This window comes from Podarcis erhardii (genome assembly GCF_964252035.2).
Source record: "Podarcis erhardii genome assembly, chromosome: 2".
Classification (NCBI taxonomy): domain Eukaryota; kingdom Metazoa; phylum Chordata; class Lepidosauria; order Squamata; family Lacertidae; genus Podarcis; species Podarcis erhardii.
The window spans coordinates 16050063-16293855 of NC_138498.1; the positions used below are offsets into that span (position 1 = coordinate 16050063).

Genomic DNA, 243793 nt, shown 5'->3' on the forward strand with positions numbered 1-243793 from the left:
TAAAGAACCTTCCGCAAAGAATTTCCAGCGAATTACAGTTCCCAATGTCCTTTGTGGGGAAAACCCATGATAGTGAAGGTGCTGTAAAAGTGGCAGGACATGATTTTAAACATAGCTTAGGAGTCTCCAATTCATAGGAAAGAGAGTGTGTCCGAGGCTATTTTCAATTTTTTTTAAATGAAGCGTTTATTTGGAAATACCAACAGAAGCTTCATAAGGAGAAGGGGGGGTGGGAAACCCGAATCGTTTTAACAAACCATGCTGTAAATATTAGAGCACCACTAGCCACAAAGAACAAAGGGCATCAAGATTCAGGCCCCCCCCCTGCTTTCAGATGTATTTTATTTTCCTCCGGGGATCCCTTCCTAGGGGACTGTTTTCCTCCAAGACCCTCCCCCTACATCATTTAGTAAAGTGCTAAGGTAACCTCTCTGAGGAATCGTCAGTAGCTTGAGAGCCCAATGGCGGCCTAGGAAACACCATCGCCATAATTAAGTTCACATGCTGCGGCCTGAGAGAGATCTGCTACAAAGCGAGAGTCCGACAAGGTTTCTCAGTGCTAGGCTGCGGCTACAGCCAGGAAGAAAGCTCAGTGTTTAAAGTCTTCGGAGCTTTAAGCCGGATGGTTAAAGTGCACATCTTCAAATTTGTAAAAGCCAGCATCAGATATTTTAGGCGAAAGAGCTTCCGCATTTTATTTTTATTTTGGAAATATACAAAATGTAAACAAACCAAATACAGTGGTACCTTGGGTTACAGATGCTTCAGGTTACAGACTCCGCTAACCCAGAAATAGTACCTCGGGTTAAGAACTTTGCTTCAGGATGAGAACAGAAATTGTGCAGCGGTGGCAGCGGGAGGCCCCATTAGCTAAAGTGGTGCTTCAGGTTAAGAACAGTTTCAGGTTAAGAACGAACCTCTGGAATGAATTAAGTTCTTAACCTAGGTACCACTGTAAAGAACTATCTGACTTTTAGAAGACATCTGAAGACAGCCCTGTTTAGGGATGTTTTTAATGTTTGACCCTCCTAGTGGTGCTGCAATAAAACTACTAGCACATTTGCAAAGCTAAGGAGGGACCAGTATGGTTTCAAGTTGGATGGGAGACTGCATGGTGAGATTCCTGCATGCAGGGAGTTGGATTAGATCAGGGGTGCCCAAACCTTTTCCAAAGAGGGCCAGATTTGATGAAGTGAACATGCGTGAGGGCCGACCAAAGTTATTGAGCTTTTTTTAGGATTGAAATTGCTGAGCTTTTTTATCCCAGGACGTATACTGCCATGGGGGCAGGTTTAAATCGACCGGCAGGCCGAATTAGGCCCCCAAAACAGACTTTGGACATTCCTGGACTAGATGATCCCTTCCGACTCTTCAGTTATATGATTTATTATGTTTTTATAAGTGTTGGAAGCCACCCAGAATGGCTGGGGCAACCCAGCGAAATGGGCAGGGTATAAATAACAGCACCATCATCATCATCAGCCCAGGGCATCCAGGAACCTGGGATTTTATAGCCTTGGTTGAGACTTGGCTTGCTTTCAGTAGGGACCAGTCAAGAGGGAGAAGTTATGGAGCACTGTTTTTAACTAGGCTTCCTTTTCTTGGTGTAAATAGCAACGCTTTTTTAAAGAACCGACCACAACTTTGTATCGCGTGGTGCAAAGGAAAAAAAGACTTGGTTCATGTATTGCAGATACCAAGCATATGTATACAGCGGTACCTTGGGTTACATACGCTTCAGGTTACAGACTCCGCTACCCAGAAATAGTACCTCTGGCTAAGAACTTTGCTTCAGGATGAGAACAGAAATCATGCGGCGGCGGTGGGAGGCCCCATTAGCTAAAGTGGTACCTCAGGTTAAGAACAGTTTCAGGTTAAGAACGGACCTCAGGAACAAATTAAGTTCTTAACCCGAGGTACCACTGTACTATGCTTGGAATTGCGTGTCCAAAGCGAGCGTTTTATTGGAAGGCTCCCATTCATTTTTCCAAAGCTCCCCCCCCCCCCGAGTCCCTTTTATTTGTTTACCCACCCGCTCATTTTTATTTATTTATTTACTCGGCCGGGAGTGGGGTGGGGGTAGCGATGAGAGCACCCTCTCTGCAGACCTTTTGCCTAATTGTGGCACTTTTTAATATATAATGGGGAGTAAATGAAGGCAGGCCGCCAGAGAAAGCCCGGTTAAAGCTGCCATTTAAATCCTCCTGTGTAAGTTTTGATATCCAGAGTGAAAGTACAAATGCCATATAAGTCAATTAAAGCATTAGGTAATCTAATTGTACTGCAGCCACAAAGTGGCTTAGAGGCTGAATGGCAATGCTAAACCACAACCCAGACTTCAGCATTCTGCCCCCCCCCTCCCAGGGCCTTTTGTGAATGAGCAGAGGAGGGGGGGACCCTGGAGAAGGGGGGTGGGCTGGTGTAGTGGATCTGGTGAGCAAATGCACACACACAAACACAACACACACATGCCAACAATGCTAAGGAAGGGACCTGGAAATGAAAAAAACTAGAAAATTTCCCAGAGAGTGGGATATAAACAGAGTTTATGTAAAAGAACATTGTCAAGAGATTTGGTTTTGGTTGAACTTTGGTGTGCAAATAGGATAATTATATAAAATTATATTATATAAAACAGCATTATATTATATAATTATATTATATAAAACAACATTCCTAGTAAGTCAAATAATATGGAGAAAGTAAATTTTAAGCGCGTGTTCAAGGAATTTAAATTGGGGAAGGCAATGGGAAGATCGGAGCTCTTGACAAATTTAATCACAAAAGGATGTACAAAGCAAGCATTGGTTAATGAATGAATAACTGTTCATTTTTTATTTCTCATTTTGCCTATAATATCTGTTGTAAAGTTTTCAATCAATAACGCATTCAAAACACATGCACACAGGAAATGAAAAACTAGGATTGCAAGCTCTTTTTTTTTTTTTTTTTTGCAAGGATCCTGCCAATCTCTATAATGTGATACGTGCTGCTGCTTCTTCATTCTGTTTTTCCTCCCCTCCTCCTCCTCCCCTTCTCTCGCGCTCCCTTTCTCTGGAGCCTCGAGGTTTTGGAATTTGCTCGGCCCCACAGCAAGGCTCCTGAAATGTCTCTACTCATTAGATCAGGAGGAGGAGAGGAAGCCACAGGGCAGGGGCAGAAACACCCCAGCACAATTAAAGTTACTTAGGTCGGGGAAAACGGGTGATGCATTCCTCCAGCTCTGCCCTTGATTGCTTCATTGTGTGCATTCCGCCGCCTGCTTGCTATAAAGCAGCTGAGACCAGGAGGGAGGAGGAGGAGGAGGAGGAAGGGGGCTTTGAGTCCCCCTGCAAGCGTTTCAAGCCAGCATGGCTGCCTTCTGTGTCCAAAGCGGGCCCCCACTTTGTGTAAGAACATGGTTGCCCGATCAAGTAACCCAGGTTAATACTACTACTACTAATAATAATAATACAGTGGTACCTCGGGTTACATACGCTTCAGGTTACATGCGCTTCAGGTTACAGACTCCGCTAACCCAGAAATATTACCTCGGATTAAGAACTTTGCTTCAGGATGAGAACAGAAATCGTGCTCTGGCGGCGTGGCGGCAGCAGGAGGCCCCATTAGCTAAAGTGGTGCTTCAGGTTAAGAACAGTTTCAGGTTAAGAACGGACCTCCGGAACGAATTAAGTTCTTGACCCGAGGTACCACTGTAATAATGATAATAATAATTTTCAAGTTTTTAATTTGTGCTAGGCATATGTCTTTCAGGAAGCGGAAAAATACCCTAGCATAACGCCGTACACGAGTGGTTCTCAAAGGATGACAATTAAGGCGGGAAGATTCAGGGACAATTAATGTTATATTTTAGGAAGACTTTGTGTTCTTATGTAGCTGCATTGCTTTATATTTCCTGGATATCCCACAATTATATTACAGTGGTACCTCGGGTTAAGTACTTAATGCGTTCCGGAGGTCCGTACTTAAGCTGAAACTGTTCTTAACCTGAAGCACCACTTTAGCTAATGGGGCCTCCTGCTGCCGCTGCGCCGCCGGAGCATGATTTCAGTTCTCATCCTGAAGCAAAGTTCTTAACCCGAGGTACTATTTCTGAGTTAGTGGAGTCTGTAACCTGAAGCGTATGTAACCTGAGGTACCACTGTATATCTTTCAGGAAGCGGAAAAATACCCTAGCATAATGCTGTACACCAGTGGTTCTCAAAGGATGACAATTATAGCGGGAAGATTCAAGGACAATTAATTTTATATTTTGGGAAGACTTCGTGTTCTTATGTAGCTGCATTGCTTTATATTTCCTGGATATCCCACAATTATATTATAATGTAGCTGGGTTATGTGTTACAAATCAAGCATTGCTAGGAGTTTTATCTCTCTCCTCCTCCCGCCTCAAAATGTATTTCTTATCAATTAAAAAAAAAAAAATCAGTGTTGCACAAGCAAATTTTTATTCTGAAAGTGTGGCTCCGAAGGAAAAGTTTGAGAACCATGGTGCCCGCATGTGTGCAAATAGTTAAAAAACAACAACACACCCTCTTTGATAGTGATAGGTTTTAAGAATAGCAGAAGCAATCCTGAAGAAATTGGTCCAGTTGCCAAGACAGGCATTTCCCTGGGGAGTTTGATCAGGGGGGCTGCAATGGGAAGGCCAGTAATGAGGGCTTCAGGAGCTTCCCTTGAAAGACAGCTTGCTTGTTACTGCTGATTTCCCCCTGTAGCCAGTAGCTACAGGGAGGAGATCTGGTGTCGGCACACTGTTGGGAGCAATCCTAAAGCTTTACCCCTTCCTTTCAGTCTTTCTCCCACCCAACACTTCTGTGTTAGGCAGCTGGGTCTGGGGCCGCCATTTTAATTCCCCACAATTCCCCCTGTGGGACATTGTTCCGGAGCACCCTGGGAAATTAAAACGATGTCCGCCTCCCAGTAGAGATCTGGCAGCTGCCATTTTGATTCCCCACAATTCCCCGCCAGTGTAGCATCATTTATTTATACCTTTCAAGTTTATACATTTCCTTAGTTTTACAGTCAATTTAACATTTCAAAGTTTGACTTCCTTCCCCCTCTTTCTGCGGTTCCTTAAATTAATTTTCCTCATATCCAAATTCACTTAATTTGCTCATTTAATTATCTACTTTAAATATATACTCTTATGAAACTGCAGGTTATTACCATAATCCCGCCAATGTTTTTATCTGTAAATATTCAGTAAACCATTTCCATTCTTTTATAAAAAGAATTTCTTATTCTTCCGGTAAGTTTCGCCAATTCTGCATATTCCGTAAGTTTTATATCCATTCTTCTTTTGCTGGGACTTATGCTTCTTTCCATTTTGGGGGCAAGTAGCATTTTTGCTGTTGTAGTAGCACACATAAATAAATTCCTATACAATTTAGGTAGTTCTGTTCCTATTATTCCCAAAAGACAAAATCTTTTTTTATATATTTATTTTTATTAGTTTTACATATAATCACATTACACAGTAATATATCTTTTTCTCATAACTCTTAGGCTCAACTGAGCCTATCAACTTCCTTCCCTCCTGCCTAATAAAATTAAATTTTTCATCTTTACCTTTCACTTTATTTCCTATCCTTGTTTATATCATTACCTAAAATATAAAATTACTAAATCTGAATAGGTAGCAATTTCATTTTACACATCTTCAACTACTGTATTTTTCCATCTATAAGATGCCCCCTATTTTGGGGGGCTCCGATTTAAGAAAATGGCGGGGGGGGGGGGAGATGGCCTCCTTGTATAAGACGCCCCCACATTTTTGACATTATTTTTAACAGAAAAAAACACCTAGTCTTACACATGGAAAAATACGGTAACCCTGCTAGTGATGTTAATTGCTTACAGTTGTCTTTCAAATGTAATATAGAATTATTCCAGTCTTTTTGGAATGCTTGGTCTTGCTGCTTCCGGATTCTTCCCGTCAGTTTTGCCAGTTCTGCAAAGTCCATCATTTTCATCTGCCGCTCATTGGTAACTCCTGTTGTTTCCATTTTGGAGCTAACAAAATTCTTGCCGCAGCTGTTGCACATAAGAACAATTTTTTATCTTGTCTATACCCAATTAAAAAAGCTTCTGGTTTTTTAACAAAAGTGTTTTTAAACGTTTTCTTTAACTCATTACCGTGTTTTTCGCTCTATAAGACACACTTTTCCCCTCCTAAAAAGTAAGGGAAAATGTGTGTGCGTCTTATGGAGCGAACGCAGGCTTTGCAGGGCTAAGCCAGAAGCTAGAACAGCGAGAGGGAGCGCTGTGCAGAAGCCTCTTCAGGGCTGGGGGAGCCTTCATCCCGCTGCCCTGAAGAGGCTTCACGCAGCTATCCCAGAAGCCAGAACAGCGAGTGGGATCACTGCGCAGCCATCCCTCTTGCTATTCTGGCTTCTGGGATTCAGAATATTTTTTTTCTTGTTTTCCTCCTCCAAAAAACTAGGTGCGTCTTATAGAGCAAAAAATACGGTATATATCACCCCAAAGACAAAACCTAATCCTGGTTTTCTTTGCTGCTTTTCCCCTAGCTCTTTTGTCAAACATGCACTGGACACCCGAGCATGCTCAGCCCCTGAACCAGTGGCCGGAGCAGCACCTTGATGTCTCCTCCACAACCTCATCGCCTGCCCACAAGTCTGACCTCTACCACAGCAGCCGGCAGCGCTTCAACTACGCCTGGGCCAACGATGACATCTCTGCCCTGACCGCCTCCAACCTGCTGAAGAGGTATGCCGAGAAGTACTCCGGAGTACTGGACTCCCCTTATGACAGGCCGCCGGGGCTCAACACCTACGGGGATGGCGCCTTTGGGCCCCTCAACGGCCAGAAGGGAGAGATGGAGCCTTGGCCGATGGCGCACAGCTCAGAGGGGGCTTACCCTTTGACCCCGATGCACGATGGATTGCCCACCTCCAAGGGAATCATCCCTCCTGCTGTCACCCCAGGGAACAGCCTCGGGACCTCCCCGGTGGTCTCCAGCAATCTGTCGGACTCCATTTACCCCAGTAACACATGCGGGGGACCCCCAACTTCTGGCAGTCTTGGTCCATCTCAGGAGTACCCTTCAGGCTACAGTGGGGCCTACCTGCCATCGGGCTACTGCAGCCAACCTGCCTCGGCGCTTCCGCCTCCACACCCGTCCACCTTGCATAGCTCAGGCCTCCTTCAACCCAGCCACCCTTCCACAGCGCTCGTCCCCAGCTACAGCTCCTCAGGACCCATGTACAATTACGCCTCAGGCAGCTACCCACCCCAGCCTGGCTATGGCACCATTCACCCTCCCCACCCGTCAGCCTCGTATTTGCCCTCGGGCATTGCTGCCCCCACACCCATCCCTCCTTCCTCTCGCCCCCCTGTCGTCCCTGGGTACAGCTACCAGAGCCCCCTCGCTGTGCCACCCCTCAGCGGTGAGTCGGGGAGCTCTCTGAAAAGGAAGGCCTTTGATCTCGCCGGTGGTGAGGATGACGGCGAAGGCCGGTATCGCAAATACAGCTATGAGCAACCAAAGTCTCCGTATCAGATGTCCGACAGCGGTGAATGTAGAGGAAATGGGTTCAGCCGCAGCTCTGAGGTGCCTTTCAAAGGGGGGAAGAGGCCCGCAGGCGTGGCGGCCACCACCGTGGCTTCCGAGGAGCCCGTGGGGAAATACAACAGCCAGCCCATGAAAGGCCTGGTGTCTACAGCTTACAGCGTGGGTGAAGCCCCGCTGAGGCCTAGCGAGACCTTTGAGAAGTTCACCCCTCCAGCTGCCAACGGGGAACATGGAGGAGAGTCCTTTGCCCTCAGGATGCAACCCAAGCCGCCCCCCTTCAGCAGCGACAACAGCAGCCAGACTGTGGAAGAACAGCTGAAAGCCATGGACCCGTTTGTTCTGGAGCTGGTGAACAACAAGATAATTGATTGCGGTCCTCCAGTTCAATGGACAGACATTGCAGGGCAAGTCTCTGTCAAAGCTGCCATCGAGGAAGAGCTGGTGTGGCCCACCTTGAGGCCAGGGGCTTACACGGGGGCAAGCCGGCCCCCCAAAACCATCCTGCTCTTTGGACCTCGTGGTGTCGGGAAGACCCTGTTGAGCAGGTGTGTTTGCACCCAACTGGGATCCACCCTGATGAAGCTCAGCGGGACAGCCTTGGTCTCCAAGTGGAAGGCAGAAGCCGAGAAGATCCTACAGGCCACGTTCTTCGTGTCCAACTGCCGGCAGCCAACGGTCATTCTCCTCACCGACGTGGAATCCCTCCTGGAAGATGCCGCTGTCCTGAAGTCCCAGCTCCTTTCCTACCTGGATAACCTTGCTACCTCAGGCGAGCAGAACGTCGTGGTCATAGCAACCACCACCAGGCCTGGCAACCTGGACGAAGCCACCCAGAGGAGGTTTGCCAAGCGCTTCTACATCTCCCCGCCAGACAGCATTGCCCGGCGGCAGATCCTGCACCATGCTTTAGCCCAGCAAAACTACTGCCTCAGCGAGAGGGAGATGGCCTCCATTGTCCAACTCACCGAGAGCTATTCAGGCAGCGAGCTCCTCCACCTCTGCCAGCAGGTTGCGTCCAGCAAGCTGCAGAGCCTGCCGGGGCAGCTTCAGCCCACCTCCTACAAGGATTTCGAAAGCGTTTTCTGCAAAATCCACCCTGCCGTCTCTCAGAAGGAGCTGGACTTGTACGTGGAATGGGATAAAATGTATGGGTCTCAGCACTAGTGGAGAGTGACCGGCTTTTTCTTTTTTGATGGTCTCGGGTCTCTCTGAATAGAAGGTGCTGGGAGATTTGATTTCCTTCTCTTGCTTTTGCTGTTAAAAGCTTTGGCGCTCTGAGTGCTCTCCTTGAGAGGCCGCAGCCTGCCTGCCTATGAAAAGCAGGCGATGGGTGAGGAGTCGTCTGTTAGAAAGTCACACCTAATTTTGGATGCAAGGACTTCCCCTAGATTGATTTGCGTACATTTCCCCCCCCCCCTTAAAAAATGTCTGAAATTTTGACTGTGTGGTGGTTGTTGGGTCTCTATGTTTATGAAAAGTAGTTGCTGAATGAACTCAGGATAACCTATTTATTATTAATCTGTTCCCCCAGTCATCCCTTTCTGTACCAGCATTGTAAAGTATTCGGCCAGGTATTGACCCCTTCCCAACTCTTTTTAACACTGTACCTCCTGGTTATTTCTGTAGAGTTCTTAACTTCCATGGAAATGGCACGATGCTGTCATTCACGGCTTTATACTCTGATACAGACTCATTTCCAGAGGCATAATTTAGCCCTTGATGTTCTTTAAAGCCATCAAGAGCATCGTTGTTAAAGCAGATGGCATCAATGGGTTTTAAGGGAAGGCTTTTGGGATTTTTTTTTTTTTTAAATGTAGATTGTTTATTAAACTAGCATCCTTTTTATTTTTGTAATGTATGTAGTGGGTTCTCTTTTTCTTTTTTAACTACTCAGGAAAAATAATTTACCTCAAAACAAGAAGAAAAAAAAGAATGTTTTTTTGTTGTTTTTTTAAACTCAAGGAAAATAAAATATGACCTGGAGGGATTTCAAATGTGTTTTAACACACACTTGATTCCCGTTTAAAAGCAAAAGGTAAGGAGAGGAAAAAAAGAACAAGAATAAACTTGAAGTCGTTACAAAGATGAAAGTTGAATGTATTTCAGGGGCGTTTCACAATATATTATGTCATAACTTTATTTTTATTTTTTTAAAGAAAACATTTTTACCATAGCGTTTTGGTGGAGTAAATGTCTTCAAAGGATAAGTATTAGTGCTGTAGTTTTGAAGCCATGGCTAGTACCACTTTTTGAAGGAATGTTTCTATTCATTTTCAAATTCCATGTTGCCAATCTATTTCCCTTTGGTTGTGGCCTCTGATAGGACCTCTCAAGCTTTGTCACAGCAAGAAAAAACAACAACCCAAAACCACTAGTTCTCAAACTCCCCAAAGTATAATTTATGGGGAAGCAAATAAAACAGGTGCAATTGCATTATTACAATTACATTTTTAAAGTCTGTGTGTATGTGTGAAGAGAGAAAGCAAACGTACATTTCAGCGTTCAATGTAGGGTTTCCCAGACTTGGGTCTCCAGCTGTTTTTGGACAACAATTCCCTTCGTCCCTGACTACTGGTCTTGCCAGCTTGGGATGATGGGAGTTGTAGTCCCAAGTCTGGGAAACACTGATTTAATGGATGACCCTAGAGACATTCGTCTTATGGAGCTGAGTTTGCCCTGTGAAGGCGCCACTCTGCCTTGACTGCCGTAATACACTGCAGAATACACTTTTGTTCACCTGTGGGCGCATTGTCCTCATTTACTTTGTCATAGCCTATAATACGTTGCCATCTTGGTGTGTTCAAAGGGAGCTTCACCAGTTGCAACATGTGAACTGGCAGCCTAGGCTTTAACATTCATTGTGTGTGTGTGTGTGTGTTAAACTCAAGGTGCATCTCCTAAGGCAGTCCTGGAGAACCATTCATAAATCACTTCATATGGCTATTGAGAGGGCTTTAGGCCCAACCTAGCACCCCAAATTCAGTACTAACCAATGGTTTAACTAACGTCTCATTTGCTTTCTGAAAACATGTCTTTATTGAGTCACTCTTGGTCTTCTGTAGTCATGTATTATTCTCTCTGCTTCTGTTCTCCAGCCTTTCTCCTCCCTCCTGTTTGCCTGCTTCCCTTAGAAACTGTAGACCCCATTTTAAGTGTCCATAGTTCACAGGTTTAGGCTTTGACCCTAAAGATACAGTCCTATGCATGGTGTGGATTTATTTCAGAGTCCAAAAACTCTGAAATATACCAGAAAATATACCAGAAAAGGAAGTATACCAGAGTATACTCACTTCCTTTTAAAGGCCAAAGATTGAACTGGCAAGACTTTCAACTACTGAAAAACAAAAATAATAATAATTGTATGTGGTTTCCCTTTAAAGAATTTCTCACTATATTACAAGTGTGTAAGGAAACTTTGCAAGCTGTTTTTGGGATAAACTGGTGAAAGATTAAGTTGAATGGTATGTCCATAATTTTTGCAGAGTAAGCTTGAGGAAAGAAAGAAAGAAAGAAAGAAAGAAAGAAAGAAAGAAAGAAAGAAAGGAGATGTCTGCCTTTTCCTGCAGACTGGGATAATGAAATACATTTATTTGGCATATTTGCATCTCTGAACAATTTTAGACTTCCCAGTGGGGCTTTTTCAGATTCCTAAAAGACCTATCTCAGCACTCCCCTACTGAGCAAAACCAGCAGTGGAACATTGACCCAGACATAACAGGGAGGCTACCAATGCACACATTTTGAAGGCACAGGTTGATACCCTATTCAACTAAGGCTAGCATAACACTTACCGTATTTTTTGCTCTATTAAGACTCACTTTTACCCTCCTAAAAAGTAAGGAGAAGTGTGTGTGCGTCTTATGGAGTGAATGCAGGCTGCGCAGCTATCCCAGAAGCCAGAACAGCAAGAGGGATTGCTGCTTTCACTGCGCAGCAATCCCTCCTGCTGTTCTGGCTTCTGAGATTCAGAATATTTTTTTTCTTGTTTTCCTCCTCCAAAAACTTGTGGTCTGGTGCGTCTTATAGAGCGAAAAATACAGTAAATAGTTCCTCTCCTCCTGATATTCTGGAAGGCTTTACAGATCATCTTGGAAGAACCATGGTCTTTGGTCTTTGGCCTGTGAGATGGACCTGGTCAAATTTCTCATCCAAACCCAAAGATTGACTCCCTAGAATTTGTTTGCAGGGATATTTTGCTTCCTGATAGTTGTTCGCTGACACTCTGTAACAGGGGTTATCCATAAACGCAGAAGATAGCAAAGCTCAGCTAGCCTAAATACGTGGGGAAATACCTCAGTGCTGTTGACTTGAGAACCTGTATGTCTTGTTCTAGATTCTGCTAAGCAGGCCTTTCTTCATTGCATCTTCCAGGCCAGTTGTCTTTCTTTCTCTCCTGCATTCTGTAAGCTGATTTACATTACTACATAGTAGTAAATGGCTGCCTGAAAATCTTCAAAAAAATCGCGCAGGGCTTTTTCCCCCCAGCTAGAGCTCAGGTGGGTGCCAGTGCCATTCTAAGAGAACAAGGGAAAAGTTTGTGGTGAGGTGCAGCACCTCTTTTTCTAGAAAAATAGGACTGGCAATGTGAATGTGGTCAGTGAGAGCACCTGTGATATTTAATAATGATGGGATGAAGCTGCAGAGTGGAGTGGCAGTTTTACCTGAAAAGTTGTAAACTGACAACTACTTCTGATTTGAGGGTGAAGAGCTCTCCTTTAAGTCTCAGATAAGCCAAAGCACTTAACACCATAAAGAGAGAATGGAACCAGGAGACTTGGGTTCAACACCAAGCTTAGCCATGAATATCGCGGGTAGCCTACTCTAGTTACCTGTTTCATATGAAATAATAATAAAAAAATGTTTTGTGAGCATCTAGCATTGTTAGGCACTTTACATTAAAAGTGCTATATGTTTGTTAATGTAAAAGATACCAGCCAATTGTCCCCTTCAGACATTTTTCACTAAACAACCAATTCAGTAAGAGAACTTTCTTTATAAGTTCATTTCAAGAGCTGTTTCCTTACTCTCCAATATTTCTCCAATGAAAATAGGGACATCCTATTCCATTATAGTGAATAACAACAACAACAACAACAATAACAATAACAATAACAATGTTGTTGTTGTTTAGTCGTGTCTGACTCTTTGTGACCCCATGGACCAGAGCATGCCAGGCACTCCTGTCTTCCACTGCCTCCCGCAGTTTGGTCAAACTCATGCTGGTAGCTTCGAGAACACTGTCCAACCATCTTGTCCTCTGTCGTTCCTTTCTCCTTGTCGCCCCTTTCTCCAACATCAGGGTCTTTTCTCTTCTCATGAGGTGGCCAAAGTATTGGAGCCTCAGCTTCAGGATCTGTCCTTCCAGTGAGCACTCAGGGCTGATTTCCTTCAGAATGGAGAGGTTTGATCTTCTTGCAGTCCATGGGACTCTCAAGAGTCTCCTCCAGCACCAGAAATCAAAAGCATCCATTCTTCGGCGATCAGCCTTCTTTATGGTCCAGCTCTCACTTCCATACATCACTACAGGGAAAACCATAGCTTTAATAATAATAATAATAATAATAATAATAATAATAATAATACCCCACCCATCTGACTGGGTTATCCCAGCCACTCTGGGCAGCTTCCAACATAATTAAACATTAAACATTAAAAAAACCTTCGCTATATGGGGCTGCCTTCAGATGTCTTCTAAAGATTGTGTTGTTACTTATCCCCTTGGCTTGGAGTTTGCATAACTCCATACCCTCCAACATTTCTCCGATGGAAATAGTGATGTCCTAAGGGAAAGTGAGACATTGCGGGTTCAAGTCAGAACCTGGGATGGCTTCCGTAAATCCAGGACTGTCCCTGGAAAATAGGGACACTTGGAGGGTCTGTGTTTCCCTTGTGCATTATCTCACTAATAACCCACAACTGAGCTACCTGCCTTTGAAAAGTATTTGAGGGAACTGAACACAGAATAAGCCTGTGGCCAGCGTTGGCTGTTTCATGGATACAAATAGTTTGGCATTACAGGGCATTTCACACATTACACAGGAAACATAAAGAGAGCCTACTGGATCAGACCAATGGCCCATCTAGTCCAGCATCCTGTTCTCCCATTGGCCAACCAGATGCCTACAGGAAGCCCGTGAGCAGGATCTCCTCACCCGTGATTCCTAGCGACTAATATTCGGAGGCCTCTGACGATGGAGGTAGAACTTAGCCATTGATAGATCCATGCATTTTTCCAATCTTTAAAAGCCATCTAAGTTAGTGACCATGTAGTCCTCCTTTTTCTCTATCCTGAATCTTCTAACAATCAGCTTCTTTAGATGGCCTCTGGTTCTAGAATCCTGAGAGGAGAACAACTTCCTATCTACTTTCCCCATGTCTTGGATAATATTATATCTTGTTTTTTCTTGAAACTAACCCCCTCGCCAAGGGTTGTAACCTTCCCTTGAGGGGGAGCTGCAGCAGCCCCCTGATCGTTTTGGTTGCCCACTTTCCGAAACTTTTATCAGCTCTACAATTCCCCCCTTTTAAGGTATCGTGTGCAGAATTGTGCAGAGTATTCCAAGTTTGGCTTCATAGATTTGTAGGATGGTGTTATGATATTGGCAGTTTTAATTTCAATCCCTTTCCTAATAAAACGTGCTCTAGATCATTGATGAACACGTTAAAAAGCAGAGGCCCAATCCTTGCAGAACTCCACTTTCCACCTTCTTCCATCTGAAGAACTCTTCATTTATTCCTGCTCTCTGCTTTCTGGACCTTAAACAATTCCTTCTCCTCTTATTCCATGACTGCTAAGCTTTCTCAGAAGTCTTTGGTGTGGGTACCTTTTATAAAGATTTTTGAAAGTCGAAGTATGCAGTGTCAAATTCTTGGCACTCTCAAAGAACTCTGAAAAACTGGTGAGACGGGAATTATCCTTCGCAGCAATGCTCATTCTGTTTCAGCAAGACTTGTTCTTCTATATGTTTGGTAATTCTATCTTTAATAACCCTTTGCACCAGTTTTCCTGGAGCAGACGTTAAAACTAACCAACCTGTAATTTCCCGAATCCCCTCTGGCTCCCTTTTTAAAAATTGGTGTTACATGGGCCAATTTCCAGTCCTCAAGTACAGTGGCTGATCTTAGGACAAGTACTTGTTTTTGGAGTTCAGCAATTTCACATTTGAGTTCTTTAAGAACTCTTGGGCGGATGCTATCCAGGCAACACAATTTATCATCTGTTAGGGCTACAACTGTAGCTTGTCACCACCATTTGCCTAAGTAATAGTAATAATAATAATATTTTTTCCAGACTCTCTACTTGAGAAACTTCAGGCACAGGGATCTATTTACCTGACATCTTCTGCTGTAAAGGCAGGTGCAAATAATTAATTCAGCTTCCTTTTCCTCCTTTATCACATCTTTGATTCCCTTGTCATCCAAAGATGGTCTCCTGCCTCTAATGTATTTGAATAATTTGGTGGTGGTGGTCTTTGGGCTTTTAGCAATGAGCTTCATGAAATACTTCTTTTTGCATTCCTCATTGCCTTCTTGCATTTATTTTGTCTGGGGAGTAGACAGTTAAGCAGGGAGGAGACAGGGGGTAGCAATGAACTCCCTGTTGAAGTTTTCATTTAAAACAAAAACTAGCTTCTATCTGGTTTTATACTGAACTGAAAGCTGAAACGTGGACTTGGAATGAGGCCTACTGTTTGGCTTCAGTTTATATACTGCACTTAACCTAAACCAGGACTGCTCATACTGAGAAAGGTTGCCATATTTGAAGAAGTGAAAATCCGGACAAACTGCTGCTTTTCAGAAATTTCCCCCGATACCGTTGAAATCCCAGGAATATTGGGAAAACCGGGATGTATGGTAACCCTAATAATAAGGCTTTTAAAAGTGAAACCCACTCTGTAATTTTAAGTTACTTACACTCTATTTTTTCAAAAAATGAAATAGTTTTTAACAGGTTTTAAACTGAACTGAAGGCTGAAACTTACAGCCGTGGCCTTCCCTTGTTCTTTAGCATGTATGCTATTCTTTTTTTTATTCGAAAGCCCCCAACCCTTTTAACCTATAAAACCAGAACTTGTTGGATTCTCACTAACTAGATATGCATTACATGGAACTATGTATTTGCAGTTTCCTTTCTGCATCTTTCTCTCTTTTTCACCCTACATTCAAAATTGGGATTCAACCTAGGTTTCTGGTTTAGTGTGACCCCCTCAAGATTTTCCCGCTAAGGTAGAGGTAGCTCCCATGCTTGGATAGAGTTGAAAAATTGTTGTTTAGTCGTTTAGTCGTGTCCGACTCTTCGTGACCCCATGGACCAGAGCACGCCAGGCACTCCTGTCTTCCACTGCCTCCCGCAGTTTGGTCAAACTCATGTTGGTAGCTTCGAGAACACAGTCCAACCATCTCGTCCTCTGTTGTCCCCTTCTCCTTGTGCCCTCAATCTTTCCCAACATCAGGGTCTTTTTCAGGGAGTCTTCTCTTCTCATGAGGTGGCCAAAGTATTGGAACCTCAGCTTCAGGATCTGTCCTTCCAGTGAGCACTCAGGGCTGACTTCCTTCAGAATGGATAGGTTTGATCTTCTTGCAGTCCATGGGACTCTCAAGAGTCTCCTCCAGCACCAGAGTTCAAAAGCATCAGTTCTTCGGCGATCAGCCTTCTTTATTGAAAACTAGGTTTCTGAGCTGAAAACTAGGTTTCTGCAAACTAGGTATCGGCTCTTAGAGTTAACGCCTGAGCTCTTACATTTTTGCAGGATTCAGCTCCTAGCACATAGTGCCCCTAATGCTGCCCCCTTTTGCGGTTTCAGCTTTATTAAATAGGTTGGTACTTAGCTTTCTAGTTACCCAGCTGTTTAACTCTCTTGTTACCTCGATGGTTTGTCACTGAGGCCAAGATGCTTCATCAGCTGGGAATCCTCTCTTGTCTGTGGACCAGTAAGAACACCCAGTTTGCTAACCTTTATCTTTCTCCCCATTAGTGGTAAAGCAGCCCAGGGTTTTCTGGGCAAATAGCAAGAATGGAAAGGGTGAAGTACTTAAGTACCTTGTCATTTCAGCCTCCTCACAGCTGTTTTCCATGAAAACGCTGAACTAACCATCACCTGCAGTTTGGTCCTTGTGGCTTACACACCTAAAAATGCAAATGTGGGAAGCCGCCCACCAATACTGAACCAACATTAACATGCCGGCTGGTCTCTCACTCCCTTAGAAGTCACTGGAGAGAACGCGGATGACTCTTTGTGGTGTGACAATCAAGACCACAGCATCCTCTCTGCCCAGATTTCATATTGGCAGCGGGGTTTGACCGGTTTTGATGCAACGGCTGCATCGTTGAGCGTCTTCTCTAAAAGCCAAGAAACAAATAAATGCCCCCCTCAGTGTCAAAACTGCAACTTAAGTGAGTGGTTGGAAGCCTCCCCCCCCCCCCCACACTCTCTCAGCAAGGCAATTGCATCTGATAGCACTTTATTTTGAATGTAATTAACTATGGCTGTTAGTCTTCCGGTGACACAGTTATGGGTGCTGTGGTTGTGGTCGTTTTCCTGCTTGCATATAGAGTAGTGGTACCTTGGTTCTTGAACGGCTTAGTTGTCAAACAAATTGGCTCCTGAATGCTGCAAACCTGGAAGTAAGTGTTCCGGTTTGCGAACGTTTTTCGGAAGCCGAACGTCCGACGTGGTTTCCGCTTGAGTGCAAGGAAGCAGCCAATTGGAAGCCACACCTTGGTTTTCAAATGGTTTTGGGAGTTGAACAGACTCCCAGAACGGATTAAGTTCAAGAACCAAGGTGCAGTGGTACCTCGGGTTACAGACGCTTCAGTTTACAGATGCTTCAGGTTACAGACTCTGCTAACCCAAAAATAGTACCTCTGGTTAAGAACTTTGCTTCAGGATTAGAACAGAAATCATGGGCGGTGGTGCAGTGGCATCAGGAGGCCCCATTAGCTAAAATGGTACCTCAGGTTAAGAGCAGTTTCAGGTTATGAATGGACCTCCAGAACGAATTAAGCGCTTAACCTGAGGTACCACTGTATCCATTCTCACCAGTGTTATTTCCATGGGAAGAGATGGTCCCTGTTATATAAGGGCTCACATTTCCTTTCCTCTTCATTTGCTTCAACTCTTTGATTGACACTTCCAGAGGGTAGCAAGGTTTGACTTTTACCAGGGCCCCAAGACCAGCGGAGTGCCCACTGCTCTAACCGTACTACCATTTCCACTTGGAATTGCAGAATTGTAGTGTTGGAGGGGACCCCAAAGCCCATCTAGTCCAACCCCCTGCAATGCAGGAATCTTAGCTAAAGCATCCATGACAGATGGCCAGCCAACCTCTGCTTAAAAGCCTTCAAGGAAGGAGAGTCGGATGCTGTTCCACTGTCAAACAGCTCTTACTGTCAAAAAGTTTTAGTCAGAATCCCCTTTCTTGTAACTTTGGTTCGAATTCTACCCTCCAGAGCAGGAGACAACAAACTTATTCACTCATCCATTAGACAGGCCTTCAGAAATTTGAAGATGGCTCTCATATCTCCGCTCAGTCTCCTCTTTTCCAGGCTAAACATACCCAACTACTTCAACCATTCCTCATCAGGCTTAGTTTCCAGACCCTTGATCATCTTGGTTGCCCTCCTCTGCACACATTCCAGCTTGTCAACATCCTTCTTAAATTGTGGTGCCCAGAATTGGACACAGTATTCCTGGTGTGGTCTTGCCTCCTCCGAGCTTCTATTTGCCCCGTGGGGCAAAACCTAAAAGCACACAAGCAAATTTCTCTTCCTCCCCACCCGCCCTTTTCCTCTTAGCCATATTTGCAATAAACAGTAATATTCTGGAGACAGAAATTAAACTAGCACTTTTCTGAGGCTTGATTGGGAGCTGTCGACACCCTGCTGTCAGCCTTTTCCATTGACTCGTAAGCTTTAAAGATAATGAGTGAGTTCAGAACAAGAGTGAACACACGCAGGTCAGGAGATGGATAGATTTGCAGTGTCACCCACATTATGGGTGTCAGCATAATGCACTTCAGTTGTGTTCTGGAAGAAACAATTGACAGCTTCCATGCTATGAAAGGATGTACCCAATGCCATTTACCTTCTCTGTTTTCTAATACCAAGGGTGGTTCTTACCACGGGGGCAGGCACTATAAATAAGTCAGAAATTAAATCGTTATAACAAAAGAAAAAAAACCGCTATGTAAAAATCACATAGATTTTTTTTTTGCTGTCTGGCGCCATCTGGTGTCGCATGTTTATAACGCATTCAAGGCATTGTGGGGTTTTTTTTTGCCTAATGTAGCTGAGTCCCAAATGTAGTTTATGGCACAGATTCCTGAAAATAATAACTCCTATGAGAACCAAATTTCTGTTCCTCAAGCAAATCTGCAGAAAACATTGGCGGTTGCTTGGAACTTAGCAAACCGCTTCTGGCTGATTAAAAAAACTCAGAAACTGCCAGAAATGAGGGAGGGAGCAAAACATCTTCTTCAAAACAAACAAACAGACAAAAAAAACCCCAACCGTGCAAATTTTGTAACTTTTTGGTAAAATAAGCAAATGTTTGCGTTGGTTTTGAGCACCAAATTTTACATTCTTTTGCGCGGAGCATAGTTTGCGTATGTAGCGCTTTGGAGAAGAACTGCCCAGAATTTCTCTAGAGGTAATTGTGGTAGCATTAGCTGAAAATGGACTGTGTGAAAGACAAGGGGTTCTAGACTGGCTAGAGGACTGCCTCTCAGAACCAAAGGTTTATGTATGCTGGGCTGTGTTTTCCATTCTCGGGACTTCTCTTTACATTGGCGCAATGTAAGGCAAAGCAGATGCGACTTCCTTTGTAATGAACATTGCACATCACACCAACTTCAGGGCACTGCCGTTTTTGCCCGTGAGATAGTTCTGGGGTATGTAGGTGAGCAAATGGAGTTCATGGGGTTTTTTTTTTTAAGCCTTGCCTGTCTCAACAGGTGAGATGCAAGTGCTTATGGAGGTGAGTTTGGCTCATTCACACTGATGGGTGGATAGATGCCGATTGGCCATCTGGCCCCTTAAAAAAAAAATCAAATTATAGCGCTTTTGTTCTTCTGCTTCTTTAAGGTGGTGAGAAGGAACCCAGGTGCAGGTTGATAGGGTGAATGCAGGATTGGGTTTACATAGGGGAAATGGGGCTGTTCTATTACTGACTAATAATAATAATAATAATAATAATAATAATAATAATAATAATAATTTATTTCTACCCCGCCCATCTGGCTGAGTTTCCCTAGCCACTCTGGGCGGCTTCCAACAAAAGATTAGAAATGCATTAAAAGTGAATGATGAAAATGGGATTATTAGTTTAGGGCAGCCTTTCTCAACCTTGGGTCTCCTGATATTATTGGACTACACTCCCATCATCCCTGACTGCTGGCCCTTCTCACTACAAATGATGAGAGTTGTAGTCCGTCAACATCTGGTGACCCACAGTTGAGAAAATCTGGTTTAGTGAGGGACAAGAGAAAACAATTTCGGGAGAATTGAGTTTTGGAAAGAAAAAATGAATTTGGGGAAATCTAATTCAAGAGGAAATCATCACGGGGCCCATACCTCAACTTGTGCTTGGGTTTCTGTTCTTGGGTGAGTTGTCTGTCAAACTCACTGGTTTACTTCTGCAGAACTGATGTGTTGCTGCAGCAGCAGTGTGAGATTTGTTGTTTGGCACTCAAATTCTTCCTATTTCCGCTTCCAACAGCCGTGATCTAGATTCCTTTCAGGAGGCTTACAAACAATCAGGGAATGAAAGCAACAGATATCCCTGATTGTTTGTGCCCAGAATGCTGGTATACTGTCTCTGAGCATGGAAGCTCGTATTTTTTTGATAGGATTTTGCCATCCACAGGTAGGGCTGGAGCAGGTAGAAGGAAGTGTCGTGTAGATGGAGGAAAGAGTCTGTGGCTTAGCAGAGTAAGGGGGACTAGCCATTACTACTAGCATTTTGGAAACACCAGGATGAGTGAGAGGGGAAAGGTTAAGCTGCTCCCATATTTACACCATATCTGTGCTTGTTGTGGACTTGTATACATTTACACAAGTCACAACAGTCACTAATAACTTCAGAAAATTCTGGTTGTCCAAATTCTGGTCCAACCTTATGCAATCGCTATATGTTGGAACACACCCACGCTGCTGCCAAAAGCAACAGTCTTTTTGCTCATCGCAACTAAATGCTTTTGACTGCTTAGTTATATGATTGTGTGTGTGTGTGTGTGTGTGTGTGTGTTTTTAGGCAGTGTCTCGAGAGTTCTAAAATGAAGTCACAGTCTCTTTGAAAAGCTGTGGAAAGGGAGCAAAGTGTGTCTGGCTGTGAGCATCATTTTTGTGCTTACTGACAAATGTTGAAGTGTGCCTCACACTCATTTTTGGCACGCAGTTTGCTGTTACACCTGTGAAAGCAAGTTAGCTTTTGAAAACAAGAGTTTCAATGCCTACTAGTCTCTCTCTCTCTCTCTCTCTCTCTCTCTCTCTCTCTCTCTCTCTCTTATACCAAAGCCTATATCTGCTCCTTACCTACATGTCATGCGCTGAAAAATCAACACACTTCCAAAAATAAGCTATGAGGCTGTTGTTCAGTGATGTGCTTTAAGCATGTTGCCAGAAACAGCCCCTTCAGACTCGTGTGGTGGAGAGCAAAACCCACCAAAGACACACAGACTCACAGCGTGGTAATTTGATGAGTGAAGCCACATTTTGCGACCTCATAGACCCGCTCTAACCTCTGCATTTAAGGACCACTTTTATCTCTCCCTGCCAATTAGCAGTTTCCCAAATGGTTCGGATAAAGTCTGAGGCTCCTTATAAGCAGTGCTATTTTATTTTCTAGAAAAAAGAGGTCTTGGAGCTCGCCACGAACTTCTCCCTTGATCTCTTAGAATGGCAGTGGTGCCCATTTCAGAGGCGCTGGAGCTCCAAAAAGCCCTGCTTATATTTGATGAAGATTAGCAATGCAGAAAGCTCTCCCACCGCCACCAATCTTTCTGAGCAATGGACAACTAGTCGCAGGAGAGAGTCTTGCTTGTGTCCTAGATTTCCCAACAGTTATGGGCGGAACTCTGGGACAATGGATTTTGCATTCTAGAATGCTCCCTGCCCCCAGAACCTTGTATAATGCGTAAAAGTTCCTCAGCAGTCACATCAGTGGGGAAAGAAATCTAAAAAGCACCACTCATTGTTTCTAAATCACAGGTGGTTTTTTTCCCCGTTGCGTCACTCCAACAGTAATAGTAGAAAATCCATCATCATTAAAACCCTACGATGCTGGTAAAATTTAGACGATTGGTTTCTCCAAAGGGAGATTTCCTTTGGAAAGAGGGCACAGTCTCTTAATATCATTCGGGTGCCTTCGAATGTATCTCGTAGGTATTCCTAGCTATATACCTCAGGAAGATTGCCTCTTTTTGTTTTATTTTGTTCTGCTCCTCCAAAAAGTGGTACTGGAATTTTGAAGACTTTTTTTTTGTTTTTAAATCGTTTTTGACTTTGTACATCCTCTGTAACCATTTCTACCTCATTTTGCAACATATTGTACATGAAAGTATTTAATTCATGTCTTATTAATGTCTGAAAAAAATGCGTTTGAACTGTAATGGTCTACCTCAGAAAATACTGTATTTTAAAAAGAAAAGTATTTCACAGTATTAAAGAGATTACATGGAATGGAATCGTGTTGCATCGTTTTTGTTTTCTAAACTCAGCTTATCAGTTTGTCTTGGATTTTTCTGATTTCAGTAATGGTGCTGAGAAACATCCGCAGGGAATGTGTTGCGCTCTATTGCATGAATAAATGCACACTGAAAACATCTTCAGGAAGCAGTTTGATAGAGTAGCAGCAATTGGAAAAAGAGTTTTGCACATGTGATATGGAGTTTAGGGTTTTCTTCAACATACTGTCTCTGTCAGCTGTTGCAGTTACACTTGTAAAAAATAAGCTTATAGATAACAATGTACTCTTGTGTCCTTATAAAAGCAATATAAACTCAAATATTCAGGAGATCGCAAAAGTTGATGAACCAGGACCAGCGGGAGATGGACTCATTGCATGTAAGTGCAAAGGTCTAACTTAAAAGCAGAGCATCTCAGGAGAATTGAAAGGAAGGTTGATATAGTTATGTGCATGATAAGCCTTGGCATATTTATTCAAAAATGATATCTTCTTAATTCAGTGGGAATTCAGTGTGTTCTGTACTTACAAAAAAGGCACAAGTGCAGTTGGATCATACGCAGTGAAATTCACCCCAGTTATCTTGTCATTCATATCTAATTTTCTGTATTTACAATGGCTCTTTCCCAAGCTTAATAATAATAATAATAATAATAATAATAATAATAATAATAATAATGCTTTGGCGAGAGGAGAGGACCTAATTTACACAACCGGTTGCAGACGTCAACACCTGTGTGGGTGGCGCTGAGCCTAGAACTTGCTGATCAGAAGGTCGGCAGTTCGAATCCCCACAACGGGGTGAGCTCCCGTTGCTCGGTCCCTGCTCCTGCCAACCTAGCAGTTCGAAAGCACATCAAAAGTGCAAGTAGATAAATAGGTACCGCTCTGGCGGGAAGGTAAACGGTGTTTCCGTGCGCTGCTCTGGTTCGCCAGAAGCGGCTTAGTCATGCTGGCCACATGACCCGGAAGCTGCCCAATTTCACTATTAATATACTTCTTCTTACTTGTATTTCACTTCAACAATTACTTTGATAAAATACATATTTTGTTTTGTGCAAATGGCTTTAGATACCTATTAGTTCCATAAATTACCATACAGCATATATTCAACACAAAAAACAGTGACAATTTGTTGTTGACAAAGGACAGCTGGACATATAAAGGGCCCCATTACCTTCAGTAGCTTAGGGCCTCATCAAACCTAAATCTGGGCCTGCTCATATAGACTGCAAACCTAGGAGGGAGGTGGGATCATAGTGGCTGAAGAATTCAGCGTCATTTCTTTCTTTATCGTAAGCTCATCACCACCCTGACTTGTGGGAAGCGCAAGTATTCTTCATTTCATTTCCGAACCGCTTCCTAGCAAAATCCCCGAAGCGATTTGACAACATAAACACGCAGCTACCAAAAGGTATACAATGACTTCCAAACAGCTAGAGTTGTATACTTTTGTCTTACCTCTTTGAACATCCCTCCCCACATTTAGGTGGTTGTGTGAATCAAAACCAAACAAGCAAGCCAAGCTTCGTTAAGAAAGAATCATAGAATCATAGAGTTGGAAGAGACCACAAGGGCCATCGAGTCCAACCTCCTTGCCAAGCAGGAAACACCATCAGAGCACTCCTGACATATGGTTGTCAAGCCTCTGCTTAAAGACCTCCAAAGAAGGAGACTCCACCACACTCCTTGGCAGCAAATTCCACTGTCGAACAGCTCTTACTGTCAGGAAGTTCTTCCTAATGTTTAGGTGGAATCTTCTTTCTTGTAGTTTGGAGCCATTGCTCCGTGTCCGCTTCTCTGGAGCAGCAGAAAACAACCTTTCTCCCTCCTCTATGTGACATCCTTTTATATATTTGAACATGGCTATCATATCACCCCTTAAGCTCCTCTTCTCCAGGCTAAACATGCCCAGCTCCCTTAGCCGTTCCTCATAAGGCATCGTTTCCAGGCCTTTGACCATTTTGGTTGCCCTCCTCTGGACACGTTCCAGTTTGTCAGGATTTATCTGGATTTGGGGTCTGGAAGTTTTCATGTGCAGCCGGTGATCTACAGTTGGGTCTCCTGGCTTGCAACTTGGGGGGGGGGGGGCAGGATCCAGGAATCCATATGGTGGGGTGCTGCTGCCCCCTGGCGGCACAACTACCATCAAAACAATAAAGGTATTTGCTTATACCAACCTCTGTAGTTCCTAGACAAAAAGTACAGTCATGCCTCGGGTTACAGACAATGCAGGTTGTGTTTTTTCGGGTTGCAGACCCGCCGAAACCTGGAAGTACCGGAACGGGTTACATCTGGGTTCCGGGGGTCGTGCATGCGCAGAAGCACTAAAATAGCACTTTGCGCATGCGCAGAAGCGCCAAATCGCAACCCGTACATGCGCACATGCGCCACCGTGGGTTGCGAACACTGCGGGTTGCGAACGTGCATCCCGCACGGATCGCATTTGCAACCCGAGTGTCCACTGTATGTGAAAACAAGCCTCTCAAATCCTGTCACCTTGTTGATGAGCGCTGAAATTTGGAGGAAGAGAACACAATTTCACCCAGCATCCAACTGTTGGTACAACAACAGTTGTTCCAAAGGGTGTGGCTCCCAGTGGAAATAGGCCCAGTTTCTCTATCTAGTCCCTACTAAGGAGTTTTGGTTTTGCTGCCACTGCAAATGTTCGCAGCATTGTCAACTGATTGCGTCCTCTGAACAAAGCCTCAGACCTCGTACCGTGCAGTGCCGGATTTACGTATAAACTAAACAAGGTATAGCTTAGGGGCCCACTCTCTTGGGAGCCCCACAAAAATTTAAAGAAAACAACATACCTGGATGTACATTTCTAAAATATAAGATAAAAAACAAATAAAATAAAACCTACATGCAGCAACAGTGTTTTATGTTGTGTAGGCTCCTATGAAGTAAGTAATGGGCCTCGCCTGCTAACCTGCTCCCTAAAATATCACCGTTTTGCTCTTTTCTATATATAGCGTAAAGGGGATGTGAGTGGCGCTGTGGGTTAAACCACAGAGCCTAGGACTTGCCGATCAGAAGGCCGACGGTTCGAATCCCTGCGACGGGGTGAGCTACCGTTGCTCGGTCCCTGCTCCTGCCAACCTAGCAGTTCGAAAGCACCTCAAAGTGCAAGTAGATAAATAGGTACCGCTCTGGTGGGAAGGTGAACGGTATTTCCGTGTGCTGCTCTGGTTCGCCAGTCATGTTTAGTCATGCTGGCCACATGAGCCGGAAGCTGTACGCCGGCTCCCTCGGCCAATAAAGTGAGATGAGTGCCACAACCCCAGAGTCAACCACGACTGGACCTAATAGTCAGGGGTCCCTTTACCTTTACCTTTATATATAGGGTGCCATGGCAACATGTAGCATGCAGCTGCAGACTGCAGGGCAGCACAGTTGAATGTCGGCCATGTTGTACCTGTTATCTAATATTAAAAAGTGCTTGTAGACTGATGACCAGGCAGCATAGACTAAGGGGATGAGTCTTATGCCTACTGGTTGATTTCATGGAATACATAATTTATTTTCACCCCATTATAGCTTAGGATACCTATTAGGTCCATAAATTGCCATATAGCATATATTCAACACAAAAAACAGCGACAATTGGTTGTTGACAAAGGACAGCTGGACATATAAAGGGCCCCATTACCTTCAGTAGCTTAAAAGGTAAAGGGACCCCTGACCATTAGGTCCAGTTGTGGCTGACTCTGGGGTTGCGGCGCTCATCTCGCTTTATTGGCCGAGGGAGCCGGCGTACAGCTTCCGGGTCATGTGGCCAGCATGACTAAGCCACTTCTGGCGAACCAGAGCAGTGCACAGAAACGCCGTTTACCTTCCCGCCGGAGCAGTACCTATTTATCTACTTGCACTCTGACATGCTTTCGAACTGCTAGGTTGGCAGGAGCTGGGACCGAGCAACAGGAGCTCACCCCGTTGCTGGGATTCGAACCGCCGAACTTCTGATCGGCACGTCCTAGGCTCTGTGGTTTAACCCACAGCGCCACCCGTAGCTTAGGGCCTCATCAAACCTAAATCCGGCCCTGGTACCATGGTGTGTGGGTGAATTGGGGAACAGCGCTTAAAAATAAAACAAGAGACTATTCAGAGAAATTTCTCTGCAAAGTGGCCTTTCTCTCTGGGGCCGAGGGAAAGCAAGGCAAAGAAAAATGGCTAGACTTCCTTCTTCAGAAAAACGGATTCTGCAAAATGTCTCCGTTCCAGGTCCTTCCAGAGCTGCTCTCTTCTCACCTCTACTTCGGTTATTTCATGTGACACCTGAATTGGATCCTTTGTTCTCCTTGGGATCCTCATGGCACGAGCACTGAGCTTCCCTACGCATCTGCTGACCAAACAACTGTCTGTGTGGTGGCCTCATCGTGCTCCACCAACCTTGGTGTGACGGTGCTGGCAACCAGTTGGTGTCCAGGCCCCATTTAAAGTGCTGGCCTTATGGGGCTCAGGAACCCAATACCTCAAGGACAGCCTCTCCCCACACAAACCAGTCCAGACCATCCTTTCTCCGTGCGCCCCTCTGAGGGAAGCACCGAGAGTGGTGACTTGAGAACAGGCCTTCTCAGTGGTGGCTCCCATTTATGGAAGGCTCTCTTCAGGGAGGCACTTCTGACACCATCACGCTCTGTTTTTAGGCAGCAGGCAAACTAATTCTTTTTACCCAGGCTTTTGGATCTTCCTGTTTAGTTTTAGTCAAGAGGGGTTGAGTTGAATTTGGGTGTGTGTGATATCTCTTGATTGTTTTATTCTTTCTTTTTTTTTTACCCTTGCTTCTTTTTTCTGGGGAAAAATGCCTAATAAATTTTTTTCCCCTTAATCTACCTGTGCTAATTTATTACATACCTGCAGTAGATTATTATTATTTCTTACATTTACATACCAACCTGTATTTTAGGTTGTATAATTCTTGTTTTTACCCTTGTTTACTTTTTTTCTGTGAAACAATGCCTAATAAATATTATTATTACTCTACCTGTGCTAATTTATTACATGCAGGCAGTAGGTTATTATTGTTTCTTAATAATTTACATACACCTTATCCTCACAACAGCCCTGTGAGGTAGCTTAGGCCGCGAGGGAACGACTGGCCCAAGTTCACCCAGTGAGCGTCATGGCTGAGTGGGGCCTCAAACACTGGCCTCCCAGGCCCTAGTCCAGTGCTCTAACCATTACACACCACAGTTTATGTGAAAGAACACTAAAAAATGACACCCCACTTTACCGGAGAGGTAAAGTCCAGCACTCTGCTGCCTCACTCATTGTAAGGTGGTGAACAGTTATTATGTGTCCTTGCTGTCATTTCCCAATACCTTTTCCCATTGCTGGGTTGGTTAGAGTATAATGCTGATAAACGCCAAGGTTGCAGGTTTGATTCCCATATGGGGCAGCTGTTCCTGCTTTGCAGAGGGTTGGACTAGATGATCGTCAGGGTCCCTTTCAACTCTACAATTCTGTGATTCTCGTGCCATTCAGATACGCAGTTCTTTCAACACTCCTCCTTTCAGTGCTCTAAAGGACAGGTGTCCAAATGCCTCGAAATCAGCCGGTGCACATGAATCGAGGGAACCAGGAGAATGGACCAGTTGTGCGCTTTCGATAATTAAAAAACCTTTTGCTAGCTAGGGGGAGAGATCTGCTTCTGGCCCCTGATGCAACGGCCAATGAATGCCAGATGTGCAAAGGCCACAATTATGCCTCAACAGAGGCCTCTTGTCTCTCTGCCACACCATCCAAGCTACAAACTCGCTGGCGGAAGAATGTGTGATCGAACCCCCTGCGTTGTGCAAAATTCTGGGCCGCCGCATTTCGTCTGCAAGTATCGCATCCAATGAACTATTTCTCCCAGGGAAAAGGAAGGCCCAGAGGGATCGCCTTAATTGCGACTCAATTAAATAGCATTTTTCGAACTTCAGCCCAGCTTGAAGAGAGAAGTGTTTCAAAAGCGCTTCTCTGCCCTTTGGAATCTATGAATGATATTCAAGGAGGGGACCCTTCGTGGGCCTCTTTGCTCAGTCACAAACCCTGGATTATTTGTTTTCATTCCACAGCAAGGCAGTAACTTCCTTTTTCTTTCTTTTTTTAAGTGTGTGTGGGGTGGTGGGGGAGATTCCTTGCAGGGAACAATGAAACCACTGTGCTTTTCTAAGAGGCGCTCTGGCAGATTTACGGGAAAGCGCTTTCCTACAGCTAGTAGAAGTTCCCCATATATCAGACACACACATACACACACACACAAATCCAAGGGTGCAATTCGAAAGATGCGAGAAACATGAACTTCTTAAAAGATCACAACAGGAAACATCTTCCAAGGCAACAATGCCCACTTACACCACAAAGAACTCATAACCCACCTACTTTCAGCAGCCAGAAACACCGTAACCAGACACTGGAGAGACCTGTCAGGAGTAAGCATGGACCAACGGTACCAAATAGTATGGGAAACAGACCTGCTAGAAAAATCAACCAATAAACTGAAACTGACACGGGGACAAATAGAAGAAGACGCCTGTTATGTACTGAGTTGAATAGGATCCAAAATGCAGCAGTCTGATTGGTCCTAGAACAATGCAGCAGTCTGATTGGTCCGCAGGAGCCACCCAATCCAGCTCCACGTGGAAGTGACTCCGCAACCTGATTGGCCTACAGGAGAATCCCGGAATTAGCCAATCACGTGCGGCCCATTGTGTAAATTATGTATATAAAGCAGATATTTTGGGGGAATACTCATTCCTCTTCACCACTATGAGCTGAATAAAGAGCATGAAATCCACACTCTCGACTCTGAGTATATTTCACTGGCGATGAGGATGGGATCCCGCTGAGCTGACCGCCACACACAGCACCGCCGCACCACTGCCTGTTTCATCGCACTGTGTATCCAGGCTTCAGCTCCGAGACCCAAGGAACTCAGAATGGCAACCGACAGCAGCTTTCAGCGCCTTCACCCCTTTATCACACACACAGCCCAACAAGACAATGACAAAAATCCACCAACAGCATACAAATCAGTATGGCTAACCTGATGCAAAACACCCACCCACCCCACTCACACATGAAAACAAAGACCACCACAGGCAACCACAAATGAACAGCCACACCCTAGGCCAACCCCAACCTCTCTCACCACCAAAGGAACACAAGTGAACAGCAGAGAACCTGCACAGGCAACGCTGACACAAAACCCCACATATATTAAGTAAAATAGAAACATCCCCACCCCACCCCACCCCCACTCATATTTCCCCCCGCTCCACCTCTTTCCCCCTTTTCTTCCTAATGTCTCAACGAATGAAGCTGATTTGTTAAAATGTTACATGGGGGGGGGGGGGAGAGAGACATTGCACATACTTTTGTAAATCAAGAAAATATTTACTAAAAATACATTTTTTAAAAGAAGATCACAACAGCGAAATAGTGGCTGAAAGTGGTCATAGGAGAATACTGTGCCTGCCCATGCAGAAATACAATATTTTGGGAGGCCAAATGCGACACCTCCCCTTGCACCTTCTATTTTCAACACTTGAATTTGGATTCTCTTCTCCCTTCGTGCTGAGACTGTCACCCTATAGACACAGACCCTCCAAGTCTCCCCGTTCTCCAGCGACAGTCCTGGATCTACAGAAGCTGTCCCGGGTTCTGATTTGAATGTCCTGCTTTTCCTTAGGACGTCCCTCTTTTCATTGGATAAATGTTGGCAGGTATGTGACTCCTGAGCCAACAAAATAAGGAACTATACAACCTTCAGAAGACACCTGGAGGCAGTCCTGCATAGGGGAGTTTTCCTAAAATGTTTTATTATGTTTTTATATATGTTGGGAGCTGCCCAGAGTGGCTGGGGCATACCCAGTCAGTTGGGTGGGGTATTAATAAATAATAATAATAATAATAATAATAATAATAATAATAGAATCATAGAATCATAGAGTTGGAAGAGACCACAAGGGCCATCGAGTCCAACCCCCTGCCTAGCAGGAAACGCCATCAGAGCACTCCTGACATATGGTTGTCAAGCCTCTGCTTAAAGACCTCCAAAGAAGGAGACTCCACCACACTCCTTGGCAGCAAATTCCACTGTCGAACAGCTCTTACTGTCAGGAAGTTCTTCCTAATGTTTAGGTGGAATCTTCTTTCTTGTAGTTTGGATCCATTGCTCCGTGTCCGCTTCTCTGGAGCAGCAGAAAACAACCTTTCTCCCTCCTCTATGTGACATCCTTTTATATATTTGAACATGGCTATCATATCACCCCTTAACCTCCTCTTCTCCAGGCTAAACATGCCCAGCTCCCTTAGCCGTTCCTCATAAGGCATCGTTTCCAGGCCTTTGACCATTTGGTTGCCCTCCTCTGGACACATTCCAGTTTGTCAGTGTCCTTCTTGAACTGTGGTGCCCAGAACTGGACACAGTACTCCAGGTGAGGTCTGACCAGAGCAGAATACAGTGGCACTATTACTTCCCTTGATCTAGATGCTATACTCCTATTGATGCAGCCCAGAATTGCATTGGCTTTTTTAGCTGCCGCGTCACACTGTTGGCTCATGTCAAGTTTGTGGTCAACCAAGACTCCTAGATCCTTTTCACATGTACTGCTCTCAAGCCAGGTGTCACCCATCTTGTATTTGTGCCTCTCAAGAGAGCAGAACCTCTACTTGCCACCGCCTTTATTTGGGCCCGATCCAAGTTGTGACCGCGGCAAACCAGGAAGTAAATACAGAGTTTGTCATGATTTGCGCATGTGCAGAAGCACATGTGCACATGTGCAAAAGTGCGCTGCCGCCAAATGCACCTGCACACAACAGCACTTCTACCAGCGACCCGGATCAACTTATGGACGGACCTCCGGAACTGATTACAGTAGTACCTCAGGTTACATACGCTTCAGGTTACATACGCTTCAGGTTACAGACTCCGCTAACCCAGAAATAGTGCTTCAGGTTAAGAACTTTGCTTCAGGATGAGAACAGAAATCGGGCTCTGGCGGCGTGGCGGCAGCAGGAGGCCCCATTAGCTAAAGTGGTGCTTCAGGTTAAGAACAGTTTCAGGTTAAGAACGGATCTCCGGAACAAATTAAGTACTTAACCTGAGGTACCACTGTACGTCCATAAGTAGAGGTTCCACTGTAATATAAAAATAAAAATGGAATACAAGAATCCACCAACAGCATATGAATTAATATGGCTAACTTGATTCAAACACACCCACCCACCCCACTCACACACGAAAACAAAGTTCCCCACAGCCAATCACAAACAAGCAACTGCACCCAAAGCCAAACACAATTTCTCTCACCGCCAAAGGAACACAAGCAAATAGCAAAGAGAACCTGCACAAATGATGCTGACACGAAACCCCACACATACATTAAGCAAAATAGAAATATCGCCTCCTGACCCCACCCCCACTCGCCTTTCGCCCCTTTTTTCTTCCCAATGTCTCAACAAATGAAACAGACCTATGGAAAATGTAACTTGAAAAAAGAGACATTGCGCATACCTTTGTGAACCAAGAAAACTTTAATAAAATATTAAAAAATAATAATGCAAAATAAAAAAAATAAAATAAAAATGGAATAGGATGTCCCTATTTTCATCAGAGAAATGTTGGAGGGTATGTGATTCTGCCCCTGGTATGGTGACCAGGTATGCACACAGTATTTTACCTGCAGTTTCACCTCGATGGGCGGTGTATAAATAAATTTATTATTATTATTATTATTATTATTATTATTATTATTATTATTATTATTATTTTAGCAGCTCATGTGCATCTTGGTGCGTGAGCATCTCCTTTTGGGTTTTCATTTCTTTCTGCAGTAGAGTTCTTTTACACAAATATTTTCCTGCATCTTTTACTGCTTTATAACAGCAGCAGCAGCAGCATTCCAGCTATCTCTTAGTGAAATTCCCATTACAGGAATAAACACCATTTGGTTCTGTTTCTCAGAGTCATTATTATTTACAAAACTTTACACTGGTCTTTAAGAAATAAAAGAAACCATTAATATAAAAGAAAAAGAATTACTTGCGAGTATCAGATAGGCCTAGGATTTAAATATGGGATGTTGTAGAATACTATGTTGTTAAAATGAAAAGAAAGATGTTAATCAACCAAGTAAATTCTATGTGGAAATAGTTTCGGAAAACTGCCACAATGATTTATATGGAAACTCAGCCAGGGGGACGCGAGGAAGTCACCCAACAATGTTAACAAAAGTGGAATTATTACAGTTAGGATAAATGTTTGTTTGTTTGTTAATGTTTTTTTTTCATGTTTTTGGATTTATGTGTCGTAAATTTGGAAAACTAATAAAACAAATTTGGAAAAAATAAATAAATAAAAGAAACCAAATAAAGCAGCATAATCTTTTTCTCTTTTAGCCATCCGGCCAGAGACCTAATGCTGACTCATTCACATGCTTATTTACAGTGACCCAGTCTTAGTTGATCACATGTCCCAGTAAAGACACCTGTTGCTGGGGAAATTTTCTGTTGCCTAGGAACTAGTTCAAGACCATTTTCTTTTTTCCCTTTTTTATAGATTTTATTGATACATCAGAACACCAACAACAAAACAGAACCCCCCCAAAAAATATATATATATACAGCAATAAAAATAAATTAAAAATTAGATAATGACAATAAAAGTTGCAACCAACGAAACTTAAAACATTTACACCACATAAATATAAATAACATAAAGTTTTGACTTCCTTCACCCTGATATCGGCTTTTTAATTGATTTCTTTTCAACTGTTTCCTTTGTGAATCTTTGTTATAATTGTCTCACATACATAACCTAAGAATAATAAACCACCTTGCAGAAATTCATCAAAACAAATCTTGATTGTTCAAAACAAAACAAATTCCTTCCAGTAGCACCTTAAAGACCAACTAAGTCAGTTCTGGGTATGAGCTTTCGTGTGCATGCACACTTCTTCAGATACTTGATTGTTCAAGACCATTTTCAAGTTTCTTCTAGACTATGCCAGGCATGGATCAGGGGTACAATGGATCACAGTGGCTGGCTGTTAACCAGGAGGTTGGTGGTTCAAGCCCACACTTCAGTGATGTTTGATACTTTTCCTAATGATCCCTCACAAGGAATTCACCTTTTTCACAGCTGCTGCGCATAAGGAATACCTTCATTGAGCTCCCCACTGCAACCCAAAGGTCTCATTGTCAGATGCCATGAACCTGCATGTGAAATTAAGGTTTTTTTGCTCTGCAAAAAAATATGATTTTTTTAGGCCACTTGTAGTTTAATGGCGAATTTTGGATATAATGGAGATGTAAAAGATTTGGATTATTATAAAAGATGCAGGAGGAAAGGACTAACAATAGGACCCACAAAGGGGATGAGGGAAGTCTAGGAGATCCTGTGGAATCTTGTTTTTATGTTGTATGTTGTAATTTATTATTTGTACCCCGCCCATCTGGCTGGGTTTCCCCAGCCACTCTGGGTGGCTTCCAACAAAGATTAAAAATACATTAAATGTTGGATATGTGGTTGTAAAACTTTATTTCAAAAAAGCCATATGTGTGTGTGTGTATGTATGGATATACAGTGGTACCTCAGGTTACATACGCTTCAGGTTACACACTCCGCTAACCCAGAAATAGTGCTTCAGGTTAAGAACTTTGCTTCGGGATAAGAACAGAAATGGTGCTCCAGCAGCGCGGCGGCAGCAGGAGGCCCCATTAGCTAAAGTGGTGCTTCAGGTTAAGAACAGTTTCAGGTTAAGAACGGAACTCCGGAACGAATTAAGTACTTAACCCGAGGTACCACTGTACATTAAATGTTGGATATGTGATTGTAAAACTTCATTTCAAAAAACCACATATATATGTCTGTGTGTGTGTGTGTGTTTATGTATATTTATGTATGGAGATATATATATATATATATATATATATATATATATATATATATATATGTTTTTTGCCCTGATGATCACCACTTTACACTTGTTTACATTGAACAGTTTTTGCCTTTTTAACGCCCATCCAGTCAACTTGCAGCAATCCTTTCGAAGGTCCGTACAATCCATTTTTATTTGATACGATCCTGAATAACTTAGTGTCATCAGCAATCCTGGTCACCTTACCCGAAGCTACGGCATCATGACCAACAGCCAACCCTCCTCGAGAGTCTTGAACTGGAGAAAGGATTATTTATGAATAACCAATAAATAATAAAATTATCAACTTTTCTCTGGGTAGGATAAATCTTCGGCAGAGTACTGCCACCTGCTGGTTGATAAAAAATCACAAGGTTGAAAACAGTCCATTGTGTCATTTGCGGTTGTTGTTTGTATTGAAAAAATGATTATATATATATATATGTGTGTGTGTGTGTGTGTGTGTGTGTGTGTGTGTGTTGTTGTTTAGTTGTTTAGTTGTGTCCTACTCTTCGTGACCCCATGGACTTGAGCACGCCAGGCACTCCTGTCTTCCAATGCCTCTTGAAGTTTGGTCAAACTCATGCTGGTAGCTTCGAGAACACTGTCCAACCATCTTGTCCTCTGTCGTCCCTTTCTCCTTGTGCCCTCCATCTTTCCCAACATCAGGGTCTTTTCCAGGGCGTCTTCTCTTCTCATGAGGTGGCCAAAGTATTGGAGCCTCAACTTCACAATCTGTCCTTCCAGTGAGCACTCAGGGCTGATTTCCTTCAGAATGGAGAGGTTTGATCTTCTTGCAGTCCATGGGACTCTCAAGAGTCTCCTCCAGCACCATAATTCAAAAGCATCAATTCTTCTGCGAGCAGCCTTCTTTATGGTCCCAGCTAGGTTGAAAACAGTCCATCTAAGCCAGGCTTCCTCAACCTCAGCCCTCCAGATGTTTTGAGACTACAATTCCCATCATCCCTGACCACTGGTCCTGCTAGCTAGGGATCATGGGAGTTGTAGGCCAAATACACCTGGAGCGCTGGCACTGCCTTATATCAAGTATTTGAGTTACCCCAAGATCTGAGACAGTTTCCTTCAGGGCTGAGGAATCTCCAACAACTGCTGAGCTACAATTCCCATCAGCACCAGTTAGCACGGCCAATGGTGGTGGGAGTTGTAGCTGAGCTCAGCCACAAGCTCCTCTCCGCATAGGCAGAATGGAAGTGGACTTCCGCCTCCGTTTATGACATCAGATACTCAAGGAGATTTAAAATTCCACAGCAATTGCTCTGCGATATTCCAAGAGAGACGCCCCCTGTTCTGGTAGTTAAGCCAGGTAACCCTCTCTCTTTGTCCCCAACTTAAAATCGCTTCACAGCCAGCCTTCCCTCAGAGCCGAATCTTATATGTAGAGAAAGAAGACAAGATCTCATGATGTTTTATTTATTCATTTCACTGCATTTCTAGCTCTCCCACCTTTTCCTCCAAGGATCTCAAGGTAGCATAAGTGGGTTCCAGACCCTCCCAGTGTCCCTATTTTCCTGGGACAATCCCAGGTTTACAGAAGCTGTCCTGGTTTCTGATTTGATCCAGGAATGTCCAACTTTTCCTTAGGACATGATCCCTCTTTTCATCAGAGAAATGTTGGAGGGTGTGGAGTTCAGTAACTAGACAACCTTGAGAAGACATCTGAAGACAGTCCTATATGGGGAAGTTTTTTTTAAATTAATGCTTAATGTTTTATTATGTTTTTATATATGTTGGAAGCTGCCCAGAGTGACCGGGGCAACCCAATCAGATGGTTGGGGTATAAATAAATATAATCATCATCATCATCATCATCATCACAATAATCATAATCATAATCATTATTATATTATTATTACAGTGGTACCTCAGGTTACAGATGCTTCAGGTTACATACGCTTCAGGTTACAGACTCCGCTAACCCAGAAATAGTACTTCGGGTTAAGAACTTTGCTTCAGGATGAGAACAGAAATCGCGCAGCAGCAGTGGGAGGCCCCATTAGCTAAAGTGGTACCTCAGGTTAAGAAGAGTTTCAGGTTAAGAACGGACCTCTGGATTAAGTTCGTAACCAGAGGTACCACTATATTATTATTACTATTACTACTACTACTACTACTACTACTAATAATAATAATAATTCATCTTAAATACATCATATCCCATAAAGATTTCAGGCAGTCACAATGGCCAGTAATTATTGTAGTCCTGTTTATTCCATGGACACCCAAGTTCCTGCCATTCTGCAAAATTCACACACTCTACAAACATAGCTGTAAAGGCACTCGGCTGCCAACTTCCCCTTCCCAAATAGGACACCTTTGTAGTAGAGAAACAGTGGGTGTTTTGTGTGTGCTACAGCACTGCAGAAACACAGAGAAACTAGAAGATCTACAGACCTCTGCTTCCTAAGAATTGTAGCTGATCCTCATTTGAAGAACAAAAACATCTGTATGCCTGTGGTTTAGAAAAGGATCAGAGGTGGTGGTGATGATGATGATAACAACAACAGAATAGGATGTCCTTGGGATGCGGGTGGCGCTGTGGTCTAAACCACAGAGCCTAGGGCTTGCCGATCAGAAGGTTGGCAATTCGAATCCCCGCAATGGGATGAGCTCCCGTTGCACGGTCCCTGCTCCTAGCAGTTCGAAAGCACGAAGTGCAAGTTGATACAGTGGTACCTCAGGTTACAGACACTTCAGGTTACAGACTCCGCTAACCCAGAAATAGTACTTCTGGTTAAGAACTTTGCTTCAGGGTGAGAACACACACAGCCCCTCCGAGCCAAAGGCCCAAAGGCAGAAAGCCGAGCCAGCAGCCAAACGAAGCCTTAAGAGGTGGTTCCCACAGCGCAGCACCCGGCAAAGGGGATGCAGCAAGGAAAACCACCGTCACCTCTCCGCTGGGAAGTGCCAAGCAAAGGCCAGTCCCCAGGCAACACGGCCGATTTGATCGGCACAAGGCATGCAAGCTCCACCCCCCAGTCGTTCTCAGATTCCTTATTGGGCAGCTGAGCAACACAGTTGAGGAGCTTCCCTGGCCAGCAGGGAGCTGGGAGGGAGAGGAGCTGCTTCCTTTGAAATCTGGGAAATTCACAGGATAGCAACAATCCGGGATAGCAGCAGGAAACGGCGCTGGAATAAGGGAGTTTCCCGCCAAATATGGGTAGGTTGACAGCTATGCTCTCTTCTCTCTGGCTCCAGGACTTCCTCAATGCTGATTCTCATCGGAACAGCCCTTTTCCTCCTGGTGGGTCCTGCCTTGTCCGACGACACGGTGGCCGACGACATTGGCAGCCACATGATGGGCCGCATCTCGGAGCTCCTGTCCCCCGAGGAATGCCAGGCCTTCTACGCCAAGCTCATTGGGCCCGAGGAGAACGTGAACGAAGAGCTCCAACGCCTCTCGGTGGAGAGGAACCCCATTCGCAGGCGACGGGAAATCGCCACCACCGAGGCCTGCAAAGCCACCCTCAACAGCTGGCTGGAGACGGAAGGGGACGCCATGTATTGGGACCGCCTGTCGAGGGCTCTCCAGGCCGTCGGGCGTCCCGACGTCTCCCTGGAACTGGGCAAGAACCTCAACCAAGACAAGAGTCTGGAGATCAAGAAGAACGTGGAGGGATATCACAAGACGGTCCAGCGCTTGACCTCTTCGCTGCTCCTGGAAGAGAACGAGATGGGTGGGAGCGAGGGGCCAGGAGGCCGGCTGCGGAGAGAGGGATCTCAGGCCCAGCTGGAAGAGGGGGATTGGGACAAATTGGAGCTGATTATAGAGAGGAGGCCCCTGCCGCCATACAACAGGAGTCTCTTTCAGTGGGTCACTCCACTGGTGACAGGGGTCGTCGGTGGATTCCTCACGTCCTTCGTCGTGGTGGCTCTAGCCGTCTATTCTTTCTTCTGGATTCTGAAGCAAGAAAGTCCCACTCCCATGGCGCCCAGCTGGGACTCTGTGCCCGATATGATTTTCCGCTCCCCTTCGCCCAAGCGCGGGGCCATCTACTACTCATTTCAGCAATTTGATGGTCTGGGGAAGCGTGGCGGTGAGACGGAAGATTACGGCGATGACGACGATAACGAGGAAGACTGGGAGAAAGAACCCATTGTTAGGTCTTAAGTAAAGTCAACCTTACTGCAACTTGCTTTATGGAGAATGTAGATTAAAAATAAAACATGTTTGCTTAAGAGGTCCAAAATGTGAGCTTGTTTTACAGTAACATAACAATTGCCCTGGGACACAGGTGGCGCTGTGGGTTAAACCACAGAGCCTAGGACTTGCCGATCAGAAGGTTGGCGGTTCGAATCCCCGCGACGGGGTGAGCTCCCGTTCCTCGGTCCCTGCTCCTGCCAACCTAGTAGTTCAAAAGCACGCCAAAGTGCAAGTACATAAATAGGTACTGCTCCGGCGGGAAGATAAATGGTGTTTCCGTGCGCTGCTCTGGTTTGCCAGAAGAGACTTAGTCATGCTGGCCACATGACCTGGAAGCTGTACGCTGGCTCCCTCAGCCAATAAAGCGAGATGAGCATCGCAACCCCAGAGTCGGTCACGACTGGACCTAATGGTCAGGGGTCCCTTTACCTTTTAATAATTGCCATGTTGAGCCTGGTCATTGTTCTGATGATGATGATTTATTTGTACCCCACCCATCTGACTGTTGGCCCCAGCCACTCTGGGTGGCTTCCAGCACACATAAAAACATAATATAACTTCAAACACTGAAAACTTCCGAATACAGGGCTGCCTTCAGATGTCTTCTAAAAGTTGTGTAGTCCTTTATCTCCTTGACATCTGATGGGAGGCGGCATAAAAAAACGCCTCTGCATGAAAAAATGGATTCTGGATGCTAGGTCAAATTTCCAAACACTGTCCGGGGTTGCTTAATACCCAGTGTAATCTCAGCAAGGGATGAAATGCAGAAGATGACAGAAGTCTGGTAGTATTATTAGCGGCACAGAAGGGGTGCTTTCAGTAGATGCTCCCTACATGTCAAATTGCTCCTGCCAGAATTCCCTCTCCACTTGAAGGGAAAAAAGGCGTATCATCTTCTCAAGTTCAATCAATTCCTCCTCCACCCTTTGCGTTGAACAGGGCAAGGAGAAGCAGCCGCCATGAGAAAAACAAATCAAAACTGAAAAGCTCCTCTTTCCAACCTAAATGTTATTAGCATGCTCTTACAAACTTATTTAAGTGGGGGTGCAATGGAGCGGATGTATTCTGCATATGTAGAAAACAAACACTTTAAAAAATCTGGCAATGAAGAATTGATGCTTTTTAATTATGGTGCTGGAGGAGACTCTTGAGAGTCCCATGGACTGCAAGAAGATCAAACCTCTCCATTCTGAAGGAAATCAGCCCTGAGTGCTCACTGGAAGGACAGATCGTGAAGCTGAGGCTCCAATACTTTGGCCACCTCATGAGAAGAGAAGACTCCCTGGAAAAGACCCTGATGTTGGGAAAGATTGAGGGCACAAGGAGAAGGGGACGACAGAGGGCGAGATGGTTGGACAGTGTCCTCGAAGCTACAAACATGAGTCTGATCAAACTGCGGGAGGCAGTGGAAGACAGGAGTGCCTGGCGTGCTCTGGTCCATGGGGTCACGAAGAGTCGGACACGACTAAACGACTAAACAACAACAACAATCTCTGGCATGTAGTATAGTATGTGCAGAGTTAAAACTTTTAAGAGTGGGATTTTAAACCTATTGTTTCAGCTGTAATAATAACAATAATCCTCTCTAAATAACTTATTTACTGGGTGATTTAAGATGGGCATCCTTAAAGCCAAACTACAGAGGAGGAGACACCAACTGAGTCACAATCAAAGGCAGAATTAAAGTCGCTTAAACTGTTTCAGTCGATATAAGCCCTCTTTAAGCTTTTCTCGTCAATAATTGGAAAAGCACAGAGGTTTCTTTAAAGAGAAGGAAAGAAGCAAAACAACAGTGGGCTTCCGATTTGTGATTAGAAATGACTACACGATTTTGGAAAAATATATTCTGTAAATAGTGGAAATATACTCTCACAAATGTTTTGAAAATCTTAAAAGAAACGTAAACCTTTGGGCAGAAACCCCCAGGGCTTTCGGAACGCGCCAAATCTCGAGTTTGAATTTGATTGGCCGATTCAGCCTGCCAGTTACCAACCCAATCGGGGATAAGGGGGTGGAGCCTAACTGTTTCAGGCTGAAGTTTTCTCTCCGGTCCGATTCTACACTACATAAACAGAAACGCAACGCCGAGCAGCTTCATTTCGTGGAGACGTCGGAAAAAGTCAGTCATGTCTGGTCGTGGCAAAGGAGGCAAGGGGCTCGGCAAAGGAGGCGCCAAGCGCCACCGCAAGGTTCTGCGAGACAACATCCAGGGTATCACTAAGCCCGCCATCCGACGCTTGGCTCGCCGAGGCGGAGTCAAGCGCATCTCGGGGCTCATCTATGAAGAAACGCGCGGCGTCCTCAAGGTCTTCCTAGAGAACGTCATCCGCGATGCGGTCACTTACACGGAGCACGCCAAGAGGAAGACTGTCACGGCCATGGATGTGGTCTACGCCCTGAAGCGGCAAGGACGCACGCTGTACGGCTTCGGAGGTTGAGCTCCATACTTAAAATAATCGCTTTCCAAAGGCCCTTTTAAGGGCCACCCACTTTCTCACTTAAAAGAGCTTTATCGCTTCTTTCGAGGCAAATGTGCGTATCTGCAATTTCACATCTTGCCACAAAGTTAGAGGGCGGAAGCTGCGTTTTTAAACTAGTGGGGGGGGGGCTTATACACTACATGGACTTCCACGTTTGCACCGCAGAATCACTATACCTACGAAAAACTATGCTTCACTTAACCTTAGTGGCTTTACCAAGCAGCTAACAAGATTCGAGAGAGGAACAAATGTTTGTAACTTACACCTGGAGCCTAAAATTTTGCTTCAGCTGATGTGCCTTTTGGCTACTAGGAATGCATCTCACTAGTTGGTACCCCGTGCTTTCTCTTTTGCAAGTTCACATTAATTGGGATAACTGGCATGCGTTTAATCTGTTTTGTGTTTCTCTTGTATTTTTATGCTGTGAACCTCCGAGATCTAATTTTTTTAAAAAGCAGGGGAAAGAAAAATTAAGCTGTTTTAGTTTATCACTTCTTCAGGAATGTCTCAGGTACCCCAGTAAGATTCATTTTACATGGCTATAGGGACGGCTAAGGCGATATATATATACTGCGAAAGTACGAAGCGATTACACACAATCGTGGCAGAAATGTGACTTCAGCTTTTTTCTTGAAGGAGTGGCGGCTCTAAAAAGAGCCTTTGGGTGGGTGGTTGGCGGAGGGAGAGCGGCTGGCTGCGGCTCCCTTTTAAGCCCTCTCGCCACGGATGCGGCGCGCCAGCTGGATGTCTTTGGGCATGATGGTGACTCTCTTGGCGTGGATGGCGCACAGGTTGGTGTCTTCGAAGAGCCCCACCAGGTAAGCCTCGCTGGCCTCCTGCAGAGCCATCACGGCCGAGCTCTGGAAGCGCAGGTCGGTCTTGAAGTCCTGGGCGATCTCCCGCACGAGGCGCTGGAAAGGCAGCTTGCGAATCAGCAGCTCCGTGGACTTCTGGTAGCGGCGGATCTCGCGCAGAGCGACGGTGCCCGGGCGGTAGCGGTGGGGCTTCTTCACGCCGCCTGTGGCCGGAGCGCTCTTCCGAGCTGCCTTGGTGGCCAGCTGCTTGCGTGGAGCCTTCCCGCCAGTAGACTTGCGAGCGGTCTGTTTGGTGCGAGCCATTCCTCCTCGCAATAAGCACCGATCCCTCTACCTTCGCCTTCGCCGGGAATCAAAATGAGCAAGCCGCTTGCCTGCGGACCATTTATATAGCTAGCTCGCTTTGTTCTGATTGGCTGAAAATAGCCATGTAGCCGTTGGAAACATTTGAAATTCCCGGGCTTGTTCGCGATTGGGTATTTGCTTCGTTCTCTCCTATTACGTCAACCCCCCCCATAAGAGATCAGAAAGGGTAGAGTCACGCACACACCCCAAGCTTCCGATTTGATATATTAAAATCTTGCTTTGCGAGGGTCGAATTCAGACCCTCAATGAATTGGAGCGCCAGGCGTTTCCAATCACATTCAGTCGAGTTATTGGTTTGGGAGGCGTTTGAAGGGACAAATTAAAGAAGCTAGTGTTTTGTTGCTCCCATTGACAAAAGGCAGGGTGAGGGGCGGGGACATAAGTTTCACCGCCATCCTGATTACAAACTACCCCGGAAGTGATCGGATTTTTGTTTTGGAGATAGGAATCCAGAAACCGGCAATCGACATTGCTAAGTGGAGTACAGGAAAACAGAGGGAGGCGATGAAGCCCTTTGCTACAGCAATTGTTGTGATGAAAGCGGTCGCAATACTTTGCTCCCCCCCCCCCCCCGGAACGGGTGGAAAAGTATCCGGTGGGAAATAAAACCGGGCTACTGCGAATTCTCCCCCCCCCACACGTCTGCAGTTTCCTTAAATTAAGAATAGATCATGGACCTGACGTGTACCTTGATAGTTTTTGGAAAGTGTTGAATATGGGGCATCCAATGTTGCCTAGTACTTAACGGCTGCCAATCAAACTGCAGGGCTTTGAAAACTAGTCTTTGCTTCAGCAGCCAGCAATACGAGGCGAAAAGCGATGGACTACATGGCAGGGTGAATTCATGAACGAGGGCAGATACATTTCTTACTGAAGACCCAAGTAAGAAAGCGCAAGTCTTTTTGCTTCAAACTTAATCTAGAGCAGAGCTTTCCAAACTTTTCACAGTAATTCAGTTTTACTAACGAACTCTTTTTAAAGTTTGCGCGACACACCTACATACTGCAGCCGACACACTAACGCGTCGCGAGTTTGGAAAGCTCTGATCTAGACTGTGAGACTCCAGAAATGAAACAAGAAAATGGCGTCCGAATTAACCCGGAAGCCCTTTTTCGACAATTTGGAATTGCTAGTCTTCTTTAAAGACTATTAGCCCCCGTCTTTTTATACTGGCTTGACCCTCTTAGATAACTGAAGTTTCACTAGCCTCTTGCTTTTGTGTATAAAAACGCACTAAATATCTTGCTTATTTGTACTTGCTCGATTTTAGCAAACCAGAATCACAGCTCCTCTTTTGACACCGTGGGTGGCTCTTAAAAGAGCCGTTTGGTTTTCAGGCTGCTCGAAAAGTTTGGAGCCTTTACTTGTTTTTCGCCTTGTGGCTTTCGGTCTTCTTGGGCAGCAGAACAGCCTGGATATTGGGCAAGACTCCGCCCTGCGCGATGGTCACTTTGCCCAGGAGTTTGTTCAGCTCCTCGTCGTTGCGAATGGCGAGCTGCAGGTGACGAGGGATGATGCGCGTCTTCTTGTTGTCTCTGGCCGCGTTGCCCGCCAGCTCCAGGATCTCGGCGGTCAGATATTCGAGCACGGCAGCCATGTAAACCGGAGCTCCGGCGCCGACTCTCTCGGCGTAGTTGCCTTTCCGAAGCAGGCGGTGCACGCGGCCGACCGGGAACTGCAGGCCGGCCCGCGAAGAGCGAGATTTGGCCTTAGCCCGAGCTTTGCCTCCCTGCTTCCCGCGTCCAGACATAGCCGAGTTCTTCTCTGAGATCGAATCCGACGTACTACTCGCAGCGAGCTAAAATTCGGAAAGGGAACTTTCAGCTTTTTATGCGTTCCATTGACTTGTAAACCGCGGCCCGTGATTGGCTGGAGAGACCATCGGGCTTAAACCAACCAATGAAAAGCAAGGTTCTCGTTTTCGATCAATAGAAAGAGCAGCCAAAGCAGGCTTCCAATAGGAAACGTGTATTTTACAATCCTGTCTTTTACATATTTAAGAGGATGATGCCGAGGCATTGGCTATTCGCGGGTAAAAAACAACCACCTTTTACTGTGACCGACCGAGAGAAAAACAACTGTGAGCAAACTTTTTCCTTAGTCTGTGAAAGGTTCACCAAATATTCAACAATCAGATCATATTCACACGCTCCCGCCCGTGTGTCTTGGATGCTTTAATAATAATAATAAATTTTTATTTATACCCCGCCCTCCCCCGCCAGACCCAGGCTCAAGTCGGCTAACGCCAGTAAAATTACAATAAAAACATAATGGGGAGGGGACCAATTTAAAATACAGGTTAAGATACAATTTAAAATGCAGCATTTAAAATGCGTTGCAGGACTAGATGACTTTGGGTTCCTTCCAGTTCTATGATTCTAAGTGTCCATATTAACACTTCCTCCTCATCCTCAATCCTTCGTTTCAGCCACAGGCGTGCACTGAATGGGGCAAACATGAAATCCATCTAGTTCCTGCTCATAAAGCATGACTACGTAACTAATCCATGAGAATGTCTTTTAAGTACATTCCCTAAATAAATGATATTTAATATACCTGGTTGCTTTTATGCATCAGGCGGAACAGATCCTTATAATGACTGTGCTCCTATCCTGCTTTTGGGAAGGGCAAAGGAATCTATTGTCAGGAGTAAAAAAAAAAAAAAGGGGGGGGGGATAAGTGAATATCCGAAAGCAAAAATATTCCATGTATATATAGAAGTCGCTGCATTAGGTGCCCTCCAAACAGGCAACTTAATGCTTTCTTCATAATGCTTTATTGGCACGGCAGTTCGATTCCCATATGGGACAGCTGCATATTTCTGCGTTGCAGGGGATTCACTAGATCAGGGGTCAGCAAACTTTTTCAGCAGGGGGCCGGTGCACTGTCCTTCAGACCTTGTGGGTGGCTGGACTATATTTTGAAAAAAACTAATGAACGAATTCCTATGCCCCACAAATAACCCAGGGATGCATTTTCAATAAAAGCACACATTCTACTCGTGTAAAAACACCAGGCAGGCCCCACAAATACCCCAGAGATGTGTTTTAAATAAAAGGACATTCTACTCATGTAATAACACGCAGAATCCTGGACCATCTATGGGCCGGATCCGGCCCCAGGGCCTTAGTTTGCCTACCCATGCACTAGATGATTATGGTCCCTCCCAGCTCGACAATTCTGTGATTGTGATTAATGAGGCCTCATGCATTTTGTAACACTCGCCACACACGCAAACTGATTGGCTGATTTGATAATTGCACCATTTCATTGGTTCAAACTGCATACAACTTGAAAGAGGCAAATGGGGAACAAAAAGCATGCTTACTTCCCCTGTGGCACCTCATTCAACGCCGCTCATTTACTTATACCCCACCTTTCCTTCAAGTAGTTCCAGTTACAGATAGGTAGCCGTGTTGGTCTGCCATAGTCAAAACAAAACAAATTCCTTCCAGTAGCACCTTAAAGACCAACTAAGTCAGTTCTTGGTATGAGCTTTCGTGTGCACGTGTGTATCTGAAGAAGTGTGCATGCACACGAAAGCTCATACCAAGAACTGACTTAGTTGGTCTTTAAGGTGCTACTGGAAGGAATTTGTTTTGTTTTTCCTTCAAGTAGTTTAAGGCATCTTACAGCCCGCGCTTCCCACCCTAACAACGACCCAGTAAGGTAGGTTATGTTGGCACCAGTCACTTCCTACTTTAGCCTTGGTATTGCATCTGACAGTCATTATGCAACACTCTCTAGAAACCAGTTTTAGAACCTTCCCAAAGGGTGGGTAACTAGATTAGTGTATTTTTTGCCGCACGTGAAAGACACATTCCTGGATTAGGATCCATCCCGGGAGTGCAGGGAGATTGTAAAGCTTTGAGTAAGTTTTTATAAAGTGTCTACAGCTCTTTCTAAGAAAGATTTGAGTGGCCCTTAAAAGGGCCTTTTGAAAATTATGATGAAGTCCTGTAGGGACCTTAGCCTCCGAAGCCGTACAGAGTGCGCCCTTGCCGCTTCAGGGCGTAGACCACATCCATGGCCGTGACAGTCTTCCTCTTGGCGTGCTCCGTGTAAGTGACCGCATCGCGGATGACGTTCTCTAGGAAGACCTTGAGGACGCCGCGCGTTTCTTCATAAATGAGCCCCGAGATGCGCTTGACTCCGCCTCGGCGAGCCAAGCGTCGGATGGCGGGCTTGGTAATACCCTGGATGTTGTCTCGCAGAACCTTGCGGTGGCGCTTGGCGCCTCCTTTGCCGAGCCCCTTGCCTCCTTTGCCACGACCAGACATGACTGACTTTTTCCGACGTCTCCCCGAAATGAAACTGCTCGGCGCTGGCTTTCTGTTTATGTAGTGTAGAATCGGACCGGAGGGAAAGCTTCAGCCTGAAACAGTTAGGCTCCACCCCTTTATCCCCCATTGGGTTGGTAAATGGCAGGCTGAATCGGCCAATCAAATTCAAACTCGAGATTTGGCGCGTTCCGAAAGCCCTGGGGGTTTCTACCCAAAGGTTTACGTTTCTTTTAAGATTTTCAAAACATTTGTGAGAGTATATTTCCACTATTTACAGAATATATTTTTCCAAAATCGTGTAGTCATTTCTTTTAAGATTTTCAAAACATTTGAAGTGAATCGGACCGGAGGGAAAACTTCAGCCTGAAACAGTTTGGCTCCACCCCCTTATCCCCGATTGGGTGGGTAAAATGGCAGGCTGAATCGGCCAATCAAATTCAAACTCGAGATTTGGCGCGTTCTGAGAGCCCTGGGGGTTTCTACCAAAAGGTAGAACGTTTCTTTGGAGTTTTAAAAACGTTTTAGACATTTCCACTGACTTATAGTTTGCCTACCTTGCCGTTACTGAGGCGAAAAACCTAATGGCGCTTATGAAACAGCAAGGTTTAAGCAGTGTTAATTCTGCCAGGATATAGCTCAGTTCTCCGTCGTTCCACATGGTTTGATTTCAAAGATGTCCGTACTAAATGACGTTATGAAAATGCTATTTGGAGAGGGTTGTTATCATTAAAAGAGTTTGAAACTTTGGGTTTAAAAATCCACCATCAAAAGCAGCTGGCTTCTCTGCACATACACACCAGAAGCTAGATTTTAGTAACTGGTTACTTTGTATGTACATTTAGTGGTTGGCTGTAGTGGTTCAAAGCTTATTCCAAAGATCAGCAGTCAACTCCTTTCTAATCTTTCTCTCTCAAAGCTCCTTGAGGCCGGGGGGGGGGGAAGGGGGGTAACCCCAACAGAATAGAATTCAGATACCAGGCTTCTATTGCACCCTACTTTCCAAGGTCTGCAATAAATGCTTTGGCAATTATAACAGCAATAATTGAAATACTTTATTGTCACTTGTACAATTTGTATACAGTGGTACCTCGGGTTATAGACGCTTCAGGTTACAGACGCTTCAGCTTACAGACTCCGCTAACCCAGAAATGGTACCTCGGGTTAAGAACTTTGCTTCAGGGTGAGAACAGAAATCGTGCAGTGGCGGCAGCAGGAGGTCCCATTAGCTAAAGTGGTGCTTCAGGTTAAGAACAGTTTCAGGTTGAGAACGGACCTCCAGAACGAATTAAGTACTTAACCTGAGGTACCACTGTACAGTGAGATTACACGAGCACCCCCCACTCAGCTCTCTTAGTCTTAATTCCCCTCGTTTACTGACGCACACCCACCAAACCCGAAATCAGTTGCCCTGTTGTTATCTTTTCATTCAGCAGCCTAACAGCCCACGGATAGAAGCTGTTCTTTGCCCTGTTGGTGCGACTAATCCTACTTCTATATCTTCTGCCCGAGGGCAGGAGATCAAGAAAGTGCCGGCCAGGGTGTGACTCATCACATGCTGCAACACTAAGAGTTTTTATAATTTCCAGTATTAGAATGCAGCAATCCCCTAAGCCCAGAGGTTTTCAACCTTTTGGGGTCCATGGATCCCTTGACCAACAACCTTCTTTCTGCAGCACCCCTGTGGGGCTCAGGGGCCCAGTTGTGTCACCCCTTGCCTGCAGAGCCAACAGCCCCTCACCCCTTTGCAAACACCCTCCCTTGTGGAGTGTTCCCTCAGCCTCCTCTCCTCTCCCCACTCCTTGGGAGTCTTCTGGGTAGCCGCAGATGCCACCCCTGGTCTCTGAGCGCCACTCCCTCCTGCCCCAAAGACAGCTGCCTCCTCACTCTGCCCCACAGGGGCCTGGGAAGAACCCGCTGGCCAGCCCCCCGAGGCACCATTCACCTGGGGAGATAGCTGCAGTAGCTGTCCTGGCTACAAACAGGGGTGCAAGCCTTTGGGAGGCAGAGGCGCAAGAAGGCATCAGAGGAGGGAGGGAAGGAAAGAGGGACAGAGCCCAGGGTTGCCCACAGCATCCCTGACCATCATCCAAGGCACACCAGGATGCCACACAGGTGGCGCTGTGGTCTAAACCACAGAGCCTAGGGCTTGCCGATCAGAAGGTTGGCAGTTTGAATCCTTGCCGATCGGAAGGTTGGTGGTTCAAATCCCCGCAACGGGGTGAGCTCCCATTGTTCGGTCCCAGCTCCTGCCCACCTAGCAGTTATTATTATTGGGTAAGAAGTACAATCCAGGCATAGGTTCACCATCTCCAGGAAATTTAGGTTTGGTGCACACTAATGTAATGGGACGCGGGTGGCGCTGTGGTCTAAACCACAGAGCCTAGATCTTGCCAATCAGACGGTCGGCGGTTCGAATCCCCACGACGGGGTGAGTGCCCGTTGCTCGGTCCCAGCTCCTGCCCACCTAGCAGTTCAAAAGCACGTCAAAATGCAAGTAGATAAATAGGTACTGCTCCAGCGGGAAGGTAAACGGCGCTTCCGTGCGCTGCTCTGGTTTGCCAGAAGCGGCTTAGTCATGCTGGCCACATGACCCGGAAACTGTACGCCGGCTCCCTCGGCCAATAAAGTGAGATGAGTGCCGCAACCCCAGAGTCGGTTACGACTGGACCTAATGGTCAGGTGTGATAGGAATTTTGAGGTCTTAGATATATGGTAATGTTCATAAGCGTACCAACCAAGCACGTACATAGATCAGCACAGAAAGACCGACCTGGAACCATTTTGATTCCTAAACTGAGCAAATGTTTTCTCTGCAAGGTCAAAGTGGGAATCCTCCCCATTGTCTCTTTCCCGGCAAATCCTGTCTTAAGGGCACATTTAATATATGAATAGGGTGTGAGCCTGTGATCTGGCCCAGGAACTAAGTATTTATCATTACAAAAGACTGGCCAGGCTCCCCAGGCAACCCAATCAAGTAACCTGCCAGACAGGAGATAAACAACGACAGGAGAAAAACAACATTCAAAATTTCTGTTTTAGACCGCCTTTTTTGTGATATAGGTATGATGTACCTGAGGGGTGGTCTTAGGTTACACCCCTTCTGTGATGGATGTATGATGTTTCTGGGGGTGGTCTTGATCTACAGGGTGGCAATTTCAAAAGTCTTTATAAGGCCTTGCGCGCCATTTTTCTGGGTTCCTCTTCCTCTCCTGTGGGTAAGGGGAGCACCCTGTTGCAACAGTTCAATAAAGATCAAGCTTACTAGCTGCTTTGCTTCTCAATATTCTCTGGTTGGCCTCTGTTATCTTCTCCTACCAATAGGGAACCTATGTAAGGACTCTATATAGGCTCTTGGTTACCCCATAAGGGAAAAGGGCAATTTTTTGGTTACAACACAGGGGTACCTTTACCTTTAAGCATAGGACCCAAAAGAAAACCAACAGAAAAGGAGAGTATCTACATTTAACCAATTGGAAGCCGAGCTACTCTTTCTATCCAATGGGAATGGGGGCAGTGCAAGCCACTTCATTTATATCCATCAACCGAGAGCCCCAGTGATGGAGTTAACCAATCAGACAGCTGGAATTAAGCTGCTTTCATGTGCATGTTGAGTTAGTATTGTAGAAGCGCTCCTAGGCTAGTATGAAAATTACCGCGGCGGCTTAAAAGCTGAAAGTCCGATGCATCAAGTGCATGAAATCCAATCTGCTAAATATTGCACACATGTTTGTTGGGGGCTGGGAGGAGGGAGACATAGCGAAGTGAGTTTAGGGGGAAGAAATCATCATCATCTACGACCAGGCAGTGACTGTCACCTAAAAGCAAAATAATTTCACTGGCCAATTAAGAAGTGCATTGATCACTGCCTGTTCCCACTGACTACAATTACCTATGACCGCCCTGAAATAAGAATAAAAATGGGGTCCCTTCAAGGGGTTCAGCTTCTTAAGGAAGACTGGACCTTGGGAGAGAGCGTGCCTTTTAAGGCTCAAACTGGTCGGGAAATGAACAGAGACCAGACCAGGATGTACAAAAGCAAAGCGGCTATAAGCCTGATCTTTATTAAAGCTGTTGCAACAGGGTGCTCCCCCCACACACAGGAGAGAGGAGGAGTGTAGCCTTATTGGAGTTCACCGATTGGGTCTGCGTTGCTCCCGGACAGGAGAAAGGAAGTCAAATGACACCGAGCTTGGTTCAAAGAAAGAGTTTATTCTGCTCTCCGGAATGCAGAAGGCACTTGCGTGATCAGTTCACAGCAAGTCCAAAGAAATGAGAAATTTCATACAGTATATATATCCTCCAGGCACCCTCTCCCTCCTTCCCCAGGAATCCAACCACGTCAGCCTATGTACGCAGGTTGACATCACATATGTTCCTGCTCTGGTATTCTTAACCATAAAAGGGTATTCCTTCCTGTACTTCTGACCATAAAAGGATCTTCCTGTTCCTACTCTTATCTTGGAGCAAGAGGTCATCATCTCCGAGAACACACTCTGGCGCTGTTCCCAGACTGGGTCTGTGGTCTTTGTGGTCAGGACATAAGATATAACCCAGGACATAACCCATTCCTTCAGGAGGACCCAGAAGAAAGGTGTGCAAGCCCTTTTATAGACATTTTAAATTCCCCGCCCTGGAGTCCAAGACCACCCCCAGAAACTGTTGGGATACTGCCACCCTGGCAGTATCCCAACAACAGGTTATGGGCCCAGGACGCTTCCACTGTGCCCATAACCTGCTGTTGGGATACTGCCAGGGAGACAAAAGCCATGATGGCCCTTGGGGCTGAATCAACTTCAGCCTTCATGGCATTAAGCCAAGGCTCAGCATCTTTAGAGGTTAACTCCTGAACCTCTTTGAAGCTTGAAGGTTCCCATACCTTCTCTGAGCTACTAAGAACAGAAGGGGTGTAGAATATGACTTCAAAAAATGTTAACCTATTTAAAGATAATTATGAGAAGTGTTGGTCAGAAGTGAAAAAAGATCTTGAAATTTGGTCAAACTTAAAGCTTTCCTTACTTGGACGAATTGCTGTCATCAAGATGAACGTATTGCCGAGAATGTTGTTTTTGTTCCAATCATTGCAAATTGTAGACAAGATGGACTGTTTCAAGAAGTGGCAAAGAGACATTTCTAGATTTGTCTGGCAGGGCAAAAAGCCCAGAATTAAATTTAAGATATTTACGGATGTGAAAGATAGAGGGGGATTTGCCCTGCCGGACCTTAAATTATATTATGAAGCGGCAGCTTTTTGCTGGCTGAAGGAATGGCTACTTCTTGAAGATACGGCTATTCTTGATTTGGAAGGGTATGATAATGCATTTGGGTGGCATGCGTATTTGTGGTATGGTAAGGTTAAGGCACACAAGGCATTCAAAAACCATATTGTCAGAAAAGCTTTATTCAATGTCTGGATTAAATATAAAGATGTATTGGAGAATAAAACCCCAAGGTGGTTATCGCCAATGGAGGCAAAGGCCATGAAAAGACTTAATATGGAGACTAATTGGCCAAAGTATTGGGACATTTTGGAGCAGGAGGGTGATAAACTGAAATTGCAGAGTTATGAGAAACTTAAAGATAAGGTGCGAGATTGGTTACATTATTTTCAAGTAAGAGAGGCCTATAATTTAGATAAAAAGATTGGCTTCCAGGTGGAAAAATCAAAATTAGAAACTGAATTGCTAGAACCCAATGCTAAGATATTATCAAGAATGTATAACTTGCTGTTGAAATGGAATACTGTGGATGAAACAGTAAAATCTACTATGATCAAATGGGCACAAGATGTTGGACATAACAATATGTTTGCTGACTGGGAACAGTTATGGACCACTGGAATCAAATTTACGGCATGTAATGCCTTAAGAGAGAATATTATGAAAATGATGTACAGGTGGTACATGACCCCAGTCAAGCTTGCTAAAATTTACCATTTGCCCGATAACAAATGTTGGAAATGTAAAGAAACTGAAGGTACATTCTTTCACCTTTGGTGGGAGTGCCCAAGGATTAAGGCTTTCTGGGAGATGATATATAACGAAATGAAAAAGGTATTTAAATATACTTTCTTGAAAAAACCAGAGGCTTTTCTCCTGGGCATGGTCGGCCAATTGGTGCCAAAGAAGGATAGAACTTTCTTTTTGTATGCTACAGCAGCAGCAAGAATTCTCATCGCAAAGCACTGGAAGACACAAGATCTACCCACCTTGGAAGAATGGCAGATACAAGTAATGGACTACATGGAAATGGCAGAAATGACGGGCAGAATACGAGATCAAGGAGAAGAGCAGGTGGAAGAAGATTGGAAGAAGTTTAAAAACTACCTACAAAAACATTGTAAAATTTTTGAATGTTGAGGACATTGGAATGAAACGAAGGGGTTCTAGTAAAATAAGATAAATAAGAGTATGAAAGAAGGGATAGATATTGGATGAAAATCTGAACAATACAATATGTGAAGGAACTTTTAAAGGATAAAACTAATAAAAATGAACTTGCAAAATTAATTTTAAAGTGGAATACAAGAAAGGAGGGTGGGTGGAAGTCAGGAAAATAAGATTATGAAGGATGTGAATTTGAAAAGAGCTCTTTTTTCCCTTTTTATGTTAAATTTCTCTTAAGTTCTTTTAGGTTTGCAATATTTTTCTTTTTTCTGTTTTGTGGTTGTGTTTTGATTGTTTGTTTTTGTTGTTTGAATGTTGGTGTTTGTTGATGTTTTGATGTTTGTTGTTTTATTGTAATCTTTCTTTTTTGGTAAAATTAATAAAATATTATTAAAAAAAAAAAAAAGAACAGAAGGGGTGTAGCCCAAGGCCACCCCCCAGAAACATAATACCTACATCACAGAAAAGGCTGTCTACAACAGAGATCTGAGTGTGTTGTTTTGATTAGATTACTCTGTCTACAACAGAGATCTGAGTGTGTTGTTTTGATTGGATTACCTGGGCATCCTGGCCACTGTTTTGTTACTCAGTTCCTGAATCCATGTCATAGGCTCACACCCTATTCATATCTTAAATGTGCCCTTAAGACGGGATTTGTGAAAGAGACAATGGGGAGATTTCCCATTTCCTTTGACCTTGCAGATAAATATTTGAGGTCATTTTGGGAGAGAGAAAATGGTTTCAAGACTTTGCTGTGGGTTTCAGACACGTGGTTTGCATATTTGTATGTGTTTGCTTGGTACATTTAGGAACATCTATTTTATATATATAAGTCCTTCAAATTCTTATAACAACCCCCCTAACCATGGGTACATGTGACTGCCACACTTTTTGCCTAGGTTTTAGTTCTCTTAAGACTTAATTCTTTGCCTCTCACTTGCCTTTGCCTTCTCCCCAGTCAAAGACGGCGAAGCAGATCCGCAGACGTGACTGGGGTCAATGGGGAAATTGCACACTCCAGCCGCCAACACAGTTGCACTGCCTTTTGCACGCCACAGCTCTTGGTGCAGTCGCACTGCATCATGTCTTTGGGGCATGGCAATTTAGAGCTCATTTGCCTAAAATTAGGGCAAGGATCAATCCCTTACACAACCTTCATGACAAAGCAGAAATTGAAACAATGAAATCCTTTGTTGGCCTTTCTTTTTAGGTGTGAGGAAATTACCCTGAGGTGTTTGTATGCCACTGCTTGGGTTTTTCCTAATCAGGTCTACTTCCTCTGCCCTCACTAGCAATTTACACAGACACTGAACAGGCATAGCATTTCCTGAAAGCATCTCCAGACCAGGTGAAGGTTTTGCTTCTCAAATGCCTATGCCTTTTTGAGGCATAGGAACAGGGACTGTAAAACGATTTCCATGATTAAGAAAGGATAGAACACCCCACAGGCTGGGTCAGGCAATTCTGAACTTGCAGAACCCGCCTCTGAATAGGATTGTCTAATAACCTGTAATCTAAAGGTAATTGTTCTTAAAACAACAGCTCCAGAATATAGAGTGCATTGAATAGTGTCCTAACTAAATGAGCACAGGTTTGCAGCCATGTATCACATACCCTCCAACAAAAATAGAGATGTCCTATTCTATTGTTGTTGTTGTTGTTGTTGTTGTTGTTGTTGTTGTTGTTGTTGTTGTTGTTGTTATTAATACCCCACCTGTCTGACTGGGTTGCCCCAGCCACTCTGAGCAGCTTCCAAGATTTCTCTGATGAAAATAGGGACGTCCTATTCAATAATAATAATAATAATAATAATAATAATAATAATAATAATAATAATAATAATTTTATTATTATTTATACCCCACACAACTCACTGGGTTGCCCCATTTACTCAGGGTGGTTTCCAACATATATAAAAGCATAATAAAGCATTAAACATTTTTTAAAAAACTTCCCCATACAGTGCTGCCTTCAGATGTCTTCTAATGTCTAGTTACTTATCTCCTTGTTTTAGGGGTTACATAACTCCATACCCTCCAATATTTCTCCGATGAAAATAGGGACGTCCTAAGGGAAAGTGGGACATCCTGGGATCAAATCAGAAACCAGGATGGCTTCTGTAAATACGGTACTGTCGCTGGAAAATAGGGCCACCTCTCTCCATTATTTTCAATGCATTTTGACATGCCTAGCTTTGCATAGGAAATGGCATGCAGAGACGGAACAGTTTCGGGACGTGTCGTTGGTACACACCATTTAAAGCACATGAACCACTCAGATCCCGGAAACTGTAGTTTAGACCTCACAGAGTGACAATTCCCAGAACCCTTGACAAACCACATTTCCCACTTTCCCAAAGGATCTTGGAGACTGTAGTTTAGAGCTGCAATCCCCAGTACCCCTAACAAACTGTGGCTTCCAATGTCCTTTGGGGGCTGTCATGTCCTTTAAATGAATGGTCCATACACAGCCGTTGTTACTTTCAATGGTATTTGTACAGTTGGGTGAGCTAGAAACGATTGCGTTTCTTTTCTTTACAAATAAACGCTAGTCAATAAGAAGAGCAAGTACATAATTTCCTGCTCCCTCCCTCCTTAAATAAAATAGTTCAACCCTATCGAACACAAGTGCCCATGATTGCATGAGTTGGGGATTTTCTATTCTATTTCCTCTTCGTAAAGGAGGTCAAGTAAGCAGAGCAAAAGTGATTGCTGCTCCACCTGTCATTCTGTAAACAATTCAAGGTTCTTTTCTTGAATCTCCCCACCTCTTGGTTCCTACTTGAGACAATGCTAGATGTTGAAAGTAACTGTCTGGTCCTCTTTGCAGATTGGCTATGTCACGGTCAGGGCCGGATTTAGGTTTGATGAGGCCCTAAGCTACTGAAGGTAATAGGGCCCTTTCTATGTCCAGCTGTCCTTTGTCACCAACAAATTGTCGCTGTTTTTTGTGTTGAATATATGCCATATGGTAATTTATGGACCTAACAGGTATCTAAAGCCATTTGCACATAACAAAATATGTATTTTATCAAAGCAATTGTTGAACTGAAATACAATTAAGAAGAAGTACATTAATAGTGAAATACAATTAAGAAGAAGTATATTAATAGTGAAATAGTTATTAATTGGAAAGCTTTGGTTTTGGAACAGACTTCCGGAATGGATTAAGTTTGAAAACCAAGGTACCACTGCATATAAAGGTAAAGGTAAAGGACCCCTGACAGTTAAGTCCAGTCGTGAACGACTCTGGGGTTGCAGTGCTCATCTCGCTTTACAGGTCAAGGGAGCCGGCGTTTGTCCACAGTTTTTCCAGGTCATGTGGCCAGCATGACTGAGCTGCTTCTGGTGAAACCAGAGCAGTGCACAGAAACACTGTTTAACTTCCCGTCGGAGCTGTACCTATTTATCTACTTGCATTTTTGGCATGCTTTCGAACTGCTAGGTGGGCAGGAGCTGGGACCGAGCAACGGGAGCTCACCCCGTCGCGGGGATCCGAACCGCCGACCTTCTGATCGGCAAGCCCAAAAGGCTCAGTGGTTTAGACCACGGTGCCGCCCGTGTCCCTCTGTCCCACTGTATATAGAAATAAGCAAACCAGTGATATTTTAGGGAGCAGGCTAGCAGGTGGGGCCCATTACTTACACCAAAGGAGCCAACACAACTCAAAACACTGTTGCTGTATGTAGGTTTTATTTTATTTGTTTTTTATCTTATACAGTGGTACCTTGGGTTAAGTACTTAATTCGTTCCGGAGGTCTGTTCTTAACCTAAAACTGTTCTTAACCTGAAGCACCACTTTAGCTAATGGGGCCTCCTGCTGCCACCGCACGATTTCTGTTCTCATCCTAAAGCAAAGTTCTTAATCCGAGGTACTATTTCTGGGTTAGCAGAGTCTGTAACCTGAAGCGTATGTAACCTGAAGCGTATGTAACCCGAGGTACCACTGTATTTTGGAAATGTACATCCAGGTTTTTTTCCCTTCTAGTTTTTGGGGGGGCCCCAAGAGAGTGGGACCCTAAGCTATAGCTTGTTTAGCTTATATGTAAATCTGGCATTGGTCATGGTTCCCAAACAGTGGTCCTCAACAGACCACCAGTGGTCTGTGAGCTTCATTTGGGTGATTTGCAGTGAATCTGTGAAGAACACTTACCATAGAACTCACATTGCAATCCAATAAAATCCAATAGAAGAAATGGAGGAGGCAATAAAAATGCAATTAAAAAACATACAGCATCTACAATTGCTATAGCAGGCAGAAAAAAATGGTCTGCTGCGATCCTCAGCGATTTTCAAGTGGTCCACACATGGGGAAATTTGAGAACCCTAGGAGCTAACTCCTAGGGGCCAAGGTCCCTTCGGCCCCCCAAAAGAATATTTGAGACCAGGAGAAGGAGACAGTGGAAGAAGATTGGAAGAAATTCAAGGACTATTTAAATAAATACTATAAGATTGAAGAATGTTAGTTTGACAAGGATTTAAAAAATATATTGGTTTTCAGAGACATTAGCGTAAGAAAAGAAATGGAACTAGTAAAATTATATGGTGAAATAAGGGAAGGGACTTGCTGATGGAATAATGAAACTAGAATACAAAATGGTGAGGTATGAGGAAGTCGGGGAAATAAGGTTAAGAAATAAGGTTTTGGGATTATTCTTGTTGTTTTTTGTTGTTGTTTGTGTTTGTCTTTATTGTAGTTGTTTTGTATTTGTATGTTTTATTGGAAAATTTAATAAATATTATTATAAAAAAAAAAAGAATATTTGAGATGGCTGGAACCTCCCCCCCCCCCCAAGTTGATGGACACTGCCATTCAAATGGTGTGGGTGCACTGTGTCATGTGATCTGTTATTCAAGTTGGCACCCTGTTGGGAACCATTGGGTTGTTGTGCTTCTCAAACACCTAGGTAAACAAAACTCCTTTAGTAATTTTGTGGAAGAAGAAATTTCATCAAGGGTAGTTTTAAATTATTATCATATATCATATAATGTTTTGTTGTTTAGTCATTTAGTCGTGTCCGACTTTTCGTGACCCCCTGGACCAGAGCACGCCAGGCACTCCTGTCTTCCACTGCCTCCCGTAGTTTGGTCAAACTCATGCTGGCAGCTTTGAGAACTCTGTCCAACCATCTTGTCCTCTGTCGTCCCCTTCTCCTTGTGCCCTCAATCCTTCCCAACATCAGGGTCTTTTCCAGGGAGTCTTCTCTTCTCATGAGGTGGCCAAAGTATTGGAGTCTCAGCTTCAGGATCTGTCCTTCCAGTGAGCACTCAGGGCTGATTTCCTTCAGAATGGAGAGGTTTGATCTTCTTGCAGTCCATGGGACTCTCAAGAGTCTCCTCCAGCCCCATAATTCAAAAGCATCAATTATTTGGCGATCAGCCTTCTTTATGGTCCAGCTCTCACTTCCATACATCACCACTGGGAAAACCATAGCTTTAACTATACGGATCTTTGTCGGCAAGGTGATGTCTCTGCTTTTTAAGATGTAAAAAAGGTAAAATACCTTACCTTTATAATATAATATCATACAAAGGCGGCCATGCAGGTCTATAAGAAGCTCCAAACCCCATAGATTGGCAATATCTTTTATGAGGGTCAACCAAAATATGGCGAATTATTGCAAAAGCCTTTGAGTTAAATATGCAGACTGAACACATCCACATTTTCAAGTGATTCTTTACAACATCCTTTAGCTATCTAAATCAAACTCAAGATGAGAGAGAAAGAAAATTCACATAAAATGTATAATATTTGATGTCTCACACAGTTCTGTAGATCCTTTCCTAAAACCCATACATTTCCCCCACCATTTCAACCCATTTTCTCTATCTGATGGCATGTGTATAGCTGCTGTGTTCATTATCTGAAAACAATATGGGATATTGAATGCTGATGTTCTGTGTCAGGACTCAGCAGCATTAGATTTTTTCCGGTTTGGGGCAAAACCCTCTTTGCAGCTGTGAGCATGCTTTCAGTCATCTCATATATATATATATATATATATATATATATATATATATATGCAGGTTTTGGTGTCCTCGGGTGTCTTCCCGTGTAAAAGTTGGGGTGTCTAGGCGACGTTTCGACGAGGTCTCACTCGTCATCTTCAGGCTGGTGCTTTCGGCTTCTTGTTACTGGAACAGAGCAGGATCTCAGTGTTTGAGTTCCTATAAATACTGTAGAGGGGGTGTGGTGTATAGCCTCCAATGTTCTGGGCAGAGAGGAAGTTCCCAGGCTAGTGTGCCTTTTCTTCTTTTGTTCCTTAATTACTTGAGAGATATCTTGAGTGATTTCTTGAGTGATATCCTGAGTACCACTTAGGTGGGTCATTAGGTGTGGATTAGTTGTTAAAGTCTTTGTGTCTTGACCTCTTGAACTTTGTGAAGAGTTTTCCTGAGAAGATGGCTGTACTGTACTTAGTTGTGCTCTGGCTTGGCTTCGTGTATAGGGGCGAGCTGTGGTTTTGTGGCTTGTGTCAGCCAGATCTGTGTAGGGATTGCAGGGGGGTGCAGCATCCGGAGGTGCCACCATGGATTGGCTACTGGATGGTGTCTGTAATTCATCTGTGGAGAGGGTCTGGATTTGGGTCTGGTGTGGTTGATTGGTGTTGGCGTTCTGTGTGCCTCTGGATCTGGTGTCAGTTTTTGTGGGGAGGGCTAATTTCCAGATGTCTGGCAATTAGTACAGTACTGGGAACTTCCTCTCTGCCCAGAACATTGGAGGCTATACACCACACCCCCTCTACAGTATTTATAGGAACTCAAACACTGAGATCCTGCTCTGTTCCAGTAACAAGAAGCCGAAAGCACCAGCCTGAAGATGACGAGTGAGACCTCGTCGAAACGTCGCCTAGACACCCCAACTTTTACACGGGAAGACACCCGAGGACACCAAAACCTGCATTCCTGTACCCGTGAAAATCTACGAAAGCATATATATATATATATATATATATATATATATATATATATATTTCAGAAGTATTGCTCTTGGAGAAAAAACAGATTTATCTTCTGTAACATTTTGTCAGTAATTCTCATTCCAAATGGTTTTGCAACTTTCCAGCTCCACAAAATACGGTGGAGAAAATCAGCCTCTTTCATCTTTTTCCTACATCTCAAACATACATTACATTTGTGTCTGTACATTTCATTCAACCTTTGCCGGCTCGCAGTACCCACTGTGAGATTATCTTACAGAAGCTTTTTTTAAATGCCACATTCAATGTATCCATTAATCCCGCTTTATAAATATATTTCCTTTTTTTCCAATCTGAGAAACTGATTTTAATATCTTTCCCCATTGCATCTTGAATTTATTACGCTTAGATTCCACTTCTATCAGTATTTCAGAAATGCATGCCAACACACCTCTGCAACACATCTAAAATGGCCTAATATGCCTTTGCATCTCATCATTTAACGTCTAACACAGTTCGGTAACGTAAATGTCAAATGTTTATGCGCATGTACTGAAAGTTTGGGGAACTCATTCTGGACTTCTGCAAACCTTCCCCCATCCCCCCAAATATTGCATCTTTTATGCACATCCCAAACAGTTCCTAGGGAGAAGCAGAGACAAGATTGCACCTGATTGCCTACCCACTGATGTTTCCAAAGTGGAAGGTGGGGCGAATTTTTTCCTTTGTCAGGTGCAGACAGAGGCATACCTAGCTCTAGGCTGGTACTCCCCAGGGCTGCTCCTCTGGGCTGTCTGCATGAGGGAGGGGGGGAGCCAGGCAGGCAGGCTGACAGACAGACCAGTGGCGTAGCATGGGGGGTGCAGGGGGTGCCAGCCACACCGGGCGCAACATTTGGGGGGGGGCGCACTCGCAGCTCTCTGCCCCTACCTGGCTCACTCTATCTCTCTCACTGCAGTGCTGGCTGTGCGAATCCGATCCGAGCTGCCGGGTCGCCGCCCACTGTGGAGGGGGAGGGTGCCAGGCGTGCGTTGCGGTGCGGTGCGGAGCGGAGAGAGAGCGAGGGAGGGAGGGACTATCTGGGGGAGGGACAGTGCAGGGGCCGCCCAGCGCAGCGCTCAGCGCGGGAGAGAACCAAACCCAACCAGCCCAGGCAGCAGCAAGAAGAAGCTGGCAGCGGCGGCAGGTTAGGGGTTAGGGGCGCAAATTACTTGCCTTGCCCCGGGTTAGGGGGCGCAAATTACTTGCCTTGCCCCAGGTGCTGACAACCCACGCTATGCCGCTGAGACAGACAGACAGACAGAGGAGGAGGAGGAGGAGGAGGAGGAGAAGTACCTTGCATTAAAAAGGGATACAGTGGTACCTTGGTTCTCGAACATACAGTGGTACCTCGGGTTACATACGCTTCAGGTTACAGACTCGGCTAACCCAGAAATATTACCTCGGGTTAAGAACTTTGCTTCAGGATGAGAACAGAAATTGTGCTCCGGCAGCAGCAGGAGGCCCTATTAGCTAAAGTGGTGCTTCAGGTTAAGAACAGTTTCAGGTTAAGAACAGACCTCCAGAACGAATTAAGTTCTTAACCTGAGGTACCACTGTAATCCGTTCTGGAAGTCCGTTCGACTTCCAAAACATTTGAAAACCAAGGTACAGCTTCTGATTGGCGCAGGCACCCAAGAAACAATAGCCGACAACCGCATCGGACGTTCGGGTTCCAAAAAACGTTCAAAAACCGGAACACTTACTTCCGTGTTTTCAGCGTTCAGGAGCCGAAATGTTTGAGTACCAAGGCGTTTGAGAACCGAGGTTCCACTATACGGGTTACAAACATTTCAGGTTACAAATGCTTTGGGTTACAAACTCCGCTAACCCAGAAGTAGTACCTCGGGTTGAGAACTTTGCCCCAGGATGAGAACAGAAATCGTGCGGCGGTGGGAGGCCTCATTGGCGAAAACGCGCCTCAGGTTAAGAACGGTTTTCGGTTAAGAACGGACCTTTTGAACAAATTAAGTTCATAATCCAAGGTACCACTGTATTAGTGATGAGGCGATAACTATCTAACACCATACCCTTCAACATTTCTCTGATGAAATTAAGGACGTCCTATTCCATCATCACCATCGACTGAATAGACTCGAAATTAGTTGTGGAAGGCAATCCATGTTAAACCAAAATTGAGCTACCAGCTCTGGGCATTGTCTGTTAGGATCTTGCCGGCAAAATATATTTACATTTAGCTTTGTAACATATTTGCATAAGGATTCCAGCATATTTCTAGGAACTCATGTTTATAACCAATTAAAATCCATCACAGTGCTAAGGTGAACGTTCTGATTGCTCCTTGTGAAATGGAATTCTCCCCTTTTCCTGCTGCCCTAAATCTGTTCTCCCTCAATCCTGTGGAGCAGATCTGGGGGGTGGCAAGGGGCACTCACTGAGGGAGAAAAGGGGGAAAGCCGTGTTACACCAGCAGTAATCCTTGCACCTGCAACTCGAAGCACATCAGCCCCCCTAAAGATGATCAGCAAAGGAAACCGGTGGGCCCTCTGTTTATGTTATAATCCCTGCCCCAGTGGGTTGCTAATGTGCAAATTCTAACCTTGATTAGGTGACCAAATAAGCAGCACACCACCTTATAATCAGCTCCCCATTCCAATTTAGGTCACCTCCAGACCGTCAGTATTTAGTGGGCGGGATTCAATCACACACCAGAAATTTAGATTAAATTAAATTAAAGCGGGTCAAAGCACTCGGTCACAACAAATCCACTTTTTTAAAAAAGTGGGGGGGGGTGTAGTTAGGAAAGGGCTACTGTAGACAACCTAGTTATTCAACATTCGTTCTGATTGGCTGGCACAAAGCTGACTATAAAAGTTAGACTACAACCCCACCTACATTTTACATGTAAAGCAGTATCCTGCCAATTTAAACAGTCATTGCTTGCCCTAAAGAATTCTGGGAAGTGTAGCTTGTTAAGGGCTCTGAGAGTTCCCAGAACTGCATCAATCAATCAATTAATTAATTATCAATTAATCCCTCTTCCCAGGGAACACTGGCAGCTGTAGCACTGTGAGGGGACATTATAATGATGTTGTTGCCAGTTTCTGGTCCCTCAGCCTTCTTGATGAACATTCATCTCCCCAAAGGGGCTGTCTTAGGTTTTGAAATGGGAAGGACCTATTCAGAATTACGGCTATCTTTGATTCGGTATTTCCCTGGGCAAGAAAGTGATGCCCAAATTACCACTTTTTCACCAGTCTGTCCTCGATACGATACGATAATCTTTATTGTCATTGTCCCATACAGAACAACGAAATTGAAAAAATCTACATAATTTGTCCTAACAAACCCCGCCTCCTCTCCATGGAGCTCTCAGTCGCAGCGTCTGCACGCGCCGCCATCTTAGTAGCCTTTTTCCTTAATAATATGGAGCATTTCTTGTAAGAAACAGGTACTTACTTGGTTACGCCTAGGACACCCAACTGGATAGGAAAACAAAAGTAGCCACAAGAACAAGCTAAAGGCAGAAGACCCATTACTGTAACAGGGACCCCGTCTCTAGCATCCTAGAGCCCACATAATGTAACAACAACAACAACAACAACAACAACAACAACAACAACAACAACATTATTATCATTATCATTATCATTATCATTATCATTATCATTATCATTATCATTATTATCATTATTAATACCCCGCCCATCTGGCTGGGTTTCCCCAGCCGCTCTGGGCGGCTTCCTACAAAGATTTAAAATACATTAAAACATCAGTCATTAAAAACTTCCCTAAAGAGGGCTGCCTTCAGACGTCTTCTAAATGTCAGATAGTTGTTTATCTCTTTGACATCAGGTGGGATGGCGTTCCACAGGGCGGGCGCCACTACCGAGAAGGCCCTCTGCCTGGTTCAGCATGAAAGGGAACCTTTTCATCACTGAGCAGTCTTCTCACTCTTTGTGCTGAATGGAGTCAATCAGAGTGGGCTCGAAACTGAGGATTGGCTCATAGGGTCACTCTGGAGATTGCACTTTTGGAGTAGATGTGCAGAGTTCTCCTTTAGCATTAAAAAACAAACAAAACCCAAGTTATGTAATTTCTTCCTGTTGTTGTTCTCTGGGTCTGAGGATGACAGACTGCACAACTGAAATGTTGGATAGTTGCCTCCATAGGTAGTCCAACTTGGTGATGGTGATTATTGATTATTGACAGTGATATGGAGAAGTGTTGTTGATAAGCAGTAGTCCCGTGCACAGCGGAATGATGAGGAGTACGTGCTACATACTGTATATTGCTTTATTTACACTTCAAAGCTGGTATGTTACAGAAAAAACATCTTGCCTCTGCCAGAGAAAAGCATCCTCTCTCCTCTAAAGCACACACTGAACTGCAAAGGACAGTGAAAAACAGGAAACCAGTGTACGTCACATCCAGTCTCCCTTTCCCGTGGGAAAAACCAACAGTAACTCTGACTGTGGAATGTAAACATTGTCTTGTGACAAGCACTTCGCTGCACAGTGAAGAGAGCAGAAACCAACATCCTCCCCCTTTCTGTGAACATCACTGGGCAGCGTGTTCGTACAATATCAGTACAAACCCAACTTCTGCACATAGGTACAGTGTTGATCCCTTGATACAATCTTGGACAATACATCAGCAGGAATTTCATTACCTGGCATATAGGACACCATTACGAGTCCCTTCTGAATACGTTCCCTAGCATGTTGCAACTTCAATTGCAAGTGCTTCGTGCTTTGCTTACAACCTTCAGAATTCAGCAAAGCCAAACATGCTTTGTTGTCCTGGTAAACCTGGATTGGACATTTGACAGGAATTTTCATGTCTTTGCACAATTGTAACAACCATTCACAATCTTTAAGTGAATAAGACAGTGCATTCAGTTTAGCTTCACAAGTACTTAAGCTAACTGTTGTTTGCTTCTTGCATGACCAATCAAATAGACCCTGATTGTACATATAGCAAACTCCAGACGTACTTTTTCTGTCTGTAGTGTCACTTCCAAAACTTGCATCTGCAAATATCTCAAGACCACCAGACTTCTGATTGTTAAATCTCAGTCTGTAATGCATAGTGCCTTTCAAATACCGCGCTATGCGTTTCAGAGCTTTCCAATCCTTAACAGTAGGATTGTTGACTTGTCTGCTTAGCAAATTACAGCTAACAGCAATGTCTGGTCTTGAACATCTGGCAATGAAATTTAGCTTGCCTAGCACACTTCTGTATAGTGTAGTGTCAGAAAATGCTTCTTCAGTGTCATCTACCTGATAACCTGTTGTCATCGGTGTGTCTACAGGGTTAGCATCCATCAGGTTTAGTTTGCTTAACACATCAGCAATTTTCCGTAACTGGTGTACTAGAATGTTACCATCTTGATCTCTCTCTATTTCCAGAGATAGGTAGTTGTTTACCTCACCAAGATCTTTCATGTCAAAGTGCTCTTTCAGTTGAGCTAGGGCATTATTGTACATTGTGACATCTTTCCAAAAGAATAAAAGATCATCAACATAAAACAAACAATACAGTTTCTTTTGCCCCTCCTCTTTGACAAATACACATGGATCAGCTTTCCCTTGTTTAAAACCTAGAGAAAACAATACTTCAGTGAGTTTTGTGTGCCAACACCTTGCACTTTGTTTGAGACCATAAAGGGACTTCTTCAGAGCACAAACAAATCCCTGTTTTACCTGTACGCCATCAGGTGGAAGCATATAAAGTGATTCATCTAGAGATCCGTACAGAAAAGCTGTATTCACATCATGGTGACTAATGTGTAGATTCTCCTCTGCCGCTAGCTTGAGCATAAGCCTAATGCTCTCATACCTCACTGTGGGTGAGTAGGTCTCGTGATAGTCTTCACCTGGTACCTGTGCAAAACCTCTGGCTACCAATCTGGCTTTGTGTCTGACTATTTTGCCATTTTGATCAGTCTTCGCTTTGAAGACCCATTTGCTTCCAAGCAATTTCATTCCTGGAACTACTGGAACTAGGTCCCATGTTTTGTTCCTTTCCAAGGAATCAAGCTCAGCCTTCATTGCATTTAACCATGGCTCAGCTTCCTTTGAATCCAAATCCTGGATTTCTTGGAAACTTGAAGGTTCAAATACCTTCTTGGAGCTTTTAACAGCTGTTACTGCTATCTTAGCAAACTCATCAGCAAATCTCTTTGGAGGTCTGCCTTTTGTGGCTCTCTGTGACCTGCGAATTAGCCGTAGGTCTTCAACACTCTCCTCTTCCTTCTTAGGAGAAAAGTGGCCTATTGTGAACAATGGTTCCTCCAATTCTTGATCAGAGCTTTCAGAGGGTCGCATAGAGGCTTTCGTACTCTCGAAATCCTCTGAATCACCCGATTCAGTTTCAGACTCAGAATCAGAACCTTCATCAGTGGGTGTGGGTTGTTGTGGTTGCTTTTGACTATCCTCAGTCTCATCACTGTCATCAGGATAACATTGGAAAATTCCCACATTCTCCCCCCACTTGGCATTGTACTCAACACTTCTTGTGAGCTTAATTGCCTTTGAGTCAGTCATCATTATTCTGTAAGACCCTTTCTGATAACCTAGAAAGATACCATGCAATCCACGCTTGTCTAACTTGGAGTTTTGTGGTGAGTGAACCCACATGTCAGAACCAAAAATTTTCATGTGTTTGATGTATGGCTTCTTGCCAAACATCTTCTCATACGGGGTACAACCAATCGCTGAAGATAACCTGCGATTATAACTGTAAGTGAAACATGAGAGAGCTTCGGCCCAATAACTCTCTGGAAGATTAGCATCATGCAGCAAGGTTTTTAACCCTTGAAGCAATGTCAGATTTGCTCGTTCCGCAAGTCCATTCTGCCATGGCGAGTGAGGACTAGACAAATCGTGTTGAATTCCTTTCTCAGTCAGAAAAGCTTCAAACTGCTGAGAAGTGAATTCTCCCCCGCGATCACTGAAAAGAGTCTTTACCTTCTTACCATGCACATTTTCCAACCAAGCACAGAATTCCTTGAACCTAGGAAAAGCCTCTGATTTCTGCTTGAGATTGTACACATAAATATACCTGGAAAATGCATCAATGAGAACCATGAAGTACCTGTTTCCTCCCAAAGAGGGCGCTAGTGGTCCAACCAAATCAGCATGAACAATTTGGTATGGTTCTGTAGCTTGCCTACTAGACACCTTACCTTTCGCAGCCATTTTTACCTTGTTTGCTGCGCATGCCTTGCACTTCATGTGGTACCTGCAGGGTTTAATAGTCATACCTTCAACCAAGGCAGGCATCTTAGATACTGCCTCAAAATGCAAATGACCAAGTTTTCGATGAAAATCGTGAATACATTCTGCATGCAAACTTTTGTTAGTACCTGCAATGCAACAAGTGTCATCCTGCACAACATCATCATAATACAAAACATACAAACGATCAACATATTCAGCATACAATACATAATCATTTTTCTTTGTGATGATGCACCTTTTGTTCTTAAAGGAAACGTCAATATTCCGCTCATTCAGCTGTCCAACGCTGAGCAGATTATGTTTGGCATCCGGCACATAAAGCACATTCTGTATCGATAAGTCCAAACTGTGAAGAACAACAGTTCCGTAGCCTTTACTGGGGATTGTGTGGTCATCCGCCTGGTGAATCGCACCTTCCTGCGGTGTAAAAGACACGAACAGTCGCTTATCGTTGCACATGTGATGGGTCGCCGCTGAATCAACAACGAAGAAAGATCTAGACGTCTTCTGGACCTCTGCAACTTTTGGAGTGAAGCGTGAGATCATTGCCTTGGGCTGCGTTGTCCTGGACACTGGACCTTTGCCTTTGCCTCGGCCTTTTCCACGCGATGAGCTTTCGCTGCGCTGCTCTGTCTTGGCCCTGGGATATTTGCATTCCCTCTTCATATGGCCTAGACGTCCACACGAGTAGCATTTCACTGCCTTCAAAGCTTTGGCGCCATCTGGTGGTTCCACTGCACTATGGGATGACATCTGCGAAGTCTCCCACTTGCCCATGCAGCTAACACCCCGCCGATCTGCTTCATTCTGAATCATGGCAGTATCACAGGCTACTGTGAGTTGAGCATTTGGCTGATCAGTGGTATCAAATTCCCCACTTGCCTGATCCAGCCTTCTGCAGCTAGCCAACATGACTCTGGCATTTGTCTCCTGCATCATCTTTGCAGCTTTAAATCATGCTGCTTTATACATGCTGCATCTATGAACAGCTGCTTCAATCCAAAGGCTAATTCAAAACAGCCTCTGCCTGAGAACCTGTGCCTTTCTGCTTAACTGCTTTGCTTATCTGCAACAGCCTCAAACCGCATTCCAAAGGCAAGTTCAAAAGCGAAAGTTCTCTCTGCTGTCTTAAATTCATGCTGCGACACTGCTGCAGCTTCAACAGCACTTTACATTCGATTTCCCCCAGCATAGGAAAAATCTAGCCTCTTAGCCTTTTGCCTGTGGCACGGCAAAACCGGCTATAAAAGTTCAAAGTCCAGCCATAAAGCCATTAATTAGAAGCTGGCAGGCTGCCCGGAGCAGTAGCACATACCTCATCAATCATCTTGACGCGCAGAGCAGATTCCGTTCCGATCTGTCCCCCTGCATTCCGATCCTTTGCCGGCACTCCGATTCGACTTCTGGAGCCCATTCTTAAGATAACTGCGTTTTTCTGGGCCCGGAACCAAATGTTGTTGATAAGCAGTAGTCCCGTGCACAGCGGAATGATGAGGAGTACGTGCTACATACTGTATATTGCTTTATTTACACTTCAAAGCTGGTATGTTACAGAAAAAACATCTTGCCTCTGCCAGAGAAAAGCATCCTCTCTCCTCTAAAGCACACACTGAACTGCAAAGGACAGTGAAAAACAGGAAACCAGTGTACGTCACATCCAGTCTCCCTTTCCCGTGGGAAAAACCAACAGTAACTCTGACTGTGGAATGTAAACATTGTCTTGTGACAAGCACTTCGCTGCACAGTGAAGAGAGCAGAAACCAACATAGCTGTCAACCGTCCCTTATTTGGCGGGAAAGTCCCTTATCCCAGCGCTGTGTCCCGCTGCTGTCCCTTATTGATGATGTGCCTTAAATTTCCTGGGTTTCAAAGGAAGCATCTCCTCTCCCTCCCTCCCTGCCGGCCAGGGAAGAGGGAGGCTCCAACTGTGTTGCTTGGCTGCGTTGCTCACCCAATAAGGAGTCTAAGAACGACTGGGGGGGGGTGGAGCTTGCATGCCTTGTGCCGATCAAATCGGCCGCGTTGCCTGGGGACTGGCCTTTGCTCAGCGCTTCCCAGCGGAGAGGTGACGGTGGTTTTCCTTGCTGCATCCCCTTTGCCGGGTTGCTGCGCTGTGGGAACCACCGCTTGAGGCTTCGTTTGGCTGCTGGCTGGGCTTTCTGCCTTTGGCTCGGAGGGGCTCAGAAGTTGAACATACCTGTGCTCGGAAAATCCCTTATTTTGGCTGCTGATCTCTTATTTTCGAGGCTGCTGGTCCCTTATTTTCAAATCTGTAAGTTGACAGCTATGGCGATAGCTCAGTGGTAGAGCATCTGTGTTGGATGCAGAAGGTGCTAAGTCTGGCTAAGAGAGAGATAGTCCCTGCCATAAATCGTGGAGAGCCGCCATGTTTGTCATTACATGCAACACTGAGCCAGGTGAGCCAAAGGTATGACTCACTAGAAAGCAACTTCTAACACTTCCACGGAGCAGGTCCTCTTCTGTTAGCTGCTTAGGTTCTGGTGTTGAATAACCTTGTTCTGTAAAAACTTTGCAGCCCTGAAATGTCATCTCTCAGTTTCACATCCTGGCTCATTAAGCCTTGTGTGTTTGCGTTTCTCACACTGCGGGTTTGTAAATTGACTTTGTCACGTTGCATGGAGAGGTGACATTCCTTCTACATCCTGTCTCTGTGCAACGACTGAGGCTGCACTGCACACCAAAGTCTTGCACACCACCTCAATCTCTGAGGGGTGCAAGATTCCAGGGGTTCCTGGCACTTACCCGAAGTTTGTAAGGTCCCGACCTTGAAGGACCATGGAGGCACAGCCTGGGAGTCATTTTGGACTCCCAGCTGTCCATGGAGGCGCAGGTCAAATCTATGTCCAGGGCAGCTGTCTACCAGCTCCATCTGGTACGCAGGCTGAGACCCTACCTGCCCGCAGACTGGCTCGCCAGAGTGGTGCATGCTCTGGTTATCTCCCGCTTGGACTACTGCAATGCGCTCTACGTGGGGCTACCTTTGAAGGTGACCACTCATTTTTTAAAAAATATTTTACTTTAATTTTTTAACAGTGTTTTTATACATTCACATCGTTTTCAATTGTTACACTCCTGGGATTACTTAGAACCCTTGGACTCTCCCCCCCCCCCCCCGGTTTCCAATTTTTCCATATATATATATATATATATATATGCGCATCTAATTACATTTTTCTGTGGGACACGGGTGGCGCTGTGGTCTAAACCACTGAGCCTTGGGCTTGCCAATCAAAAGGTCGCGGTTTGAATCCCCGCAATGGGGTGAGCTCCCATTGCTCGGTCCCTGCTCCTGCCAACCTAGCAGTTTGAAAGCACGCCAGTGCAAGTAGATAAATAGGTACCACTCCGGCGGGAAGGTAAACGGTGTTTCCGTGTGCTGCTCTGGTGTCGGTGTTCTGTTGCACCAGAAGCGGGTTAGTCATGCTGGCCACATGACCCGGAAAAACTGTCTGCGGAGTGGACAAACTGCCTGATATACATTTTTAAAATGCTGTAGGTGGAAGTGAGACAACCTTGATAGTCGATGTGCATCCCAACTCTGTGCTGGAGTAATTAAATAAGCTGCTAGATCGTTCGCATATGGAGGATGCAAAACTCAGAATGGCTTTTTATTACCCTAAGGAAGGGTGGTAAGGGGGAGAGAGGCTTATGTCAGCAGGTATTTGCTCTCACATTTTAAGCTGTTCTTATTGAGATTGTCTAAGCCTGCTGCTCTCCAGTAGGTTTCCTGTTGACAATGTATAAATCGGATAAGCCCTTTGTGGGGTGAGAGGTGTTCCCAATATATGGGAATGGCTAATTCTGCACAACAAAGTTACAAACTGTATTGGTGCAACAATACAGTGGTGCCTCGCAAGACGAAAAGAATCCGTTCCGCAAGTCTCTTCGTCTAGCGTTTTTTTCGTCTTGTGAAGCAAGCCCATTGACGGCTTAGCGGCTTAGCGCTATTAGCGGTTTAGCGGCTTTTAGCGGCTTAGCGGCTTATCGGCTTAGCGGCTTAGCGGCTTAGAAAAGGGGGGGGGAAGGGGGAAAAAACCGCAGGAACTCGCAAGACATTTTCGTCTTGCGAAGCAAGCCCATAGGAAATTCGTTTTGCGAAGCACCTCCAAAACGGAAAACTCTTTCGTCTAGCGAGTTTTCCGTCTTGCGAGGCGTTCGTCTTGCAGGGCACCACTGTATCTCATACAAATGAGCTGGTGTGGTAGCTGAGCTGCTAGCATGGGGGATATATGGGACATATTAGTCGACACCATGGGTAGGAAAACTAAGGCCTGGGGGCCGGATCCAGCCCAATTGCCTTCTAAATCCAGCCCGTGGATGGTCCGGGAATCAGCGTTGTTTTTACATGCATAGAATGTGTCCTTTTATTTAAAATGCATCTCTGGGTTATTTGTGGGGCCTGCCTGGTGTTTTGACATGAGTAGAATGAGTGCTTTTATTTAAAATGTATCTCTGGGTTATTTGTGGGGCATAGGAATTTGTTCATCCCCCCCCCCAAATATAGTCCAGCCCCCCACAAGGTCTGAGGGACAGTGGACCGGCTCCCTGCTGAAAAGGTTTGCTGACCCCTGGTCTATACCAAAGATGGAGTACTTGTGGACCTTCAGATGTTAGATTCCTAACCCGCATCAGCCCAGCATGGCCTGCAGTCAACAATTTTTGGAATTGCGTCAACCATTCCTTCTTTAGAAGATTGTTTTCATTCTTAAGCAAGCACTAAAGGTATTTCAGCTAGGTGGCCCAACTTTGGTCAAAGTTGGATTTGTTCTGTAACCCCCATTACATCTGGCAAATGAATTTGTGGAATAAATTCAATGTGTAAAACATGTGGAGTTTCAACAATAGTGGCCACCCACCCAACTTTACAATCTAACCATCAAGTTAGGAAGAAGGGCTCTCTTTGTTCAACTCTTGCCAACATTACAGATCTCGACAGCAAAGAATTAGAGGTCAGATGGAAGAGAAAAATATGGGCTATAACGATAATAAACAAAATGAACTATGAACAACATGGTGAGATATAAACCACTTGGAGATGGCAGGAGACATTCCATAGAGGTATTTAGAAAAGGTAAAAGGTAAAAGGACCCCTGGGCGGTGAAGTCCAGTCAAAGACGACTATGGGGTTGCAGCACTCATCTCGCTTTCAGGCCGAGGGAGCTGGCGTTTGTCCACAGACAGCTTTCTGGGTCATGCGGCCAGGATGACTAAACCACTTCTGGTGCAATTCAACACTGTGATGGAAACCAGAGCGCACAGAAGCGCCGTTTACCTTCCCGACGCAGCAGTACCTATTTATCTAGATAGATAGATAATTTATTACGGTCAAAGACCAGCTCACATAACATAACACAATAAAAACAGCATTCATAAATGTTGTGACGTGGGGTTTGTGATTTCAGCTCTCTTGACATAATATGCTGGAGACAGTTCTCTAGTAACACTTCTTTATTAAAGCAACAAGACTCAATACACAACACCCCTCCCCCCCCCCAGTGAGCACAGCAGACGTAATCTCTCAGGTACTGTGGGGTCCTACAACTTCTACTTGATCTCCTGACAACAGGTGTTGCCGGTTCTGGATTGGGTGTCACCTGTGGTAGAGGGGCTGCTATAGGGGTTTCGTCAGGAACAGATGGAGTCCCACACATCTCAGGGTCCCCTACCTGTACCTCGTCATCCTGAGGACTAGCAGACCCTGGTTCATTTGCTGAAGCCCCTGGTGATTGCACCTCTGGGCTATTTTCACTCTGGTCTTGCAGCTCTGCGTCGTTAGCCAGGGATGAATTATCAGACTCCTCCCTGCTGAGCGCCCGGCGCCTCAGCTGATCTATATGTCTCTTCCAAACTTGCCCATTTTCCAAGGTCACATAATAGGACACAGGTCCACTAGTCCGGGTGACCACACCAGCCACCCACCGCGAACCTTGTGAATAGTTCCTCACCCAGACCAGATCTTCAGGGGCGAAATACCTTGTTGTGTCAGTCTCAGCCTAGGGGTTTGCTCTTGAATTACGGTTTGGCATTTTATCCGGGTGGACATAATCCAGCACCGTTACCAATCTTCTACCCAAGAGCAGCTCAGCTGGCGACTTGCCCGTCGCAGTACACGGCGTCGCATGCTGCAAAAATAACATTCGCGCGATTCGAGCTGACCAGTTACCCTCCATTAAGCGCGCAATGGATTCTTTGGCTGTTCTTACCATGCGCTCCGCCTGCCCATTGGAGGATGGGTGAAAGGGCGCGGATGTGACCCCTCTTGTGAAGTTATCAGCCAAGAATGCCCTGAATTCTTGGGATACAAAAGCTGCCCCATTATCTGATACAATGGTCTCAGGTAACCCGTGGGTTGCAAACAGCTGCCTCAACACCTTGATTACGGCAGCTGATGCCATGCTAGGGACCATCGCCACTTCTAACCATTTGGAGTATGCATCGACGATAACCAAAAAGACCTTCCCCTGGAATGGCCCAGCAAAATCTAAGTGCAGCCGGCTCCAGGGAGATCTGGACTGCTCCCACTGGTGCTCTGGCCACTTCTGGCCGCACCTCTTGGCATGCCTTGCATGTTCGTACCCATTGTTCTATGTTCTGGTCCATTCCAGGCCACCACACATAACATCGGGCTAGCGACTTCATCCTGACCATTCCCGGGTGTCCCATGTGAAGCGTCTCAAGAACCCTGTTTCTCAGTGGTGCTGGGATGATCACCCTATCTCCCCACAGGAGACAACCCTTATGCATGGATAACTCGTGCTGCCTTGTCGCATAAGGCCTGAATTTGTCTTCATGCGGACCACCTGGCCACCCCCTCCCCACCCAAGTGAGCACACGGGAGAGAACAGCATCTTTCCTCGTTTTCTCAGCAATATCAGTAGCCGTTACAGGAGCCCCCGGAAGTGTTTCCAGCATCATTATGTGTAAACTCAAAGCAAAAATTTGCAGAAAAATGGGATGGTTATAAAAGATATGTTCAAAAATACAATAATAGTTTTGACTCCGTGCTAGCATTTGAGTGATAAAGGAACTAAAAGGAGGTGGACAACAATTAAGGATTTATTATGTTTTCAGAATGTATTGGAAAATTCATATAGAAAGGTTTATTGTTTTGTGTACATTTGACTGTAAGATAAAATATATGCAAAGGGACTTGACAGGAAGTCAAAGTCGAAGAAAAAAAATTGTAAGATAAAAGGGGGGGAAATATTTACTCTCATTATTATCGTTTTGTGTGTGGGTGTGGGTGTCTGCACATCTGTGTGTTTTTGTATGGAATGTTTGGGAGGAAATAAGACGGTAAATAACAAATAACAAACTAAATATTGATGTATGTAATTTTTATTTCTTAATTATATTTAGTGGTACTATGGTTGTATTGTTTTTTGTAACATAAAATCATTTAATAAAAATTATTTTTTAAAAAATAATATACCGTATTTTTCGCTCTATAGGATGCACTTTTCCCCCTCCAAAATTAAGGGGAAACGTGTGTGCATCCTATAGAGCGAATGCAGGTTCCTTGGCTTCATCGATAGCAACGGAAAGCCTCCAAAGTGCAGAGGGAGCGCTCCCTCTACGCTCCAGAGGCTTCGTGTTGCTTTCGCTGAAGCCTGGAGGGCGAGAAGGGACCCCTCTCGCTCTCTAGGCTTCAGGGATAGCCGCCTGAAGCCTGCGGAGAGCAGCGTGAGTTTCCGCTGCAGTCCGCAGTCTTCAGGTTCCTTTCGCTGAAGCCAGGAGAACAAGACTCTCCTGGCTTCAGCAGAGAGGGAGAGCTGTGCAGCGCCCCTTCAGCCAAGCAGGAGGAGAAATGGAAGGGGCTCTGTTTCTCCTGTCGCTTCGCTGACGGGGCGCTGAGCAGAGAGGGGGAGAATTTTTTTTCTTGTTCGCCCCCCTCTAAAACCTGTCCTATGGTCGGGTGCGTCGTATAGAGCGAAAAATACGCTGTGTGTGTGTGTGTGTGTGTGTGTGTAGTACCGGTCTGACCTGCTCTTCAGACAGTGTCCAGGGACACAAGATGGCCTCTTCAGCTGACCTGAGTAGACAGGCAGACTCCTCTGTGAAAGAGGTAGCAGCCACAGGTGTCTATTTTTTTGGCCACGGGGCAGGGCAGGGAGACTGCCTCTCTCCCCTCTCGCACTGTGCTAATCTCTAGCAAGGGCAGGCTGCCTTGCCAGTAGCAGGTACATCCTCTGCAGCCGTAAAACCTCTTCTTTATGACGCAGCCCACCAGCCATTCAATGACATGACTGTAATGGCTCTTTTATCAAAACTGGAGATGTGTGTGACCTTCAATTTTTCTTTCTTTTTATTTTTTAAAAAAACCTTTTTCGAACAGACGCTGTATCTGTTGTGCTGTCTTCAGTATCGCCAAGCATTTATTTCTGGTGCGTTGAGAGCACCAGGGACGGGGCCACGGAGTGTGTCAGTTGGGAAATGAATCAAGAAGCAGAGGAGTCTTCACAATGGCGGCTATTTTGACAAGTGTGAGAGAGACAATGTTTGCTTTGTGATTGCTCTGTGCAGCTCTTAATGTTTTCATGGTTTTATATTCCTGTATACTAGCACAGTGATATTTTATGAGACAGCAGCATATAAATCGTTTTATAATTATAAGAAAAACATGTATGCTGAGGTGAGATTTGGAGACTTACTGGTTCTCATCAACATTCTCTCTCTCTCTCTCTCTCTCTCTCTCTCTCACACACACACACACACAAAATGATGCTCACACACAGACCTTTCTGTTTAGGCGAGTCTCTCAGCAATCTCCCCTGCTGTTCCCTCTCCAGGAAAAGCTTTCTTTTCTTTATTCCGCAAAAAATTATATCTGCAATAAAACCTCCCTGTGGTTTACAAGGAGAATGAATCATTTAAATTATCAATAAGCGGCAGCTGAAGACAGGGTGCTTAAAACATTAAGAAGTGGAACTGAAATCGATAATCAGCTGAAACGAAATTAAAACCCATGTGAACTTTTTAGCACGTCTGGATTGGCTTTCACCTGAACGGAAGGATTTTAAGGAGGTGCCGAGTTCAGAAGGTGCCTACTGGCTGTCAACAGGCAGGGAGTTTCCAAGTAGGCACTGCCACCCTAAAAGTTTGATTCCTTACGAGTACAGAATGATTATTATATGTGTTGTGTTGCCTCTCCCCATGTTTCCAAAGGAGGAGCCAGCAGCCCACAAATTTCCCAACATCTCCATCCCTTCAGGAATGTGGGCGGTGCCATACAGAGAGGTGGGAAAATAAAGGCTGCTGTGATATAAACCTGAAGTTTCCTGGTCCAGCCCAGTATGTTGCAAACACTCGCTTGTTTTCTTAGCATCAGGAAAGGAATCAAGAGGCGAGGCAGAATCCACACACAGAGCTGTCTTCCAACCTCTTTTCAGGATGTGGAGGGAACTGCGGGTGGTGGCTTTTTACCGGGCTGTCTTTGCAGAAATCCTGGCCACAGCCCTCTTTGTCTTCTTCGGCCTGGGCTCGGAGTTGAATTGGCCAGAGAAGCCCTCTGTCCTGCAGACTGCCATCACCTTCAACTTGGCCGCAGCCACCGCTGTCCAGATCGCCTGGCATGCCAGCGGATCCCACCTCAACCCAGCAGTGACCTTGGCCTTCCTGCTTGGCTCTCGCATATCGTTGGCGAGGGCAGCCTGCTATATACTTGGCCAGGTGGTCGGAGGCATTGTCGGAGCAGCTGTCCTTTACGAGGTGACTCCTGAGGACATCCGAGGAAGTTTAGGCACCAGTACGGTACGTCTGTCTCTGTTTCTGTCTTCTGAAGGTTTGCCGTCGTCGGGAAATGCGAGGATGAGGCAAGGCCTATCTAAAACAGCCAGTCTGTACCTGGGATGTTTCTGTTACTTTTTTAAAAAAATAATATTTCATTAGAAGAATGTCATTCATAAAAAGAGAAGAAAGGTGAGAAAAGGAAGGAAGGAAAAGAAAGAAAGAATATAGTTACATCATCATACCTTAATATACAGATGTGTGTATTTATGGTCCAGCTCTCACTTCCATACATCACTACGGGGAAAACCATAGCTTTAACTATACGGATCTTTGTCAGCAAGGTGATGTCTCTGCTTTTTAAGATGCTGTCTAGGTTTGTCATTGCTTTTCTCCCAAGAAGCAGGTGTCTTTTAATTTCGTGGCTGCTGTCACCATCTGCAGTGATCATGGAGCCCAAAAAAGTAAAATCTCTCACTGCCTCCATTTCTTTCCCTTCTATTTGCCAGGAGGTGATGGGACCAGTGGCCATGATCTTCGTTTTTTTTGATGTTGAGCTTCAGGCCATATTTTGCGCTCTCCTCTTTCACCCTCATTAAAACCTCATTAAAAGGTTCTTTAATTCCTCCTCACTTTCTGCCATCAATCTGCATATCTGAGGGTGTTGATATTTCTTCTGGCAATCTTAATTCCATAAGTCTAAAGAGATTGGCAGCTTTGGTGATGGTATAACGTACGTCCCCCAAAAGCTCTTTCACTATTTCCTCCTCCTCCTCCCCCCCAGGTGAGGGTCAACGTCTCATCCGGACAAGCTGTGTCCATCGAGCTCATTTTGACATTGCAGCTGGTTCTAAGCTATCTTGTGTCCACCGATAGCAGCCGAAACAAAGGTTCTCCAGCTATCATGATCGGTGTCTCTGTTGCCCTGGGACACTTAATTGGGGTAAGTGGAGGACCTGGGGCAGTTTAAAAACTACAGTGGATCTGATGAGCAAAGGAGGCAGTAGCTTTTGCTGATGACCAACTAATCTGTAGAATGCTGGAAGGAGATGCTCAAATTACGCAGAGCACTCCTGTCCAATGCAAAATAAAAATCAGAAGGGAAAGTTATATTTAACTAGGTGATCATTAAAGAGCTGAATGCTCTTTAGAAGCAAGGTGTTAGGTAAAGGTAAAGGGACCCCTGACCATTAGGTCCAGTCGTGGCCAACTCTGGGGTTGTGGCACTCATCTCGCTTTATTGGCTGAGGGAGCCGGCGTACAGCTTCCGGGTCATGTGGCCAGCAGGACTAAGCCACTTCTGGCAAACCAGAGCAGCGCACGGAAACGCCGTTTACCTTCCCGCTGGAGCGGTACCTATTTATCTACTTGCACTTTGATGTGCTTTCGAACTGCTAGGTTGGCAGGAGCAGGGACCGAGCAACGGGAGCTCACCCCGTCGCGGGGATTCGAACCGCCGACCTTCTGATCGGCAAGTCCTAGGCTCTGTGGTTTAACCCACAGCACCACCCAAGTTTAAATAGGAAATGTGTTAATTTTCTGACAAACCGCCCAGGTTTACTGGAGGGATTGGTTTATAAATTGCACACAGAGGCAGTGGTAAATGGCAATTTTGTTTTGTTGTTTCGCTTTATTGGGGGAATAGTGGCAGCAGGCAGGCCCAAGGCATCTCACCCCCACACCCATGGCGCCCCCGAGTGTCAGTAACAGTGGGCCCCAAAATCCTATGATCATTAGTATTATGGGCCTCCCTGACTGAGAACTTATAGACATACCGTATTTTTCGCTCTATAACACGCACCCGACCATAACACGCACATAGTTTTTAGAGAAGGATAACAAGAAAAAAAAATATTCTAAACGAAACAGTGGATGTATTATTTTTGTGGTTCATGCTGTGGCCACAGACATGTGATCCGACGGTGAGATGGGGGAACCCAATGCAACAATCTTGAGGATCCATGTGGATCCGTGCTTTGTAACCACGTTTTAAGTGGGGAGGGAAGGAAAAGCACTCAAAGGATAAGGAGCACACGTGGGGTGTGTGAAGAAGGATGCTGCTAATAATGCAGAAGAGGGGTATAAGAGGAGAAGGCTCCTCTCCTCTCCCACTTTGCTCCTTTAAAGAAAGCAGGCTCTGCTTCTCTCCCTCCTCCCAGCTCGCTGAAAAACTTTGCTGCTACAGTGGTGCCTCGCAAGACGAAATTAATTCATTCCGCAAGTATTTTCGTCTTGAGAGTTTTTCGTCTTGCGAAGCACGGTTTCCCATAGGAATGCATTGAAAATCAATCAATGCGTTCCTATGGAAACCGCCTTCAGACCAGGTCCGGGGACAGTCTGTCCCCTGACCCCTTCTGAAGGCTGGGGGTGGGGGGGGACAAGGGCTTTTCTTCCCGCCCCCAACATTTTAAAAAACCCCGGGACAGCGGAGTTTCTCCTGGGAAGGCAGGCAGGCAGGGGGGAGCAAAGACTTTTGCCCCCCGCCGGCCTTCAGAAGAGGTCCAGCGCTTCCCTGCTATCCCGGACTGCTTTTAAAATGCTGGCGGTGGGGAGCAAAGCCTTTCGGCCCCCACCGGCCTTCCTGGACCTCTTCTGAAGGCCGGAGGGGGGGGAAAGGCTTTGCTCCCCACCGCCAGCATTTAAAAGAGGTCCCCGGAGATTTCCCTCTGGGCTTTCTTCTTGCGAAGGAAGCCCATAGGGAAATTCGTCTTGCGAAGCGCCTCAAAAAACGGAAAACCCTTTCGTCTAGCGGGTTTTTCGTCTTGCGAGGCATTCGTCTTGCGGGGCACCACTGTATTTAGCCAGTTGAGTGAGGAGGAGAGAGGGACAGAGAGCCTGCTTGCTTTAAAGGAGCCAACCGGACAGGAGCCGCTTACACTCGTGTAAGCAGCTCCTCTCCTCTCCTGCTTTGCTCCTTTAAAGCAAGCAGGCTCTCTGTCCCTCTCTCCTCCCCATTCAGAGGCTCTTCTCCCGCTTTGCTGTTTCAAAGCGAGCCACGGAGGAGGGAAGGAAGGGGAACCATGGATCCTCTGCTCACGACTGCAGCAGATCCCCCCGCCATCCGTAGGCATTCGCTCCATAACACGCACAGACATTTCCCCTTACTTTCTAAGAGGAAAAAAAGTGAGTGTTATGGAGCAAAAAATACGGTAATCTAGATATGGGTGAACTCTCTAATGGGTGAGATGCTGGAGAGCACCTTACCCAAAGAGTGCAGAGAACACCACAGATTGCAGCGTGTGGATCTTCCAGACATGTGCAGAACTAATGTGAGCCCATTGGTTACAAGAGAGGGGAAGCATAGCAGCAATTCTGCCAGTAGCTAACCCACTCCATTCTCAGAAGTCAGTCACAAGGTGGGGAACCTACAGAGGGGTCTTCTGATCAGGGCTGGATTTAGTTTTGATGAGGCCCCAAGCTACTGAAGGTAATGGGGCCCTTTATATGTCCAGCTGTCCTTCGTCAACAACAAATTGTCGCTGGTTTTTGTGTTGAATATATGCTATATGGTAATTTATGGACCTAACAGGTATCTAAAGCCGTTTGCGCAGGTTGCCATGCAACCAGTCCATGCAGAATGTAGGCACCCTGTACAGTGGTACCTCTGGTTGCAAACGTGCGGGTTGCGATTCATCGCTTCTGCGCATGCACATGACACCATTTTGTGCATCTGCGCATGCGCGAGCGGAAAAACCCAGAAGTAACCCTTTCTGGTACTTCCGGGTCGCTGCGGGACGCAACCTGAAAACGCACAATCTGAAGCAAACGTAACATGAGGTATGACTGTATATAGAAAAGAGCAAACCAGTGATATTTTAGGGAGCGGGCTAGCAGGCGGAGCCCATTACTTACATCATAGGAGCCTACACAACACAAAACACTTCTGCTGTTAGTAGGTTTTATTTTATTTGTTTTTTATCTTATATTTTGGAAATGTACATCCAGGGTTTTTTCCCTTTACATTTTTGGGGGGCCCCAAGAAAGTGGGGCCCTAAGCTACAGCTTGTTTAGCTTGTACGTAAATCCGGCACTGCTTCTGATGACTCCAGTCCTAATGAGTAAGGGCTCATCCGGACTTCCTATTCTGCCACATTCCTAGGCTCAGGTCCAAGCTTTAAAGTGTTGTGTCCGGCGTTTTCCCTGTGAACACCCACTCTTTATCTCTGAATTGGAACAAATGGTAATCCGCGGGGAACCTGAACTACTGTTTGCTCCGATTTAGCATTAAAGAATGGATTTTCATGGGGGAAAGCGCGGGGGGGGGACGACAACACAAAAAGAAGCACACACCTGTGCCTAGAAAGCATAGGGCAAAACGTAATTGTGGATGAGCCCTGACTGTAGGTGACTTGTAGAAATCTGGATCCGGGGACCTGCTATAGCAGGGATGGGGAACCTGTGGCCCTTCAAGTTGTTTGTGAGAATCCAGCTCCCATCAGCCTCAGCCAGCATGGCCAGTGGTAAGGAGTGATGGGCACTTCAGTTCACCAATATCTGGAGGGCTGCAGGATCTCCACCCCTGAGCTCTTGGCATGTTTGTTTTCTCCAAAATTATTGCAGCTCGAAGTGGTACATCTGATGCCCTTCACTTAATGGAGATTCAGAGAAGGGGGGGGGAGGATGAACCCTGAAAAATATGCTTGTCCAGACACATCTCTTCCCATTTCTCCTTCCTAGCATTACTACACCACCTGTTCCATGAATCCAGCCAAATCCTTTGGCCGTTCAGTTGTAGTCGGGAATTTTACAAAGCAATGGGTAAGTCGCCTCCTTTCTGACCCTTTTGCCCCTGTTACCTTGAAGCCAGAAGGGAGTGGGGATTGTGTCCATGGGGTGGAGATTCAACCACCACCTGGGATGGCCCAAGGCCTAAAAGAGGCCCCGATTCTCCTCACAGAACCTATATAGGAGAGCCCATATGATATTGAACGACAGAATAATCTGGCCACAATAAGGAAATTTTATCCATGGTATGATTATTGTCCACCTAGTCATTTGACACTCCGGCACCCTATTTGCAAAATTTAACAATTCCAAAATACAGAGGTGCTTTCACTTTCGCAAGATTGTATATACAGTACTGCCTTTGGCTGTACTTGAGGGTCGATTTCAAAAAATTCCTCTGCAAAAACAGTTAAATGTATGGGATAAATGTGGCCTAATTTCCCTGGATCAGGGCCCCTTCCTTTCATTATGATTCTTTTCTACCTCTATGAAGTGGGAACAAGTGATGTTTTGGGTAAATGAACTGCAGCCTCCTCTAGCCTCCCATCAGCACAAACTTCAAATATATAAAAGGATGTCACATAGAGGAGGGAGAAAGGTTGTTTTCTGCTGCTCCAGAGAAGCGGATACGGAGCAATGGATCCAAACTACAAGAAAGAAGATTCCACCTAAACATTAGGAAGAACTTCCTGACAGTAAGAGCTGTTCGACAGTGGAATTTGCTGCCAAGGAGTGTGGTGGAGTCTCCTTCTTTGGAGGTCTTTAAGCAGAGGCTTGACAACCATATGTCAGGAGTGCTCTGATGGTGTTTCCTGCTTGGCAGGGGGTTGGACTCGATGGCCCTTGTGGTCTCTTCCAACTCTATGATTCTATAATTCTATGAACTGTTTCTTCTCTTTGTCCCTGCAGATATTCTGGGTGGGGCCACTGGCTGGTGCAGTCCTGGCCTTTGTGCTTTATTCCTTTGTCCTTCACCACGACCCAAAGACCTTTGCGGAACGACTGGCTATTCTCAGGGGCAGCTATGATGCAGAACCTTTGGAGAAGGAGAAAGACCAGCCGACAGACTCTGTATCTCTGCCCATGCCCAGCCTTGCACATAGACTCTAGACTCCTAGGAGCATGCCATGGAAGAACGTCGACGGCTCCTCCTGTTTTCAGGAAGGACTAAGTGAGAAACCACTCTTCTCTCTCTGGCCACGAGAGGGCTCCAAGTGCCTTTTCTCTCAAATCTGAAGTCAGATTGCATATGCACAGTGCCAAATTTGCAACGACTCTTTTTAGCAAGAGGAACGCCAGACAATAGGAATGGATCTGTGGTGTTGTATGGCCAGCAGGAGGCACTACATTAACATGCGTATGCAATGCAGGGGAAGGGCAGAGAGGAAGCCAGTTCAGAGGCCCATCACTTGCGGCGCCCAGTGACTGTGAACGCTGGCAGTTAAGGTAGCAATGATGGTGTTCTCAAGGTTTAAGTCTGCCGTCATCTATGCAAAACCAACTAGACCAGGCTTCCTCAACCTTGGCCCTCCAGATGGTTTTGGCCTACAACTCCCATGATCCCTAGCTAGCAGGACCAGTGGTCAGGGATGATGGGAATTGTCATCTCAAAACATCTGGAGGGCCGAGGTTGAAGAAGCCTGAACTAGACTGTGAGCAGTAGCGTCTCGACTCGCAGACTTTTCAAGTGTCCCAGGGACAGTCCCAGATTTACAGAAGCTAACCTGGTTTCTGATTTGATCCCAGAATGTCCCACTTTCCCTTAGGACAACCCTATTTGCATTGGAGAAACGTTGGAGGGGGTGCGACTTCCGATGGGGCCTCAGTTGATGAGGGTGGCGCTGTGGTCTAAACATCTGAGCCTCTTGGGCTTGCCGATCAGGAGGTTGGCGGTTTGAATCCCCACGACGGGGTGAGCTCCCGTTGCTCTGTCCCAGCTCCTGCCAACCTAGCAGTTTGAAAGCATGCCAGTGCAAGTAGATAAATAGGCACCACTGCGGCGGGAAGGCAAACAACGTTTCCATGCACTCTGGCTTCTGTCCCGGTGTTCCATTGTGCCAGAAGCAGTTTAGCTATGCTGGCCACATGACCCAGAAAGCTGTCTGTGGACAAACGCCAGCTCCCTTTGGCCTGAAAACGAGATGTGCTCCGCAACCCCATTGTCGCCTTTGACTGGACTTAACCGTCCAGGGGTCCTTTACCTTTATCTTTTACCTCTACCCATGCAGTCACCCACCATATAAAGCAGCACAGGTTGTACACGGCGCAAACTCATACATTCTACTGAGCGCACCAGTCTCTTTCCTTAGCTTACTGTCAAAGAAGCATCAGGGATGCTCTTAGCTATGGACGTTTATTTCCATCATTGGTAGCCCTTCGCACCTGCTGTCCTCTTCATGACTCCATGTATGCATTGCTATTCATGCTCAGCAGAGATCCATTTAAATTAATGGCCATGACTAACTAAGGTTTACTAATTTCAGTGGGCCTACCCTGGGAAAAACTTAGCTGGGTACAACCCTACATTTCCAAAGTACTTCCAGAAGGAGCGTCTCTTTACGGGATGCCATGACCTTATCGCAGCAGCAAATGGAGTGATTTCCTAGTCTGAGACCTTTACTGCTGGCAAGGGAGAAGGACAATGATCGAAGGAGGTTCTTCTGCATCTTTTGCTGTGCATAATATAGGCCAGTGAAGCCAAATATTCGGGGAAAGGAGGAGAATTAAAGCACCATATCACACAAAGAGACTTAATATGAAATTTAAAAAACGCAGTCTAAATTAGCTAGTTGCATGTTATATACTTAAGCAAAGGCAATGAAGTATAGGTGGGTTCCCACGAGGCAAGACACAGTGATAACAGCAAGAACCTTTATTTAACTAACAGAACTGGGCAACAGGGGCAAAGCAACTGCTTATATACATTTCTGAAGGCCTGGGCCACTCCCACTCCCAACATGATTGGCTGGCTAAACTTCCAAGCTGCGAATCATAACTCAAGAGTTTAAGGGCCAAAGGCAGAGGCCCAAATCCCGAATTGTTCTGTGATTGAATATCATGTATCGAATCAGAACACAGGGCTCAGAATCCTTAGTCCAGACTCAAGCTCAGGCAAACACAGACCACTGAATACATAACAGGTGGGTTTCAGAGCACACACAGAGTTTCTCACAGAAAGTATGGTCTGACTGAGTACCTTTTCAGAATCCTGGTTAGTTGATTTCAGGAGATCGAAACCTGAGAGTGAAGCCTCTCATTTTTATAGGAAATCTGAGAAGTAATACAAAAAGGGTCCTTTACAGAAGTAGACTATTGTTTTGTTGGTGAGTTATGCTCAGTCTCTGATGGTCTCTGTGGCCAATCAGAACTTTATTTAGAAGCTAGATCAACCACCTTATAAACCCTGCACTTAAAAGGGCTAGCCAGTTCTCACTAGAATCAATGTAAAAAGGGGGAGGTAGATTAACTTGAGGGTGTTTGCTGGGGAATAAAAACAAAACAAACAGGATGTCTGTCTGCTGCAGACTTCCAGAGAACCGGCCTGATTGGAGATCTTTTAGGGGACACTGCTGATCTTTATAGGAATATAGGATTTGTCATTCTGCCTTCCACCCAGTGAGGAAATAAAAGTGCTGTAATTAGTGTTGTATTTGTCCATTGTCCCTCCAGAATAATAATAATACAGTAATAATAATATATTATTTATACCCCACCCATCTGGCTGAGTTTCCCCAGCCACTCTGGGCGGCTTCCAATCAAGTGTTAAAAACAATACAGCGTTAAATATTAAAAACTTCTCTAAACAGCGCTGCCTTCAGATGTCTTTTAAAAAGAAGATAGTTGCTTATTTCCTTCACATCTGAAGGGAGGGCGTTCCACAGGGCGGGCACCACTACCGAGAAGGCCCTCTGTCTGGTTCCCTGTAACTTGGCTTCTCGCAATGAGGGAACTGCCAGAAGGCCCTCGGCGCTGGATTTCAGTGTCCGGGCTGAACGATGGGGGTGGAGACGCTCCTTCAGGTATACAGGACCGAGGCCGTGTAGGGCTTTAAAGGTCAGCACCAACATTTTGAATTGTGCTCAGAAACGTACTGGGTGCCAATGCAGATCTCTCAGGACCGGTGTTATGTGGTCCCGGCGGCCACTCCCAGTCACCAGTCTAGCTGCTGCATTCTGGATTAATTGCAGTTTCCGGGTCACCTTCAAAGGTAGCCCCAAGTAGAGCGCATTGCAGTAGTCCAAGCGGGAGATAACTAGAGCATGCACCACTCTGGCAAGACAGTCCACAGGCAGGTGATCCAGACTCTGCTGATAGAGACCTCAAAGGTTGGGGATGATGTTTCCCTCCAAACACAGCACACAGAAATGCAGTTCCTCCCCAACTTCTGTGCACCCAGATATCCCTGCAAGATGCTGGCAAACCCTCCATGTTATGATGGCCACCTTATTTCCATCTGTTTGCTTACAGCCGTTTCCTGATACACATAAAGGAGCAGGCAAAGCTTTTAATGGCACAGTGATAAGTGCTGGGAGAGACACTTCACTATCTTAATTTCTGTGTGTCAGGAAACTGCTAAAAACGCAGGAGTTGTGCCTGTGTTGTTAACCTTGTGGCATTCATCTCCTGCCAATCGCGGTGATGGGTGTTGTTATGTACTGAATTGAATAGGATCCAAACTGCAGCAGTCTGATTGGTCCTAGAACAATAGGATCCAAATTGCAGCAGTCTGATTGGTCCTAGAACAATAGGATTCAGAATGCAGCAGTCTGATTGGTCCTAGAATAATGCAGCAGTATGATTGGTTGGCAGGAAGCACCCAATCATGCTCCAGATATAAGTGAATCCACAACCTGATTGGCTTACAGTAGAATTCCAGAATTAGCCAATCATGTGCAGCCCATTGTGTAAATACTGTAATGTATATAAAGCAGATACTTTGAGGGGACTTTCATTCATTCCTCCTCACCACTATGAGCTGAATAAAGAGCATGAAATCACTTTGCGACTCTGAGTATATTTCAGGTGTTTTGCTAGAACTCAGGACTTTAAGACATTTAGAAGATGGGATCTCAAGACAATGTTGCTGTTTACATAACAGCAAGACTCACAGCCATTGGGCATTTCAGTTCCTGTTTAATTCCTCCTCACATTCTTTAATTCCTCCTCACTTTCTGCCATCAAGGTTGTGTCATCTGCATATCTGAGGTTGTTGATATTTCTTCCGGCAATCTTTATTCTAGCTAGGGATTCATCCAGCCCAGCTTTTCGCATGATGAATTCTGCATATAAGTTAAATAAGCAGGTATTATGCAAGGTGTGGTAAAAATGGAGAAAGTGGTTTTCCCTTTGCCTCTTGTAATACTAGAATCAACCCCGCCAATTGGCGGGGTATAAATGATAATATTATTATTATTACTATTAGGTTCCACATGGACAGTGATACTGGAGACAATACAGCCATCATGACTACTAGGGTTAACTTCCATGAACTGGTCTTATTCTCTTTGAAAAACATCCAAGTTGGTTCTCTTCACGGCATCTTGCAGCAGTAAATTCAGCTATACAGCTGCAAAAGTACCGTGTTTAGTGTGTTTTAAGTGCATTATACAAATCTGACACTAGATGGCAAGCTTATGGCAAATTCAATATATTTTTTAAAACATTTTTTTTTAAAGCATTTTCACACTTTTTTATATGCGTCTGGATTCCACCTTAGTTTAACTGGCCAATGTGTGTGAAGAAGTATGTTATTTTGTTTATTATAAAGGGGCTTCATAGCAACTGTATAATAATTTTATTATTTGTATCCCCAGCTGCCCTGGGCTGCTCCATGTTCTTTTCACCACCTGGATATAACAGAGAAAATATGGTTAGAAAAGGATACTGGCTCCTTTACCAAAAAGAGAAATCATTCATCTTGATATGATTCAGAGCAGTTTGGAAGAATAAAGACAGCCCTTCCTAAAATCCATATAATCGATGTCAATAAGGGGAAGCATGTTCGCTTTTGAGGCCGACCGAATGCCAGCCTTCATTTCACGATCCACTTACAATCTCTCGCCCCCCGCTTTGTAGATTTCTCTTTTCTTACAAGGCCAGAGTCCTGTTGAGACAGCTTTTGCATGGAATTGAAATTTCATTTGCCCTATTGACAGCAGGAACAGTCCGGGGGCACGAGGACGTTCCGACTGCAGACAATTTATCTCTGGCTGCAAATTCACCCGCTGTCTTCCCAGCTTAGTTCATGTTACAAAAATGACAGCCCATTTCTTTGGAATGATTAAGAAAATGGACTTTTTTGTCAAGTGGCTTGCACCTCTGCCCTCCCTCCAGCGGCACGTTCCTACAAATTCCTTATGCTGTGCCATTGCAAGGAAAAATTATTTTTGCTGTTAGTCCGGTTGGTCCAGCTGGGAAGCGTTTTTGCAAAATTATATCTCTTCTGTGTACTGGCTGTAACCACTCCCAGTCCATGCCTTTGTTTTGTTTCTGTTGATGCTCCAATGCCAGATACCCTGGGGGGCAGTGTGGTGTAGTGGTTGAGAGCGGTAGACTCGTAATCTGGTGAACCGGGTTCGCTTCCCTGCTCCTCCACATGCAGCTGATGGGTGACCTTGGGCTAGTCACACTTCTCTGAAGTCTCTCAGTCCCACTCACCTCACAGAGTGTTTGTTGTGGGGGAGGAAGGGAAAGGAGAATGCTAGCCGCTTTGAGACTCCTTCGGGTAGTGATAAAGTGGGATATCAAATCCAAACTCTTCTTCTTCACACAGTCTCTAGAAGCCAACTGAAGTCCTCACACATTCTTGCTGCCAGTCCAGGCCTGCTTTTCCCAATGTGGTACCCTCCAGGTGTCTTTTTTGTAAAAAAAAGACTACAACTCCCATCATCCCTGGCATTCCGCCGCCTTGGCTGTGGCTGATGGGAGTTGTAGTCCAAAACATCGGTGGGGGGGGCACCAGGCTGGGGAAGGCTGCTCCAAGGTGCTGGAGAGACTGAGATTGAGTAAGTGGAAGGCCCTGTCCTCTGCATGAGGAAACAGGGCTTGAAGGCAATTCTCTGCTGGCTCGACTGCATAGAATTGTGGCGTTGAAAGGGACCACGAGGGTCATCTAGTCCAACCCCCTGCAGTAATCTTTTGCTCAAGGTGGGACTCAAACCCACGACCCTGAGATTAAGAATCTCATGCTCTACCGGGTCTGATTTGCATTAGGGCCGGATTTAGCTTTGATGAGGCCCTAAGCTACTGAAGGTAATGGGGCCCTTTATATGTCCAGCTGTCCTTTGTCAACAACCAATTGTCGCTGTTTTTTGTGTTGAATATATGCTACATGGTAATTTATGGACCTAATAGGTATCCTAATTCATAATGGGATCAAAATAAATAAATTATGTATTCCATGAAATCAATTGGTAGGTGTCAGAGCCACCCTGGGTCCCAGCTCACAAGAGACCAAAGTCCAGTCCAAGCTATATACAAAAGGTTTTATTGAAGATCATTGTCGTCATTACATCCAAACTCCGTGGCTCCGCATCTGTTACCCTTAGATGTTAGAAGTCCCCTCTGAGTCCGTCCCTCCCCTGCACCAATTTAAGAGGCTTGTACTGCTCCACCTTTTCCTCTCTTTCCTTTTCCGCAGGGTCTTCCTGCCCCCCTGTCTTCCCTCTTTCCGGGACTCCCCAGAGGCTGAGTCTTCTCCCGCCTGCTCCCCCCTCCTTCGTGCTTTGGCACCAGGCTCCTCCTCAGAGCTCTCCTCATTTCCGCGCGCCTCTATATTTGAACTTGGCGCGCGTACGTTGCCTCTGACCTTCCTTTCTACAGTTACGCTGCTCCCGGTACTACACTCCTCCCTTTCAGGCAGGACGTCTTGCTCCGAACTCCTCCCCCTTCCTCCTTCCTGTCCTGCTCTTTCTGACACACTGGCAACTCCCCCCCCCTCCACTCCTTTCCGACGGGGGAGCTGGTCCCGCTTTGCCACTCCCACTGGGGATTCCCTCTTCGTTCCCCTCTTTCTGACTGCTTCCCTCTCTATTGCCCCTTGGCCTGACCAGGGGGGCTCCCTTCTGGGAATCCTCTGATTCGCTAGACGGACTTTGGGACAACCTCGGCTCGTTGTCGTCCTCTTCCTCCTCGCCCTCGCTCTCTGTCTCCTCTCTCCCTAAAACCCTGACATCCATCCCCCCCTCGAAGCCCCCCCTTCCCCCCTTCCGCTCATCGGGTGCAGGTTGTGGAAGCTGCCGCTCTTCGGAGGCGGACGCAGGATACAGATTCTGCACCTCCATCTCCTCTGTTTGCAGTTCGTTGTACGAGTGTTCGAATTCGGGTTCTTGACCCAAGGTGTTCTCTTCTCCCTCCTCCATTGGTACCTGGTCCGGTGCTGCCTGCCAAGGTCCCGTCAGCCATTTCCTGCGCCAGTCCTCCTCTGGTTGCTCGTCCCACCAATAAGAGGGTTCTGTGTCCACCCCCGAACACGATCCCCTGGGCGAGTTGGAGTCCGGCGACCTTTCTTCGGCTGAAGAAAAGCCGTGGAAAGTGCTGCCTGAACATGTGGGCGTAAAGAGCCAGTCATCAAAGTACTCGGCTGGCATGGGTCTATGAGGGAAAAGGGCATGGAACTCGTCTTTTAAAAGAGGTTCGTCTAAGGCATAGCCCGGCACCCAACCATTGGTACTGACTGGGGCACCCTCTCTGACTAGAAAATATTCTACTCCCTCTTGCCCCCATCTCGAGTCCAGGATCTCTGTGACCTCGTTGAGTGGTTCGGCCCTAGGCGCCCTCTCCCTCTCCTGTGACTTAGTGTGTTGTTGCGTGACTGTGTCAGACTCCTGAAACCTGTGCGGTGCCTTGTAGGGAGTGAGCACCGATCTATGAAAGACCGGGTGCACTCTGGAACCTTCGGGGAGGGCTAGTCGAAAGGCTACAGGGTTGATTTTAGCCTCCACCTGGTACGGCCCTAACTGCCTGTGCCCCAGCTTCTTCTTGGCCAACGACTTGGCTGGCATCGCTTGGGCCGCTAACCACACCCAGTCCCCCACCTGGATCTCCTCTCCCTCTCTCCTGTTTTTGTCAGCCTGCACCTTATATGCTTGCTTGGCCAGCTCTAAATGTCTCCGCAACTCTTCGTGCACCTCCTGCAGCTCCGCTGCAAACTGGTCGGCTCCTTGCGGCACCCCCTCTCCCGGTGCCACGAACCCCGGGAAGGTTCTGGGATGACGACCATTGTTCGCGAAAAACGGCGTCACCCCCGTGGACGCGTGCTTCGTGTTGTTATAGGCAAACTCTGCCATCGGCAGGTAGTCCACCCAAACTGCTGGTCGCTGGTTGGCGTAACATCTCAGGTACTGCTGCATGATCGCGTTGACCCTCTCAGCTTGGCCGTTGGTTTGTGGGTGTCTCGCCGACGTGAGGTTGATCTTGACGTTCAGGATACCTAAAAGCTTCTGCCAAAAATTGGAAACAAACTGGCGCCCCCTGTCGGACAGGATGGACTGCGGCAGCCCATGCACCTTGAACACGTGATCGATGAAGAGTTTGGCAGTCTGTTCCGCCGTCGCCACCTTTGCGCATGGAATGAAGTGCGCCATCTTGGTGAACAGGTCCACAACCACCAGTACCGCCGTCTTCCCCCTGGAGCTGGGCAGGTCAGTAACGAAGTCCAGAGCTACCCTCTCCCACGGTTGCTGTGGCGTTTCCAGCGGTTCCAACAGCCCCGCTGGCTTCTGGTGTACTGGCTTGAACCTCTGACAAGTGTCACACCTGGCGACGTAATCCGCTACCTCTCCACGCATCCGGGGCCACCAAAAGTCTCTTGCCACCAGTTCTATTGTCTTCTCCTTACCGAAGTGGCCCGCACTGGGGGCGTCGTGCAACTGCTGCAGAACCTTTGCGCGAAGCTCGTCGCTTGGCACGTAGAGGGCACCTTTGCGAGTTAGCAGCCCGTCGCGTAGTTGGAACTCTTCGCCACTCTGCACACCTCTGCGCAATTCCTCCATCTTGGACTGTGCGAACTGATCCACTTGCAACGCGCGTCGCACCGCGTCCAGATCTACTGTGGCGGCAGCGCACGACCACGCCTGCGGTGCGAAAATGTGCTTGGCTGCTACAGGCGCCGCTTCATCGAGATATTGCGGTTTCCTGGATAGCGCATCGGCTATAACGTTGGAATCTCCTGGGACGTACTCTATCCTGAAGTCGAAATCCGCGAAGAACTCTGCCCAGCGCATGTGTCGTTGGCTCTGGAGTTTCGCCGTGCGCCAATACTCTAAGTTCTTGTGATCCGTGCGGACCTGCACTGTGTGCTTGGCTCCAATGAGGAAATGTCGCCACGCTTTGAACGCTGCGTGAATGGCTAACAGCTCCCTGTCCCATATGGTGTAGTTTTGCTCCGCTTTGCTGAGCTTTCTGGAGTAAAAGGCACCGGGTCTCCAGTTTCCATGTGGATCTTCTTGCAGGAGTACGGCTCCAACCGCTCTGTCTGACGCGTCGGTCTCTAGTCGTATGGGCTTGCCTGGATTCACGTGCAGCAGCTGCTCCTCGGAGGCGAAAAGGCTTTTAAGCTTCTGAAAAGAGCGCTCCGCCTGTTCCGTCCACACGAACCTCTTTTTCTTGGAACTGAGAGCGTCCGTGATCGCTGCCGTCTCCTTTGCAAAACCTCTGATGAATTTGCGGTAGAAGTTGGCGAAGCCGATGAATCTTTGGACTTCCTTCCGATTGCGAGGGCTCTTCCAGTCCAACACCGCGCGGACCTTGGCGCTGTCCATGGCCAGCCCCTTGTCGGACAGCTTGTAGCCTAGGAAATCCACGTCCGTCACATCAAACTGGCACTTCTCTAACTTGGCGTAGAGCTTGTTCTCCCGTAGTCTCTGCAGGACTTCCTTTACGTCCTTCTCATGGGCCTCCTCCGTTTCCGAAAAGATCAGGATGTCGTCGAGGAAACACACGCATTTCTTGTAGAGAAGTCCCGCTAGCACGTGATGCATAAATGCTTGGAAGACGTGAGATCCATTTTGGAGACCAAATGGCATAACTCTGTATTCGTACGTGCCCAGAGGCGTGAACATGGCCGTCTTCCACTCATCGCCCTCCCGGATGCGTATGAGGTTATACGCTCCACGCAGATCCAATTTGGTGAAGATCTTCCCCTTCCTTACGGTTGCCAGGAGATCATCTATCTTGGGCATGGGGAAGGCCTTGGGCTTGGTCTTACTGTTTATGAATCGATAGTCCACAATGAGTCTTTTTTGGGGCGTGTCCTTTTTCTTTACAAAGAAAACAGGACTGCCCCCCACCGCTTTCGATTCTCGGATGAATCCGCGCTTCAAATTGTGCTCTATGAACTCCCTGAGTTCTTGCATCTCGTCCTCAGACATGGAATACAGCTTTGCAGTCGGCAACTGCGCCCCTGGCACCAGGTCGATGGCACAATCATAAGGCCTGTGGGGCGGCAACTGGTCAGCTTCCTTCTCGCAGAAAACCTCCAGGAACCCCTCGTACTTGCGGGGTACTGCCTGCACCATGCCAAGTTGCAACTGCTGCTCAGCTCCCTCCTCCTGGCTGGACTGGATGCAATGTTGAGCACAGTACGATGAGCAAAAGGTGATCTGCCGTTGGTACCACGCTACAGCAGGACTGTGTCTCTCCAGCCAACTCATGCCTAATACTATAGGCGTGTCTGAAAGGCGGGTGACATTGAAGCTGATGACTTCTCGATGATTTCCAATCCTCATCACCATGGGAGGCGTCTGTTGCACAACTTGTCCTCCTAGCAATTTCCTGCCATCCACCGTGACTACGTTCAGAGGTGTTGTCGCTGGCAGAAGCGCTATGCGATGCTGCTTGACAAAGTGCGTCCCCACAAAATCTGCGTTGCTCCCAGAATCAATCGTGATGGGGACTTCCAGGGTGGTCCCATTCGGCAACTGAAGTGTTGCAGTGAGCTGCACCGCTGGCTTGGGTGGTAAAGGGTCTGTGCGTTGCAAAAGCGCTGGGGACTGCTCTACAGATTCGCCTGGCTGAGCCCCAGCAGCTCTGCTTCCAGCCAGGCACTGTCGTTTCCCTGAGGTTGCTCTGCTTGCATCATTTCTGCTGCAACAGTTGCTAAAGCTGCAGTGTGTTTCTGCAGCCTCTGGGGACACTCTTTCGCCATGTGCTGTGCACTGTCGCAAATGTAACACTTCCTGGTCCCTCTAGGAGGCTTTGCCTTCACTGCACCGGAAGCTGGGGCTCTGGCTGTTGCTTGAGCCTTAGCACCACCAAGTTCCATGGGCTCCTCCCCCTGCCTTCCCAGCGGCGAAGGATGTGACTGACTGAACTCCCTGGGGACGAAAGAAGACGTCCTCGCTGGTGGACGCACCTGACGTTCTTCCTCAGTGTGCCAAGGACGTCCCTCGTGCCGTATCCCAATCGCCAAAGCCCTCTGCACAAGCTCCTCCAGGGTCTGGGGTCTGTCTCCCCTGGCAAGTTCATCCTTAATGGGACCGCTGAGCCCCTCCCAGAACAAATCCCTCACAGGTGCACAATCCTTCTCCCAGCTTAGCGCAGTCAGTAAAGCAAAAAATCTAGAATGGTACTGACGCACAGTGGCTTTGCCTTGCCGCAATCCAAAAATTTCCCTGCGTGCAAGATCCACATCTACAGTTGACTGGAAGCAGGCATCCATCGCTTTAATGAATTCATCTGCATCGCGGCGGGCAGGGCCATCTTCACGCCACAAATTGCGCAACCAGTCTCTGGCCGGCCCATGCAAGTGAGAAACAATAAACCCCACTTTTTCCTCCTCATCTTTAAAGTCATGACGAAGCAAGTGCAATGCATACAAAACGTCTGCTCTGAAACTGGGGTAGTGCTTCAGGTTCCCATCGAAGTGGGTGACTAGGCTGCCCCCCCTCCGTCCAAGTCCAATCCCCTCTGATCTGGACCCTGGGAACCCTTCCCTGCTTGCACGTTCCCACCTTGTTTGCAGGTCCTGGCAGCGCTTCTCCATTTCGTCATGCTTCTTCTGAGACGCAAGGACTGCAGCAGTGAGTTCGGAAACTGTAGTTCGCAGCGCTGTCAACTGCTCCTCCGCACTCATGGCTGTCACCGTTCGTGAGCTTTGCAAAAAAAAAAAAATTTTGCGTTCTTTGGAGGGGACTTTCTGTCAGAGCCACCCTGGGTCCCAGCTCACAAGAGACCAAAGTCCAGTCCAAGCTATATACAAAAGGTTTTATTGAAGATCATTGTCGTCATTACATCCAAACTCCGTGGCTCCGCATCTGTTACCCTTAGATGTTAGAAGTCCCCTCTGAGTCCGTCCCTCCCCTGCACCAATTTAAGAGGCTTGTACTGCTCCACCTTTTCCTCTCTTTCCTTTTCCGCAGGGTCTTCCTGCCCCCCTGTCTTCCCTCTTTCCGGGACTCCCCAGAGGCTGAGTCTTCTCCCGCCTGCTCCCCCCTCCTTCGTGCTTTGGCACCAGGCTCCTCCTCAGAGCTCTCCTCATTTCCGCGCGCCTCTATATTTGAACTTGGCGCGCGTACGTTGCCTCTGACCTTCCTTTCTACAGTTACGCTGCTCTCGGTACTACACTCCTCCCTTTCAGGCAGGACGTCTTGCTCCGAACTCCTCCCCCTTCCTCCTTCCTGTCCTGCTCTTTCTGACACACTGACAACTCCCCCCCCTGCACTCCTTTCCGACGGGGGAGCTGGTCCCGCTTTGCCACTCCCACTGGGGATTCCCTCTTCGTTCCCCTCTTTCTGACTGCTTCCCTCTCTATTGCCCCTTGGCCTGACCAGGGGGGCTCCCTTCTGGGAATCCTCTGATTCGCTAGACGGACTTTGGGACAACCTCGGCTCGTTGTCGTCCTCTTCCTCCTCGCCCTCGCTCTCTGTCTCCTCTCTCCCTAAAACCCTGACAGTAGGCATAAGACTCATCCCCTTAGTCTATGCTGCCTGGTCATCAGTCTACAAGCACTTTTTAATATTAGATAACAGGTACAACATGGCCGACATTCAACTGCGCTGTACTGCAGTCTGCAGCTGCATGCTACATGTTGCCATGCAACCGGTCCATGCAGAATGTAGGCACCCTATACAGTGTTACCTCGGGTTACATACGCTTCAGGTTACAGACTCCGCTAACCCAGAAATAGTGCTTCAGGTTAAGAACTTTGCTTCAGGATGAGAACAGAAATCGTGCTCCGGTGGCGCGGCAGCAGCAGCAGCAGGAGGCCCCATTAGCTAAAGTGGTGCTTCAGGTTAAGTTTCAGGTGCAGTTTCAGGTTAAGTACGGACCTCCGGAACGAATTAAGTACTTAACCCGAGGTACCACTGTATATAGAAATGAGCAAACCAGTGATATTTTAGGGAGCAGGCTAGCACTACTTACAGTACATCATAGGAGCTGAAACAACACAAAACACTGTTGCTGTATGTAGATATTATTTTATTTGATTTTTTATCTTATATTTTGGAAATGTACATCCAGTGTTTTTTTCTTTTAGTTTTTTGCCCCCCCCCCCCAAGAGAGTGGAGCCCTAAGCTATAGCTTGTTTCGCTTATACGTAAATCCGGCACTGCCCGGGCTTGTTGTGTGGTGGCCAGATTGATGCTGCTGCTTTTTCTCCATTTATTATTACTGCTTTATTGTTATTACTGCTATTTAACATTTAGTTTAGCCCTAGCAGTGTGCTAGGCGCTGAACAGAAGTAGCAGAGTCTCTGCCTCCAAAGCGCTTACAATCTACATTCACTGAAGAACAGAGCCGGGAAGGAGAGACCTGGGGATGTCAAAAGACTAGATGCAGCAGTTGACGTTGGAGGGTGCGGTCGAGCTAAGACTTCTCATGCTCCAGGCACATGGAAGGCTATTAAACAAAGGCACCCACTCAATAAACAAAGGGATGCCAATGCAATACCCTAGGGCAGGGGTAGGCAACCTAAGGCCCGTGGATGCGGCCCAATTGCCTTCTCAATCCGGACCTCGGATGTTCCAGGAATCAGCGTGTTTTTACATGAGTAGAATGTGTCCTTTTATTTAAAATGCATCTCTGGGTTATTTGTGGGGCATAGGAATTTATTCATTATTCCCCCCCCCCCAAATATAGTCCGGCCCACCGCATGGTCTGAGGGACGGTGGACCGGCTCACGGCTGAAAAAGGTTGCTGATCTGCAGGTCTGTAAGGGATGGTTTGAGTAAAGTGATACCTTGGGTTACAGACGCTTCAGGTTACAGACTCCGCTAACCCAGAAATAGTACCTCGGGTTAAGAACTTTGCTTCAGGATGAGAACAGAAATCGTGCTTCGGCGGTACGGTGGCAGCAGCAGCAGCAGCAGGAGGAGGCCCCATTAGCTAAAGTGGTGCTTCAGGTTAAGAACAGTCAGGTTAAGAACGGACCTCCGGAACGAATTAAGTTCTTGACCCGAGGTACCACTGTACTGTTTTTGTTTGGTCCTTCCACCTTAAAACTTTTTAGTTTAGAGAAAAGGCAAATAAGGGGGAGAAATGATGGGAGTTCATACCATTATTCGTAGTATGAAGAAAATGGGTGGAGGAATGTTTTCCTCCCTCTCTAGTAACACTAGAATTCGTGGGCATCCAGGGAAGCTGAAAATTGGGAGGTTCAGGCCAGACAAAAGTGCTTCTTTGCGCAGCGCAAAGTTACTTCCTTTCCAGATCTTGGAAAGTTAATAGTCCCTCTCTATTCTGCCTTGGTCAGACCACACCTGTGTCCAGTTCTGGGCACCACAATTTAAGAAGCATATTGACAAGCTGGAACGTGTGCAGAAGAAGGCGACCAAGATGATCAAGGGTCTGGAAAGCAAGCCTGATGAAGAACGGTTGAAGGAGCTGGGTTCATTTAGCCTGGATGAGAGGAGATTGGAGAGTTACAAGAAAGAAGATTCTGACTAAACAGGAAGAACTTTCTGACAGTAAGCGCTGTTTGACAGTGGGTTTCGGCTGGATAACCGTCAGAGTCCCTTCCAGCTCGACCGTTCTATGATTCTATGATCCTATGATCCACCAGTTCCGTTGAGTACTTCTGATCATTCTTCTCCACCCAGTCATCTTCAGGTTGATAGGTCCCTTTCAGAACATCAAGCCTCTCGGATAGGCTTCTTGTGTCAGGAGCGAGGATGATGTTGTAGATCAGAGAGGCCACAATGCCGCCCGCCAGAGGTCCCACCCAAAAGATCTGAAGAAGTACAAACAAAACATAGGTTTTTGGTGAGTCACTCCTCAATGGAATCATTCCCAACTGGAGCAGCTACAGAGCTGTTTCCCCCCTTCTCGGCCAGTAGGGGTGCTATTGAGGTATACCACACCATCATATAGTTGGAAAGGACCTTGACAAGACAGAAGTACTGTTTTGGGGGGACAGGGGGAGGGCAGGTGTGGAGGACTCCCTGGTCCTGAATGGGGTAACTGTGCCCCTGAAGGACCAGGTGCGCAGCCTGGGAGTCATTTTGGACTTACAGCTGTCCATGGAGGCGCAGGTCAATTCTGTGTCCAGGACAGCTGTCTACCAGCTCCATCTGGTATGCAGGCTGAGACCCTACCTGCCCGCGAACTGTCTCGCCAGAGTGGTGCATGCTCTAGTTATCTCCCGCTTGGACTACTGCAATGCGCTCTATGTGGGGCTACCTTTGAAGGTGACCCAGAAACTACAACTAATCCAGAATGCAGCAGCTAGACTGGTGACTGGGGGCAGCCGCCAAGACCACATAACACCGGTCTTGAAAGACCTACATTGGCTTCTGCCCAGACGCTGAGGTCCAGCGCCGAGGGCCTTCTAGCGGTTCCCTCATTGCGAGAAGCAAAGCTACAGGGAACCAGGCAGAGGGCCTTCTCGGTAGTGGCGCCCGCCCTGTGGAACGCCCTCCCATCAGATGTCAAAGCGATAAACAACTACCTGACATTCAGAAGACATCTTAAGGCAGCCCTGTTCAGGGAAGTTTTTAATGTGTGACATTTTAGTGTATTTTTGGTCTCTGTGGAAGCCGCCCAGAGTGGCTGGGGAAACCCAGCCAGATGGGCGGGGTACAAGTAATAAACGATTATTATTATTATTATTATTATTATTATTATTATTATTATTATTTCCATCCTCTGCTCAGAATGCGTAATGGGACGATGGGGCCAAGATATGCCAACCATGTTCTGCTGCCGTGCGCAGTCTTGCTAAAGCCCATCCCATTGGGACATAGCAGTTGGCCAGAGCAGAGTCAAATGGCTTTGGGACTGTCTCGAGGTGCTCAAAGGAAATGGTTCTGGATCCATGCACAGTGTAGCTATACTCTGAAATTCTCTTATGTTTTGTGCTCATCATTCCTGTTACTTATGGCCAACGTCAGCTCCTGACATCACACATCAACATTATCAACTGGAGCTGCTGCCAGAGATTATAGACAATTGACCGATTGGGGTGTGTGGCTTGCCTCACTTAAGGCGAGCGCGGCCCCGGGATCTCCCTCTTTTGGCCGCTCAGCTGCTGAGGTTTGCCACCCGCCCACCCTTTAAGATTCCCCTTCTGACCTTGCTATGGACTTCGGTTGGTCGCCGTTAAGGGGCCTGGTAGGAATTTTTTCCACTTGGCAAATTGGCATTGGCCATTTGGTTTTTCGCCTACCTCGTAGCAAATCGTCACAACTCTTTTGGTTTTGGTGGTTAGTCATTGGTAGGGGTATTGTTATGTAGATGTGGGGGGGAGGAGCGCCATCACCTCCCCCAAATATTGAAGGGTAGTCCGGTAAAGGATTCCGGGGGGCGTGGCCTCGTCCGAAGCCTATGGAGGCCAGGGCATAAAGCACGCCCCTGAGCAGTGACCCCGCAGGAGTTCCTAGTTGGTGTGCATCAGCAGGGCTCCCCCTGCTGGTGTTAACCCTTCAAGCAAATAGGCTGAAGCCATATAGTCGGATAGGACCAATGCCTAAGCCAATACCGCTCTTTACCTGTAACCAATAAAGTTGTGGCCAATCTTAGCCCATTAACCTAAAATAGTGGTGTCACGTGTCTTTATTTCTATTGGGGGGAGGCGGGAACTCGCTACACAATGAAATTCTTGGGGCACAACAGTACTATTTGTTCCAATTCTGTATAATCACAGGAGACTCTCAAAACAACTCTGAGCCTAACACCCTTTTGTGAAAAAGCATAGTGGAAGAAAAATCCTAGATGCGCACCATAATTTAAAGCATGTTACTTCCTCCAAGGAATCATGGGAAATGCAGTTTGTTAAGGGTACTGCAACGTGCAGCTCTGTTAGAGGTAAACTACAATTCCCAGAATTCTGGCAACTGTTGTTTACCCATTAAGGAACTCCAGTGACCCAAGATTCTTCTGTTCCTTATTCTGGGCTGAAAGAAAGGTGAGCCACGTCGAGTCCCTGATCTTGCTAGAGTTGGCTGACTTCCTTTCACATTACTCCAGCATCTAATTTATCACTTGAGCATGTAAGCAAATTAAAGGCTGAAACAAACAGAGGAATGATTATCTCAGGATAACAGATTGTCTAAACAGGGGCCCTAAGATAAGGCCCATAGCTCATTTATCAATTTCCACACCCGTATTTCATAAACTGATTTTAATTAAGACAGAGCCCGACAAGAATTGAGTCTTGTTTGTATACATCTAATTAATGCACCGGCCATTCATCCATGTGCCAGGGCCTGGAAGACAGGATCTTGCCCTTTCTATGCCCGTTTTCTAACACCCTGGAAATCTGCTGCTAATCGAGGATGAGGGTGGTAGAAAATCAGACCCTCCAAATGCCCCTATTTTCCAGGGACAGTTGTGGATTTACAGAAGCTGTCCTGGTTTCTGATTTGATCCCGGAATGTCCCTCTTTTCCTCAGGATGTCCCTATTTTCATCAGAGAAATGTTGAAGGGTATGGTAGGATGTTCCTATTTTCTTTGGAGAAATGTTGGATGATATGGCATACCCCCCAATGTTTCTCTGATGAAAATAGAGACGTAGTCAGTCACCACCATCATCATTTATATTCTGGCCATCTGTGACTGGGTTGTCTCAGCCACTCTGGGCAGTTTCCAACATATATTAAGGTAAAGGTAAAGGTACCCCTGGGACACGGGTGGCGCTGTGGGTAAAAGCCTCAGTGCCTAGGATTTGCCGATCGAAAGGTCGGCGGTTCTAATCCCCGTGGCGGGGTGCGCTCCCATTGCTTGGTCCCAGCGCCTGCCAACCTAGCAGTTCGAAAGCACCTTCGGGTGCAAGTAGATAAATAGGGACCACTTACTGGCGGGAAGGTAAACGGCGTTTCTGTGTGCTGTGCTGGCTCACCAGATGCAGCTTTGTCACACTGGCCACGTGACCCGGAAGTGTCTCCAGACAGCGCTGGCCCCCGGCCTCTTAAGTGAGATGGGCGCACAACCCTAGAGTCGGACACGACTGGCCCGTACGGGCAGGGGTACCTTTACTGCCTTCAGATGTCTTCTAAAGGTTGTATAGTTACTTATCTCCTTAGCTCAGGGCTTGCATAACTCCATACCCTCCAATATTTCTTCAATGAAAATAGGGACATCCTAAGAAAAATCGTGAAATAGGGACACTTGGAGGGTTATGTGACCCCCGAGCCAAAGAGATAAGTAACTTTAGAAGACATCTGAAGGCAGCCCTGTGTTGGGAAGTTTTGTTTGGGTTTTTTTAGTGTTTAATGTTTTGTTATGTTTTTATATATGTTGGAAGCCACCCAGAGTGACTGGGGCAACCTAGTCAGATGGGCAGGGTATAAATAATAAAATTAATATGTTTATGGAATAGGACGTCCCTATTTTCATCAGAGAAACGTCGGAAAATGTGGGGGAAGGTGGGAATGTCTACTTGTGTCCTTCATCTCCTAGCAATATCAGGGCCCATCACAAGCCTGAAGTCTCAGGTGGTAGCTGGATGGAAGCACTTACCCAGTGATCTTGGAAGTTTGCCATTATGACAGCGGGGCCAAAAGACCGTGCAGGATTCATCGAGCAGCCCGTGAAATAGATCTGGAAGGTAATAATGGTGGGGAAATGTCATCGCTTAATGATGGGTAGAGCAAAAGGTCCTAACAGCTTTCCATATTTTATTGCAATGTTTTTGTAAGTAACTCGCCCTGGGGTCTAGCGGTGAAGGTAGTGGCAATCTGGTGGCCATTGGGACTGGCAGGGAAAACAGCAGGGAGGTCAACTGTAGGTGGCGCCAGAGAGCCAATGACAGGCAGAGCCAACTGATGCTGGCTTTGCTCCCATCCTTCTTCCTGCTGAGTTCTATGATGGCAGCACAAAGGAGAAAGAATATGACAGCTAGCGACACTTGGAAAACAGGCAGATGGAGGGCTGGTTAGGGGCAGACAGAGGTTGGTGGGGCAATGCCCCATTCACCCCAACAGACCAGCTTCCACTGGGTGAAGGGCAGGTACAAAAATCAAATAGCAACAACAGTAATTGTCGTTATGGGCACCCACAGAGACAATGGAGTGCGCCTCCAGAGGTGAATTCAAACCGCTGCAATAGTATCACTGACATGACCTCCCTGGGGCACAAGCCTGGGCAGTGGGTGTGGAGGTCCTGGGCTGCCCAGACAATAATACTGCTTTCTCGGCCTCGCAGATGTGATCCAAAGGAAAGCAGAGCAATACGTTTGACCGCAGCTTGGAGGCAGGAGTTGAAGAGACGTGCAAGACTCCACTCCAGATGTGTGTTGAGTTTACCCCTTAGCCTTTTCTTCTCCTGAAGATATCCCTCAAGGCAGTGGAAGTTTGGGACCAGAGTTTTGCTTCTCCTAGATGGGCTACCTTCCCAGGTTGACTGGCCCCATCTTCTCCTCACTTCCCTTTACAGCATGTGCAGAAACGGCCTCCTTGACCATTTCACTGGCAAAATGCTGGATAGCTTTTATACGAAGGAACCAGGCCACTGGTTCTACACACATGGTTCCTCCATACACTTATTACTGGCTAATAGGAGCACCAGGGACCTGCCTGTTAGGATATACCGTATTTTTTGCTCTATAAGACTCACTTTTTCCCTCCTAAAAAGTAAGGGGAAATGTCTTATGGAGTGAATGCAGGCTGCGCAGCTATCCCAGAAGCCAGAACAGCAAGAGGGATTGCTGCTTTCACTGCGCAGCGATCCCTCTTGCTGTTCTGGCTTCTGAGATTCAGAATATTTTTTTTTCTTGTTTTCCTCCTCCAAAAACTAGGTGCGTCTTGTGGTCTGGTGCGTCTTATAGAGCGAACAATATGGTAGTTCCGTTCCACCTTAAAAGGAGCACGCATGACTGGTGTGCCACATGCCTGTTTACTTCCAGCACTTGCTGGGAACTTCCGTTTGTATACAGCTTTTGTGTTACTGCTGTTTTGCTGGAGACGAAGGGAAGCAGACATGTTTTTTCCTCTGTTCCTGAACTATGCTGAATAAAATGCTGTACATTATGCTTACACATTTCTCTGTCCTCCTCTTCAGCTGTGAGAAGATTTACACACTCTGCTGATAGAGCGTGCACGAGTCTCTAAACGTATCTGAGGCTCGTGTCGCTGATTGATGCTGTTCCAAGGGAGACCGACTGCCGGTCGGGGGCTGGAGCCAGCTGGGGGCCTGCCTGATGCCCCCGTCTTCTCGGCAGTTTCCCAACACTGCCTTCCACCACCCCCACCCCAATTGCCATAGCACCCCCTGCTGGAATGCAATGGTAAATAATAATAAATAAATAAATAAATAAATAAATAAATAAATAAATAAATAATAAATTTTTATTTATATCCCGCCCTCCCCAGCCGAAGCCGGACTCAGAGCGGCTAACAATAAAATAATACAACATTCTAAAATCATTTCATTATAAAAATTAATTCAAATCAAATTGATGGCAACCATTGGGCTAGAGTTCTGTAAAGATTGCCAAAGGAGGGAGTCAGACTGTGCCCTGGCCAAAGGCTTGGTGGAACAGCTCTGTCTTGAGGCCCTGCGGAAAGATGTCAAGTCCCTCAGGGCCCTAGTCTCTTGTGGCAGAGCATTCCACCAGATCAGAGCCGCAGCCGAAAAAGCCCTGGCTCTGGTTGAGGCCAGCCTAACCTCTCTGTGGCCTTGGACCTCCAAGATGTTTTTGTTTGAAGATCGTAAGTTCCTCTGTGGGACATACCAGGAGAGGCGGTCCCGTAGGTACGAGGGTCCTAGGCCGTATAGGGCTTTAAAGGTTAAAACCAGCACCTTAAACCTGATCCTGTACTCCACCGGGAGCCAGTGCAGCTGGTATAGCACCGGGTGAATGTGATCTTGCAGCAAGGACCCCATAAGGAGAACTGTGGAGCCATCTCATCTGAGGAACACAACCTGTACCATTGCTCTGCCCGGCTGAGATAACAACACTCACCCCTAGGAAATGGCCGACCGTGACTGACAGTCCGATAGATAACGCCGGGGAGCCCACAGCATCAGTTCTGCGGCTGTCCGTTGAGGCGAAGACGCAGAGGACCAGCAGGAAGGTCAGAATCAGCTCTACTGCCACTGCCTGTCCGGCTCCGGTGTTGTTGTGCAGCTGCAAAGATTAGGGAAGTTGTGAAGGAGGAGGAAGCACGGGAAGAGGCAGCCTTTGAGCCTTGGCAAAGGCGGAGAGAGACAGCAGACACAATTACCATGCATCTCCCCCAGGCGGCAGCGTTTAGTGAACAAAAGTTAGGTGGCCCCCATGGGGTTGATTTCCAGGAACAGCTGACAATTCCAAGGGTTGGTCGGGCCATAAAACACCGGCTTGCCGGCTTAGCCCTGCTGAATGACGCAGCTAATTATGTGCCCATCCGACTGATCGCCTCGGAAGCACTCCCAGGCCCAAATGTGTGTTTTTCCAGCAGGATCAGCACCAAAGGAGAAATCGAGAGTCTAGGAATTAAGTTGTGCTGGTGTTCGCTGGAGCCCTGCCAGCAACTAACTTCTAAAGGAAATAGGAATATCTGGATATAGCAAATGTGCTTAGAAGCTTCTACACTTGCTAACCTGCCGGCCAGCTTCATCATCGCAGAAGCACCCAGTGCTGGTTCTCTAGGGCAGTGTTTCCCAACCTTGGGCCTCCAGCTGTTTTTGGACTACAACTCCCATCATCCCTAGCTAGCAAGACCAGTGGTCAGGGATGATGGGAATTGTAGTTCAAAAACAGCTGGAGGCCCAAGGTTGGGAAACACTGCTCTAGGGCACGGGATGGAGAACCCTCTATGCTCCTCTCAGGGGTTGCTGGACTACAGACCCCCATCACTCTCCTGACCGTTGGCCATGCTGGCTGGTGCTGTTGGGAACTGAAGTGTGCCAACATCAGAAGAACAGCAAGTTGCCCCCATCCCTGCTCTAGGGTGGCTGGATGCAATGGAGGACAAAGACCCCCTGTCCCCGTTGCACAGAATTTTGGCAAGTGCTGCTTTTTCTCACTCCTCTTTGGCAAGATGCGTTGGCCCTGTTCTTTAAAGGAAAACCTGTAACTGACCTCTTTGGGCACTTTAGAGATAAAAAAGGGTGGTTTCTGGTGGTTTCGTTATGTCTCAATAATAATAATTTTATTATATATACCCTGCCCATCTGGCTGGGTTTCCCCTGCCATTCTGGGCAGCTTCCAGCACTTATAATAAAACATGAAAAACGTCCCGATACAAGGTTGCCTTCTAGAAATCAGATAGTTGTTTATTTCCTTGACATCCGATACAAGGTTGCCTTCATATGTCTTCTAAAAACCAGATACAGTCATCCCTTGAGTTACAGAATCTTCAGGTTGTGCTTTTTCGGGTTACAGACGCTCCGAAACCCGGAAGTACCGGAACTGGGTTTTGGCGGTCACACATGCACAGAAGTGCTAAATCACGCTTTGCGCATGAGTAGAAGCGCTGAATTGCAACCCTCGCATGCGCAGACACGTCGCTGCGGGTTGTGAACGCTGCGGGTTGCGAACATGCCTCCCACACAGATCACGTTTGCAACCCGAGCGTCCACTGTAGTTGTTGATTTCCTTGACATCCACAGGACAGGTGCCACCACCGAGAAGGCCCTCTGCCTGGTTCCCTGTAACCTCACTTCTCACAGTGAGGGAACCGCCAGAAGGCCCTCAGAGCTGGACCTCAGTGTCCGGGCTGAACGATGGGGGGGGGGTGTGGAGACACCCCTTTAGCATCTTTAAGGTGATTTGCCCTTTGTTTTAAACTGTGCATGCGTTACGACAGCCCTTTAAGTATACTGTTTTCCCTTTGCTGTGTTCTTTTGAAAAATACACCACTAATGTACTATTATTGCACTGAGAATATGCTGCAGAAGATGTCCACAATAAAACACATCAGTCTGGAGAAGCCCCTAGTCACCTCTGTGATGTTCCATTCTGATTCTGGATTTATGGCTGCAGTAGCGAGGGAAGATCCCTTCCCACTTTGTCAAACAAGGGAATGCAGTCCCTTGGGATGGTGATATTGTACCTACCCAAACATCCAAAGAGAATTGTACAGCGGTACCTCGGGTTACAGACACTTCAGGTTACAGACTCCGCTAACCCAGAAATAGTACCTCGGGTTTAAGATTTTGCTTCAGGATGAGAACAGAAATCGTGCGGTGGCGGCAGTGGGAGGCCCCATTAGCCAAAGTGATACCTCAGGTTAAGAACAGTTTCAGGTTAAGAACGGACCTCCAGAACGAATTAAGTTCTTAACCCGAGGTACCACTGTAGTTGGAATCAAGACCATGCCGGTGTGACAAAGTTTTCATAGTACTCTGCTGGATAGCCGGTAGATGATCTAGATTTGCCGGGCCACTGAAATAACCAGAAGCAACTTGCACTGCTCTGATTGTAGCTGAGGACAAGCACAATCCCTTGGCTGAACTCCACATCCCTTTGTATAGCTGCCAAAAACCTTTGGCAGTTGGAGTTCAGGCTTTTTTGGCATCACCCCAGCTATCTCCTCTCCAGCCTAACCCTATTGGCTTTAGGCAAGAGGGTTGTTCACACGTTACGATGGACACAGGTTCATCGTACTCTACACCTGCACAAGTGCTTGTCTAAAACAATGTACACTTGTGCATTTGTGCAGTCCAGCTATTGTGTACACAGGCACACAGACTGTACACTTGTTCAATGTAAGGTGTAGACACCCCTAAGGCCTGGCAATACAGTCGTACCTTGGATCTCAAACGCTTTGGCTCCTGAACAAATTGGCTCCCGAATGATTGAAACCCAGAAGTGAATGCTCTGGTTTTCTAACATTCTTTTGGAACCTGAACGTCTGACACGGGTTTTCCACGGCTTCTGATTGGCTGCAGGAAGCTCCTGCAGCCAATCGGAAGCCGTGCTTTGGTTTCCGAATGTTTTGGAAGTTGAACAGACTTCCGGAACAAATTCCGTTTGACTTCCAAGGTACGACTGTATATGTGTTGTTGTTGTAGTTGCTGTTGTTGTTGTTGTTGTGTGTAAAGAAAGCGGGGGGAAAACCACATAAAACACAACATAATATATTAAGTACAATATTAACTGTATAATTAAAAACAATGTAATTTTTTTATTAAAAAAACAGTGGGAAATATAGAATAATTATATTAAAATGGTAAAAAACAACATAATAGTTTTTAAATTAAGTCAGGATCCTGTGCCAACAAGCTTTTGCTGCTGCACAAAATCCTCTAATTGCTGATAATAACTGGCAGTGAGGCCACCACTGGGAAGAACCATAGAGGTAATCTCCAACACTCATTATGAACCCTGATGGATTTTGAAGTATCCACACTCACAGGACTATAAATTGGCTATAATGCCAGTGGGTTTATAGAACGGCACTTTGCCATGGTGTGCCCCACGATATGATGTTCTTCCAGCCAGGGGAGGGCATAACATGTTTCCTCCAGGTAGCATTAGGGATGGGGAATTTATGGCTTTCCAGATGTTTTTGGACTCCAACCCCCATTAGCCCCAGCCAGCATGGTCAATAGTCACAGACCCTGCAAGTGTCCCTATTTTCCAGGGACAGTCCCGGATTTACAGAAGCTGTCCCAGTTTCTGATTTGATCCTGGAATGTCCCAATTTTCCTTAGGAAGTCCCTATTTTCATCAGAGAAATGTTGGAGGCCAAAGAGTTATGTGACCCCCAAACCAAGGAGATAATTAACTATACAACTTTCAGGAGGCAGACCTGTATAGGGAAGTTTTCTTAATGCTTTATAATGTTTTCATATATGTTGAAAGCCGCCTAGAGTAGGGCTGCAATATGTCTGGAATTTCCCAGACCTAACCAGAACATGGCAGTCAGAAACAGTCTTTGGGCGAAAACCGGTAGAAGTCTTGATTTTGGCAAACCCCTTAAAAATAACTCAAAAAAATTTCTTTTCTTTTCTGAGATTTTGGGGAAAAAAGAAGAAGCTTAACATCTTCAGATGGGTGGGGTGGTAATAATAATAATAATAATAATAATAATAATACTATGGAATAGGATGTCCCTATTTTCATTGGCAAAATATTGGAGGGTATATAATCTACGGCAGAGGTCAGCAAACATTTTCAACAAGGGGGCCGGTCCACTGTCCCTCAGACTTTGGGGGGGGGCAGACTATATTTTGAAAAAAGAAAAGAAAAAAAGAGCGGATTCCTATGCCCCACAAATAACCCACAGGTGCATTTTAAATAAAAGGGCACTTTCTACTCATGTAAAAACACACTGATTCCCGGACTGTCTACGGGCAGGATTGAGAAGGCAATTGGGCCGGATCCGGCCTTAGTTTGCCTACCCATGATCTACGGTGATGGAAGTTGTAGTTCAGCAACACTGGTAGGGCCTCAGGTTCTCTAACCCTGCATTAGGTGGTTCAATCCTGCGTATGCTTACCTGGTATTAAGACCCATGAAATTTAGCAGGACTGACCCCTTGTCATTTTCCTCAGCCAGGACAATAGGAATACATGCGTCAGCAGCACTTACCGCATTGACGGCCAGGGTCCCTCGGATATCGGCTGGAGTGAGCTGGTGGATCACCCCTGCCCCAGCTATCGCTCCCAGCATCTGAGCCACAACGTAGGCCACCGATCGTACCACTGAAATCTTTTGTGCCACGAGGAGGGCCACTGTCACCGCTGGGTTGATGTGAGCCCCGCTGACATGGCCCACGGACTGGACGAGGGTGGCGATGGCCAAGCCAAAGGCCAGGGAAATCTGCACCATCTGTGGGAGTGCCGACGGCCAATTCAAGGCCGAGCCCACCCCGACAAGCACAAATATCATGGTGGCCAAGAACTCGGCAAAGACGGCTCTGAAAAAGGCCAACGAGCAAGCTTCATTCTTCATGGCAGAAGCGGCAATGGGGAAGTCGAGCCACGGCGCAGAAAGGGATTGCCACGATCTTTCCTTCTGCCAGAGGAAGGATGGGTGGAATATATATCTAGGGAAAGGATGAAAAATAGGGTGGGACTGGGAACGGGAGATGCGGTTCCTGGGAAAGCGCCCATCTCCTGCCTCTGAAACCCTGACCTTCCTTGTTAGTAATACTCAGCTGTGCCATTTTGTTGCTTGGTGATTTATGACCCTGCATGACTTTCGGTTGCATGCAGAGAAGGATCCTCCTGAATTCTTCCAAAGAAAACTCCCGCAAAGTGTCCTTCGATTTCGATTTGTATCCTCTCGGTCCCTTTGCATAACGCAGACCTGCCCAGCCTGCGGTCCACCAAGTTAAATGCTGCCCGCCAGTTTCGAATGGCTGCTTGCCAGGGACATTAGTGCTGGTTTTGCTGCCTGCCATCAGAGTCTGTAAAAAAAAACACAAAACACACACACACACACACACAACAGTGGCATTGCCAAGAACCTGCCAGGCCACAGTGCACACAGCTAGCAGGCTGTGTTCTGCTTGTTGGGTCACAAGATGGGCATACTTCATAAAGCATATTCAAGGTCGCTTCCAAGCAACCTGTTTCTTGTCGTTTTTCAAGCATTTTTCCTGATGGGTTTATGGGGGAAGTTAGATGGCATTGGACCAAGCAGACATTATGTGCGCATTCCAGTGCATTTCTCCATTACTTTCCTTCCAGCAAACAGAGAGGGGAGTGGGTTTGTTGCGCAAGAGCTCCAATCCATTATAATTGCACAACTCAAATTTGCTAGGTTGAAACCCACCTGAAAATAGCAACAGTCTGTGAGCACTCCAAGAGTCTGGAAATAACTGTGCAAGGACTGCTGAATTTTGCATGACTATTATTATTGTTATTATTATGATGCCCAGTCCATCTGGCTGGGTATATACTCTGCATCCAGATTGATTTTGTTTGCCTGTTTTACGTTTCTTTTTCAGATAGATTCCCAAGGTTCCTGTCCCCCCCCCCCACACACACACAGTTTTAAGTCTTTGTTAGGAGTCATTGATAAAATCAGAAGGAATCCTTCTAGTACAGGGGTCAGCAAACCTTTTCAGCAGGGGGCCGGTCTACTATCCCTCAGACCTTGTGGGGGGCCAGACTATATTTTGAAAAAAGAAAAGAAAAAAGAATGAATTCCTATGCCCCACAAAAAAAAACCAGAGATGCATTTTAAAGAAAAGCACACATTCTGCTATTGTAAAAACACCAGGCAGGCCCCACAAAAAACATTCTACATTCTACTCATGTAAAAACACGCTGATTCCCAGACCGTCAACGGGCCGGATTGAGAAGGCAATTGGGCTGGATCCGGCCCCTGGGCCTTATTTTGCCTACCCATGTTCTAGTATAACAGACCCTCCAAAATCCTGCAGAGGAAAATTGGGATGCACATTTTTGGGGGGCTCCACTCTTGTGGCAGCCAGGTGACTCAAGAGAGAGAGCACAACCCCCGAAAACGGGTGTCTTTTGGGGTCATGTTCTCATGGGAATCAAAAGGGGCCATCCCAGGTTCCAATCAGGCTTGTGTAATTCTGGGATGTCCTGCTCAAACAGTTGAGGGGTATGCTAGCAGTTTTGTTGCTACACCTCTGGGCGGGGACTTCTGCCACCTGCCTCATCTTCAGTTGCCATGTTGCCCCATAATGCACTTGCTAGCTCCCACCTCAGTCACCATGCATTTGGCAGCTGTGTGAAAGGAAGTCTAGTGTGTAGATCTGGGTGCTTGGAGGGCTCCCGCAGGTGAGCAGGAATGCTATAGGGATATAATAGCAAAATCCCATGTGTAACTGTCTGAGGGACGTGGTTGGCGCTGTGGGTTAAACCACTGAGCCTAGGACTTGCCGATCAGAAGGTTGGCGGTTCGAATCCCCATGACGGGGTGAGTGCCCGTTGCTCGGTCCCAGCTCCTGCCTACCTAGCAGTTTGAAAGCACATCAGAGTGCAAGTAGATAAATAGGTACCGCTCCGGCGGGAAGGTAAACGGCGTTTCCATGCGCTGCTCTGGTTCGCCAGAAGCAGCTTAGTCCTGCTGGCCACATGACCCAGAAGCTGTACGCCGGCTCCCTTGGCCAATAAAGCAAGATGAGTGCCAATAAAGCGAGATGAGTCGGTCACAAATGGACCTAATGGTCAGGGGTCCCTTTACCTTTACTTTTATTAACTTCCCAAGATCTGGAAAGCGAGTACCGTATTTTTCGCCCCATAGGACACATCGGCCCATAGGACGCACAAAGTTTTTTTGGGGGGGAATAAAGAAAAAAAAAATTATTTTTCCCCCAGGCGCTTGTGGGGCCGGCAGCGGGGAGAAGCGCTCTTCTCCCCACCGCCCGCCTGCAGATCAGGTCCAGGAACAGCGGGAAGACACGCTGCGCCTCCCAATTGTCCCCGGAGCTTGCGGGGCAGGTAGCAGGGAGAAGCGCTCTTCTCCCCACCGCCCGCCTGCAGACCAGGTCCGGGGACAGCGGGAAGACGCACTGCGCCTCCCCGCTGTCCCCCGAGCTTGCGGGGCTGGCGGCCGGGAGAAGCACGCGGCTCCCCGCCGTCAGCCTCCAAACCACATCGGGAGACAATGGTATGGCGGCGTTCCGCCTCCCCGCTGTCCCCCGACCTTGTGGGACTGGTGCTGCGGCTCTCCTGAAGCCTGGAGAGCGAGAGGGGTCGGTGCGCACTGACCCCTCTCACTCTCCAGGCTTCAGCGAAAGCCTGCATTCACCCCATAGGACGCACACGCATTTCCCTTTCATTTTTGGAGGGGGAAAAGTGCGTCCTATAGGGCGAAAAATACGGTAACTTTGCACTGCACAAAGAAGCACTTTTGTCTGGCCTGAACCTTCCAATGTTCAGCTTCCCTGGATGCCCACGAATTCTAGTGTTACTAGAGAGGGAGAAAAACATTCCTCCACCCGTTTTCTTCATACTACGAATAATGGTATGAACTCCCATCATTTCTCCCCCTTACTTGCAGCCTTAAGCCTTTGGCACAGAATTCAGCTCTGCTTTTGGCACCAGGCCCTTGCGTGCTGTTTTAGAGAAAGCAACAAATCACGTCCGTAAAGTCCCTCTGTGGGAACGCCCTGGCCAAATGCGTTTCGCATTGTGAAAGGCACAAATGGAGCAACCTCAATGTCCTTGCGGGTGCAAAAGGTAAAAGCAGCCATGTTAGAGTGAAGAGGAAGAAAAATGTCAAGGTTTAGTATGGAGAGAGTTTGCCACAAGTAGCCAACAAAAGCATGGGTATTTTGGTTCCCAGAGATGATTAAGTTCCTCGAATGATCAAACTGAATTTAAACAGTTTGATGACAGAGATATTTCTCAGTTTAGTAAGGTGGCTGTTATTTAGGCTTAGTATTTGGAGTATGGTTACTACACAATATGAATATCTTGCCATCGAAAATTTATGAGCTCATGGTATTCTTTTATATGTTCCCCAAGTATATTTTCAAAAATTTTAACACGTATTTCAGAAGTGTATTTGAGGGACTTCTCCACCTCATTTTTTACTCTTTAAAAATGCAGCTCTCCGTATCGAAATGAGGATTAAATTTTCCCGATCTTAGTTCATACCTGGGTTACCAACCTTTTAGACCAGTGGGCACATTTGGAATTTTGAGAGAGGGCATAACACAAAATGGCTGCCATGGGGTACGGGGCATAATACAAAATTAGAGAGACAGGCACCCCCAACAACATGTTTAGCATGGCAAGCCAGCTATGTCCTGCTAGTCAAGCCTGTGAAGATCGCAAAAATATTTATTTTACACACGCACAGACACACTGATGTTGTTGCTGTCAGTATCAGGAAAAATTCACAAGGTGATTACATCACACTCACTTTCCTTTCACAGAAATCACTTAGATTTTTCACATTTTACCCCCAAACTTTCTCATAGGTCTATATACTTTATTTTTATTGTTGTTGTTGAAAGCAAAGAGTCTGGGCCCAGTGGCATCAGTGAAAGCCTTCAGGGTTATATTCCTTATACCATAAGGAATATATTTTTGCTCATACAAGTGATTGGTAAGATTTTCCCCCTGCAAAGACCTCTGCATGGGTGATCACAGATATGATGTACATCACTTTATGGATGGATGGTGCTAGAATCTATGTATATAAAAAGAAAGGAGGGTTTCCCCTTGCAGTTTTAGCAGCTGGAAAGGCACTGATTGTATTGCTTCGTCAGTTATATTTTGACCTATGTGTTCATGCTGAATTAAGTCTATGGGGTAACCCAGATTTGAAGACAGAGAAGAAGATCTGTTTGAGAAACGGACTCAAAGTGGAAATTATGCATCAGACCAGTTAATAGGATTAGATGGAGTATTTTATTTTTATTTTTTATTTTTTTGCCATTTTCAATATCGCTGTTAAGAAACCACCAATCCACAAGTGGTGAATGGCAATATCTTCAGATTTACAGCCTTTGGGTGTTTGTTTATGGATGGTCAGCTTTGAGTGCTTCAGTATCACCTAGATTGCTAGAGGGAGTAATTGGATATTTAAAGAACGGCAGATCTGTTCTTGTTTATAACTATTTATTGGAATATCGTAAAGTGGATGTTCAGGATCTTCGAGATGAGTGGAATAAGGAGTTAGAGCAGGTTCACCAGCCACTGCCTTACCTGGACCAGGGTAGTGTTGCTACAATAATACATGCACTGGTGACTTCCCATTTAGACTGCTACAGTGTGCTCTACATGGGGCTGCCTTTGAAAACAGCTTGGTGCGAAACATTGCCGACAGATGGTTGAGCCGCAGAACTAGGTGTGATAATGGACGGGGTGGCATTTAAGGTGCTCATTGTGGTGCATAAAACACTTGAGTACTTAAAGGAGCAGTTCTTTCTGTATCCGCCAGACCGTAATCTGAGATCCACCGGGGAAAGACTCTGCTGATAGTTCCAACCATAACTGCAGCCTGAACCCCAGTGACGACTTCTTCTTCTTCTTCTTCTTCATTGAATTTATATACCGCCCTATACCTGGGGGTCTCAGGGCAGTTCACGGAATAAAATCAAAATATAAAACCACAAAATGCAAAATAAAAATAGAAAACAACAACCCAATAACCCACCCATCCGCCCCCCACAAAAAAACCCTCACATTTTAAAAGGACATAGGATGTAAATCAGATCAACCAAAGGCCTGGTTAAAAAACAACTTTGCCTGGCACCTAAAGGTGTATAATGAAGGCACCAGGTGAACTTCCCTGGGGAGAGCATTCCACAGATAGGGAGCCACTGCAGAGAAGGCCCTGTTCTCGTGTTGCCTCCCTCTGGACGTCTCGAGGAGGAGGCACACGAAGAAGGGCCTCAGAAGATGATCTCAGGGTCCAGGTAGGTTCATATGGAAAGAGGTGGTCCTTGAGATATTGCGGTCCTGAGCCATTTAAGGCTTTATAGGTCAAAACCAGCACTTTGAATTGGCCCCGGAAACTAAGTGGAAGCCAGTGCAGGCGGACCAGGATTGGTGCAATATGTTCAAACAGTCTTGCTCCTGTGAGCAACCTGGCCACTGAATTCTGCACTAGCTGAAGTTTCCAGACTGTCTTCAGAGGCAGCCCTATGTATAACGCATTGCAGTAATCTAACCTTGAGGTTACCAGAGCATAGACAACAGTGGTTAGGCTATCCCTGCCCAGATAGGGGTGTAGCTGGGCCACCAACCAAAGCTGATGGAAGGCACTCCGGGCCACTGAGGCCACCTGAGCCTCATCATCTTCTTCTTGTGGCTCTCTGCTTGGAGATTCCCACTTCTTGGCTTCTCTTCATCGTTTACTGAGGACATATTTGTTCCATCAGGACTTTGGAGGTTCATAAGAGGATTCGCGCTTCCCACTCCTATGGGATTCCATGCTCTGCCATTGCTGGTTTTAAGATAATTGCATTCCTATGCTTTCGTGATGGATGTTTCATTCAGTGTTTTTTATTATGATTTGTAGCCCGCCCTGAGAACCTCAGCAGAAGGGAGGTTTAAAAATATGACAAATAAATAAATCTCCAGCCAATCTGAGCTTAATTGCATTCATATATCACTTAGATTCTGCAGCACATTGTATGCAGGTCCTAATAATAAACATACCCCGGGAGAACAAATTGCATTTGGCTCCTGTCCAAATGCAGCTAGCCAAGGCAAGATCTTGTTGAGGAACTAAGTTATAATGGGAAGGAATTGCTATTTTGTAATTCTATCTCTTAAGAAACCAAAACAAACAAGAATAAGGTGAGATCAGGTAGGATTGTTCAGTCTTGGCAGAAATGGGGGAAAAGGGAGCTGGAAACAATTAATTGCCCTGAAACTTCTGCATTGTGTTGTAATAACACACCGAAATCAGATGGGTCATATAATTACAGCCGTGCAATAATTCTCTGTGCGCCCCAACTTACCGTTCCCTCTTGGGAGCTGCCAGACAGCTTTTCCCATTTTGCCATTTGTTTAGTGGTTACATGGCAATTACGCGGGGCTCTGCTTTGACTAATTATCAGTCACGAAAACCATTAGAGGAGCCAATGGATTAAGTAATAATTACAGTGATTCATTATATTTTTCTCCCCTTAAGGCTCTTATTCCCCTCGTTGCCTCCAGAAAGCAAAGTAGTCATTAGAGCACCGAGGTTAAAAAGAGTGCAGGAGGGCCATGCAAAGGATATATATATATATGAAGAACCAGATAGACCACATCTTGGCTTCAAACCTCAATGATCATCACCATCAACAACAACTACTACATGGTGAGGTTATCAGAGCAACCTCCGCCCACCCAGGACTTGGATCAAGTTGTCCAAGCAATGCTGCCCCTGAATCAACTATGGGAGATGGATTCAACAACCATCCAATATTCCTCAACATCGCTGCGACCACATGGGCATTCGTGTCTACATGGGTGGCTGTTTCCATGAGTGCATTTGTGCACCTTTGTCCGTGCATGAGTGCTTTCAATTTCATGGGTGTGTTTCTTTCTCTTTCTTTTTGATAACATTTAATTAATTTTCCAACAACAACACAAAATCAAATCAAAACAAAGCAAAACAAATTGACTTCCCCCAGTCCCTTCCTTGGTTCCATTATTAATTAACATACTGCATGCCCTTTGTTAAATTTGCAATCCATTTGTATAACCTACTATCCATTCATAATCAAATTACAAGTATTTCTAAAACCCTGCTAATGTATTAACCTGTCTACAATGCTTCTGTATATATGCAATAAACATCTTCCATTTCCCCTTAAACTCGTTGTCATCTCTTCCTCTTAGTTTCATTGTCACTTTTGCCATTTCAGCATATTCCATTAATTTAAGTTGACAATCTTCTTTAGCTGGGACATCTTCTTCTTTCCAAAGTTGGGCTAATAATGTCCATGCAGCCATAGTTGCATACAAAGTTCTTTTGTGATCTTGGTAAATCCACTCCTGTGAGACCTAATAGGAAATCTTCTGGTTTTTTAAACAAAGGTGATTTTAAACATCTTCTTCATTTCATCATAAATCATTTCCCAATATTCCTTTATAATTTTACAACCCCACCACATGTGAAAAAATGTCCCTTCTGTTGTTTTACATTTCCAACACCTGCTTTCCATGGTTTTATACATTTTTGCTAATTTAACTGGAGTTAGATACCATCATGGGTGGATTTCAGTGTAGCGCTACTGTATTTTTTGCTCTATAAGACGCACCAGACCACAAGACACACCTAGTTTTTGGAGGAGGAAAACAAGAAAAAAAAAATATTCTGAATCTCAGAAGCCAGAACAGCAAGAGGGATCGCTGCGCAGTGAAAGCAGCAATCCCTCTTGCTGTTCTGGCTTCTGGGATAGCTGTGCAGCCTGCATTCACTCCATAAGATGCACACACATTTCCCCTTACTTTTTAGGAGGGAAAAAGTGAGTCTTATAGAGCAAAAAATATGGTAATTTACGAAGTCCCTTAGCAGTGTACTAAATCGAATGTCCTGCACAATAAATGGTGCAGGAGGAAAGCACAGGTTCTCATAGGAGGTTGCTCAACAGATTGCTGTAGCCCTGATATTTCCAGTTGCACAAACTACTTCCACCCGTGCAACTGTTGAGCTGCATTTCATATTGTGCAACCGTCATTCTTGGCTTGCTCTGGTTGTCAGGAAATACCAATGCCAGACCCTCCAAGTGTCCCTCTTTTCCTCCAACCTATGGAGGGTGATCTGAAGGACAAGGTATTGGTCAATGGTGCACTCCCAGGGAGAATTCTCCGCTAAGAGCTCCAATCCAGATTAAGGTGGCTGAATCCAGCTGAAAACAGCGGGTCTGTAACAGCTCATGTCTAACTTGTTCCATTGGTTTCGGACATGTCATCATGATGAGCTGCATCAGGATCTTTGTGCAACAAACTATTGGATTGCTTGAAACTGGCTGATTGTTGCATTTCCCAGCTGCCTTCTCAGGTTTGTGTTAAGTAAGGTGGACAGGCAAACCGTGCTGTTCCTTACTCTTCCTATCCATTTCTGATTTTGTGTGATGCAGGAATGGGGAACATCTGGCCCTCCAGATGTTGCTGGATAACAAGTCCCAGCAGCTGCAGCAACCGTCGCCAATGACCAGGGAAGATGGGAGTTGTAGTTTCAAGCAATCCAATAGTGCAGCTCATCATGATGACATGTCCGAAACCAATGTCTGCCTTAACACTTCCACCAGGGAGATAAGGTGGCACTGGCACAATTTCGAATAAGATCGCATCCATTTTGGGCGAGATCTTCCCTGAAACTGCGTGATACCTTGCTGAGCTCACACTACTTCCTGTGAGATCTCACCCTAAATCGGTCCGACCTGGCCTGAAATCGGCGGTGATGGTGGCAGCACTTTTCCGCCAGCTGTAGATGTGGTTGATTGAGCAGTTCAGGTTGGGGCAACAGCAGGTTTGTGGCTTGCAGCAGCAGTGGCGAGGCAAGGCAGCATTTCTCGTTTTGCCTTAAGCCAGGGGTCAGCAAACTGTTTCTGCAGGGGGCCAGTACACCATCCCTCAGACCTTGTGGTGGGGCTGGACTTTATTTTTTGGGCTTAACTGTGCCTTGTGAGCGGCAGGGGCTGGCAGTGGTGGCAGCGGTGGAGAGACGATGAGTGGCACACAAAAGGGCTGGCTCTGGAAAGGGGCTGATTTAAATGGTGGCCGCTCAAGAGGGGCGCTCAGCCAACTGTGGCTCAACAAAGCCCAGCCCCCTTCCTCCTCTAGGCAGGGCAGGGAGAAGCCAGGAGGAGGGAGGGAGGAGGCGCTACCGCCACTGCCATGTGAAGGAGAGGGAGGGAGAGGAAAAGAAAGCATACGCTGGTGACCCACGTGCTGGCGATCCCCGGACCGTCCGCAGGTCAGATCCAGAAGGCAATTGGGCCTGATCTGGCCCGCAAACCTTAGTTTGCCGACCCATGCCTTAAGCGGACTCCTGTGTATACACACAGAGAGTGATAAATTTCTGTATCAGGCAGCGTTTTATTACAGTGACAGGAGACTGGTGGAAATGTAGATTGCGCAGAGCACATCGTTCAAATTTGCTTTATCGCAGCGGTGAAAAGGTTACTGCTATCCATGGAGATTTCGTTTCTTTTGTTAAATGATGGCAGCAGCCACAGCCGCCGCCAAAGAATGTGAGTGAGTTCCATCTATAATAAGCTTTTCTACCTAGTATAGACAGAGCTCCTCAAAATAGGAGCGATCCACACAAACGTTGAACAGAGTGGCAGCCTGAATAACTCTGCCTAACTCCATACCAACATAAGCAGCACAGGGGAGTGTGACTTCCAAAAATGATCGCTCTCCACATCAAATGGAGGGCGCCCTTTGCGTGCCCACGAGCAGCAGCACCCCCATCCTACATGACTCCTGTCAGAGCCCTCCTGGACTGCCTCCCCAAGTCACAAACCTTGAGGTTCCCGCCAAACCTCAGTTCAAACAACCAATCGCGACTGAGGAGGCATAGCCAGGAGAGCGGACCAAGTAAGGCAGTGGTTCCCTGTAACCTCTCTTCTCGCAGTGAGGGAACCGCCAGAAGGCCCTTGGAGCTGGACCTCAGTTTCTGGGCTGGACGATGCAGGTAGAGATGCTCCTTCAGGTATACTGGGTGGCGGCCATTTAGGGCTTTCAAGGTCAGCACCAACACTTTGAATTGAGCTCAGAAACATAATGTGAGCCAATGTAGGTCTTTCAGGACCGGTGCTATATGGTCTCGGCAGCCGCTCCCAGCCACCAGTCTAGCTGCCGCATTCTAGATTAGTTGTAGTTTCCGGGTCACCTTCAAAGGTAGCCCCATGTAGAGCGCATGGCAGGAAGAAGAAGAAGAAGAAGAAGAAGAAGAAGAAGAAGAAGAAGAAGAAGAAGAAGAAGAAGAAGAAGAGTTTGGATTTGATATCCCACTTTATCACTACCTGAAGGAGTCTCAAAGCGGCTAACATTCTCCTTTTCCTTCCTCCCCGACAACAAACACTCTGTGAGGTGAGTGGGGCTGAGAGACTTCAAAGAAGTGTGACTAGCCCAAGGTCACCTAGCAGCTGCATGTGGAGGAGCGGGGAATCAAACTCGGTTCACCAGATTACAAGTCTACCGCTCTTAACCACTACACCACACTGGTAATCCAAGCCACCTTCAAAGGTAGCCCCACATAGAGTGCATGGCAGTAGTCCAAGCCATCAGGTGTAATTGGTGGGCATAGAATAAAAATAAGGGGGGGGTGAAAGCATAAAGAAAAAAGAAAAGTGAAGAAAAATTTGAAAAACCATTCTACATGTTTCATCTGTTGTGTAATGATGCTTACCGCCAGGTTGGGCGCTGTTGAAGGGAGGGCAACAACATGTCCCCTGGATCTGGCAGTTGTGCTGGCTGGACGCGAGGGGTTTTCCTGGGCTCGCGTGAACCCTTTTCAGTTTCACCCAGGCCCAGGAAGAGGGTGGCAGCTTGCCTGCCTATTTGGCCATTGGCAGGTAGGCTGCAGCGCCGGCCCCGCCCCTTTGCTTGTAGAAAGTAGACTTCCAGGGGGTTGCTGAGTAAAAATAAATTTCTAAAAATAATAATAATAATAATAATTTATTATTTATACCCCGCCCATCTGGCTGAGTTTCCCCAGCCACTCTGGGCGGCTCCCAATCAGTATTAAAAACAATACAGCATTACATATTAAAAACATCCCTGAACAGGGCTGCCTTAAGATGTCTTCTGAACGTCAGGTAATTCTTTATCTCTTTGACATCTGATGGGAGGGCGTTCCACAGGGCGGGCGCCACTACCGAGAAGGCCCTCTGTCTGGTTCCCTGTAACCTCACTTCTCGCAATGAGGGAACCGCCAGAAGGCCCTCGGCGCTGGATCTCAGTGTCCGGGCTGAACGATGGGGGTGGAGACGTTCCTTCAGGTATACAGGACCGAGGCCGTTTAGGGCTTTAAAGGTCAGCACCAACACTTTGAATTGTGCTCGGAAACGTACTGGGAGCCAATGCAGATCTCTCAGAACCGGTGTTATGTGGTCCCGGCGGCCACTCCCAGTCACCAGTCTAGCTACCGCATTCTGGATTAATTGCAGTTTCTGGGTCACCTTCAAAGGTAGCCCCACGGAGAGCGCATTGCAGTAGTCCAAGCATGAGATAACTAGAGCATGCACCACTCTGGCAAGACAGTCCACGGGGAGGTAGGGTCTTAGCCTGCGTACCAGGTGGAGCTGGTAGACAGCTGCCCTGGACACAGAGTTAATCTGCGCCTCCATGGACAGCTGTGAGTCCAAAATGACTCCCAGGCTGCGCACCTGGTCCTTCAGGGGCACAGTTACCCCATTCAGGACCAGGGAATCCTCCACACCTGCCCGCCTCCTGTCGCCCAAAAACAGTACTTCTGTCTTGTCAGGATTCAACCTCAATCTGTTAGCCGCCATCCAACCTCCAACCGCCTCCAGGCACTCACACAGGACCTTCACAGGACCTTCACCCCCAAAAAGAGGGCAGTAGGCCAAATAAGTTTGGGAACTTCTGTGGTAAGCAGAGGGAGGGGCCTGACACAGAGAGTTAGGGAGCAAAGGGGCAGTTACAAGCCAGTTCAGACAACTGCTTCAGCTAGACAGCAGCAACCCTTAGATGTCTCTGTGTGTTCTCTGTTATACTTCCTTAATAAAGAAACAGAGGAATCAGCTACATTTTTAAAAAAGAAAGAAAAGAAAGCATTTTAAATGTGTTATAAAGCTGCAGATGGTGACAGCAGTCACGAAATTAAAAGGCGCCTGCTTCTTGGGAGAAAAGCAATGACAAACCGAGACAGCATCTTAAAAAGCAGAGACATCACCTTGCCAACAAAGGTCCATATAGTTAAAGCTATGGTTCTCCCAGTACAGTGGTACCTTGGGTTACATACGCTTCAGGTTACAGACTCCACTAACCCAGAAATAATAACTCAGGTTAAGAACTTTGCTTCAGGATGAGGACAGAAATCGTGCAGCGGTGGCGCAGCGGCAGCAGCAGGAGGCCCCATTAGCTAAAGTGGTGCTTCAGGTTGAGGACAGTTTCAGGTTAAGAATAGACCTCTGGAACGAATTAAGTTCTTAACCCGAGGTACCACTGTAGTGATGTATGGAAGTGAGAGCTGGACCATAAAGAAGGCTGATCGCCGAAGAACCAATGCTTTTGAATTATGGTGCTGGAGGAGACTCTTGAGAGTCCCATGAACTGCAAGAAGATCAAACCTATCCATTCTTAAGGAATTCAGCCCTGAGTGCTCACTGGAAGGACAGATCCTGAAGCTGAGGCTCCAATACTTTGGCCACCTCATGAGAAGAGAAGACTCGCTGGGAAAGATCCTGATGTTGGGAAAGATGGAGGGCACAAGGAGAAGGGGACGACAGAGGACGAGATGGTTGGACAGTGTTCTCGAAGCTACCAGCATGAGTTTGACCAAACTGTGGGAGGCAGTGGAAGACAGGAGTGCCTGGCGTGCTCTGGTCCATGGGATCACGAAGAGTCGGACACGACTAAACGACTAAACAACAAAGCTGTGACACCAGACGGCGTTATAGAGTTCCATTTTCCGGCAATGTGATTTCCCACTATGAGGTTTACAATGTATTTTTCTGAAACGGTTTTTTTTTATATGTCTAGATCCAGCCTAACTGTAAGTTAGCCAAGTTGTTAGTGTTGCTCTCTTTCTTTGATCTGTGAACGACCTGTTCTCCTTGTCGGCCCTTTGGCCTGCCAGTTGTTGCTGAACTACAACTCCCATTAGGACCAGCCAATGTGGCCAATGATCAGGAATGTTGGGAGTTGTAGTCCAGCAACATTTGGAGGGCCAAGGATTCACCACACCTGTTCTGTGGCATTCCGGAGGATGGGACAACAAGTTTTCAAAAGTTTCCTTGCTGGATCCTACCTTGCCAGAGGTCCGCTAGTGATTCGGTGGCGACAGCATTGTTTAAGCCAAGAGATTTCACCGCTCACGTCCTGGGCTACTTCATTATACCACACCAGCCATCTATAACTGACATTTCCTTTAATTAAGAGGCAAGGGATTTGTCAATAGTTAATAGTTTGAATTCTCTCTGTGGGCTACCGAAGGGAAGATGCAAGGTGGGGTGAGACGATAACCAACGAAACAGCTCATTAAAGCGTTTCTTTGGGTGGGGGGAAGAGAGATAACTTTTGCCTTTAAAACAGTTGTCACCTGAGTGGTTTCCAAACCATTTGTTTAATCGATAAGAAGCCACCGTGTGCAAGTGGGTGAATTAATTAGCATATGCAAATCCAGCAGCTTCCTCTCATACACATCCCCCTCCTCTCGCAAGACAGCCACCATCCTTCAGTCTGTCCCACGTGAGTACAAATTGCACCTCCCCCATTGACTTTAGGGTCCTCTTAGATCATCACAGGAGAGATTAGACCTGTTTGCTAACCTATCGTGCCTGGTGCTGAGCAGCCCGAGCTGCAGGATCGCAATGAGAAAGCAGAATTATCGAAATCCCTTCCCTCTAATAAATGGTATTGGCATTTCAATTCCATGCCGGCATTGATCACGCACGCCAGAAGAGACCTCTCGCATCTTTGCAAGCCTCTCTTTCTTCCCTGCTCTGCCTTCTTTACAAATTGCAGGCCTCCCTCGGGTTTTTTAAACAAAGACTAGTATCTCCTGAAAGGTCTTCACATCAGCGGAATCTCTATCATGCCTCAATTGCGACGTTGCCAGGGAGAAAGAGAGCAGGATTGCTCTTTGCCGCTGTGAACAGGAGACAAAACAATTTCTCACTCATCGTTTCCCCCCCCCCACCTCAGTTGTATTTCCCCCCCTTCCAAAACCTGCTTTTACATTCAGATGGGTGGCTTTGAATATAATGCTTGCTCATAATTTACTTGACTACTGAAGTAATTGTGGTTGGCCTTCAAGAGAAAAACATTGGGCCGCTACAGCCAAGTATGTGTTTGCATCATACATTAAAGTGCATCTTTCCATAGCTGTCAACCGTCCCTTATTTGGCAGGAAACTCCCATATCCCAGCGCCGTGTCCCGCTGCTGTCCCTTATTGATGGTGTCCCTTAAATTTCCCGGGTTTCAAAAGAAGCAGCTCCTCTCCCTCCCTCCCTGCCAGCCAGGGAGGAGGGAGGCTCCAACTGTGTTGCTTGGCTGCGTTGCTCACCCAATAAGGAGTCTAAGAATGACTGGGGGTGGAGCTTGCATGCCTTGTGATGATCAAATCGGCCGCGTTGCCTGGGGACTTGCCTTTGCTCAGCGCTTCCCAGCGGAGAGGTGACGGTGGTTTTCCTTGCTGCATCCCCTTTGCCGGGTTGCTGCGCTGTGGGAACCACCGCTTGAGGCTTCATTTGGCTGCTGGCTGGGCTTTCTGCCTTTGGCTCGGAGGGGCTCAGAAGTTGAACATATCTGTGCTCTGAAAATCCCTTATTTTGGCTGCTGATCCCTTATTTTCGAGGCTGCTGGTCCCTTATTTTCAAATCTGTAAGTTGACAGCTATGCATCTCCCCCCCCCCCACCAAAAAAACCCCTGGCCTCGGAACTGTAGTTTAAGGGTGCTGTGAAACCCTTCTGCATGTGTGATGAAGTACAGTTCCCAGAATTCTTGGATGGGTGTGTGTGTTTTAAAGGTATAGTGTACATAGCTTCTTGAATGGATTCTAAATGAAACGTGAGTCGTTCTTTTTCTTTGCCTCAGCTTAGGGATGGGGAATCAGTGGCCATGAGGCAGAATGTGGCAGCCACCTCAGGCAGCATGTACTGAGGGGTGAAGAATGTTGTTTGCACCACATGGCCTGGTATGTGCCCCTGAAGCTGGCCTGCTGCCCTAAGACACAGCCAAGGACACTGTTCCATTGTTGCCAGCACCAAAGTCAGATTCAAGGGCCCATCTGGTTAGTTCTCATACATGGAATAGGAACTCAGGAAACTGCCTTACGCTGGGTCAGACAATTGGCCTATCCAGCTGGAATACTGTGTCCAATTCTGGGCACCACAAATTAAGAAGGGTGTTGACAAACTGGAAAGTGTCAGAGGAGGCCAACCAAGATGATCAAGGGTCTGGAAACCAAGCCTTATGAGGAACAGTTGAAGGAAAAAGAAGAAGAGGAAGAGGAAGAAGAAGAAGAAGAAAAAGAGGAGGAGGAGGAGGAGTAGTTTGGATTTGATATCCCGCTTTATCACTACCCCAAGGAGTCTCAAAGCGGCTAACAATCTCCTTTCCCTTCCTCCCCCACAACAAATACTCTGTGAGGTGAGTGGGGCTGAGAGACTTCAAAGAAGTGTGACCGGCCCAAGGTCACCCAGCAGCTGCATGTGGAGCAGGGAATCGAACCTGGTTCACCAGATTACGAGTCCATCTTAACCACTATACCACACTGGAGCTGGGTATGTTTGGCCTGGAAAAGAGGAGACCGAGAAGAGACATGATAGCCATCCTCCAATATCTCAAGAGCTGTCATGTGGAAGAGGGAACAAGTTTGTTTTCTCCAGCTCTGGAGGGCCAGGACTTGAACCAATGGCTTCAAGTTCAAGAAAAGAGATTCCTACTAAATAACAGGAAGGACTTTCTGACAGTAAGAGCTGTTTGAGAGTGGAATGATCTCCGTCTGGAGGTAGTGGACTCTTCTTCCTTGGAGGCTTTTAAGCAGAGATTTGATGGCCGTTTGATGCTTTAGCTGAGATTCCTGTGTTGCAGGGGGTTGGACTGGATGACCCTCGGGGTCCCTTCCAAGTCTATGATTCTATTATTCTCCGACAGTATTGTCTATACCACTGGTCTTCAGCTGGTGGGGTGGGACCTGCTAGTAGGCTGCGTTGCAATAGGAACACTAACACCATGCAAATATATGGGGGGGGGATTAAGAAATGGTCCCCAAATGCATGTTTAGGTTAAAAGTAGGTCCTGGGTTCAAAAAGGTTGAAGATGTCAGGAGCTCGTCCTACACTCGAGTAGGACCCTGGCAGAGATATATGCCCGACTGGCATGTTCTCTCCCTCCTGGTCGATCGTTCTGGAGCTTCAAAAGCTTTCTTCAGCCCGAACATCACAACAGACATCGGCACACTTAGGGATCCGAAGAGTCTTCGCAGTTCGTGTGACAAAGCTCAGCAACTCAGCATTTTGGCTAATCTACTTTATTTACATATAAACACACACACATGGAGCACTGCAACATGGCTCCCTCTCTTTCTCGCATCAGACAGCAAAGAGTAAAAGAACAAAGGACAATAGTCCCACTTCACAGAACACAGTAACACAAACATCCTATATCCGTCACTTCCCATTCTGTGGAGTCAAAACATATACCATCATGTGATAGACAACAATCCCATGACTGCTATCATGGAGCAGGAATTCTAACAGAAGATGCCTGGTCTACACTGACTAGCAATGGCTGTCCAGGGCTTCAGGCAGAAAATCTTCCCAGTCCTCCCTGGAGATGCCAGGACAGGCATTCCAAATCTATGGGGCTGAGGCCTCTACAGCCTCACAATGTCTGCTGGATGGGGTTCAGCACCCCCCCCCCCCAGTCTTGAGGGGGCAGGATGTCGCCTTGGGCCAACCAGCACGGTTTGGTGCGCAAATGTCAATTCAGGAGATCTGGTCAGCCTCTCTTGATGTGACAGCCATCGTGCGCCCGTGCAATGCCATTTCCCCTGGGGAACTATTTGGTTCAAAGGGATGGCGATGGCTCCAAAGAGTGACTCCCAAACTTTGGTGCTTTGCAGAGCGAGAGGGTGAGAAAGACAGGTCCTTATCGCAAACATCCGATGAGCTACGTTTTGAGAGAAGGGAAAGCAAAGCAAAGCAAAACAAAACAAAACAAGGAGTGCAGAAAACGGATTTATTAGAGAGACGGGTCTATTAGGCATGTATTTCCAAGTCACTTGAGGTGAGCAACTGCAGTAAGAAGTGGAGAAAATGCAGTGTGAACATGGTCAAGTGTGCACACTTCATCCTTCTTTCGGCTGTGGATTTTGGCTGGTGCACTTTGTCATGTTGATTTCTGGTGTAACTGCTGCACCCTTTTTGCATAACGGATGCAGGAATTTATGGAAAAGAGAAAGCACTGCCTCCCCCTTGCTTTGTTGTTTAGTCGTTTAGTCATGTCCGACTCTTCGTGACCCCCTGGACCAGAGCACACCAGGCACTCCTGTTTTCCACTGCCTCTCACAGTTTGGTCAAACTCATGCTGGTAGCTTCGAGAACACAGTCCAACCATCTCATCCTCTGTCGTCCCCTTCTCCTTGTGCCCTCAATCTTTCCCAACATCAGGGTCTCTAAATTTGATATAGTTCTTTTGCTTCTCTGGAAGGAAAATACTACTATTAAAATGCTCCTTCTCCTCCTCCTCCACAGTCCAGCCTTATAAGCAGAACTGTGACTACAGCTGCTTTTCATAATGTCGGTCCAATCATAAAAAGCTTGATTAGCATTAGAGGAATTGTGTCCTCTTCTGCCAGTCACAACATAGGGCTCATTCAGACTTCCAACCATTTCCCCCAGGAAACCCTGATCTTCATTGGAACAAATGTCAGTTGTGTTTTCACAGACTGATGTTTGCTCCGATTGAGCACTAAAAAGTGGGTTTTCCCGGGGGAAGTGTTGAGGCAGACAGAAAGCTGTTCAGACCTGTGCCCAGAAACCACTGGGACCCATGCTTTCTGGGCATGGAACAAATGGAAGTGTGGAGGAGCCCATAAGGAGAGCGCATTCAAACATGGGGAATATTGTGGTTCCCTCCACCCCCACCCCCCCATTGAAATGCTAGCACTTCTGCCCTGTTTTCTAATGTTCTTTTCACGCTACCTCTTGCGTTATGGAAACTGATGCAGTACTTCTTGCACTATGGAACTGTGGCTTTTTGACTGGTATACTGGCATGCCAGTGGCATAGCGTGGGTTGCCGGTGCCCAGGGCGTGGCAAGTGTTGCTCTCCCCTGGTGGACTGAGCAGCTGGGATGGAGGTATGGGGGCGGGACAGAGCCTGCACAGGGTGGAGTCCTCCTAGTGGTGCGGCAATAAAACTGCTAGCATACATCTCAACTGTCCCGTTTCAAGAGGGACACCCCGGAATTACAGAAACCCTCCCTGGCTTCTGAGCGGATCCTGGGGGGTCCCGTGAAAACACGGCTCAAAAAGATGCCCATTTGGGAGAGGAGGTTGTGCTCTCACGAGAGTCGCCTGTCTCCCGTAAGAGTGCAGCCCCAAAAGAAGCGCAGCCTGATTTTCCTCTGTGGGAGGGCATGTGCTAGAATTACAAAGCTAAGCAGGGTCTGGTCCGGTTTCAAATTGGATGGGGGATGATGTGTTGAGATTCCTGCATCTCAGGGGGTTGGATTAGGTGACTCAGGATCCTTTCCAACTCTAGGAGCCTGTGAGTTCCCTGCATGGGGCTTGTGTTGCAAGGCTCACCCACAGACTGACTTTAATTGATATATAGACCTGTCTTCTCTCTTGTGCCTCCCATGACCCCTGCGTTTTGGGCCGTCTCTCAGCCTAAACAGCGGCGACACGAGCAGTTCTCATTTCAATAACTTCTCCCGCCATTCTCCCCTCCTGGCCTTCTCCTCTCATCGCAGCGTGCTAGCCTGGTTGCATTTATACTTTTTAATTATTGCCATTCTTTCAAAGGCATAATTACTGTGGAAATCATTGTTCAGCACTAAAGCGAAACTGGGCTAAACGGCACATTACAAGGCCGTCGGTGTTAATTGCGGGGATTCATGACAAAGAAAGTAGCAATAACATCCCAGCTTATGGGGAGATAAGAAGGCCAGCAGTAGACCTTGTATTAAGGACGTAATATTCCGAGGATGGCCTCCTTGGAGAATCAATGTGGCATGATTCTCTGCGAGAAAAGCTGGCCCCATTCAGCCTCCCGGCTCATTCTCACGGTGGGGGATCTGCGCTGATGATAATGCCCCTTGCAGATCATCACCAAAGCACTTTATGAATATCTAATCTGGCCTTATGAAAGCAAGAGGGATAAAGCAGGTCTGCAGCTGCCCACTTCTCTTTAAATTTACAAGGAAGCACCGAGATTAAACCACAGAGCCTAGGACTTGCCGATCAGAAGGTTGGCGGTTCGAATCCCCGCAATGACGGGGTGAGCTCCCGTTCCTCAGTCCCTGCTCCTGCCAACCTAGTAGTTCGAAAGCACGTCAAAGTGCAAGTAGATAAATAAGTACCACTCCGACGAGAAGGTGAACGGCATTTCCGTGTGCTGCTCTGGTTCGCCAGAAGCGGCTTAGTCATGCTGGCCGCATGACCCGGAAGCTGTACGCCGGCTTCCTCGGCCAATAAAGCGAGATGAGTGCCGCAACCCCAGAGTCGGCCATGACTGGACCTAATGGTCAGGGGTCCCTTTATCTTTACCTTTACAGAGATTGCCAGCGTAAAGGAAGAGGTGTGCCTCAGCAGTTCCTGAGGTTAGTTCTCTCTGGACGACCTGTTCGTAAAGAATTCACTCTGATTACCTTGCACAAAATTGACACAGGGATTATGATTATTATGAGATTATGTTCGGTCATTGAGCTTTCGTTCCGATTCATTTACGTAGCAGTTATATGGCAAGGAACATTCATCCTGTTTGCTGGGTGCTTATGCAGCTTCCAGTTAGTTCTTTTGTTCCTTCCCCATTTTTAAAATGCATTTCCCTGTCAATTCCAAACTGCAAAAAGTTTGATTGTGGAGGCGGCTTTTTTATATATATAGTGGAATCATTGTGCCAGGATGGCAGCGCACTTTGATTACACAAAACCAAAGTTGTGGGAGAAATGTGGACAGCCCCACAGTGTGCTGCAGCCACCTGTATGAGATGTAAAACTTTCAGCTCAGTGGCATGAGCGGGTTGTGTCTTTGAGTATATCCGTTTCTTTTTGAGGGTCAAGCAATCTTGGGAAGAGCTAGGAGGAGTGGGAAAGAACTGTGGGATCGCTCTGTCTTCTCTGCAGTGGCTCCCCGTCTGTGGAATACTCTCCCCAGGGAAGTTCGCTTGGCATCTTCATAATACACCTTTAAGCACCAGGCAAAAACGTTCCTTTTTAATCAGGCCTTTGGTTGATCTGTTTGACATCCTATACCAGGCATGTCCAAAGTCCGTTTTGGGGGCCTAATCCGGCCCGCTGGTCGGTTTAATCTGGCCCCTGTGGCAGTTTACTTCCTGGGGTAAAATCCTAAAAAACCTTCAACAACTTCAATCCTAAAAAAAAGCTCAATAACTTTGGTTGGCCCTTTGGTCAGCCCTCAAGGCCCTTCACTTCATCAAATCTGGCCCTCTTTGAAAGAAGTTTGGACACCACTGTCCTGTATCCTTTTAAAATGTGGTTCTTTTCTGGGTGGGTATGTTATTGGGTTGTTGTTTTTATTCTGATTATATATGTTGTGATCTTTTCTGTGAACCACCCTGAGACCTCTGGGTATAGGGCGGTAAAAAGGTAAAGGTAAAGGGACCCCTGACCATTAGGTCCAGTCGCGGACAACTCTGGGGTTGCGGCGCTCATCTCGCTTTACTGGCTGAGGGAGCTGGCGTACAGCTTCCGGGTCATGTGGCCAGCATGACTAAGCTGCTTCTGGCGAACCAGAGCAGCGCATGGAAACACAGTTTACCTTCCCGCCGGAGCGGTACCTATTTATCTACTTGCACTTTGACGTGCTTTCAAACTGCTAGGTTGGCAGGAGCTGGGACCGAGCAACGGGAGCTCACCCTGTCGCGGGGATTCGAACCGCCTACCTTCTGATCGGCAAGCCCTAGGCTCTGTGGTTTAACCCACAGTGCCACCCATGTCCCATAGGGCGGTATGTAAACTCAATAAATAAATAAAATCATTCCACTTTTTGTCAAAAAGGATAGTTCAGCGACATCTGGGTGGCCAAAGATTCATCCCTGATTTGGAACATGCTCCCCTATTATCACAGAGCTGAACAACACACGGCACAGGCACTGAATAATTGCTCTGGGACAACCTTACCTGCAAATGGTGGGTGTAGCAATGGATCACATTGATCTGCAATCACATGGGGGCATTGGGAATCTACAATTTGAAAGGGAACAGAACACCACAGAGCACTTGCTGTGGCTCAAGCAAGTTGGACCAGCACCCAGGCAAGCAGAGTGTGGATCCCCGACAGCTTTGCCGCTGCCCGATCCGCTGCCCCCGCTGTGAACTCTTCTGTCTGCCTCATGGGCAATGAATTCCTCGCAGGGGATGGGCTGAACGGATGAGTGACAGGCAGTGATTTGCACCGATCTGAACTCCAGAAGCTACCGTTCCTCCCTGGGATGGGCTCTGGGGAACAAAGGCCAAGAATAGGAGGGAATGGATTGCGAGAGGTCAGGGGAGGAATCCTGGATCAGAGCTCTGATGTGGAGGAAAGCCAGTCCCATTGTTTTCCCAGGAGGGCACATCTGTGCAGGATGTTAACCAAAGGTCAAATGTGCATCCTCCTGGACCTATTGAACCTGCAACCCCGTGCTCCATCCTATCCCTTTAACTGGCATGACAACTTCCCTTCGCTTGCCTGTTTTCCAGTGAAGGGGCTGTAGGGTTAGGAAATAGCCTGTTCCAAGGATGGTGAGCAACACTGGTCTCATCTTCTGCATCATTTGCCATGGCATCAGGGGCTTCTGCTTATAGAAGATACCCAGCTCTACCTCTCTTTTAAATCAGAACCAGTGAAGGTGCTGAAGGTCCTGTGTGAGTGTCTGGAGGCGGTTGGAGGATGGATGGCAGCTAACAGATTGAGGCAGAAGTACTGTTCTTGGGGGACAGGGGGCGGGCTGGTGTGGAGGACTCTCTGGTCCTGAATGGGGTAACTGTGCCCCTGAAGGACCAGGTGCGCAGCCTGGGAGTCATTTTGGACTCACAGCTGTCCATGGAGGCGCAGGTCAATTCTCTGTCCAGGGCAGCTGTCTACCAGCTCCATCTGGTACGCAGGCTGAGACCCTATCTGCCCGCAGACTGTCTCACCAGAGTGGTGCATGCTCTAGTTATCTCTCGCTTGGATTACTGCATTGCGCTCTATGTGGGGCTACCTTTGAAGGTGACCCAGAAACTACGATTAATCCAGAATGCAGCAGCTAGACTGGTGACTGGGAGTGGCCGCCAAGGCCATATAACACCAGTCTTGAAAGACCTACATTGGCTCCCAGTACATTTCTGAGCACAATTCAAAGTGTTGGTGCTGCTGACCTTTAAAACCCTAAATGGCCTCAGCCCAGTATACCTGAAGGAGCATCTCTACCCCCATCGTTCAGCCCAGAAACTGAGGTCCAGCTCCAAGGGCCTTCTGGCGGTTCCCTCACTGCGAGAAGAGAGGTTACAGGGAACCAGGCAGAGGGCCTTCTCGGTAGTGGCGTCCGCCCTGTGGAACACCCTCCCATCAGATGTTAAGGAAATAAACAACTATCTGACTTTTAGAAGACATTTGAAAGCAGCCCTGTTTAGGGAAGTTTTTAATGTTTGATCTTTTATAATGTTATTAGTATTCTGTTGGGAGCTGCCCAGAGTGGCTGATGGGCAGGGTATAAATAATAAAGTATTATTATTATTATTATTCTACTCAGCACCAGATTATAATGTTGGAATTGGAGCACTCCATGGGCTATGCCTAGAAGGGGCCCTCTTGTCTTCACCCAATGTTTCATCCTCTTTGTGCCTCGGCTCCAGGTGGGATGGTCTCAAATAATAGCCCCTCCCCTCTTCACAAAACCTAAGAAGGGACAAGGTCCCACCAGGTACAGGTTTCCATGCAACCTTGAGGCACTTTAAAGGGGTTCAAGTTTGCACTGAAAGCTATGATACACCAACCTCACGTCATCACACATTTCTGCTGGGGCTTTCACCAGTGAACCCACTGCACTGGGTAGCTACCCTCCTCTCTCATCTCCAAAGCTAGAGAAGGACACTTTGCCTGAAACCTCTCTTGGGAGCAATTGCAGCAGGGTCCATGCCTGCAAGAGACCAGGCTCTAAGCTTTCTTAATAAAAAAATAGTAAGCCTCTAGTCCTGGTAGAAGGAAAGTATAAAGCTTGTGTGCTCAAGACATCGATTCTATAAAATATATTTTGCTGCACTGTGCAAAATATGAGCAAGCCAGGGCTGGACTGATATTACCCTTGCTGGTACCTTTCCCGGGAAAATCAGAGGCTCACTATGTCAGGTTCCTATTGGAAGACCGGGCAAACGCTAGAACATTAGCAGTGGCAAAGTTTCTATTGGTGGTTGCAAGAACCAATGGTCCCTATTTTTAAGTCTGAACAAAATGCTTGTTTAACCTGGAGGTAGGCTGTCTGAATTGTGCATTGCTTTGTAACAATTTGTTGGGTCTCTGGACCGTAATAAAGATTTATTGATTTATATAAAGCAAAATGTGCAGGCACCCTTCTAAATTATTTCTGTAAAATAAGCCAACCATTTTGTTTATTAGGGTTGCCAAAATGTTTTTCGGTTGTGTTTTGCTGAGCGTTGCAAAACTGCATGTGCTCAAAGTATTATTATTATTATTTTGTAGTGCATGAAAGTTAAATTGGTTGGTCTTCAAAACACCTCAGTATATATTTTCTGGTCTCTTATATCATGCATTTCTTTTTTGGAGAAGGGGGTCCCTATTTTGGGAACTGCACTAGGCAGGCACACCAACTCTAGGGGCCTGAGGTGTCTTCAGCCTCCTCAATATTTGTCGGAAGGGGACCGTGCCCCTTCCATGTTGAGGGGGCCTTGTTATGTACTGAAGTTCTCACCCTGGGCCAGCAGGGGGATACTCTAAATAGTTTTCACTCAGGTCCACATATGCAAATAATGGATTGAAAGCGACGTTCAATGATTGGATAGTTACACAAAGTGGTTACTGTTGCGTTGTAGTGGAGCTCTATATAAGCAGGCTGGCTGAACTCTTCAGTTCAGTTCTGGCTTGTGAATAAACAAGAGCTGTTTGAAGAATCGCTGTGTCGTCTGATATGTTCACCCACAACTTAACAGTTTAGACTGCATCCCATTGGCCAGATTGCTCCCAGCTACAAGGGACCTACCAACTGGGTGTTGTGGCTGACCAATCGTACCCACCCACAACACAGGGTGTCGGTTTTCCAGGTCTCACCACAATATGTGCCCTCTTTAAGGGAGGACCTGATTTGCCAGTTTCTTTATGGTCTTTATTTAGGTCTGGCCAGTTTTGTATTAGGCTCCTTGATCTCTAGTAATTCTGATGTGTATTTGGACTTCAATATGCAGTCTAACGGGACACGGGTGGCGCTGTGGGTTAAACCACAGAGCCTAGGACTTGCTGATCAGAAGGTTGGCGGTTCGAATCCCCGTGTCAAAGTGCAAGTAGATAAATAGGTACCGCTCCGGCGGGAAGGTAAACGGTGTCTCCGTGCGCTGCTCTGGTTCGCCAGAAGTGGCTTAGTCATGCTGGCCACATGACCCGGAAGCTGTACGCCGGCTCCCTCGGCCAATAAAGCGAGATGAGCGGCACAACCCCAGAATCGGCCACGACTGGACCTAATGGTCAGGGGTCCCTTTACCTTTACCTTTTAAGTGAGAGATAACTAGAGCATGCACCACTCTGGCGAGACAGTCTGTGGGCCTCAGCTTCGTACTAGATGGAGCTGGTACAATTCAGTTCTGGCTTGTGAATAAACAAGAGCTGTTTGAAGAATCGCTGTGTTGTCTGATATGTTCAGCCACAACTAAACAGGCCTGACATGCATAGCGCACGCATGACGTCACATGCATTGGGCATCACAGCTTCAGTGCCGGCTCCTCCAGAACGATTGGCCTCCTCCAGATGTCACAACATTGTGTGACGTCACACGCCCACAACATGTGCCCCAATCTTGGGAGTAATCTGGTGTCTCTGGCCCCAGGGCCTCCAACCACCTGGATCTGACTTTGCTCCAACTTGGCTGTGCTATTGCCCCCCAGGCTCAAGTAGAAACAAACAGCTCTGGTGCACAGAAGAGAAATGTGATAATTTCCTTTTGGGGAGATGCTTTGTTCAGTCCATCTTGGCTGTTTACAGAGTGGATATACTTGCACTGAATGAAAAGGGCAGGCTGCTATGCTGTAGATACAAATAAGCACATGATGATGGATATACCCAACAGCAACCTGCTATGGGTTGATTCATGGAGGCATACACTGGGACTGTGTTCAGTTAATAAATCAATTTATGCACTTTTGATTTACTAAAGAAGTCCCCAGTTAATCAGGCAGCAGATTTTTTTTATTTTTAAAAATGTAATTATCTTAACACGCCAAAATTGTGGGTAGATACTTCAGAAAGTTCTTTAATTTCTGAATCTTATTTTTCACCTCTTTTCTTTTCCTTCCTTCCTTCCTTCCTGCCTGCCTGCCTGCCTGCCTTTTTCTTTCTCTATTTCTTTCTCCCCCCGCCCCCTTTTGAGTTTTTATTGTACAGTGGAATCTCGGTTTTCAAGCATCTCGGAAGCTGAACGTTTCGGTTTTCAAACGCCGAAAACCCAGAAGTAATTGCTTCCGTTTTCGAACGTGCCTCAGAAGTCGAACGGCTTCCACTGAGGTTTTTTCAAATTTCTCCATTGAAATGGCATGTTTTCTCACACAGATTTATATTATTTCATATTATTTCTATATAGTCCGAAAAGATATCTAATACATGTCTAAAACATAGACAATATAAGCAGTATAATGAGAATGATTGGAAGTTTTACATTTTAACTTGTTATCTAATTATAATGTATTGTATTTTCCTTTCCTTTTTCTCTTTTTCTCTTTACTTTTACTGCTTTTGCTTTGTATGACTTGTTATCTATGTATATATGTTTATGTGGGAAACTAATAAAGATTAATAAAAGAAAGAAAGAAAGAAATTGCAGACCACCCTTTGCACCTCGGTTTTTGAACATTTCGAAGTCGAACAGTCTTCCAGAATGAATTACATTCAAAAACCAAGATTCCACTGTATCTAGATAACTGTCCTGGTTTGGTAAAAAAAAAGGGGGGGAAGAGGGGAGGGAAGTATACCTGAAGGAGCGTCTTCTCCCCCATCCTTTTGCCCGGGCACTGAGGTCCAGCGCCGAGGGCATTCTCGGTAGTCATGCCCGCCCTGTGGAACTCCCTCCCACCAGATGTCAAAGAGAAGAACAACCACCAGACTTTTAGAAGACATTAGGGAAGCTTTTAATGTCTAACAGACCACTGTATTTTAATACTTTGTTGGAAGCTGCCCAGAGTGGCTGGGGAAACCCAGCAAGATGGGTAGGGTATAAATAATAAATTCTATTCTATTCTATTCTATTCTATTCTGTTCTGTTCTGTTCTGTTCTGTTCTGTTCTGTTCTGTTCTGTTCTGTTCTGTTCTGTTCCGTTCTAATATCAAGGTTTGTATTTTTCTCTATAAACCTGGATAAAATCTATTTTATTTTTTTAAAGAAACCTGTGGGTAAATACCACCCTCTTCAAAGAAGCACCCCGCTTTTCTCACACAATGCTTCCAAAAAAGAAACACACACACATTTTTAGATAATAAGCAGCTTTAGCAATTGCTGTTTACATTTGCCTCATAGGGAGGGTGGGGGAAGGTAAATGCCTTCTCTCCCCAGGGCTGCTTCTCTGATCAATATCAACAGCCCCACTGCAAACACACACACACACACACACACACACACACACACACACACGGAGATCTTCTGCCATCAATCTTCTCCCAGCTCATCAGCAGCACATACAGCGAGGAGCATTGGACTGTGCTGTGCATTTGCCAATAGGTGGCGCCATACTTCTTCCCATTGTGAAGAATCCTGTGGTTACTTAAAAGGAAACAGGACCAATAGCCCTTATGGGTGGGATGGGAGAGAATGTCCTTAAAATGTTTCAGATCCCTAGATGCTCTCCCAACTACTCCCTAAAGGTAAAGGTAAAGGGACCCCTGACCATTAGGTCCAGTCGTGACCGACTCTGGGGTTACGGCGCTCATTTTGCTTTATTGGCCGAGGGAGCAGGCGTACAGCTTCTGGGTCATGTGGCCAGCATGACTAAGCCGCTTCTGCCGAACCAGAGCAGCACACGGAAACGCTCTTTACCTTCCCGCTGGAGAGGTACCTATTTATCTACTTGCACTTTGACGTGCTTTTGAACTGCTAGGTTGGCGGGAGCTGAGACTGAGCAACGGGATCTCACCCCATTGCGGGGATTCGAACCACCGACCTTCTGATCAGCAAGCCCCAGGCTCTGTGGTTTAACCCACAGCGCCACCCGCGTCCCTTACCAACTACTCCCTAGGCAGAGCTAATTCAGGCCTCCCACCTACTAAAAAGCGTCATGTTACTTTCACGCTTTCTTCTGCTTCATTTTCCCCGCCAATGTCAGCATGAGTCTGACCAAACTGTGGGAGGCAGTGGAAGACGGAGTGCCTGGCGTGCTCTGGTCCAGCGGGTCACGAAGAGTCAGCCACAACTAAACAACTAAACAACAACCTCTAGTTATGAACTTAATTCATTCTGGAGGTCTGTTCTTAACCTGAAACTGTTCTTAACTAGGTGTGCTTTCGCTAATGGGGCCTCTTGCTGCTGCCGTTGCACCGCCACCACACGATTTCCGTTCTCATCCTGGGGCAAAGTTCTCAACTCGAGGTAACTCTTCCAGGTTAGCGGAGTTTGTAACCTGAGGCGTTTGTAACTCAAGGTACCACTGTATGATGTTTGGGGGGGTGGTCATGGACTACAGAGTGGGCAATTTCAGAATATAAGGCAGGGGTCTGCAACCTAAGGCCCATGGGCCACACATGGGGGTCGTTTAACTGGCCCATGGACCCCCCCCCACTCTGTAGGCTCCCATGCACCGCGCTAAACCGGCACAGAGCAGAGACTGCCTTCCATGACACTGGCCGGCTTCCCATTGGCTGCAGGAAGCTCCTGCAGCCAATGGGAAGCTGCACATGCCTCCTCCGCGCCAGAAAGAGCATTTGCGCATGTGCATGCACACATACACTGAGGTCTACCATGGCGTCTGTGGGACCATGAACCGGCCCAAGCCACAAACACTTTGCTGACCCCTGATATAAGGGCTTGCGGGTGGCGCTGTGGGTTAAACCACAGAGCCTAGGACTTGCCGATCAGAAGGTCGGCGGTTCGAATCCCTGCGACGGGGTGAGCTCCCGTTGCTCGGTCCCAGCTTCTGCCCACCTAGCAGTTTGAAAGCACGTCAAAGTACAAGTAGATAAATAGGTACCACTCTGGCGGGTAGGTAAATGGCATTTCCGTGCGCTGCTCTGGTTCGCCAGAAACGGCTTAGTCATGCTGGCCACATGACCCGGAAGCTGTATGCTGGCTCCCTCGGCCAGTAAAGCGAGATGAGCGCCGCAACCCCAGAGTCGGCCACGCCTGGACCTAATGGTCAGGGGTCCCTTTACCTTTACCTTTTACACCATTGTTCAGGGTTCTCCTCCCTCCTGTGTGTGTGGAGTGGGGACCCTGTGGCAACAGTACTTTTCTATTGCAATTAAGATCAGGTTTACTAGTTGCTTTGCTTCTCAATATACTCTGGTTGGCCTCTGTTATTTTCTCCTACCGATAGGTAACCCACTTAAGGACTCTATATGGGCTCTTAGATATCCCGTAAGGGAAAAGTTGCAGTTTTTTTCCTTATTACGTAAGTGAGCACAGGATCATGGCCATAGAATCTGAGCCGCAAATCTCACTGATGATGACCAGAGGCAAATTGTGAATTTCTCAGCCCAGCCTACAGTGGTACCTTGGGTTAAGTACTTAATTCGTTCCCGAGGTCTGTTCTTAACCTGAAACTGTTCTTAACCTGAAGCACCACTTTAGCTAATGGGGCCTCCTGCTGCCGCCGCACCGCCGGAGCACGATTTCTGTTCTCATCCTGAAGCAAAGTTCTTTTTTCCCCCCAAATTTTTTTTATTGGTTTTCACAACATTATAAACAAACAAACAAACAAACAAACAAACAAACACCTAAGACAAACAAACACAAATCATAGCCTTATTGAAAATTACACTTATTAACATTGTTAAGTGACTTCCTTGCTTCCCCTTGGTTTAATTTCATTGCATATCCTTTTAACGGTTTTCCAAATCACAGTTCTTATAAAATTTAACTTAAACATTAACAACCTTAGATCTTCACATTATGAAATTAAACATATTAATTCATCACTTAACATAAATAAAATCCTAAACCAATTAAGTATCTGAAGCTGTTTTCAGTTCATTTAACTTAACATATTCAACTAAGTAATCATTAAATTTAATCCACTCTTCCTGATACCCCTCCTCCCTCTGGTCGCGGACTCTTCCGGTTAGGTCGTCTAGCTCCGAAAAATCCATCATCTTCATCTGCCATTCTTCTATCGTTGGTAATTCCTGGGTTTCATCCTGCAGCAAAGTTCTTAACCTGAAGCACTACAGTGGTACCTCGCAAGACGAACGCCTCGTAAGACGAAAAACTCGCAAAATGAAAGGGTTTTTTGTTTTTTGAGTTGCTTCGCAAGACGGATTTCCCTATGGGCTTGCTTCGCAAGACGAAAACATCTTTCAAGTTTGTTTCCTTTGTCTTGCGAGTTTGTTTCCTTTTTCTTAAAACCGTGCATTCACTTCGAGGAGCAACTCATAGCACGCGGTGTGGTAGCCTTTTTTGAGGTTTTTGAAGACTTTGGTCATTTTTGAAGCTTTTCCAAAGTCCGTGCTTCGCAAGACGAAAAAAATCACAAGACGAAAAAACTCGTGGAACGAATTAATTTCGTCTTGCAAGGCACCACTGTATTTCTGGATTAGCGGAGTCTGTAACCTAAAGCGTATGTAACCCGAGGTACCCCTGTATTTCACAAGGTTGTTGCGAAGGGGGGAAATGGGATAACTCCCTCTATAATGTTCTGGTTTCCTTAGAGGGCGGATGGGATATAATTGCATTAAAAAATGACAAATGGGACTCGGGCGCGGCACAATTAGCTCCCTTCGGGTTTTGGATAGCGGCTTCCCTTGGCAGTTCAGAAGCTGACAGCCTGTGTTATATAAAATCCCTGTGGATGGGAGGGTCCATCACAGGCTCAGACAGGCCTCCGCCTGACTCATGGGGAGACGCTCCAAAAATTTCCCACCTGAAGCTCCGGTTCTTACAAGGCTGGGCCAGGTTCGTTCCAGCCTGGGGCAAGGACACATATAAAGGCTTCCAGGGCTCTCTCTCCTGCCTGCGGGCTCAGAGCGGCCGCAGAGGCAAGCGTGGATCCCTGCGGCCTTCTGCAACGATGAAGCGGGAACTGTGTTCGAGGGCTTTGACTCGCGCCTTCCTGGCCGAATTAATTGGCACGACGGTCTTTGTGTTTGTAGGCCTGGGCTCTGCCCTGCCCTGGCCCCTGGCCTCCCCTTCAGTCCTGCAAGTCGCTCTCGCCTTTGGCCTGGCTATCGGCACCTTGGCCCAATGCTTGGGCCACGTCAGCGGCGCCCATCTCAACCCTGCAGTCACCACCGCGTTCCTGCTGGGCTCTCGCATCTCCCTTTGCAAAGCTGCTTCCTACGTCCTCGCTCAGCTCCTTGGAGCAGTGGTGGGAGCCGCTCTTCTCTATGAGTTGACCCCCCGTGAGGTCCACGGAAGCCTGGGGGTCAATGGGGTGAGTCTGAGAATGATCACTGATGGGGAGGTCAGACCTTCAAAGTGCCCCTATTTTCCAGGGACAGCCCCGGATTTACAAACACCATCCCGGGTTTTGATCTGATCCCAGAATGTCCCGCTTTTCCTTAGGACGTCCCTATTTTCATCAGAGAAATGTTGGAGGGTACGGAGTTATGTGACCTTTGAGCCAAGGAGATAAGTAACTCTGCAACTTTTAGAAGACATCTGAAGGCAGCTCTGTATAGGAAAGCTTTTTTAAAAAAAGTTTAATGTTTTATTATGTTTTTATACATGTTGGAAGCTGCTCAGAGTGGCTGGGGCAACCCCGTCCGATGGGTGGGGTATAAATAGTATAATAATAATAATAATAGTTGATGATGATGGTGATGAATAGGCCGCTAAAAGAGATTGCCAGGCAGTGTGCAAAGGAAATGTGCTTTGTAGGATGAATGACAACATACAGTAGTACCTCGGTTCTTGAATGTAATCCGTTCCGGAAGAACGTTTGACTTTCACAACATTCAAAAACCGAGGCACAAAGAGCTGGTTTAAAGTTCAATGGAGAAAAGCCGTTTGACTTCTGAGGTACGTTTGAAATCAGAATCATTTACTTCCGGGTTTTCGGTGTTTAGGTTCCAAAACATTTGGCTTCAGAGACGCTCAAAAACCGAGGTACCGCTATATAACCCTGGAGTTCAAAGGACCTCTGGATTTATTTGGCTGCGCCAACCGTTTTCCATCTTACTTGAAAACCAAACCTTACCTTCTCCGGTCTTTTTTGAGATGTTGCCACAGCAACATCTTTAAGTTTTGCAGTTATTCATATGGGCTTGAATTTGAATTTCGTCCATCTAATTGAAAACTTCACCGAATTCTGGCATTCCTGCACAAGCCCAGGCCCATTCAACCCTGCTGTGATTTTAAAATAAAAGAAATGCGCATTTTCTTCTGCAGATTTTGGAGACTCTTGAGTGCCTTGGAGCAGCCACATCCATGGAGAAAGGAGCTGTGTTTCTTCTTTGCTATTATTGCTTTGCCAGAATCCTTTCCCCTTGGTAGCAACAGAAGCAGTTGCCGTCATTGACTCTCTCTCATTCCCTGCACAGTAGTTTGAGACTCTGTTGGTCTGTTTCAGTAATCTAGAGTGATGAAGAGCTTGTGCATGTGCATTTATTAATATGCTTAGGAACGATGGGAGATTTTTGGACATCTGATTCTCCTACGATTGGGTCTGATGGTGATATGCATATACCAGGTGTATGCTTAGTGTCACATTCCCTCCAAGATTTCTCCGATGAAAATAAGGACCGTCCTATTCTATTATTATTATTATTATTATTATTATTATTATATTACACTATTTATACCCCACCCATCTGAGTGTTGCCCCAGCCACTCAGGGTGGTTTACAACATATATAAAAAACATAATAAAACGTTAAACATTTATTTAAAAACATCCCTATATAGGGCTGCCTTCAGGTGTCTTCTAAAGGTTGTATAGTTACTTATCTCCTTGGCTCGGGAGGGGGGTCACAAAACTCCATACCCTCCAACTTTCCCCCCATGAAAATAGGGTCATCATACTCTCCAACATTTCTCTGACGAAAATAGGGACGTCCTAAGGAAAAGAAGGACATTCCAGGGTCCAATCAGAAACTGGGACGGCATCTGTAAATTCGGGACTGTCCCTGGAAAGCAGGGACACCTAAAAGGTCTGGTGTCAAAATCTGGAAATTAAAAGATCTACTAAAAGATAGCATCTGCTGCAACCTGCTGTCTCTGCCCCTGTGAAATGCGCAGTGTAGTGGGGGTGACATTGCTGAATGGCAAGAGAAATGTGCTTTGCACATGTTCAGAGACACTCCTTTTACCATTGCTTTGTGTGTTCTGGGACTGCATCCTTGCATTAAACGCAGGTTTGTGTTGGGGGGCAGAGAGCCCTGGTAAAATCTGATAGACCGAATTTCCTCATCCAAAGCTGCCCTGGTTGTGAGATCTTCAGAGCAGGCCCTTCTCTGAGAGGGCCAATGTGGTGTAGTGGTTAAGAGCGACAGACTCGTAATCTGGGGAACCGGGTTCACGTCTCCGCTCCTCCACATGCAGCTGCTGGGTGACCTTGGGCTAGTTACACTTCTTTGAAGTCTCTCAGCCCCACTTACCTCACAGAGTGTTTCTTGTCGGGGAGGAAGGGAAAGGAGAATGTTAACTGCTTTGAGACTCCTTCGGGTAGTGATAAAGCAGGATATCAAATCCAAACTCCTCCTCCTCCTCCCTCTCCTCCTCCTCCTCTTCTTCTTCTTCTCTCGGTCCTGCCACCCTCACAGGAACAATTGGTAGAGAAGCAGGACAGGGCCTTCTCGGTGGCAGCTCCCAGACTCTGGAACACCCTAGAGAACTTAGACTAGCTCCCTCCTTGTCCTTCCACTGGCAGCTGAAGACTTTCTTATTCCAGCTGACTTTTGGGAACTGACAACTTTTAACAAAAGCCTGGTTCTTCACAGTTTTTCTTGTAATTATCTTTATGTTCTTCATAGATCATAGATCGATAGTTTTAATTCTTTTTTTTAAAATGGTTTCCCTATGTTTTTAGCTGTTCTTATTTCACCTGTAAGCTACCTTGAATCCCTGTCAAGGAAAAAGGCTGGATATAAATAATAATAATAATTTATTATTTATACCCCGCCCATCTGGCTGGGCTTCCCCAGCTACTCTGGGCGGCTTCCAACAGAATATTAAAATACAATATTAAAATACTACGCCACGTCCAGTTTTCTCAGTTTCTCGTTTTCATGTTTTAAGTTCAGCTTTCTACATTTGTTGTTGTTATTTGGTATCATGTTGTCATACTATATTCTGATTTTATGTTGTGAATTGCCCTGAGATAGGGCTGTATACAAATTTAATTAATTGTTCATAGTAATAAACTGTGCCTCAGACTTAAGCCTTTGCAACCAATCTGATCAAACAGCAGAACTTTTAAACATTTCAAATTATGGCCTTCTCTCTCTCTCTCTCTCTCTCTCTCTCTCTCTCTCTCTTTAAAATCCCTTTGGTTAACCCCAGCCGCTGGCTTGTTTTTTCTGGAAGTGTGTTACGAGACTGAATTATCAGTCGGCCGGCAGAATCTGCCTGGAGGAGGCAATTCTAAATGCTGGGCGAAATTAAAATGAAACAGAACTCTCTCGCCTCGGCTTTGTTGTTTTGCAGAGAAGTCACAGAGGGCCCAGTCCGAAGGTTGCTTCTCTCTGTTCTTCACCGCCAGTGATCTCTGACCCCGAAATCTTTGGTATATTTTTGTCTCGGCTCTCGCTAATACCAGCTTTTGCAGAGCAGACATCGCCTCTTGTCCTTTTGCCCAGTTATGCAAGGCAAGCCGGGCCCCTCCCATGCCCTGAACTGGATCCTTGATTTTTCCTCTCCTGTTCAGAATGAAATGTCTTGACAACAGTGGTTTTAAATTGCTTTCTTTTGACCCCAAGTGCTCAGAAAAATTGGTCAAAATCTCCAGTCATTTGAAAACTAGGACGTTAAATAAAAACACCAGGGAGTGCTTTTCATGTGGTTAACTAGTATATTTTGCAAAATTACAAAGAGCACACCTTTTTTCACTATGATGACAGTGGTACCTCGGGTTACATACGCTTCAGGTTACAGACTCCGCTAACCCAGAAATAGTACCTCGGGTTAAGAACTTTGCTTCAGGATGAGAACAGAAATCGTGCTCTGGTGGCACGGCAGCAGCAGGAGGCCCCATTAGGAGTGGACCTCTGGAATGAATTAAGTACTTAACCCGAGGTACCACTGTATTACTATTTAAACTAAAACTAGTTTTTTTTTATTTGCTGAAAATCTTATTTACCACTGTATTATTATTTAAACTAAAACTAGTTTTTTTGGATTTGCTGAAAATCTTTTCTAAATCTTTCCCTAAAAAAACTTTGGTCATCCTCCCCCCCCAAAACCTCAACAACTTTGGTCAATCCTTTTTTAAAATATATATATATTTGTTATCAGGAATTTGAACAAAGCATATTATCTTAAAACATACCATCCTTAATTTCCCCCCCATTTCCCCCCTCCCCGTTTATTCAAAACCTGCCAAGGAGTCCAGTTCACTTTGTTGCTTCTTTAAGTACTTAGTAAAAGGTTCCCATTCATCTTTAAAGTCACAGTTAGCCTTGTCCCATAGTTTATGTGTCAGTTTTGCCAATTCTGCATAGTCCATCTGTTTCTCTTGCCATAATTCTTTGGTCAATCCAATGGGTAGGTAACCGCCAGTTTATTTATAGTGGGAGTAGATCGCAGTCTCTTGGAAGTTGGACACCTCGCCGTACCCCATGTCCTCACTGCGGCCGATGGTGCTACGTTGTGGAAGCGGTTCACCGTGTCAACCCCTCGCAACCGACGCAGCTGGTTGGATCCACTCAAAAGTCCACCCGGACAGTCAAGTAGACCTTCAGTTAGGGACATTTCTCACCAACGTGCCTTCTTTTCCAGCCCCAGAACACCACGTCGGCAGGACAGGCTGTGACCATTGAGATGTTCCTCACACTCCAGCTGGTCCTCTGCGTCTTTGCGTCCACCGACAGCCGCAGGGCGGATGTTGGCTTCCCAGCATTGTCCATTGGATTGTCAGTCACTGCAGGACACCTGATAGGGGTGGGTATCAGGGAGAGGGAGAGACGCACAGGTCCCTCTTGTGAAAATCCACCGCTTATATCAAAACGCTTAGCTCTTCCCTCAAAGATCCTCAGTTGTAAACTTGCAATTTGATCTCACATTTTAGGCTGTGTTTTGTGGCAACTCCAGTCCAGGGTCTTATCAACGCTGACCTTGGTGTGGAACAGGGTCATTCATATATGTGTGTGGGGTGTGTGTGTGTGTGTGTGTGTGTGTGTGTGTGTATGAATGGTGCCACAGACCCCCCCAGGTGTGTTATGAGGGGGTCTGCAGATCACCAGATGGGAATCACCATGCTTAACAGGGAAACTGAGTGAACAGAAAAGCCTTAGCTATGGCAGGCACCAAAGAAAACATAATTTTACATGGATTTTTGAAATAATAATAATAATAATAATAATAATAATAATAATAATAATAATATATTATATTTATACCCTGCCCATCTGGCTGGGTTTCCCCAGCCACTCTGGGCGGCTCCCAACAGAATATTAAAAACATGATAAAACAAGCATTAGAAACTTACTGATACAGGGCTGCCTACAGATGTCTTCTAAAAGTCAGATAGTTGTTTATTTCCTTGACATCTGATGGGAGGGTGTTCCAAAGGGCGGGCACCACTACCGAGAAGCCCTCCACCTGGTTCCCTGTAATCTCACTTCTCGCAGTGAGGGAATTGCTAGAAGGCCCTCAGAGCTGGACCTCAGGGTCCGGGCTGAACAATGGGGGTGGAGACGCTCCTTCAGGTATACTGGGCCGAGGTCGTTTAGGGCTTTCAACGTCAGCACCAACACTTTGAATTGTGCTCGGAAACGTACTGGGAGCCAATATAGTTCTGTCAGGACTGGTGTTATATGGTCTCAGCGCCACTCCCAGTCACCAGTATAGCTGCCGCATTCTGTATTAGTTGTATTTTCCAGGCTACCTTATAAGGTAGCCACACCTAGAGCATATTGCAGTAGTCTATATAATAATAATAATAATAATAATAATAATAATAATAATAATAATAATAATAATTTATTATTTATACCCCACCCATCTGGCTGGGTTTCCCCAGCCACTCTGGGCAGCTTCTAACTGAATATGTTAGACATTAAAAACTTCCCTAAAGAGGAAGAAAGTCTATGCTTTAGTAGCTATGTTTTATTATGACTTTTTGTATTGGATCAGATTATAAGGTGTGCGTTCTTTGTTGTATATTTTGTTGCTGTATACCGCATTGTGTATAGCAATATAGAAAGGCGGTGTACAAATTAAAAGTGAAATGAAATAAAATGACAATATTACAGTTGGGAGGATATTCTGGCAAGCTCCAAGCCTGCTCTGGGGGGGGGGGGGGTGTTAGGCTGCAATGGCTATTGGATGCTGGAGGATATTTCATGAGGTCATGCACAATAGGAAACTGGGCTGTGCCCGGTTCTCTGCACAGCTGGGGCAGAAAATCACAAACGCAGAATGCAACTCCTCACATGCAGTGAAAACTGCTTGCAGACCCTCCAAATATCCCAATTTTCCAGAATCAGTCCCAGATTTACAGAAGCTGTCCTGGTTTATGATTGAATCCCAGAATGTCCTGCCTTCCCTTAGGACATCACCCCATTTTTCATCCAAAAAATGCTGGAGGGTACGGTGTTATGCGATACCCAAGCCAAGGAGATAAATAACTATACAGTCGTACCTTGGATCTCAGTCGCCTTGGCTCCTGAACAAATCGGCTCCGGATCGAAATCCAGAAGGGAGTTTCCAGTTTTTGAACGTTCTTTTGGAACCCGAACGTCCAATGCGGGTTCCGTGGGTTCCAATTGGCTGCAGGTGCTTCCTGCAGCCAATCAGAAGCCGTGCTTTGGTTGAACGGACTTCCAGAACAGATTCCGTTCAACTTCCAAGGTACAACTGTACAACCTTTAGAAGATATCTAACGGCAGCCCTGTATAGGGATTTTTTTTTTAAAATGTTTAATGTTTTATTATGTTTTTATACATGTTGGAAGTCACTCAGAGTGGCTGGGGCAGCCCAGAGGGGCGGGGTATAAATAATAAAATTACCTTTATTATTATTGTTGTTGTTGTTGTTGTTGTTGTTGTTGTTATATTGAGGACCCTATTTTCATTGGAGAAATGTTGGAGGGCATGTATTTGGTTTCCTTCCCTCCTCTCACCCACCTCTTTATGTTTCCCTAGATCTACTACACTGGCTGCTCTATGAACCCGGCTAGATCCTTTGGCCCAGCTCTGGTCATGGGGAACTTTGCTAACCACTGGGTAAGAGAAGACTCTGCCTCTGTTCTGGGATGGGATGAGCCTTGCTGGAGAAGCATCTCTCAAAGTGAGGCCCTTGCAGCTAGACCCACACAGCAGCTGCTGGCAAAGTCCTAGCCCTAGCTTTGACCAAAGCATCCTTTCTTTCTCTCTGCACAGATTTTCTGGATCGGGCCGCTAGCTGGTGCCATCGTAGCCATGATGCTATACGACTATCTTTTGTGCCCGCAACCCAGGAGCACGGCAGACCGAATTGCCATCCTCAGAGGAGACCGTGATCCTGAGAAAGAAGCAGAGCATGGACGTCAGAAGAAGCAGTCCTTGAAGACCTACTCTGTCCACACACTTCACAAGCTCATCGACTCGGATGATAAGGCTTGTGGGTTGGTCTCTTAAAGGAGACAGGCTCAGCCTTCTTGTTTACGCAGTGGGATGGACGAGGCAGCTAACCTTATGCTCAAGATTCAGCTCTGTGGACTAGGAATTCCTCGCCTTTGTCTCACCTCCAAACAGAGGATTGGGTGGGAGAAAGCACCTTCCTTGCCCATGTGACTTTTCAAAACGCTGCTTGCTGACAGACTCTAGCTGTCAGGTTTCAGGGAATCCCTCCCCGCACCCTGCACCCCTTGGCAGTAGATAAGCAGAACAAAGGAAAAGGAGTCTTCTTACCAGTTAGAAACTTTAATGATCACAGCGAGAAGAAAGAATCTATTTCCTAGGAATGGCGGTGCTCCCAATTAAGGGTTCCACCCACTTCCTCCCTACTCACCCATGTCACTACCACATCTTGTAACCTGAGCTGGTAACCACTGTGCTTTCTGTGCTGCCACCTTATCTACTCCTCTTGAGCTTGGGCTGAGCGGATGGATGCTTTCCAGAGAGAGCGAATCTGTTCTCTCTCCATCCAGGATTTCCCAGCTTCTGCCTTCTGAACTATGCCCCTCTGCAAACCACTGTTCCAAATCTATACTGTCCTTCTGCTCCTGGGAAGATTCAGGATCAGGGGGAGGGGGGGCTCCGAACTATCCTCAGTGCAGCCCTCCTCAGCACAGTCCCCGACACTAGCATAGGAAAATCATGATCTCAGGAGGGCATACCCAGCGGGGTAGCTAGCTGCTCCGGCACCGAGAGTGGCGGGGGAAGGGTTATCCGCTTACGGGGGCAGAGCGATCCACCCACGGGAGCACCATAGTGAGCTGCCCACAGAGTCTGCCTGGTGGACGCAGGCCCCACGCAGGCCCCATTTCAGGCAGCGCGGGGCCCCGAGCCACTGCGTCCCTCCCAGGAGGGACGCATGGCTTGGGCTCGCTGCAGACAAGCCCCCCCCCCCAGTAAGTGGCGCCCCCCATGGTGTGACATTTTGTCACCTGCTCAGGGATGACACCAGGGTGGGCCACAACCCCCCGCACCCCGCTTTGTATGCCCCTGGGCACACCCACACTAAAAACCTTATTGTGGTTTTGAATTCATTTTTTAAATTGTCGTGGTTTTCATCAGCAAATTCTGGGAATGATCATCTCGACTGCCCTCCTCTGCCCACGTTCCAGCTTGTCAATATCCTTCTTAAATTGTGGCACCCAGTACTGGACACAGTATTCTAGTTGTGCTCTTCAGGCACCCAGTAATTTACTAATATCATTTGTATGAAATTAATATGCCGATCAGAAGGTCGGCAGTTCGAATCCCCGTGATGGGGTGAGCTCCCGTTGCTCGGTCCCTGCTCCTGCCAACCTAGCAGTTCGAAAGCACGTCAAAGTGCAAGTAGATAAATAGGTACCGCTCTGGCGGGAAGGTAAACGGCGTTTCCGTGCGCTGCTCTGGTTCGTCAGAAGCAGCTTAGTCATGCTGGCCACATGACTCAGAAGCTGTACGCCGGCTCCCTCGGCCAATAAAGCGAGATGAGCGCCGCAACCCCAGAGTCGGCCACGACTGGACCTAATGGTCAGGGGTCCCTTTACCTTTAATATGTCTGATTAATTCTAATTACGGCATCCTTTCTCTGCATGCTGTGGGTAATTTCTCTTTGTCCCTTTGTTGTTGCTTCTGTATATCTTGACGGTGGACTTTTAAATAGCCCATAGCAGCTTCAATTGCTGGAATCTTATTGCCTTCTCTCTTTCTAAGCAGGAGAAATCTGTTCCCCTTTGTATCCTGAGGGCACTGGAGGTCCCGGGCTCTTAATAAACATCTCGCCCAAACAGTCTAGTCTCTCGCCTCTTCAACACAAGCTTCCATTGCCATAAATTCCTCTTTTCATCTCGCTTTCCACTCTTCCTGACCTTGCAATTTCTCATGATTGCCGCTGATTTGAGGCAAGCAGCATTAAATAAGATGTATTTCAGCAATAACAGACCCCTTGTATTTTTTTCCCCCCTCGGCTAGAAGATACAGAAAAGATAAAAGACAGAGAGCGAATATTTCTGTCTCAGCAATAATAACCTTGTCAATCTTGGTGTCTGCGGCTCAACAGATGGCAAAAATCCCTTCTGTTCAGAGCTAATGGGCAAGATTTTATTAAAAGCCTGATATTTGCGAGAAAGCCTGCATGCCTCCGTGTGTCTTTGTGGGCTTTTTAAAAACAACAACAACCACCACAAACCCAGAGATTTATGTACACTGGGCTGGAGTGCAAGCAGAGGGTTTATTACAAATGGCTCGAATTTGGTGGTGCATATCCTTGCTTTATCCCCAGATCTCATTCCACTGATGGATGAGCTGCGGAGATTAAACAGAGATTGTTGAGGCAATTATAAAGAGAGGAGAAATTGCTGTACCACTGACAGCACAGCCTCTGGCACTGATGGATTCCACATCTCCATTTGAGTCAAAGCCTTTATCCCCAAACGTCTTTTCAACGCCAGGACTCAGTCCTGGAAAAAGTGGTGCAATAATCAAGGAGCGAGCCTCTTGCCATGTACAGAGCGTATTGCAGTCATCAATGAATAACTGCAGCTAACCACATCTGGACGACTTCTTCTTCTTCTTCTTCTTCTTTCTTTATTTATTTATACCCCGCCCATCTGGCTGGGTCCCCCCAGCCACTCTGGGCGGCTTCCAACAAAACACTAAAATACAATAACCTATTAAACATTAAAAGCTTCCCTAAAGAGGGCTGCCTTCAGATGTCTTCTAAAAGTTTGATAGTTATTTTTCTTTTTGACATCTGGTGGGAGGGCGTTCCACAGGGCGGGCGCCACTACTGAGAAGGCCCTCTGCCTGGTTACCTGTAGCTTTGCTTCTCGCAATGAGGGAACACCCAGAAGGCCATTGGCGCTGGACCTCAGTGTCCGGGCAGAACGATGGAGGTGGAGACGCCCCTTCAGATATACTGGACCGAGGCTGTTTAGGGCTTTAAAGGTCAGCACCAATACTTTTAATTGTGCTCGGAAACGTACTGGGAGCCAATGTAGGTCTTTCAAGACCGGTGTTATATGGTCTCGGCAGCCACTCCCAGTCACAAGTCTAGCTGCTGCATTCTGGATTAATTGTAGTTTCCGGGTCACCTTGAAAGATAACCCCACACAGAGTGCATTGCAGTGGTCCAAGCGAGAGATAACCAGAGCATGCACCACTCTGGCGAGACAGTCTGCAGGCAGGTAGGGTCTCAGCCTACGTACCAGATGGAGCTGGTAAACAGCTGCCTTGGACACAGAATTGACCTGCGCCTCCATGGTCAGCTGCAAGTCCAGAATGACTCCCAGGCTGCGCACCTGGTCCTTCAGGGGCACAGTTACCCCATTCAGGACCAGGGAATCCTCCACACCTGTCCGCCTACTGTCCCCCCAAAACAGTACTTCTGCCTTCTCAGGATTCAACCTCAATCTGTTAGCCGCCATTCATCCTCCAACCGCCTCCAGACACTCACACAGTAGTGCTGAGCTACCAGTGGCTCGAATAGAGGCGTTGCTGCTCATATCAACAGACAGGCCCGGTTTTTCCAAGGCTACCTTCCCAGCTGCTTCCCGGCCCCCCTCCCCAACCGATCATTGCATCAGATGAAGGAATGTTGAACTTGCTCCTGTTTTAAAGGAGCTTGCTCCTGTTTTAAAGGAACTTGCTCCTGTTTTAAAGGAGCTGCATTGCAGTGGTCCAAGCGAGAGATAACCAGAGCATGCACCGCTCTGGCGAGACAGTCTGCAGGCAGGTAGGGTCTCAGCCTACGTACCAGATGGAGCTGGTAAACAGCTGCCTTGGACACAGAATTGACCTGCACCTCCATGGTCAGCTGCAAGTCCAGAATGACTCCCAGGCTGCGCACCTGGTCCTTCAGGGGCACAGTTACCCCATTCAGGACCAGGGAATCCTCCACACCTGTCCGCCTACTGCCCCCCCAAAACAGTACTTCTGCCTTGTCAGGATTCAACCTCAATCTGTTAGCCGCCATTCATCCTCCAACCGCCTCCAGACACTCACACAGTGTCTAAAGTGCTGAGCTACCAGTGGCTCGAATAGAGGCGTTGCTGCTCATATCGACAGACGGGCCCGGTTTTTCCAAGGCTACCTTCCCAGCTGCTTCTCGCCCCCCCTCCCCAACCGATCATTGCATCAGATGAAGGAATGTTGAACTTGCTCCTGTTTTAAAGGAGCTTTAAAAGGCCCAAACTGCACAACCAAATTTGTCGGTGGGGTGACTCCTTCAGGTCACCAGATAATCAGCTCTTCGTTCAGTTCACTTGTACTGGATCACGCATCACACATTTCTCTATGGAACTGTAGAGTTGGGTCATCTAATCCAGTGTTTCCCAACCTTGTGCCTCCAGCTGTTTTTGGACTACAATTCCCATCATCCCTTGCCACTGGTCTTGCTAGTCAGGGATGATGGGAGTTGTAGTTCAAAAACAGCTGGAGGCACAAGATTGGGAAACACTGATCTGATGTAAAACATCAACCATTAAAAACTTTTCTGATGTCTTCTAAAAGTCAGCTCTGGTCACAAAGAGTCGGACATGACTAAACGACTAAATAACAACAACAAAAGTCAGATAGTTGTTTATTTCCTTGGCATCTGATGGGAGGACATTCCACAGGGTGGGCGCCACTACTCAGAAGGCCCTCTGCCTGATTCCCTGTAACTTCACATCTTGCAGTGAGGGAACCACCAGAAGACCCTCAAAGCTGGACGTCAGTGTCCGGACTGAACGATGGGGGTGGGGACCAAGTCCGTTTAGGGCTTTAAAAGTCAGCACCAACATTTTGTACTGTGCTCAGAAACGTACTTAATTCCTTCTTTAACTGTTGCACCCAGAACTGGACACAGTATTCCAGGTGTGATTTGACCAAGGCTTAATAGAGTGGTACAATTATCTGACTCTCACCCGCTTGTCACATACAGTATAAAAACAGCCTTATTTGCAAAAGCTGCTAAAAGTATTTTTGCTTGTCACATTAAAAACTATGCAGGAGATTCATTAATTAGATTTATGGTAAATGGTTGCTTATTTCAGGGTCTTTCTTAGTTGGGATTTGCATATTTTTTGGGCTGGTTTTGTGGCAGCTTTTAGTCAAACACAAGAAATGATAAATTGATTGAGTGGTACTATTAATTCCCTTGATCGGGGACGATGGACTTCTGTTGATGCAGCCTAGCAGTGCCAGATTTATGTATAAGCTAAACAAGCTATAGCTTAGGGTCCCACTCTCTTGCGGTGGGGGGGATGGGTTATAAGAAAAACAACAACTGGATGTACATTTCCAAAATATAAGATAAAAAACAAATAAAATAAAACCAACATACAGCAGCAGTGTTTTGTGTTGTGTAGGCTCCTATAATGTAAGTCATGGGCCCTGCCGCCTGCTCCCTAAAATATCACTGGTTTGCTCATTTCTATATATAGGGTGCCTACATTCTGCAAGTGCAAATGGCTTAGATACCTCTTAGGTCCTTAAATTACCATATAGCAGATATTCAACACCAAAACCAGCGACAATTTGTTGCTGACAAAGGACAGCTGGACATAGAAAGGGCCCCATTCCCTTCAGTAGTTTAGGGCCTCATCAAACCTAAATCCGGCCCTGGTATCGACCCACTGCCTTGATCTCCTGCAAATACTAAAAGCTACCCTAGCCACAAATGCGTCTGCATTATGAGGAAGAGGAGAACGCTGCTGCTAATCTCATAAAACCCTCCGGTCAACAGCTAGACTAGAGTACAGCAATCTCAGTCGCCCACGTGCTCCTCCCCATGGGGGCGGCGCTCGACTGCCGATTGGATACGACGCGGAGCCGCCCTCCGGCGATTGGCGGCGTCCAGTTAGGATACTTCGGAGGGTTCTATCCGCGCCGCGTTCCAGGACATCCGCTCGCCATGGCGCTGGTCCCTCTCGCCTGGCTGGCGTCCGTGGACTTGGCGCTCCAGTGGGGCCTGTGGGCGGCCGCCGCCGCGCTCCGCACCGAGAAGTTCTTCGACCTGGCGGGTGAGCGGGGATTTCGGGGCTCCGGGTCCGACCTGGGATGGATCACGGCGCGGGATCTGCTGGCGGACCTCGTGGGGAGCGATCTGGGCGCTGCAGGGCGACTCGTGCGGCCACGCTTCCCCGTGTTTTTGGACCTGTTGCAGCGCCCCTTTCGCTGCTCTGCCCGCCTCTCGCATCTGCAGGTTTCTTCTGCGAGAAACCTTGCTTTCCAGTCCATGTAAATGCGCATTAACCTCCCTCGGGATGCGATTAATAAAATAAATGAAATAAATAGAATTAAACTGCCAGATCCCGCTCATTCCCACCCCCCTTTCTTTTTCGGAATGAAGGCTGTGTAGCTAATAATAATTATAATTAATTTATATGCCATCCACAGCAAGAAATCAAACATTAAGAACTTCCCTAAACAGGGTTGCCTTCAGGTGTCTTCTGAAAGTCAGATAGTTGCTTATTTCCTTGACATCTGATGGGAGGGTGTTCCATGGGGCGGGCGCCACTATCAAGAAGACCCGTTTGGGATAACAGGTAACAGGTAACACAGGCGCAGTTTAAAAAAGCAAAAGGGATAAAAGTTGTTAATAAAATCCACAGCCACCTTTATTCAGGCCAACCCAAATGACACCAAATAGTTAGCAAGCTCTTCCTGGCAAAAAATGTTACGTTTTCTTTGCGGGCCCCTTCAACTCTTCCCTGTCATCAGCACCCCCAGTTTCTCTGGGGTCCCCCAAGAAGCAAAGAAGGATGCTGAGAATTGCACCCACTGACTCACATTGATTAAACCTGCGCTCCAGGCACTGTTATTTAAAGGACACCAAGCCTGGTTAAGTCAAAGAATTGCACTAGCCAAGGTTATAAAGCACCAGACCCTACTGAGTGGTTCTACATGAACAAGCCTTCGCTGACAGATCAAAATAAGTAGGGCTGCTGGGAGGGATCATATTGTCTCATCAGCCAAGGGGGAAATTAATCCCTTTTCTCCCTGCTGCCTTTAGGCTTTTAGAGCATATGATATACTGTACAGTGGTACCTCAGGTTAAGAACTTAATTCATTCTGGAGGTCCGTTCTTAACCTGAAACTGTTCTTAACCTGAGGTACCACTTTAGCTAATGGGGCCTCCTGCTGCTGCCGCGCCGCCGGAGCACAATTTCTGTTCTCATCCTGAAGCAAAGTTCTTAACCCGAGGTACTATTTCTGGGTTAGCGGAGTCAGTAACCTGAAGCATCTGTAACCTGAAACATCTGTAACCCGAGCTACCACTGTATAGGGTAGCATGCTGGAAGCTGAAGTGGAAGGGAGCAGCGCCGGATTTAGGGCGGTGAGAGCAGTTTTCCTGCACAGGGTGCCGAGCTGACGGGGTTAATAATAATAATAATAATAATAATACTCATATTTATATGGGTACCCACTCAAAGTTAGACCCCGGTCAGATAGGCAGATTGCCACAACTGTGAGGTAGTAGGTTGAGAGCATGCACTTCTAGCAAGAGGGCGCCAAATAAATATTTACAGTGCCAAATTTGGTCCTCACTCAGCACACCATATATTTCCCCCCCAATTTTTTAAATTGATATTCCACAAATTTTTAAACAAACAAACAAACAAACAAACATCATAATCTTATTTAAACCAATCTTATTGACATTGTTAAGTGACTTCCTCGTATCCCCCTGGTTGAATTTCAGTGTTTATCATTTTAATGGTTTTCCAAAACAGCGCACCGTATTACCAAAGTCCGCGCCTGAAGGGAGACTTCCAGTAACCAGGGGTAAACATTACAGAGGCGAAGTTGGTGCAATGACAAGTTGCATTGCAAGGGAGTTGGATTAGATGGCTCTTGGTACCCATGCCAGTTTCCCTCTTCCAGCTTTGACTTTAAAAGGTATGAGCAGGTGTCCTTAGAGCTGGCACCGGGAATGTATCGCCCTCCTCATGTTGCCGAACTACAGTCCCATCATCCTTGATTTCTGGCCCTGCTTGCTAGAGCTGATGGGAGATTTAGCAGACTTGGAGCCATTGTATGGGGGTGAATATGGGACACGGGTGGCGCTGTGGGTTAAACCACAGAGCCTAGGACTTGCCGATCAGGAGGTTGGCGGTTCGAATCCCCGCAACGGGGTGAGCTCCCGTTGCTCGGTCCCAGCTCCTGCCAACCTAGCAGTTCGAAAGCACATCAAGTGCAAGTAGATAAATAGGTACCGCTCCGGCGGGAAGGTAAACATCGTTTCTGTGCGCTACTCTGGTTCGCCAGAAGCGGCTTAGTCATGCTGGCCACATGACCCGGAAGCTGTGCGCCGGCTCCCTCGGCCAATAAAGCGAGATGAGCACCGCAACCCCAGTGTCGGTCACGGCTGGACCTAAGGGTCAGGGGTCCCTTTACCCTTTACCTTTATAGGGGTGAATATTGCCTAATCTGTATGGTATACCACTTGCACAGAAATAACTAGCTTCCCAGCCGCCCCGTGGAGCGATTGGCGATGCCCCCTAGGACTGGAAAGCTTTTAGCTCACAAACGCAGTGTGTTCAGCTCTGTCAGAGGCCTATTGTAACTGAGGCCAGATCATAGTATTGGAGGGTTGTGGGAAGTCTGTGCAGCCCTCTCCTTAGAAACACTGAGAACCTCTGTACCCAAACACTTAAATTATGGTCATTTCTTCTTATTATTTTCATCATAATCAGCTGTTGGGGTGGGGTGGGGTGGGCAGGCCGGAATATAAGAGTAGCATTCAGATTCCAAAAAGAGAAAGCACTGCTGTGTTTCTAAGACGGCAGCTCTATAGAGCAAGCACGCCAGAGATCAAGTAGAAGCTGCAAATGGCTAATATCCATAAGATAGCGATTAGATGTAGTGGAATATGAAACAGTAGTATTCAGTCGCCGCTACTTGGGTGGAGAGAATATAGCATCCTCTTACTCATGGGCAGGCAAACTAAGGCCCGGGGGCCGGATCCGGCCCAATCAACTTCTAAATCTGGCCCGCGGACAGTCGGGGAATCAGCGTGTTTTTACATGAGTAGAGTGTGTCCTTTTATTTAAAATGCATCTCTGGGTTATTTGTGGGGTATAGGAATTCATTCATTTTTTTCTTCAAAACATAGTCTGGCCCCCCACAAGGTCTGAGGGGCAGTGGAAAAAGTTTGCTGACCCCTGCACTAAAGGAGTTTATTAATGCTTCCCTGCTACAGACCTTGAGGATAGCTCAGTACAAGGATGGAGAATCGGTAGAGCATGAGACTGTTAATCTCAGGATTGTGGATTGGAGTCCCTTTCCAATTCTACAATTCTATGGTTCTATGAAATGCAAGGCCTGTATCACACCAGTGCAGCATTCAAGAGCCCCTGTGATGACTTTTGCCTGTTTTAGCTTCTGATGTTGCTCTTGCTGCCTCTCTAGGAAGCGGGACATTCATCTTGCTGGCACACCTGAGCCTCAGATGGGGCAATGCACAGCATCTTCGGCAGCAGGTCCAGACAGGGCTGGTGACTATTTGGGGCCTCAGGTGAGTTTCCAATGAGCTGTGTATTTGTTTCAGAGGCAGCGATGAGTTTGAGCCAATTCCACGATGCATCACCTCGACTCGTGTGCCTGCAGCCAGGAGAGCTTGATGGAATTGCCAATGAATGCTATTCTGGGGTTAACAGTGTTGATGGAACTGTATGTAAAAATCAAAGCACTGCATTTATTTATTTTTAAAGGCTTTTAAAATCCGGTCACTTCTTACCGATTGATTTACTCCTCAGGCTATGGCTGCAGCTCCAGCTACGATCCCACACAAGTGGGCTGCATTTATGCTGTGATTTTGCACAAGCACAGAAATACAAGTAGGGTTGGGTTTCCCGAGAATCTTAGCTATCATGCCGTGTTGCTTTTTTTAAATGACAAAAAAGGAACAAATTTCTAGCCCTTATAGTTGTCAAGATACGTTTGACAGTGTGTGGACAATGCCTATTTAAAATCAGAGTTGTTGTTTGGTGCAATTTTCAGTGGCGGTGGCAGGGCTCGAGTTTTCTTCAAAGGTTCTTATCCCTCCCAGAAGCAACATATTATTTGTAACAGTAAAAATGCCGAATAATTATGCACAATCAGATGGATTTGCTTAGTTTGTTCAGGTTGCAGCATTATTCTTTAGTACAGGTTTTTGATTTTTAAATGCATTGAACATAGCTTTCCCCATGACTTATTTCCATGCCAGAAATGGCTTTTTCTCCAATATTTGTGTTTTATTAGGCTTCTGTTGAAACAGAAGACCAGAGTCACCAAAATGTGGCAGTCACAAAGCTGCAGGCACTGCCAGCTGTTATCTGAGGCCTAGGAAGGCTCTGGTTGATTCCATATAATCATGAACACCATTTCAAATATGTTCAATTATCTCTGCTATTCTCAGGTTGGGGCTTTTCCTCTTCCTACGGATCCTGAAGGAGGGACATGACAGGCGATTCAACGGCGTCAGAGAAAACTCCGGCACTTTCTTCCTACACTGGACAATGCAAGGTGAAGGCGTAGATAGTTTGGAACTGAAACCTATATCCCCTCACCAGTGAAATTTGGCCGGAAGCATTGAACAAGTTAACTTACACATGCTTAGTGTGCCATGTGATTTATTTCTGGGCTCAAAGAGATGGTTCTACTAACCTTGAAAGCCCTAAAGACTACAGCAATGTGCTCTACGTGGGGCTACCTTTGAAGGTGAGTCAGAAACTACAACTAATCCAGAATGTTGCTGCCAGACTGGTGACTGGGAGCGACTGCCAGGACCATAAAACACGGGTCCTAAAGGATCTACATTGACTCCCAGAACGTTTCTGAGCACAATTCAAAGAGTTGGTGCTGTCCCATATACCCGAGGGAGTTTCTCCACCTCCATCTTTCAGCCCGGACGCAGATCTAGCTCTGAAGACCTTCTGGCTGTTAACCTCATTGCGAGAAGTGAGGTTACAGGGAACCAGGCAGAGGGCCTTTTCAATAGTCACACCCACCTTATGGAAACCCTCCCATCAGATGTCAAGGAAATAAACAACTACAGTGGACGCTCGGGTTGCGACCGTGATCCGTGCGGGATGCACGTTCGCAACCCGCAGCATCCGCAACCCACAGTGGCGTGTCTGCGCACATGCGGGTTGCAGTTCAGCGCTTCTGCACATGCGCGACTGCCAAAACCCGGAAGTAACCCGTTCCGGTACTTCCGGGTTTCGGCGGTCCACAACCCGAAAAAATGCAATATGAAGTGTCTGTAACCCAAGGTATGACTGTATCTGACTTTTAGAAGTCGTCTGAAGGCAGCCTTGTATAGGGAAGTTTTTAATGCTTGACGTTTTACAGTGGTGCCTCGCAAGACGAAATTAATCCGTTCCGTGAGGCTCTTCGTATAGCGGTTTTTTCGTCTTGTGAAGCAAGCCCATTGACAGCTTAGTGGATTAGTGCTATTAGCGGTTTAGCGGCTTTTAGCGGATCAGCTGATAAGCGGCTTAGGGCTTAGGAAAAGGGCGGGAAAAGGGGAAAAACCCGCAGGAACTCGCAAGACATTTTCGTCTTGCGAAGAAAGCCCATAGGGAAATTCGTTTTGCGAAGCGCCTCCAAAACGGAAAACTCTTTCGTCTAGTGGGTTTTCCGTCTTGCGAGGCGTTCGTCTTGTGGGGCACCACTGTACTGTGCTTAATGTTTTTAATTCGTTGGAAGCCACCCAAAGTGCCTGGGGCAACGCAGGCAGATGGGCAGCATGTAAATAATAAATTATTATTATTATTAATTATTATTATTACTATGAATGGGTTAGGTCCAGTAACCCTTGTTAGGGGCTGCCTGCTGTAATATGGACCTTTCTGGGAATTCAGATCAAATTCCGAGGACAACTCAGGATAGCCACTGGGTGAATGCAAGATGGTTTTTATTTAGCTCTGGAGTGCTCTTCTCATCAAGATCCACCAGGCTCCCTCTGTGGCTTTTCCTTAAGCAGTGGAAGTCACTGTTGCTTTGATGGGCTTTTAATGTACAATGTCTTTTCGTTCCCCTGCTGCTGGCTTTCAGTGCTTCACATCTTTTAGCTTCACCCTAGTTGTTGTTTCTCTTAGTGGTGCTTGTCTTTAACAATCAGAAGCCAGAACTGAGCAGGACTTGCGTCAATCAATGGGTCTAGTGTGCCTTAATGTTCTGGGGAGCACCTTCCAGTTGGTTAGCAGAAGAGGGGTGGGGGGAACCTGTGCCCAAGCAGTCACAATTACCGTATTTTTCCTTCTATAACACGCAGATTTTTTCTCCTAAAAAGGAAGGGGAAATGTCTGTGCGTGTTATTGAGCGAATGTGTGGTCCCTGGAGCCAAATGGTGCGAGGGGAGGCAAAAAAAGCAGGCAAAAATCAAATCGCGCGTCTCCTAGAAGGGAAACCTGAAAAGAGGAAGCGGCTGCTTTCCGGCATTCTGCCTCAGGGTCTTACTGCCCACCCACCTCTGTTTCCTTGCTGTGTTTGCTCAAAAAGAGCAGGGAAAGCCCCTCCCCTCCAGGCAAGCAGAGGGGAAAGCAGAGTGAAAACATGCAGGAGGGAGAGAGAGAGAGAGAGCGCGAGCTGGCTGGCTTGGGTGGGTAGGTGAGGGAAAACTTTTGCCTTCCTTTCCTCCCTCCCCGTTATACCCCTCTCCTGCATTCTTAGCCAGCTGCTTCTCTGCACACCCCTCTCCTGCTCCTTGTCCCTTCTGTGTTTTTCCTTCCCTCCCCACTTAAAATGTGGTTAAAAAGCATGGATCCACGTGGATCCTCAGGATCTTTGCATTGGGTCAGCCCAAATTCACCATCAGATCACATAGCATGTCCATGGCTACAGCCTGCCCCCCAAAAATCACGCACCCACTGTTGCCTGGGGCTGCAGTGGTGCAAAAACGTGGTTAAAAAGCATGGATCTACATGGATCCTCAGGATCTTTGCATTGGGTCAGCCCAAATTCACCATCAGATCACATGTCTGTGGCCACAGCATGAAGCACAAAAATGATACATCCACTGTTTCATTCAGAATGTTTTTTCCCTTGTTTTCCTCCTCTAAAAACGATGTGCGTATTATGGTCAGGTGCGTGTTATAGAGCGAAAAATACGGTATTCAGATCGCAGAATTTAGCTTACAGAACATATCAGAAGATGTAGGATGCACTTGAACATGTACAAACCAGAACTTTGCTAATGGGACTTTGGACTTTAAGGTGGAATGTGATGACATTTTAAGAGGAAGAAAAGATTATACATTTTTAGGTGCCGGGCAAAAACGTTCCTTTTTAACCATCCCTTTGGTTGATTTGATTGACATCCTATGCCCTTTTAAATGTGGGGTTTTTTTGGGGGGGGGGTTATTGGGTTGTTGTTTTTATTTTGATTATATATTTTGCAGTTTTATATTTTGATTTTGTTTTGTGAACTGCCCTGAGAACTCCAGGTATAGGATGGTATATAAATTCAATTAATAATAATAATAATAATAATAATAATAATAATAAATTTTATTTATATCTCGCCCTCCCCAGCCGAAGCTGGGCTCAGGGCAGCTAACAACAATCAAAATAATCCAACGATTCTAAAAACATTTCATTGTAAAAATTACCGGTAATTAAAATCAAATTTATGGCAACCAATAAGCAAATTCTGTGCAGATTGCCAAAGGAGGGGGGTCAGGCTGCGCCTTGACCAAAGGCCTGGTGGAACAGCTGTTTTGCAGGCCCTGCGGAAAGATGTCAAGTCCCGCAGGGCCCTGGTCTCTTGTGACAGAGCGTTCCAGAGCGTGACAGAAATAATAATATTTCTGGGCTCAGCTGCTAAGTTACAGGCCTACAGCACAGTTCTACTCAGGAGTAAGACGGAACTTGCTCCCAAGTAAGTGTGCAGTCTTGTCTGTCCTGTTGTTTTTGCAAATGTATGCAGCCTAATCTATCCTGGCTTCATGTTTTGACAGGTATATGGGTGTTTGTAACATTGCTTCCCACTCTGTTGCTGAACCTGGAGAAACACCAGAAGCCCCTTGGATTCTGGGACTATTTTGGATGGAGCATTTGGGCTGTGGGGTTCGTTACAGAGGCTATAGCTGACCAACAGAAGTGGCATTTCAGAAGCAACCCTGACAACGCTGTGAGTAATGGCTGTGAGGTTCTCTGCTACATGATAGTTGTCTTTAGGGAGCCCTTGGCTATAGGGGGAGATGCAATAGGACACAGGATCTCAGTGCTCATAGGCAGGAGGAGTTTGTACACTAGGACCAGACCATGTCATTACCAAGGAGGCATGTTTAGTCGTTCTCTGAAGATCATCCCTGTCTGCTACTCTGGTCCTGACCAGAAGTATACAGGTCTCAACAAGGGTGCCCCACATGACCTTAAGGTGCTGTTGTGCAATGCCAGGTCAGTGACTTGTAAGACCGCTGCCATCCATGACTTGATTGTGGATGAAGGAATTGACCTCACGTGCATAACAGAGACTAGATGTACAACTCAACTGGTGATGTAACATGATTTGCTAGTTTACCTAGATGTAACATGGTTTTATCAGTTTGAAGCATTTAAACCAATCAAAAGCTAGCTCTTCTGGCAAAGCAAGAATCAAAGGCCCAGACCCAACAAGAGGAAAATAAATCTAAAGGTAGACATGGTTCCAACGTCTTTACTGTTCTTACATTAATAATAGCTTACAGAGCCACCCAATTAAAGCTTGGGCTAAGAGACAACATACTCGCATCTCTCTACTGAAATACCTTTTCCTTAATGTAGGATGTCTAAGAGTCCAATTAGGAAAAGCTATGTTCTCACAAAAAAGAGACACTTCATTAGGCAGAATCTTGCTTTGGAAATCTTAGCCAATCAAGCATGGGGAGATTGGCTCTTTGTGATAACAGCAATCCTGCTGATAGGGATGCTAGCTTTGGAATTGGCAATGCATATTCGTTGCTGAAGGTAGCTAGGCAGGAAAAGAGATCCTGCTTAGTATGTGGGTATTCACTGGTATTGATTTGGATAAGCCGACTGAATTCTGCACATATATTCAACTAGTGAATTTCTTTCGTAATTGGAACCAGCTATGGAGATAGGCTGCACAATAAAACGGACACTTTTTATTTTAAAATCTCCCTAGGGGAAGTTTATCCAGAGTGGCCTATGGGCTTACAGCCGTCACCCCAACTACCTGGGCGAGATCTTGCTGTGGACAGGACTTTTTGTGTCGGCCACTCCAGTACTACGTGGCTGGCAATACTTCAGCGTCACCTCACCGCTGCTGGTGTGGTTCTTGCTCAATTTTATCAGTGGGATTCCAATCCTCGAAAAAGCAGCCATGAAGAGATGGGGGAAAGAGGCGGCGTTTCAGGCTTACTTGCAGAAGACTCCCGTGCTGTGGCCTATCAGCTTGAAGTGATCAGAGAAACGCTCTTTGGGACATTGAACATAAAACAGCTGTAGCACGGGGACCATTTTAAATTGTACACAGCCGTGGCGTTTGTGTTTAGCTCCCAGGCTGTTCTCATGCAATGGCTTAAACCACAACTTTTCAACCTTTCTGAGTCCACGGCTCCCTTGACAAACTGCGTTCTTTCTAAGGCTCCCCTGTGGGGAAACGTGCTCTGAGCTGCGGGAGCCCAGTTGTGTCACCCCTTGCCTGCAGAGCTGGCAGCCCCTCACCCCTTTCAAACACTCTCCCTTCTGGTCTCTGAGCTGCACCCCCCGCCCCAAAGAGAGGTGTCTCCTCATGCCCAGGGGCCTGGGAAGAGGATGCTCCCAGCCTTAGCAGCCTGAGAGACTTGCCAAAGGTGAACATGAGGCAGACAACTTAACTCACTTTGAGAGGCAGCTGTGGGCCTGCATGGAGGAAAGGCTCCCCTTTGGTGCTGGGCACTTGGCTCCCAGACAGGCATTGCACACTAGGGTGGTTCATAAAAAAACTTTTTTTAAAATGCCTGCTCCAAAGGTCTTATTTTACCGCACTAGGGACACGGGTGGCACTGTGGGTTAAACCACAGAGCCTAGGGCTTGCCGATCAGAAGGTCGGCGGTTCGAATCCCTGCGACGGGGTGAGCTCCCGTTGCTCGGTCCCAGCTCCTGCCAACCTAGCAGTTCGAAAGCACATGGCATTTCCATGCGCTGCTCTGGTTCACCAGAAGCGGTTTAGTCATGCTGGCCACATGACCCGGAAGCTGTACGCTGGCTCCCTCGGCCAATAAAGTGAGATGAGCGCCGCAACCCCAGAGTCGTCTGCGGCTGGACTGAATGGTCAGGGGTCCCTTTACCTTTACCTAGGGATTATATAGCTATATCTGAAATTTCATGCACATCAGTTAATATCTTGACCCTGCTCCACTGAAAAGCATTGGGTGTTCAGTAGGGCATTCATAAAAAACTGTTTTGGGGGGAAATGCCTCACTAGGGATTATATAGCTGTATCTGAAATTTCATGCATATCAGTTAATATATCGACCCTCCTCCACGAAAATAGCTGTTTACTTGGCTGTTTTCCTATGTCGTGAAGGCTGAAATTTCAATTCAGTGGAGCAGGGTTAAAGGTATTAACTGATATGCCGTGCAAGGCTTTGGGAGGCAGAGATGCAAGAGGGCATCAGAGGAGGGAGGGAAAGAGGAACAAAGGCCCATGTTGCCCACGACTATCATTCTAGACACCCCAGGATGCCACGGCATACTGGTTGAAAACCACCGGCTTAACAAAAGCCTGTGTTTTATGTGGTGAAAGCTCCACAACTTGTGCTGTAAGGTGGTATACGCAAATCGCTTGTCATGCAGAGGCAGCCCCTGACCTGGGTGGCTTAACATCTGGCCTTCCAGATGTTGGAGTCCCAGTTCCCACCAGCATGGTCTGTAGTCAGGGATGATGGGAACTGTAATCCAATAATTTAGAGGGCCCAAATTGCTAAGGGGGGCACTGTGAACGCTAACCCTTGGAGCAGTTATTTCATATGCGCCCTTCCTCAGGGAACAAGTGCCAGTGTTTCAGCACGCAGAGTAGTCGGTTAGTTATCGTTTCATCAGTAGCATTTCCCTCATTGCCCTGGAACAGCAATGTCTGGCATAAAACACTTAATCTGAGATTAGAAGGCAGTGCTGGTCTTTTAGCTTCAATTACATAAAGTAGCTGGAAGGCTTTGCTCTCTTCTTGGTAAGTGGGTGCCCCTTGCCTAGCTGCCTGAGGCGTTAATCCCAATAATCCAGTGTACGGAGAAAAGAGGAGATCATAGCCAGTAAGTTCACCTTTTGTAGAAAGAAGTATGAATATAACCTGCCAAAGCTGGGTTAGCAGCAGATAACACACCAGCTATGGCAGAGCCATTCTGCCCGTATCCAACTTTGTAGAAAAGTCAACATTCCCTTTTGTATTTTTATTTAAAGCCACCCTTATAAAACCTCTGGCTTTCATAAAGCTGTACTGCTGGTAATTAGAGTTTGTTTCAGCAACTACAGAGTATTAGGTATTGCCCTCTACCCCTTGAAATCTGTATTCTGACAGGCAGGGCATCCTTTTAGAGGGAGATTCTTTTGCAGCAATCTCTTTACACTGAAAATTTTAAGTAAAGACTTGGTGCTTCTCAGTCAGCCTTGCTACATTTTAGTATACATTCCTTACTGTATTATTAATTAGTGGATTTATATACCGCCCTATAACTTGAGGTCTCGAGGCAGTTCACAGAACAAAAAAAAAAATACAAAACCACAAAATATATAATCAAAATAAAAACAACTACCCAATACTCTCCCCCCCCAAAAAACACACATTTTAAAAGGGCTGTAAAGTAGTGTAATTAACTGAAGAAGGAATCTTCAGCTGTGAGGGCAAAATACATTCTGAGAAAGTAGGATTGAAAGAAACTGGATTTGTTTTCATTGCTGCTGGGTTTTGGTTCTGTGTAACATTCTTCCCGAAATATGCTATCTGCTCTTACTGCACACAAGGTGGAGTTAAAAAGCAGGACCGCCAGCAATAAAAAATTAGACCAGGCCAAATTTCTATTGAGTCCAGCATCATTAAGTCTCCAACCATAGCCATATAAGACTGTGAAATTCAAGCAGCGACATGATAAGCATGGGCAGTTTATTTCCTCTGATCAAGACTGAATTTATCAATAGGAACCTACAGCACTTGATAATTCTTCCCTTCACAAACCTATTTTTAAAAAGTTACTGGCTATCTCCATATTTTGTGGCAATAAATTCCATAAGCTAACATCTATGAAGTAAACTATGATTGACCTGAAACTGTAATTCAAGCCCATTTGAAGTGCCAGAAGTTCTTATTTAACAGATAACTCTTTGCTGTCTCTTCTATCTTGTTTGTACTCAAGAGATCTGAGCTTTATTGCAAAAATGGCTTGAACCCCAAAGTCATTTTCGTTGCACTTTTCTACCTCCCAGGATACAGTGTTTGTGTGGGAGATAAAAACTCCTAGTTATTTTTAACCGTGGTTGCAACATGCTATTTCTTTACTTTTTTTCCCTATCACCTTTTCCCTGTTACAGCATAGTTGTTTTCTACCGTTAACCTCAAAATAACTATAACTACCAAGGAGAATGCATTTGTATGAGAAGTTCAAGGTTTCTGGCCATACATGCATTACTTTGCACTTCAACTGAATGTGATCTCTCCCTTCTGTTGCCCTTGTGCTTCGTTTCAAGGGATCAATTTTAGGGGTTCTTTAGTCTAATTTGGAGTTAACCTGCAAACTTGGATCTCTCACCCACCCAAACTCTAGGCAATATTTGAGCAAATTAGTAAGTGTCCAACAGCAGATCCTATGGGGACTATTCTCTCCCCCCCCCCCCAATTTTCATTGCAAAAACAAGCCATTTATTTCTGCCAACCTTCCTGTTGATTCTTGTTCTTTGGTGTAAATGTCGAGGACTTAAAAATGGGTTCCACTTCCATTAACATTCTGAGCAACAGAACACAGAGCAGATACCCATCTGTTATAGGAAGCAGAGAACACTTCGAAGTTAAGATAGGGGAATGTAGCTTATAAGTTAACCTTAGTTCAACATGTCATTCCAGAAACAGAGCAAGATGATCTAAGAGTTTTAATATTTTTAGTTGTCGTTAAAAAGTTATTGAGAAGGTTCCATATAACAAAAAATAACTGCATTAACTCAAGTGACTTGTCTACAGTTGTTTTAATGATAAAGGACAGTTTGCACTGAACAGCAACAAACATAGGCTGGAAAAATGTGGTTTTCCTAATTAAGCCTTATTCAATGAGATACAGGAATTGCAGGTGTTCTTTCCATTTATTCCCATCTTCCATTGCTCTGAGCATGGTACGACGACAATGGCCATTGAAAATCTTTGGGTTGGTTGACATAATTCTAAACCATGGTTTAGTTTAGTGCTTATGTCATAAAACCAGAAGGACTTTGATGGTGTTTACATTTACTTTTAAAGAACCATGGCTTGTTACATACAAGGCAGAGATTGTGGTTCAAAACAAACTGGTTAGTTAAACTAGCCAGCTTCAAAACCCATGGCTTGAAGTTTATTTGTTTAGAAACTGAACAGTTTGTTTTCTGCTACAATCTCTGGTTCGTATGCAATAAGCCATGATTCTGGAAAATGAAAGTAAATGCGAGTGAAGTCTTTCTTCTGCCCACCCAGGAGGAGGAGCCCAGGAGCCCTGTTTTTCTTGGGCACTTTGCTTGTGCTAAACCATGGTTAAAATGTTATGCGCAAACAGGGAAGTACAAAACTATTAATCTGATGGACGGGCAACGCTGCTGCATTTGGGGGAGACACTAAGCATTGCAAACATTAACCTGAAATACTTTATGGAAACACTTTATGGAAATACAATTCAATACTCCACAAAATAATATGGGTCATGTTAAGATACAATTAAACTTTTTTTTGATGGGCCACAACACAAAATAAGACACTCTTGCAAAATCAGTGGTGTGTTTACAAGTGTTGGTAAGACAAACCTTTGTGGGAAAAACTAAACTGGTTGAGTCTTCCATTGCATCTCACAAACAAACAACATGTTCATCTTCTATCCATTAAGTATCCTGCTAAAAGCCCAGGATTTTACAGAAAATAAATACAAGGGTAAAACCAAACTGCTATGGCTACAACATGACTAAAATGTTTCCACACTTAACACATGCTTTTATCAGCAATCTAGGCAGTTAAAATAACCCAAGCCAGGTTTCTGAAAGGTTGCAGGTGAAGATTAAGATGCTCAATTCAGTATCCTATTGTTTACTCTGTGCCCTCCTCTGGTGCACAAGGAAGAAGGTCAAGAATGTACTATGGAACACCGGGTTTCCATTTTTCACATAACCAACTTCTCAGTTTACTTACTTAAAAGTCACTTAAAAAGACTAACCAGGAAAGTTCAACATGCACAGTTCTTTGAAACAAGGAAGATTACTGCTGGTGCAAAAATGTATCATTTCCAACAACAATGCACAAGTGAAACAAGAATGGGGTGCTTTGAACAGCTGGAGATAATATCCGAGCTACAGAAAACATTTAAAAAAGAACTTTTTGCAGTTTCCCTATATAGGGGTTTGCCAGTTATTTCTCATAAATGTAATATGGCAATAGATACTATACACTGCAGAATAAAAATAAAGTCTCTTAACTGAAAATGGTATACAGTTGATCCTAGTACGCAATGTTGCTGGGAACAAGCGAAGGAACAATTTCAGATTTTATTGCAGCTGTTCATAATCGGACTGCAGGATGATGTTCAGTATGAAACCATGCTTCATTTCAGCATTGGAGAGGCAAAGAAATTACCCTGGCGTCCAATGCTGGTTGCAGATTTGCTTTTGCTGGCAAATCTAGGGAAAAAGAAAGGGAGAGACTCGGCATGAAATGGTTTTCAGTGTCCTAGCATTTGCTTTGGTGGATGAACATGTTTGAGCAAACAATGACTGTTTCTGCACCCACATTTTCACTTTTGTTGAGCACTTAACAAATAACTCATATGCCATTAATGCTGAAAATGCCCAATGGAAATTCCGCAGATTTTCAAAGTACTTCAGCAGATACAGCCCAAGACAAGATTAGTACAAGTAAGAATCTTCTTTACATATATTGCTTTCTCGCCCCAACCCCACCCAAGTGATGTTGCCAACATTTCAGGGTATGCAGCAGTCTCCAGGAGTCATGATTACCTCCAGGCTGGCCACTTTGATGAAGTTGGAACAAATGGGATTGTGAACTGCAGTTCCCTAGCAACTGAGCTATTTTGCCTTTTCTTAGCTACAGCAAAACTAGCTAGAGGCAGATGCACGGGAGAGCAGCTGTGGTACCCCGCCTCATGTTCAAGACCCGTACCCAAGCCAAATGCCATCGCTCCCTTATGAGCAGCCTCAAGCATTGCAGTCAACTTTGCTTGAAGGCAAGTGGTGGTTCTTTCAGAACATTACACTCTAGACATGGATCAACTGTTCACTTTGTTTTACTCATTGCCAGCTTGTTTTGCCTGATTCCAGACCACCCCGTCATCCACTTGAAACAAGCCACAGAACTCCTCAGCAACAATACTTTCTGCCTATTGCCGAGCTAAACTGACGGCTACAGTGACGCTGCTAGAGTCCTGGAGCCCTTTCTAACGTGGGAGGAAAATGCTGTCTGCTAGGTCAAGGAAGCAGCAGCCCAACTTACTTGGGTGTGTTTTTGCTGAATGTAGACCTGACCCTCTGGGAGAGCGAACTGCTTGAAGGGGTCTTAACCATTTGTTGCTCTGGAGTGGTGAGTGGTCCCAACATGCTCACTTTGAAGCAAGAAGACACAAGCATGGCACCGTAGTTAGCATTCTTAATCAGCAGTATCTTATCTCAGATAAAGTAGTTTCAGTCTTTGATATGTATTTGTGAACAGTCTGAAGGAACTAATAATAAACAATTTTAAGAGGCAGCATTTCTCATTCTAGTTGCTATTGCCGAGTTCATGAGGGGGTGAAGTCACCCTCTTCTGGGTAGAAAAGAATGAGGCACAAGTATACACATCCTACTGTTCAGGCTGCCACTAAGAAATACTGTACGTTCCCAACAGCCCACCAATGCTATGCGTTTTTCTGCTGAAGAATTTCAGCTCTTGCAACAACGAAGCACAGTTTATGCGGATTCAAGTAGCGTAACCAGTTCTCCTAATCAAACACAGTCCCAGAATGTAAAAGAACAGTGTTGTCTCTGGAAATGGTAACCCCATGTCAAACCCTGCTCTGTTTAATGCACGGCCAGTCTTTCATATATTGGACTCCAACTCACATCCGTATGGCCAACTGTCAGGGATGAGAGTTGTAGCCAAACGACATCTGGAAAGCACCACGTTGGCCACCCCTACAATGCACTGCAACAGAAATGCACAATGTGATAGTGTTGGGATCTGCTTCTCAGCACTGGCTGCCAGCAAAGAGGGAAAAGCACAATATGATGCTGCTATGAATTTCCCTTACAGTAAGGTATAAAAGGTAATCATGTGGCCAGCAGGACTAAACTGCTTCTGGCGCAACAGGACACTGTGACGGAAGCCAGAATGCACGGAAATGCCATTTTCCCTTATAGAATGTTGCAGGCAAGAAGAGAGTGAATTCAACAGGAAGTTGCCATTTCTGGCAGGAGCACCACATTCTGAGGCATATCTAATCACACACTGTAGCTTTTTGCTCCAGGAATATGCATTTAGGATGATGCAGCCTCAAGTTTTAGCACTGCAGGGATGACCAAGAATGAACTGAAGAAAAGGGATTGTCGGCAGGAGTTAAATGGACAAAAGGTAACATTAGCGCAACAGCCTGAATAATTATTAAAACTAATATCTGGCACTAAGAAATGAAAAGGCTAGGTTGTTTGTTGAAAGGACCACTTTTCTTTTAATTCCCTTTTAATTCCCATTAGGTAGCCAAAAAAATAGGGTATGATTACCTTTAACATCTGGTGTGCAGGGTGTGGAGTAGGCATTTGTGTTTTCAATGATATGTGATGGTTCAATGTTTTCCTGTTCCACCATCATGAACTGACTCCAATATTCCACAGGCAAGCAGATCAGCCGCTCCACCACCTACAGGAGCACACTGGCATGTGACTTACTCCTCTTTCAGAACACCATAGACAAATACCAGCAATGCAATCGATACATTTTGGCTGCCAAAAGTTCACATTCCGCCTCAATTTACACTGCTGGCCTACCTTGGGTTGCCTTTTTGTATCCTGGAGTAGTGTCATGGGTTCAGGATCTGGCACAGCATGACCAACAATTGTAGGTCCAAAGACCTTGGACAAGTTGGAGACATCCATTTTTGTATCTGGACTTTGGGCCACTCTGGACAAAGAGACAGAGCATTTGTGTAAAGCAAGCCTGGCATTCTTCTTGGTTCATAAGCCCATTGATCATTCCCCCATGCCAACAGAATTATATCATTTTTTCCACACTAACTCTTCCAGAATCTATATCCCAACTGGACTCACCTCTGGAGGTGTATCATAAGGAAAGCCAGAGTGTCTCGGTTAGCCTGCGGGAGCTCCCCAACTGTTTGATACATGGCTGCCACACTATTGTCTTCATCAACTATTTCTTTAAACAAAACAAAACAAATATCATTTCTATGACTGCTTTCAACATATCAATAGGGTTTCATTAAGAGACAGGACACAAGTTGTGTTGTGTCTTATGTGTTATTAAATACAAAGCAACAGAAGTTAGCATCACTATCAAATCAGTAGAATGTCCCATCTCAATATTGGGAAAGGGAAGATTTATTGAAATAGGCAACTCAATTGGAATTTTCCCGACTACTGTAACATCTACAGAACAAAGACAAATGAGACAGAAAAACCTATCTGCTATGTGTCGCCTAGTGCTCAACATGATGCATGGGAAAATTATTAGGGGAGTCAAACTACTCTATGACACTATCCCAACGAGGGCAGCACACATAGGTCCAACCTAGTTTATGTGCGCTGAACTGTGCTAGGAGCCAAATGAACCCATCAACTTATATTTGAAGACTTGCTGCAATACCAGGGTTTCTGTTGGGGGATTTTTAAAAAAGGTAGTTTGCAACAGAGCAGATATAAAAGTGCTCCTTGCAACATAGTCTATTGCTTTCCTATTAGTATTGTATTAAGGTTTTTCATTACACACAATAAAGAGTGAAACAAATGGAGAAGAATTAGCACGCTAAAATGAGAGGGAAAAGCTTCTTTGAAAAATGGGTACCATCCCTTTGGGTGACATAACACCGTTGGTAAGAAAAGAGGCTTCTAATAATGTAATTATCTCCTTATTGTTATAGTCTTAAGGGCCTGTTATTTAAAATAGATTTTCAGTCAGACAAGTAGGAGGTTTTCTTACTGGATTTTCAGTCAGACAAGTAGGAGGTTATCAAAAAACAGAAGGCAAGTGAAACAAGAGAGGGAAAGTGGTGTGTAGGAGGATGTTTGTGTCAGCTAGGCTAGGAGTGAAAAGTACCAGGTCATAGCAGTTGCTGTTTGGGGGAAATATTGTAATCAAATAAGTCCAGAATGGCATTACATTTAGGCAAATAATTCATTTGTGCCTGTTAGTAAAGGTAAAGGTAAAGGGACCCCTGACCCTTAGGTCCAGTCGTGGATGACTCTGGGGTTGCGGTGCTCATCTCGCTTTACTGGCCGAGGGTGCCGGCGTACAGCTTCCAGGTCATGTGGCCAGCATGACAAAGCCGCTTCTGGTGAACCAGAGCAGCGCACAGAAACACCGTTTACCTTCCCGCCAGAGCGGTACCTATTTATCTACTTGCACTGTGACGTGCTTTCGAACTGCTAGGTTGGCAGTAGCAGGGACCAAGCAACGGGAGCTCATTCCGTCGCGGGAATTCGAACCACCAACCTTCTGATTAGCAAGTCCTAGGCTCTGTGGTTTAACCCACAGTGCCACCCACGTCCCTTGTGCCTGTTACTCACTCTCAAAAAGCCAGTTCTAAGAGTTCCACTATCCAACCATCAATATCAGCTATAAAATATATTTCTGTTTGTCCCTGGTGCAACAGCACCAGAGAATCAAATAGTTATCTTCCTTGTGATAGGGGATGACTCCGTATGATGAAAGACAGGGAGCCAGTGTTTTGTAAGCTTGCACATTGAAGAAATGCCCATATCACTTGGGACAGCCATAATTCTTACCTGCTGCCTCCATAAAAGCCCGGTTGAGACGGAAGGTGAGGAGAGGCTCCTTCAGGTTGCGGAGGAAGTCTTTCAGGAGACCACACACAGCATGGATATCTTCCACCTTGCTAAGCAGGGGCACAGTCTTCCCTCGAAGGAACTTTTCCTTCAAATCTTTCACTGTACGATCACAACCAGAAATTCGGTAGAGGCCTGTCTGTTGAAAGAACAGCATGTTACCCTATGTTCAAAGTTTTTAGCTGTGGTGGACCCCATATCCCAGGGCATAAGGGTATGATCTTAATAACAGCACAAACATTTTTTTTTTTCAATGGCTGCAAACTCTCATAGGGCCCCCAAAGGTAGACAGTATATAATTCTCTTCATTCCAAATAGCATAAACAAGATGATGCACACTTTTCAAGTTCTTACCTCATGCAGCCCTCGCTGCTCAATCTCATTCACACAGTGAACTATGATGGAGGGGATCATGGGAGGCGTCAGAGATACAAAATCCATTAGCACTCCCTGAAAAAGAGGAACACAGTGATTTTCCATCCATACCCGACTCCCTAGAAGTCTCACAGAAGAAAGGTTCTTTAAGAGGACAAAGGCACAGGTTTCAGGTCTTCCAACAGACAACTTGACCATAACCTACCTACAGAATCCTTGATGGAAAACAGCTCATAACTGCACTCCAGGAAAATAGGGAGCAAAATTGCTTTAAACTGATTTTTGCAACCAAATGCCACAATCAAAATCTCAAGTGCAAATCCTACTATTGAATTCTGTTATAGATCATAGTACAAATATGAAGAAATATGAGTATAAACCTGTGAAATTGTTAGTAGTGGAGACACTAGAAATGTTTGGAGAAACATGAGACATCACATTCTTTTTTCCACATTACTTAAAACTGCATAACATCCCCAAGAACTTTCTGAAAAACCTTAGGCATGGAAAGAAAATGATAAGATCTAACTGAGCAGCTGTTAACTCCTGGTTCCCTTAGGAAAAAGGTGGCAGACATTGTTAGCAGTTATTTTGTTCTGCTCATCTTTCACTTTACATCTGGCCAGGTACAAGCACCCCTAAGCAGCATGGAAACCTTATGTTTGTACATAATCCTAAAGTTACTAATAGGAAGCATACAGCTTAAGACTTTCTTTAAATTACTGGCCCTCTAGCTGTTCTAGCTTCATGTGAAGCCTCCGCAGGGCACAGCAAGCCTTCATCCCCATGCCCTGCAAAGGCTTTGCGGGGCTATCCCTGGCTTTTGCGGGAGGTGGGGCACAGCTCTGTCCCTTCCCCCACCTCCCAGAAAAGCTCCCAAAGGCCGTGCTCCCTTTAAAGAGCCATGTGGAGCATGTGCGGCTCTTGGGGGCTGCCCTTCTACCTCCTTGGGGAAAAGCCTACAAGCGCTGCACACACGCTCCTCGCGGCTCATGAAAGGGAGAGCTGAGCAGAGCCTGTGATGCATACAAGCTCTGCTCAGCGCTCCCTTTAAATAATTCCCCCCCCCCTGCATTCCCCCTCTAAAAACTAGGTGCGTCTTATGGAGCGAAAAATATGGCGTGTATTCTTTCAATAGATTGAGTAAGATTTGTAAGTTTAAAAATGGTCTTGGAGAAGCAAGTTTAAATATTTTGCTTTAATATAGAGCTTTAATACCTTTTATGCTGCAAGTCACTTTGGGATACACTTTGTGTAAGAAGTGACGAATAAGTATAATTTTTTTAAAAAACCATTTTGTTCTTTAGATCCAACAGAAAACTTTTCAGTTGTAGGCCACTGAAGATGCTGCACATACGGAAGCATACCTCTCCAATTCTGACAGGGGTTCCTGCCAAGGTAGGGATGCAGGGCAAGGGGCAGCGATCTCGACATTCTGGGTGTGTCACTACCCGACAGTCTCGGCACTTCAAGGCCACTTTCCCAAACTTTATCCGCTTGCCACATGGAACACACGACTCGGGTTTAATAACCTGGAGAGAAACTACATGTGTAAGGAACAGCTTGATCTGAAATAAGCACTGAAATATATTTAGTCCAGATAAGGACCCTTATCCAAATCAGTAGTTTATTCATTTGAATATTTTCATCCCACCAGTCAGCTAGAGAGGCTCTCAAAACTGCTAATCACCAAAACGGACATAAAAGTCAATCTAGAAAAACATAATATCATTCTGGTTAAGAACAGCAAGTGCAAACCACAGCAGCAACATGAGTCAGTCAATCAAATGCCTTCATGAGCAAGAAGGCTTTGAATGCAACTTCTGACTCAGTGAGCTTGACATATGAGCCACTCTGGGCAGGTAAGTGGGTACACTGTAAGTTATGATGCAGCAGCTAGGGAGCTACTTTGCACAAAACAATAGTCTCATTGCAATTGCAGGCTTCGTGGGCAAGCCAGATTTAAAACAGTTTCTCCACTCTGCTTATGAGATGTCAGACAGAATTTGCTAATGTCTCCCTAAACATGCATCCCTGGGCTGGGCTCAGTAAGCTAAGCCATGATTTCACTGTATGCTTGGTATCTTAAAAGATTACAGCAACAATTGATTAAATATATTTGCATTGTGCTAAAGGGTACCAACGCAGATGTTCTGCTTACCTCAAAAGATGATGGTACTCGGGTTCCAAGGAACCCCAAGGAGAAGGGGAGAGGTTCACATCTAAAGAGGTGTTTTGTCAAGTATTCTGGGCTCAAAATATTTAGGGCTTTGAAAAAGACAAAGCCAACACTTTGAAAAGGGTCCACAAACTGGTACCCTGCCCAGCACTAATAAACCTGCTCAAAATAACAAAAGAGGAATTCACACAGGCTGATCATTGCCTGCTTGCTCACCGTTTTTGATACAAATTCATGTAGCCTCATCCCAGTGTTCCCAGGAGTGCTAGATCCATCTGTTTCAGATTTGTTTTCTTGCTTCCTGCTTCCCAGGCTTGAATCACTGCTCCAAGGTTGTAGGATGGCTTGGGAGGAGACAAGCCACAGTCATTTTACAGATTCTGCCTTTGAAATAGGTTTCGGGGGGAGAATAGGGACCCCCAATTTAGAAGCGGGTGAATATACCATTTCTCACAAAAGCTACCACTACTCTAGTTGCAAGCTAATGCAACTAGAAAGAAATTTCAAGATATCCAATTTTGTCTCATCTTTCCTATTTTTCGTATTAAAATAATGACGATTTCACTTTAAACACACACAAGGGTTACATTTAGATCCTTTTCCCATCACAGCAGCTCAGGCTTGAGAGGGAGGGATATTTGGCGGTCAGCTTTCAGTGTACCTCCTTAATCCTTCTTACAGTAGAAATAGAAACAGATGTGTGGGATGGATTTAAGCAGAACAGATAAAATGTTTCAGGAGTGTTTCCCCCTCCTCTATATTATAAAATACAAAATGGAATAAAACTATGCAGTATAAGAGTGACAGAGGAAAGTATGCTCTTAGTTTATCCATAACAGATTTGAAAATATGTGCTGCCATTTCCTGTTGAACTTCGGCAGCCAACAGTATCCTCTGCAGTGCTTAGTCACAGAAAATGACTCTCACTTGTATCAGCAACCTTCTGGCTGCAAAATGGATTAACGGCTGTGGTTACAGGGAAGTCACAGTATTAAATTTGAAATGCAAGTAATAATCTGAAATCAGGCACTTACCTGCCTTTCTACGGTCTGCAATATAGCAAGGTACAGTTTCAATAGTGGCGATTGCTTCAATTGGGCCTCCATCATTAGGCACTGTGAGAGTCGTTTTTGCAACTATTGATTCATTTCCCTGAAATGAGACAGCCAGGAGATTAACAGGTGCAAGATGTACCTAAGGGTCACATATAAGAATCTCTCTCTGCCCGAGCATATGAAACCTGTTATCCATGTTAATGGCGCAGCCTTGAGCACCTACTCAGCATATGGAAATCTTGGCTTCAAAATAAAGGCATCCACAGTGAAAGTGAGGAGCTGGCTGCTAGGTTGTAGTTGGACACTTTATATTACTGCTATATCCTGCTCCAACCAGATAAAATGAAAATATGCCCAGGCATGGTAGTGCATGGATGACTCCTACATATGACTGGCATCTTGATGAGCAACCTTCTTACATCTGATGTTTTATCATTTACAGGATTTTCTAAGAATAGAATACATAAGTCATTCACAAACTGTGCCATCAAAAGGTAGATCCACTGAATGATCTATCTGGGAGCACACAATGCAGCACTATTCTGATGTTAAGCGACTGTGGACTATTGTCTGGAAAACTATTCAGAGCACTACATAAGCCACTCAGAGCTTTTCTGCAGGGAAAACACAATACAATACAATAAATGACAATGTAAACAGCCAAATAGCTGTAATATCAGATAGGGCTCTATATTAAGACTTGAACCGTGAGTTCATAAAAAGTAGATGTTGACCCACACAATATTTGATACACTCTGTACAGATGTTGAGGTGCCAATTGTGCTGATCATTCCCACTGTGCAATGAATTTGTACAATAGCACAGAGTTGGAGATTTGCCACCTGATCAGGGTCAACAGCATTTCTCCACCTTTCATTTTGGGTATGGAGAAGCAGTCATATCATTTACATTGCACTCTGGGTGGTACATGTTATGTCGTTAAGTAATGTATAATACTAAGCACCGCTCCACCTATCCCAAAATCCACAGGCACTTCTGTCAAAAGGAAGGTTGTATAAACTATGCAAAGTTGCATACCTGGTCCACGGTAGAACCAATGGAACGAGTTTTCTTTAAACAACCTGGTGGGCCTTCTATAAACTGTCTGGATGAGCGCTGTGAAGAAAAAATTGCAATACCATGTTTGGGTCAAAACACTACAGAATTTTTGAGAAAGCAGAAAATGCATTCTATTGGAGTACTCAAGACACTAAATGATGTCCTGTATTTATATTTACAAGAGATGCGATATTCTTGAAAAGATCTGCATAGAATTTTAAGTAAACCTTTCTGAAATGCCCTTTCCTGCTTGAGATATGCTGAGAAGATACACTTCATGCGTATCTCACCTAGTAACCAGATGAAAGTGAAGAGAATTGAATGGGAAGGGAGGAAGAAAAGACACACTCTGCTTTAGGATTCCACCCCCCACTAGTATATACGAAACAGAACTCACAAGTTTCAGCTGTGCTATCCTGCAAGCCAAAATGAGATGGAAATTGTAACTTCTATCTTTGATGTCATGAAACTGTCTTCAGATCTGTCCTACTTGATCTCAAAGCCCTTGTACAAGGCATTAAAGCATTTCAAAAGAAAATTCCAGGTTTGAAACAAGCAGCTCAGAGGAATACATCTTGAAATTTAAGTGGCTCTCTAGATTATGCCAGCCTGGAAAGGGTGTTTGTATTGCTGACATAAGGGAAGCACACACTTGACTAGGAAATCTATTCATCATGTGTGTTTAAAAAAAGAGGACAAATTATTGCATATGTATATTGATGTACACTTTAAAAGTTCACACTCAAGGAGTTTAGAAAATATTTGCCAGTTTGACCTTTTGTAACTATTGCCACTTGACACCAAGATACCTAAGTGAAGTAGTGAATATGCATATGGATACCAATGGAGAATTGAAACCTGTGTGAACGAACACATACACACCCCACTTTGCATTAGACCATTACATGTCAGTAAAGAGAAAAGTACATACCCTTTTCTCTCTTTTCTTCAGTTTGACAGTCTTTACCACTGTGGAATCCCATTCCTGAAGATACAAGAAAAATCTGATTGGCATTATGAAGGCAGCAAATTTCTATGTGTTGTTTGTTTGGTTTTATCCTCAATTTATGTTACTAAATCTATGACTCTTATGACCTGCTAGACCGCAAAACTATTTGGTATAGCACTGAATGGAATCTAGGAGCAAAAGGTTAATACAGAAGTACAGACAAAGATAGTTCACATGATCGCCACACTTCTCTATACACACGGTCCTATTTCTACATCATTCAAGGAGAGAACAAGAAAGGCAGATCATGGTAACATTACCAGCGATTCATCGGTCTTGTCAAAACTGATGTCTGATAAAATTGAACCAGATTCATCTATTGTAGATAATCTAAATACAAGAAGAAAAAAAAAAGTAAAAATCACACATATGCATGTAACATTCTTCCAGATAACACCCTTGTCAAGGCCTTATGATTACTAGCTCAATTACTTAGTATTTGAAAGCAGGCAGACTCTGAAAGAAGTCTAGCTCGGCACATTCCTAATTATATGTAATCAATACATATGCAACTTCGCTACATAAACACAGGTAAAGGGTAAAGGACCCCCTGGACAGTTAAGTCCAGGCAAAGGTGACTATGGGGTTGTGGCGCTCATCTCGCTTTTCAGGCTAAGGGAGCTGGTGTTTGTCCACAGACAGCTTTCCGAGTCATGTGGCCATCATGACTAAACCACTTCTTGTGCAACGGGACTTTGTGATGGAAGCCAGAGCGCACAGAACTCTCTGGAAGCCAGAGCGCACAGAAACGTTTACCTTCCTGCCACATCAGTACCTATTTATTTACTTGCACTGGCATGCTTTCGAACTGCTAGGTTGGCAGGAGCTGGGACAGAGCAACGGGAGCTCACCCCATTGCGTGGTTTTGAATCACCGATCTTCCGATCAGCAAACCCAAGAGGCTCAGTGGTTTAGACCACAATGCCACCTGCATCCCTATATAATACAAACATAGGGTATAATATCTGGTATATAAGAAATTAGTATACTAAGAGTTGCACATTTTTTTATATAATATAAACAGCTAGAGTTAAGCACATCTAAATCTCATTGGTTTCAATGGAGAAAGTTAAGCTTGTCTCGTAATACTCTCCTCTACAATCAGCGGGGATTAGAAGTGCTTAACAGCACAGGGGTCTCTAATTGCCATATCCTTTCTTCCCCTCCAGTCCCGTAATCTTTGCGAAATAATAATAATAATAATAATAATAATAACAACAACAACAACAATAATATTAATAAACAGGCTCCTGAAAGGAGATTGCAATAGTAAGAGGAATGTGGTTATTGGTATAATCCATTCTATTTGAAGAATTTGGATTCTTTTAGCATGCAGAGCTATGCAACCCATGCTCATACATGAAACTGATGCATCTGGTGCATAATTTTCAATTCTGAGAATGCCAGCTTACAGTTAAAAAAGGAAAAGAAAATATGATTCTAATTCGCCCACCCTTATAAATCAGAGATAAATTCTCTTAGCAACTTGTGGATCTCTACTGAAAGTTCAGAAATTAAACCAGAGCTTTGGAATGGTTATATTGATGTTCTACATGGCTGCCAATTATTGGTATTACTCATTCCCTTGCCCGTTTTTCCATGCTTATGCCTTTCCCTCTCCACCATTCTGCTTCGTTTATGACCCCTATCACTCCAACCCTTGACCAGAAGAACAAGTTATTTAAAAACCTGTATCTTCAAGGCATCATTTGCTCTGGTCAGAAATGTGTCTTTATCTGCTGCAGAAGACTAATAATAACGGTGGCATCTATCAAAGAATGCACATAGTGCATAAGTTTATAAACACAGATAAGTAGGGAAGCTTAATACAAGTAGTATCGACATTCAGGATTTTTTCTAATCTAGACTATCGTTTGAGTCTGCGTAATGAGGAATGTTCAAATTACATTACATTATTTGATCATTCTATAATTAAGGTAAGTATGTCTGATGTCTTCTACCTTTTCCTATATAGTCCTTTTCTGTTTAGACATGAGGGCCTAATTGGCTGCATCTCAACATTCTCAGCAAAATCATACAACTTTAATATATAAATATTGGTTCAAGTGCTGTTATAAATCAGAGTCTTCCTCTGCAATTCTGAAGTATTAAATTTCATTTACTGATGCACAGAGCAGAAATATATGCTTAATAGTACCAAAAAGAAATAAGAACCCTTTCAATATCTACTGGATTTGGATAAATAACCTTTGCCAGACAAGAAATATGACTGTTTAGAACTAGGTCAGTTGCTGAAAGAAGTATTGCTGAACTGTCCCTACCTTTAGGTTAATTACTTATGTAGAAACATAATTATTGACATTCAGCTTAGCATTGCTACATCACAGAAAAAACCTTTTAACAAGAAGTAGGATTATAGCTACAACCTGAAACAATACTACATCCCCCCCCCCATATTCTCTACCAAGAAACAGTGTTTCCTGGAACAATTTGAAGACCCTGGTATTCTGAAAAGTAGCTTCTAAGCCAAGGATGGGGAAACACTTTAAGTTCAAAGGCAACCTACTGAGGACCACATGCCAGTGGTGGCCGAGACAAGAGGCAAAAGTGGATGAAACAACAGGTGTGGTTCTTACCTTTTCAGAGACTTCTATACAGATGTTTTAGATGCAATTAAGTTAGGATTTGGCTTTCGACTTGTTTAGGCAGAAGATGGTCATTTTAAGATAACATCTGTTTAGTCCTCCTAACACAATTTGTGAGTGCACTGAACAAATTGTGTTAGGAGTAAACAAGGGAAGTCTTAAAATTATTTTCTTCTGTGTGAACAAGTCTAAGGCCAAATCCTAACTCCCAGCTGGCAGCCAGAGCCACACTCCCAGTTCCACTGCCCACAAAGGCCACGGCAAAAGGAATGGCTCTTTACTGTGCCTACTCCCAGGCCGGCACAATGAGGCTTGGACGAGGGCCACTACTGCCATGTGACGGCAGCAGGGTCTACGCAGGATCAAGCAATTCCTGTGCCAGCACTGCCACTACTGGGATTTCCTCTGCCTGCTGTTGGAAGAGATGGTGGCCTCCAACCAATGTTTGGGTGGGCACACATTGAGTTGCTCTATTCTGGCGCGGTTTTCCTGCTAACAGTGGAGCTCCCGTGGGGCTTGCAGAGAAACACTTCCACTCCATCCAAGTTCCTTCCCTTGAGGGGTCGAGGGTTTGGATTGTTCTGTACATTTTCTGGCCCCATACAAGGTTTCCAGGGGTCTGGAAAACATGTTCCTAGCCCCAGCGAAATAAAATCAGGTTGTCACATCTACCTTCTTTACAACCCAGCCCACCAAAGGGGCACCCTCCAGCAAAGGTAATATCTCAGCAGCTGACCTTTTATTCCCTCCCATAGAAGTATGAGGCTTGTTTAGGAAGGCCAGTGCTGATTTCTGTTCTTCACTCAGCTGAATACTCCCCGATGAATCACACATAAGCAGCTCTTTGATCAGCTGGATCTGTCGCTCCTGCAAGTTAGGAAACATCAAAAATAGTCTTGCTTTGCATTTACATGACAGTCCATAATACACAAAGCCTCCTGAAGAAGGCTGCTACACTACCAACATATTAATATCTATAAAGAGATCTGCACCTGTCTCTCAAATCAGCTTAGTTTAAAGCAGCAGCACAAAGATTTAGCTAGATCAAATTGCTACCCAGTGTAAAAAGATAAGGTACTCCAAATAGATTTCTTTGAGCCATAAAGCAATTTGCCCAATTCTATTTGCAAATAACAATAGTTTCTACCATATTAAGCTTCTTTTTGCAAGCAGAGGAAGGGACTTCTGCAAGAGGCCAAGAATGAACAATTCTGATCTGCCAAGGGATGGAGTAAATAATCTTTTTCATCATCATCATCATCATCATTTTTATTACTGTTTTGGGGGGACAGGAGGCAGGCAGGTGTGGAGCACTCCTGAATGGGGTAACTGTGCCCCTGAAGGACCAGGTGCGCAGCCTGGGAGTCATTTTGGACTCACAGCTGTCCATAGAGGTCAATTCTGTGTCCAGGGCAGCTGTTTACCAGCTCCATCTGGTACGGAGGCTGAGACCCTACCTGCCCATGGACTGTCTCACCAGAGTGATGCATGCTCTAGTTCTCTTGCTGGGACTACTGCAATGTGCTCTATGTGGGGCTACCTTTGAAGGTGACCCGGAAACTACAACTAATCCAGAATGTGGCAGCTAAACTGGTGACTGGGAGTGGCCACCGAGACCACATAACACCAGTCTTGAAAGTCCTACACTGGCTCCTAGTACATTTCCGTACACCCTCCCACCAGATGTCAAAGAGAAAAACAACTACCAGATTTTAGAAGACATCTGAAGGCAGCCCTGTTTAGGGAGGTTTTTAATGTTTAACAGACTATTGTATTTTAACATTTTGTTGGAAGCCACCCTGAGTGGCTGGGGAAACCTAGCCAAATGGGCGGGGTAATAAATAATAATAATAATAATAATAATAATAATAATAATAATAATAATACTAACAACAACAACAATTTCCCCAGTGGTTTCCCAAGCCACTCTGGGCGGCTTCCAACAAAATATTAAAAATACATTAAACATTAAAATATCAGACATTAAAAACTTCTCAAACAGGGCTGCCTTTAGATGTCTTCTAAAAGTCTGGTAGTTGTTTTTCTCTTTGACATCTGGTGGGTGTTCCACAGGGCAGGTGCCACTACTGAAAAGGCCCTCTGCCTGGTTCCTTGTAACTTGGCTTCTCACAGCGAGGGAACCGCCAGAAGGCCCTCGGCACTGGACCTCAGTGTCCTGGCAGAACAATGGGGGTGGAGACGCTCCTTCGGGTATACTGGGCCAAGGCCGTTTAGGGCTTCAAAAGTCAGCAATAACACTTTGAATTGTGCTCGGAAACATACTGGGAGCCAATGTATGTCTTTCAAGACTGTGTTATGTGGTCTTGGCGGCCACTCCCAGTCACCAGTCTAGCTGCCACATTCTGGATTTGTAGTTTTCGGGTCACCTTCAAAGGTAGCCCCATGTAGAGCAGTAGTCCAAGCGGGAGATAACCAGAGCATGCACCACTCTTGCGAGACAGTCCTAAACTCACCATGATGGATTTAACAGAAGGTTAAAAAACTGCTGACTTGGGTTAGAAGGCTAATAAAGAGATTTGCATGTAGCCTTTATAATGCAGCCCTGTGTAAATGAAGGACAACAATAAGGCAGCTAAGAACAGGGTCCTCTCTTCCCCCTTTCTAGAGTTGTAGTATTGGATGATGTCTCTGTCACAGTGCATGCATTCTCCAGCAGTAAACCAAGCAGGCAAATCCAGCTACTCTAGGCTGGGGCAAACTCTTTCTCACTTCCCACTCTGTAGATGTCCTCCACACAAGACAGTAAAGATAAGTGAGGAACCAGTGGCTTGTTCCCTCTTCCCAAACTTCAAGAGCTCGTGCCCCAAGCCCTGGAGTACCAAAAATGCTCAAGTACTTAGGCAGCACTAGAATTCATGGGGAATTGGCTTCTTCCTTCCTGCCTGAGCCATGTGCAGTCTTGGCTAAATTTTGCCTAATACAGGACAGTGTTTAGCCAAGTGCACAGAGGACTGAAAACATGGAGCGACAGGGAGTTGCAAATGACTCGCCTGTCTGCCCTATCATATGTTTGCTGTTGCTGTCTAGTTTTACAAGCCCCAATCCAAAGACCGTATGGATGAGAGCCCATCCACAAGTGACACTCAAGTTTCAGTACCACCTACGTAGGCTCACTTGACCATAGTGAAGCTGGCAAGTGGCTTGTTTTCTTGAAATTAGTCACATTTCAGCTGCCATAGTAGTCCACTCTTTACAGGCTGAGCACTGGATCACAATATGGCATATACAATGGGAAGTTGCATCATTTGTCATCTGTAATATTTGGAGTTCTAACAAATAGCAACCTGTAGTACCCAAGCCACCCTATCACTCCAAACTGAATGACAAGCAGAGAACACAATCGTATTTTCACAAGCTGTGTTGGCATGCTGGAAAAAACCTGCAATATCCTGGAAGCAGAAGCACTTCCTTGGAACAAGCTATCACAGAGGTGACTAGCAACTGGGCATTTGTTGCACTATACATCGTGTCTAGAAAACCCCTATGCTTTTCTCCCGGAAATAAATTCATGTTCAGTGGAAGTATGTATCTGAACACTCTGTGCTTGGAACACATAAAAAGGGAGGGCTGCTGTCCTCTTTATGTACTGATAGTTTTTTCAGATGTAATCCGTTAGTCACTATTGAAAACAGGATGCTGGACTAGATGACCCCCCAGTCAAGGCTTTTATGTTTTGTTCGATGGTTACAATCCTAATCTTGCTCACCTGGGGGGAAGCCCCACTGAATTCCATAGGACTTACTTCTAAGTAGACTTGGATAGGATTGCACTCTAAGCCTGTCACTCTACTTCATTAAGACTAAATGAGGAAATGTTATATGCACCAGTTTTTCACATTCGGCTTCAGCTCGCTGTCTTCGCTTAATCTCCACATCCACTTGATTTCGGGCGTGTTTCAGCTTCACATCCAGGGCACTACGTTCAGTTTCTGTTTTCATCAGCAGATCTTTGTACCTGGCCATCTCAAGATCCATTTTCTGCCACTTTCTTCTGTGCTCTTCAAAGTTCTTGGCTAGCTGGATAAACTCTGTGAAGGGCATACACATCGGAATTCATTTATAAAGGACTATTTTCTTGCATTTCCTCAAATATCCCTGCAACAGAAGTCTAATCATTTCTATTTTACAATACAGAGGTGCTGGTATTATTCGGAACACAGAGACTGTAGGCACAGGATCTCACAACTTACACACACTGAGACTTCCTTTTGAGCAAACATCCAAATTATGGTGCCACAAGAGTTATAATCACAAATCAAGCCAGTTTCCCCCTTTATCAAGATAAAAAGATTTATATTGGGCTACTCAGTCAGATAACTTGTTAAGAACAACTGAAGACATAGTGTCTTAGAAGATACACGTGGCTAAGGCAACTTAAATAAATATATGAACTTGCTGACGGTTGTCATACCCAAGGATAGAACTGCAGCTATAATTAACTTGAGAACAGATTATTTTATGGTCACAGATTAGCACACCAGAAAGACGTTCAAAAGCAAAATTTAAATGTAACTGCTGTAATATGCTTCAGTAGATGTAGATTGGTATTATAGATGTCTGGGCCAGAAACTCTATTCAGCTAGATAATTATACAAATATTGATTTAAAAGGAAAAAGCCAATTTCCTTTAGCTGCTTAACACTGCCCTAAGGGGAATATAAACGTTCCATCCTGCAAAGCTACAATCTTCTATAGAAGATTGGACAAACCTGCCTCCAGCCAATGCCCCCTCCACCACTATTATTTACAGATGTCATTGCTCTGTGACACAGCACTAGACTTCCCTTGGGCTCTTTGAGACCTGCAATAGTACATGGCAATGTAACATCACATCCCTAAGGCAACAGATAAAATAAGGTAACTACTGGAACTGTAATGTTTTTAACCACATGTTCTGCCTGGTTGCCTAGAAACCACATTCTACAAAACCTACTAGCTGGTATGCAGATCAGTTTTCTACAGAAGCAAGGCATTATCCCAATCATCAAGCTTCCAGTGTAATTTAACATATTAACTGGCTGCTCTAAGAAATTTAAAAAATCTCACTCCAACCAAGTCATCTAAGAGACTCCTTGAATAACAGGGCAGGAAAACGCCTACAAATAGGTTATAGATTTCTGCACTTACACAACATCTACAAAGATGACAACTTACGTAATTCATTGCCTTCACTTAGGATTTCTGCTTGGCGTATCAGTTGGTCAAAGATATTCCGTAAATTCAGCATTGGGGTCTCCATCTTTGTGCCTAGAAACTGAAATAATTCAGAAATTGGTTTGTTATTCCCTTTTCTTCTGCCAGACATAGCAATTCTTACCAGCAAGGTTAAGTCTGCAATTTAAGAAACAACACATTATAGATGCTGTCTTTTGCTGAAAGACATCAACATCCCTTCTCATCTCAACCTCAATGTGAGACACCATGCAGCGCTGTTTTATTAACACAATGAATAAAGTGCTTTACAAAACTTTATAGGCACAAAATAGGTCCTGGAGCACAACATATTTACACTGTAGAACAGACAATAAGGAAGGCACAAAGATGCAAATACTTGCAGACCCTCTGAATGTCCCTATTTTCCAGGGATAGAACCAGATTTATAGAAGCCACCCCAGTTTCTGATTTAATCCCAGGAAGTCCGGCTTTTCCTTAGGATGTGTCAATTTTATTCAGAGAAATGTTGGAGATTCTGTACTTTGATTGTGTTAGTTGGAAATTAATAGTTTAATTCAAGGTTGGGCTAAATGGGGTCTGCATGTACAAAGTGAGGCCCACTCAAGAAACATGCCTCCCTCCGACAATGCCCCCCAAACTTGCTCTTTGGATTTCCCCAACCCTCTGCAGCAGATTTAGGGGAGGGGGTGTTCCATTGCACAAGCAGACCTCATTCTGTATACTCAACAATTTAGCTGAATATCGCTCTTTGTTTAATAACCAAGTCAAAGGCATCAAGAAAATGTAAGTTTAGAGGAAGGATCTGAAGGAAGAGAACTCGGGTTTGGGCACAGTTTTTAAAAATTAAGTATCACTGGTTTAAAGTGGAACACAAATACAAACATTTAAGGAAGTTTAACTTTCAATGGGGCATATCCAGCACTGCAGGTCTGCTGGCACTACAGGCTTCCATGCATGCAAGGAATTTCATAATCAGCTCCAGGGGGTTGAGGTACCCCCTGGAGCAGATTTGGGGGTGCTTGCAGGGTGAAGAGATAAAATGAAAGTCCCATTACACCAGCGGAACCCCAACCTAATATCTTATAACTGAATTCACGACACTCTAAGAGTCACATTAAAAACAGCCTTTAATTTAACATTGGAGATAATATCCGAAATTACCGTATTTTTCTGTATATAAAACTAGAGGTTTTTTTTTACCTAAAAAAATGTTTTAAAAGGGGAGGTAGTCTTATACACTAGGGCAATCTCCCCCCATTTTCTTAATTTTGAGTCCCCAAAAATAGGGGGCATCTTATACATGGGAAAATACGGTAAATTAAGCATGACAACAAATTATGTGTGTTAATCTTATGGAAAGCTACAAATATATATTACTTTTACAAATCTACACAGTATAGAAAATGTGCTTTACCACAGGATCCTGGCCTTAATCTTTAAATAGCTGGTTGGCATGAGTCCAGAGGGAGCTAAACAGAAATCCACTGCTAAAAGAAATGGGATAATTGTGAAAGCAGCTGAGTCTATATGCAAAATGCATTTTTGCTGCGTATCCATATTTTTCCAAGTATATTCCTAGCTAGTATTAAATGACTGCTTAGCTGAAGTGCAATGTTTTCACTGTCCAAACAACTAGTTAACAAAGGTGCTTGTTCAGAAAATATATGAACTGCAAAATAGAAAATCTGACTTAAATTAATAATTTAAACTGGATGCTTCGAAATTCACAATGGGCTGGAATACAAATCAGGATATTTCTGTCAAAACCATCTGGAGGATTAGAAATGTTTCAAGTGAAGCCTAAAATTAGTGCAATGTTTAACAAATATAAAAGGTGTATTTTGGTGAGATCTCTGAAGAGGCTTGGGGTTAAAAAATTATTTTTGCAAGCTACTGTTCCTGTTTCAAGTTGCTTTTAAAATCCATGACATGGTCAGCTCATTTTTCAAGCAGCAGAGCCTGTGACATCATAGCAGTGATTAAAGGAGAAATTGCTAGTTCAGCAGTGCGGAAATTGCTTCTTCAATCCATGTAGCTGCTGGAAATGTGTATGGGAACTATGGCTAATAAATTATCACCAAGTAGAGGCCAACACATGCATTGTACCATACTGCTGGCATCTGCTGCAGACAAAACACCACCTTCACAGCAAGAAGGCCACAGAAAAATGTTTTAAGTGCAAATTACAAAAAGCATCCTGACTGAGCAAGCATGCTACAGTAGCTGTTCAGCTTGTAAGATTTTAGATGTTCTAAAAGGCTGAATGGGATGAGGTTTCTATAGAAATTTCTGGCCATGCCCCTGCCCCCACACTTTCACTTCCCACATGCTTCAAGCAATACTCTTAAAAGCAGAGTTAAAAACTCAGATATATAAGCTGGGTGCCAGATGACACCTTAAATCTAGGTTACATTTGCCTCAAGAAAATATCTATTCGCCAGGGGGTCAGATTAGATGACCCTTGAGGGCCAGATCCAATACTACAATTCTACGATCTCAACTACATTGCTTGACTGTAGCTTGCTCTTACAACAACTCACTTGTCCCTGTATGCAAGAAGAAGAAACACGCACAGGGGAAATGGTATTACAGTGGTACCTCGGGTTAAGAACTTAATTTGTTCCGGAGATCTGTTCCTAACCTGAAACTGTTCTTAACCTGAGGTACCACTTTAGCTAATGGGGCCTCCCGCTGCCGCCGCACGATTTCTGTTCTCATCCTGAAGCAAAGTTCTTAACCCTAGGTACTATTTCTGGGTTAGCGGAGTCTGTAACTTGAAGCGTATGTAACTCGAGGTACCACTGTAATTATGAACTATGACAGAGGTTTTAAAATTGTGGTCGCCAACCTGGCACTCAGAAATCTCCACGTAGTCACAACTGGACCTATGCCAGTAGCAAAACGCACCTGGCTAATTTCTAACACTGCTTAAAAGAAAACCATTGAATTTACAGTACAGTGGTAACTCGGTTTACAAACAGTCTGGTTTAAGAATGATTTGGTTTACGAACTCCGCAAAACTGGAAGTAGTGTGCCGGTTTGCGAACTTTACCCAGGTCTAAGAATGGAATCCGAACGGTGGAAGGGCACTGGTGGTGGGAGGCCTCATTAGGGAAAGCATGTTTCGGTTTAAGACTTCTGGAACGGATTATGTTCGTAAACAGAGATACCACTGTATATACTGTAGACTGCAGAACAAGTTGTGATTTCTGACAGCTCCAGAGTTCAATAAATAAGCCAGTGCAGTGGGTGTTAGACTAGAATTGAGGAGATCCAGATCTCAGCTATGAAGCTAACTAGCTGAACTTGGGTCAGTCACTGCGCTAGATTCAGACATAATCAGGATGGATAAAAATCAATGAAAATATATATATATATATATATATATATATATATATATATATATATAAAATCAGATTTTTAAAAAATTTAAATCGGATTTTTAAAATAAAATGCTTTTGGAGGAAAAATCTTTTAAAGATAATTTTCTATTTAAGTTACATTCTAGCCAAAGGCTATTCATCAGGAAATAAGGATTTGTTTTAAGTTTTTATGTGTGTTAAAACTCAGTCTATGGTGTGTTTTTTATTTAAAAAATAGTTTAACCACATTAGTTAACAAACTTGGATCCATAGGCTATAATGTTATTGTTTTAGTGAAATAGATTGTTTAAATTTTTATTAAGAAAATGGTTATTTTTCTCCTTCCAATAAAGTATAGCAGAAAACTTGTCCAAATATAAACAGTTAACTTATTAAACCTCACAATAATTTCATAATTATCTGTCTATGTATTTCAAATAGTATAACCAAATCAGTAATTTTTGATATAACTGTAAAAATTTATTATTCCAAAAATGAAACCTTCCTCTGGTTGTCAGTATTAAGATGCCAGCAAGGGTGAACCTTTCTGTAAAAAAGGGATTTAAATCAAGTCTTACTGACTACTGATTTAAATTGATTTGATTTAAATCAAATCCACCCTGAACATAATGTCACATCGCAGTTTACTGTTATAAAAACGAGCCTAGTATCCCTCCAGGTTTACATGCTCTCTCTCTGACAGAGCCACAAGAAATGCCAAAGCTTTTGCTTCCATTATTTATTAACCACAACTTGCTGCATCACCCAAACCTAGACAATCTGTACTTAATCTTAACTAGGGTTTGTTGAAACAAGCCAATTTCAGACTACTCTACTACTTAACACGTTATGTTACGTTAACTTCTGTGCATGATGGTCAGAATCAACGGCCACACCTAACCAAAGAGCTTCTGTTTCACCTTAATACAAGTAAAACTTCAAGCTACAAACTTGGGATATTTAGCACTAGCAGCTGGAATCTTTTACTGCGTGGAGACTGGGGTGATGTGCAACAACATATTACAGGTACAGTGGTACCTCTGGATGTGAACGGGATCCGTTCCGGAGTCCCGTTTGCATTCTGAGCAGAACGCAACTCGCGTCAGCGCCTCTCGCGATTTGCTGCTTCTGCGCATGACATCATTTTGAGTGTCTACAGCGAAACCCATAAGTAATGTGTTCCATTACTTCTGGGTCGCCACAGAGCGCAACCTGAAAACGTTCAACGTGAAGCAACTTTAACCCGAGGTATGACTGTACTGGTTCATGTATCACTTATTTCTCAATGTAGCTGCAGCCACCCCACATGGAGTATTTTAGCACATATGAACCAGGCCCAAGAACCTTTCAACTGTTACAATGGGGAAAAGTTTAAGTCTGTTATTCAAAAGCACATGTAACAGATTCCACTTCAGCCTCTTGAACCATCAGAAAAGGCTAGCCTCTCTAGTAGGCTGCATACAGGAATGCCAACTATTTTATCAAGAGTCTAAATATTGGTATCTTAGCAATTTATGCCAGCAGCTGAAATATAAATTATGGAAAGCACAAAAAGGAAAGTAGAAACAGCCCTGTTTTCATCTCTGCAGGAAGAACAGGTTTTTGAAAGAATGTTGCCTCTCTGCCCCACTCAAACAAAATGCCACAATTATTTTTTTCCATTATAGATGAATGCTTCCAAGTCTCTAATCACATACCACATAGCTAGTGCTATGCAATAAGAAAATGTCTCAGACTTACAGTTGATGCCTATACATTACCCTTCTATATACCTCACAATTAGGTAATAAATTGTAAGATCTGCCCAAGGATTAGATGGGGGTTTTAAGGTGTCTCGAGAACTTAATTCTGGGGTCACCTTGAGGCCAAAACCCAAGTAATTCCAACCTTGCTTGCTGCACAGTTCAGCAAGAGGTGGAAGGGTGGCTATCTTCCCCACACCCCAACCCTCAAAAAATACATAGAATTGATGCAAGTTGGAGAAGCAGCGTTCCTTCTCATTTCGTTTCAGCTCTTTGTGCTTTTGATACTCAGCTTAGCAGCTAAGTAGCTGAACAGAAAACTGAGTGACTAAGAAGGAAGAAGAGAAAGGGGTGTGATTTGGAAGACTGGAAGGATGAACATGGAATGACCAGGTAGACTGAAGAAAGGGGGATGTCACAGGAATCAGAGAGCAGAGAGGGCACATCCCAGGGTTCGAAATTAGCAGGGCTCTAGGCGCATTTTGTGCCTGAAGATTCTCCATTTGCAAGCACCTCAAGAGGTCTGGGTGCCATTTTCTGCACCTGGTTGACACTCAAGGATTACAGAAATGTATGTGCTTAGAAGCCTTGAAGTATATGTTAAGGAAGGACAATACGTTAAGGAGTTTAACAATAAAGAGTAGAGCAGAGCTTTCCAAACCGTGTGTCGCAATACATTAATGTGTCGGCGTGTCGCACAAATGCTCCCCAAGGGGCTGGAAAGGGGTTAGTTTAGCCTCCGGTTTGCTAGTAAAACTGAATCACTGTGTCACAAAGTGTTGCATGTCTAAAGTGTCACCAACATGAAATGTTTAGAAAGCTCTGGAGTACAGTGTTTTGAAAAATGAAGTTTGGTACCAATATTTTTATTATAAACACCAAATTAAACATGTATTAACAATTTCTGTTAACAATGCGATGTTAACAATGTGTCATGTGAATTGCGTATTAGTTCATGCTTTTCAAAATAATAAATAAAAAGTGTTGCCGACCCCCCCCCCCCGCAGTGGCAAGTAGACCTTCTGTTTTGCAACCCACAATTCAGGTCCCAGAAGCCACTTGTTTCCTAGTTTACCCCTCTCAGAGCTACAATTCTGAGCACCCTTAACAAACTACACTTCACATGATGCAAATTCAAGCATATTTATTCTAATTCTGCTGAAAACTGACTTTTACCCAGATCCCTTGGATGGGTGCTTTCTGCCTCACTCCCTTTATTTGGTCTGTCCAAGACAGAAGGGGAGATTGATCCAGGAGAGGGGCAAAAAGAAACAACTAGCATGAGTATGTGATCATGGGCCAAAAAGGCTGGCAATCTCTATGCCCATGTCACATTTTTTCCCCTGGAAGAAATTGCCTGTTGTCTTTTTATCACCTTATTCCTTTCCCTCTTCCATTTCTGCCACTCCAGACAAAATTACCACCATTAATGGCTCTCCAAATCTGCAGGCTGAAGTAACCCTGCACTCCTTATATCATTGTAAGTCTGACTATGGTGGATGTAATGCTGATAAAGAACTACTCAAAACGCCAGACCAAGAAAATCCAGATATGACCTTCTCTCTCCCAGCTATAAATGTGGACCAATGAGAGAAATGCATTTGTACAACTGGCTGAAGCTTTCAGTATTACAGCATGCAAACAGGAACAAAAATGTGATTATTGTGTCAAGTGAGAAATTAGTTGTATGAAAGCCCAGAGTAAAGGCAATAGCTAAAGATATTCATTTAAATGGGCACTGATGACTACAAGAGGTTTGCTCAAATGAGCATTTGTGGTATTTGATGGCTACTAGCTTGGATGAGGACTGGTGTGGAAATAGCAGGAATGTAAACAAAATTCTTGCAATAAGCCCTGCTGACAAGGAGCCATAGCTGTTGCCTTGGGGTAAATGCAAGCTGCTTTAACAATCAAAACTTGCCAGTATCTACTTGTACATTTTAATACAAGTAGATACTGCAGAAAGTGCCATGTCTGAATATTCTGCAAAAGGCTACTACTTGCACTTGGGGAAGCACAAAACAATTCTTTTCCCATGCCCCAAATACTTACGTTAAAATATTACCCATTATTACCAACACAATCATATACCTGTCTATTCAGAAGTAAGATTTGCTGAACTCATGGGTCTAACTCCTAAGTACAGCGGTGCCCCGCAAGACGAATGCCTCGCAAGAAGGAAAACTCGCTAGACGAAAGAGTTTTCCGTTTTGGAGGTGCTTCGCAAAACGAATTTCCTATGGGCTTGCTTCGCAAGACGAAAATGTCTTGCGAGTTCCTGCGGGTCCCCCCCCCTTTTTCTAAGCCGCTAAGCCGCTTATCCACTAAAAGCCGCTAAACCGTCAATGGGCTTGCTTCTCAAGACGAAAAAAACGCTAGACGAAGAGACTCGCGGAACGGATTCTTTTCGTCTTGCGAGGCACCACTGTAAATACATACTGGATAGCAGCAAAGTAGTACTGTCATTTTCAATCCAATTATAGTCACTATTTCATCCACATAGGAAACACTGTGGGCCTATAGTCTTATTTCCTTTTTAAAATTATTAATACAATGAAGGAAGAAACCTATTTTAAATACTGCAAATTTAGAAAAACCAGGGATAAAAACTTTTGCAGAGAAATGAGAATGGAAAGGCATTTTTTACAGGCACCATACATATGTGTTAGCCAAGGTTACTCAACAGAACATCTTTCTTCTGCAAATCCATGAAAGCTTTGTAAATGCCATGTTTTCAGAAAGGTCACAGATAAGGCACAAGAAAAAGCAGCAAATCATAGGTGTTCTTCTTACCGTGGGTCAAAGCTAGCTGCTCAGTCTTGTACAGGATTAGTTATAGGCAATTCCCATATGTTGAGTGGCTGACTCCATTTCAACCTCTTCCAAGTCACAGGCATCTTCAGGAATGCCCAGATTCAGAAATTCTACAGCTCAGTGAGGTCACATAGACCAATGAGTTTAAATTAGAATTTGGTCATAAACAGACAACAATCTGAGCTCTGCAGAAATAAGGGGAGAAAATCTCTTAACACCCCCTAAACCAGGGGGGGGGGGGGATAAGATAACCCAGTGGAAGCTAAGCATGCTCAGTGGCCATGGAATCCTGAAAGACCACTGGTGGGGTAGGGGTGGAGACAGGTGGGAGGGGGAACACCGTAGAGTATTGCGAAGGACAGTATTCCGAATTTTAGGTTGTAAACCACCCTAGGACCCGCTGCTGAAGAGTGGTTCAATTTAATAATAACAATAACGGAATTTTAGTTGGTAAACCACATCAGTTTTTTTAATACGAAACTGCCTATAAATTATTTTAATTCATTAGCCAGTAGCCAAATGTTGTCAGTTGAGTATCAATAAGATCTATTCCAGACAGTAATATAGATACCCATATAGCAAAGAGATGCTGTATGGCAGGCATTACTACAGGGGACACAGCGCCTTGCCCCTCCCCACCCGGGACCCCCATAAAGCAAAGATGCTGCTTAAGTATTTTTGCCTGCTCTTAACATGTTTGTAAGGAATGTTATTTGCCTTTTGGGCAGGAACATGGATGTGTTTGCTTTTTAACAAATGTTTTGAATTTGTACTATTTGAAATGTTTTGAATTTGTACTATTTTATTGTTTGTATTTGCATTATTGTCTTTGTAGGTATCTTTTGGCTGAAAGGTGGCATATAAACAGCAACATAACAGTAACATTACAATGGCCAGTTTCAGATGCGACATAAGCAAATCAGCTTAATTGACCATGATCAGGAACCAAAGAACACACCTAAGTTCCCAAATGTGATATGTGTGGGAAAAACAGCCACAAGTGCTAGTTTGGATACAAACATTAAGCCAATACTTCATAGTTTGCTGCTCCTGGACTGGGGAGAAATTGCTCAAGCTGCTTTCACCAACAGGGAGCTCGTGCACAAACTAATAACACTAGCTATAAACCATACTTAAGCTTAAGTCTAAGCGTGGACACTGTCATAAAGTTTCACAATCATACAAGAGGCACCTATTAGAAGGCAATATGATACCCGCGCTCCTCGATTCCTGCACCCTGGAGGCTCAGACAGCAGCATGAGAAGGCCTTAAAGAATGAATTTCCTAAGACACAGAAAAGAAGCAGGTGTTATCAGATTATTGAAGGAATAATTGCAAGCAGGACTGCTGTCCTCAGGGCAAGGACTTTAGCAAAAAGAGGAAGGGAAGGAGAAGTTCTTATCATGCAGGAACGAGATGCATTCCAGCCCATATTTGGCAAATTGACTAGCCTTGATCCTATCCCATTTCAACTTCTGGTTGTCACTGCCTTGTCATTATCCCTCCTCTTCACCATCTAATCAACTTATAATTCTCCACTGGCTCCTTCTGTACTGCATTCAAACATGCCACTATTTTCTGGGGGGAAAGAAAGAAACAAAAAAAAAAAAAAAGAGAGAGAGAGAGAGAGAGAGAGAGAGCTCAGCTGGATCAGGCCAAAGGACCAGCTAGAAATTGGTATTCCAAGCCATAATGTCTCTATTAGTGGAGGAAGAATATTGCCAGTGTAGCTAGTAGCCACTGACAGACAGCCTTATGCTTCATAAATTTATCTAATCGTCTTTTAAAGTCATCCAACCTGGCAGCCATTAGTACATCTTGTGATAAAGAATCCCTTGACCCATGTTGCCATCCCCAACCAGTGCCTGGTTTCTCTTCTGTGCTTTCCTCAGAACTCCTGAAAGCGCACCACTTATTCCTGCTGACTCAGCCTTCCTACTCTTATTTTAACACACACATACAATCTGACTTCTGCCCTCACCAAAATGGCCAGTGATTATTCTGCTGCCAAATAAAAATGATTCTACAGTACTTCTCTTTGTCCTAGAGTGCACTGCTACATTTTATATAGTTGATCTTTCTCGATAACCTTTATGCTCTTGGTTCTTGCAACTCTGTCCTGACCTTATTGCTCACTCAACCTTTTCACAGAGGGAAGTTCTTCCTTAGCTTTCCTCTACTCCACTGGGGTGCATCAGAAATTTTGTTCTCTGCCCTCAGCTATTCTTTCTATCAAGGTCATTTCTCCAAAGACAATTTTGCAAAAATCCGGCCCTCCACTGTCAGCAAAAACTTTAATTCATGCACTTCCAGCTGTGGCTATAACAATCTCCTCTTTGAATGCCCATTCTCACTCTGGAACCAAATCCACCTCTCTCATTACTCAAGATTCACATGATTCCTCTCCTTACACTGACCTCCTGTTTACTCTTGTATCCAGCAAATACTCACTTGTCTATCTATACCTTTGATACGATAATCTTTATTGTCATTGTCCCATACAGGACAACAAAATTTTAAAAAATCTACATAGTAAGACATTCAAAAACCTATGGGTGGCCTGCCCACGCTATCTTTCTGCTTTCAGGTCCTAAAACATACCTGCCTGTGATCTTTGCTCATCCACTGCCACACTCTGAAGGTACTGAATGTGTTCTGTTTCCTATATGGATTCTGCCCTTTCTCCCTATCTGTTCCCAACGCCTGCAGATTCCTCCCATAATATCTTATTAATGTTGATTTCGTACTTTTCTTTCCTTTATTTCATCATGGAGCTCAAGATGGATAACACAGGGGTGCTCCTGTTTCCAAGAATCAAAATAAACGTTATTTGCATCAGCCACCAGCCAATAAAATAAAATGTACAGAAGAGAAAGGTAAAAACTTAACTATATAAAATAAATTTTGGGGATTTAGATCAAGATGCGCAAGCTTTCAGGAGCTTTAGAAATCACCAAGCTAGAAACCTTCATCAAGCCTCGCCTCCCATCACCCTTCCTCAGAAGTGAATGAATATATATTTTCAAAAACAAGCCTTTGGCAATACTTTCTGCGGCGGGAAGGTTTCATGGAGTGGGGGGCAGAATAAATAAAATAAATGAGTAAGTAAAATATATGACACAAGTACACTTGAAGGGAGAAATTTGGAAACTTCCACATTCTCGCCCCACAATAGCTAGTTATCTTCGTAACTACGCAGATTTTTTATTATTAATAAATAATAATAATAATAATAATAATAATGCTATTTCAATTATTTACAGGACGCCCGCCCTGCTCTTTCCAACCGCTTCACTCCTTTTCTGTCAGATGTTCGCTCCACGCCAAGCGTCCTCGAAGAGCCCCGACGGCCTGGGACCAGAGAGACCCCCACCGACCCACCCACCCCCGTTACCTACCGGCGTCGGCGTGAGAGGAAATGCCCTTCTGCCGTCGCGGAACCGTTGTTCCCTCAGCCCGCAGAGACAGGCGCTCTCCAGTCACCCAACGGCTTCGCACGGCCGTTGGCAACCGCCTCCCAGTTTGAATCGCGCCAGCCTGACGCCTCTCGAGATCCCGATTGGCTGCGCCGTACTGGCACCGCGAAGCTGAGCGTGACGACACCGCGCACGCTCCCTGACGCGCCGCGCGTTTGGCCTATCAGCCCGGAGCGGGACGCTCGCGGCGCCGTCTTTCTCAAGGGCAAGGGCTTCTTTCCTCCCGGCCCCGCCCCGCTCACCTCTATTAAGTGCCCACGCGGCCCAATTAGGTAGGCGGTGTTCTTGTGATAGCCGTCTCACCTCAGGCCAATTCCCACCTTCTGTAGTTCCTATTCCATTCATGCAGGACAAATCAAGCCCATGAGGCGGGAAAAGGGTAGGAGGTTAACATTAAAGGCAAGCGACAAGGAATCTCTTTCTTGTAGTTCGCATAGCACTGCTTTTATATTTGCTTCTAGGGGACATTTTTAAAATTCCTCATTGCTGAAAAGGCTGAGTTTTCTCTTCTATACTGTATTAGAGGAGGGCAGGGACGACGACCAATCCCCCCCCCACTCCTAAATTAAAAGAAAAATAGGGTTTCCCAGCTTGGACTCGTGTGCATTTAATAACTGGGGGGGGGGGCGTGGATTAACAATATTATATATATATATATATATACACACACACTGCTTTTTCTGGGGGGAAGCAGGGGTACACATACCCCTAAACAGTTTGTGAATTCAACTGCCTCATTGAGGAGCAGTATTTCAATATGAGTAGGAAAATGAGAGTACCCCTAAATGTTTTTTAAGGGGGAAAAAGCTCTCTGTGTGTGTGTTTCAAAATCCACATTACCTTTAGAGGGCCAACCAAAATGTCCCCAAATAGTGAGCAAGCTCCAGAACTCTTCATCATACTGGATGTTAATCAAAATGGGGCAGGGTGGTTTAATGTTGAAGCCGCATAAACCCGGTTCACAAGTAATGGTGAGCCAAACATTTACTGTGGACACGGCACTCCTGCTGCACTGCTGTGAGCTAAGCCATTATTATTATTATTATTATTATTATTATTATATTTATATACTGCCCTTCCTCTAAATCAGGCATGTCCAGTTCCCAAGAGACTGCGATCTACTCCCACGATAAAAAAAAACCTGGCAGTGGTCTACCCATTGGACTGACCAAAGTTTTGGGGAGGAACAGTGGCGTAGGAAGGGGGGGCGGAGGGGGCTGGCAGCCCCGGGTGGCACTCTGTGAGGGGTGACAGGATGGCCCCTGCCTCCCCCCAGCTGTAGAGTGGCCGAGGGTGCCCGCAGTCTGTACCGTCACTGTGCCACTTGCGCGGCAGTCTGTACCGTCACTGTGCAAGCGGCAGCCTGTATGGCTGCGCCGCCCTGGGTGCCAGTATGGGTGCCAGTATGGGAGGAAGACCCAAAGTAGTTGAGCTTTTTTTTTTTTTTTTTTTTTTTTTTGCTTCTTGCTTTTCTTTTAATCAACCAGGGACACCCCGCAATCGACGGGTTGGACATGCCTGCTCTAAAGATCTCAGCGTGGTTCACAAGAAAATAATAATTTTGTTGATCAATGTGGGGTATAAAAAAATGAAAGATGCCCAATTGCCTAACAATTTGAGCAACTTATAGGGATGTGGAATTCTAGTGCAAACTTTACACAAGGCTGGCTGCATTATTACCAGATAAATGAGATGTTTAAAATAGAGGTGAAGGAAAGAGGATACGAAGAAAAAGAATCAATATTCCAAAAAGAGATAATAAATAGTGATTATAAGAACCTTTCCAAAATGTATAAACTACTGCTGGAGTGGAATACGAAGGATGAGGAAGTGAAGTCAGTGATGGTACAATGGGCAAGGGATTTAAGGTATAATATCCAAATGGAAGACTGGGAAAAGCTGTGGAGAGTAAATATAAAGTTTACAGCCTGTACACTACTAAAAGAAAATGTAATGAAGATGCAATACAGGTGGTATATGACTCCTGTAAAATTAGCTAAGATGTACAAGATAGATAATAAGTGTTGGAAGTGTAAACTTATGGAGGGGACGTTTTATCATCAATGGTGGGAGTGCAAGAAAGTTAAAAGCTTCTGGGAGGACATATACAATGAACTGAAAAAGATGTTGGGTTATACTTTTGTAAAAAAACCAGAAGCTTTTCTACTATGCATTATGGGAAAGGATATTAGGAGAAAGGATTGTAAACTATTCCAGTACGCGGTCACAGCAGCCAGAATTGTGATAGCCCAGAGGTGGAAGCAGGAAGAAATGCCAACAGTTGCAGAGTGGAGAGCAAAATTGATAGAATACGCTGAGTTGGATAAATTAACAGGGAAATTAAGATACTTAAAAGATCAAAAGTTTATTGAAGATTGGGGGAAATTTGTGGGTTATCTGGAGAATAAATGTTTTGTAAATACAACGCTAGTGGGTTTTAAAGAGGCACTGTAAAGAACTAACAAGTATTGTTCAAATCGAAATAATGTATAAAGGGAGGTATGTATGGCAATATGTAAGGATGGAATGTGATTTAAAGATTCAAATTCGAAGGAATGTCAACGTCGCTGAAGGAAGTCAAAAATGAATGAAAAGTGTTGAAGTTCGGATATACTGTATTTATAATGAAATCAATAAAAAAAATTTTTTAAAAAAAGGAATTCTAGTGCAAACTAATAGAAAATAAACTATCCATATATAGATTTTCATTTTCAAAAACAATCCATTTTTTTTTTTATAAGCAAAATATAGCACATACAAACAAAGCACACATGGTTTGGGCTTAGCATGTCATCCGAACCTGGGCTCGTGGTTGTACCCAAGGTTTGTTCTTGGGTTTAGGGCTCACGGTTTGTCTGGCAGAGACAATTCACAAGCCGGGGTTTGGATAACACACTTAGCCAGCAGCACAGCAACAGGACTGAGGAAGAGCTTCTCAGTGTGAGTTTAAAAAATGACCTATCCAAATAGTGAGATGGTTCTCATTACCCCTTTTGTTTCAATCTTCTCAACAGTGAGTCCTCATTTTGTGGCTATTCAGCACCTCATTGGGATGTGTTTGAGTTCCCACCCACCTGCAAGAGTTTTTGTACTTCTGGAACGTGTGCAGAGGAGGGCAACCAAGATGATCAAGGGTCTGGAATCCAAGCCTTATGAGAAGCAGTTGAAGGAGCTGGGTATGTTTAGCCTGGAAGAAAGCAGACTGAGAGGAGATATTATTTTTATTAGTCCACAGTTCCATGATTTAAAAAGAAAGGAAAGAAAGAAAGATGTAGGTTCCTTATCAAGAGAAGAGTGGTTATGACAGCTTTTTCCCACTCCTTGCTGCTCACAGTAATGAGCTAATCATAGTCCTAGAGCTCAGTAATGTTAGTGTCTGTAAAACTGCCTGCTTTAATTTTACCTTTTGTTCTACCCATCTGCTTTCATTCATTTCTTAATCCATTGAAATTTCGAAACGTTTTGCGTAGTTGAAACTGGAGGTAGTCAGTACCTCCTGACTACACACACGACCCCACGCAAACCTATGTATAGTCCCAAAATATTCCGGTTCAACATGTCTGGCATTCATTGCAGATATGCTCACAAAACACCAGGTGCATAAAAATAAATAAGGGGGATGTTAACAGCAATAATTGGTGTTTAATAAGCAATAGGAGTGGGAAAAGGCTTTGTAGTAGCATAACTGGGGCAAAGATGGAATGAGTACATAGCTGTCAACTTACAGATTTGAAAATAAGGGACCAGCAGCCTCGAAAATAAGGGATCAGCAGCCAAAATAAGGGATTTTGCTATTGTAAAGAGTTACATACATTGGTAGGATTGACAGATGCTGTCAATCCGGCATGAGGCGGTTGCGCCGCTGAAGCGCCGCCCTTCTAGGTCCCTTCCCATCCCCTCCTCTTCCTCCTCCCTCAGGCCGCCTCCTCAGCTGTCACCATCGCTGCCGCCTCCTGGCTCGCGGGCAGCATGGGCGAGAGTCTTGCTCCTTCCCCCCCCCCCCTCGGGTGCGAACTCGCGCCAGGATGACGGCGCCAGCGCGCGCCCTCTCTCGCGGCGGAGCACCCCGAGCCGCTGCTTCCCTCCTGAGCTGGGTGACCTGGGAAATTTAAGGGACATCATCAATAAGGGACAGCAGCTGGACACGGTGCTGGGATAAGGGAGTTTCCCGCCAAATAAGGGACAGTTGACAGCTATGAATGAGTATATACCCAAGATTTATAATGGGCACGCCCCGCCCCCGTGACACATGGATGGGGTCACATTGCCAATGACAAGCAGTACACTCCAACTGAGAAGAAAAGAGGGGCCTGAAATTTGCACCCAACCCTTGGGCCTTTTCTTACGGACAGGGTCAGGGATGCAAACATTCTTTGTCTCGTATAGGAATTATTACAATAATATTATATTACATATGTTTTCAGAGTTGTAGGTAGAAGTCCAGACATAACGGTTGCGTAGGAAAACTTAGTGAGCGCAATAGGCCAAGCGGTTTTGGTAGGGGAAGGAATCGGAGGCAAATGGCATTGGTAAGCATTTTGTGATAGACCAACAGCACCCTGCAGGGGTTTTGTACCGTAGCCTCTGAGCTGAATTACGGTGCTTCCAGATGGAGGTTTATTATGGAATTGGTGCTGCTCTTGCACACGTTTTTGCACCATCTGCAGGAGGCTGTCGTCATCAAAATGCGAGCCTCTGCTTTTTACATTAAATCCGGATTTTCTCTTACCCTGGAAAATCCATTAAGTGAACATAATCCTTTATGCATCTGCAGTGGAAACTTGTTAGCGCTTTTATTTTATTTTTGGGGGTGAACAGTTTGCCATGTGTGTCATTTGTATGCACACGGTGCAATTTCAGGTGAGAGGAGCCATTCATTCAAAGCCTCAACGCATGCAGAGTACATACTTTGGAACTTTATATGGGTCTTGTGCAAGTTCTCTGTATGATAATTTCAGTATCTTAAAAATATAAATCAGTATTGCAAAAGAACTCTGTATTAATATTAAAAAGCAAATGGAAATGGATGTTGCCTCCCTCTCCCCCACTCCCAAAGCATAAGTCTCCATTGGACCTGTTGTGAAACTTCATAACTAAGGACCGCTAACATTTGCTGACCTTAAATATTATTATTATTATTATACTTTATATAGGAATTTTTTAATGTTAAATGTGTATAAATACCTATGCATCTGCTCCGAGTAGGAAGAGGTTTTTTATTTTGTACACACACACACACATACTACCATCAGGGCATTTCAAAGAGTAAAATACAAGCTAGAAACAAGTACTGTAAATAATTAAAACAAAACAGCAAAACAATGCCCCCCTTTCCGCAGACACATTTAAAAAACATAGAATTTTAATACAGTGGTACCTCAGGTTACATATGCTTCAGGTTACATACACTTCAGGTTACAGACTCCGCTAACCCAGAAATAGTGCTTCAGGTTAAGAACTTTGCTTCAAGATGAGAACAGAAATTGTGCACCAGCGGCGCGGCGGCAGCAGGAAGCCCCATTAGCTAAAGCGGTGCTTCAGGTTAAAAACAGTTTCAGGTTAAGTACGGACCTCCGGAACGAATTAAGTACTTAACCCGAGGTACCACTGTAAGCCCAAGGCCTGGTTGAAGAGGAACATTTTTGCTTGGTGCCTAAAAATACATGAAGAAGGCACCAGATGAACCTTCCTGGGGAGAGCATTCCACAAACGGGGAGCCACTACAGAAAAGGCCCGTTTTCGTGTTGCCACCCTCCGGAGGAGACACACAGCGAAGGGCTTCAGAGGATGAATGCAGAGTTGGGGAAGGTTTATACAGGGAGAGCCAGTCCTTGACTTATTGCGGTCCTGAGCCTTTTAAGGCATTATAGGTCAAAACCAACACTTTGAATTGGGCCCAGTAGCTAATTGGGTAGTAGAGGCTGGGGGAAGGTCTAGAACACACAGCACCGAAACATGTCACAAAGGACTGAGATATGGGTGAGAATCAGTGGTATAGCTATGAAAAACATTACAGTGGTGCCTCGCAAGACGAAAAGAATCCGTTCCGCGAGTCTCTTCGTCTTGCGGTTTTTTCGTCTTGCGAAGCAAGCCCATTAGCGGCTTAGCGCTATTAGCGGCTTAGCGGATCAGCTGATAAGCGGCTTAGCGGATCAGCTGATTAGCGGCCTAGCGGATCAGCTGATAAGCGGCTTAGCGGCTTAGAAAAAGTGGGGGGGGAGGGAAAAAAACCCGCAGGAACTCGCAAGACATTTTCGTCTTGCGAAGCAAGCCCATAGGAAATTCGTTTTGCGAAGCACCTCCAAAACGGAAAACTCTTTCGTCTAGCGAGTTTTCCGTCTTGCGAGGCATTCGTCTTGCGGGGCACCACTGTAGATTTAATCTGCATACACAGAAAAGTCAGATGCAGATGACACATTTGTGAGATAGCACCACCATCTGAAACAACCCTAACTATAGAACAATGAGAAATTCAAATTCTGCAGCAGTACCGTTAAAGGAACACGAGCATTCTTGATCCACCCCAAAGTAGCAACTCATGCTTTGCATATGTATTCTACTTCCTTACCTATCACATGTGTATGATCAGGCACATGTAACAGGTAAACCAATGAGAAATTTGCCAATGAGAACCTAGAAATAACTCTGGCCCTGGAGCTGCAGGGCAGTGGAACCATTTATTTTGCCCATTGTGTTCAAGGCTAATCATTGCTACTAGAAATTGGACCGTTAAAGCTTATTTCAGCAGTTGCTCTGATTTCTTGCACGATGCTATAAGGAGAACACCCCAATAAGCATGTCACAAAACAGCAATATAAAAGAAAGCACTGTGGGTTTGCATTAAATCCAGAAAGCCATCTTGTTCCCGAATAGAAAAAAAGCAAGGATTGAATAGATCCTAGTTCTATTTTAAGTTTCACTACTAGTGCTTTTGCCCTGTAGCCCTCATTGTAGAGCATCTCCAGGTCTGTGTCATGACGTCAGAGATGACAATTGATGGAGATTGGTGTCAAGGCCACTTTTCTCTATTGCATCTTTCTAGCCAAGTACAATCACTGAAGAGTGGGGGGGGGAATTGTATTGTGATAGCATGCCATCAATATTCCAGCTACGCTCTTTGTCAGGCCTTCCAGGGTAAAAGATAGGATGAAGACTGAATGATGGAAAACAAGTTTCCACCATCCTTTCAATGTAGGGAGATTGGGGGGGGGTGCTGAGCGGATAAAGTACCGTATTTTTTGCTCTGTATGACACTTTTTCCCTCCTAAAAAGTAAGGGGAAATGTGTGTGCGTCTTATGGAGCGAATGCAGGCTGTGCGGCTAAGCCAGAAGCCAGGACAGGGAGAGGGAGTGCTGCGCAGCGCTCCAGCTCGCTGTTCTAGCTTCGGGCTTAGCTGTGCAAACCCTCCGCAGGGCAGCGGGGTGTCTTCATCCCGCTGCCCTCCGGAGGCTTCGCGGGCTGTCCCAGAAGCCTCCGCAGGGCACGGGGATGAAGGCTCCGCGTGCTCTGCGGAGGCTTTGCGCGAAGCTAGACCAGCTAGAGGGAGCGCTGCGCTCCCTCTAGCTATTCTGGCTTTTGGATAGCCCCTGCAAAACCTCCATAGGGCAGCGAGATGAAGGCTCCCCGCTGTCCTGCGGAGGCTTCGCGCGGCTCTTGTGGGAAGTGGGGGGAAGGGACAGAGCGCGCGACTCTGTCCCTTCCCCCACCTCCCAGAAAAGCCCCAAAGAGCCGCGCTCCCTTTAAAGAGTGTGCGGTTGTTGCGGGAGATGGGGGAAGGTACAGAGGGCAGTTTACCCGCGCACAGCCTCTTCCGGGCAGGGGGAGCCTTCATCCCGCTGCCCGGGAGAGGCTTCAGCGTCTATCCCAGAAGCCAGAACAGCAAGAGGATATCCCAGATCCCTCTTGCTGTTCTAGCTTCTGGGATTCAGATTTTTTTTCCTGGTTTCCTCCCCCCCAAAACTAGATGCGTCTTATCGTCTGGTGCGTCCTATAGAGCGAAAAATACGGGTAGGCATTCTTCGCAAGAAAGGATTTCCCCAGCTCCACTTTACCTACGTACTCCACAATCCTTGGGTTGCAAGTTTAGGATAGCCAAGTATCTGCTGTCCATATGAATGTGACCTTCCTGTTGCAACACGATGTTATCTGGATTGCACCACTATTTTTCTCCAGAGCCTTGAGATATGTTTCGCACTTTTTAACTAAGCTCATATATGCAAGTGTCTTACAGATCTCACAAGAAGCATAGCAGGAAAACAGAAACAGAGCAGTGAGGTTTGAGGGCAGGATTCTAAAATATATGCCGGCGCTTAAATTATGAGTTGGCAGAACAACACTGAGGCGGATTGTGGAGGGTGCTCAAGTGCTCTAGCACGTACAACCCACATGGAGATTGCATCCAGGAGTTAGCATAAAGGAAGACGCTTATTTACACGCCATACCCGGCTTGGGAGGAGGAGAAGTCACAGCATGAAGCAGGATGTATTTGAACAAGCAATGAAATGTGTTGTAGCAGTCAGTCCTCCATCAGCAGCAGCCTGAAATGTACAGTCTAGGTGTGAGTGCAAGATGTAAGGCTAAAGACATTGTGCAAAACCACAGTTACCTAGCTGGGGGTGCAGTGGGAATCTTAAACTAAGTTAATATTAATCTACAAAGATGAATGTACAGGACAGACAAGCCCCACTGCCAAATGAGGCCCCAGGGCTTGCTCAAACCTTTAATTATTTTTTTAAGGAAGTTTATTACTTTTAACTCCACCTTTCTACAGATTCCCAGGGAAGCTAACGAAAAGTTATAATGCCAATGAAATGAAATCTCGTAAGACTGACAAATACTGGCCTGCATATAATTACTCAAAACTGGCAATCACATGGGTCTTAAGACAGAAAGAAACTAAGAACTTGCTGGATGAGGCTAATGGTACATTTGACTGGCATTCCGTTCTCACAGAGTGTTATGACTCATTTAGTTACAGTATAAGCTAAACAAGCTTATATTAATTTAAAAAAATTAAAGGAAAAATATAAGATAAAAAACAAATAAAATAAAACCTACATACAGCAACAGTGTTTTGTGTTGTGTAGGCTCCTATGATGTAAGTAATGGGCCCCGCCTGCTAGCCTGCTCCCTAAAATATCACTGGTTTGCTCATTTCTATATATAGGGTGCCTACATTCTGCATGTGCATATGGCTTTAGATACCTATTAGGTCCATAAATTACCATATAGCATATATACAACCAGTGGCGTAGCGTGGGCTGTCAGCACCCGGGGCAAGGCAAGTAATTCGTGCCCCCTAACCCGCACGCCTGGCACCCCCCCTCCACAGTGGGCGGCGACCCAGCGGCTCGGATCGGATTCGCACAGCAGTGAGAGTGAGTGAGTGAGCCAGGTAGGGGCAGAGAGCTGCGAGTGCGAGCGCGCCCCCCCCCCCAGATGTTGCGCCCAGTGCGGCCGGCCCCCCCGCACCCCCCATGCTACGCCACTGTATTCAACACAGAAAACAGGGACAATTTGTTGCTGACAAAGGACAGCTGGACATATAAAGGGCCCCATTCCCTTCAGTAGCTTAGGGCCTCATCAAACCTAAATCCGGCCCTGGCCAGGATAGCCCTTTCTTTAGCTCAGCTGATTTGAGTGTGGTGCTAATAATGCCAAGGTTGCAGGTTCGATCCCCGTATATAGGACAGCTGCATATTCCTGCATTTCAGGGGGTTGGACTAGATGATCCTTGGGGTCCCTTCCAACTATCGAATTCTATGTTTCTCTGCTTCTTATTAGCTGTCTGCAAGTGTTGTCCTCCAAGCCACCATCATCCTGTGAAGGAAGAGATCAAGGCATGCCTGATGACACAATCCTAGAGGGCCTGTACCTCCCGAACCACCCATATTTTGAGAGCCTGCTCTGTACTTACAGGCTGTGTCCCTACCCTATGATTTAGAACCCTGGATCGTGCAGTTTTGAAAGATAGCAACTAGGGAGAACAGTGCTGAGCTAATGACCTAATTAAACAAACGAATGCGGCACAAAAATGGAAGCAAGAAAGAATTACCGACGAAAGAAGAATGGCAAATGAAATTAATGGACTATGCAGAATTAGATAAACTAACAGGAAGGATTCGAAACCTGCGGGCTCAGAGATTCTTAGAGGACTGGAGTAAATATTTGAACTATTTGAAAAGCAATTGTAATAAACAGATTACGCTAGTAGGACTGCAAGGAGTTCTGTAAGGAGGATTTTGTGAAATATTGCAAGGAAGACTTTGAAAAGAATGATTAGTTAAGGGCAATTAAAAGTAATAGAGAAATTAAGAAATGTAGAACAAGTGATAAAGAACGGAAAATCAGAGGTTGTTGACGGAAGTCTAAAATATTGTATAAGATAAGAAGTTATGTTAAATGATTGTTGGAACTGATATGTTAAAAAATCTATCTATCTATCTATCTACAGTGGTACCTTGGGTTACATACGCTTCAGGTTACATACACTTCAGGTTACAGAATCCGCTAACCCAGAAATATCACCTCAGGATAAGAACTTTGCTTCAGGATGAGAACAGAAATCGTGCAGCGGTGGCACAGCGGCAGCAGGATACCCCATTAGCTAAAGTGGTGCTTCAGGTTAAGAACAGTTTCAGGTTAAGAACAGACCCCCAGAACGAATTAAGTTCTTAACCCGAGGTACCACTGTATAACAAACGAATGCATCCATCTATGACTCAAAGTAACGATGGCCAATGCAGTTTAAATACGCCTTCCGATTGCCTAGGGCAGAAAGTGGGCAACTATTTCTCTATCATTGGACTGCTGTGTGAGTAATAAACGTATTTTAAAGGCCCCTGAAATCTACAGAGTTTTTCTCGTCGTGAAATTTCAGCCCGGGGTGCTGGCATCGTTGCGCTGAGCAGGTTCAGAACCACTAGTAACAGCATCTACGCTTTGCGGAGGGATTTGATCTTGAGGACTCACAGAATGAAGAGAGATGTAAAAAAGTTGTTGCTGCTGCTTTAGAGAGAGTTCAGAGCACACATGCACCCAGTCATGGGTTGAGCCCACTTTTAGGAGTAAGTACACATTTAGCAACTCAGGCTGCCTTGACTTCCCCTTTTCTCTCATGCTCAGGGCGGAAAATATAACTGGCTGTCAGCCTTTTCTTAAAAACAAAAAAATAACAACAACAACTTCACAATCAGACCAAGAAATGTTGGTGCCTAAGGCAGAAAAGCCACATGGTGTCTCCCACCCAAGGTAGAGAATGTAATAACAACCTAAATAATTGACAGCTGGCTGTGCTTGAATGGTACCTCACTATTGCTGTAGCCTCAGGCATCCTGCATCCTCCAGCCTAATGGCAGGGTCCAGCCTTGACATTACTAGTGCAAATACCTCATTAAAATATTACAGCATGCATTTCTTCAAACTTCACGTGTTTCAAAAAAAAAGGCTTAATTTTTTTTTTTTAAAGATCTCTGAAGCTTCTTTTGTTTAGTACTGCAGTTTAACTCAAATGGATATCTGAGCGCCTTTGCAGTGCGGTTTTCAAATACAGTGGTACCTTGGTTCTCAAACTCAATCCGTTCCGGAAGTCCGTTCCAAAACCCAGGTGCGCTTTCCCAAAGAAAGCAATGCTAAACGGATTAATCCGTTCCAGACTTTTAAAAACAACCCCTAAAAAAGCAATTTAACATGAATTTTACTATCTAACGAGCCCGTTGATCCATAAAATGAAAGCAATAATCAATGTACTGTACTATAAAATAAATAAGACGGTATTGTAGAGGATAAAAATTAAAATTATTTTTCCCCCTTACCTTCACTGATGATAGTCATTGTTTGTATGGGGGGCTCTTATCCATTTCCACAGTCACACAGTCAATCAGTAGCTGAACTAGGTTCCACACAGTCACAAAAACAAATTAACCACAAAAATGCAAAATAAATAGCAAAAACAAAAGCACCAAACTTAATCCATTCCAGAAGTCCATTTGATATATATGCGCACAGTGGAGGGACGCGGGTGGCGCTGTGGGTTAAACCACAGAGCGGTTCAAATCCCCACGACAGGGTGAGCTCCCGTTGTTCGGTCCCTGCTCCTGCCAACCTAGCAGTTCGAAAGCACGTCAAAGTGCAAGTAGATAAATAGGTACTGCTCTGGTGGGAAGGTAAACAGCGTTTCTGTGCGCTGCTCCGGTTCGCCAGAAGTGGCTTAGTCATGCTGGCCACATGACCCCGAAGCTGTACGCTGGCTCCCTCAGCCAGTAAAGCGAGATGAGCGCCGCAACCCCAGAGTCGGTCACGACTGGACCTAATGGTCAGGGGTTCCTTTACCCTTTACCTTATGTACAGTGGTACCTCGGGTTAAGTACTTAATTCGTTCCGGAGGTCTGTTCTTAACCTGAAACTGTTCTTAACCTGAAGCACCACTTTAGCTAATGGGGCCTCCTGCTGCTGCTGCGCCGCCGGAGCACAATTTCTGTTCTTATCCTGAAGCAAAATTCTTAACCTGAAGCACTATTTCTGGGTTAGCGGAGTCTGTAACCTGAAGCGTATGTAACCTGAAGCGTATGTAACTCAAGGTACCACTGTACTGCTGCTAAAGGGCACGCCTTTATATTCTTTGGCTTTAGAGGACTGTCCAAAACATGTGCAAAGAACCTAAGCGTCCCTAATCATTACTTGGACAGAACGAGGAAAATGCCACGTGGAACAAATAGCCCCAGCAAAACTGATTGATTAATCCAGGTTAAAAAGGATTAGAATAGACAGACTGGCAGACATTTAGATTAGGACAGAGTGGATTAGCGCCATGTTGCAGATGGGAGCTGTCAGAGCGACAGGGAGAGAGATATGGATAAAGCCACTTGCGAAAGCTCAGTCAGCCAATCTGTTGGTTAGTCCAAAACTCCACGGTTTTACAGGCATTGCGGGGGTGGGTATTTAGGTAACGTTTATGATTTCCCTCCTCTGCGGTATTGGCGCTCCTTGTCAACACTTTAAACCAGAAATAAAAATGCAAATAACTCTTTGTAGTTTGTAAAGGAAACAGCTTGATTAGTTTATGGGTTTTTCTTTATGGACACATTCTACATCTTTGTCTTAAAAGCAACTTTATTGGGAGAAAACTAATTAGAAAGGGACACAGACTAAGTCAACAACTGAGGCACAGAAGCTCAAAGCTCGGGGGGGGGGGGCTTTTCGAAAGAGGGTGGGGGGAGAGAGAAGGAAAATGAGGAAACAGCTGGATAATCTGATGCATTATTTTCCATCACTATATACTGTTATTTTATCCACTCAATAAAACTGCTCCCTGGGAACCCTTTAGAATGTAAATGAAACCATTTATTAAAGAGATGCACTTCAGAAGAAAGATCCTCCTGGGGTTTCCTTTTTCCCTGCCCCACCCCCTTTGATTTGGGTGGGGCACAATTTTGAATAAATGCCCCATCCAATCCATTCTTGAATCCCAAATCTAGGGCTCCCTCCTCTGTTTAGGGGTTCCCGTCAGAGACGTGGAACAGTCTCAGTGAGTACAATGCTAATAAAACAACACATTCCAAGAAATACTCCAAGAAGGCTCACATAACCGTAAAATGAGGATGTGTTTTAATCTCTTAAGTCTGGAGCACAAATTGAAGGATAGACATTGCCAACCATAAAGGGGAGAGAAACGCTTGAATGACTTAAGTCGTTTGCGTGCGGAGACCCCGCAGCCACCCCCTCGTTGGAAATAACTCACACCAGGACACAGATATTAGGTTGATGTTATTGGGCAAATTTTGGCCACAACTTTATTGGAATTACAGAATGTGAGCGGTATTGGGTTAGGCAATGATTGGACCTGACTATATCTGACTCCTGCCCATTGTGCAGGAAGTCCGGTAAGGGTAATCCCCCAGTAGGGGGAGCCCTGTAGATGCGAACCAACTCAAGCTCCCCCTGGTGTTCCCACTGGGGTCGTGTCAAGGCCCTAGCCCCCAGCCGGGCTTCAGACTAGATCAACACCCCCCGGATTCCTTTAACGGAATACCCTTAAGCATGGAGGGGCAGGTGATGGCCACACCTCCCCTCCCCCACACAAGGTCAAACAATGCCTAACCGCAACCCTAACAAAGTTGTGACGATTGCTACGAGGTAGGCGAAAACCAAGTGGCCAGTGCCAGAAAAAATCCTACCAGGCCCCTATGACTACCAAGGCGACCAACCGAGGTCCATAGCAAGTCCATTGCCTAACCTGCAAAATAGGGACGGAGGGCGGGTGATTGAGGAAGCGAGCCAAAGAGGAAGTCCTCTGGCTCGCTCCTCGGTTTAAACGGCCCCAGCCACACACCCCCAGCCAGCGGATTGGCAGGCTGGGCTCTGATGTGGCCAGGATCCCCCAGGCAATGGGGGACAAAGCCCCCCGCCCCCGGTGGGGAATGGGTGGCCATGCAGTCCACTGCAACTTCTTCCCACTGGGAATTGGAGCGGATTTATGTGCAATTTCCACTGTGGTCAATAGGACCTCTTCACAGGTAAGCGAGCATAGGATTTAGTTGCCCCAACACAATTGTTTCTTTACCACGACAGAGACCTTGCTTTTCTTCAACCAGTGGGAAACAGAATGAAAATAGAGATTTTAGACAATCACTTATACAGCACTATCCATCAATGCCTTTTCCCGTTATCACGATCTTCTTATAATATTTATTCACATGTAAATCCTGTTCAGTGAAGGCTCTCAGCAGTGATAGCTGAGAATTTCCTACGTGCAGTTTCACTTAGCTTTATTGCTTCTTGAGAAATGTGGGTACGGTAGGTGATTTGTGATTAATAGCCTATTGGTTGTCCCCTGAACAGGCCTGAATATCAGTATCGCTTCCTATTGTGAAGGGGCTTTTAAATACTGATTTCCTCACTTTTTTTTTGTTTTTATAGTAAAATAGTGCAATTTTACTTTTATTTAAAAAAAATAAGAGTAAAACCAGTAAATAAAACCTCCTCCTGTGAAACAGGAACTGAAATTGGAGCAACTAAGAGAGTCTATTCAAAGGTCAATTAATTTCTTACAAGTCCTCCCCCCCCCCCGTGCTTATCGAGCAATAACATGGATTGTCCCTGTAAACAGAAAGTCTTTAATGATCGGCAGCCCTTAAAAACCTCAACAGCACTTTCCCTGTTCATATCGGTGCTGCAGTTGCATTTTATTAAGGGAAAAAAACCATCACCAATTAGGTTCGAAAAGTCACAGAGGGTGTTAATACAAAACACTGGAATGCAATGGGCTGGTGACACTGGATGCCCCATGTTAAGTGAGTGGGGGAAAAGACTGGCTAAAGGGGCAAAATATGTGCAAAAGGGATGTCATATAGTTACTTTGTCAGCATCCAACTGACTCAGGGCTGCTTCTACTTAGAGCATTTACAGAGGAAAAGCCACACACTGGTTTGCTCACTCCTTCAAGGCATCTGCATAATGTCATGATTAAAATATCTTCTTCCCAGCTTTTCCCTGTTCAGCTTCTGCCCATTTGATTTTTGTTTTCCATTTTTCAGAGCTCAGAAAATCTAACTTTTTTGACACAGTGGAACAATCACCTCTGTTGTGGACAGTAGCATAAGGGGGGGGGTGGCACAGGGCAGTTGCCCCAGGCACAAAATTGTTAGGGGCACAAAATTTCAAAACCCGGTGCTGCCTCAATACAGCTGTGCGTTTCTGTCACTGGGCTCCGTTGAAAACGGCTTCTCCATGCAAACCAGGAAGTGATCCCTCCAGACAACAGAACGGCTCTTCTTTTCTTATCTCTGTGGCTTCGATCTCCTGGGTGGCACAGATGCTGTTATGAATGTGCATGCGTACTCTGTCCATGCCCCTCTTTCCCATCGCACCCCTCTGTATGGTCCCGGGCTCTACCAACCCATGTTATGCCACTGGGTGTGGATGACTCATTGTGCAACTGTTCTGTTGGGTTTGCCGCATCTCCTTCTCTATGGTCCTTCACTCCACTCTAGGAATTAACACGATAATTTCCAAATAACATTGCCTTAAATGAATTCCTCTCTTTCCCACATTGCTGTGGGGAGGGGGGGAAGCTCATGATCAGGATTTCAATGGTGGCGGCGGGGAAGAGGATATATTTAACGCCATCCTTACATACCAAGGTCCCAATGAAAATTGCCTCCAACAGTATATGGGACTGAAGAAAAGTGGACCATCTCCTTGGCTGCAGAATGGCATTTGAATTCCAGAAGTTGGGAATCAGAGTTGCTATTCTCCTTCCAGCTTAGAACAATGAGTTGTTGTTGTTTAGTCATGTCCAACTCTTCGTGACTCCATGGACCAAAGCACGCCAGTCACTCCTGTCTTCCACTGCCTCCCGCAGTTTGGTCAAACTGATGCTGGTAGCTTCGAGAACACTGTCCAACAATCTCATCCTCTGTCGTCCTCTTCTCCTTGTGCCCTCAGTCTCTCCCAGCATCAGGGTCTTCCTGGTTTCACCTTCAGTAATTTCTTGCTGAGAAAATTTGCAGCAGTTTGAGAGGTGGATGCTGTCCATGAGAATAGAGAACATGTGCAGTTATTTGGCTCAAGGTCCTTACAAGTGGATTGGTTGCATATCTCCTGCTTAAATTTCTCCCCATTTTATAAAGCTTTCTTTGTCTCTCAAAGATTCCACCTCTTCATAGCTGACCCCCCTCAAGTGCCCTAGCTTAGAAAATAGAACAGTATTTTGTCAATTGTTGATCACAGCAAAGGGCTTTTGAATGGCATAGTCACCGGTTGGAGAAAGTACAGACACAACAAAGGATTCTTGTGTGATCCAGCAGCTCTTGGAACCAGTTAATTTAATTTTGATTAGAGGCGTTTAGCAGAAGTAGACAAAGAGGAGGAAGAAATGTCCACTGGATTTCAGTGCAATTTTGCTTTACGGAAAATAAAGCACATGAATCTTAAATCACAAGGTCATCTCTTCAGCCTCATAGTTTGAAAGTTAGTTGTGCCATGCTGGGAAGTGCTGGATTTGCCCATCAAAATGGCAGTTTCCCTTTGTATTTTCTTACCATTTAGTGTGGTACTATTTTTAATGAGTTAGGCGGAATGCCTAGAAGCCTTCCCAGATTAATTTTTTAAAACCCATATAGCATCTTTGTTTGATGATGCTCATGCTAGTGAGCTAGTCCTGATCAAGCAATGCTAATGTGCTGTTCTATTCCTACATAGGGATGCGGGGGGCTCTGTGGGCTAAACCACAGAGCCTAGGACATGCCGATCAGAAGGTTGGCGGTTCGAATCCCCACGATGGGGTCAGCTCCCATTGCTTGGTCCCAGCTCCTGCCAACCTAGCAGTTTGAAAGCACGTCAAAGTGCAAGTAGTGCCGGGAAGGTAAACGGCGTTTCCGTGCGCTGCTCTGGTTTGCCATGCTGGCCACATGACCCAGAAGCTGTACGCCGGCTCCCTCGGCCAATAAAGCAAGATGAGCGCCGCAACCCCAGAGTTGGTCACGACTGGACCTAATGGTCAGGGGTCCCTTTACCTTACTGATCATTTCCCAAAAAAACTATGGGAAGGGTACCTGGGACAAAGACGGCCGGCCAGCCCATGCAATATGCTTCTCCAGGAACCTTCCTTTTCAAAGGAAATTTCCGTTTTGAGTATGGATGCCAATCATTTTAGATATTTTTCACTCCCCTTCCCCCACCCGAGAAGCACTTTGAGTTATTACCATAATAACATTCCAGAACAATATCCAGGCAGCTGCCTAAGCAGAGCATTTTACCAGCGAGGTTCTGAAATGATTCTGCTTCCAAATTGCTGTTGTGCATAGGTAGCAGAAATGTGAAGGAAACCAGGGGAAAATAGAAGCAGGCTGGCAGGTGTATGAGGGGAGCCTGAAGATGCAGGATGGAGATGTTAAAGCATTTAAATTGATCCCTTTGCACTATCAAGCAGTGGTATCGAGGTAAATTCCAAAGTGAAGGTGCTGTTCGTGACATGCCCCCATAATCATGAAAGATGGACTTTTGACCAACATGCACATTTGGTCCAGTCCCTCCTCCCCCGGTGGATTGCTCACAATTTTGTGACCTTATGGGCCGATCCTTCTGGAATTGTTCAAAACAAAAGGAGTCCCTCCTAGTGGTGCAGCAATAAAACTGCTAGCACATTTGCAAAGCTAAGCAGGGTCCAATATGGTTTGATGGGAGACCGTGTGATGGGATTCCTGGATTTCAGGGGACTGGACTTGATGACCCTCTATTATTTTACACAAAATAAAAAAAATACTTCCAGTAGCACCTTAGAGAGCAACTAAGTTTGTTACTGGTATGAGCTTTCATGTGTATGCACACATACTATTATTTTAACCTTTAGTATTCTTAACCATGCTAAGGTAATCTGTCTCTTCCTCTGCTTAGCCGATTTGGGTGGGTCTACGACAAGGCTGTATACTGTCTCCCTGCTTATTTAGCTTATATGCAGAATTCATCATGCAAAAGGCTGGGCTGGATGAATCCCTAGCCGGAATTAACAACCTCAGATATGCAGATGACACAACATTGATGGCAGAAAGTGAGGAGGAATTAAAGAACCTTTTAATGAGGGTGAAAGAAGAGAGCGCAAAATACGGTTTGAAGCTCAACATCAAAAAAACGAAGATCATGGTCACTGGGCCCATCACCTCCTAGCAAATAGAAGGGGAAGAAATGGAGGCAGTGAGAGATTTTACTTTCTTGGGCTCCATGATCACTGCAGATGGTGACAGCAGCCACGAAATTAAAAGACACCTACTTCTTGGGAGAAAAGCAATGACAAACATAGACAGCATCTTAAAAAGCCAACAAAGGTCCGTATAGTTAAAGCTATGGTTTTCCCAGTGCAGTGGTGCCCCGCAAGACGAACGCCTCGCAAGACGGAAAACCCGCTAGACAAAAGGGTTTTCCATTTTTGGAGGTGCTTCGCTAAACGAATTTCTCTATGGGGTTGCTTCGCAAGATGAAAAAATCTTGCGAGTTCCCGCGTTTCCCCCCCGCTTTTTTCCACCCTTTCCCTAAGCGCTAAGCCGCTTATCAGCTGTTCCGCTGATAAGCCACTTCTCAGCTGATCGCTAAAAGCCGCTAGACCGCTAAAAGCGCTAATCCGCTAAGCTGTCAATGGGCTTGCTTCGCAAGACGAAAAAACCGCTAGACGAAGAGAATCGCGGAACGGATTAATTTCGTCTTGCGAGGCACCACTGTAGTGATGTATGGAAGTGAGAGCTGGACCATAAAGAAGGCGGATCACCAAAGAATTGATGCTTTTGAATTATGGTGCTGGAGGAGACTCTTGAGAGTCCCATGGACTGCAAGAAGATCAAACCTATCCATTCTGAAGGAAATCAGCCCTGAGTGCTCACTGGAAGGTCAGATCCTGAAGCTGAGGCTCCAATACTTTGGCCACCTCATGAGAAGAGAAGACTCCCTGGAAAAGACCCTGATGTTGGGAAAGATGGAGGGCACAAGGAGAAGGGGACGGCAGAGGACAAGATGGTTGGACAGTGTTCTCGAAGCTACCAGCATGAGTTTGACCAAATTGCGGGAGGCAGTGGAAGACAGGAGTGCCTGGAGTGCTCTGGTCCAGGGGGTCACGAAGAGTTGGATACAACTAAACAACAACTCCTCAGTGGCAAGGGGAGACTGGCCCATAGCATCCCCAGGAGATGATGTCTTTGCCCCAGCTTTGTAACAAGTGGTCCTTCTTCATCCCTGCCTCTCTCCCCTCCACTGCTCTCAGGAAGAACTTGAGGGATGCAAAGGGTCATGACCTTGACTTAAAAGAAGCCCTCTTGGGCCACATAAAGTACCAGAGTTAAGGTACAAGGTAAAAAAAAGGAACAAAAGGAGAGAGAAAAAGACGTTTGTCAAATGGCACCAACAGCTTTCTATAGTGATCAAAGGTCACTTCACAGAAAGATAGCAATGAATGATGAGCTACTCGCAGCTTCGAAAAAGAACAGGGAATTTGTTCAGCACCGAGAGCCACAGAAAACGTTGCGAGTCCGTCTTCAACCGTATCTCTGCAACCATGCAGGGATGGAAATAGGCATTCATTTGCTAATGACGGTTTATCCTAGGTCTTTTAGGATTCATGCTAGGAAAGGGAGAAATCCTGCAGAATATATCCTCCCAGAACATCTTCCTGTCCTCTAGCACGGTAAGCAGGGATCAAAGGTTCTCTCTGGGCTGTTTCTGTTCCTATTACTCTGGTTCCCTCAACGCACATTTCCTCCCACTGCTCCGCAAAGGCTTTGTTAAAATAATAATAAAAAAGGGGGCCTGCCGTCTAATGGCCGGCGGCAGCGCAATTGATTTCACACGACAAGAACAGAGGGAATCAGAAGGTCCTTTCATGCACAATGTGATTTCAAAGAAGGAAAGAATTAAACAGCAAGTTCAGATCAGTGGCCCTTTTGCCATTCCTTTTATTGTAAAGCAATTATCTTTCCTTTTGTTTGCGTCAAGGGGACCAGGCCTCCGAAAGTCTCGTCTGGGAAACTGTTAATAGAATTTATGCTAATTTGATGATTCCGGCGATTACCAGAGGGAGTGCCTTGCTCGTATTTTGCAAGCCGTAAAATGTTTGACTGCGTCTCCGCAGCCCCATTAAAGGCCAATTGCTGGCTTCATCCAGCACCCACGGCTGCTTCTGTGCCCATTCTCGGAAGGGTGTCGAGGAAGTATCTACCCTTGCCATTTTGAATGGTCTCCAACGCCTTGCTTCATAAGCATGCAAGGAAGCAGTGAGTCAGACCCATCGGCCTGTCTTGCTCAATGCTGATTTTGACCTTTCTTCATGGCCTAGGACCCTCGTACCTATGGGACTGCCTCTCCCGGTATGCCCCACAGAGGACCTTAAGGTCCATATATAGCAGCACCCTAGAGGTCCCGGGCCCTAAGGAAGTTAGATTAGCCTCAACCAGAGCCAGGGCCTTTTCAACACTGGCTCCAGCCTGGTGGAACACTCTGTCTCATGAGACCAGGGCCCTGCAGGATCTAATTTCTTTCCGCAGGGCCTGTAAGACAGAGTTGTTCCGCCTGGCCTTTGGCTTGGAGCCACTTTGATTCCCTCCCCCTCTTTCTTTTTCCTTTCTCCTCCTGTGATGAGGCTGCATTTTAATGTTTCAATATTTTAATGTTGTATTTTAATCTTGTTTTTAAGTTGTATTCATTCAACTTGTTTTTATTATTGCTTGTTAGCCGCCCTGAGCCTGGCCTTGGCTGGGGAGGGCGGGGTATAAATAAAAATTATTATTATTATTATTATTGTCAGGGTTCTCCCCCAACCCCACTGGAAGTTGCTGGGGACAGAACCTGGGACATTCTGCATGCAAAGCACATGCTTTGCCCCTGAGCTACGGCCTTTTCCCCTCCAAAAGCTCTCCCTTTTACCCAGGAAGGCCTGAACACTAAAGGCAGAGTGAGTTGCAGGAAGACAATGGCTGGTGGCACATGTAGACCTTGGGGCTTGATCTGTAACCTGTAGCCTGAGAGGAGACTCGAAGGACTGCCATTGAGCGGATGATGATGAGGGAGGCCAGCATGTAAGCAAACAGGCCTGGTGTCATCTCGACACCAGTTGTCACAACATCCCCCTTTCTTTAAAACCACGGTGTTATAGACTTGGGGGGGGGGACTTTCCTAAACCCTAGAAATGAATAAACAGTACGCCTGCTTCTTGGGAGAAAAGCAATGACAAACCTAGACAGCATCTTAAAAAGCAGAGACATCACCTTGCCAACAAAGGTCCGTATAGTTAAAGCTACAGTTTTCCCAGTAGTGATGTATGGAAGTGAGAGCTGGACCATAAAGAAGGCGGATCACCAAAGAATTGATGCCTTTGAATTATGGTGCTGGAGGAGACTCTTGAGAGTCCCATGAAACGCAAGAAGATCAAACCTCTCCATTCTGAAGGAAATCAGCCCTGAGTGCTCACTGGAAGGACAGATCCTGAAGCTGAGGCTCCAATCCTTTGGCCACCTCATGAGAAGAGAAGACTCCCTGGAAAAGACCCTGATGCTGGGAAAGATGGAGGGCACAAGGAGAAGGCGACGGCAGAGGACGAGATGGTTGGACAGTGTTCTCGAAGCTACCAGCATGAGTTTGACCAAACTGCGGGAGGCAGTGGAAGACAGGAGTGCCTGGCGTGCTCTGGTCCATAGGGTCACGAAGAGTCGGACACGACTAAATGACTAAACAACAACAACATTTATCCAAAAGGACCTGGCCAGGCTAGGGCCATGAAGTAATAATACAGGGCCATTGAGAGCCATTGGCAGTGCAAGAGAACTGGCCTCCCCCCTTGCCTTGAGGTGTGAACAGAGATTTTTTTGGGGGGGAGGTGAGTTTGGAAGGTTGCCAGTGTACCTGGGTGTGAGGTGACAGGAAAAAAGAGCCTTGGGCAAGATGTGCTGGGGAGAAGAAGGAAGGGTAAAGACTCAGAAAGGAACTTTGTGAAGGAATTCAACTGGACTGTCCTGGATGGCTCATGCATTTTATACAGTCACATCTTGGTTCTTGAACGGAATCCGTTCCGGAAGTCCGTTCAACTTCCAAAAACGTTTGAAAACCAAGGCGCGGCTTCTGATTGGCTGCAGGAGCTTCCTGTACTTAATTGGAAGCTGTGGAAGCCCCGTCAGACATTTGGGTTCCAAAGAACGTTCGCAAACCAGAACACTCACTTCCGGGTTTGTGGCCTTCGGGAGCCAAAACATTCAAGAACTAAGCTGTTCGAAAACCAAGGTACGACTGTACATATCTTTCCAGGCTTTGTTTAAATGGACTGCTTGTATTATGCGGGATACATATTTTGACAGTTTATTCACTGGGGATTATAGGGTTAACTAGCTGTAACCTGAGGCTCAAATATTTAAGATTTCATAGGTATGTGCTGTAGGGCAAATCCCTCCTCTCAGGATGGGAAAATTAAATGCTCCGAACCGCCTTGAACCTGTAACCTGACGGTAGAATCGTATTAATGACAAAGAGAATTTATATCAAGTCCAGGAAGAGTGGATGCATTTTAATTTATTTTGTTTTCTCAGTTTTGTTCCACATGGAACATAAAGGGTGTTGGGGTTTTTTGCACATATTGTTCTCAAACTCCATTCTTTCTCTTTTTAGTAAACTGAAAGTGAGAGTCAACTAAGTTGTTGGGCACATGGAACGAAGTCTGCTCGCTCTACTAGACTTTCTCTTATCTCCTCCCCTCATGACTCCCCTGTTAAGGACAAAATCTTGGGGTACACTACTTAAAGCGTTTCCCAAATTCACCAGCGACTCTAGCCCTTAGGGTTCAAGGATCAGTTAGGTGCAAGCAAGAGACCGCAGCCAAGAAAACGGAAGCAAAACAGCAGCTAGGAAGCCTGACCGTTTATCCTTGTTGCAACAACCTCCACGAAAAACAAAGAAGAAGCTCAGAACAAAGCTTACGTGTATTTTTAAAAGTTCCCGTGACTTCCCACAATACATTTCACACAGCAGCATCAAGACATTGCAGGTATGTCATAGAAAAAGTGTAGTGTCAGGCAGAAATCTGAGATCTAGACATACCCTCTTCATTCATAAGGTAAAGGTACCCCTGACAGTTAAGTTCAGTCCAGTTGCAGATGACTCTGGGGTTGCGGCGCTCATCTTGCTTTACAGGCCGAGGGAGCCAATGTTTGTCCACAGACAGTTTTTCCGGGTCATGTGGCCAGCACGACTGAGCCGCTACTGGTGAAACCAGAGCAGCGCACAGAAACGCTGTTTACCTTCCCGCTGGAGCGGTACCTATTTACCTACTTGCTCTTTTTGGTGTGCTTTTGAACTGCTAGGTTGGCAGGCGCAGGGACCGAGCAACGGGAGCTCACCCGTCACGGTGATTCGAACTGCCGACCTTCCGATTGGCACACCCAAGAGGCTCAGTGGTTTAGACCACAGCACTACCTGTGTCCCTTCAATCATACATCACCCTTAAATCTGCTCTGGATGGTGCCCCCAAACAGGTTTAGGGGGCACAGGGGAGGGGAACGTCTCACTACAAGAGTGGACCCTCATTCCATTCATTCATACCCTGCTTAGCACTATGTCAAATTCCACTCTCCAGAACTTGTTTCAAAAACTTGGTGTCGTTTCTCTTATTTTAGCACCCTCACACCCAAAAGCTTGCACTGTCTTGGGGAGTTTCCAGGCGTCCCAGGAAGGTTATTTATAAAGGAGGAGCTTTGTAGGGGGAAATCCTTCCCTTTACTGTATCTGGCGGTGTCAAGTTGTTTTAAGGGGGAAGGTAGGGACTGAGCAGAAGAGTACCATCTGTCATTGAAGCCAAATATAAATGGGTTGCCTCTTCACACCGGAAGTGGACTAGGGGGCAAAGTAATAAGTTGGAAGCTCAAGTAGATACCTTTAGCTCAGTGGGTAGAGCATGAGACTCTTAACCTCAGGGTCATTAGTTCAAGCCCCATGTTGGGCAAAAGATTCCCGCATTGCAAGGGGTTGGAGCAAGCATTGCAGGGGCAAGCATATGTGGCGCCAGGGTGCAAAGATCTGCCCAGAAAAGAAAAGATCTGCTCAGGAAAAGAAAACAGGTAACGTAAGGAGCCCGAGGCATCAGCGACTGAGCGAAGCTGGGCACCTTGTGGTGTCAGCAGCGTGTGCTATGGCCCTACGCCAGTCCCAGGTGCGCAGGAGGGTGGAGCCGGCCGGCTGCCTCAGTGCCTCGCTGCCTTGCTCACCTCTGAACTCGTGGCACAGAGCCGCCTGCAGCAGAATAGCCCGCCATGGCGCTCCAACCGACGGATGGGCTCTTCCTGGGACTCCAACTCTTGGGCCCCAGACTCACGGCCTGGCGCCCCTGAGAGCCCGGCGCCCGGGTGCCCCGCACCCCTGGCGCCTATGGTTAAGACAGCCCTGACTACAATTCTATGATTCTATTATCATGCAGTCTGTTCAGTTATCATAAATTTTAGGAAGTAGCTACACATGCCTGAGGAGTTTAATCACGAAGAAACAAGATTGAGGGCCTGCAACTCTTTCTTAATGCAGTATTTTAAAAGAAAGCTGTACATAGTGATTCAAGAGAACCTCGTCAGCTATGAAGAAATATCCTCCATTCAGTCCATATGAGCTTCAGAGTTTTCCTAGTCTTTTTCTTGCGAGTATTTGCTCATTCCACTGTACTCCATCAGGTGGCGGTGTAAGCCTTTGGGATGAATCAGGGAGCGTTTCTGGAGTAGAGATCGTGCGGGCATCGTCTCTCTGCCAGGACTGTACCCCGCAGCGTGTTTTGTTAGGGTCTTGACCAGCCTAGCATTAAACAATCCTGCCCAAGGAGGGAATTTTGCTGTTTAAAGAACTCACGGAATCTGGAATCGTTCCTGTGGTGCTAAACTGGCGTGTGCACTCTGCGAGGGAAACCGGGGGGTGGGGGTGGGGGGTGGCGGGGAGCATGAAATGTGAAATCATTTCAAAGAGCAAAAGGATTTACCAACAGTGGAGAGGAGAGATTCTGAGTCAGGAGAGAAGGGAAGCTTTCTGCAAAGAAGACAATGGGAGGTTTTTTCCCCCATTGATCTCAAAACAAGCCTTTTGACAGACAGTTCTGCGCTTTTTATTTCTGAATGTGGCAAACGAAGCAATAGTGGGGCTTCTTGCCATTTAAATGTGTGGCTTTAAAATCAAACCGAGTCCACGGATCTATCTGCATTTGAAACGAAACTATTATTGGGCAAATAAGCTGTTTCATAATGAGTCCCTAGTCCTCAAACCCATCCCTTTCCAGTCCCTGTGCCAGCTATTTTGGAGTTTTACAGCCACCGAGGATCTAGCTTATGTAAGTCGGGCAAAGCCTTCGTTTGGGAGAGGGAGACATTCAGCGAAAGAAGAAGTGCTGCCACGATGCAGGAGAATGCATCGGGGAGCAGTTCTTCCATACAAGATATTGAAAATCCTAAAGCCCAGGGCAGTGATGGTGCTCCAGAGAAAATTGCCAGTGACTCAGACTGTGCAGATAATTATTTTCATGCAGCAATGGGAGTAAGTTGCTTCCTTGCCGCTGCAATAGGCTGTCTCGGTGCTTAAGACTTGGGCCGCATCCACACCATATACCCAAAGCACTCTCACTCCACTTTTAACAGCCATGGCTCCCCCAGCCCACCCCCCACCCCCAAAGAATCCTGGGAATTGAAATTTGTGCCGCGAGAGCCTCTGCAGATTTGCACTTCCCAAAACCCTTAACAAACTAGAATTATCTGGGGGAAGCCATGACCGTTCAAGTGGTATGAATGTTGCATAGACATCATATCTTCAAAATACATTTAAAGCTTCCCCTCCATCAAGAATCCTGGTAACTGTAGCTCTCCCCTTGCATAGCTAACAGTCCAGGAACAGCACCTTCAACATTGGAAAGGACGTCTCATGTGCCTTCTACCACAACATCCATCAATGTCCACTCTTGGCATAGTCATATACAGTGGTACCTCGGGTTACAGACGCTTCAGGTTACAGACTCTGCTAACCCAGAAATAGTGCTTCAGGTTAAGAACTTTGCTTCAGGATAAGAACAGAAATCGTGCTCTGGTGGCGCAACGGCAGCAGGAGGCCCCATTAGCTAAAGTGGTGCCTCAGGTTAAGAACAGTTTCAGGTTAAGAACAGACCTCTGGAACGAATTAAGTACTTAACCCGAGGTACCACTGTAGTTGAATTCGACTGGACTAAACCATCCATCCTACAATGGCTTTATGGTGTGGTTCACCCTGGTATCAATACAGAGGAAGGATGGGCTATAATAAACATTTTAAATTAAACACACACACGCACACACACACACACACACACACACACAAATAAGTCACTTGGGCACACAAATAAGTCACTGAAGCACACCCGCCATTGTGAGGCTTCCCGAGCTGTTATCATTGGTTACGAACTACGGGTGATGTCACAAAAGCACTTGACAACTGAGTGGGTCTAAAGGTGGGCCAACAGATCGCAACAATAATAATAATTCAGCATGAGCAGAACAGAAATCGTGCAGCGGCAGTGGGAGGCCCCATTAGCTAAAGTGGTACCTCAGGTTAAGAACAGTTTCAGGTTAGGAACAGACCTCCAGAACGAATTAAGTTCTTAACCCGAGGTACCACTGTACTCCTTTAGCTCCTTTTCTGCTTCCGATTGATCATCTACCAGGAAGAAGGTCCTCCTCTTCTTCCTCCAAATCAATATTTTTCCCAGCCCTTTTTTCTTTTTGGGTGAAGAAGGGGAAGTATTGGGCTCCGTAGAAGCAGAACACATACTCCCATGCAAGTCTATCATCTTCTTTATGGCCTCCTGCCTGACAGCCTCTGGAGCCTCCAAGAAACGCAGTTCCCATGATTCTTGGCTGTGGGTGGGTGCTTTAAATGTGCAGGACGCGGGTGGCTCTGTGGTCTAAACCACTGAGCCCCTTGGGCTTGCCGATTGGAAGGTTGGTGGTTCGAATCCCCGTGACGGGGTGAGCCCCCGTTGCTCTGTCCCAGCTCCTGCCAACCTAGCAATTCGAAACCACGCCAGTGCAAGTAGATAAATAGGTGCCGCTGCAGCGGGAAGGTAAACGGCGTTTCCGTGTGCTCTGGCTTCCGACACGGTGATCTGTTGCGCCAGATGCTGGCCATATGACCCAGAAAGCTGTCTGTAGACAAACACCGGCTCCCTTGGCCTGAAAGCGAGATGAGCGCCGCAACCCCATAGATGCTCTTGACTGGACTTAACCATCCTGGGGTCCTTTGCCTAAATGTGCTTTAGAGGTATTGTGTGTGCGCAAGTAACTTTAATTTGTATTGTGTGGGAATGACTGGAGAATACAATGGGGTGCGCGCGCGCACACACACACACACACACACACACACACAAATTCATGCACACACGTTCCATGAGTTAGCATGGGGTGCAAATCCCTGGGACATTCTCTGCCACTACCAACAAATAGGAATGGAAGGGCTGTTTTCTCATTCATTTCAGGTGGGGATGTGCTCCTAGGCCACATCTGCCCATTGCCCAGTCTGCTGCCCACTTAAGGTTACCAGATTTTTTTCAATGAATCCAGGGACACTTTTCAACTTCCTACCAAATAGATGGATTTGTAAATCCGGGAACTGTCCCTGGGAAACGGGGACGTCTTGTAACCTTACCTTAACGCCACTCTGTATCTGCTGCCTGAGGCAGCCTCTTCCTCTTGCCTCATAAGAGGGACGTTTCAGTCCCACGTTGACACTAACAAAAATTAGGGATGCCGGGTCAGGAGCATCCCAGATCTGTAGATTTCAGTGACATCACAAGGGGAGGGCCTTTTTCTCTGCAGCCACCACGTCCTTTTGTGACATCACTGGCAGCCGGCAGCCAGCGGCAACAGCTGGAGAGCCATCAGCACAGACTCCCCAAGCCTGACTGGGTGGCTTCCAACTTATATAAAAACATAATAAAACATTGCACATTTAAAAGCTTCCCCATACAGGGATGCCTTCAGATGCCTTCCAAAAGTTATATAGTTGCTCATCTTCTTGACATCTGATGGGAGGGTGTTCCACAGGGTGGGCGCCACTACCGAGAAGGCCCTCTGCCTCGTTCTCTGTAACTTCAATTCTCGCAGTGAGGGAACTGCCAGAAGGCCCTTGGAGGTGGACCTCAGTTTCTGAGCTGAACGCTCCTTCGGGTATACTGGGCCGAGGCCATCAGGGCTTTAAAAGTCAGCACCAACACTTTGAATTGTGCTCAGAAACATACTGAGAGCCAACATAGGTCTTTCAGGACCAGTGTTATATGGTCCCTGTGGTCCCAGTGACCAGCCTAGCTGCCACAAGGGTACGCCACACAAACATACACTAGCCAACATCCATAAAGAACACCAACATCGTCATTCACTCTCTTTTTATATATATAATCTTAATTAAATTTTCTGTTTCACAATTTAAAATACTCATTTAAAACAACCTTAAAATATCAATGACTTCCCTTCTTCTCTTTCCATGGTTCATTTTGCACATCATATATCCCTGCATATTTTACAAAAGCTAAACCGTTCAGTATTCCATTACTACTTCTTTCTAAACTTATTTACACTGTTGAATTTATCTTAATGCTGCCAATGTTTGCAGCTGTACACAATTCCCCCCCATATATTCAATAAACATTTTCCAATCTTCTCTAAATGTATGTTCTTCTTGTTACCTTATTCTATATGTTAAATTGTGCACGCTGCACATACTCTGTCAGCTTAAGCTGCCATTCTTCTTTAGTTAAGACCTTGCTTGTTTTCCATTTTTGGACTAACAAAACACGGGCCACAGTAGTAGCACACATAAATACAGTGGTACCTCAGGTTACATATGCTTCAGGTTACATACGCTTCAGGTTACAGACTCCGCTAACCCAGAAATAGTACCTCGGGTTAAGAACTTTGCTTCAGGATGAGAACAGAAATCGCACGGCGGCGGCAACAGCAGCAGGAGGCCCCATTAGCTAAAGTGGTGCTTCAGGTTAAGAACAGTTTCAGGTTAAGAACGGACCTCCGGAACGAATTAAGTTCTTAACCCGAGGTACCACTGTAACCTTTTTTGACATCTGGGAATTTCAATCTGAATTATCCCCAATGAAAAGGACTCTGTTGCTGTTTTTGGGAAAGTACTTTAAAACATTTTTTTCAATTCATTATGGATTATTTCCCAATACACTTTTACCCTTTTACATGTCCACCACATCATCATTCACTCTCCATTCATTCACATTCGCGCCCTGGCGTCAACCCACAAATATCCACCAACTTCTGCCAACCAGCTCCTGAAGGTGAATTTCAACCAGCTTACACCCGCAAACATCAGCCTGCTTCAGCCTTGCGACATCCGCCGGTTTCCAAATGCAGAACCCACAAGCGCCCACCAACTAACCTCTGCCAGCTTCTGCTAGTTCCATCGCTCGACGTAGCCAGGTTCTGTCCGTGGATATCAGATGCCTTCAAGCCACAGTCCTGCTCAGCAAAGGAACTTGCCTTATTAATGCTCCACAGCATCCCGCAGCTGGATGGCCGCCCAGGCCCATCTGCCAATTTGGCTCCTGCAGGTGGAGGAAAACTGGGCCATGCTGAATTTTTATTATTGTTGCGATCTGTTGGCCCACCTTTTGACTCACTCAGTTGCCAAGTGCTTTTGTGACATCACCAGTACTTCGTAACCAATGATAACAGCTTGGGAAGCCTCACAATGGTGGGTGTGCATCAGCGACTTATTTGTGTGCCTAAGTGACTTTTTTGTGTGTGTGTGTGTGTGTGTGTTTAATTTAAAATGTTTATTATAGCCCATCCTTCCTCTCTATTGATACCAGGGTGAACCACACCATAAAGCCGTTGTAGGATTGATGGTTTAGTCCAGTCGAATTCAACTACAGTGGTACCTCAGGTTAAGTACTTAATTCGTTCTGGAGGTCCGTACTTAACCTGAAACTGTTCTTAACCTGAAGCACCACTTTAGCTAATGGGGCCTGCCCCTGCTGCCGCGCGATTTCTGTTCTCATCCTGAAGCAAATTTCTTAACCCGAGGTAATATTTCTGGGTTAGCAGAGTCTGTAACCTGAAGTGTATGTAACCTGAAGCGTATGTAACCTGAGGGTACCACTGTATGGGGTTACGGTGCTCATCTCCACTTTCAGGCCAAGGGAACCGTTGTTCGTCCACAGACAGCTTTCTGGGTCATGTGGCCGGCATGACTAAACCGCTTCTGGCGCAGAGGTCCATGACGAGTGCCAGAGCTCATGGAAACGCCTTTTACCTTCCCACCGCAGCAGTACCTATTTATCTACTCGCACTAGTATGCTTTCGAATGGCTAGGGTGGCAGGACAGAGCAACGGGAGCTCACCCCGTCGCAGGGATTCAAACTGCTGACCTTACGGTTGGCAAGCCCAAGAGGCTCAGCGGCCTAGACCACAGCGCCACCCGTATCTCCTTGCTCTTGTAGAAACCCTTCCAGAGTGAACCTTCCAGGGGCCGCATGCAAGTGTTGGTATCAATACAGAAGTGGGGGGAGGCCTATAAATAATATTTTTCATAAACACTGTGGCTAAGGAGGGCAGGATATGAGGAAGCCAGTGTGGTGTAATGGTTAGAGCATCAGGAAGGGAAAAAGAAAACTATATAAAAATGAAAAGGAATTTTTTTTTTTTAACAAATGGTTGGAGCATCAGACTAGGACCAGGGTTCGAATCCCTGCTAAGCTGTGAAGCTCACTGCGTGACCTGACGCCAGTCACTGTCTCTCAGCTTAGCCTCTCTCACATGGTTGTTGTGGGGATTAAATGTGTGCCACCTTGAGCTCCTTGAAGGAAAAGGTGTGCAATGAATGAATGAATGAGAAGGCCAGACAAGCATGCATAGCTGTCAACCGTCCCTTATTTGGCGGGAAAGTCCCTTATCCCAGCGCCGTTTCCCGCTGCTGTCCCTTATTGATGATGTCCCTTAAATTTCCCAGGTTTCAAAGGAAGCAGCTTCTCTCTCTCCCTGCTTGCCGGCCAGGCAGGAGGGAGGCTCCAACTGTGTTGCTTGGCTGTGTTGCTCACCCAATAAGGAGTCTAAGAACGACTGGGGGGGTGGAGCTTGCATGCCTTGTGCCGATAAAATCAGCCGCGTTGCCTGGGGACTCGCCTTTGCTCAGCGCTTCCCAGCAGAGAGGTGATGATGGTTTTCCTTGCTGCATCCCCTTTGCCGGGTTGCTGCACTGTGGGAACCATGGCTTGAAGCTTTGTTTGGCTGCTGGCTGGGCTTTCTGCCTTTGGCTCAGAGGGGCTCAGAAGTTGAACATACCTGTGCTTGGAAAATCCCTTATTTTGGCTGCTGATCCCTTATTTTCGAGGCTGCTGGTCCCTTATTTTCAAATCTGTAAGTTGACAGCTATGCAAGCATGGGCTGGCAGGAGGCTGGTGGAGCAGTGCCCAATCTGCCCGGGTGGATCAGCCTCTGCTGAACAAAACCCTAGACATTTGCGTGTGAACCTGTGCCTTTAAAAAGCTGCCTTTGGGAGGAACGAGAAAGCTCTCTTCCAGTTCATTCGTTGCTGGCTCCCTGTGTCCTAAAGCAGTGCTAAGGGACCACTGTTTTACCAGCTTTGGAAGGAAGGATGATTCCGTGTCAGAAGTCACTCCAGCGCCCCAGCATCCCTACAAGGAGGACTTGGCACCACCAGAGGCAATGCCTTCTCGACTGCAAAAAATGTCAAACCAGGACACCCATTTCGCAGGGTCACTAAACTACTCACGGCCACCCAGCCTCTCTGCAAAAGAGCAAGGTGCTGGCAGCCGTGTCCTGGCCCCGTTCCAGTTTAGGAAATGTGTTTTGGGCAGGCCTGGGAGTCCCTTCTGCCAATGCAAGACGATGCTTTCATCCTTCCTCTGGAGAATAGCTGCTGCCTCTCATTCCACAGGGACCTGGATTTCAGAGTCAGGTGAAGAGATGCCTATCTATATCCTGTCTTAAGCACTTTGGGTTCCTTATTCACGAAAGGAGCTGTATAAATGGGAGATCATTATCTAGCTGATTAACATAGCTCTTAAGCCACATACAAACTGTATCCATAATTTATTGAAATCTGGCATAATGGCAGCTTATTAACTGAATTCCACGATGAAGATTTCATTTATAAAAAAATTATCCAGCCTTTCTTCCACAGTCAGGAGGGCCAAGTCAGGGTGGTGCTGCCACTGTTGAACTACAACCATAGCCGCACCTAATTCGCCACATCCATTACAGTGGTACCTCGGGTTACAGATGCTTCAGATTACAGATGCTTCAGGTTACAGACTCCGCTAACCCAGAAATAGTACCTCGGGTTAGGAACTTTGCTTCAGGATGAGAACAGAAATCGTGCTCTGGCGGCGTGATGGCAGCAGGAGGCCCCATTAGCTAAAGTGGTGCCTCAGGTTAAGAACAGTTTCAGGTTAAGAACGGACCTCCAGAACGAATTAAGTTCTTAACTTGAGGTACAGTACTACTGTACTTATTTGCAGGTGTTATTCACCAGTCTGGCACTCTAGAACAGAGGTTATCAACATTTTTGAGTCCACAGCTCCCTTGACTGACTACCATACCCTCCAACATTTCTCCGATGAAAATAGGGACATCCCATTCCATAATGAGCTGAATAAAGAGCATGAAATCCACTCTCAACTCCGAGCATATTTCATCATTCAAGGCGTCCCAGGGTACCACAGCACACTGGTTGAAGACCACTGCTCTAGAGCATCCAGATTGCGGAGGAGGGACCAACCCTTTGTTTTCAGTGAATGCTGCTAGGTCTCCCAACATAATACCATACTCCTACAACAGTGGGGAGCCTTAGGATTGGGGGCTGAACCCAGCACCTTCTGTTTAGCCCTCAGGACTCTCCAGGGGCTATAGCCCCACCATGCTGCTTCTCCTCTGACCAGAATCCTTACTGCCTTGGCTGCACACCTTTCTCAGGTGCTTGGCTGGAATATGCTTTTGAACTGTGCTAAGGCCTCTTGCATACCTGGATGGAGGACAGAGAGGGGTGGGTGTATGTAGAAACCACTCGCTTTTCTGTGGCTAGAATACAGTCTACTGCATAGGTAGGCAAACTAAGGTCTGGAGGCCAGATCCGGCCCAATCACCTTCTAAATCCGGCCTGTGGACAGTCCGGGAATCAGCGTGTTTTTACATGAGTAGAATGTGTCCTTTTATTTAAAATACATCTCTGGGTTATTTGTGGGGCCTGCCTGGTGTTTTTACATGAGTAGAATGTGTCCTTTTATTTAAAATGCATCTCTGGGTTATTTGTGGGGCATAGGAATTCATTCACTTTTTTCTTTTTTTTCAAAATATAGTCCTCCGTCCGCCCCCCAAGTTCTGAGGGACAGTGGACCAGCCTGCTGAAAAGGTTTGCTGACCCCTGGTCTACTGTAAAGGGTCTGTTGCTCCACCCACCTTCACTTCTGGCCCCACCCACCCTTGACATGTGCCCCCAACTCCCCTTAAGGTTACCCAAGAAGGAATATGACTCTGGATTTGTAACAGGTTCTCTGCCAGGGGTGCCAACTTGAATAAAATATTGGAAGGCCCAAGTAAGCCCTTTCCTGCATAATTTATCACATGATGTGATGGCAATGCCCAGTGCTTTTTTTCGGGGGGGGGACGCAGGGGTACACATACCACTGAACATTTTGTGAATCTTTGTAGGTTTGTCCATTTACTGTGTTTATTTTTCCTGATTTGAAAATTGTTGTTGTTGTTTAGTCGTGTCCGCCTCTTTGTGACCCCATGGACCAGAGCACGCCAGGCACTCCTGTCTTCCACTGCCTCCCGCAGTTTGGTCAAACTGATGCTGGTTTGCTTTGAGAACACTGTCCAACCATCTCGTCCTCTGTCGTCCCCTTCTCCTTGTGCCCTCAATGTCTCCCAGCATCAGGGTCTTTTCCAGTGAGTCTTCTCTTCTCATGAGGTGGCCAAAGTATTGGAGTCTCAGCTTCAGGATCTGTCCTTCCAGTGAGCACTCAGGGCTGATTTCCTTCAGAATGCAGAGGTTTGATCTTCTTGCAGTCCATGGGACTCTCAAGAGACTCCTCCAGCACCATAATTCAAAAGCATCAATTCTTTGGCGATCAGCCTTCTTGAAAATTAGTGAAAATTATAGTACCCCTAAACATTTTTTATAAAAAAAAAGCACTGGCAATGCCCATCAACTTTGGGGCCCCCCGAACCCTTCAAATATTTTATTTAGGGGAGATGGAGACCCCCTCAGCCCCTAGAGGTTGGCTCCTGTGTTCTCTGCCCCTGAGTCCTGACCTATGGACAAGAAGGCAGGACGAAAAGATAATTCATGGAGTCCATTTATTCAGTGTCCCTAGAGTGGCCAAAAACAAAACAAAACAAAACAAAACAAAACGGGAGTACATCTCCGGAAAGGAGTTAAGAGACGACACCAATTTTCACAAAATTAGCATGTGCAAATGGATATGTAAAGAGGCACATTTAGAAATGACTGCTGTGATTTAAATAGAAATTCAATACATCTCTCGCCGTGGGGAAGACTGTGACCAGGTGTCCCTGCTCTCCCTTCTTCGGTTTATTTGTACTGAAAGCAGACTTGGACCAAACATGGCCACTCTGCATGGTCTCCAGATTGGCAATGCTGACTGGAGCTGATGGGAGCTTGACAACGTCTGGAGGGCAACAGGTTCTGTATTCTTGCTTTATGGCACGGTGCTTGGCAAACAGCAGATGCAATGTAAGATGGTAAGATGACAAGTGTGCCACTCATTTTTCCCACACCTCTTCCAAGCCAGTGGGGCTTAAATCCTCATTGGGCAGAGCATGAAGGGTTGTAAGTAGGTCCAAAGTATTTGTGTGTCGAGGTCCCCAAGCCACCCCCCTAATAACTTACAACACACACATAATTTTTGTTTTAAGGTTTTTGGCATAATTTTGGCCACAGCTTAATTGAAATACATAAATGTGTGTGGTTGTTTAGGCATTGTCTAAGGCTATCTATCCCCCCGCCTGGGGACAGAACTGACTTCCGGGCACCACCGAAAGCCAGTAAGGGAAAACAATATTGGGGAGAAATGGAGCTGAGACACAGGCCCTCACCTCTCCCCGCATGCTCCCTGAGGCTTGCCGGCCCTAGCCCCATTCCAGGGATTCGGATGAAAAGATGGCAAGCCCTGGGATTCCTTTAACGGAATTCCCTTTCTGCCGCAACCTTGGAGGGGCAGGCCCAGCCAATCCTAACCCCTACTCCAACCAATTGATAACCAATGCCTAACCACAACCTTAGGAACGTGGGTGGCGCTGTGGGTTAAACCACAGAGCCTAGAACTTGCTGATCAGAAGGTCGGCAGTTCAAATCCCTGTGACGGGGTGAGCTCCCATTGCTTGGTCCCAGTTCCTGCCCACCTAGCAGTTTGAAAGCACGTCAAAGTGCAAGTAGATAAATAGGTATCGCTCCTGCGGGAAGGTAAACGGCATTTCCATGCGCTGCTTTGGTTCACCAGAAGTGGCTTAGTCATTCTGGCCACATGACCCGGAAGCTGTACGCCGGCTCCCTCGACCAATAAAGCGAGATGAATGCCGCAACCCCAGAGTTGGTCACGACTGGACCTAATGGTCAGGGGTACCTTTACCTTTACCTTTAACCACAACCTTACGAGTTGTGTGATTTGCTACGCAGTAGGCAAAAACGAAATGTCCCAGCCAATCAGCCAGATGGACAAAATTCCTACCAGGCCCCAGCCCCAACGGCAGACGACCCCATGACAGGCATAGCAAGGTCAATGCAAACCCCCCCCCTAAAATTAGGGTGGGTGGGCAGGTGATCCGTTGCACGCAGCAAAAGAGAAAGTACCAGGCTGCGTGCAGAGAATTTAAAACATTGGATCCCTCCCACCAAAATTGCAACATAACTTTTACCCCAGCAACCCAGCCAATACGATCGTTGTGATAGGCCCTCCTTAGAAACCCTGCCTGGCAACAGAGGGGTGGCCCAGCAGACCCCACCGCAACATGTGCTCTCTATGGAAGAGAACACGCTTTGTAAAACTGCACTGCTTAGGTATCTTTGCAAGGGAGGAGGACGGGGAGAAAACCAGAATTTGGCCACATCCCTTTGATCTAATCGGCAATGGTCCCATGGCCTCCTAGAAATCCCTATGGCTCCAGAGGGCACCAACCCCACTGATTTGGGGTCTTGAAAGCTGGAAGTGGCTGGGGACTCTCCAGGACCCTGACAGGGCCTGCTTTGGACTGAGAAAAGAATAGACATTTTATCATATGTGGTGGGATTGTAAGGTAATTTAAAAAAATTGGGAAATGATATATAACGAATTGAAGAAAATGTTCCATTTAACATTTGTTTAAAAACCCGAGGCATTTTTGTTGGGGATTGTAGGGAAAGACCTGCCCAAAAAGTTGAAAAACATCTTCATGTATGTGACAATGGCCGTGAGAGTTCTGGTAGCACAAGGATGGAAGACTGAAGAAACCCCAACTAAAGAATCATGGCAAGAAAAATTGATGGACTATGCAGAACTGGCAAAACTGACATATAAACTACAGGACAAGGATAACTGTGACTTTAAGGATGCATGGGAACCCTTTACAATGTATCTGAAGATGCAACAAAGTGAACTGGACTCCTTGGCAGGTTTCTGAATAAACATTCACAAACTTTTTATTGATAATAATCAGCTAAATAGTTTTGAGGATCTATACAACTTTGTAACATGCAGAAAACAGCATTCTTAGAGAAACCAAAGAGTGGAACTAAGGGAAGTCGGGGGGTGGGTTTTGGGGGGGGGAGGGAGGAAAAATGGGGGGGGAAACAAGGATGATGTGTTTTGGGATAATATGTCTTGTTTTAATTTTGAATAAAAAAAAATCAAAAGAGAAAAGAATAGATAGCGTCCTTTCTTTTGACAAATATGCTGAAGAATTCTAGAGCAAAATCCACTTACAATTGTTTTTTGTCTACTATGGCTTAACAAGGAGACACAGACCCTCCAAGCGTCCCTACTTAAGCAGGAAATGGGATGAATACTATAGTTCTTCATTCAGTCTTCAGATATCACCTTACCTCCAGGTCTCTCTCTCTCCCACACAGCCAGTGTGGTGTAGTGGTTAAGAGTGGTAGTCTCGTAATCTGGTGAACCGGGTTCGCGTCTCCGCTCCTCCACATGCAGCTGCTGGGTGACCTTGGGCCAGTCACACTTCTCTGAAGTCTCTCAGCCCCACTCACCTCACAGAGTGTTTGTTGTGGGGGAGGAAGGGAAAGGAGAATGTTAGCCGCTTTGAGACTTCTTTGGGTAGTGAAAAAGTGGGATATCAAATCCAAACTCTTCTTCTTCTTCTTCCCCCCTGCATGTCTGAAAGGTAGACCTGAGCTTCCTCACTGGGGAGCTTTTGTTGAATATTTACTGCATGCAATTCATAAGTTCTCTCACAAGAGCGTTTGTACATCAGAGGTGCCTGCCAGACACAAATTTAGCAGGTGAAGCTAGTACAGAGATGAAACCATAGACAGCATGCTTCATCTGCTGAATCTGTGCTTATTAGGCAGCAGTTATAGGCTCGGGAGCCCTGCCAGGAAACAGTTGGCAACCCCAGCCAGAATGCTGCCACATGCTTGTATTCAATGAATTAATCTAGGCTTTCTGAAATCAGCGCATAAGACTGCTGTTGCTTTCTGGGCTGCGCGAGAGAGATCACTCATTAGACCAGGAGCGCGAAGGAAGAAAACCTGAACGCATGACATCATGGAAAGTGGCAACGGGTAAGAGCTACCATTTCCAATATGTTCTACCTTTCCAAAAAGCTCCATTCAATATGGTATCCCACCTCTCATATTTCCATATGCATCCATTTGCCCATCTGTCCCTGAAGAGACCTGTTTCCTAGCGTGAATATAGATATAATCACGAAACAGAAATTTCTAAAAAATAAATAAATGCTTAGTTGAAACATTTTGGCTTCTGCCTTTCTCAGTAACACAAAGAAGGCAGAAGCCCAAACATTAAGCTACACGGTTTTACATCTCCCTCTGTTTTGTCATTCACTTATTTTTCATATATAATTACTTAGCATTTGACAGTGCTCTAGGGTCTACTTGTTCTCTCTGTGTGTGTTTGTGTGTGTATATATAGACTGAGTTGCAAGGAAGACATATGGGAAAAACATCACAATTCTTCTTCAGTACATTGCGTCGATCTGCTCAGTCTGCTTTCAATGGGCTCTTAACCAGTGGGGGCGCGGTCACTGGGCTGAGTGTGGGAGAGACATACATCCAACTGCCACTTAGGGAAGGTTCATATAACCATTATATGATGCCCCCCGTTATATATGTGGCTGAGAAATAATGATCTAGAGCTGCCACAAGGTGACATTTGGGGGGCATCTAATGGGGGGGGCATCAGGAACTTGGGCAGCAGGGTTCATCATACATGGGAATTTAGGAAGCTGCCTTACACTGAATAAGGTCATTGGTTTGTCTAGCTATGCATAGTCTCTACACTATACAGACAGGGGACATGGGTGGCGCTGTGGTCTAAACCACTGAGCTTCTTGGGCTTGCTGATCAGAAGGTTGGCGGTTCAAATCCCCATAATGGGGTGAGCTGCCGTTGATCTGTGCCAGCTTCTGCCAACCTAGCAGTTCGAAAGCACGCCAGTGCAAGTAGATAAATAGGTACCGCTGCAGCGGGAAGGTAAACGGCATTTCTGTGTGCTCTGGTTTCCATCATGGTATCCCATTATGCCAGAAGCGGTTTAGTCCTGGCCACATGACCCAGAAAAGCTGTCTGTGAGCAAACGCCGGCTCCCTCAGCCTGAAAGCGAAATGAGCACCACAACCCCATAGTTGCCTTTGACTAGACTTAGCTGTCCAGGGGTCCTTTACCTTTACCTACCTATAGTCTACACCAGAGCTTCCCAAACCTATTTGGCCTACTGCGCCCTTTTCAGAAAAAAAAATATGACTCAATTGCCCCCCTGGAGATCTGCTAGGCCCCAGACTTAAAAACCCATGAGGTGGACCAGAGTGAAGCCTGCCATCTCAGTCTGATCTGTCCCAGGGGTGGGACCAGCACTGCAGCCACAGGATGGGTGAAGCTGAAAAGGGTTCACCCAAGGCCGGAACAAAACCCTCACCTCCAGCACGACTGCCCGATCTAGTGGAGGTGCCCAAGCTGGCGGTAAGCGTCATTACACAGCAGATGAAACATGTATGAACAGTTTTTCAAAACTCTCTTCTCTTCTTTGTTTATACTCCCACCACCCCCTTATTTTTATTCAGTGCCCCCCAATTGCATTCAAGGCTACTACCGCCCCCTGGATCGTTCCAGAGCCCCCCAGGGGGCAGTATCGCCCACTTTGGGGGGAACTGGTCTTCAGTGACTGCCCACAGTGGTATAGTGTGGGTTGCCAGCTCCTGCAGAAGAAGACTATACCTATACCTCATCTCTTCTAGCATCTAGTACAGAGTGTCTATGGGACACGGGTGGCGCTGTGGGTTAAACCACAGAGCCTAGGGCTTGCCGATCAGAAGGTTGGTGGTTCGAATCCCCGCGACGAGGTGAGATCCCGTTGCTTGGTCCCTGCTCCTGCCAACCTAGCAGTTCGAAAGCACGTCGAAGTGCAAGTAGATAAATAGGTACCGCTACGGCGGGAAGGTAAACGGCGTTTCCGTGTGCTGCTCTGGTTTGCCAGAAGCGGCTTAGTCATGCTGGCCACATGACCTGGAAGCTGTACGCCAGCTCCCTCAGCCAGTAAAGCGAGATGAGTGCCGCAACCCCAGGGTCGTCCGCGACTGGACCTAACAGTCAGGGGTCTCTTTACCTTTACCTTACAGAGTGTCTAGAGGCTAGGTTTGGGGAAGGAGGCTCCTAAGAAAAGGAAGACATGGCTGCCACGATACGGAGTCAGACATCCCACAAAACTCCAGACTTTTATGGACTAGACAAAAAAGGAAAAAAATATTGTGGCCAGATGGAGCTCACCAGTGGCCAGATGGCTATCTCTGAGTTCAGCCATTTCAATGAGAACAAATTTAACTCGTTGACTGAGCAGAAAACCTAGAGCCATAGGGCTGGGGTGTGTGAGGCTGTTGCTGAGGGAATCCTTCGTCTCCTCCATGCGGTGGCAGCTGTTCCTGGGCCTCTGTTCTCAGCCAGCCCTGCTGCCGCCTCTGCTTGGCCCAGCTTTCAAAGCTGTTAAGGGAGGTCAGATCCTGTAGCAGATGAGTAAAATGGGAAAAGATTAGAGCAATGCATTTGCTGTCATTGGCAATATCGCTGCCAGAGTAGAGAAGGAATATTTGATTCGCGGCCCTCCTGGGGCCCCCACAGCCCTGTGCCGGCTCCAGCGAGCTGAACAGTGAGAGGCTGAAATGTTACTTGCGAGATCAAAAAAACAAAGCGGGAGTAAAGCTGCAGAGCCTGCTTGTTTCCCGTCCCCAAAGGGCTGGGAGCCTCTCGCCTCCCTCTCTCGCTAATGCTTTCCAAGAGCCCGTCTCACTTAGTGCAAGAACTGAATCCACTGGGCCTCTGAATGATGCTTCAAACAGAGCGGTTAGCCTTCTGGCCAGTTCAGGTTCTTGACAGCAATTGCCATGGCAACAGGCCATCACCAGTCAATATGATATTGGGGGTGACACGTTGGTCTTGGTGTTGGGCAACGACACCTAGGTTAAAAAAAACAACGGATGTCAGGACTTTGGTGGGCAGGCAGGTTTTTCGGTGGGACGATCAGCCAAAGTCTATAGATATGCCAACCCATGAAAATCTTCAGAAGATTTGGCACCCCTTTCCAATCGCAGAGTTCCCAAACCCTTTCCCCACGGCATCTATAATGACTACAAAGCCAGTAAAATCAGGGCAGAATGTTTTATTATTTGCATGCTTTTATTCCATACATTTTTGTAGATAAATGAACATATTTTCCTAAAATTGGAAAGTAAGATGCTCCATGTTTCAGCACTGAACTGTGGCCCGAAATACAGTGGTACCTTAGGTTACATACGCTTCAGGTTAAAGACGCTTCAGGTTACAGACTCCGCTAACCCAGAAATAGTACCTTGGGCTAAGAACTTTGCTTCAAGATGAGAACAGAAATCATGCTCCTGCGGCATGGCGGCAGCAGGAGGCCCCATTAGCTAAACTGGTGCTTCAGGTTAAGAACGGACCTCCAGAACAAATTAAGTACTTAACCTGAGGTACCACTGTATTGTAATTCCTAGGTTCATTCTTTGATTCAGTAGAGGAGCAATATGAGCAGTTCCAGATGGAAAACATCACTCATTATCTGTTAGCCTGCCCCTCAGATAAAGACCCCAGAGATCACTTTCTGAAACCCTTGTTCACACAAGCAAGCAGGCATAAATGGCTCGGTTTCTTCTGAATGACAATGATAGCGTTGTAACGCATGGAGGGGCCCTCTATACACTGGCTGAAAAAAAAAAGGTGGGAAGAAGGTCAGGAAAAAGAAGTTAAGTAACATCACTATAAATTTGGAGGTTTAATCTGAAACCAAGCTAGATTTAAGCTTGTTGGTGCCTCTGGTATTTTCTTTCACATAATGGGTGTTGGTTTGTATGGATCTTCTATATTGTTCTGGATGCCAACATCCATTGTTTTGTTGATACTGTTGCTGAGGGTTTGTCATGGCCCTGGGCTAGAACAATAAACGTAAGAACTAGAGCTAGTTCTCTTGAGGCTTGCAACTTTATTAAGTCTTAATAGGAGCAGCCCGTTAAGAAAGGGCCATAGCTTAGCAGTAGAACAGCTGCCTTGCATGCAAGGTAAAAGTAAAGGTAAAGGGCCCCTGGATGGTTAAGTCCAGTCAAAGGTGACTATGGGGTTGCAGCACTCATCTCCAGCTAGACTGGTGGCTGGGAGTGGCCACCGAGACCACATAACACCAGTCTTGAAAGAGCTAAATTGGCTCCCAGTACATTTCTGAGCACAATTCAAAGTGTTGATTGTTGACCTTTAAAGCCATAAACGGCCTCAGCCCAGTATACCTGAAGGAGCATCTCCACCCCCATCGTTCTGCCCGGATGCTGAGGTCCAGCGCTGAGGGCCTTCTGGTGGTTCCCTCACTGTGAGAAGCAAAGCTACAGGGAACCAGGCAGAGGGCCTTCTCGGTAGTGGCGCCCGCCTTGTGGAACGCCCTCCCATCAGATGTCAAAGAGATAAACAACTACCTGACATTTAGAAGACATCTTAAGGCAGCCCTGTTCAGGGAAGTTTTTAATGTGTGACATTTTAATGTATTTTTAATCTTTGTTGGAAGCCGCCCAAAGTGGCTGGGGAGACCCAGCCAAATTATTATTATTATTATTATTATTATTATTATTATATCTTGCTTTCAGGCCGAGGGAGCCGGCGTCCACAGACAGCTTTCTAGGTCATGTGGCCAGCGGGACTAAACCGCTTCTGACGCAACAGAACCCCGTGACAGAAACACTGTTTACTTTCCCACCACAGCAGTACCTATTTATCTACTTCCACTGGTGTGCTTTCGAACTGCTAGGTTGGCAGGAGCTGGGACACAGCAATGGGAGCTCACTCTGTTACAGGGATTTGAACCGCCGGCCTTCTGATTGGCAGGCCCAAGAGGCTCCATGGTTTAGACCACAGCGTCACCCCTTGCATGCAGAAGTTTCCTAGTCCAATCCCCGACATCTCCAGGTAAGGCTAGGAATGTCATTGGTCTAGAAACATGGAGACCCAATGGCAGTCAGATCAAGATGGACTAGTGAGATGACCCAGTATAAAGCAGATTCCTAAAGAAGCTTTGCTAAACCTGAGGAGCTTGAGAGCTCTTAAGTGTCAGCTAAGAGCTCAAAAATACGGGCAACAGAAACGTACAGAGGACCAAAGATTGGTGGAGGTCCAGTGGCACAGTGTCTGGTGACGTCACATGTGCAATGTGTGTCGCGCAGCTGTGACATCACACACACATGTCATTGGGAGGAGGCCTTGCCCAGCACTGCCCAGCATCAATGGCTGTGGCTCCTCCTCTCACGCGCTCAGAATGAGCCTGCCATTGATGTTGAGCTGCACTCGGCTTTGTGGTTTGGCCTCCTCTGCCCCCTCAATATTCCGGGAGCTGAGCCCCCTGCTAAGGAGTGTTGAGGGGGCCGATGACCCCTCTCCCTCCTAGAGCTGGTGCACCTGGAACATGGATGTAGCCAGGATTTTTGTCAAGGGGGGCAGGCCTTTTGTTGGGGGGACAGAACCTCAGTTAGCTATGTTTTTTGTTGTTGTTGATGATGATTTTTTGGGGGGTTGCCCCTCCCTGCCCCCCTTCCTTGGCTACGCCTGGCGTGGAAACATCACAGGTCAGGAAAGTGGCCAAATTTGAATAGTATTGTCTACTTTGACGGGCCGCAATGATCCAGCACCTGTACAGTATATTCACATAGCCTGTTTCTTCTGACTGGAAATGCAGGATTATACCCGAGATCTTCTGCATGCAAAGCATTTGCTCTGTCGCTGAGTCATGACTCTTCCCCTAAAAATTGGTTTTTAGGAATCTTAAAATGAGAACTAGCTGAAGTGCTTGCTAGCAAACTGGACCGGGTGTTTTTTGTCTCTTTTTTTTTGCTTTGATCTAGTAAGCCTAGCTCAACCTTGGGGGCAATTTAGCTTAATTGGCAATAACATTGCTTAGGAAACAACAGTGAAAGCAGAAGGGAAGGTCATTAGCCTTAACAGCTAGTATCTCTCTGCCAAATTGGAAGAGCTGGCAAGCCTGCTTCTGAAGCCTACTGGAAACCAAACGAGCCAAATGTAGAATACTATACATATGCAAGGACATCCTCTGGAAACCAAGCCTTATGAGGAACGGTTGAGGGAGTTGGATATGTTAGCCTGGAGAAAAGGAGACTGGGGACTCAGCTACACTAGTAAAGAAAAAACGTTTTATATGCGTTATCACAGTGTGACACCAGATGGCGCTGCAGAGCAGAAAACTTTTCTAGGCAATTTTACATAGGGGTTTTTCCCTCCATTTGTTCTAACAATCTAATTTCTGACTTATTTATAGTGGGGGGGGGGGGTTTCCTGTGTGTAGATACACCCTAAGAGGAGATATGATACCTATCTTGAAATATCTAAAGGGCTGGAAGATGGAACAGGCTTCCTTTCTCCTGCTCAGGAGGGTAGACCTCAAACCAATGGATTTGAGTTACAAGAAAGGAGATTCTGACTCAACATCAGGAAGAGCTTTCTGGCAGCAAGAGCTGTTCAACCATGGAACAGACTCCCATGAGAGGTGGTGGACTTGTCTGGGCAGACCTCCTTGACAAAAGTGGAAAGGGGGGATATCTGTCAAGCATGGGGATAGGTCTTCTAAAAAGGCAGGCCCAACGTTTTCAGATTCAGCCTTACCTGGAGATGGTAGGGATGCTTTGCCACTGAGCTAGTCTTCCCATTAAAGGTAAAGGGACCCCTGGTCCAGCGTGGCCAACTCTGGTGTTGCAGTGCCCATCTCGCTTTATTGGCTGAGGGAGCCGGCATACAGCTTCCGGGTCATGTGGCCAGCATGACTAAGCCGCTTCTGGCAAACCAGAGCAGCGCCGGAGCGGTACCTATTTATCTACTTGCACTTTTGACGTGCTTTTGAACTGCTAGGTTGGCAGGAGCTGGGACCGAGCAACGGGAGCCCACCCCGCCGCGGGGATTCGAACCGCTGACCTTCTGATTGGCAAGTCTTAGGCTCTGTGGTTAACCCACAGTGCCACCCGCGTCCCTCTTAGCTTTGGCTTAACGCTAGAAACTGAGCACATTCTGTGTTTGCGGTTCAAGGGAGAAGCTCGTGATTGGCAACAGCACCTTCCATCTTCAGAGATTCTTGTTTTCTAGCCACAGAATCCAACATGCCAATCCCCCGACTACTTGTCTGCATCATTTGTACATTATTCACACTGAACTTGGTTCTCAATCATGCGAGCTAAATCAATGGTATCCCATGTGCAATTCAGATTGTAACAGACACTGACACTATCTGTTTTTTGATCACGTGCTCTAGCCAACTGGAGAACAGATGAGCTGCTGTTGTATCAAACTTATTTTTAGTCTCTCTCTCTCTCTCTCTCTCTCTCTCTGTTTTTTTTTTTAAATGAATCACCACCTGGGTGGCTGAGGATTATGTTTTCCTTTACAGCATTAAATATTATCTGTCAGAGAAAACCCTCCTCCTACTCATTAGCCCATCATCCCCATAATACTTGATTTGCTCCACCTTACATCACCCATTTATATTTGCTAATTAGTTGTTCCTAGATGCTTCTTCTGACACCCTCCCACCTCCACATGGTAAATTGTGTGGTACGGCAATTCAGTGGGGGCCAGAAATAAATTAGAAATGGAAATTACTATAGTCGGGGGCTGGCTTTCTTACACTCATTGATAAGGCCATAGGCTTCACTGGAGCCAACTGGGTTAAAGGTAAAGGTAAAGGGACCCCTGACCATTAAGTCTAGTCGTGACCGACTCTGGGGTTGCGGCGCGCATCTCGCTTTATTGGCTGAGGGAGCTGGCGTACAGCTTCCAGGTCATGTGGCCAGCATGACTAAGCCTCTTCTGGCGAACCAGAGCAGCGCACGGAAACGCTGTTTACCTTCCCACCGGGGTGGTACCTATTTATCCACTTGCACTTTGACGTGCTTTCAAACTGCTAGGTTGGCAGGAGCAGGGACCAAGCAACGGGAGCTCATCCCGTCGTGGGGTTTCGAACCGCCGACCTTCTGATCGGCAAGTCCTAGGCTCTGTGGTTTAACCCACAGCACCACCCGCGTCCCTTTTACCAACCGGGTTGCAAAAGTTCAAATTCGGGCCAGATCTTCAGTGGCAAGCCTTGGGTGGCCCATTGACCAAATTTTACCTCTGGCTAGGAGGAGCCATAGATTAGTGATAGAGCACATTGCTTGTATCCAAAAGTTCATTCAACATCTCCAGTTAAACAGGTTGCAGCTGACAGGGCTGGGAAGGAACGACAAGACCTTGGTGAGTTGTTGGAATAAACCAGGGTTAGGAACCTTTGGGCTTCTAGATGTTACTGAACTACATCTCCAATCAACCCTGGCCAGCATGGTCAATAGCCATGGCTAATGGGAGTTGTAGTCCAACCACATCAGGTGGGCTAAAGGTTCCCTGTGCCTGGTCTAGGGTTTCGGGTTCAAAATCCCACCTGTTATGAAGCTCACTGACTCACCCGGGGCCAGCTACTTTCTCTC

General features: G+C 45.7%; 11 protein-coding genes and 1 long non-coding RNA gene across 17 annotated transcripts in view; 6 read left to right on the forward strand and 6 right to left on the reverse strand.

Annotated features, from left to right (window-relative positions):
* The window catches only part of FIGNL2 (fidgetin like 2), a 63966-nt gene extending 53543 nt beyond the window's left edge, over positions 1-10423 (forward strand). For both annotated transcript variants that reach the window (XM_081849632.1, XM_081849631.1), the window contains exon 2: positions 6531-10423. In XM_081849632.1, coding sequence (XP_081705758.1) covers positions 6545-8698 — 2154 coding nt within the window. In that variant the 5' untranslated portion in view covers positions 6531-6544 and the 3' untranslated portion in view covers positions 8699-10423. The remainder of the gene's footprint in view (positions 1-6530) is intronic.
* A 26915-nt stretch (positions 10424-37338) lies between these two features.
* LOC309336002 (transmembrane and death domain protein 1-like) lies at positions 37339-38324 on the forward strand. The gene has a single exon (XM_081851361.1). The coding sequence runs from the start codon at positions 37354-37356 to the stop codon at positions 38254-38256; it is 903 nt and encodes a 300-aa protein (XP_081707487.1). The 5' UTR covers positions 37339-37353; the 3' UTR covers positions 38257-38324.
* A 2054-nt stretch (positions 38325-40378) lies between these two features.
* LOC309334492 (histone H4) lies at positions 40379-40834 on the forward strand. The gene has a single exon (XM_081848784.1). The coding sequence runs from the start codon at positions 40416-40418 to the stop codon at positions 40725-40727; it is 312 nt and encodes a 103-aa protein (XP_081704910.1). The 5' UTR covers positions 40379-40415; the 3' UTR covers positions 40728-40834.
* A 398-nt stretch (positions 40835-41232) lies between these two features.
* LOC309331702 (histone H3.2) lies at positions 41233-42215 on the reverse strand. Its single transcript, XM_081844105.1, has one exon. It carries the CDS (start codon positions 41885-41887, stop codon positions 41477-41479), a length of 411 nt encoding a protein of 136 aa, XP_081700231.1. The 5' UTR covers positions 41888-42215; the 3' UTR covers positions 41233-41476.
* A 949-nt stretch (positions 42216-43164) lies between these two features.
* Positions 43165-44008, reverse strand: LOC309334817 (histone H2A type 2-C). Its single transcript, XM_081849408.1, has one exon. The coding sequence runs from the start codon at positions 43698-43700 to the stop codon at positions 43311-43313; it is 390 nt and encodes a 129-aa protein (XP_081705534.1). The 5' UTR covers positions 43701-44008; the 3' UTR covers positions 43165-43310.
* Positions 44009-45773: 1765 nt separating this feature from the next.
* LOC309334421 (histone H4) lies at positions 45774-46248 on the reverse strand. The gene has a single exon (XM_081848621.1). It carries the CDS (start codon positions 46228-46230, stop codon positions 45919-45921), a length of 312 nt encoding a protein of 103 aa, XP_081704747.1. The 5' UTR covers positions 46231-46248; the 3' UTR covers positions 45774-45918.
* A 29706-nt stretch (positions 46249-75954) lies between these two features.
* On the forward strand, positions 75955-226630 carry AQP6 (aquaporin 6). Of its 3 annotated transcripts, XR_014153322.1 has the most exons (7): positions 75955-76550; positions 77311-77469; positions 81204-81284; positions 82161-82422; positions 87065-88667; positions 95146-95348; positions 226404-226630. XR_014153322.1 is itself a non-coding variant. In XM_081849957.1 (4 exons), the coding sequence occupies exons 1-4, from the start codon at positions 76191-76193 to the stop codon at positions 82359-82361; spliced, it is 801 nt and encodes a 266-aa protein (XP_081706083.1). In that variant the 5' UTR covers positions 75955-76190; the 3' UTR covers positions 82362-85076. The 3 variants fall into 3 exon arrangements, 1 of the variants encoding a protein (XP_081706083.1); XR_014153323.1 differs by lacking the exon at positions 226404-226630 and having other exon boundaries at positions 95146-95470; XM_081849957.1 differs by lacking the exons at positions 87065-88667; positions 95146-95348; positions 226404-226630 and having other exon boundaries at positions 82161-85076.
* Positions 96916-108906, reverse strand: LOC309335040 (aquaporin-5-like). Its single transcript, XM_081849956.1, has 4 exons — positions 108146-108906; positions 103589-103753; positions 101146-101226; positions 96916-97419 (listed from the first exon to the last, which is right to left on the reverse strand). The coding sequence occupies exons 1-4, from the start codon at positions 108506-108508 to the stop codon at positions 97222-97224; spliced, it is 807 nt and encodes a 268-aa protein (XP_081706082.1). The 5' UTR covers positions 108509-108906; the 3' UTR covers positions 96916-97221.
* LOC309335036 (aquaporin-5-like) lies at positions 139178-147482 on the forward strand. Its single transcript, XM_081849947.1, has 4 exons — positions 139178-139634; positions 144136-144297; positions 146502-146582; positions 146739-147482. The coding sequence occupies exons 1-4, from the start codon at positions 139272-139274 to the stop codon at positions 146973-146975; spliced, it is 843 nt and encodes a 280-aa protein (XP_081706073.1). The 5' UTR covers positions 139178-139271; the 3' UTR covers positions 146976-147482.
* Positions 152833-162506, forward strand: LOC309335043 (uncharacterized protein). Its single transcript, XM_081849959.1, has 5 exons — positions 152833-152992; positions 156384-156489; positions 157375-157481; positions 160919-161091; positions 162088-162506. Exons 1-5 carry the CDS (start codon positions 152884-152886, stop codon positions 162364-162366), a joined length of 774 nt encoding a protein of 257 aa, XP_081706085.1. The 5' UTR covers positions 152833-152883; the 3' UTR covers positions 162367-162506.
* On the reverse strand, positions 166100-227186 carry RACGAP1 (Rac GTPase activating protein 1). Of its 3 annotated transcripts, none has more exons than XM_081849693.1 (17): positions 227054-227186; positions 185627-185726; positions 184298-184500; positions 181189-181319; positions 178107-178176; positions 177769-177822; positions 176817-176894; positions 175758-175875; positions 174940-175067; positions 173912-174076; positions 172524-172619; positions 172110-172308; positions 170418-170523; positions 170139-170271; positions 169875-170010; positions 168613-168721; positions 166100-167783 (listed from the first exon to the last, which is right to left on the reverse strand). In XM_081849693.1, exons 1-17 carry the CDS (start codon positions 227072-227074, stop codon positions 167708-167710), a joined length of 1923 nt encoding a protein of 640 aa, XP_081705819.1. In that variant the 5' UTR covers positions 227075-227186; the 3' UTR covers positions 166100-167707. The 3 variants fall into 3 exon arrangements, with proteins under 3 accessions (XP_081705819.1, XP_081705820.1, XP_081705821.1); XM_081849694.1 differs by lacking the exon at positions 227054-227186 and adding an exon at positions 196964-197118; XM_081849695.1 differs by lacking the exon at positions 227054-227186 and adding an exon at positions 193545-193701.
* A 10299-nt stretch (positions 227187-237485) lies between these two features.
* LOC309334419 lies at positions 237486-238224 on the reverse strand. Its single transcript, XR_014153088.1, has 2 exons — positions 238069-238224; positions 237486-237781 (listed from the first exon to the last, which is right to left on the reverse strand). It is a non-coding gene; the product is annotated as an uncharacterized lncRNA (long non-coding RNA).
* Between the last annotated feature and the right edge of the window lie 5569 nt (positions 238225-243793).

Excerpts from the sequence above, each read along its gene's own strand:
- LOC309336002 (XM_081851361.1), top strand. The coding sequence starts at position 37,354 with ATGCTGATTCTCATCGGAACAGCCCTTTTCCTCCTGGTGGGTCCTGCC.
- LOC309334492 (XM_081848784.1), top strand. The coding sequence starts at position 40,416 with ATGTCTGGTCGTGGCAAAGGAGGCAAGGGGCTCGGCAAAGGAGGCGCC.
- LOC309331702 (XM_081844105.1), bottom strand. The coding sequence starts at position 41,887 with ATGGCTCGCACCAAACAGACCGCTCGCAAGTCTACTGGCGGGAAGGCT.
- LOC309334817 (XM_081849408.1), bottom strand. The coding sequence starts at position 43,700 with ATGTCTGGACGCGGGAAGCAGGGAGGCAAAGCTCGGGCTAAGGCCAAA.
- LOC309334421 (XM_081848621.1), bottom strand. The coding sequence starts at position 46,230 with ATGTCTGGTCGTGGCAAAGGAGGCAAGGGGCTCGGCAAAGGAGGCGCC.
- AQP6 (XM_081849957.1), top strand. The coding sequence starts at position 76,191 with ATGTGGAGGGAACTGCGGGTGGTGGCTTTTTACCGGGCTGTCTTTGCA. Across the intron at positions 76,551-77,310 it reads GAAGTTTAGGCACCAGTACG|GTGAGGGTCAACGTCTCATC; the intron begins GTACGTCTGTCT and ends CCTCCCCCCCAG. Across the intron at positions 77,470-81,203 it reads CCCTGGGACACTTAATTGGG|CATTACTACACCACCTGTTC; the intron begins GTAAGTGGAGGA and ends TCTCCTTCCTAG.
- LOC309335040 (XM_081849956.1), bottom strand. The coding sequence starts at position 108,508 with ATGAAGAATGAAGCTTGCTCGTTGGCCTTTTTCAGAGCCGTCTTTGCC. Across the intron at positions 103,754-108,145 it reads GGACCCTGGCCGTCAATGCG|CTGCACAACAACACCGGAGC; the intron begins GTAAGTGCTGCT and ends TAATCTTTGCAG. Across the intron at positions 101,227-103,588 it reads CGGTCGGCCATTTCCTAGGG|ATCTATTTCACGGGCTGCTC; the intron begins GTGAGTGTTGTT and ends ATTACCTTCCAG.
- LOC309335036 (XM_081849947.1), top strand. The coding sequence starts at position 139,272 with ATGAAGCGGGAACTGTGTTCGAGGGCTTTGACTCGCGCCTTCCTGGCC. Across the intron at positions 144,298-146,501 it reads CTGCAGGACACCTGATAGGG|ATCTACTACACTGGCTGCTC; the intron begins GTGGGTATCAGG and ends ATGTTTCCCTAG. Across the intron at positions 146,583-146,738 it reads GGAACTTTGCTAACCACTGG|ATTTTCTGGATCGGGCCGCT; the intron begins GTAAGAGAAGAC and ends CTCTCTGCACAG.
- LOC309335043 (XM_081849959.1), top strand. The coding sequence starts at position 152,884 with ATGGCGCTGGTCCCTCTCGCCTGGCTGGCGTCCGTGGACTTGGCGCTC. Across the intron at positions 152,993-156,383 it reads GAAGTTCTTCGACCTGGCGG|GAAGCGGGACATTCATCTTG; the intron begins GTGAGCGGGGAT and ends CTGCCTCTCTAG. Across the intron at positions 157,482-160,918 it reads CCTACACTGGACAATGCAAG|GTATATGGGTGTTTGTAACA; the intron begins GTGAAGGCGTAG and ends ATGTTTTGACAG.
- RACGAP1 (XM_081849693.1), bottom strand. The coding sequence starts at position 227,074 with ATGCTGTGGAGCATTAATAAG. Across the intron at positions 170,272-170,417 it reads CTTATGATACACCTCCAGAG|AGTGGCCCAAAGTCCAGATA; the intron begins GTGAGTCCAGTT and ends CTCTTTGTCCAG. Across the intron at positions 170,011-170,138 it reads ATACAAAAAGGCAACCCAAG|GTGGTGGAGCGGCTGATCTG; the intron begins GTAGGCCAGCAG and ends GTGCTCCTGTAG.